The sequence below is a fragment of the Bubalus bubalis genome, chromosome 13 (genome assembly GCF_019923935.1).
Source record: "Bubalus bubalis isolate 160015118507 breed Murrah chromosome 13, NDDB_SH_1, whole genome shotgun sequence".
NCBI classification, from domain to species: Eukaryota; Metazoa; Chordata; class Mammalia; order Artiodactyla; family Bovidae; genus Bubalus; species Bubalus bubalis.
In genome coordinates, this window is record NC_059169.1 from 77,053,742 (window position 1) to 77,290,960 (window position 237,219).

Genomic DNA, 237,219 nt, shown 5'->3' on the forward strand with positions numbered 1-237,219 from the left:
TGTGGACAGAAGAACCTGGTGGACTACAGTCTAGGGGGCCGCAAAGAGTCCAATACAGCTGAGCCACTAACACTTTTACTCATTTTCATTCTCTTCACTTAATATAATGCCTTCTAGATCCATCCATGTTGTGGCAAATGGCAGGATTTCCTTCTTTTTATGACTGAATAACATGCGATTGTATATATGCCACATTTAAAAAATCCCCTCATCTCTTGATCTCTTATTGTTTCCGTCTCTTGGCTATTATAAATGGTGCTGCACTTAACACTGGGGTGCTGATATATTTTCAAGACGTGATTTTGTTTCCTTTGGATAAATATCAAGAGGTGGAACTGCTGGGTTATATGGTGGTTCTAGTTTTGGTTTTGGGGGGACTCTCCGTGCTGTTTTCCATGGTGGCTGCACCAGTTCACATTCCCTCCAGCAGCGCATAGGGGTTCCCCACATCCTCGCCAACACTTGTTATTTCTTGTCTTTTTGGTAAATGGCCATTCTTGCAGGTGTGAGGTGCTATTTTATTGTAGTGTTGATTTGCATTTGCCTGATTGCTGATGATGTTGAACTCCTTTTCCTGTACTTGGCCATTATTGTGTCTTTTTTGGGAAAATGTCTCTTCTGAGCCTCTCCCTATTTTTCAATTGGGATGTTTGTTTGCTTTTTTATTAAGCTCTATAAGATTTTAAAAAATATATTGTGAATTATAAGTCAACTATATTCTAATATAAAATAAAAAAAATTTTTTTAAAGCAGTGGAGCTCTGGGATCAGAGTTAGTAGCCTTGAAGATAGTGGGGCTTCAGTTTGGGTGTGATCCAGTTGCTAACGGATCTAAATCAGGCCTGAGCTGTAGTCATCTCTAAAAGGGCAATAAACAGAGGAGTCTTAGAAGAAGCAAGAAGACAAGCTAGTAGAGCCCGAGAGAAATGTTCAGGGAGCAGAAAGACCACACTGTTCGATACAGAACTGTTCAGGAGACCTTGGGCAAAGTGTTGCTGACAGATGTTGTATTTCACAACACAAGCAGCCTGGAAGCATGCCATCCTGGGTACGTGCTTAAAGGACTCATGATACCCGAGTCTTCTCTAAGACAGAGGGTTATATTTCTAAGAGGCACTTTAGGTCTGAGGAGAAAGAGAAGGTTAAGAGAGATAGTTGTGTCCTAATAAATGAGTTTCTATTCTGAAGGCCTGGATCTCAAGAGTGTTTAATTTGATCGGTCTGACACAGGTTAGGAAGGAAGTCTGAAAGCAAGTGCAGAGAGCTGTAAATTTTCATCACTCTTAGCTGAGCTATCTATTACACTCATTCACTGGACTGAAAGAGGTTTCAGACAACTGAGCTGGGTGGAAATCCAGTCTGGAACTCAGAGTTCCATATCCTGAAATAGTTCATGAATGCAGCAGGTGTCAAAAGATCTAACAACAAGTCTAAGAGGTGATTCAAAAGGCAGACAAATCCAGGCTCAGGGAACCTAGGCTCCAGAGATATTCAGGAATCCAGGCTGACAGCTGGCAGGATGTGTATCAACAAATAAAAGAATGTCTCTCCAAATGGGTGCAGAAGTGGGACATCAGTTTTGGAAGAGAAATGGCCCAAACAAGGGAACTTCTGTTCCTAGATCAACTCCTTAGGTACCCAGGAGCTCAGGTTCAATGAAAAGAGAAGAATCAATTGTGTGAATCAGCAATCAAGTTACTAAATTGAGATGTAAGATCAGGGCCAACACTAAGATATTTGGGGGACTTCCCTGGTGGTTCAGTGGCTAAGACTCTGCACTCCTAATACAGGGGGTCCAGGTTCGATCCGTAGTCAGGGAACTAGATCCCAGAGGCCATAACTAATACCTGGCACAGCCAACTACATAAACTAGTTAATTAAACAAAATACTAGGATGTTTTGTATACCTTAAAGAAGTTTTGCCGTAAGGATAAATTCTAGAACCTTGCTCAGCTTCTTCTGCAGGGACAAGATGGAGGCAGATGATGGGAACTAGGTATAGTTTTAAATTAAGAAAATTCACAAGAAACTGCAAGTAATATAAAAGATTTTTTTTAAAGAAGTAAAATATTCCAGGTACAGTTAAAGCTTTATTCTCACTATGCTTTCTTCTCCTTTTCTCTTCATAGGAAACTGCCATCCTGAAGTTGATGCATATCTTTACCACAAATGTTTTTATACTTTTAGTATGTGAATTCATAAACAATATATGCTATTTGAGTGTTAAAATTTTTACATAAATGGTGTCACGTGGTCACGTGGTATGTATATATTTGGCAGCCCACTTATTCTTTCATTCAACACTAAAAAGTCTAATACACTGATTGATGCATGTTTCTATGATTCATTCCATTATATTAATAGACAAGTTTATTTATGCATTCTCCTTGAGCTTCTCTGGTGGCTCAGACGGTAAAGAATCCACCTGCAATGCGAGAGACCTGGGTTCAATCTCTGGGTTGGGATGATCCCCTGTAGAAGGGATAGGCTACCCACTCTAGTATTCTTGTCTGGAGAATTCCATGGACAGAGGAGCCTGGCAGGCTACAGTCCCATGGGGTTGCAAAGAGTCAGACTAAGAGACTGAGCGGCTAATGCACACATTATTAAATAGCTCTAGTTTTCATTAAGACAATCTTGCAATACACACTGTTATACATATCTCTTTGTGCCATATGTATATATCTAGGAGTGGAATCACTGGGTCATAGACCAGAGGTATCTTCAACCAATAAGGTATTACCAAATTGGTCTCCAAGTGGTTTTACTGTTTTACATTCCCATTTGCAGTGTGTATTAATTCCTATTTTCTTTTGCCCTTGCCAAAACCTCTGTTATCATACAGTTTTGCCAATCCGAGGGATCTAAATGATCTCTCATTTGCCTGCATTTCTCTGACTACAGTACCATTGAGTGTATTTTTCAATTTTGTTAACATTGATTATTCAAACTCCTTTGATAGAAGTTGCTTTTTCATTCAAATTGCCCATTTTCCTAATGGATTATTTGCTTTCTGTATTCTCCAGGCAAGAATACTGGAGTGGGTTGCCATTTCCTCCTCCAAGGGATCATCCTGACCCAGGGATCAAACCCACCATCTCCTACACTGGCAGGCTGGTTTTTTATCAATGAGCCACCAGTGAAGTCCCTAAATCAGAGAATACTCATTAAAGAAATAAATAAAAATAATAATTATTATTCCTCCTTCTCATTAAGGATCATGTTCAGCTGTTTCAAATTTTGGTGAATTTATTTTTAGACATCCTTCTGTATTTGTATTCTTTAAATAATGAAATAAATCACTGCTTTCTGAAATTGTTTGATATGAATTTATACAGATGGCAAAGAATCATATGAAAAGATGCTCAATATAACTAGTCACTAAATAAACGCAGAGTAAAACTATAATGAGATAAGCTAACCTACTAGAACTTACCCATTCATCGGGCTCAGTCACTTGATTGCGTCGGACTCTCTGTGACCCTGTGGACTGTAGCCCGCCAGGCTCCTCTGTCCATGGGAATTCTCCAGTCAAGAATACTGGAGTGGGTTGCCATGCCCTCCTCTAGGGGATATTCCCAATCTAGGGATCTAACCCAGGTCTCCTGCAGTGCAGGCAGATTCTTTACCATCTGAGCCACCAGGGAAGCCCAAGAACATTGGAGTGGGTAATCTATCCCTTCTCCAGGGGAACTTTCCAATCCAGAAATTGAACCGGGGTCTTCTGCATTGCAGGAAGATTCTTTACCAGCTGAGCTACCAGGAAAACCCATATGTATATAATAGATACTAATTCATGGTACAATAGTTTTTATGCTTGAAAGTATTTTTCCAGTCTGTGGTATATCTTTTAATTTTTGTATGTTGTTTATTATTGAACAGAACCTTAATAATTTTGTTTAGTCAAATTTTGAATCCTTTTTAAAAAATGATCTATGCTTTTTATACCTTATTTAAAATAGTCCTTCCCTAGCCCAATAACACAGAATATTTTTTTATATTTTCTTTTAATAAGCCTGAAGGTTTGCTTTTTACATTTATGCATTTTATTTATTAGAATTTTGAATATGATGTAAAGGAAGGGATCTAATTTTTTTCTTTTTCCTTGTAGATGTCTAATAATTCCATCACTATTGACTGAACAGCTTTTTACTTCCCTCTTAATTTTAAGCATCAATTTTCATTCTTTGAGTCTAAGAAACATGCCTGACACTGCTTTGTCTACGTTCATATTTTGTCCTCTCAAATAGCATGACATTCCACAAGCCCAAAATCTTGTCACTTCTGAGAGATGACATTGACGGCAAATCAAGTGTTTATTAAATACTCCCCTTTAGAATAAAAATTCTAGAAAATAACTAGAATTTATTAGCTTTTTAAAAATTTCTTATTCAATTAAAAAAATTAAAATCTCCATTTGTGCTCATAAACACCCTTATAATATATATTAAGCACCCACAAAGTACAAAAAACTAATATAATGCTGTGATTAAAAACAGGTACATTTCCTAAATAATACTACAGGCTGGATTATTTAAACCAGTACAGTCTAAAAGAAATCTAATGCAAGCCATGCATGTAATTAACTTTTTTTCTAGTAGCCATATTAAAAAGGTAAAGAGAAATATGAAAAACTAATTCCATGATATATTTTATTTAGCCCAATATGTTAAGAATATTATCATTGCAACATTTAGCTAATATAAGAATTATTATTGAGGCATTTTACATTCTTTTTTTCATCCTAAGTAGCAAAATTTGATGTGTATATCTGAATTCAGACTAACCTCATTTCAAGTGTTTAATAGCCACAAGTAGCCAGTGGCTATCATATTGGATAGTGCATATTGAGGCTCAGATGGTAAACAATCTGCTCACAATGCGGAAGACAGGGTTTGATCCCTGGATCTGGAGAATCCTCTAAAGAAGGGCATGGCGACCCCTTCCAGGGCTCTTACCTGGAGAATCCCAGGGAAGAGGAGCCTGGTGGGCTACAGTCCATGGGGTCGCAGAGTCAGACACGACTGATCGACTAACACTTTCCCTGTAAATAGCTATAACTGTTGGATAAAATCTGAATGAAGACAAAATTCTAGAGAGTTAAGTTTACTACTGAATCTGATTTTATCTGAGGGCATTTGCCAAAATGGCTGAATGAACGGCTATTTTCATGGCTTCGGGGATGTCAGGAGAAAGACTGCCAGTCAGGAGCCACCCTAGGTGAGGAGTCTACAGGAAACGGTTGTCACTGTTGTTGTTTAGTAACTCATTCATATCCGTCTCTTTTGTGTCCCATTCCCCCTCCCTAAAACACAAAAAGGCTGCCCCCCTCAGCCTCATTCAGGCGAGTCAGAACTTAATCCATCCCATGGACTATGACTAGACCATCTCCAGAATGGAAAGCTGCCATTAACACACGTATTAAAATCTTGTGAATCAAAGAAAAAAATCATGAAGTAAATTATTATATGTTTGAAATTGGGTAATGAGGCTGAATGTTAAAAGTTGGGGGATACGCAATACCTTCCCTGCATCGGGCTCAGCCTTGCCATGTCAGTCCTGAGCAGGGCATGGGCCTCTGTCTGTTGGAGGGCTTTCTCACACAGCGTTAGTGTGAAATTGCAGGTCTGGTGGCTGGAGGACTTGCTTTCAAACCTGGACATCCACAGAATCTTTCCACTGAACTCCAGCTCTCTCCTGCTTCTACCATGCTGGGTTGGTTGTCTGATTGGGATTTGGCCTGAGTTTCCTAACTGAGGTTAGAGACTTGCCCTAGGTCTAACCCACAGACCTCTCTTAAGTGACTGAACTTGTCCAGGAAGTCCCAAACAGGCAGATGACCATCTTGGACCTGTCCATGCTTGCCTTCTTTGTGTCTGACTCTCTGTGACCCCACTGACTGTAGCCCGCCAGGCTCCTCCGTCCGTGAGATTCCCCAGGCAAGAATACTGGAGTGGATTGCCATTTCCTCCTCCAGAGGATCTTCCCAACCCAGGGACTGAACCCACATTTCCTGCATCTCCTGCATTGGCAGGCTGATTCTTTACTACTGAGCCAAGGGAGAAACTCCATCTTGGACCCAAACATGGCCTCTAAAAATAGAAAAAGAAAAATCCTGTGGGATGCAGCTAAAGTAGTACTTAAAGGAAAATTGATGATTTGTATCCTTTTATGAATTAATAAAAAGTATATACTAAACATCCAACCCAAGAAGTAGAAAACTAAAAAGAGAACCAACTGAGAGTTTCTAAGAAACTAAGAACCTAACAACTAACTAAGAAACTAAGAGGAAATAAAGTCATGACTAAATAGTTCTACTGGTAACTCCACTGTATGTTCAAAGAATGGACAACTCTGTTCTTATGCAAACTCTTTCACAGGATAAAAAAGAATGAATGCTTTCAACTCATTTTATGAGTTACTGTAACCTTGACTCTCAAACTAAGCAAGGGCAGTGTCACTTTTGAACATAGATGTAAGAATTTTAAACAAAATATTGCACATAAGATATCCTCTTCATTCATTCAATAGATATTTTTTGAAGATCAGCTAGGAGCCAAGCTTTGTTCAATGTGATGGGGACAAGATGAATAATATATGCTCTTTGTTCTTAAGAAACAGTGAATTTAGTGGGAAGAGAGATGCATTAATAATTATGCTGTAACATAATTGCTCTAGTCAAGAACGAAGTGTAATGGGAACAGACTGTCTAAGTTTGCCTTGAGAAGGTCGCATTGGGAGATCCCCTGAGCTGCGCCTCTATGGAAGTTTGACAGGTAGAGAAGAGGTGGTGTTGGTAGTGGAGCCAGGGAGGAGGGTAGGAGTGTAATTTAGGGTACTGTGTGTGTGTGTGTCTGTGTGTGTGTGTGGTATATGTTATATGTGGAGGGCAGAGGAAATGATGTAGACAAGGATGAGAAAAAAACAGCAATTCAGAGGTAGGCTCGAAAGCTTTCCTTTCATGCAGACTCAATGTACAAGGGAGATAAGTGACTGTGCTGTGCTTAATTGCTCAGCCATGTCCAACTGTTTGTGACCCTATGGATTGTAGCCCTCCAGGTACCTCTGTTCATGGGGATTCTCCAGGTAAGAATACTGGAGTGGGTTGCCATTTCCTCCTCCAGTGGATCTTTCCGACCCAGGGATCTAACCCAGGTCTCCAGTGTTGCAGGCAGATTCTTTACTGTCTGAGCCATCAGGGAAACCCAAGAGTATTGGAGTGGGTAGCCTATCCCTTTCTCCACGGGATCTTCCCAATCCATAAATCGAACCAGAGTCTCCTGCGTTGCAGGCAGATTCTTTACCAGCTGAGCTACCAGGGAAGCCCTAAGTGATTTTAGTTAATACCTAAACTACTCTGTAATTAAAGTTATCAGAGAATGCAGAATATCAGAGAATGAGTCAGTATAAAATGGATATAAATTAATATTTAAGTTCACAGAGTTTACAATGAATTGATTCACTAAAGTTAGTTTGACTTCCAATTTTTGCTTGTGTTTATTTTTATTCATTTTATTGTTATTGAAGTCCCTATATTAAGATAGATAGAAATTACATTAAGATAATTTCTATCTTGACGAAAATAGAGACTGAATTTTACTTTTAAATTTAGAAATTACTTCTGGCCAAAACCAGTAAAACATATTTCCAAGGATTCTATAATCATTTTCAAATCAGCTGAAGTGCTCTTTAATAATTTGATTTCCAGATGAAATTGCATATTTCATCAAATTATTATTAAGCTAGTTAGAGTGTTACATATCAGTGTTTCTTGATGGTCAAAAAATTGTCATCATCGAATAATGAGCTTTTAGACATTCATGCCATTGAGCTGAACAAACTTTTATCATAGTCTTGAGGTGTTTAATATTCTTATTGTCAGTCTAACAGTCATTGGCTTCTGAGCTTTAACTGGTTATTAGTTTTGCTGATTTACTGTGGGGATATATTTTGAACAAGTTATGAGAGGTAAGTTTTATGCTCTGTTGCAGATTTCTTGTTATTAATTTCCAACTGAACTACACTATGGCTAAGAGTCTCTAGTTTGTATGAGTTGGGTTCTTTAAATTTGTTGACAATTGCTTGAAGCCCAGAACTTAGCTTTTCAAGCTCTAGTTTATTTTCTGTAAACTAGCGGCTAAGGTGAGTAGCGAGGTTGGATCAGATCAGTGATTCCTAAGCCTGGTCAGAGGTAAGAATTATGCAGGGAGGGTGATCAGAATGGCACGCTGATCCCTTCCCCAAAGATTCTAGTTCCATAGGTCCTGGACATTTTTTAACCTGCTTTCCAGATGATTCTTGGGAAGTCAGTGGAGCACTGGAAACTTTTGAACTAGGGCTGCATTTTTAAAACTGTAGAACTGTGGACAATGATCTATTAGTGCAGGGGTCAGGCTACCTTCTGTTTTGTTTTAGTATTTATTTATTTGGCTGGGTTGAGTCTTACTTGCAGCATGCAGGATCTCTGCTGTGTCATGCGTGATCCTTTATTGCGTGTGTGGATTCTCTAGTTGTGGTGTGCAGGCTCAGTAGTCGCGGCTCACAGGTTCTCTAGTTATGGTCCATGGGCTTAGTTGCCCAGAGACAAGTGGGTCTTAGTTCCCCGACAAGGGATTGCACCCATGTCCCCTGCATTGCCAGGTGATTCTTAACCACTGGACCACCAGGGAAGTCCCCTTGTCATCTGTTTTTGTAAATAGCATTCTGTTGGAACACAGTGATGCCCATTGTTCACATCTTGTCTGTGACTGCTTTTCTGCTGACACAGCAGTGTTGAGTAGACTTAAGAGTCCCACATGGCCCACAAAGTCCAAAATATTCACTATTAACCCTTTACAGAAAAAGTTTGCCGATTCTTTCACTAGTGAGTTATAAAATCATTTTGATAGGTTGCAATCAGTATTTTAAAAAAGAAAATAGAGGTGCTTCCCTGGCAGTCCAGTGGTTAAGACTTTGCCTTCCAGTGCAAAGGGTGCAGGTTGATCCCTGGTTGGAGAGAGCTAAGATCCCACATACCTCACTGCCAAAAATCCAAAACTCAAAAACAGAAAGCAATATTGTACCAAATTCAATAAAAGACTTTTTAAAAAATGGTCTACAAAAAAATAGAAAATATTAAAGCAGATTGCATGTGCATAAGTGCTGTTCAGTTAAACTTGTTAACATATAAGCATGTGTATACATATGTATCGGAGAAGGCGATGGCACCCCACTCCAGTGCTCTTGCCTGGAAAATCCCATGGACGGAGGAGCCTGGTGGGGTCGTGAAGAGTCAGACGCGACTGAGCGACTTCCCTTTCCCTTTCACTTTCATGCATTGGAGAAGGAAATGGCAAATGCCTGGAGAATGCCAAGGATGGGGGAGCCTGGTGGGCTGCCGTCTATGGGGTCACACAAAGTCGGACACGACTTAAGTGACTTAGCAGCAGCATACATATGTATGCATACACACATATGTATATATTTGTGTTGTTCAGGTGCTCAGTCATGTCCGACTGTTTGTGACTGCAGCACACCAGGCTTCCCTGTGCTTCACCAGCTCCCAGAGCGTGCTCACACTCGTGTCCATCAAGTCGGTGATGCCATCCAGCCATCTCATCCTCTGTCGTCCCCTTCTCCTCCTGCCCTCAGTCTTTCCCAGCATCAGGGTCTTTTCCAATGAGTTGGCTCTTCACATCAGGTGGCCAAAGTACTGGAGCTTCAGCCTCCGCATCTGTCCTCCCAGTGAATATTCAGTATTGATTTCCTTTAGGATTGACTGGTTTGATCTCCTTGCAGTATTTGTATATACTGGAAAAAATGTATTTTTTGGAAAAAATGAGTAGAATGCTTTAAAAAAAACCTACTGGATAATCTTTGGTCCCTTCCCTTCGTGGACTTTCTCCCAGTTGGTAGGGTGCTATTGCAGGGTGGATTGGGGTGGGAAGGAGGTGTGGGTGGGAAAGGAGGTATTCAGAGAATGTGCTTTAATGGTTCCATGCTTCTGGGGCTGCTTCCTACTTGGTGAGTCAGTGTCTCTCCTTTAAGGAAGGGTAATGCACAATGCCCATATTGATCCAAAATATCATGGCCAAAAGTAGAACCAACCTGAGTTGTGTGGAGGGTGTGAGAACATTTCTCATGGGACTAATGCTGAACTTACAGGGTTATGATGAAGAGTAAGTGTACGTGTGTGCATGTGTGCTAAGTCTCTTCAGTCGTGTCCGGCCCCATGGACTGTAGCGTGCTAGGATCCTTTGTCCATGGAATTCTCCAGGCATGGATACTGGAGTGGGTTGCCATTGCGCACTCCATTAAATGTACATACAGTGCCTCAAACTAAGAAGTGCTATACAATTCTAGGACGCTACAATTTCTCATCTGTAGCCTCTCATTCTTGTGGCTGGAATCTACACCCCAGTCAGAGGCAAGTTCCAGGATGTTACCAACCACAGCACTAATTGTCGCATTTTGTGAAGGCACCACAATGGCACAAGGACTGGGGAAGACAAACACCAAGGCTAGAGACGGGGGAGGAAAGATACGGTTCAGATCCTTGGACTATTGGGAAAATTCTTGTTTCTAAAATAATAACAATAATGCAGGGAAACTTAACTGTATTTAGATTTCCGGGTAAAAAATTATTTTGCTAGCACTATGCCACGATCTGAATGTTTATTGAAATCCTAACCCTCAAGGAGATGATATTAGTAGGCCGGGCCTCTTGGAGGTGAGTAGGTCACAAGGACTGTGCCCTCATGAGTGGGATTAGTGCCCTTATAAAAGAAACTCCTGGAGAAGGAAATGCAACCAGTCCAGTATTCTTGCCTGGAAAATCCCATGGACAGAGGAGCCTGGTGGCCTACAATCCATGGGGTCACAAAGAGTCAGACACAATCGATTGAGTGACTGAGCACACACACAGAGACTCCAGAGAGCTTCCTGGCCTCTTCCAACATATGAAGACAGAGGAAGAAGGTGGTCCTCTATGAACCAGAAAATGGGCTGTCATCAGACACAGAATTTCCTAAGACCTTGATCTTGGACTTCACAGCCTCCAGAACTGTAATCTATAAATTTCTGTTGTTTAAAATCAATCCAGTTTATGGTATTTTGTTATAGTAGCCTGAATGGACAAAGACAGACTATACACTGTTTGCTGCCAAGATTAGGAAACTGACCTTCTGATTAAGGAAGAATTATGACTATATAAACAAGTTACTGCTTTAAAGAATTTTTATAGAATATAATTTGCATTTTAAAGTAAAAATAATTTAATATGATGATTCAGAAAGTCCTTCAGACAGTATCTCAGGGTCACCATGGAAATGAGTAAATGTTTCGGTCACTAGTGACTTATTTTTAAAAGGAAGCTGGATAACAAGCTTTTTTTTTTTGAGTTTAAACTCTGGTTCTTTTTTTTTCCTAACTTGGTTACGATTCTGCATATTTTCCCTTTATATATAGCCAAATGCAAGGTTAAAGGGCCCCTCAAGATGTTCTGCTCCTGTGATCTGATGCTTGAATTAATTCTTACTTAGTCATCAAATAGATCATGTGCATAGCATGTGTCAAGCACTGGTCCATACACTGGGATACAGTGGTTAAAAATTTTCTTCCCCCATGGGTTCACATCCTCTCGGTCTCTGAACCCTTTTCTTAAAGGGGAACTCATTCAATGAGACAGGCCAGTGCGTCTTTGGACATCATAGTTTTTCCTGTCAACTTCACTTGTTTATCTCATTTAGAAGTGTCCATCAATAGATGACTGGATAGAGGAGATGTTATATATATATATATATATATAAAATGAAATACTATTCAGCCATAAAAAAGAATGAAAATTTTGCCATTTGCAGCAACATGGATGGGACTTGAAGGGTATTATGCTAAGCCAGACCTGGGCTGGAGAATGGGACCAACTACCCTTCGGAGGTGAGAACTGGTCCCAGGCCATGCTGGCAACAAGGGTGAGGAAAGCAGGAAGAGTAAGCCTCTTTGCCTCCCACTTGCCCTCCTGTGCCCCACTGCGGCAGAGCAGGCAGGAAACCAGCTGGCAAGGGAGCAGAGCATTCATATTGTGAGAGCCTCAACCCCAGCATCACAGCAGACAATGTGTGTATGGGAGCTGAGAGTTCAGTGGCCCCTTAGTCGCACATGGCACTTTAAGAACAGTGGAAAGACAATAGAGAAAGACAATACTGTTTAACATCACTTACATGTGAAATCTAAAAAAATACAACAAAATAGTGAACATAACAAAAAAGAAGAAGACTCACAGATATAGAGAGTGACCCAGTGGTTACCAATGGGGAGAGAGAGGAGGCAATATAGGGGTGGGGGAGTAGGAGGTACAAACTATTGGTTAGAAGACAGGCTACAGGGATGTATTGTACAACATGGGGATATAGACAATATTTTGAAATAACTGTAAATGGAATATAACCTTTAACGTTGTATAAAGATATGAAAATTTTTAAATTATTAATGATTTAATAATTTATTAAAGATGGATAAATAAAAGATAAATAATTTAATAAAAAATTAAAAATTAATGCAAGCCAATCTCCCTGTGATTATCTCTCAAATATCTTAATCAACTTTAGGTCCAACTTAATCTCCTCCCACCTCTACCCCATTTCCTCAACCCCAAATTTTCTCTTTTTCAAACTAAGAAAGGTGCTCTAGTCCCTCAGCTGTTCCTCTGGTGGCAACATCTTGCCCCACTTTCCACTGTTCTTAAAGTGCCGTGTGCGACTAAGAGGCCACTGAACTCTCAGCTCCCATACACACATTGTCTGCTGTGATGCTGGGGTTGAGGCTCTCACAATATGAATGCTCTGCTCCCTTGCCAGCTGGTTTCCTGCCTGCTCTGCCGCAGTGGGGCACAGGAGGGCAAGTGGGAGGCAAAGAGGCTTACTCTTCCTGCTTTCCTCACCCTTGTTGCCAGCATGGCCTGGGACCAGTTCTCACCTCCGAAGGGTAGTTGGTCCCGTTCTCCAGCCCAGAATTGGCTTCATCACCCCCATCTCCCAGAGGCACCATCTGGACAGCACCCCTTCCTCGGAGGTCTGAATCCTAGCTCTGTGGACCCCTCTTCTGAGTCCTTGGGGATCTTTCAGGACTTCATCTTTCTAATGGCTTCACCCAACCTCATGAGGCTCCCAGATCTGTATTTCCTTCCCATCTCTGTCCCGGACACTGTCATGTACTTTATGGAAATCCTATGGTCGTCCTACACCTGTGATGCCTGAGTATGAAGTTGACCTAAGTACTTTCCTTTTCAGTTGGTAGAAATCGAGTCTTCTCTTCTTGCTTATCCACTGCCAGTCTCCAAGCGCAAGCCGTTTTCATCTCAATATTTCTCAGATCTGTTCCCTCCTTTCCATTTCCACTAAAACTGCCCTAAACAAGTCCCTCAACATCCATTGCTTCGATCTCTAGCTAATCGTCCTGTCTTTAGTCCTCTGCAGGTCTACTCCACCCACGAAGGTCAGACCTGATCACGTGGTCCGGCCGTCACCAGCTCAGTTTCCATCTCCGCTGTACTCCCTTTATGCTTCTGCAGCACCAGGCTGCACTGTCAGCCCTACATCACACACCCGTACTTTGCCTGGCTAACTGCTTGAAGGTCACTGATCCAGGAAGGCACCCCTAAACCTCCTCTCATCCTCTGTCCCTCTGTGCTCCCCACATACAGTAAGTCCCCTACATAGGGCCCTTCAAGATGCAAACTTCAAAGACGTGAACACGCGTTCACATGTCCAGTCACATGAGTTAGGTCGTGTCTAACTCACATTATCACATGGGTGCACCCTCTACAAGTGGTTGTGCGTTTGTGTACTTTGCTGTACAGCATTGTAGAGGGTACAGTATCTTTATTTCAAACCCAAGATGTCCGGAAGTAAGCTTAAAAGCAGCGGTGACGTAGCTGGCACTGCGCTGTGTTAGCCAACGTATGGTACTATGATAAAATGTTTTGCTTGCTTTCATGTATTATTCGGGTGAAAAATATTATAAAGCTATTACAGTACAGTTCTAGACAGCCAATCGTGTTCATTAGGTACCTAGGCTAACTTTCGGTGTTCTTGGAATGGAACTCATTCCTTTTGCGGGGGACCTGCTGTACATGGTTGCAGACTTTCATGACTGCACATAACGAAGTCTGTGCTACAACAGCCTTTCTTTCTCACTAGACAGGACTATTCATAGATTGTTCCCACTGGAAACAGCTACTTGGTTCTTAACAAGTGTTTATCAGTAAACTGCAATGACTCTTTACTATAAGGATAAACCAAATAAACGTTTACCATGAATCCCTCCACTGAATGGAGTATTACTCAGCAATAAAAAGAAACAGACTACTGATGACTATTGATACATGCAACAACTGGATGAATTTCAGAAAACCATACTGAGTTAAAAAAGGAAGTCACATACTGTATGACTCCACTAATATAATGCTCTTGAAATGCTAAGATTATAAAAGTGGAAGTAGATTAATGGTTTCTCAGGATTAAGGATGGGGTGGAGGTGGGAGGGAAATAGATGTGGCAAAACAAGGGGATCTTTGTTGTGGGTCCTTGTGATGAGAGAACGTTTCCGTCTTGACTATGTCAGTGTCAATATCCTGGTTGTGATATATGTTTGCAAGATGTCATCACCAGGGGGAAATGGGCAGAGGGTACACAGGATCTCTCTCTCTGTTATTTTCTTATGACTATATTAGACTCCACAATTATCTCAACAGAAAATATTTAATTAAAAAAAAAAAAGATTCCAACCAGAAAAAAAATGGAGACTTCACACACTGTCCAAATGCAATCTTTTTATTTGAGAAGGACAATCTCAAGGCAGTGCCCTTTGGGAAAGGCATCTCTCATCATCAGATACATCAAGATCAACCATTACTCTCGGCAAGGTACAAAAATACACGCATCAGTGACTTCCATACAATAAATACTTAATCATGCATCCCACAATAAAAGGCACAGAAACCTGGTCACTTAGTAGTCATAAAAATTACTAGCTACATTAACAAAGCCACCCAAATTATCAGTATAAGGAACTGTAACAATATATTCCAAAGGTGAAAACACATAAAACATCTTTAAAATAGTATGCAATAAATATCTCAATTGTTGTATATATTTAAAAAATTATGCCATTGTAAACAGCATGTAAACAAACAAAACTCACCATTCTTACCATTATTAAAAGTTATTAGAGCTAAAGTTATAACCTCTGCTCTGTCAGGTATATTTCACTGGCAAGTGTGCTAAGCAGTTTAAAGTTTCACTCTTTTCTGCAACAAACAGAGCCCACTGTATAATAAATAGATAGGATCTCCATCTTTCAGATAAAAGTTTCAAAACAGACTACAAAAATGTAGTAAATTATTAGCTATAAGTAATATGGCAAAGGCTAGAGTACAACTATCTTCTGCAATGCAAGGGACAAAAGGAACTACGCTGTTAGATATTCAACGTGATGATAAATAAGAGGCAAATCATTACTAATTCTCTTTATTGAAAGGTAGAATGATGCTACTGAGTGTAACGGTCAAATGTCCAGTCTTCTGAGCCTCCTTTGTTTGTGGGCCTTTCACAACATGGAATAAAGAGTAAAGTTCTATCAAACTAAGAATTTCTTTCTGCTAGAGAACATAGAAATGGTTGATATTTTATACTGATGGGAAGTGGTGACTTCAAAATATGCCTATCAAAATGTAAGTATACATTCAAGTAAGGTTTTTTCCATACTTAAAATATTTTTTCCTTCTTATAAAGGAATCCAATTGTCTAACCACTAATAAATATTCAGAGAAGTTAATTTTTTGCAACTCAAGTAGTTTTATTTCATCTATGTATCAGTGCATTGCAGCACATAAATACTAATAGTGGATTTACCATATTCTTAAATAAGTATGCTAGCTGTTAATATTATGACTCCTTTCTCCCCATTAAAAATAAAAGTGGTGGAAACATCAACCCATAGCTACAAATGGAGCCTTTGAAGTACATTGCAAAGCATTGTTTTATAACTTTTTCCTTTTACTGTGAATTCCCAATGGATATTTCATATATTTTGGAGTAACTGTCATTAATAAGGATATACGCCTTCCTAAAATAGACTTAAAGTTGAACTTGTGTTCTATAAACTCATTAGTCATTTGAATCATGTATAGCACCTATGGTTGTGGAAATGGGGTTTTATAGAGTTGGTGAAAGATGTACTTGAAGAGTGATGGTCAAAAATTATTTGCAGTTGACCTGAAAATACAAAAATTGTGGACATAAAAATGAGATTAGTCCTTTATGACACAGAACTTGTTAGTTTTTTGGGTGGAAGGTGACGACTTTTCTGGAAAACCCTGAGAAGTAATATTTGCCTTAAAAACATGTCCTCCCAATTTCTTAAACAGACTAGAAAAATAATCATGAACATGAACTTGAACTCTATTAGATAAGAGTGGTCTTATTTTATTTGCATCCCCAGCATTAATCAAAGGTCAAATGTAGAGCAGGTAGAAAAAATCCTACTGAGTGAAGTAAGAGGTGATTTAATTTAATTATATGCAAATTTGGGGCTTATTTCATTTTAAAAATTGACTTTAAAGGACTTTTTGTGTCAACCTTTATCATAATTTGGAGACATGGTAGAAAGGCTTTATAGAATCACAAAATAAAAACAGTCCCTTAGGTAATAGTTTTTAGTCTTTATGGTCTATCTGTGTGTGTCAGTCGCTCAGTCATGTCTGACTCTTTGCAATCCCATGGACTGTAGCCTGCCAGGCTCCTCGGTCCATGGAATTCTCCAGGCAAGATACTGGAGTGGGTAGCCATTACCTTCTCCAGGGGATCTTCCGGATCCCGGGATCAAACCCAGGCCTCCCGCACTGCAGGCAGATTCTTTACCATCTGAGTCACCAACAGTGGCAAAGAAGCCTTCTTACATTTACATAATAAAAAATGAAATAATCATTAACTATAAATGACCTGAAAAATGACCTGAAACTGCACAAATCATTCTCCATCTCTGGTTGAAATCTATTTTTCAGAAAATTTTACCTTCATTTTTTTTTTATTCTTTCTCAAGTGTCATTATTTTGTGTAGGTCATTAGTATACGTATCTATGTAGACTGTATACATTGAATACAGAACATCTGCCAATGAGAAAGATCATCTTTAAGGCATATTTACGAATTACAAATAAGAATTCTGCAATTACAAGAAAATTTTCTAAGCCTCAACTTTAGAAACAAGAATTCAAATTTGGTAAATATTTCTCACGAGTAGCTAACGATTATCCTTCATTAATCAACTGTTCTTTTCTGCTGTTTCTCTTCTGTTGATTCTCCCAAAGTTCCTGCATGCTTCTGAACACACACCCACCTCTTGTGGACTGTCAGGAAAGTTTATATGTTCATTTGTGGAAGTGCAAAAATACAGAGAAGTCTGGGCTCTATATTACCTTCACCATTTCAAAAACATTTACTAAAATCCTACCATGGGCTCGCTAGATACTGAAACTACGAAGATAGAGAAATCCAGTTGTTGACAAGCAGATATATACATTGAATTGCTGAAATGTGAGATAGATAGATAGATAGATCGATTGATCTTATATATGGGGGCATCCCTGATGGCTCAGACAGTAAAGAATCTGCCTTCAATGTGGGAGACCCAAGTTCAATCCCTGGGTTGGAAAGAGCCCCTGGAGAAGAACATGGCTACCCACTCCAGTATTCTTGCCTGGAGAATTCCACAGACAGAGGAGCCTCATGGGCTACAATCCATGGGCTCGCAAACAGTCGGACACGAATGAGTGACTAAAACTTCCACTTTTCTTTCATATATTCATACATATTCAATAATTATTGAAATGATTTTATAGAATAAATTTCAAGAGACTATGGAGCATGGATGAAATACTTAACCTTCTGGGTAGTTAGGCAGAGTGTCCCAGAAGGTAAAATCTGAACTGAATCTTAAATGAGTTAATCTCCAGCAAGTGATTATGTCAAAGCACTGAACTGTGAGTAGCTCCAAATTCCTGGGTTACAAAAGGTCTCTAGTGGAAACGGTAGGTGAGGATTCTAAAAACGGTGGGACGAGGTCATGGAGATCCTTGTCCATCATGCTAAGGAGTTGTGTTGCTGTGCTGTAAAGAGGGAGAGTCTAGTTAAGATTTTTTTCAGCTGAGTCATGACAAAAGAAATTTGTGTTTTAAAAAGACCACTCTGTCAGTCATGTGGAAGATGGATGAGTGGTAGGGGAGAATGAGGCGGGAAAACTGGTTACTGAAGAACCATAGCAAAACCATAGAAGAATAATGAAGGTTTGTTCTGATAAAGGTCTGAATGGAATTGTCACTTTGCTTTACTGCAACTAATTAGAAATAGAACATAAAATGCCAATTCAATTTTTGAGATGGACAAAAAATGAAATATGCAACTGTATAAATACTAAAAAAATTTTTTTTTGATATAGAAAATGCTTCGGCTTACACAATTCAAAACCAAGATTAGGTTAAGCTTGTGTTTTGTTCCACATTTTAGCTTAGGAGTTTCTTGGCAGAAGAACATGATCACATAATGTTGCTATGAGAACTGTGTAATCTCTCAAAAGCTTTCTAAAATCTTTTCAAGTAAAAGGAGGTGAGGAAACAAAAGACCTGCTCGAGTTTGCAATGCTTTCATCCTCATCATTATGTATATAAAAAAATAGCTGCACAACAGAAATCTGTAAACAGGGAAGGTTCTAATTAAAATTATAATTAAGTTATACTAAGATCAACTGTATATCAGGTCACTGTGGGAAGCAAATTCCCAGAAAAATAACTTATTCCTATCACTGTACCAAACCGTTCTGGAATCATCATTTAGAGATCTGTTATTATGAAAGCTAAGTTGTCCCATTGTTGTTGTTGAGTCTCTAAGTTGTGTCCAACTCTTTGTGACCCCATGGACTGTAGCCCGAAAGGCTCCTCTGTTCATGGTATTTCCCAGGCAAGAATACTAGAGTGGGTTGCCATTTCCTTCTCCAGGGGATCTTCCTGACCCAGGGATTGAATCTGCATCTCCTACAATGGCAGGTGGGCTCTTCACCACTGAGCTGCCAGAGAAGCCATTAAGACAGATCATATGGACTCTGTGGGAGAGGGAGAGGGTGGGAAGATTTGGGAGAATGGCATTGAAACATGTAAAATATCATGTATGAAATGAGTTTCCAGTCCAGGTTCAATGCACGATACTGCATGCTTGGGGCTGGTGCACTGGGACGACCCAGAGGGATGGAATGGGGAGGGAGGAGGGAGGAGGGTTCAGGATGGGGAACACATGTATACCTGTGGCGGATTCATTTTGATATTTGGCAAATCTAATACAGTTATGTAAAGTTTAAAAATAAAATAAAATTAAAAAAAAAAAAAAGACAGATCAAAACACAGGTGAATGAGTTCTGATTCAGTCTTTTCCTTGATGTCATGCATCTTACAGCCTCTTAAAATCCCAACATTTTTAGGGGAGAGGGATGCCACAGGAGCGCCAATGTATCATATTATACTATTATAAATAGCAGATTTAGCAAAGAACTTTTTGAGTCAAGTGGTCAGACAGTGACTGAATTCAAGGGTCAGGGGAAAATAAAGTCAATATTCATTTACCCTCATCTACATTTGATAATTTTAACTGGGTTATTCTAATTTCTTTAATTGTACTCAGGTTTTCATTATGGTAATGAGTAAGACAATCTCTAGCTTAATTTCTTTACCGGAAGTTTTAAAGGTACATTGCAAGAGAGAGTACCACTCCATAGCTAGAGAAGACAGTGATGCATGCTTCAGATGATACAGGATGCTCAGGGCTGGTGCACTGGGATGACCCAGAGGGATGGTATGGGGAGGGAGGTGGGAGGGGGGTTCAGGATGGGGAACACGTGTACACCCGTGGTGGATTCATGTTGATGTATGGCAAAACCAATACAATATTGTAAAGTAATTAGCCTCCAATTAAAATAAATTTATATTAAAAAATTAATAAATAGCAAGGAAACCATTCAGAATTCACTGGGTAAATCACATCACAGAGTTAAACATCCGGTGTTCCTTTTTTTCAATGCTGATTTAAAGAGACATTTCCTCTTTGGGGATTTAAGCTATGAAAAGATGTGTAGTTCTTAGTTATATATATATAACAGAATCACAGAACTCAGCTATATTACATAATATACATTATGTATATATTTATAAAATATTTGTCTGGGGTGAGTGTAAAAAAATTACTCTAAATTTCTGAAGATTTTAGAAGTTTTTAGCCTATCCTAAGATGAAAAGATAAATCTATACTACATAGATGAAAATACCTATAACCTACTCTGGGCAAGATAGTGCTAATGTGACTTCACTCTCATTTTTAAAATAAACATTGAAGGATATTAACTCAGACTTTTAATTTTCATGCTATAGTCTGGGAATCCTTTATATATATACGACAGCAGGAAAAGAGGTATGTTTAAGTACGACTCACACTTACATAGTTCCCTGATAATATCGTGGGCCATTTCTAACTAGGGAAATCAAAGGACCAAAACATAGAGCTCGTAGAAAAGACACAGGGAGCCAGGGCCAAAGTCAGTTGCGACATCCAATGTACCCAACCCTATTCCCACCTCTAGACTCACAGGATTCAGCTACTAGGAATACTGTAAATTTGAATACTTTGTTGCTGTTTCAAACGAAAGAAAAATCCATCCTTCTAGCAAATTTCAAGGCTGGGAAGGTTCATAAACACCTCTTTACTCCGTGTGGTCTGGTCTGATCTACCTTTACCAGAGCTCTTCTTTGGGAAGTTGCTAAGCCCTACTGACCAGTTCTCTATCATTCACTAATGTGAAAAAAGTGAAGTCGCTCAGTCGTGTCCAACTCTTTGCGACCCCATGGACTGTGGCCTACCAGGCTCCTCTGTCCATGGGACTTTCCAGGCAAGAGTACTGGAATGGATTGCCATTTCCTTCTCCAGGGAATCTTCCCAACCCAGGGATCGAACCCCGGTCTCCCTCATTATGGGCAGACGCTTTACTGTCTGAGTCACCAGGGAAGTCCAGGGATTATTGTCTAGGAAGTCTGAATATATATTATGGTTTATCTTGCCTCATGTAATGCACACAAATGATTAGGTCATCCAAACCATATCATAGCTATAAAATGTTATGGAAAAACCCAAATGAGCTTTCTGGCCAACCAGTATCTGTTTAACTGACTTCCAAGCTTCAACAGTAGAATGGGCTCCTTAAACTCACTGGTTATTTTGAAAAGAGTAAAGATACAATTCCAAACTTCACCAGTGTGACATTTTTATGTTCTTGTTTTATGCCTGCCATATATCTCACACCTGCTTTGCATTTCTATAAAATAAGCTGAAAGAGATCTACATTCACACTCTTCATTTCCAAAACTCTCCCAAATTACCAAGCTCCTTTATCCTTTAATTTTCATAGAATGTTTCTGATATGTTTTCTTCTTTCCTGCCTTCAATAATTGATTGTGCAACAGTAAAATTAATATAAAACTTTTGAGTTAAATTAATTCTTAATTTTCTACATTTCTTAAACAGTTTACAATTCATCTACTGCTTATACTGTAAAGCAATATGGCAATTGAGTTTAGGGCTTTAGTATGTGACATTTTTCCTTGAAAACGTGATTTTTATTCTGTGTAGTATGCTGTTGTGCTACTATGTGTCAGATTTTTGATTTTTAAAAAGTTGAATAGAGAATATTTCAAAAACTGAAATAGTTCAAGACTCAATTAGAATCTCACTGACTTAAGTGACAGAAACAAACTAACAAACCATAATCGCTTAGGGGTACTCTGACTGAAGCAGCCCAGAGTCAAATGCAAACCTGTTAAAAACACGCACTTTGAAACCAAGAGCTGGAAGTGTGTGAAATTTGGAGGGTTCAAGATTCTGAATGTTCATTCAAATGTCACTCGTGTCTGTGCGCTCAGTCACTTCAGTCGTGTCTGACTCTTTGTGACTCCATGAACATGGACTGTAGCCCGCCAGGCTCCTCTGTCCATGGGATTCTCCGGGCAAGAATACTGGAGTGGGGTGCCATGCCCTCCTCCAGGGGATCTTCCCGACCCAGGGATCGAACCTGCATCTCCTGTATCTCCTGCATTGCAGGTGGATTCTTTACCACTGAGCCACTGGGGAAGCCCTCAAATGTTATACTGGCAGTATAATCACTGAGCTCTCTTTTACAACAAAAGTTGAAGATTTACTGCAGAAAAGATGTTCTGACTTGAAGATAAAATGTATATTGGGCAAATACAGCATGACGAATCCCTTTGCTACATAAAATTCTTAACCTTGATGATTTCATGTTTTGATTTATGCCTTTTTCCGTATTTATTTTAAACATGAAAATGATTTTAACAAAGTCCCTATGACTTTTCCATTGTCTAGGAAGGTAAATAATACCATTTTTTACAAGGAAAAAAACTGGGCATCTGTTTGGCAGAAAAGAGTACTTCAAGTACATAAGTCAATCAGGAACAGAGCTATTACACTCTAAGCAACAGCAGTAACAAGGAAAAGAGCTAGAATATGCATTTGGTATAAGGATTAAATTTCATGGTATAATAAATAAGTGCACTCTGATTTACACAACTTGTAAAACCCTTCTGCTGATGATTATGAATAATACTGTCTATCATTGACTTTGCTGATGTCAGCACTGCCTCGCACCGAGTTTCAAAGACAAAATTCTTGCCCCTAAAGCCACAAAATGTACAAAGCTGCTTTGTTATTAAAAGTTTTGTCTGCCAAAAGCCCTGCAAACTAAAATACATCTTGGAAGTCTGAATCACCAGCGTGATCATTCTTTTGGTATAAAAAAGATAAGAAAAATTTTAATATGAAAATTAATAAAACCAGTAAAAGGAGAAACCTGTTGTATAAATAGACATTTTAACATAAAAGTGAGACTTTTATCTCACTTAAGAGAAAGAAAAAATTTGATACAACTTACTTGAAGATTTGAAAATATCATATTTTCCCAGCTCTAGATAAATATATTACTCCAATGTATTAGTCATCTTCAATATACAATATATAACTCACAAAACTGGGAATATTACAACACCAAAACCTTTCACAGCACTAGCTACCAGTTACCAGAACTGTAAGAAATCTCATAGCTACATATCAGCTTAATACTTAGAATATAGAAATAGATGGCTAAGCTGCGGTAAACAATAGTGCAATCAAACAGTAAGGACCACAAAGTATATTTGTTTTCCTTTTTAGCTTGTATACCTAACCTCATTAACCTACTTCAATAGCCTTATCAACTGAGTATGAAACATTTTATTCCATTTAAAAAGTTGCCATATGTTCCTTTAGGTTAGGGTAATTTATTCTTGAAGTACAGTTCTATGAAATATCCAGACTATTCATAAATTCCTATACAATAAGTAACTCGTAGCTAAAATGAAAATTTTATGTGGAGGTTTTTTTTTTAATAACTTTTAAGTAGTGGCTTGGTTTCTACTTTTCCAACTAAAACTTGGAAGTGCATACAAAATTAAGAGAGAAGATATAAATATATGTAAATAGAATCTTAATTACATAAAAGAATTAACTTGTTCACCTATATTAGTAATATGGGTTTTTACTAAACACCATTACTGAGTTTTTTTTTTTCTTTTGGCTGCATTGTGCAGCATGCAGGATCCTAGTTCCCTGGCCAGGGATTGAACCCATGCCCCCTGCATTGGAAGCACAAGTCTTAACCACTGGACCTTTGGTAAAGTCCCTACTGTTACTGAGTTTAACGCAGCCTTGGTTACTGTGTTAAGCTTCTCCTGAAAATAACAGAAAGAAATACACGAATAGGTACAGCCCAGCTGTCATTTCTCTCTCTGTTCTCTGTAATGACAAACCTTTATAGCTTTTTCCATTCTAATGGAAATATCTCTCAACAAAACTTGGAGAAAATAAAAGAGAAAACAATAAGAAATATATAAATTAGTGCTCTGCATATTATAAAAATCAACCATTGTCTTTCTAAAGTGTTGCTTGTTTCTTCAGGAAGGCATCCCATTGCAAAGTCAACATATTATCCATCTAAGACAGAGACTGCTATACAGGAGTCACTGGGGAGATGCTGGAGCAGACAGAAATGAGCCCCGGGCCCCCTGGCATCCGGCGAGGGGCACTGAGGGGACAGACATGGCAGCCAAGCTCTGGAAAACACTTGGGAAGCCATCCCACTGACCAATATGAGTACTGAGGACTCTTCACTTCCCATTCTTTTCAGCTGACTTAAAGAACTGCCACTTCAATCATCAGCCCAAGCTGCACGTGAAACATTCAAGATAAGTTCATTTTGCAAGGGGGCGGCAGGAGGGACCGTAGATGTCAAGGTTGAGAGATGTAATGTTTTTAGAGCTTAATGAAAAGCAGTATCTTTAAAGAATTCACATCTGTACAACATTAAAAGTCCACTATGTTGTCAACTCTGTTGGGCAAACCGGGTCATTTACCTTAGACATGGCGTAGAGAAGTTTCTGCTCTAATTTTTTAAGTCATAGCTTTGCATGAGTATCTCCTTCCTCCATTCCTGTTACAAATAACTTCTATGGAGACTCAACCAGTGATCTCACCATTCTTCAAAGTTAGCTGAAGAATCTCTAGGCAGTAATGTTTTGGTCAATTATATCATTACGTAAATAGTAAAGGCTTACTGACTGTATGTCACTGGGAAAGATCTTATTATAGAATTACATAATTTGTATTTTGAGGGTCAAGAATCTATTATTTTCCAGGCACTATTTTAAAGAATTATTAACTACCTGAAAATCAAGATAAGGTAGCATAATAAGAAAGCCAGATTTTAGTCTAGCAAAATATGCCTCGGGGGCTTTAATGACATATTCACTTTACTTGCAATCATTTTGGGTCTCTCTTCCCCCCCCTTTTTTTTGCATGCCTAATGATTCATTTAATGTGTGTGTGCTGCTATGTGTCCTCAAGCATGAACAATGTCAATAGGATAATTTGCTGATAAGAGAAAGCGAAAAGTACAAGTTGCTGGAGACTGACCTGGTCTTTCCTTATCTCAGTACATATTCTTCTGAAATGTTCCCTGTGGTTTAAGTTGTGAACAAATGAGAATGTCACATGAGCAAATGCAGATTGTTAGTGACTTAGACGTGGGGTGAGGGCCTAGAGTGAGGTCAGCTGTGTTGGCCAGGATCTGTGTGCCACCTTAGCTACCAAAATATATACTGGGTAGGCAGGGCTCATCCAGAACCTGAATTAGGAATAAGGACTGAGAGGGAAACTCAGCTGGGTGATGAATGAGTTTCAGCTCATTTCTGGGATTAGTTGGAGAAGGGATAGGAAAGAGTGGGGAACACATGTATACCTGTGGCGGATTCATTTTGATATTTGGCAAAACTAATACAATTATGTAAAGTTTAAAAATAAAAAAAAAAAAGAGTGGGTTGGACAGTCAGCTATTCTAAGCACCTCTGAAGACCTCCGATCCCACTCATCTAGAAGAGAGAAAACCAGTTAGGCCAGTACTAATCACCTCACAAATCTTAGTAAAAGGAAGATTTTGACTCAGTAGGGACGGAGTGGACTGAGATTCTGCACTCCTCTAAGCTCCCAGGTGACAGGATGCCACTGGTCCATGACCACATTTTGAGTAGCAATGATTGTAGCACAACGTTACCCAGTAAAATTTTTGCAATGATGGAAGTATTCAACATCTAAATTGTCTACTCTCGTTACTGAGCACTTGAAATGTGGCTAGGACAGTTAAGAAAGTAAATTTCTACTTAAATTAACTTTAAATAGCCACATGGCACTAGTGGCTAATGTAGGACAGCATAGATCTTGGACATTTACGGACCTCTTCTCACCAGAGCAATTTACATCATGGTCCCCAAATGCTCTAATCCATCAACTCATTTAGATGAGTAAGTTCCCTTCCATTAAATGCAAACTATAAAATTTAAATTTAAGCTGTTTTCTTCCTAATAACACTTGGCTAGATGACCCACATGAGGGGGGCCAAGGTGCTCATGCTCAGTTACTCAGTGGTATCTGACTCTTTGCAACCCCATGGACTGCGTAGCCTGTCAGATTCTGCTGCCTGTGAGATTCTCCAGGCAAGAATACTGGAGGGTTGCCATTTCCTCCTCCAGGGGATCTTCCCAACCCAGGGATTGAACCCACGTCCCCAGTGGTTTAGCGGTAAAGAATCTGCCTGCAATGCAGGAGCTGCAAGAGATACGAGCTTGATCTCTGGGTGGGGAAGCTCCCCTGGAGGAGGGCATGGCAACCCACTCCAGTGTTCTTGCCTGGAGAATCCCATAGAAGAGGAGCCTGGTGGGCTCCAGTACATGGGGTCGCGAAGAGTCGGACGTGACGGCAGTGACTTAGCACGCATTTCTGCATTGGCAGGCAGATTCTTTACGACTGAACCACCAGGGAAGCCTGGGGGCAAAAGTGGGGTGAGACAAAAGGAGCCCTTTTGCAGTGGGGTAATTGAAGAGGAAAGAGTAGTACATGGCAGTGAGAATGTGAGTAACCATCTCTGCACTGGGCGTGTGGAAAGATGGGAAAGTGAAAGTGAAGTCACTCAGTCGTGTCCAACTCTTTGCGAACACATGGACTGTAGCCCGCCAGGCTCCTCCATCCTGGGATTTTCCAGGCAAGAGTACTGGAGTGGGTTGCCGTCTCCTTCTCCAGGGGATCTTTCCAACCCAGGGATGGAACCCAGGTCTCCTGCATTGCAGGCAGATGCTTTTACCATCTGAGCCACCAGGGAAGTCCTGAAAGATGGGAAGCCAGGCAGTACGAATGAAACTCAGAAAGTGACGTAGAAGGATGGATGGAAGAGAGAAAATGAGTACTTGGAAATTTTATCCAGGCCTGACCATGTCCCTGTCTTTCTTAAAAAGTCAGTTGTTCCTCAGGAAAATGAGCAAAGTGAGGGAACATGAAAGGAGGTGGGTGTTGGGAGGTCGGCTGTGAGTCTCCTCCAGTGCTCTGAGATTACCCATGTGTAGGAGAGTCTGGAGGGGAGGAAAGTCTGCAATTACAGTCCCCAAGCCAGGCTCTGGCTTGAGCTTCTCACCTCAGCTTATATGTGGACTCAGGCATGGAGCCCCTCTGCACTCCCCAGAGCTCTGATCCGCTCTCATGGAAAGCTCCTCCTATCCTTGCTGTAACCCGCTCTACGACAGAAGCTGGTTCCTCTGTGAGGCTGGACCGTGGCCTCCGGAGGCTCTGAGGGCACTGTCCTGGCAAGCAGGTGTGGGTGAAGTCCTCTGGGTCCTACAGAGTCATGCACGGATGACTCATATAGTGAAAAGTGCTCTTATTTAACCCCAAAGATCAATCTTGTCATTTTTAAAGAATTTCCCTCATCCAAAAGCCACGTGCAGGAAAATTCTAGCTAACGATTCTGTTTAGTGACGTTCGGCATACATAAGAGATGTTACTCAAGACTGAAAAGTGTTAGTCACTCAGTCGTGTCTGACTTTTTTGCGACCCCATGGACCATAGCCCCACCAGGCTCCTTGGTCCATGGAATTCTCCAGACAAGGACACTGGAGTGGGTTGCCATTCACTTCTCCAGGGTGAGGGTGAAAGAGCAACATTACAATTATGTAAAGTTTAAAAATAAAATAAAATAAAAAAAAAAAAGAGCAACATCAAATTAAAAATTCGGTCATTAACACCTTACTCTTAAACTCTGAACAAGTGATAACTTGAGAATCTTTTCAATTGGCAAAGGAGAATTTGGGGAGAGTGAAAAATCAATAAAGGTTTTTTATACTAATTCATTCTTTTCTAGGATTTCTTGCCTCCTTTTCTCTACCTTTCCTTTCTTTGTGTGTGTAAAAGGATCTCTGATCTAAGCAGAGTTCAGAGAATCTGGACTGCCTGATTTCACAGGGAAGTGATTGAGGACACTTTCCAGAGCGGATGACTCTAAAAGGAACTGGAAATGACTTTTGATTTCATAAGTGTGGATAATGTTAAAATTACTAAGTGAGTAGCTCTTGGCTCTTTTAAGCTACCTGATACAATCTGGAAATTTTCCCATTTATTCACAACTTAGGTAAAATATATAGTCAGACACATTCGGTCAGGAGCCTGAGTTCATTTATTTTTAAGATATCCAAACTGTGACTTTTACTAGTAAATACTCAAATCATAAATAAAGTGTCAAATATGTAAACCCTTTTGATACAATTAAATTATATGTCTGACAATAGCTCATTTTAAATGTTTTCCCATCAATATTTCTCTTTAAGCATTTGGCAAAAAAGTCTAGAAAATATCAATGAAAATATATTTTAGATTACACGTATGCAAGTATGAACATACATATAAATGTATACGTGTATGTGTACATATATGTGTGTCTATATATTTATGTGAGTATGTATATCTTTTGAGCACCTACCTAGAAGGCTACTTTATGGAAACTGTCACCACTGGGTTAGTACCCTGTTTAATTCTCTTATATAGAAGATTTTTAAATACTATAATGAAGTTTTTAGTATATAATGTCTAAAGTAAATTTATTTGAGGACATTTTTCTGACTCTGTGATAGGTATGCCTTTGGCTTTCAAAGATTTTGATCGCAGAAATGTTAACTTCTCATGCACTATATTGAAGTAGAGTGGTTTATAGAAAGGAAAATAAAATCTGCCTGACAGGATATAAGAATTAAGTGAGATAATAATAATGGAAAGCCCTAAAGAAAAAATTTAAATCTCTTTCATTGGGAAGTTTCTGTCAATTGTCTCTTTAGCAAATGGATGACTCTGGTGGCCAGTCAGTATACTGATTCTAGTTTGAGACACTGGGGAAATTCCTGGTTGTCAACAGTCTGTTATATTATAGATGCAAACAGAGTATTAAATAAATATTAAGTTGAAATGAAAAACACCGTGGGAATTTTGGTTTGGAGAGCTATACTAAGTTTTCTTAAGACAACACAACATAATTTTATGAAAATATACAGAGAATTTTCTTAATGTGCACACCTGCTATTTACGACAGACTGATATAAAATTGGCTTGCATAAGATATGTATCATTTGTTGATTGGGGCCCTGACACATGTTCACAGATTCTTAGATACAGAATATGCAAAATTCCACATCAAAGAACAGAAAAGAGCCTTTAGCCAACCAAAAGGTACTTGCTGCTGCTACCGCTGCTGAGTCGCTTCAGTCGTGTCCGACTCTGTGCGACCCCAGAGACGGCAGCCCACCAGGCTCCCCCGTCCCTGGGATTCTCCAGGCAAGAACACTGGAGTGGGTTGCCATTTCCTTCTCCAATGCATGAAAGTGAAAAGTGAAAGTGAAGTCGCTCAGTCCTGTCCGACTCTTCGCGACCCCATGGATGGCGGCCCACCAGGCTCCTCCGTTAGGTAATAATAAATTAAATTCCATTAAAACTGACGTTAAAGCTAAGTGTTACATATTAAATGTGACATGCAAGAAACAGAAAAACAATTCAGGCAGCGACATCGTGCATTAAGATCTGCATTCATTCATAGTGTTTGAGGGATTTTAACCATATTCTTTGACCACTGAGAGCTAGAAATCTGAAATGATACCAATTCAAAACACCACTTAACTGACATCTTCGTCCTCTAGCCAGTGATCTGAGGGAAGAAGCCAATGCCTTTAACAATGAAACCCGGTAAGTTTCAGCCACATATTTTTATGTGGTTGTGCGATAAGAAAACCCCACCTGACCAGATTAAAGGAAAGTAAACATTCTGCAGTTCCACCTTTTGGACAATGCAGTTGTCTCAGATTCCTCCTGCCTTTTTACTAATATGAGCATATTTGAACATGTCAGGTTTGCACAATAAGAAAATGGCTTCGTGGAATGTATTTTTTTGGCACAAAAATATTTTCTAATACCTCAAATCAAAATTTTCACCCATAGCAAAATATTAAGCCATAGAGGTGTCTTAGTGGTGCTTACTCATCTAGGCAGAAAACTACAAGAACAGCCAATGGCTCCCAAGGACTTTGTATTAAGTAGCGATGACCTTCCTTCCAAGGAATAGCACCAGTATGATTACACCTCAGGCTGGAGGGTGCTCCTTTCAAGCTCTTTAATTCCCTGGAGAATTCGCTTCACATGACCCACTTTCGGTATCCCCAGGTCCTAAAAAAAAAAAAATAGGTAAAAGAAAGAAAGAAGTTAACTGATATGAGAAAACTGATGGTTAAATATTTAGCCAGCTAATAAAATGTAGTTAGCATTCAGCTCATTCATCTTAGTTTAGATTCAATGATTTACAAAGAAAAGTCAGGAAAGTAAGTTTATAAAACCAAAATCCTGAAATTAAAAAATTACCAACCATTAAAAAACCCACATCTTACACACTCTTAAATGTAACATTCTCATAGGTTACACACAAGGGCAATTTTTCAACTGTCAAAATTACTTTCTCCTTTTTCTTTTTTGATTTACAAAAACACAGGTCCTATTGGAATCTCTGAGAGAAGTGACATGTGACACCTGGGTACCCACAAAATTTACTCAAATAAATTTTGTAGTCTAAAAACAACTACACATTTCCTTGCTAAAATATTAAACTTACAAATAAGTCCTGCTCCTCAAGGAAGACTCCAGTACATATGACCTACATGTGGAATGTAAATCCTTTTGTACTTGCGTTTAGAGGCTTTGATGTGAGTGAAATATTTAAATAATGTTTATAAGTGTAAAAAAAAATCACATAAATATAGGTATATGTTAGTTGATGTTTTTCCTCAAAGCACTTTTGACTCTTTTCCCTCAGAACTCTTCTTGTTTTTTTAAAGACCCATCTTCCTGAAAAGAACCAAGAAGCCCAGATTTATTGGGTTGGCCAAAAAGTTCATTTGGGTTTTTCCATAACATCGTATGGATGTTTCCATCAATGTTATAGGAAAAACCCAAATGATCTTTTTGGCCAACCTAACAGTTTTCAGAAATGAATGGTGACTGCTGAGTGTGCAGCATAGAGCAGGCACTTGGCAAATGAATGCTTGTTGCAAGGATAAAGGAGATGCATTCAAGACAGCCATAATATTTGCTGTCTGAAAAACTAAAACAGATGGTGAGGATCTCTACTCCCGAAAGCTTCTTTAAGCTTAATGGCCATAGTGTATTTGCCAGTATGTGAAGTCAATTTCTTCACAAAACAGAGTGTGGAATATCTGAAAATAAGTAAAAAGATGACTTTCAAAGCAGTCTCAAAAGTAGGATTATAAGGTATCACAAGATTATTTGTCTGAGAAGACACACACACACACACACACACACACACACACGTTCTCTCAATCTCCCCCATATACTTTATGAATTCTCTGAATTCTATAGCACCAATGCTACTGAGGATTCAGCATCTTTCTGGAAAATAATCTTTCCACAGTGAGTGCTCTTTTTGAGCCTGAGATAACTTCAGGGTAATGTTTTTAACAATATTTAATTGATCCTGAAAAACATCTGCTCATGTGACACCAGGTCATCCAAGACTAGTCTTACGTCAACTATCCAACTCCTGAGTGTGTGCTAAAACAGCAGACTTAAAAGCAAGGCCAAACCTTAAAGGAAGATAGAAATGCAGATGCATTTGATTTGAGTGGAATAGGTAGGTATTCTTTATATTTTGTGATAATGTATTTATCTGATTAAGAAAGATATTTAATATCAAATATTTTATCTTAGGCCATAGGCATACTATATTCTCAAGAGTAAAAGCTTCGTTGAGAAAAGCAGACTCTACTCATAATTATTTCTGGAGTCATGAGATGAATGTTTTCCCTAGAGTTACACTAACTTCTTAGCTATATTTTCTTTAGTTTGAGTTCAACACATTCATGTCTTCTAGGAATCAGGCTGTGATAAAGTTATGCCATGAGATCATATTCATTAGTGTTGACTTTTTCTTTCTTTGGAAGAAGAGCTTTAACTTTGCAGAGGCATGCTTTGCAGCTACTGTTATCCTTTGGCCCACTCATAAACAACTTTCCAAATGGAGAAAACAAAACACCAGCCAAACAACCCGCCCGTGTCTTCACCACTTTCTTTGGGGGGTGTGTGTGTGTGCACTCAGTCGCTCAGTCATGTCTGACTCTTGAGACCTGCTGAACTGCAGCCCACCAGGCTCCTCTGTCCATGGGATTTTTTCAGAAAAGAATACTGGAGCGGATTGTCATTTCCTGTTCCAAGGGATCTCCCCAGTCCAGGGGTGGAACCCACGTCTCTCATGTCTCCTGCCCTGGCAGGCGGATGCTTCACCACCGTGCCACCTGAGAAGCCTTACTTTCTTTGGTATCCCTCACTGCTTTCTACTGTCTTCCAGGAGAGAAACTACTGCAATAGGTTTGTCTGTTACAGCAATTAGAAATATCTTCCCTTTCCCACCTTTAGACTGTCACATTGCTATCCCCAGTTGTCTGGTGATAATGAAGTCACACCTGAGCCAAGATCTGAGCAACAGCTAGCCAAGTGGCAGGTAGGGAAGAAGCATACCTTCAGAGGGTACACCCCTGATGTGAGAGTTCCATATTTTTAAATCAATGAAGCACGGCCAGATTGGAAGAGTATAGCCCCAAAGGATCGGTGGCCCCACAGCAGGTTAAATACATAGGCAGAACTTTGTGGGTGTCCCATAGATGCTGAGTCTTTATTGGAATTGAAATGGGAAGCCACCAAAAGGTTTTAAGCAGACGAGTGATATACCTGATGTTATTAAAGCATCACTCTGGGCTTCCCTGGTGGCTCAGATGGTAAAGAATCTGCCTGCAGTGTGGGAGACCCAGGTTCAATTCCTGGGTTGGAAAAAGCCGATGGAGAAGGGAATGGCAACCCACTCTAGTATTCTTGCCTGGAGAATTCCACAGACAGAGGAGCCTGATGGGCTACAGTCCATGGGGTTACAGAGAGGCAGACAAGACTGAGCGACTAACACACCCAACACACACACACACACAAAGCATCGCTCTAGTTGCAATGATAATAGATGAGAGGGCAAGAGTGTCAGTGGGTGGGCCACTGAGGAAGCTACTGACCTTACACAGGCAAGAGGAAGGATTGTGGAAAGGAGAAAGAAAACTAAAGGGAGATTAAAATCAAACTACTTTGTGATGGTCTAATGAGGCACGGGGGAAGGATAAGGAAGAGGAAGGTGCTAAATGTGACCCTGGGTTTCTCTGGCTCAGGTCCCTGAGTTGCTAAGATAACAGACCACAGGAGAAGGGGCAGAATAGGAGGAGGACAGGACTGCAAAAGTTTGGTTGTGGACACTTTAAGACTGATAGTCTGTGTCGTGGCCTAGTGGCAAGCAGACTTGGTGATATGATCCTAGACTTTACAAACGAGGTCAGGGCTAGAAGTAGAACCGTGTGAACCAATGATATATCCATGCACAGTATCTGAAGTCATGGAAATGGATATGGTTACCTAGGGAGTAGATAACCCTTCACCAACATTCAGAGACTTTCCTCTAAAGGGTCTGCTCCTTCTTAAAGCTCCAATGACAGAGAATGAGGTGAGCTCATTTCTGGCTTGGTTTTGTTCCACTGAAGACTCTGTAAAATTACTACCCTTCCCATTGCCCTATACTCTGTTTTAGAACCAAAAGAGTTAAAACTGACTATGTCAACACAAATTTTTGAAAGCAAAGTTTTAAGGGAAAGAATGTCATTTGCCCTAAAAATAAAAACAAAAAAGTCTCATGCTAAATAAAAATTTTACTAACAATTCTTCATCATCTCCTTTGTACTCTTATTGATTTTTCCAGCCGGGTTCTATCAGTCTAACTTTAACTTTTATATGTGAGCTTTGTTTTTTTGTTCTGCAAATATTATCACTCAATGTGTGCATGTGTTATGTTTATGTATGTTTGTGTATGTTTATAATACATATATTATACATAGACAAAGTCTTTTCCTTCAATGTATGCTTATTCATGGCAAGTGAAATGCAAGCTTCTAGAGGGCAGATGCTACCTAGAGAAGAAAATAATATATTCATCAGTATGTACATATGTATGTGTTAGTCGCTCAGTTGTGCCTGACTCTTTGCAACCCTATGAGCTGTAGCCCGCCAGGCTCCTCTCTCCATGGGATTCTCCAGGCAAGAATACTGGAGTGCATTGCCATTTCCTTCTCCAGGGGATCTTCCCAACCCAGGGATCAAACCCGGGTCTTCTGCTTTGCAGGCAGATTCTTTACCCTCTGAGCCACCAGGGAAGCCCATTCATCACTAGCTATTCAATAAATATTGCTGCCTGTTGAGGATATCAGAAGCTACTCAAATATGTTACATGTAATGGTCTTCTACATTTACTTTTTGGTGTATTCATTTCAAGTGCTGAAGTCAATTTTTACTCTAATACTATATATTCTATATATTTTGCTATGTTCCAGATTTGGGACTTTCAACTAAGATAATTAGTTAATCTATTATTTTATTATTATTCTGGCTAAAAATGTCTAGGTATATGTCTTTAGGTATAATGTTTAGTTATGTGTGCATGCGTGCATGCTAAACCACTTCAGTCCTGTCTGAATTTTTGTGACCTTATGGACTATAACCCACCAGGCTCCTCTGTCCATGGGATTCTCCAGCAAGAACACCAGAGTGAGTCGCCATGCCCTCCTCCAGAGGATCTTCTGACCCAGGGATCGAACCCACTTCTCTTACATCTCCTGCATTGGCAAGTGGGTTCTTTACCACTAGCGCCACCCGGGGAAGTGCCAATGTTTAGGTATAATATACTTTATATTGCCCATTTGGGTTTAAAAGTCTCTACTAACATATTTTTAGATAAAGGCACAGCTGTTTATGAATTTATTAGGAATTTACTGTCTCATAATTGTATGCATTTTAGAACCAGGTGATTAGGAAAGGAATCAATCCATCAAATGTTGAAGGCTTTATCGCTGGCTTAATGAATCAATCTTGGAATTTTTAAATGGCAGTATGTGGCAAGAAAATAGAACATGACAGAATGCTACGTTTAACCCTGGGACAGAATATGCTAGTTTGGCCATTTCTGTGGTTGAGTGTCCACTCAAAGAGGAAAAGGGAATTGCTGCAGACCATGAATTCATAATTTTTCTTCCCTGTCATAAAAGACAAAGAAGTTTTGAGAAGCTCTCTAGCAAAAACAAGGCATAATTTTTACTTCATTCACTAAAAAGGAAAATACGTTTATTTTGGGGAAGAATACAATTTCAATAATAAAGCCATGGAAAGGAAATTTGAATTTGTCTACTTGTTCACGTGACCTCTGAAAGGTCAATTTAGAAACACAACCAAATCGTAGAATTCTAAGTAGCCACTGCTCTAAGTCTCTCATCTAGTTCCCTATATTAGGAAGGCCTTGTTCTTGGTATTTTGAATGAATTTTTAGTTGTTTGAACTTTTTAGTAGATATTTTCAGTCATTTTAAGCAACAAATATCACCTTTCATGTTGATCCAAGAAAATGAACTGATGGAAACGTGATCCATTTGGAAATATTAGCACAGCCATGCCAATGGACACAGAGAAAAATACTAAGTTCATGCTAAGCTTTAGCTATAACTGTCCGACAATGATTCTGACAGAAAAACATTACTGACTTTCTCTTTTCAAAAGCATATAAGGAACTCAGGCCACAGAACAATGCATATTATATAGATTACATACGCATACCATGAGCCAAGCTGCAAGCACAGAACTGAAAGGTGCAGGAGAAAGGAGTCTGTTTTGCAAGAAGAAAATTTAAGAACGGAAGAGTAGCACAAAGGAAATACCTTAAGATCTCGCCTTTCCAGATGCAAAAGCTCAGCCCCTCTGATGTCATGGCGGATGAAGATTTCTTTGTACTCTCCCAAATTGAGCAGATCCAGCCAAGCAGCAACTTCCTCCGTGCCCCATTTCTGAACTACCAAAGTTAAGAGCAAAACCCCCTTAATTTCTACATGCTCAATGCATTACAAAGCACAGGTTGGCCAAAGAAGATGCAAAACAGAGTACAGCGGCAGTGCCAGCAAAGGGAAAGGTTCAAGGTACTGTCTCAACAAAACTACAACTCCGCTTTTCCCCATGCAAGTTTCAGACTGCCAATCAACTTGAGGTTCTGACTCTACAAAGACATTCACTGCTGTGCACTTGAGCCTTTCGCTTTAGCTCAATTTCCTCCTTAAAGCCATGCAAACCACACGTGTATAAAAATGTGTTCCTCATAATTGGGATTAGCAGTACAAGGTCTAAATAAACTCTGACGATTTCCTTAAGATCATAAATGAAACTTATTATACTTGAGCTACCAATGCTAATAAAAATTTCAAATCTGACACAGGATATAATTTTACACAAACTTCCGCTTCAGGTCTTGCCAACTTCAAGACCTTCATTGGTTCTCAGATGCCTTTATTGGTTCTATTCTGTTGATGATACCCATTACAGACAATCATACAATGCTTGCGTGCTAATAATTATGCAAGGCTTGCGTGCATGCTAATCGCTTCAGTCGTGTCTGACTCTTTGCCATCCCATGGACTGTAGCCTGCCAGGGTCCTCTGTCCATGGGATTCTCCAGGCAAAAACACTGGAGTGGGTTGTTGTGTTCCCCTCTAGAAGATCTTCCCGACCCAGGGATCGAACCCATATCTCTTATGTCTCCTGCATTGGCAGGTGGGTTCTTAACCACTAGCGCCACCTGAGCGACTTCACTTTCACGTTTCACTTTCATGCATTGGAAAAGGAAATGGCAGCCCACTCCAGTGTTCTTGCCTGGAAAATCCCAGGGACGGCGGAGCCTGGCGGGCTGCCGTCTATGGGGTCGCACAGAGTCGGACACGACTGAAGCGACTTAGCAGCAGCAGCGCTACCTGGGAAGTACAATTATGCAATAAGTGTCTTGTTAAATCAACTTAACATTGTCTAAAAACTGTCAACACTGCTTTCCAAGATTAATTGGGTTATTTTACTGTATGTATCCTCTTTCATACGTTTTACCCAACATTGATTAGCTTAATAAAAAGTTTCCCTGTTTGCCACATTTGGTTTTAAAATGCTCTTCAACAGCTGCTCGGTGCATTATCAAAAATAAGGTTATATATCACTTTTTAATATGAGATGGCTAACTCAGAAGCGTTATAAAATTATTTGATAAATTAAGACATCTACCATCATATACATAGAACTTGAAGGTCTTCAGCAGTATTACAGGACTAAATTTGATCTCTAGGGAAAGGTGAAAAGGCAATTTGAAAGAATATCCAAGAAAGAGTTTAATCTTTGCTTGAGAATGCCAGTGTCACAGTGAATTGTTATTAATGAGCTGAAACGGCGTTCTAAGCCCTTAAACGAGGAGGAACAGAATATATAACTTGAGGCGGGAAATACACTTGGCAAGTTATAGGATTAAACGGAAGTTTCTACGTTCCATTTGTCAAAATGAGGTAGATTGTGCATGCTAAAGAAGGAAAAGAGATTATAAGCCTTGAACTGCTGTTGAGCAAGATGAAGAGCCAGCAACAGAGGTGCTGACGTTTACACAATGAAGTAGAAGCAAATCAGTAGACCACTTGGTAGTCTTGTGTGCTTCACGACTACAGACTCCTACTCACAACGGGACTTATTTTAGGTGTGCTATGATTTTTTGTATGATGGTAAAGTGAACATAAAATGAAATTCACTATTTAAACCATTTTACAGTGTATGATTCAATACCATAAATGCTATTTATAAGTACATCCATAAAAGCTATTTATGAGTACATCCATAATGTGGTACAATGATTATCACTCTCTAATCTCAGCTCATTCTCATCCCCTCAATGATATCACGTTAATCCATTATTTTTTTCATAACATTATACTTTCCCTTTCCGTGCGGATCACCTACCAGGCTGTGAACTTGTCTTCTGCTTCTGAACCTTCTCCTTTTTGAATTTGGGCACAATACGAAATACCGTGCTTCTGCTGTTTCTCTTGGTGCAATCCATGGGGGGCTCCTGTTTGAGTCGATCAAGGAAAGAATTTTCTCAGGATATTAAGAGAAGAAAAACCCACTCTGACAGCAGAGATAACAGAGGAAGAGGTTATACACACAGAACATTGTTGGAGTGATAACTCCCTCCCCAGAAGTTCATGGTGTTGTATACTCCTGAAAATGTACTGATTCCTGCAAGATGACTTTGTTCACATAAAAGCTTTTTCTCATTTGCTCAAGAAAAGTGCATTCGAAAGGAGGACAGTAGTCTCCCCGACCAGGACAGTAGTGTGGTTCCCCTTTCCGTGTTTTCTGTTACCTGCCGTCAACCTCATTCTGAAAATACTACATGAAAATTCCAGAAATAAACAATCCATACAAGTTTTAAGTTGTACACTGCTCTGAGCAGCATGATGAAGTCTTGAGCCATCCTCATCTATCCCATCTGTGAGTCCCTTCATAACCAATCTGAGTTATCTGACCAGGTGTTGTGGTATCACGGTGCTTGTGTTCAAGTCACCTTATTTGACTTAATAATGGTGCCAGAGAACAAAAGAAGTGATGCTGGCAATTCACATATGCTAAAGAGGAGCTGTAAAATGCTTCCTTTAATGAAAAGACGAGAGTTCTTAATAAGGAAAAAAAAATCGTATGCTGAGCTGGCTAAGATCTATGGTAAGACTGTATCTTCAGTCTGTGAAACTGTGAAGAAGGAAGAAAAAATTCACGCTAGTTTTGCTGTTACATCTCAGATTGCAAAGGTTATGGCCGCAGTGCATGAGACATGCTCAGCCAATTTGGAAGAGGCATGACACCTGTACAGGAAGATATTTTGAGAGACGGACCACATTCACGTAACTTTTGTTACAGTGCATTGATCGTGATAATTGTTCTATTTTATTATTGCTGTTGTTCATGTCTTGCTGTGCCTAATTTATAAACTCAACTTTATCCTAGGTATGTGTGTGTGAGGAAGAACATAGTACATGTAGGGTTTGATCCTGAGGTTTCAGGGGTCCCGTGGGAGTCTTAGAATGTATTTCCTGCAGATAGGGGAGGATGGCGATATTTAAAATGTATTTCCTCCAGAACATTTCTTTTTCAAAAGGTGCATTCAAATTCTATTGTCACAAAGCGTACACATTTATAAACAGGTTGAATTTTACATACCTCATCCTCATTCGGGTGTAAGATATAATAAAGCCATGGAATCTCTGTTAACTTCTGTAGCTCCACTTCCACGGAATGTAAGGCATTGGATACTCGCTCTTCATGTGGAGACTCCAATTGCTATTTAACAGCAGATTAAAAACCGAGATAAAACAAGCCTCAGAGACCAACCTCAAACCCTCAAACAGAATAAACTATTTCACTGACACTGAACATCTTCACCTCTTGTGAAGCGAGACAGTGTTGTTGGTTTTAACACAAAAGAATACAGAAAAAAGAACAAATTACTTTATACTGACTTCATTTAAGCAAATTTTAAGATTTATCCTCACTTCTGAAAGGCAGTATAAGCAACTAGTGTGACTTTAATAATTTCACAGAAAAAACTATTGCTATTGGTGGTTTTTTCCTATGCAAATCTCTTCTTCCTTCTTATCCTTGCATCCCATCTGCCTTGCCATAGTGAATAATCTTATCATTTTAACTTATTTGTGGCAAAAAAATCATTTTTATTTACATAGGCTATGGTGTAAACAAATAATGATATTTCAAATTGGTCAAAAACATGTCACATAAGAAGAATCACCTGTCACAAAAATCTTTTGGGTAAAGATTAATAAAATAATAACTAAAATAATAACTTTAGGGGGAAAAAAGCCTATGGGTCTCAGAAAAATTGGTGATAAAAAAGCTGTTGTACAAATCAGGAAAAGCTAAATGGCTTGTAAACTGGAAGAAGATTTGGAAACTTTAAAGAGAATTTAACTGGTCACCTCTTGTCCATTCATTTAAAGCACTTATCATCACTATTTTTAAAAAATTTTTGGCTACATGGGGCAGCATGGGGAACAGTTCCTTGACCAGGGATCAAACCCCAGCCCACTGCATTAGGAGCTTGGAATCTTAACCACTGGACCACCAGGGAAGTCCGTAAAGCAGTTATTAAAAGTCACAAATTCAATAAATAAACAAAGGTGAAATCAACACTGCTACAAGCAGAATTGGGAGGCGCTGAATTCTAGCCTTGGCCTTGTTACTAACTATGCCCCCAAGGGATGATGAATTGATTTGAGGAGTCTTAGTTTCCTTCTTGGGCTTCCCTGATAGTTCAGTTGATAAAGAATCTGCCTGCAATGCAGAAGACCCTGGTTCAATTCCTGGCTCGGGAAAATCCGCTGGAGAAGGGACAGACTACCCACTCCAGTATTCTTGGGCTTCCCTTGTGGCCCAGCTGGTAAATAGTAGAACATGACTACACAATTTCGAGGATCTCTTCCAGCAAATAGAACTTTGATAAATGAAGTCAAAATTGCACAGTACCTATATATAGGTTCATGGGGATTGAATTTATTTATTTTGGTCACACTGCAAGGCATGCAAGATCTTAGTTCCCCAAACAGGGATGGAACCCACATCCGCTGCAGGGGAAGCGTAGTCTTAACCACTGGAACACCAGTGAAGTTCTGGTTGACAAGATTTTAAACTGAAAGTTCAGAGAGAATATTATTATTATTTATTATGGACATTATTTTTTCCCCTCTGTTCTTCAAATGCTCTCAATTCCCCCTCTGTTATTCAAATTCTAGTATTTCTAGAAGCTAATAAAAATACAGAAATTCTCCACCATATCATATAAAAGTTATCACTTTTATTTTAGTCTAAGTATGTATGTCTTATAAAACTGATAAAATAGTTATTGTATGTGCTATGTGCTAATAAGTTGCTTCAGTTGCGTCCAACTCTTTGTGACCCTGTGGACTGCAGCCCGCTAGGCTCCTCTATCCATGGGATTCTGCAGGCAAGAATACTGGAGTGGGTTGCCATGCCCTCCTCCAAGGGATCTTCCTGACCCAGCGATTGAACCTATTTCTCTTATGTCTCCTGCATTGGCTATATTCATTCTATAAGCAAAATAAAGAGTGTAACTTAGCTGCTCTCAAATATGACTGGTTTTTTATTTTGATTTCAATATTGCCAAACATTTAAAAATCATCCACTGGTAAAGGGGAATTCCCTGATGGGCCAGTGGTTAGGACGTACCCTTTCACTGCCGTGGACCAAGGTTTGATCCATAGTCAGGGAACTAAGATTTCACAAGCGGTGCAGTACAGTCAAAAAATAAAAATTTCACTGATGTACACTTTCAAGCCAAACATCCATGTTTGACTATGACAGAAGAATTAAAAGTGCAGAAGAGTCCTTCTATATTAACAAAATATAATTGATTAATATTAACCAAGTAACACTCAATGGGTACTTTCAGTATAGAGAGCTAAAATACAAAATAAGTTATGCTTCTAGTTCTTCTCGATCAGCAATTATCTTAAATATATTTCAAATAACATAAAAAAAAATACATGTCCTTCATCCAGTAATTGGTACTAAGGTCATGACTTGCTGGATTTCCTATAGGACTAATTTTAGAAGAGCAGCAAGAAGATTTTGGTTAAAAATAGAAGTGTCAAGAATAACCAAGATGATTTTCCTATTGGTTTTATCAAAAGATATATCTAATATTTCTTCCTAAAAGTTTCTATTCACGACCATAGCAGAGGCAGCCACTTCTTGCCCTAAGGAAGTCGCTCTTGAGTTTCCCTTGGAAATGGGTAAAACCAATTGATTCATGCAGCCTTTAAGAGTCTCTTCTCAGAGCAAAGGATGCTTCAATGGCAATATTCTTCTGGACAGCAGCTAATCACCTCCCATCACCTCTCTCATTCTTTCACTATGCCAGATACTATGATTTTTATTCTCACTTTTATTTAGATGTATAAATTTTCCCCAGCAAGAGATAAAATTATAGTAAACAGAAATGTTTTAAGATTATCACCTCATCTATCAATTAATGAAAATTGTTACAGGGAATTTAAAAATAGCTAATATATTAGGCTTTCTACATTTACAACAGCATGTGTGAACAACCTAAAATTGAACACTAGGTGGCGAAAAGACCCAATGCTAGAACATTTCCAGGGTGAGGGAGGAAACGCTAGCAAGGCAAGGATTCTGGGCAAACCAGACAGAAACATTTACAGAATCCTAGCACTTATGTTTGAGGTCCAGGGACTGTGGTCTGATTCACACTTGGCCTCAACTCGATTTCCAGCACCAATCTTGAGTTAATCCAGGGCTAGGTCTAGTTCCTGAAATTTAGTTCTGGACACACCGAGTCTAGAAAGCATCATCTAAGCCAATCTAGAAAACAGTAACAATCGTATTTCAAAGGTTAATTTCGGAGACACAGCTCAAGACCTCCTCTACTTTTCTGCATTCATGGGTGAACAAGTCCTTGAAGAAGGTCTCACTGTCTGTAAAGCCCAAGATTCTCAAAGCTGACTGGGGAGAGCAGAATTATATAAAGACATGATGACAGGGAAGCTCTACTCCTGCTGTGGTTTAGTTTCAAGGTCGTCTCTGACTCTTGTGACCCCATGGACTGTAACCCATCAGGCTCCTCTGTCCATGGGATTCTCCAGGCAAGAATACTGGAGTGGGTTGCCATTTCCTTCTCCAGGGGATGTTCCCCACACAAGGATCAAACCTGGGTCTCCTGCATTGCAGGCAGATTCTTTCCTGACAGCTATGAGGGAAGCCCTCTACTCCTGTTAGCCTGAAGTGTACTCCCAGGCACAGCCGTATAGTTTCTTGAAAGCAAAAGCGAGGTGAAAAGGAAGCTCTAGAGATGGGGGCCAGAGCCTGCCTGTGCATTAGAATCTGATGAATGCATGCTCCCAAATGAAGGCAAGAACGATACATTTATCATCATTCTGATGTTATCCATCATTTCTTTTCCTTACCAAAGGAACCCTGCCCACTAGTAAAGATTCTGTTTCATTATATAGGGCCTTCACATTGATGGCTATTTCAGTGGCAGTGTCTCTTGTAAGACTCTAGGAGAAAAAAACAAACAAACAGAGACATCAAAGACAAGTAGTTCTGTATTAAACTGGGATTCAATCATCAGAGAGTACATTTTACCTTTCTGATTTAAATTCACATTGCAAATCTTTTTAAAAATCTGCCAAAATACTCTTGTAACTACAAAATTTCACACTCACATTTGTTAGCAGGATTACCTCTTCTACGTCTTACAGCACAGAACCAAAAGAATACGCCGACTATAGAAAACACACAGAAACACATCTCGGGCACACAAGCATGTATATGCTGGTGACAAAAGACACATGTTCCCACAAAAATTAAGTCAAAGAAAATTATGTCTTAAAAGGGGCATTATCTGATCATATTAGCTCTATCCCTTGAATTTCACTCTCATTAGTTCCAACCAACCAGACTGATTTTTAGACTTTCATCTTGAGGATGAACACTTCTTTTTACATTTACTTAGGTAACTTCAACTAAATAATTGAAAGGACAAAAACAATGCCATGTATCACTTGGCAAGTGAATATAACTTCAAGAGTGAGATTCTATCCACCTGTTGTAACTTCTATATTAGAAAACTGACCAAATTTACTGATGCAGTAAAACGAAATGATGAATTATTTCAGTGGACAGCTTCAACACCAAGTGATCAGTTCTAGTTAAACGCATGATACCCAGGTGTGACCTGTGTGAAAGGTGCAAGGGAGAAGGTAAAAAAGAGGAATGGTGGGTACTTAAAAGGACAAGGAGAACAAGGAAGATGGTAGGGTGCCAAGTGAGTCAAAGTGAAACAGAAAAAAGGTGATGCGAACTTAAGAGCAGGAGTGGGAAAACGGTGGCAGGAAAGGAAAATCAAGAAAACTCTGGTCATAAGTGAAGGGTAAGCTTTCAGTAGAGACTCATATACTGTTTTCTTTCAAAGCATGCGGCATGTTTAAAGTATCAACCTCTGTACGTAACACCAAAAAATGTGCGGAATGGGCATTTACCATTAGCTCCTCACCTCTGGGAAGCGTGGGTTGGCTTTGTTCAGGGCGTGGGAGCAGGCGTTCACCGCGTGGGCCAGCTCCTGCTCCAAGAGACAGTGGATGGTGGCCGCATCGCAGATCCTGGAGGCAGAAACAAGACCCATGAACACACCACTCTTCCGAGTATTACTTGAGTTTTCTGAAGTGTAGAAATGGTAGAATAAAACAAGTAAAAAAAAAAAAAGATCATGAAAGGGAAAATTTTTTTTAATAACTGCTCAATTATAAATGGCACAGGGTAGATTTACAAAATTCAAACTCTACTGCAACAAAAAATGTGTGTATGTGTTAGGCGCTCAGTCATTTCTGACTCTTTGTGACCCCATGGACTGAGGCCGCCAGGCTCTCTGTCCATGGGATTTCCCAGGCAAGAATACTGGAGTGGGGTGCCATGCCTTGCTCCAGGGGATCCCAGATTCGACGCAGGGATCGAACCTGGGTAGCCCACATTGCAGGCAGATTCTTTACCATCTGAGCCACTAGGAAACAAAAAATACCAACCCCAAAATCCTTTATATAAAAAGTTAGGCCTATGGACTCTCCGGGTGGTTAAGAATCTGCCTGCCAATGCAGATCAAACACAGGTTTGATCCCTGGTCTGGGGAGATTCCTCATGCCTCAGGGCAGTCAATCAAGCCTGAGTGGCACAGCTACTGAAGCCCGCGCACCTTAGAGCCCCAGCTCCACGAGAGAAGCCGCCGCAACGAGACGCCTGCACGCTGCAACAAAGAGGAGCCCCTGCTCACTGCAACTAGAGAGTCTTCATGGGCAGCAACGAACACCCAGTGCAGCCAAAAATAAATTAATTAAATTGAAAAAAGTGTTAGGCCTAGCATCAGAGATAACACATACTGAGGTGCTACTTGGAAGCACAAGATACAGTAACACTTCATTTTGCGTTATTGCTGAAAAGTTGAGAGGGGTCCCAAATGTAGAGTGGAGACGCATCTTTTATTCACTGAAACTTCAACCAGGCACAGTTACAACAGATTCAGTCAGTTCAGTTCAGTTGCTCAGTCGGGTCCATCTCTTTGCGACCCCATGGACTGCTGCATGCCAAGCCTCCCTGTCCATCACCAACTCCTGGAGTTTACCCAAACTCATGTCCATTGAGTCGGTGATGCCATCCAACTATCTCATCCTCTGTCGTCCCCTTCTCCTCCCATCTTCAATCTTCCCCAGCATCAGGGTCTTTTCAAATGAGTCAGCTCTTTGCATTAGGTGGCCAAAGTATTGGAGTTAGGGGAAAACATTGCCACATATATCATCATGCTAAGTGCTTTATATGCACTATCTAATTTAATGTTCACAACCCAACAGGTAGTTGCGGTTTTTCTCCACTTTGCAGATGACGACATATGAGGCTCAGAGAGCGTTAGTATGTACACAAAGCTAATCAGTGATAGAGCCTGGATTTTAGTCTATGTCTGCTGCTGCTAAGTCACTTCAGTTGTGCCCGACTCTGTGCGACCCCATAGATGGCAGCCCACCAGGCTCCTCCGTCCATGGGATTTTCCAAGCAAGAGTATTAGAGTGGGTTGCCATTGCCTTCTCCTTAGTCTATGTCTAACCAACGCCAAAGCCTGTTGTGCCGCAGTCCTTTGGAATCTAGACCTTCAAGAACAGTCCTAGAAAGACAGGATCTAGAAAGGCAGGGCAATAAGGTCAAAGAGAAAAAGGAGAAATTCTACTGACTGCTAGAAAATGAGCAAGGTGTGCAATAAGCAAGAAGGTACATCTATTCTAATCCTTTTGCTTCTGACATCTTCAAGCAGAATGATCTTCAATCCAGAAAGGGAAGAACAAAGGAAGAGACAGAAGTCCTCCATGGCTGAATCACAAGCAAAAGAAAAGAATTTAATTCTCAAGGATCATATGATTGATATCCAAGACATAAAGGAACTTGCAAACATCACCTAAGCATCCTTATCAATAACCTTGAAATCATGAGGAAGAAGAAGAACAGAGATGAGTAAATGTTATTCTAATTTTAGGGCAAAAGAAAGTACTCAATATCAAGGGAACATTTCCAACTGCTAATTGAATTTCCTACTAGGTGTGGGCTTCCCTGGTGGCTCAGATGGTAAAGAATCTGCTGCAATGCAGGAGACCTGGGTGCGATCCCTGAGTCAGGAAGATCCTCTGGAGAAGGGAATGGCCACCCACTCCAGTATTCTTACCTGGAGAATTCCAAGGACAGAGGAGCGGGAGAGGCTGCAGTCCTGGGGTCACAGAGAGCTGGACCCGACTATGAGACCAACTTTCACTTTTCTGCTTTTTCAAATGAACACATTCTGAAAATTGATGAGTAAGCCTGATTTACTGGCTGATGGGGAATCATGTCCCCCTCTTTTTTCTTTTTTGGATAAGGATATTTGGTTGATTGACAGGATGATAATATAGGAAGAACATTGTGGTTTCAAAGGAGCATGCTTTAGTTTCAAGAAAACTAAGGAACCTCCATACTGCTTTCCATAATGTATTAATTAGCTGGATTGTATTAATTATTTTAGAATATATATGTACATCAAACCATCACACTGCATACCTTAAATGTACAGTATAGAATTTTTATTTGTCCATTGTACCTCACTAAAGCCAGGAAAAAATAAAAAAAACACAAAAAATTCTGTAAATTGAAGTCAACAGAAGATATTCACAGTATCTAAGATGTATTTACCTTAAAACTACTATGTCTGTGGATAAGAAGCTGAGATGCACAATAATGCAGTTACGTGGATTTAGCTGGCTAAATATTAATTTTCCCTTATCTTTTTCCTAAGCTACTCAGTATCTTAGAGTTATCATCCTTTATTCTAAAATGTTAAATATTGGTCTCCAGCAGTAGGGAGTGTGTATCTTTTTTCGTATCTCTAACATCTAGCACAGTCTGGGCATCTAACACATATTTAAAGAGGAAAATAAGGAATGAGTGAGAGAGAGCAGACGGAGAGGGTGGGGAGGGGAAAGGAAGCAAGTTAGCTCCTTGGACGCCTAAGCTTTGCTTTCCTTTTCTGTTTCAGCATTTTGATCGGTGACCAGGTGAAGGTGTGGGAAGACTTTAACAGCCATCATGCACAGAACACTGAATATGCCGGACCTGCTGTGCCAAGGGCGCTTCCCATGGCGGGTCTCACTTAACCTTCACAGTGACCCGGTCAGGCAGCTCTTACCCACGTTGGGTAGATGCCATTTGGGGGAGGAGGCGAGAAGACGCATGCCTGTGGTCCCGCCTCATCTTTGAAGTTTAATCCTGGTCATAGTGATTTTTATCTGCTTTATGTTCACAGAACTTTTTCTTTTTTTTAATCTTCTCTTTCTGTCTCCTAAAATTAATTTCTGTGGTCTGGCAAAGTCCGTGATGTATCTACTGGAAACAGATTTTTGGACTGTTCCCACCCATCCCCACCCCCTGACTCTTCTTGGGAGCAGGATTAATGTTTATATTTCCTTCTATATCCTATAAACATTTAATAAGTACAAAGCACCATATAAGTGAGTAATGTAGTATAAAGAGGGCTTCCTGGGTGGCTCAGGGGTAACGAATCCGCCTGCCAATGCAGGAGACACAAGAGACCTGGGTTCGATCCCTGGGTGGGACAGATCCCCTGGAGGAGGGCATGGCAACCCACTCCAGTACTCCTGCCTGGAGAATTTCATGGACAGAGAAGCCTGGTGGGCTACAGTCCACTAGGGGTCACAAAGAGTCAGACACGACTGGGCACACACGCACAGTAAAGACTGTATGTAAAGTGGGGAAATAATAACAAAAGGGTTATATATATAATATATATACATAATACATACATATATGCTTTATATGTGTTAAGTTGCTTCAGTTGTGTCCGACTCTTGCAACCTCATGGACTGTAGCCTGCCAGGCTCCTCTGTCCACGGGTTCTCCAGGCAAGAATACTGGAGTAGGTTGCCATTCCCTTCTCCAGGGGCTTCCCGACCCAGGAATCAAACCCACATCTTTACATCTCCTGCCTTGGCAGGCGGGTTCTTTACCACTAGCGCCATCTATAAAATAGGGCTTCCCACGTGGCTCAGTGGTCAAGAATCCAACTGCCATGCAGGAGACGCAGAAGACCGGGGTTTGATCCCTGGGTGGGGCAGATCCCCTGGAGAAGAAAATGGCAACCCACTCCAGTATTCTTGCCAGAAGAACCCCACGGCCTGAGGAGCCTGGAGGCCTACAGTCCATGGGGTCGCAAGGAGTCGGATACAATGGAAGCGACTGAACACATATATAAAACATAAAATATACAAAATAACAAGAGTGTACATTAGGCAAGCTCTCCCTTGTGTTTCAGGAAGTCCGAGACCCGGCCTGTCGTGGTGTTGGAGTGGACTGATGAAGGAAAACAGGGATTTCTGAGGCACAAGGGAAGCAGCAAATGGAGGAGAACAGAGGCGTCCCTTCCAGAGACCCGGAACCACCGCAGAGATGGATTCAAACTACGGAAAGCAGAACGGGCCACGCCCGGCGTCCTCGCAGCCGCAAGGCTCGAGGGGCTCGGGTACCTACCTGGTGATGAGCTCCTCGGCCGCCTGCGAGCACAGCTGCATCTGAGACACTTCCTCGGTGGCCAGGTCCGCCGCGTGCTGGATGTACAAGTGCGTTCGGAGAACTGGCTTACCCGAATCACACTTCTGCTTATCTTCCCAAGACTTCAGGGTGCTTTCAAAGGCCTATTTAAAGTCAATACAGCAATGAACTGTGCGCTTAGAGCTAAAGGCACACAAATAAATGTGTATTTAGATAGTACACGAATGGCTTTAAAACTATTACGTTTTTCCTAATCCTAACACTTCATGAAATATATTGCAAGGACAAAGAAGATATCTTAAAGTTTTCTCATATATTACAACAAATAAAAAGTAATGTAATTGATCATTATATCAGAAAGTTTTTAAAAAGCTTTAACTTATGCTTCAATATTTACTACTGTATGAATAACAAACAGGATGGATGTTGTAGTCTTATTTGTTATGGGTGTGACCTTAATTAAGAATACATATTCTGGTAAGGCAAAACTGTAAAGACAGAAAAAGATGGGGGTGCCAGGGGTTGGAATAAGGGAGGGAGGGATGTGAGGAGGAGGACATGAATATTTAGGGCAGTGAGACTACTGGGCATGTATCTGTAACGGTGGACACAAATGATTATACACTTGTCAAAACCTATAGAATGGAGAACACAAACTATTACTTCAGTGAATAATAATGGATCAATAGTGGTTCATCAGCTGTAATAAATGTACCACGCTAAACCAAGATATTAAGGGGAACAGAATAGGGAAATATAATAGGGGAATTCATGTGCTTGTCAGGGAGGTGAGGACATATGTGGGACCAGAAACAGAATTCTCTACAGTTTCTGCTCAATTTTTCTCTAAACCTAAAAAAAGAAACCATTTTCAGAACTAAATATTTTTTTCATGTTTTTAAACTAGAATGATCTAAATGTCAGACTTAAAAGACAATTTAAATCTTTTCCCTGGGCTTCTGTTTTTCATGACAATTTACTTTTTACAGGTTGAACAGACTCTAGAAGAACTTATTTTCGGTTACGTACCCTGTCCCTGGTGAGCATCTGAGCTCTGTTCTTGTGCACGATCTTGATAATCCCTGGAGGCTGAACCCATGCTTCTCCGTCCACCTGCACTGGGACTCCCTCGTCACCAAAGATAGTGATCTTTACTGTACGGCACTGAAATAAAGCGAGTTATTTGAGAGTACAACTCATCTGACACTCAACCTTGTTGTATTCAAAGTTGACTCTTAGTCCATTCTGTGGAATGGGATGTTATGCTTTTCTACATAGGATGACACAGTAACAACTGGAATAACAAGAAAGCCCATTATTTTATAGATGAATATACAGCGTATGAGTCATTGGAATAGCTTCTCAACAGCCCAAGCGGTGAGGGCTTCTCAGCTGGCATTAGTGGTAAAGAACCCGTCTGTCAGTGCAGGAGGTTTATGAGACACAGGTCTGATCCCTGGGTCGGGAAGATCCCCTGGAGGAGGGCATGGCAACCCACTCTAGTATTTGGGCCTGGAGAATTCCATGGAGAAAGAAGGCTGGCGGGCTACAGTCCATAGTGTTGCACAGAGTCAGACACAACTGAATCGCCTTAGCACGTACATGCACACAAGTAGTGAAGTCAGGTTTGGGTAGGGAAACCAACCTGGGCGATTCGATGGTGCTGCAGTTTAATGACCCTTGAAACGGCCATTTGCACACTGTCAAATATTGCAACGACTTCTAGGATCTTGTCATCAAATGATGGTGCAGCAAATATCTGAAAGAAAAACCACATTACACTTTCACTAATAGTTAAGGTTTAAATGAAGTGGCCCACCAAGCAATGTAAACCCTGCAACATACATATTTTTTAAAATATATAAAAATAGGAAGCAGAAAAGTAAGCAAATATTATCAGTAAATGATACTTCAAGGACAAAATTAATCACTGAAGAGAGCTTAAAATAAACTTAATAAAGGTTTGAAAACCCATGATACTCATACCCCACTTTTAAAGCAATCTTGACAAGAGTAAACTAATATATTTCCAAATAATTCATCTTGGTGTGTGTGTGTGTCTCTCTGTGTGTACGTCTGTGTGTGTGTGTGTGTGTACTGTGCTCAGTCGTGTCTGACTCTTTGCAACCCCATGGACTGTAACCAGTCAGGTTGCTCTGTCCATGGAATTTTCCAGGCAAGAATACTGGAGTGCATTATCATTTCCTACTTAGAGAATCTTCCTGACCCAGGGATGAAATCTGCGTCTCTTGTTTCTCCTGCATTGGCCAGAGGATTCTTTACCACTGCACCACCTGGAAAGCCCCATTTTGGCATGAGATGTATTAAATATCTGTTCATACATAACTCAGGTATCTCAATTAAATGATGCATGTAACTTTAGGAAACTTTAAAATTTCAGAATGTGATGCAGATTTCAGAAAATTAAAGCTAATGCCCACCACTGCACCACCTGGAAAGCCCCGTCTTGGTATAAGATGTATTCAATATCTGTTCATACATAACTCAGGTATCTCAATAAAATGATGCATATAATTCTAGGAAACTTCAATTTCAAAAAGTGATGCAGATTTCATAAAATTAAAGGTAATGAACATGGAAATTGCAATCGGGTTCACTTGGTATGTTTTAAGGGAAATTTTTCAAGGTGTTACAAGCGGTGTCTGTATGTGCTTTATTATATACCTTACTACAACTTTTTAGGGCATTTAAGAACATGAAAAGAAATCTCAGAAGATGAAAACACGTGGGCTTACTTTGCTTTGATGTTAAATGTATTTTCACAAAATTAACCTAAAATCTTTAAATTTCAGCTCTATTACTTTGTTCCTTTTACTCCCTCTTTTTACTGTATCATACATAATTATGCCTCTGAAAAAATATTCAATGTAAAGTAGTATCATAATTAAAACTTTTACTGAAAATCTCAGGACACAAATTTGGGAACTTTTTGTTATCAGAATGCCTGGTTTTAAATTCTGTCTCCTCTACTTATGAATTGTGTAAACTTGTGTCAGTTTCTTCATTGATAAAATTTAGATAAAAATTGTGGGTATTCATATGATAATCTCAATAGATGCAGAAAAAGCCTTTTACAAAATTCAGCACCCATTTATGATTAAAACTCTTTAAAAAATGGGCATAGAAGAAACCTATCTCAACATAGTAAAGCCATATATGATAAGCCCACAGCATTATTCTCAATGGTGAAAAAATGAAAGCATTTCTCCTAAGATCAGGAATAAGACAAGGATGTCCATTCTTGCCACTATTATTCAACATAGTTTTGGAAATCCTAGCTATAGGAATCAGAGAAGAAAAAGAAGTAAAAGGAATCCAGATTGTAAAAGAAGAAGTAAAACTCTCACCGTTTGCAGATGACATGATACTATACATAGAAAACCCTGAAGATATTATCAGAAAATTGCTAGAGCTAATCAGTAAATTTAGCAAAGTCGCAAGATACAAAATCAATACACAGAAATCACTTGCATTCCTATATACTAACAATGAAAAATCAGAAAGAAAAATTGAGGAGTCAATCCCATTCACCATTGCAACAAAAAGAGTAAAATGTCTAGGAATAAACCTACCTAAGGAGACAAAAGAACTGTATACAGAAAATTGTAAAACACTGATGAAAGAAATCAAAGATGACATAAACAGTTGCAGAGATATTCCACGTTCCTGGGTAGGAGGGATCAATATTGTGACAACGACTATATGAAACGCAATCTACAGATTCACTGCAACCCTATCAAATTACCAATGGCATTTTTCACAGAACTAGAACAAAAAATTTCACAATTCATATGAAACACAAAAGACCCCAAAGAGCCAAAGCAGTCTTGAGGAAGAAGAATGGAGCTGGAGGAATCAACCTTCCTGACTTCAGATTACACTACAAAGCTACAGTCATCAAGACAGTATGGAACTGGCATAACAACAGAAATATAGACCAATGGAACAAGATAGAAAGCCCAGAAATAAGCCCATACACCTATGGGTACCTGATTTTTGACAAAGGAGGCAAGAATATACAATGGAGAAAAGACAGCCTCTTCAATAAGCAGTGCTGGGGAAACTGGACAGCTACATGTAAAAGAATGAAATTAGAACACTTCTTAACACCATACACAAAGATAAAGTCAAAATGGATTAAAGACCTAAATGTAAGACCAGAAACTATAAAACTCTTAGAGGAAAACATAGGCAGAACACTCGATGACATAAATCAAAGCAAGATCCTCTATGACCCACCTCCCAGAGTATTGGAAATAAAAACAAAAGTAAACAAGTGGGACCTAATTAAACTTAAAAGCTTTTGCACAGCAAAGGAAACTATAAACAAGGTGAAAAGACAAACTTTAGAATGCGAGAAAATAATAGCAAATGAAACAACTGACAAAGGATTAATTTCCAAAATATACAAGCAGCTCATACAACTCAATGCCAGAAAAATAAATAATCTAATCAAAAAGTGAGAATAAGATTTAAACAGACATTTCACCAAAGAAGACAAACAGATGGCTAATAAACACATGAAAAGATGCTCAACATGGCTTATTATTAGAGAAATGCAAATCAAAATTACAAGATATCAGCTCACACCAGTCAGAATGGCCATCATCAAAAAGGCTACAAACAATAAATGTTAGAGATGGTGTGGAGAAGAGGGAACCTTCTTGCACTGTTGGTAGGAGTGTAAATTGGTGCAGCCACTATGGAAGACACTATGGAGATTCCTTAAAAAACTAGGAATAAAACCACCATATGACCCAGCAATCCCACTTCTAGACATATACCAAAGACATATACCTGAGGAAACCAAAATTGAAAAAAATACATGCATTCCAACGTTCACTGAAGCACTATTTACATTAGCTAGAACATGGAAGCAGATGTTCTGTAGATGTTTATCAACAGATAAATGGATAAAGAAGCTGTTTTACATATACACAATGGAATATTACTCAGCCATAAAAAGAATGCATTTGAGTCAGTTCTAATGAGGTGGATGAACCTAGAGCCTATTATACAAAGTGAAGTAAGTCAGAAAGAGAAAGATAAATATCATATACTAATACATATATATGAAATCTAGAGAGATGGTACTGATGAATTTATTTGCAAGGCAGCAATGGAGAAACAGAGACAGAGAAGAGACATGGGGAGAGGGAAAGAGAGGGTGAATGTATGAAGAGAGTAACATGGAAACTTACATCACCATATGTAAACTAGATAGCCAATGGGAATTTTCTGTATGACTAAGAACTCAAACAGGGGCTCTGTATCAACCTAGAGGGAGTGATTGTGAGGAGCTTGGACGGAGGTTCAAGAGGGAGGGGACATATGTACACCTATGGCTGATTCATATTGCTGTTTGACAGAAAACAATAAAATTCTGTAAAGCAATTATCCTTCAAATAAAAAATAAATACATTTAAAAATTTTATTTTTTAAATGTGGGTTATTAAGTTATGAATGTGAAATTCTCAGAACACTGTCTGCCTACCTAGTAGGGGTTCAAGAAACATTAGCTTTATTTATCTCAATCTGACTGATTTCTTCTTCTTGAAATATTTAAGAGTGATGATGGGCTGACAAATAACTGGTTGCTAATTTAAATTTCTATACTCCAATAGGATTGGAATATATTCATATTATGAAAATTACAAATATTTTCCAATTTATTTTATACCTTAATCCCTGCCTGCACATCTAAGAGCTCTGAGAAATTGGTTCAGTGAAAGCCACTACATCATAAGCCTCAAATCAAAGGGCCTATCATTCGGTGTATATGACTCTTCAAAGACCATGGTAAACTTTCCAGTTTTATTGTTATATATGCGTTAATAAGTGTGTCATCTCTCATCTTTAGAACAACTGCATTTCTTAGGTTGTATTTTTTCTTTTTTAATAAAGGAGAGTATAAGAACAAAAATAACCATATACCTCAATGGCCAAGTGAGCCCTTAGACATTTCTAAAAATTAAAACAGTAATAAAATACAAATTTAGAAAAGTAAAGGTACAGAAAAGTATTTTGGTATGCAGGATAATATTCCCCTCCCTGCCTTCCAAAATGCCCGTGTCCTCATTCCTGGAACCTGGGAATGTCACCTTACACGGCAAAAGAGCCTTTGCAGATGTGATTAAATTAGGGACCTTGAGGTGCGGAGATTATCCTGGATGACTGGGGTGGGCCCAGTGTAATCACAGAAGTCATTATAAGTGGCAGCAGGAGGCAGAAGAGATCAGAGTGATGCAACGTGACAAGGACTCAACTGCTTCCATCAGCTATGGGGATGGAGGCAGGGACCTCATGCCAAGGAATGTGGGCAACTTCTAGACAGAGCAAGGGAATACTTACATCATCTTCTTTAGTTCCACCCCAAAAGTTAGTGCCTCCGGCATAGCTGGGGATGTTCAGCACTGCTATTCCTTGCAGACTGGGGAGAGGAATATACTGCCCGTCGCACTGTAAGGGCAAAGCTGAGAGGTCAGATCAAAAGAGCAGAACCACAAGTTTGGAAGACAGCAGAAGACCAAAGGCAAAGGACAATGGAGGAAAGTGGTGGTGACGTCAGCTTTCCTGTAAATATGTTCCTACACATTATCTCATTTTTTAATTTAAAAAATTTTACAGAGTAAATAATTATTTATTTACAGAAGTTGTTACAGAAAAACAAATTGAAAAAAAGTGTTTTATAAACCAACCTCAGTATTCACTGACGGATAAATGGATTAAAAATGTGATATATATACATATATATATATATCACATATATATAAAATATGCTGTGCTATGCTTAGTTGTTCAGTTGTGTCTGACTCTTTGTGACCCCATGGACTTTATCCCACCAGGCTCCTCTGTCCATGGGATTCTCCAGGCTGGAGTGGGTTGCCATTTCCTTTTTGAGGGGCTCTTCCTGATCCAGGGATCGAAACCCGTGTCTCCTGTACTAGTAGGCAGATTCTTTACCACTGAGTCACACATGAGTAAGTTCTTGCTGAAGAGAAGGTTTTAGCCTTTGTTTTGAAAGACAGGAGTCTGCGCATGTCATACTTAAAACAGGTGCTGTATTTTCACTAATTCTCAAATCAAACTAATTAAAAATTAAAAAATAATTAACATAATTTTATAAAAATTCCATTTTAATGCCCAATGAAAATGATCTTCAACCTTTAGAACAAATGAGAATCTGGTCTGAACCCACTTTTCAAAAATTTTAAGTAAGCGCGAATACTTCCTGACACTAACCTTCACGAGGTGTTTTTAACTTTTCCGTTCCTTTGCATGACAACATAGTCAAAGGCTCACACTGTATCTGGGCGCCTAGGGCGGTTCCCGGCACACAGCAGGTGCTCAGTGAGTGTTTGATAAATGAATGAACAGAAAGTATTTAGTTGAACAATAAACTTTTTATGAACTCAACTGAACAAATATTTTTGTGTGCTTTAGAAAAAAGTCGTATGAGTCACAAAGGAAATGGAAAAATGATATCTTCATAAATATAAAAGGAATACTAAAAAAATTCAGAGCAGTCCTTAAAGATTTTATCAATGAATATATTATTTGCAAGCATAATACGGAATAAGATGAAAATGTCAAAAGCTCCATATGCTTTGCTGAATTTAACATACATGCATTAGGAAAACACCCAGGGTTAAGAGCTTAATGTCCATTTCATATAGTCTCAGGGAAAGTATGAGCAGTACAGATTCAATAAATTAAGGTCACCTGATTCAACTGTTTCTTTCAGATTCAGGAGTAAATTCAGGAGTGTTATATTTTTTTGTATAATCTTTTCTAATCTCATATTTCCACTTGTTCATGATGCTGCAAAATGCTTTAAAACTGCAGTCACACTTTTTTTCTGATCAGTGTTTGCTTTTCAGCTCCTTTCATTAGGAACTATGGGAAGACAGGGGGCCTGTTTGGAATTCTGTCACTTACTTGGTCAAATGCCTTAGACTTTCAGAGATTCATTTTGCTCATTGGGAAAATGGGCTAATAATACTTAATCCACAGTGTGGCCAACAAGGTACGGGATGAGAAAACATCTAAAACATCTAGTAGGGAGTCAGTAGATGTCTTTTTTCAGTTATATTACAAATTAATGTTTTACAGGGAAAAAAACTGGAGTTGAAGTTTTGGCTTCTCCAGGTACCAACTGCTTGATCTTAGTTAGGTAAGTGACTTGAAATGAAATAAATAATAATACTTGCCTCATAAAGAATAATAACTCTCATAAAGTTTAAATATTAAACATAATATGTAGAAAGCATTCAGGAAGCTTCAATTATTATTTTTGTTGCTGTTTAGTCACTCAGTTGTGTCTGATTCTCTTCTGACCCCACGGACTGTAGCCCGCCAGGCCCCTCTGTCCACAGGTTCTCCAGGCAAGAATACTAGAGTGGGTTGCCATTTCCTGCTCCAGGGGATCTTCCCAACCCAGGGATTGAACCTGCGTCTCCTGCATTGGCAGGCAGATTCTTTATTACTGAGCCACCAGGGAAGCCCTCAATTATTACACAACATGACTTAAAATGTAGCTATAGTCATTATTATTATAGAATGAACTAAATAAAGATAGAAATTACTATAAGCCAATTTTAACAAATTATGGAAACAACTGTTGTGAGACTATGGAAATATGTGAAATTACAAAAAAATGTGAATTAAACAACTCTTTGTTATATTTTATTAAGGATTACAGGTGAACATTGTTTTTCTCCTTCATGTATCTTGGTATTAAAAGGACTCAAAACAGTATTTGATCATTACTTCACTTAAAATCTAGAACAAGCTGCTTGATGCATGTAAATTAGGTATATCTGGACAAAAAAGTCATCTTTAGGAAAAAATGTGAATCTTAATGACATTTTTCATTCATAGGTCAAAGGTATTTCTGCTCTACAAATTGCAAAATTTGATATTACATTATTCTACATTTCTGGCATTCCCATGATTGTAGAGAGGATTATAAATGTCATTCAAAGGTTCTAAATCTTCAGTACCTATCAGATTCACAGGGTATATGGCTTGAGAAACAGGGCTTATATTTGCATAATTCTTTACAGTTTAAACTGTGATTTCTCATATCAATGAATTATAATTCTGCACATAAGCATTATTTTATCCATTTTGCCATTGGAAAAGCCAGGGCCAAGGTCTTTGCTTTGTGCAAACTCAAAGTCAACACATGACTTCTATACAACACAACAGGGGAAGGCAGACTCCTGAGCAAAAAGCTGAGGTTTTTTGGCCAGTGACTGGCACTTGATGAAAAGGGATCTTTCTGAGAAAAATTCCCTAAGCCCTGTGTCTCTCTTCTTCACCTTTATCCCAAGTGATCCAACATCAAGGAAGTTAATTTTTCAACAATGGACCTTCCATGGTCCTCAGGAGTAACAGGCGTTTTGTTTGTTTATTTTTAACTATAGCAAAGAATTCTCTTAATTTTTCTACTTTACCTTTTGTGCATATTAACAAGATGCTTTCACCTATCTTGTTTTCCTAAATTTACTTTCCTTTTAATCACTGAATATAAACTTCTGTATCAGGTCAAAATTATATCAAGTTCTGAATCTGAGGTTCAAAAACCAAGGGTCCACGGTTAGATTCACTGTCTGTTAACTAGAATGGTAAAAACATATCTCTCATAGTCAGCAATCTCTGAAATCTAGCAATACACTCAATTATAAATGCAGACAATAAACCACACATTGGCAATACAGTACTTGTGACTTCATCACAATAGAAACCAATATTTTGTATTATATTACAGACATTTCAGATATCTTTTAGTATCATTTATGTTCATCATTACTTCAAAAGTAATGGTAAAAGTGTGAAGTGTTAGTTGCTTAGTTGTGTCTGACTCTTTGCGACCCATAGACTGTAGCCCACCAGGTTCATCTGTTTATGGAATTCTCCAGGCAAGAATACTGGAGTGGGTTGCCATTCCCTTGTCCAGGGGATTTTCCTGACCCAAGGATTGAACCTCTTCTATATTGCAGGAAGAATCTTTACTATCTGAGCCACCAGGGAAGCCCATACTTACTATTATATATACCATTAGATTTTTGTCATTTGATGTAGCAATAAAGAAACAAATATATTACTCTACAATGCTTTAAAAATATTTTGTTAATTTATTTCAATATTATTTTATTTCGTGTCTATATATATTTAAAGAGTGCTTTAAAAACAATATTCCGAGAAGGGGTCCATAGTTTTTAATAGCATGCCAAAAGGGTTCACAGATCAAAAAGTGTTAAGAACCTCTGCTTAATGGAGATTACAAAGCAGCTGTGTAGGATATTGTTCAGAATTTGGACCATCAATCAAAAAGGACAGAAACAGAACTTCTGAAGACCTGAAGGCTCTCCTAGAAATAAAGCAATCCAGTCATTCTCATTCTGGATAGTTCCCCAAATTCTAAAGATGGCCAGCTATGGGTCTTGACCACACAACACTTAACAAATTATGTAAATGATCATTTGCCTGTCTGTTTCCCTCTCAAGTCAGGGCCAGGACCTGTGCAAGCTTATGGGGCTAACAAAAACTTCTTACCCATCCTTAAGCAGAGCGTAGCTGACTAGGGGACATGAATAAGGAAAATGATTATACAGGCAATCCATAGGCAAGAACCCAAGTTGAGCAATGGATGGGGTGGCCAACAATAGCATTTACAGAGTATGAGCCTTCCTGATTTTGTACCTTTTCAGCCAGTAACATCTATCTTCATTTCATAAGCAATGATAAATCAAACCAGTGGATCATGTAGCTGTGCTCTACAGTGGCAGGTAGAATAGGTTTATTTTTGCTAGGACATTTAGTTGATAATGAATGAGCCAGACACCTCTCTAGTCCATATTCCATTACTAAGATAACAACTAAAATAAAAAACATTCTGTTTAATTCATTGAGCTGTCAACTTAAGATTTGTCCCGGTGGCTCAGACAGTAAGGAGTCTGCCTGTAATGCAGGAGACCTGGGGTTCGATCTCTGGGTTGGGAAGATCTCTTGGAGAAGAAAATAGCAACCCAGTCTAGTATTCTCGCCTTGAGAATCCCATGGACTGAGTAGTGTGGCGGGCTACAGTCCATGGGGTTGCAAAGAGTTGGAGAAAACTGAGCGACTACCAATTTCCCTTTCACTGTATGCAGTCTATACCTCAACTTAAAATATCCGGTTATAAAAAGATCCAAGATAGGAAAGACAAGCCTATCATCATAAACAGTGAGCTCTGGAACAAAGGTGAAGGAAAATAATACTCTAAGAAATGAGTACACTTCTCGGGGCTTCCCTGGTGGCTTAGTCGGTAAAGAATCGGCCTTCAATGCTGGATCCTGGGTTGGGAAGATCCCCTGGAGGAGGAGATGGCAACCCACTCCAGTATTCTTGCCTGGGGAATCCCCATGGACAGAGGAGCCTGGTGGGCTACAGCCCATGGGTTTGCAAAAAGTCAGACATGACTGAGCGACTAAGCACACACATACACAAGCAGACTTCTCAGAGCCATGTCCTCTATCTTCTTTTTTCTGTTACCAGATTAAAGAACTTTTGCTGTCCTTATCATCCTATTTAAATTAGCAAAAAAAAAAAAAATACTAGAAAATGTAAATGCTCAGAATCTCTTTTGATTTTATTAACTTGTTGTTAGAATTAACTGGAACAAAGTATACATTTAACTTAAAAACTATTTATTGTGAATGGTATTTTCAGAGATTTGTGAAACTTCAGGCATTATAGAATCAAGTCAGAATTTAGAAACGTAAATGAAAAAAAATCTGATAAAAATGCTTTCCTGGGAGGGAGGTTCCAGAGGGAGGGGGCATATGTATACCCTATGGCTGATTAATGGTGATATATGGCAGAAACCAACACAACAATGTAAAGCAATTATCCTCCAGTTAAAAATAAATAAAATTTAAAAATGCTATCCTGTGTATGTACACACTTCCATGGTCTGGCCTTTTCACGGGGAACCTCAATTTCATAGAAACATCTAAATTTCAGGATCTAATGATAATGGTAATAAAGTGTATCACTCATATCCAGTGTCTAATACCTCCTTTGGCATAAAGTAGAAAACCACATTTATTTTTTTTCCCTCCAGTGTTTAACCACTATTCAAGAGAATAAAGTGTGCCTTAAATGTCCTACGTGTTAGTCACTTAGTCATGTCCAACTCTTTGCAACCCCTTGGTCTGTCCATGGAATTCTCTAGGCAAGAACACTGGAGTGGGTAGCCATGGCCTTCTCCAGGGGATCTTCCCGACCCAAGGTTCAAACTGGAATCTCCTGCAGTATGGGCAAGATTCTTTACCATCTGAGCTACCAGGGGAGCCCATTCAAGAGAACAGTTAAGGCCAAATCAGCTCCACAAATAAATCTTGCAAGATAATCTGAAATTTCTTTACTATCAAGATGAACTTACTTCGAGTTGAACCCTCTGTTCCAAATTCTTGTATGATCTTTGTAATAATTCCCGAGTTCCAAGGACTCCATACCACATCAAGTTTTTAGTTCGGCTCCTGAAAATAAACGTAGGTGGAGAATTTCTGTAACTATTATTTATTTACCCTTTAAACGTAGAGTGAGCCAAAGAGGTAATAAATGAAATTAAATTAAATTGCCTTTGTGTAATTACATTATCACTATTATCCAAATTACCTGCATTTTTCAGGGTGCTCCTCTCTCTTATTATTAAATTCTAATGAAATTTTTGCATCTAATCCAATCCCAAAGTAATTGTTCATGACACATTTTTCTGAATAGCCATCTCTACAATAAGGAAAAGTACGTGAAAGTCAATTTCAGGTTCATAACAACAATTACAATTTGCACACAAAATAACACGGCATCATTTAAGCTTACATTTCCCATAGAAAAGGGGAAAGTTTACCAGGAATCATTTCCTATTTACGTGCCATGTGTATGCCCCAGTGTGTCGTAAATTTCAGAACAAGCGACCTAAAGGGACTGTGGGCAGGGGAAGTGGAGACAGTAGTGGTAATGCTTTTTCTATTAATTGTAACAAAATCTTAGTTCTTCTACTTCCTATGTAAGCCCCTCACTACATACACAAATGAGAGGGCCTCACAGTCAGATGCTAATACTCTTTTTTTGGTCAGAAAGCCTCCTCCACACTTGTACTTTTATTGAGTATTTATTAAGCAGAAAACAACTAAATTAGTCCCTTCTTCTAGGCGCTTTAAAAAAGTACAAAGGAGTCTGGCACACTCCTTCAGGAGTGTCATTAGAGAAATGAGACATAAAAAAGCAAAGTTAAATATGGAAGTAAAACAAAGCATCAGTACATATTTGAACAACTGATGTTTTAAAGGAATTTTCAGAAGGGAAGGGATCAGTATGAGCCAGAAACTCCCTGAAATAAGTAAACCCTGACGTTGAAAGATGGAAGAATTGGCAAGGCTGAGAAAAAATGAGGTGGAAGGAATAGCAAAATTACAATTATGAAGGCAGTGATGGATAAAACATTCCAGGGAAAAGTGTATACAGCTGCAACTCACTTTGCCACTGGGTTGGTATCCGAGACTACAGGCTGGAAGGGACCTACCTTAGATCATGAAAACCACTGTATTTCACATGTGTTAATGTATTCATCATCATCAACTTTTGAAATTTTCTGATGATTCTTTTTTTGGATGTGGGACTATTTTTATTGTAATGTATTTAAAATGTTACCATTCGTATAAGACAGAAACCAGGAAAGCCAAAACAAAATATATGCAAAAGTATATTCTTACACTGAATCTGGATCTGGGTCAATAAATGGCGTGGCACCAAAAGGGTCAATATTTGCTAGCAACATTTTGTTGATAATAGAACTTCCAGCAATTGAGGCAGCTAGTCCTGCTCTTAAACCTGGCCAGGAAAAAAAATACAGGATCACACATTAAGAGAAGAACAGAAACAGCCAATACATTGTTTTCAGTTTTCATCAGAAACATCTTGCTCCCAAAGCATGGAGCAAAATATCTCTATGGTTTTCAGTGTTTGTTCTCATTAATCAAAACTAAGAATTATGATATTGGTAAATACAAGGTTTCTGATGCTCCTTTTTATGATCTGTTGTCATAAAAAGTGAAAGAGATAAGGACCTAAATAGGAGTCTCTTCTTGACAGTTTCTCATTGACCATCAATGATTCTGTAATTCCAATAAGTAACCACTGCTTCCTTTTCATTAGCAAAGAAGGCAGGGAAGGGAGTCTGTAAGGAATTTACAATAAAGGCCGAATTATCCAGAATGTCACAGAGTTATCATTTTCACTCTCTTGAAGCACAGACAATAATACTCAAGTAAAAATGCTGACGTCCAAGGGTGAAAGCTCAGTGTTGGTGTCAAAAATAAGTAGTAAAATATTAAACCCAGGTATTTATGGATTTTAGAAGAATACAGCTTTGAACATAAAAATGAAGCATCTTACCTATAAATATGCAAAACTTCAAATTTATTTCAACAACTAGTTAGCTTTCTACTAACTAGTTATAGTATTCAAAGCTAATGAGTTTTATGATTTACCAAACCAAATGTTAAGGCCAGAAGCACTAAGGAATAAGGACCCCAGGGAAGAGACAGACAAAAAGGAAAGAATAGTGAAGAAAAATAGGTCTTGCAATCGAGAAACACTAGGAAATTAGGAAACAAAGTCCTTTCTTTAGCTAACATTCCTTTCTTCAACAAAGCGCTCCTCTTAGAAATGTTCGTTATTTTAGTTACAAAGTTTAGCTGATTATCAAATAATCAAGATTAACTGTATTCTATCATTTACTCTCATAGTTTCGAATATACAACGGTTATGCCAGTTTCCTTTACGTCTAAATAAGTAAATAAATGAACAAAACAACCATGCTGGTGAGAGAAAAACAGCTTGAAAAGATGAAAAGTCATATTTCGGATACTCCAAAGAAAAGCATAGTATTTTCTAAAATGTTTTAAGGTTAGCCATATGTACAGCTTCCATCCAGAAGGGTCCAGGTTTGAAGAGAGACAGGACCTCTAGACATAGAATCCTTTCCAGAACTAAATGTGTCCTGGATTTATCATTTATACTTTAATATTTTCATTAAGATATAATTCACATACCATAAAATTCACCCCTTTAAAGTATGTAACTAAGTTTTACATACACAAAGTTGTTCAATGATCATCACTACCTGATTCAGAACTTTTTATTACCACTGAAAGAAACCCCATATGGGTTTGCAGTTATTTTCCATTCTTTCCAGGGCCCCCAGGTCTCAGATCCTGGAAACCACTAAGCCACGAAAGTTCTCTTTCCCTATAGACTGGACTCTTCTGGACATGTCATGTAAATGGAAGCATATAATATGCGCCTTTCTGTGTTGAGCTTCTTTCGCTTGGCATAATGTTTTCAAGGGGAATTGTGTTATAGCATATATCAGTGGTTCATCGTTTTTAATGACTGAGTAATATTCCATTGTATGGACACAGCATATTTTGTTTCTCCACTCATCAACTGATGAATATTTGGGTTGTTTCCACTTTTTGACTATTATAGTACAGTGAAGTCGCTCAGTCGTGTCCAACTCTGCGATCCCATGGACTGTAGTCTACCAGGCTTCTCTGTCCATGGGATTTTCCAGGCAACAGTACTAGAGTGGGTTGCCATTTCCTTCTCCAGGGGATCTTCCTGATCCAGGGATCGAACCCAGGTCTCCTGCATTGCAGGCAGACGCTTTACCCTCTGAGCCACAAGAAGCTCTATATATGACTATTATAAACAATAATAAAGTCTCCAAATATTACTCTTGAATTGTGATACACCTTTAAAAAATCATTTGTAGAAGAGACTGATTTTTAGAGTGTAATCTAGGTTCCAAACTACTCTGGAATCAATTTGGAAAGTTTTCATTAAGGCAAACAAATGGTACTTAAGGAGGTCTCTGAGACATTTATCCTAAATCCTAAGCCCTTATCAGGGCTGAAACAGATGCCTCAGATATCCCAAAATGATGCAATATTATCAGTCTAAAAATAACTATAGATGCTTGTGGCTTAAAACTAAGAGGAAGGCTGTAAGGATACTTAAAAGTTGGTTAAATATAAGATCAAATTTACTTTAGGACTTAAATTCAGATTCCTGGGTTCCACTCTAGAGCTACTCAATCAAAATTTCTCAGGTCAGGGGCCAGGAATATGCTTTCTAAGAGTTTTCAGGCAATTCTTATACACACCACAGTCTAAGGATCTGGACTTCGATCAATAAAAGTACTAAGAACACCCTCTTAAAGAAACACTTTATGAGCACATTTCTATAAAGTTCAGGAAGATGAATACTTATACATTTTCACAGATATACTTAAAAATACACCATGTTTCAGAGTCAGTACTACCTGGGCAAATTATTCTGGTATTGAGCACAGGGAGGTTTTCCTTGCTGGCTGCCACAGGGGCACCAGGGCCAGAGTCAGTTTGGGAACGACCAGCCCGGCCATCCGGAGACCGAGGTGCACCTTTAACTGTGGGCAAAAAGTCCAGATTAAAAAGAGATGCTGATAAAGCTGTTTTAAAAAACAGGCAAGTCTCTATACACTTGATGACATAAAATAATTTCAAACATGTTTAATCGGTAGGACTGAAAATATTACCTTGTGTTTACCTTTTTATTTATTTTTTTTTTACCATTTTCTATTCATTTTCTTGGGATTTACCACGTGGAAGGAATGTGTCACAGGTAGCTGTATTGATCTCTCATTTTAAATAGATGATGATCAATAGGATCAGACAGTAAACTATCTGCCTGTAATGCAGGAGACCAGGGCTTGATCCCTGGGTCAGGAAGATTCCCTGGAGGAGGGCATGGCAACTCACTCCAGTACTCTTGCCTGGAGAATCCCCATGGACAGAGGAGCCTGGTGGACTAGAGTCCATGGGGGTCACAAAGAGTCGGACACGACTGGGCAACTAACATTTTCACTTTTCACCATAATTAAAGGTCAGTGATACTCATAATCTGAAAGTGAACAGTCCATATTTAAAGAAAGGAAATTTTGACACCTGACAATCTTTGAAAATGGAACATATATATTGTAGTGTATATTACCAATGCAATCCTTTTCTCAAAAATGTTGAGTAAATAATCAAATGTAATTAATGTAATTCCCAGAGGAAAAATATTATTTTTTCAAATGAAATCAATATACTTTTATGTCTCAATTAACCATTACTCAAAGAAAACAGTTCTACCATATCCTTATAAAAGCTAATTAAAAAAATTATTCCAAAACAGAATTATTCTCAAAGTAAACAATAAAAAGAGATTTAATTCTACCTAAACAGGCACAATTTAATGGAGATCAAATATCTTTAACTGATTTAGGAGCAGTTGGCAGGTGTTTAAAAGAAACAGTAATCCTCAAACTCAATTTAAAAATACTCTAAAACCTTATTATCTTTACTTTGCCTAAGACTAATTACAAACTAACTATATTAATCTTACACACTCATCTCTCTGCTCAAAAACTGTCCAGTTGCACTAAGGAAAAGGAACAGAACAGAACTCTTTTTTTTTTTTTTTTAAGACAGATGGGAGCCCTGGAACTAATTTCTTTTAAAAACAACCTTTTGATATTCATCTCTGATAAAAAAACCAGAGAGTATTCTAGTGACCAAGATTGATGTTTCACTACAGGTAACTAAATTAATGTTTCACGGCTCTTCTTAAATGTAACATATCATTGATCACATTAATGTGTATTTTGCACATCACAGACATACAAATAATCAACTTATTCAATGATAATATAATGAATGTGCTTCAGAAAGTTAATGATTTAACTTAGAAAACACTCTTCCAGATACTGATGCCCAATAAACTGGAATACTAGGCAAAAATTAAGAACAAATGCTGTACCATAAAGACTTGCATAATCTATGCTTATTTCAATAACAATATCTACGTCATTCTATCTCTATTTTTTTGGTTTTCTTTGCAGACTACAACAGAAGCATCAAATTCATGACAGTATAGTAAGACGGGATGGTAGGTGGTTGGAAAACCAAAACCAATGAGTGCTGAAAACCCAGTCCTCCAAAGAGCCGTTCACTATGTCCAGAAGGAGGAGTGTATGAGTACTGGTGTGCTATTACATTACAGAAATACCTGGAAGATGCTGCTCAAAATGGGGCATCATATTTTAATGGGGCATCATATTGACCATTAATGAGAAAAACAAAAGGTTTAAAATGATCACGTTAGATTGGTAAAATAATTTACTAGACAGAATCTGGAAAAAGAATATGCAATGTGTGGAAAGAGGATATGATCCCCTGAAAGCTGTTTTCAGTAAGGGCTGTCCCCTGGAAGAGCAATCTGCAATATCATGAAATAATGCGTGTAAAACTGAACCATGAAGCAGATGTCAGTAGTTGTTTCTCTTAACATGATCATACAAAACGTTTTTTAATAATAACATAACCATGGGTAGAAATTTAAGGAAGAAAATATAGAGCTCAACACATTGACAGAAGAAAAACTTTCTAACAATTAGAGCTGATCATGAGAGCAGACTCCAAAATCACTGCAGATGATGCCTGTAGCCACGAAATTAAAAGATGCTTGCTCCTTGGAAGAAAAGCTATGACAAACCTAGACAGTGTATTGAAAAGTTGAGACATCACTTTGCCAACAAAGGACTGTATGGTCAAAGCTATGGTTTTTCCAGTAGTCATGTATGGATGTGAGAGTTGGACTGTAAAGAAGGCTGACTGCCAAAGAACTGATGTTTTTAAATTGTGGTGCCGGAGAAGACTCTTGAGAGTCCCTTGGACAGCAACGAGATCAAACCAGTCCATCCTAAAGGAAATCACCCCTGAATATTCATTGGAAGGACTGATGCTTAAGCTGAAGCTCTAATACTTTGGCCACTTGATGCAAAGAGTTGACTTACTGGAAAAGACCCTAATGCTGGGAAAGAATGAAGGTGGGATAAGGGGCAACAGAAAATGAACTGGTTGGAAGCCATCACCGAATCAATGGATGTGAGTTTGAGCAAACTCTGGGAGATAGTTAAGGATAGGGAAGCCTGGAGTGCTGCAGTTTATGGGGTTGCAAAGAGTCAGGCACGACTTAGAGACTGAACAACAACAACGAGCGTGGGGTGTAGTGACAGTGAATAATCCAAGGCTCAATGACCATTGGTCAAGGGTGTAAAATATGCCTGCACTGGATTATATTCTGCCATGGGGCCATTTAAGGTCAAAAAGGTCAAAGGTTAAATTAATATAACTGGGTTATGTGCTGGAAAAGGTCTGCTAAGTCACTTCAGTCATGTCCGACTCTGTGCAACCCCATAGACGGCAGCCCACCAGGCTCCACCGTCCCTGGGATTCTCCAGGCAAGAACACTGGAGTGGGTTGCCATTTCCTTCTCCAATGCACGAAAGTGAAAAGTGAAGTCGCTCAGTCATGTCCGACTCTTAGCAACCCTATGGACTGCAGCCTACCAGGCTCCTCCGTCCATTGGATTTTCCAGGCAAGAGGACTGGAGTGGGTTGCCATTTCCTTCTCCAGGAAAAGATCTAAAAAGGTCTAAAATAAGGTCCAAAAAGACGCTGTAAAATATGAAAGAACTGGTTATAGGTCAGACACATGAGGCCTATAATATGGTCCAGTTTCAAAGTTTCTAGGAGTTTTAAATACAATTAAGAACTAGTCTTTCAAAGTTAGCTGATCAATAGAACTCAAGGGACCAATGAATTATTTAAATGCCACGTTTTATGCTTGTGAAGTCTGCAGCTTCCATATTATTCTCAAAGAAATCTGAAAGCTAAAACAAGTTAAAATCTTCAGTTTTGGTAGTTACTCTTCCTAGAGGAAAATTAAGATATTTAGCCATGTTTGGTCCCCAGATTCTTAGTTTATGATGATGATTTCCAGATTAAATGATAAAAAGGGATGCGAGAGTACCTGACAATAGTCTAAACAATGTTACCTTCATTATTTCAGCATTCATGAATACCTAAGCTTTAATTTCTGAAAAACCTTGTTAAAAATAAAAATGCAAATAGTTTATTTCATACTAATAAGCCGTTCGAAAACAGAAAGCAGAGTTACATTTTATCTAATCCCAAAATAATCTTATCACAGTTTTCTTACCAGTTAATGACTCTTTTGCATCATCTTCTTTTAAATGATCTTTGGAATCATCTGCTTCTGTGCTATCATAATCGAATGACTGATTAACTAGTTCAGAGGAGTGAACTGGCTGGTCATCCATCACTTTAAGTAGCAAGAGGAGAAATATGTTTGAATGAGCAAAAATAAGATCCATAAATATTAACGTATTCTTGGAAAATTGAAATATAAAGTCAAAGAAATTTCCCATTCACCAATAAGCACTGATTGGCAGTGAACTCTGGGGTCATGTGGTGTCTGTTAAGTGTTAATACTAGAGACTATAAAAGGAAATATTTTAAAATCTCAAAACTATATTTTTAGCAGAAGAGAAAAATTTAATCTAAGAACTTCGAGGATGAAAGACAAGTCCAACCACAAGTTACAATTCGTAAAGGGTTTCTGAATATTATTCAAAGTTAAGTTTTAGTCGACTATCTCAAATTCTAAGTACACATATTACAGGAATACAGAAAAACTAAAATAGAGGTGGAACTTTTATAAAAACCCTTAAAAAAACAACATAAACTTTTAAGAGATAAATGTTAAGAAAATATTTTCAAAGTAGCTTATAGGCTTGATTTTCTTTTAAGAATTTAACAGATTCCAGTTAAAAAATTTAATTTCAGAAATATGATTTAAAAGTAATTTGTAATTTTATTTTAACATTTTCAGGGTACTTTATCTCTGAAATTCTTTTAACGTGTGTCTAGTCTGACCAATGGGCTTCCCAGTTGGAGCTAGTGGTAAAGAATCCGCCTGCCAATGCAGGAGACTCAAGAGTTGTGGGTTCAATCCCTGGCAGAGGGTGGGGGGCAAGATCCCGTGGAGTAGGAAATGGCACCCCACCCCAATATTCTTGCCTGGAAAAGTCCATGGGCAGAGAAGCCTGGTGGGCTATAGCCCACGGGGCTCTAAAGAGTCAGACATGACTGAGCACGCACAGTCTGACCAATAGGAAGATTCTCTTGTGCTTGCAATAAGAACGCTTCCAACTCCAGAAGCTGCTTCTGTTAACGTGTACCTTTTCTGGCCTCCTCAATGACTTGCCTCACTGCTTTCTTTAAACTGTTTGCCCGTAGCATTATTTCCCTTGGTTTGACAGCCTTCTGGGAAGAGGGTTTCGTAGTGTCATCCAAGAGATGTTCCTTGCTCTCACACAAGGATTCTTCGCTGGAAGATTCCACAGCATCTTCTTCTACCATGAGAGGGCTGACGCCTGGGAGAACTGGACCTGCCTGGGACTCTATGTGCAAAGCCTGGAGCAGTTGTTCAAGCTTCTCATTTAGGATGGAACACTAAGAAAACAAAAACATAGTGATGAATCTTCATTTAGTGGAGATGGAAAGTGATAGTTTACATGAATGGTTTTCAACTTTTTAGAGGAAAGATGCCTACAATGATGTTTTTCATTAATTTTGTTGCTGTTTAGTCCCTAAGTCATGTCCGACTCTTTGTGACCCCATAGACTGTAGCCCACCAGGGTCCTCTGTCCATGGGATTTTCCAGGCAAGAATACTGGAGTGGGTTGCCATTTCCTTCTCCAGGAGATTTTCCTGATCCAGGGATTGAACCCGAGTCTCCTTCATTGGCAGGTGGATTCTTTATCACTGAGCCACCTGGGAAGCTGTTATCATTAATTGGCTATCTATTATAAATTATACTTTAGATAACTATGGACTAAATAACTTTAAATTTTTTTAAAAACTGCACAATTATTTTCTAAATTTACTGATTTATACTTCCAGAACTATTTAAACTCCATTGCATGAGTGAAAAATCTTTACACTCCTCCTAAAGTTATTTTTCCTTAAAAGAAAACAAAGAAAGTTTCATGATAAAGTGACACATTACATAAACAATTTACACATTATACAAAATTTGCTACACATTAGACAAAACGTGGACTTCCCAGGTGGTGTGAATAGTAAAAAAAAAAAAAAAAAACCTGCTTGTCAATGCAGGAGACATAAGGGTTCAGCCCCTGGGTTGGGAAGATCCCCTGGAGGAGGGCATAGGACCCACTCCAGTATTCTTACCTGGAGAATCCCATGGACAGAGGAGCCTGGCAGACTACAGTCCATGGGGTCACAAAGAGTTGGACACGAATGAAGAGGCTTGGCACACACGCATTCACGCAAAACACTGAATAAACATTTTTTAAGTGATCAACTTATGGCCCCGTTTGGAGCATCACAAATTGCCAAGTCTGGCTTAGTCTTATAAACACACCTTCAAAGCTTTGGTTTTGCAAAGGAGTGTGAGTACTTAAGGGATTATTGGCTCAAAGAAAGAGAAAAAGAATGTGCCCAGGATAGGAAATAATGATGCAGAAAGGAAAACAAGTGCTGGGCCCTTGTTTCCATCTGCTTTTCTTGAATTCCTAAGGGTAAAGAAACATTTAGGACTGAAGGCATGGTTCATGCTGCTTAGTTGCTTCAGTCGTGCCTGACTCTGTGAGAACCTAAAGACCACAGCCCGCCAGGCTCCTCTGTCCATGGCATTCTCCAGGCAAAAATACAGGAGCGGCGTGCCATTTCCTTCTCCAGGGATCTTCCCGACTCTGGGATAGAACCCACATCTCTTATGTCTCCTACTGGCAGCCTAGTTCTTTACCACTAGCTTCACCTGGGGAGCCCAAAGCTACTGATGCTGCTGCCTAATGTACCTGTTATCTCCACACAAATTTCCAGTCCTCTCTGCCTTTTTTTTGATCACAGGCCAAGACAAAGTCACAGCGGAAATAGTCAGGAGAAAAGCGTGTAATGACACAGGGTCTCTGTTTTCTGAAGCTCTCCACAGAGTAGAAAAATACGAGAAAGAGGCCGAAAACTTCAGATGTATTATTTCTATTTTCTTTCCCTTCCACTCAATCCAACCACCATCCACAGCTAGGGAAGATCATGCCTTTGCAAAGTCCCAGAGAGCCAAACCTTCTGTAAGAATGCCCTATTGTTAGCAAATGAAAGCAAAGACAGTGGCTTTCAGGGTTCAGTAAACTGTTCTTATTTTAGCCTAAGATAGCTCACAAAGGGAAAAAAGGTACCTATCAAGAAAAAAGGCAAAGCAAGAGACAGAAACCTGAAAGATGCCGAGGACTATAATATTCGGGGAATCCGAACTACCATTCTGGCAGGGAACTTGGGTGGTCAAGGTTTGCCTGGAAATGGAAAACCATTCCTCTCCCCACTGAAGCACCAGCTGCCTAGCAATTTCCCCCATATGACCCAACTACTGTGCATTTCTCCTTCAGAATGTCAACCAGTGGGGAAAAGGAGGTGAGTTATCAAGTTCAGATTGTTGGTCTTCAGCAATGCAGTTTTCGTAGGTACCAATGGGAGGGAGGTCCAAGAGGGATATTTGTAAACTTCTAACTGGTTCACTTCATTGTAAAGCAGAAACTAACACAACATTATAAAGCAATTATACTCCAAAAAAAGGGAAAAAAATAGCATATGTTTTAAATCCTCATATCTGATACAAAAGCAATTTTCTCTTGCCTTGAGATGCCTTAGCAGGAAAGCCACTTAATCAATTTAGCTGTAAAACACAGTTTGATGTTCACATTGTAAAAGACCTTCCCGCCCTGAACGTGTCCCGCTTACTTTATTGGCCACGGCATCGGCTGCAACAGCTTTTTCCAGCGTTTTCTCGTGTGCTTTTTCTACTTTGGCAACGAAGTCCTTTACAGTCTCACAGAGTATCCTTTGAGCAAAAGAAATTGTGCAATTCAGGAAACTCAGAAAGCTGCTTTGCTTTGATTTACAAACATATTTAAAAATAAGCGCAATTGAGTAAACTGTTAAAGTATCAGGAACATTGCTTTATAAACCCAAACTTATATCTGCTGTGTGGCAGGCCCTAGATCAGTTCAGGACATTCGAAGTGATAAATGGATATATGAATAAGCCTTGCTCTACATAATTGAAATAAGTCGTTTTAAGGTTATATCAAGTTTTTCTCAAATATTTAAATGCTTTAAATTCTTGAGAAGAGTAGTTTTAGATTGTATTTAAAATATAAATCATTATCTTCTGCGTCTTACGTATTCTTATAATAGAATTTGCAGTGTTGAACAAACAAACAATTTGTCACTGATGATGTCCCTGTTGCTCTTCTATTCATTATATGTGTAATTTGGAAGTATATCTTTCCTGAAGGGAAAAGAGGTTGTACATTATGCTGGAAACCAACCTGCCAACTTGAACTGACTTATATTCTCTATAAATCCAATCTCCTCCCCACCTCCCTTAAGATAACTAATGCGATACCATGCAGACTAATTGAATTTAGGTCTTGTTAGTGTCAGCAATACATGGTTTATCTGTTTGTTTCTTTTAATTACATTTGGTTTCTTTGCAATGAAATAGACTAAAAAGAAAAAAAATCATCTGAAATAAAAACAAAATTTGTCAAAAGCCTAGAACTGGTGTTGGATTAAAAACTACAACCAACAGAATGGTATGAGCAGCTTTCTGAAGCAAGAGCTTATAAAGTGATTTTTGAAAACAAAATCAGACTGTTTAAAAAATAGTATTTCTCTTTAACACTGATAGAAGTTGAGGAATTTTAAGAAAAAGAAGATTCCACCAGTTATTTTTTCTATTATACTGACAATTTTCTCTGGTATGTGAGCAACATAAAGTTTTCAGATACTTAAATAACTATGAAATCAAGCCATTCAATAGATATAAGGGACACACACACACACACTCCAAACCTTCACATTTATCATCTAAGAAATAAATAAATTACTCCAAACAATTTTTGTTTTGTCCTTTGGCAACAGTTTCTAGGTGTCACTTGGACAAAAGGGAATACTTCCTAACCTTCAACCTTTTTGATCACCCTTTTAAACTCAAATTTCTACAGACTCTAGTTTATTAGAGATTCATTCATGTGTTTCATGTCATTTGGTCTTCTTTGTTTTATGTATAATACTTCTATGGAATTTCTTGAAATATTAAGACAGGCTACTATGAAATTTCTTCTATGGCCTTTAGGATTCTGTGTTAGGACAACACTGGCCACTTAGCTGGAGGAATCTCATGGTTCATTAAGTTCCATATTCCAGAAGATAGAGGATATTTATTATAATCCAGAGGGATGAATTCATTTCTTGTTACACCTAAATGGGTAGAGTTTTTAAATAGAAATAAAATATATACTTAAATGCAGTATGATTTCAAAGTCACACCAACCAGGAACTTGCAAAATTGGGGAAAAACAGGTTTAAGATGTACCTACCATAGTAATACAAAAAACATTCTCCAACTGATACAATTTCCCCCTTAATACATAAAGACTGCCAGAAAACACGCACAAAAATCAAATGAGTGAAAGTGGCACGTGCACCTTCAAACAGAGCTAAAAATATTTTAAATTCCTAATTACATATTTAATTGATGTTAGTTATTATTTTAATGAAGCATTTCCAGCACTGTATTTCTTTAGTTTTGCCCTCTCTCTTCAAGCTGAACAAACACGTGCATTGAATATTCAGTTGAACCTAACAAAAGTCCACAGTTAGCATGCCTGATGGTTCCCACCATCATCTCAGTTATGAGATCCATACTTACCAGTAGCAGTACCGTCACTTATCAGTTTTCACTTATTTTTTACGAGAGATATATGACAATAAAACATGCAAATGATACAGTAAGAAAAATATGGCAACGGTGCCCAAGCAGGATCACATATTGGTAGGCAGGGACCATACCATCAGAACCCGAAAATTTCATTCTTAATCTGATATTAAGAAGTTCCAATCAAAAATTAAAGGTGATTTATAAGTGTCAATGCATAATATATTAAAATCCCTACCTATGTGCTCTGAGGAAAGAGTCTAACGACTATATATCATACCTCATCTGTACAGTGAGGGGGGCTGCCTAAGTTATCTCTAAGATAGTCCCTAAATCTAAAATGCTATGGTTCTAAGACAATGATTCCAATTTTATTATTTTGTTTCCTGCTAGTGATCCCATTTTCTGAGAAGTTTTGTCTACAGAGCAAATTGCATTTACTTAATAACCTGCTTTTCATTTTTATTAATAAATGACATCTATAATGACTAATTTTAGTGCTTCTGAGTCTCAGAAGATAACTCATGTTGTCTTACTGGACTGACAAAATTTCAAAGTCAAAGAAATATTGATGTTGTGTTGATGAACTACATTAGTTAACCTACTTATATACAGCTTTTTCATCAGCATTTTCAACATTTAAAAATAGTTAAAAATAGCTTAAGCTACTGAGAATTACTATCTTATGAAACAAATATAAACATAAAAAACAGGAGGCTTATTTAAAAAATGTTCTGCCTCAATATTGTATCATTCAATAATTAAATGGCACTAACAAGAGAAAGAGGTGCTTTATTTTATCTGGGTGATGGTCAGAAGAATGTGAGTGTGAATGTGTGTTATTTTTTTCTAAGCACGAGTTGTACCTTTATGGTTTGAGCACTTTATCGTGTATATATCATGCTTCAATAACATAATTTTTTTAAAGCAGGGAGAAATATTACAGATTTTCCATGTTTTAGAGACATAAAATCTAAAGGCAATATGTACCTTGTTAGGATTTTGATTTGAATGAATCAACTGTTTAAAAAAAAAGGAACTTCAAGAAAATCAAAGAAATGGAATATAAGTTGAGTAATTATTATTAATTTTATTAGACTTTAAAAAAATTATTGGATATACAAACTGAAAGTGGAATAAAATGATTTCCAGGATTTGCTTAGATATACCAGCAAGAGAAAGTGGGGAGTAGATAACAAACTATTGACAAAATACTGAAGCTGAGTGATAGGTATGGTAGAAAATCATTATACTAATGTCTCAATTTTTTTGTATGCCTGTAAAAAGTCTGTAACAAAAATCAAAGTAGGGACCTTCCCTGGCAGTCCAGCAGCTAAGACTCTGCAATTCCATTGCAGCGGGCGCAGGTTTGATCCCTGGTTGGGGAACTCAGATTCTGCATGCCACTTGGTGAGGCCAAAAGAAAAAAAAACTCAAAAATATACTATACTGATATACAAATGTACTATATTGGTACTACTGGCATAGTAAAAACATACTATGCTGGTACTATTACTATATTACTGGCACCAAGTTATTGCATATAGTCCCATCTTTTCTCTCTTGAACCTCATTATGGCAAATCCCCTTGAATTTTAATCTGCAGTTGCAAAGGTCGGGCATCTGGGCAGGTCTGGGCACCTGGACGAGTGACAAGAAAGAGGGGACCGAGACAGAAACAGAGTCTGCTTAAAGGCAAGCCAGTCAGTCAGAGAGAAATCCAAAGCTAAGCTAATAGAGGCTAGACAAGGAGCCAGGTCAAGGTCAAAGAAAAAATGTGAAATGCAGTTGGGTAAAACATGAGGTGACGACACCATAATTTAATACAGCACTCTGTACTTCATAAGTTCTATATTTATTTCGTTCCTCAAGTTAATTCCCCTAACAGTTCCATGAGGGAGGAAGGACAGGCATTCTTTCCATTCTTACACTTGATAAAACAGACATGGGTCACAAAGCCAGCAAATGGCTGAATCTCATCTAGGACCTCAGACTGACACAGCACAGCACTGCGACTTATGTCAGTGGTTTTCGAGATATTTTTCAGAAATATTTCAAGGATTCCACCAAGGCTAGATTAAAATTTCACTTAGAAATATAGACTATAATTTTAAAAATGTTCTCAAATCATTAAGCATGTAAGAGAACAATACTATGTTAGCTTTTAATTTTGAATTCACTACTTTTGGGGCAAGTCTTGGACTATATTCAATGCAGTTTTCCAGCTATTTCTGTATTTTATGTTGGTTACATAGTTGTAAGGAAGTTGTCCTCAATTAATAAATAAAATGTCCTCCTTACAATTACATAACCAACATAAAATGCAGATAACTGGAAACTGCATTGAATATAAACTAAAACTGTCACCTGTAACCTTATTGCTTATTTTTTCTCATAAATAACCAAAAACTTAATCCTATCCAGCATATTAATGTCAACAAATAGAATTTTAGTTTTTAAATATTGAGATTCTGCATAAAATTTTATTTTTAAAAATGTTATAAGTCAATTATACTCTTAAAGAAATAAAATAAAAATATATAACATGTAAAGGAGGCAGTAACCAAACACATCAAATACACAAAGTTCAATATTAAAGCTCTGCTAACATCCAAACTAAGAGAGGTGGCCAAATACAATATTTACTTAACTATATTGAAGAATAATTCTGCAACTTTTTATCCCTTTAAAAAGGTCCCATTTCAACTTTTCATGCTTTCTAACAATATCCTTTAAAATGTCCTGTAAAGAAACATTTGACTTGTAGGGCCAGAGTGCAAATGCAAATAGCTTCCTTGTAGAAGTACCTTCAGAAATACCTAAGGAAGTAACTTTAGACTATGGATTTGGCCCAAGATGAAAAAGGCCATAGGAAGTGTTAAGGCCTGGGATAAAGTTGAGATTTGTACATTTCACCATAAAGCAATACAACTAATTAGAAAACACCCAACCGAGGCATCAAACCCAAAAACCCAGTAGCAGCACTGTCCATCAAAGAGCTCTGGAGCCCACCAATCTGGACCACCAGTGTGCGCCCTTGACTTACACCGCTCAAGCCTTCTCCTACTGCTCGGTCATATCTCCCCTTCCTGGGGGTTGGGTTGTGGCATCAAAAGCGACTGTCACTACGTCTGTACTTTTGTCACAAGCAAATTTGGTTATAATGATTTATCTTGTCTTTCCTTGATTTATTTGCTAATTAAGTATATAACATACTAAATTTTATGTCTTTTTTTCCTCCACCACTTTCCCGTCCCCTTTCTTTACTTCCTCTTTCTCACTTCTTTCTGTGTATCGGTAATATTTCCTTGCTGAACCAGAATCCTAAAGCATGTTTTTACTTTCCCTTATTAGTTGAAAATTTGAGTGAGTTTCACCCCTTCCTCCAGCTGATTTTCCATTTCTCATGATGCCAGTAGAGGATGCTTCAAACCAAAATCCTAAATTCTACCCAGGCAACATTTGGAACAATAAAATAGTTTGGGGGTCCATGTATGGAATCAACAATTAAAATCTGATCACTTTGAATTCAAATATAATTACAAAATTTAACCATGCTGAGAAATGTCATTTTGAAAAATCTCCTTGTTATTTTCCTTTTTCCGATGTGAACGATCCCTAAATAGTAGTGTTTATGGAAATAATGAATTATAGTAAACTGTGTTTTCCACATTATAATTAATCATAAATGTTTGTTTAAATAAGAAAGATAAAATGCTTTCCTCGCATTTTCACCATATAACTATTTCATGACTTGAACACCACAACTCACTTGGTAGAAGATATGACCACTGCATGTTCATCAGAATTGAGGATTTTTGTAAGATGAGCTGCAACTGAGTCTTCATAAATTGTCATCTGAAAAAAATAAAAAAAAAACCTACCCTGTATTACTGTTGCTGGCATTCATACAACTCTGTTATAGTGCTTCAAAAATGGCATCATCTTGACGCATGTGACACACGGCAATGGCTATAACGAAATATAAATGACTTTAATGAAATAAATACATCTACGAGAGTCATTATACACAACAGATAAGTATTTCCTTTCTCTGAAAGGTGTTTAGTTTCTGGATTCCTTAATTCATATTCTCAGATAAACCCAGAAAATCCATTTAAAATTTTGTAGGAAGTTTCATTCAAAATCTTTTACACTAAAAATAGCCTTCTTCCATGCAATTACATTTGTACCTTATATTTAGTGACTACACATGTGATAAAAGTAAATTGTCTAGCTTTATTTTATATGCTGGGAGATAGACATCTCTGAAGTAAGAAAAGCAAAATAATCTCCTCCTTTTGTCCCTTTGGAGAGAAAATTGGTAACATTAAAAGATTGGTTCCTATAAAACCTTTATGTTTACAGTTGGATAAAATATTCTTATAAACAAAAACAAAAATGCTGCTGGAAATAAAGTAGAAAATATATTCATCTTTAACAGTAATTATTAAATATTAGTAATTAGGGCTTCTCGGGTGGAACTAGTGGTAAAGAACCTGCCTGCCAATGCAGGAGACATAAGAGACACAGATTTGATTCCTGGGTCGGGATGATCCCCTGGAGGAGGGCATGGCAACCCACTCCAGTATTCTTGCCTGGAGAATCCTATGGACAGAGGAGCCTACCGGGCTACAGTCCATGGGGTCACAAGGAGTCGGATGTGACTGAAGTGATTTAGCACACATGCACCTCTGGGTGGCAGGACTATAAATAAAATTTTTCTTTTCCTTCTTAGATGTTTTTGTATTTTCCCAATTTTTTAGAAGCAGTTTTTGCTATTTCTGTACCAGGGAAAAAAATTAAATACAATTAGTTTCTATAAGAAATAAAGCCCATGTTTCTAGATATTATTCCCTTCCTTAGTTTTGACAAGATCATAATTTTCTTAATGACAAAACAAAGATTTCAACTGTAAAATAAACAGACGAATTTTTCTAGAGGGAAAAATAAGCTGTCATAGATTAAACGGTCTTAGTAAGTCAGAGAATAATCCTTTGAAAATTACGTTCTTTTTAAAATCTCCAGTGCTTTGAGGTTTAATCAGAAGGTAGTCTTTAAGAACGTCTAAACACTGTAGCTATTAACGGTCTGGAGCAGGGATGGAATGAAGGGCACTGTCTTCCCTTGTTTTATCTTGATCAACAGGCTTAACCTACAGAACCTTAACCTAGGGAGGTTATTCTGATACGCCCTCAACACAGCAGGCAAAGTAGGAAGAGAGAAATTCTACAATATTCTGGCAACAAGTATTGGTGTGCTTGGAGGTTATTTAGGGAGCTGGGTGAACACCTAAGAATCAAACAGGTGCTCATGGCTGATGCAGGAGATGAGTGAAAGCTGACCTGAGCCTGGCATCAGCTGGCCTCCCTAGAGCCCTGCTGGAAAGAGTAAACAGGCAGGAAGACCATTCAGGGAGAATTCTCTTGGGGTGGGAGCAAGGGAGTCTGCATGCGCGGTGCTTTCCACACCTCATCACCTCCTTCAATCCTCCCAACATGGCGCCTCCTCAACAGGTAAGGTCCATGAAGACGAGACCCACGAAGGCGAGTGATGTGGCTGAATTCACACAGCCAAGGAGGGTGTTGGGGAAGGACCCTAACCGGGATGATAAGGATTCTTTCCTCCAGAGGGGAGGACTAGAGGCAGTCAGTGAGACCAAACCCCAAATGGGAACAATTACAATTAAGTGAAGATGCTACCAGATCTTATACATGTTTTTTTTTTATTGTTCAAGATACTCAACTCTGTTTTCAAATGATAAACCGTTAAAGAGTTAAAGTCTTACATAAAATTCTTCAGATGCCTCTGGAGGTTCGGGAAGTAGAGAAGCTTTTGGCGGCAATTTGAGTTCATAGGTCATAATACTCCACCTGAAGGGAGAAGAATATCTGGTCTAAAATTCCTTTAAAATTTAATGGATTTTGTTCTCACCTCACATCCACACATGCTCATGCTAAGTCACTTCAGTCATGTCTGACTCTTTTGCGACCCCATGGACTATAGCCCAACAGGCTCCTCTGTCCGTGGGACTCTCCGGGCAAGAATACTAGAGTAGGTTGCCATTTCCTCCTCCAGGGATCTTCCTGACCCAGGGATGGAACCCGGGTCTCCTGCATTGCAGGCAGATTCTTTACTACCTGAGCCACCAGGGAAGCCCCTCACATACACATGCACATACATTCATGAACATGTTTACCAAGTATGGGAAGAGATGGACTTATCATCATCTCATAAAATGCTGAATTCATAATTTATGATTTCCCTATCTTACCAAATCTCTGATTGGAGACTTTCAAACATTTGAAGGCCATGGCCCACAGTAAGAAATGTACATATGTAACAAGACTGCCCCTCTTCACTAAGTGCAAAGCATTATGACTTTTCTGTTCTTTTCTGTTTTACTTTTTAAATAATGCTCACTGCAATTTCTAACTAGATTATAAAAGTTACTAATGGGTCACAACCCCAAATTCTAAAATAATGTCCAAGATTAAATAAGTTCACCTATGAAAAATAAATCATTCTGCAGGTAACAATCACTCTTACCAAGTCAGCTTATACAGATATGAAATGGAAATTAGCTAAATAGTCCTTCTTAAATTAAGAAAATAAGTGTGGAATTGAGAGGAAAATATTAATAGAAACAATGCTTGACTGAAGCAAATTCATTTCAATTAGCTGTAAACATTAATTTCAAACCAAACACTGAATCATTTGGTGTTAGACATAAGCAATCAACTCCAGATAAATTCAGTCATTTATCTAAAATAATTTCAATACTTGAGAAGAACAATTGGGTATAGACATTATTATTGTCAGTAACAAGACGTGAAATAAAGACTTTTAAAAGACACAAAGCATAATGAGAGCAGTATTACAAATTATGAAACTTTAAGAAAAGCATATCACAGTGACAGAACCTAGAGGAAAATCCCAAGATTAGCATCAGTATGTAAACAGAACCTAGTATATCAATCAGACTAATAAGTCTGCATAAAAATTCAAATTCTGAGAGAATTCCCGGAAAGATATAGGTTATCTGTTAGGGTGTGTAAACTAAATAGATGTGTATAACTACTATTCAACTCTTGATATGAATATATTATAAATATATGCCTGTTGCTGGTTTAGTCACTAAGTTGTATCTAAGTCTGAGACCCCATGGACTGCAGCCTGCTAGGCTCCTCTGTCCATGGGATTTTCCCAGAAAGAATACTGGAGTGGGCTGCCATTTCCTTCTTGACCCAGAAATCAAACCGCCATCTCCTGTATTGCAGGCAGATTCTTTACTGCTGAGCCGGCATGGAAACCCTCATTATAAATATACATATTTGAGCATAAAAAGTCATTCTTTCCTTCATGCATCCATGCAACAGGTATATACTGAACATCTCACACTGACAGTATTCAAGGGTCTGGTAATAGAAAAGTGAATATGACCTCTCTAATAAAGCTTATATTCTGGTGCCAAAAACAGATGTAATAAAAGCAATGAATAAAATAATAAAACTTTGTAAAACTTCAAAAAGGGAAAAATCACAACTGAAAACCAGGAAGTCAAGTTCTGTATACCTGGAAATACTTCTCTGGTCAAAGGACGGTTAAAGAATTGGGAAAGAAATCCACCCAAGTGTCTTTGACCTTCCACCTATACCTCTTCCCTTTATTGGCAAATGACTGGAGCTGAAGAAACAGGAGAAAGTCTCAGCACAAGCCAGGAAGGAATGCTCATTGGTACCGACTAGGCAGAGCTGGAGGCAGGAAGTAAGAACCAGTTTGGTGGTGATTATGTGCATTAAGGGCTTCCCAAATTCAATCCTTGGGTTGGGAAGATCCCCTGGAGGGAGGGCATGGCAACCCACTCTAGTACTCTTGCCTGGAGAATCCCATGGACAGAGGAGCCTGGTGGGCTGCAGTCCATGGGGTCGCAAAGAGTCGGACACGACTGAAGCGACTTAGCATGCACGCATGCGCATTAAAGAGTGAGTGCAGTGTTGAACAAAGGCCCTTGGAAACAGTCTGTATTTTGGTGTAGACAATCGGTTCAACCGCTTATTCGCAATTTGACCTTGAAAACAAAAGAAATCTCCTGAGCCTTTTACCCTGTAAGATAGAATAGTATTAACCATCTCTAAATGTATAGTGAGGATTAAACGAGATGATATTCTATTAAGAAAAGCAACTAGATGTGCCAGGCAGCCAAAAATATTAATCATTCTTACTCCCACTGTCTCTAGAAAACTCAACATTCATCTTTGTGAAATAGTCATCATAATGCTTTTCTTAGCCAGTGCCGTTTTGAGGACTAAATAAGTTAAAGTGAAGTCGCTCAGTCGTGTCCGACTCTTTGCGACCCCATGGACTGTAGCCTACCAGGCTCCTCCATCCATGGGATTTTCCAGGCAATAGTACTGGAGTGGGGTGCCATTTCCTTCTCCAGGGAATCTTCCCGACCCAGGGATCGAACCCAGGTCTCCCACATTGTAGACAGACGCTTTACCATCTGAGGGAAGTTCAAATAAGTTAATATATATGAAAAAGCATATATAATGTGGAATATTATTAAACATCAATTTTCCACTTGTACTGACAAAGGTCCATATAATCAAAGCTATGGTTTTTCCAGTAGTCATGTACGGATGTGAGAGTTGAACCATAAAGAAGGCTGAGTGCTAAAGAATTGATGCTTTCAAATTGTGGTGCTGGAAAAGACTCTTGAGGAGTCCCTTGGACTGCAAGATCAAACCAGTCAACCCTAAAGGAAATCACCCCTGAATATTCATTGGAGGGACTGATGCTGAAGCTGAAGCTCTAATACTCTGGCCACCTGATTCAAAGAGCCGACTCAGTGGAAAAGACCCTGATGCTGAGACAGACTGAAGGCAGGAGGAGAAAGGGGTGACAAAGGATGAGATAGTTGGATGGCATCACTGACTCGATAGACATGACTTTGAGCAAACTTCTGAGAGATGGTGAAGGAAAGGGAAGCCTTGGCATGCTATAGTCCATGAGTGGCAAAGAATTGGACACAACTTAACAACTGAATGATGACAACAATCAGCTAAAGATATCCTGTTATCCTGTGGCCTTCTGACTGACTGAAGTAGGTGACAGAGGATGGGATGGTTGGATGGTATCACCAGCTCAATGAACATGAGTTTGAGCAAACTCTAGGAGATAGTGAAGGACAGGGAAGCCTGGAATGCTGCAGTCCATGGGGTTGGACATGACTTAGTGACTGAACAACAACAACAATTCTTAAATTAGTAAAGAAAGCACAGGAACAAAATTGTCTTATGTTTCTAACAACAGTCCTAGCTTTTTAAATCCCCTTTATTTTGGGGGGGGTGGTGTTGGGGGCTTCCCTTGTGGCTCAGCTGGTAAAGAATCCACCTGCAATGAGGGAGACCTGGGTTCGATCCCTGTGGGAAGATCCCCTGGAGAAGAGGAAGGCTTCACTCCAGTATTCTGGCCTAGAGAATTCCATGGACTGTATAGCCCATGGGGTTGCAGAGTCGAACCCAACTGAGCGACTCACTTTCACTTTTTTTTTTGCAGGTCTGCATTAAGGAATTTTGCCACAGGGGTGTTGTTTCTCTGCTAACCACCTGGAGACATTAATTTTTATAACATACAAGGGAAAAGCACACACCCAGTGCAGAGGAACTGCCTCACAGTATTTCCTAGGTTATGGGGAGCGTGGTATTTAAATTTACAAGAAAAAGCCATTTAAAATACCTTGTGAGGTTTGGTAAGCGCTGAATTGGGCAGTTTTCCGGGAAACCACCTCCAGACTCTTTTAAAGACTGGAGACTGAGTCCACTTTATGCTCCCAAAGTACAGGGGGATCCCTCTCATGACTGGTTTGGGATTAACACAGATAAATGCCCACCAACCTAGCTTTCTTTTTAAATATCCTGTCTGCAGAAGAATCAGCCATTGCAACATTACCTTATGATAGGCAAGGTTACCATTAATTAGATTACAGCTTATTTTAGAGTAATTACATTTTGGATTGGTGGCTCCCTGATGAGATTTTGTTATTTTCGGGAAGAGTTCCACAGATGGCTAATCCTATCAGAGTTGTTTTGATTCATGCTAGCTAGAGTTTATAATGAGATTTTGACATTTGTGTTCCAGTGATGATGGAGGTTACTGCTTACTGAGTCCTGGTTGCTCCTTATGTGCCTGCGTGCAGTCGTGTCTGACTCTTTGCAACCCCATAGACTGTAGCCTACTAGGCTCCTCTGTCCATGGCATTCTCTAGGCAAGAATACTGGAGTGGGTAGCCATTTCCTTCTCCAGGGGAGCTTCTTGATGGAGTAATCAAACCCACATCTCCTACACTGGCAGATGGATTCTTTATCACTGGGCCACTAGGGAAGCCCAGTTGCTCCCTATATGTCAATTATAAACACCTCCTCCATAATACTCAGGTCACACAGACTGTTTTTTTTTTCTTTTTATATGTGAGGTATTTAGAGAGAGAGCAGTTAAGAGATGCAATCCAGAATACCATAAAAACAGTGATGGCTCGTCCATGTGAAGCTGTTTTCCTAGCATTTTCCTGTCCCTGGGAAAGGATTATATTTTTTAGTATTTTGTTGGCTCAATTTCTTATTAACATGTATAATTAAGAAGATACACTATCTAAAGTTTGTATGTTTTCTTTGGTTGTCATGAAACCAGAAGAGGAAAGGGCCATACCTTGTATATTCATCAAAAGACACCCCCCAAATTAACTATTTAAGCTTTCTGACCCAAACAGCAGTTAAAAGTAATTAGTATTACTTGAGCTTTCCAAAAGGTTCTGTGGTAAAGAATCTGCCTGCCAAGGCAGGAGACGGGGTTTCAATCCCTGGGCTGGGAAGATCCCCTGGAGAAGGAAATGGAAACCTACTCCATTATTCTTCTCTGGAAAATCTCACCGACAGAGGAGACTAGGGGGCTACAGTCCATGGGGCCACAAACAGGACATGACTGAGCAACTAAACAACAGTAAGCATTAATGTAGCCATCTATCTTTAAAATAATGGGTTCATTAAACTGGTCTTCTCATTAAAAAAAATTCATTCATTCACTCAAAAAACATATTTACAGAGTGTCTGTTCTGTGTCAGGCTCTGTTCCAGACCACAAGGGTGGAACCCTTCATGGGCTTACTGTCCGTACAATCCTAATGATCAAAAAGAGGATATCAGTATGCTGCTTTCAATCTAGTTTTAGAAGAGAATTTGTTATTACCTGTCCAACATTTTGGTACTGGCTCGTTCCAGCTTCTCAAGTATCTGAGGAAGTTGGGTGTCGTCATCGTACGAGCCTCCCCAGCCGAGAACCCGGGCAAGGTCGTTTCCTGTACCCAGAGGCAGTACTCCCAGCTGACACTGAAAAAAAAACAGCCCCACAGGAGACCTCAGACAAGTCGAGAGAGAGGGACTCTGACATTTCTGCACTTCACTGGGCAGCAGGTTAGGACACATTCATGGTAACTAGCAACGAAAAGAATGATGACCACTTGCCTGTTTGTTCAAGTTGAGCTTATCAATTTCTGACAAAACCCAACCTACACTTCCATCTCCTCCACAAACAAGAATCCGGAAATTGTCAAACTTCTGGAATAATCTTAAACTGAAAGTAAGAAGTATTTTATTTTAGGATAAGTGAATAAAAATCACTCTCCCCAATTTTTTTGTCATTCTATTGTTACATATTGGTACTCATGTTCAGATTAAATATAAGAACTCTTACAGGTGAATCATACTATAAAAATTAATTTGAGTGCAATGTGGAACTCACAAAAATGTCTTAATCATAAAGAGGAAAGAGGATTATACACAGAAATGGAGACAAAATTAGGAAGAAAGGGGAATGAGAAATGCAAAAACAAAAAAGAAGCAGAACCCAGGAAAGATTATTAAAGGTTAAGTGATAGGCGATAGTAAAAGTAGTGATTTTTTTTCTTTCTATCACAAGGATATATTATTTCCATGAGTAGCATATTAATACCAGGGTGGAGAATCCAGGGCACTGATGTTCTTGAGTGGCATGGGGGCGATTCCTAAAGAGATCCACCAAACATCACTAACGTACCCCCACCACACTGCCAGCAGTTTTTTAACTTCCTCTTTTCCTTTTCTCAGGTCAATCTTTTTACTTCTGCCTTCCTTCATCTCAAATTTTGACATATCTCACCCTCTGAATGTACCTTTGTATACCTCAAGTATTGTGGAAAATAGAAAAAATATGGAGACAATCTCAAGAAGTTTCACAAAGGAAGTTCCTTGGAATTTTAGAGGATGAGTAGAAAAAATGAGTAGAAAAAATAAGATATTGGAGCCATGAAGGGTTATAAAACAGATATGCTAGAAGGGGAGACAAAGCTAATCAGCAATGGGAGAGACAGAGGTGATGAGAGAAGCTAGATGGGGAAGTGCCAGGACCCATGCAGGGGGAAGGAAGGGAGGTACAGCACCTAAGGAAGGACTCGGGTTCAAATGAAGAGTGATACCCAGGGAACCAGAAGGGCCTGAGATAGCACGAAAAAGGCAATGGAAACAAGAAGGAAGGCCCCGAAGGGACAAAAGTGAAAAGGGGCACAAAGAGAGACTGAGAAGAGAAACAGAGAAGACAGGAGAGTGCTGGAGCACAAAACCCAACAGGCCTTTTCAGGAACTGGGATCTAAAGTCTTCATTTCTACTTCGGCATTAACAGTGGATTCAAGAGAAAAGCCAAGCTGGTGTGAGCAAATCGGAAAGAGAGTGTATGCCCCTGGTTCAGACGACTCAATACCACCTCTTCAACGAAAATCATGTGTGTGTATATATATATATATATATATATATATATATATACACACTAAAAATGTATTCAAAGTGCCTCAAGGCATATTTTCCATCACTGAAACACTTAATTTTCCCCCCAGATTTTAAGTTACATGACATTCCAGAAAGTTTGAAATGGACAGTTAACAAAAGTACTTTCTGTCATTTATGGGAACCAAGTCTGAAATCCTTGAGAACTCGTTTCTGAGATCCACAAGAGTATCTGTGTTTTGGTTAAATAACTGATTATTTGTATTGTATATAGTTCAATACTAGCCTCCCAATGCAAATCATTTTCTGAAGTTATTTTTTTGTATTTCTCCATTTACACAAGTTGGTCTACTTCTGTAGAGCTAAGCAAACAGAACTGTTTGATGTAGGATATATTCTACAACATTTTCTAAACAAATTTTAGAACTTTGGGCACACAGGAAGTTATATAAATATCAAAACGGTTGTGTTAAAATTTATAATTAGAATGTTAAAAAAAGGGAGGTGTGAGAAGATCAACCCAGAGGCGTCTAGATGAATCTACAATTTTCATGAACTGAAAAACCAAATGTACTTCACACTTAGTGCTACATTTCATTCAAGGAAGATTTGTCAGTAATCAATTACCCCAAATGAGGACCGCCATTCATCAAATCAAACACCTGAGCTGGATTTAGTAACTGTTTAAATCGACGAAGAAACTTTACTCCCTGATTATCTCCACTCTTAGAATTGACAAAAACCAATAAAGGACTAACACAGAATGAAAATGTTGCTCTACAGAAACCTGTGGGGAAAAAAACAAAAACACAATGTAAGATCAATATGCACCGCTTTCTCAACAAAACTTTAGAAGAAAAACAGTTAAGTTCATACTTCAGAGCCCCCATATGCAGACAGGTTTATTACTCACATATTAAGAACACAGAACTTACCTTCTAAAATATAAGCTATAATGAAAAATCATACAAAAGATGGTAAAAGTATTAAGCACAGATAATTTGAGATCTACCACTTGCCCTAACAACACTTAATCATTAAGAGAAACCAATTATAGTCTACAAATTCACAGTTGTTAAAGGATTCATGCTAATTTTCAGTATTATACAATATTTAACACCTCCTTCTTAAGGTCTCAGAAAGTATTTTTAAATTTTATAATAAATAACAGAACTTTGATATGTTGGGGCTTAGGGGGAGGCAGTTAACAGCATAGGTTAAAAAAAATCATATCTTCTGCAGCTTCTAGTAGCTATGATATCTACTGGCATATTTCTATAAAAAGTTTGAAAAGCATAAAGCACTTTATTGATGCAAAACATTAATAATAGTTTATGGTAAAAGCCTTCTGTAATACGGTTTGTTTACAAAGAAGTGATAAGTATGCTATCCCCAAACCGGTGTTGTCAATGGGTTCTTCCATATGTACAATTAAGTCATAAAACAGTAACACTAAAAAAAGTGAATGAATGTATGGGAATATAAATTCCTACAATGAAACGATAGAAAAATGGGTTTCAAAAAGAGCTTTGCTAATGGGCAGTTTCAATTACAGAGGGGAAAAAATGCTTATAAAAAATTAATTTGTTCAGGTTGCATTTTCTTACAGAATAACGATCTTATTTGATTTGCTGAAATGTAAAATCTATAAATCTTTTTTTTTAAATCTATAAATCTTATACACCGTAATTTCACCACTGTGTTAATAGTTATGTTAAACCTTAATTTTAAAATGTTCTTGTATAAATTAAATGTACTGTTCTGCAATTGAAATGGAATTATTATATATAAACTGACCAGAATAACCAACTACAGTGTTATTTATACTAGGGAAATAGTGTACATATCAACATTTGATAAACCAGGAATATACATACTTCTACTACTGATACTTACCATCAGAATCAGTGCTGTTCAGTGCAATTGGAGGTATGACAGATACTTTACATTGGCCAAGTGGACATACAGGATGATATAAATCTTTACAGGCAGTGTGTACCTAGGAGCAAAGAAATAAACCTTCAGCAATCACTAAACACACATCCATGTTTTGTTATGGTACAAACTATGTCTAAGGAACTGAAAAATGAAGATTAAGTGCATCTTCAAATGTCCAGGAATTCATAAATTATTTTAATGGCACAGTGTTTATATTTCTAAGGAATGGACTAATCATTTTAGAGATGGGAATTTGATTTGGTTTGTGCAGTCTGTTTTCGTGGGTGACTCAGGCAAGTAGTATGTAGTCAGTAAATGCCTGGTGAGAGCAAGGAAAGAGGAAGAGATAGAGGAAGGAGGACAGAGGAAGGAAGAAGGAAGAAGGGGAGACAGGAAGGGAGGGAAGAAGGGATGAAGAAGGGAAGCAAACCGGTATGCGTCCAGCATCACTGTCCATAGGAAAAACTGATGACATTGACCATACAAAATTCTTACAGAATATAATGAAAATAAAAACAGTCTGCAAGGTGTCTGCAGGGATCCTGCAACTTTCTATTCACACCTTTTTTATGACACCGTCATGCTAGTACAGTTATAAGGACATCTGTGCCTACTGTCTCAGCTAGACTGCCCGCTCAGTAACGAAAAGAGAAAGGTCTTATTATCTCCCACTCATCTTGAGAAGTGATCCACATCACCAGCACTCAGCAGATGTCATAATTCTGTAGGAAAAAAAGTTTCAAAGTCACTCAAGCTTTGGAAACATATAATGTAGGACCTAGGCAGGAGTTGGAGAAGGCAATGGCACCCCACTCCAGTACTCCTGCCTGGAAAATCCCATGGATGGAGGAGCTTGGTAGGCTGCAGTCCATGCGGTCGCTAGGAGTCGGACACGACTCAGCGACTTCACTTTCACTTTTCACTTTCATGCATTGGAGAAGGAAATGGCAACCCACTCCAGTGTTCTTGCCTGGAGAATCTCAGGGATGGGAGAGCCTGGTGGGCTGCCGTCTATGGGGTCGCAGAGAGTTGGACACGACTGAAGCGACTTAGCAGTAGCAGTAGGCAGGAGAAGGCAGTGGCACCCCACTCTAGTACTCTTGCCTAGAAAATCCCAAGGACGGAGGAGCCTGGTAGGCTGCATTCCATGGGGTCGCTAAGAGTCGGACACAACTGAGCGACTTCCCTTTCACTTTTCACTTCCATGCATTGGAGAAGGAAATGACAACCCACTCCAGTGTTCTTGCCTGGAGAATCCCAGGGACGGGGGAGCCTGGTGGGCTGCCGTCTATGGGGTCACACAGAGTCGGACACGACTGAAGTGACTTAGCAGCAGTAGCAGGACCTAGGCAATTTAGAATAATTTATGTATCTACCTAGAGAGCTTTTAAATGCTTCATCAGTAAAAGCAGGCACTTCATAAAGCACTTATTTAATGTGGTTTTATTTCATTAGTCCTTTAGAAAACTGGCATATCAGTTAAATATATTTATCAAAACTTTTAGGAAAATAATTGAAATTTGACAGTGATTCTTATTCTGCTGATGGCCTGATTTGGGACAGTTTCCTATTATGATTTATAATAATTAATCCATCAGGATTTTAGAAAAATGAAAATGCACAGTTTTAAAAGAAAAAAGTTTGAGAGTCATGAAACAAAACAGAAAAATATTTATAACAGTGTTAAATGAAAAAAGCAGAGATAAAATTGTATCTTCACTATTTTTACAAAAAAGGTAAAACTATGTCCAAAAACTGGACAACAGCTGGAAAACTTAGGAGGTGATTCATTAAGGTTGTGGAAATACGGCTTGGTTTGGTTTTGAACCAAGTGACTACGTTTAGACGCTAGAGATTCTGCTGTTAGAAACTCATAGTCTAAAGGCAAAATAATATCATAACAGATAAATGATAGTGTATGTGATGTAGAAGATTAAGAGGGATGGAAAAGGTGGCAACAGAGGATGAGATGGCTGGACGGCATCACCGACTCAGACACGACTGAGCGACTGAATAACAGCAAGCTTTCCTTTTTGGTTACTGTAAGTTTATCTCCTATGTCTGCAGGATAAATTAGAAGTTTGGGATTAACATACACACACTACTGTATATAAAATAGATAACCAACAAGAACCTGCTGTACAGTACAGGGAACTCTACTCAATATTTTGTGTAGCTACAAGGGAAAGGAATCTGAAAATTAATATATATACACACGTATGTTTACTTATGTATAAATGAATCACTGTGCAGTACACCTGAAACGAATATGCCGCTGTACATCAAGCATACTTCAGTTAAAAAAAATAATAGCTGACTAAAGATAAGTAGAGAGCTATATATTGCAGGTAAAGACAACTTTTATAAAATCCTTCTAAAATGAATCATCACACAGATGATCTCATTTCTTTTCAAACCAATACAATATTGTAAAGTAAAAAAAAAAAGTTATGAAAAGAGCAGCTGTGGTTTCAGAAGGAGAGAAATAGACTTCAGTAAATGTAGACTAATAAAAGCAGTGGTAGAGACATACATCAGCAGTTACCTCCCCCCAAAAAAAGAAATCGTAGGTGGGGCGGAATGGTGACTTAAAATCTGGTTTGAATGGCACAAGAGTGTTTTCAGGGTTAGGGTTGCACGAAAACTCCAAAAAGAGAGAGATTATCCAATATAGTCTGTATATTATATTAAATGGGATTTAAAAAGTAACACCTATGGCAATAAAAGAGGCAACTGATGAAGGAAAACAAAATCATGGCAATCAGGAGAATTATGTTTGATTCAAAGATGAAAAAGAAACACAAGATAACCTATCAGTCCTGACTAAAAAGTCATAGGACTTATTTTTCCTCCATGGCTCATGGAATCAATTTCATGGATTACAAAATCAAGACATCATATGCAGACCTCTTGCATTCACTGATTTTCAAATCAACAGTATTTTTAAAATTTTTATTAACCTTATTTTTTATTTTAATTTTAATTTTTTGGCCACATCATGAAAAGATTTTAGCTCCTGGACCAGGGATTGAACTCACACCTCTGCAGTGGAAATACAGACTCTTAACCACTGAACCACCACGGAAGTCCCTTCAACGTACTTACTGAGAGCAATGGTTTCCCATCTTTTTTGTTGCGGGGAGGGGGTGACTTCCAAGACTCAAAACTTGACCAAACAACTTGCGTTGGCAAGGCAATCAGCACCCTAGTTGGACAGCATCACCCAGTGCTCAGGTGGGCGCACACTGCCTCCTCACCCTGCTGTCTTTTAGCCCCACGTCACCCTCTGAGGGCCGTGAGGTCACCCTGAGGTCCTGCTCGGACCGCCCTCCTGCAGCATGGAGGCCCAGTCCTCACGCAGACTGTCAGAAGTGGGACCATTCCTTGCCGCGGGCTCCATGCTGTGCTGTATCTGCTTCCCATCACTTGCTTACACGTGCAAAGAAGATTTTAAATATCTACTCATTTCTAAAACATAAATGCATACACTTTAAAATGTATCAGTGCATGGCCTATTGAATTTGGCTTCTTTCTGTCAAGAGAACATGCATGGGGTTGCAGCAAACCCACACCTTGCTTGTCAGTCAAAATCTGGTGGCTTTCTGTCAGCAACAGGTGTTAAAATGGGCTGAAAATAGCAAACCACTAGATGCGGCTAAAGCTTGATGAAAAACAGTAAGACTGTGAGAAAGAGGTCTTCAGATAAAAGAAATATATAACAAGAACGGGTGTCACAAACAGCAAACGTGCAGAAGTAGCCAGAGTGGAAGGAATACACTTTGAAAAAGGTGCATCTTAAAATGGGCTTCCCTGGTAGCTCAGCTGGTAAAGAAATGCAGGAGACCACCTGCAATGTGGGGAACGTGGGTTCCATCCCTGGGTCAGGAAGATCCCCGGAGGAGGAAATGGCAACCCACTCCAGTATTCTTGCCTGGGAATTCCCATGGACAGAGAAGCCTGGCGGGCTACAGTCCACGGGGTCACAAGAGTCAGACACGACTAAGCAACTAAACCACCACCACCAAAACGGGTACGTGTACCATCGGCTGTGCTCCGCCATAAATTCTTAGCTTTGTCTCGAAATCACATAGATGAAAAGATGCAGGAAGAGTCATTTCTTTTAATGGAGAATATTCATAAAACTCTCACCATCGTTCTACACCAAAGGCATCTCCAATCTTGAAGACGGAGAACACTGCCGCACGTTTTGTCGCAGACGGCACACTTGGCGCTCACGGGCAAGTTACCCTCGAGCCACTGGTGAGGCATAGCCACCTATACAGCAGGAAGAAAGGGCAGTCGAGTTAAAGACCGTGGAGGACATCATACAATGATTTCTTACTCTATGGAATCAGCAGCATGTATCATTCCTGGCATGTGTGCATTTCCCCCACTTTCAATGAGCATCTATTATGCCCAAGCACGATAGGGATACAAAAATAAAACTAAACCCCTACCCTGCAGGATGTGTATTCTCGCTGAGCACAGAGAAGGATTATCATAAAGTGACCAGGAAGGGGTATCAGAGATTTGCATGCAAAGGAGATAAGGTTTTGAAGGTGGGGGAGCAGGCCCCAAAGTCTGAGTGACTGTCTGGGTATACAGCTGAGCTGAGCCTTACAGAGTACCTTAGTCGGCCAGATAAGGGTCTGCAACATCAGCCCAGCCCAACAACCCCTCCTAAGCCCTTACACACCAATCCTCTTAAAATTTAAGAGCTGAAAGAAGCTACGAAGGATTGAATTGAAAATAAAAAGTCACAATCTACCCAAACTTTCCATCTAGTCCTAATGATCAACACTTCCTCTTAACTTCCTGTTGTAATTTAACTAATTAGATGGCTCCCACTGAACTTCCAGGCGAGCAGAGAATGAAGGAGTAGGGGTGCCCGGGAGAGAGGGGAGAGGGAGGGAGCCTACCCCGTCCTCGTTCTCGATGATGTCCTTCCCGATGGAGGCCAGGGTCGTCCACTTGCAGTTGTTCGTTGCCCTCACTGCACAGCGTTTGTGAGCCTTGAATTTACACACTAAAAAAAAGCCAACCATTGCTAAGTGAACATGTACTTTTGGACCAACGATGAAAGGAAATCACAGCATGAAATTTCAAGGGGCTGGGGAGGGTGAGTAGAAGAAAGACAATATTTTTTAAAGTTTCTATTACTCTTCAATAACAGTCAATATTCTAAAAATCAAATATGATTATGTGGTTATGAAGCATTCTGATCAAGCTACAGATTGCTACTTAAAGAGATTTCACTTACTCCTAAAAGAAGAAAGGAAATAAATACTAAAAGAATTAATTCTTGAGAAAGGAAACAACACACACACACACAAGAAGATAAAATTCGATAATACAGGAGTTCGGTAACATCCAATTTCTAAGTCTGGGTGTTGATTACATAAAAGCATTTAATTTGTGAAAATTCAACAAACTGTGTACCCTTCTGATGTTTTCTTTTTTCTGTTCGTATATTACACTTAAATAAAAAGTCTGAAAATATCAGAGAGATAAAGAACAAGATAATTCAGGGGAATTTGAAAGTCCAAGTACGTCAAGAAAATATCCAGACATCATGGGAAATACATTGACGAGGGTCACAAAGACGGCACTGTCTTTTAAAAGTGTCCTGTTGGGACTTCCCTGATGGTCCAGTGGCCAAGACTCTGTGCTCCCAATGCAGGGTCCCCAGGTTCAATCCCGGATCAAGGAACTAGATCCCACATGTCACAACTAACACCCAGTACAGCGAAATAAATATTTTTTAAAAAGTATCTTGTTGGAAGTGAGTAAGTAAAAAAGAGAAAAACAAACATCGCATACTAACGCAAATATATGGAATCTAGAAAGATGGTACTGATGAAATAATCACAAACATAGAGAACAGACTTATGTACACGGGGCAGGGGGGGCAGGGGGTAAGGGAGGAGAGGGTGGGATGCAAAGAGACAGTAATATGGAAACACACATTACCATGTGTAAAAGAGACAGCCTTTGGGAACTTGCCCTGTGACTCAGTGAACTCAAACCAGAACTCTGTAACAGCTGAGAGGGGTGGGATGGGGAGGGAGGCGGGAGGAGGTTCGGGGGAGTGACTTAGGTAAATCTACTGCTGATTCATGCTGATGTCTGGCAGAAACCAACATAACACTGTAAAGCAACTGTGTGTGTTAGTCACTCAGTCGCATCGAACTCTTTGCGACCCCATGGACTGTAGCCCGCCAGGCTCCTGTGTCCATGGGATTGTCCAGGCAAGAATACTGGAATGGGTTGCTGTGCCCTCCTCCAGGGAATCTTCCTGATCCAGGGATTGAACCCGTGTCTCCCACATTGCAGGTGGATTCTTTACCATTGAGCCACCAGGGAAGCCCACCAAGGACACGCATTAACATACATTTAGCCAATTGCTAATGAATATTGACATTATAAAGAGTTTCTGACTTTTCAGAGAAATATTTAAAAGTAGAGATATTTTGGTAGAAACATAACAAGGTACCTGTTGCAAATTCAAAATGAAAAGGTGGCTCCTTTTTGCATGGTTTTTGAATTTCTGCCAGTAAACCATTAACAAATTTGAAATAACAGGTTATGAGCTCTTCTCTTTAAATTGTCTTAATTTAATATAACATGAAAACAAACAGGTCAAGTAAAATAAATGAGATGCCTATATAGCCAAATGTTCAGAATGCTTCAGGTATCATAAATAGCCAGTATATAAATGGCCACTTAAATTGAGCCGTTTCTCCTTAAAAACAATATGAGTACATAGATACTGGCAATGTTTCATTTACCTGCTCTTTTGTGTACACTGACACATTCTTTCCTGGAAATCATAATATTTTTGCTGTAAATGACTTTGTGACTCAAGCACAGACCTCATACAGAAAACAAATTTTCCACTTAACTTTATTGCTGAGAAACAGCAATGTAAAGAAACAGCATTGCAGAAGGTAAGCTTTGTTTGAAAAGTTACTTCAGCATGATATCTGCTCCCTTTTGCTATAAGGCAAGTGACTTTTACATTAGTTAGTATTTTAAATTATTTAAATGGCTCAATCTGTTATTTTATTTCTCAAAAGAATGGTTTTAGTTTTAAAAAAGCAAGCTGTTTTCTAAGTACAAATAAGTGTTGATAGTCAATAACTTTTCTAAGAGACAAAGAAGGAAGTAATATAAAGAGGGCAACAGGGTCTAATTTCATGGCCTTTTGACGATTTTGCCGTTAAAAATTAAACAGTTCATGAAAAATAAAAATCACTTTTGTAATAATATTACTTCATGCAATGAGCATTGAGAATCACAAAGGTGTTTAATATAATATATAACGATTAAAATAAAACAAATGAATGAAATTATGGTCACTAAGGAATGGACATGAGGAATAGGCACCTTAATTTGGTAGGTGACAATTTTCTCCAAACAAGTGATTCTGAAATAAAGCATTTTTTCCTGACCTGTAATACAGCCATTATTTTAAACCACAGAACTTAAAAAATACACTGGCTTGTAATAAAATTATGATCCTTTATTGCAATACAGTCTTTAACAAGTTTTAAGTGTTCAACAGTGGTTAAGACAAAAATTCATAAATACCCGTGTAGAGATATTTTAAGCTGTTGATTAAAAAGAATTACCATCTAACTTTTTATTCTTAGAGTGCTGTTTAAATACCTGAGAATCACAATTATGCTCTGAAATTATAATTAACATTCTCAATTGATTTAGGGAATTATCTGTGAAATGCATTTTCTGCCTTCTGTTTTTCATTCATATATTTTATATATGCAAGGCTTTAAAATAATTCAGTTATTGTTCAACACAAGCCTAGAAGACAAATCAGTACAGACTCCTTTTACTGTGAAAAAGGGGCAGAAAGACTAAGTAAATATAGTATTGGTGTTGCACCCTGGAAGATGGATTCTATTATAATACTTTATTCATTGTCATTTTTGAATGAATTTTTCCTGAATTTGCACCTCTGTTATAACTTTAAAAATTTTTTGTGTTGTAAGCCTTTGGTTTTGCTAAACAAGCAGTTTATGCAGATTTCAAGGGGATTTCTAAAGTTTAACTTTGTTTACAATAAACACATCCTAAATAACTACAGTCTCAAAGAATAAAAAGGCTTCCCTGGTGGTTCATTGTAGAGAATGCCCCTGAAAATGCAGGAGATCCTTGGGTTTGATCCTTGGATCGGGAAGATCCCCTGGAGAAGGGAATGGCTACCCACTCCAGTATTCTTGCCTAGGAAATCCCATGGACAGAGGAGCCTGGTGGGCTACAGCCCATGGGGTCACAAAAGAGTCAGACATGACTTAGCAACTAAACAATAAAACAACACAAAATAAAAGGCAACTTTTTTGGGTATTCATAAAACCTTTGGGATTTCTAAAATCTGCTACAGTTCTAAATATACTAATGGCAAGATTTAAAATTTTTATCAACAAAAAAAATTGAATACTAACCTATATTCCTCTAAAAGATAATTTAAAAATGCTATAATTGAGACTTTAAAAATCAGAAATTTAATTATCAATAGAATAATATAACACATCTTTTTAAAGACTTGGAAGCTTTTTATCCTCACTAGCTAATGTAATTTTCATTTTTCTTTTAAAATGCTTAGAAAAATATTCAGTCATCCCACTGTTAAGTTCAACTCCTTTACAATTAAATATATTTAATAATTCATAACTCTCAGATCAGAAGGGCACCACAGATCAGTTCTAACAATATCTAAGATACTAATAGATATGATTTTTTTTTAGCAGTTTGAGGAATAACAGACTATAAGGTAACTGTAGGGGGGCTTCCCTTATAGCTCAGTTGGTAAAGAATCTGCCTGCAGTGCAGGGGACCTGGGTTCAATTCCTGGGTTGGGAAGATTCTCTGGAGAAGGAAATGGCAACCCACTCCAGTATTCTTGCCTGGAGAATCCCATGGACAAAGGAGACCGGCAGGCTATAGTCCCTGGGGTCACAAGAATCGGACATGACTTAGAGACTAAACCACCAACCAAGGTAATTGTACAAAGACCTTCAGAATAACTCCATATAATCACTGAAGTCAGAAAGACTAATTATGTCTTTGTTTTCAATCATTTGTTAAATCTAAAAAAAATGTTTATGTCTCCTCCAAATTCTCATTTTCATGAATTTTAATGCATCAGGCCATGATACAATCTCTAATTGTTTGCTTGATGAATTTCTTATACAACTCACCTACAAATGTGTACAATTTATCTGACTAGAAAAACAGCATCATTGTATGCATTCTCTTATTTCATTTTTATAGTATTCTGTGAGATATAAATGACTATTATCCCCATTTTAGAGAGGAGGAAGCAAAAGTCTAAAAGGGTTAAACTAGTCCTGGTCATAGTCTGTAGTGTTGAAACTGGAATCTGAACCCACAGAGTTTAACTACAGAACTTTATTCTTACGCACTAAGCCGTGTCATGTTAAATAGCTGAAAAACTGATGTATCTTGGATTTTATAATTCAAAATGAGTTAAAACTGTGACTCTATTTCTAATTTATTATTTAATTGTAATAGTTATATTACAAAATTACCTAAGAATTTTTTGTATTAAGAGAGAAAAGCTAATAATAGTATTATATGTGGTTTAAAAAGAGGTACACAGTGATGGAACCACTGAGCTATTAAATAAATCAAAAGAAGGTATGAGTTTTCTCCTGGTGATGTTAAGTGGTCACTTCTCTTAAATTTAAAAATAACCCACAAATCCTGTGATGAGAACAACAGCATAGACCTTATTTTTATAAAACTTTAAAGAAATTTAAAAGGATGTGTGTGAGTGTTAGTAATTTAAAAGGATGTGTGTGAGTGTTAGTCACTCATTCATGTCTGACTCTTTGCAACCCCATGGACTGTAGACAGCCAACTTCTCTGTCCGTGGGATTCTCCAGGCAAGAATACTGGAGTGGATTGCCATTCCCTTCTCCAGAGGATCTTTCTGATCCAGGGATCAAACCCAAGTCTCCTGCATTGCAAGCAGATTCTTTAGCATCTGAGCCACCAGGGAAGCCCCATTAACATTAAACACAAATGAAATAAAACATTTAAAATGACGTAGTATAAGTAACCATCAGAAATTCTGCCAAAAGAGTGTATACTGTCCACCAGAAAGTTTTGCCCTCTATAATCAAACAGAACAGAAAAAGAATACTGGAAAATGAGAATGAAATACACAGTCTACAGAGTTTTCTTTACCAGTAGATGCTAGTTCCTGAGGAGGGAAATGCCATACTTTGATTTATGCATGTATGCTCACTCACTCAGTTGTGTCCTACTCTTTGGGGCTATTTGGACCAGAGCCCACCAAGCTGCTCTGTCCATGGGATTTTTCAGGCAAGAATACTGGAGTGGGTTGATATTTCCTCCTTCAGATGATTTTATGTTATCTTTTCCTAAGCTAAACTATTTTCTAAGTCATTCGTATCTGGGCAGAGCTCCACTTGAAGCCACAGTTTAAGGACAACACTCTGGTCCCCCAGGAGGCTCCCACTTACTGCTTCCACCCAAGGGCAATGTCTTGCTGCGATGCTGTTTCTCTGTTCACAGAGGTGCCGGTGGCGGCGTGTTTACAGGAAGGACAGTGTTGGAGGAGGACACGCCCTGGATGCTACTGTACCTTCGCAGGACAGGCCGTGGGAGGTGACTCCAGAAAGACTCTCTCGGCACACGTTACAGAAAGTGGGGCGGGCGTGGGAGCACGCGTACCAGTTATGCATCCCTGAGAAATGTTCCACGTTAAACTGGGCCACCTGGAAACGAGACGTCAGTGTAGGTTTGCCAAACGCGAGAACAGGACTACATGCAGAAGGTACATAATGATGACCAAAATTTCAAATCCATTATTTTTAAAACTAAAACACGTTGCTTTAGCTAAAAAAAAAAAAAAAAAAAAAAAACAAACTATATCAGGTTTAAACAGGTTGCTGAATGAATCTACACATACTTTTTCCCCCCACAGAATATAGCTGTAGCATTATGGATCACATTTATTCTCTAAGAGCACAAGAGGACAAGAGAGATGCTACTTTACCTCGTAAGGTTCTCTGGTCTGTACAGACTTCAGCGAGCTGATCCAATCCTCCATCTCTTTCCTGTTCTCAGCGCACAGCATTAGTCTTCTAAATGGAGTGATTATCTGAAAGGGATAATTCAACCTAATGACTGCTAACAGGCAACAAAGAGAGGTTATTATAAGACCTAACATCTTGCAAGGTGATTCTATTTCTAACCTTTGAGTCCTTACTTCATTGATGAAGAAAGTATGATGCTCTATAATGTAAATGGATTTAATTCTCACTGTGGTACAGAATGTTTCTAGGAAAGACACATTCTGACGAATCTTTTCTAGTTTTTTATCTCATTGCTATTCACTTATCAGGCTTTTCAGCCCTTTACCCAAGTCTATGAACTCAAATGAGCAGAGTATTCTGATTTCATGGAATATATCTTGAAAATTAACTTAAAATATACTTCAAAATAATTCACAGTAAGCTTAGAATTAATACATTTTCCAATATGGAAATTTTTTAAATTCAAAAATCAAAGGAAAGTAATATTAAATGATTTCATAATGGGTTCATTACAGTTTCAAGACTAAGAATTCTAAGTAATGTTGGGTTTACACATCCTTCCCATGGCCTATTGTAATATGATTTATGTGATGAACTTTTCTTCCTATTGTGTAGAACTCCACTGTACTACTTATTAGTGAGAGCAGGGAAGAGGAATTAGCATGCAAGTCCTTTAGTTGGCTTTAAGAGAAGAAAATAATTGTGACTTTCATCTTTTTTCTCATATTACTAAAGAAGGCAAATTCATTACACCAAGAATCTTAAAGCAAGAGGAATAAAAACTTCATGCTGTTATAGTACCAAAAGTAAGATTCTTCGAGGTAAGATTCTGAAATGACTTGAAAGCAGACACTATTTATGTGTGAATACAATACTCAGGTTGTAATCTTGAAGTTGCTACACCCAAAGCATTTACGGAAAGAAGGGACCATTTATTTATTTGTGAAAGAAAAACAAAATGTCACATTACTACCTGGAAACTAATTCCGAATAATAAATTATATATTTATTTATAGAGCAAACAAGAAATTTTCTCAGGTTAAAAGCCATTTGGTTGAGTGATAATCTACATATTGCATTAGAGAGCAGATTTCCCAAGTTATGGAAAAGTAATAATTATATTAAAAACAAACAAACACGGAGCACTTCTCCAAAAGAGTAGAGTGGCAAGCCTCAATCACTACAGCTCATCTTAGGAAATAAGTCCTTTCTTCAAAGCCACAGAGCTCAGCACAGCTGTAGCTACTCACCGGTCATTGCCTATTGCCTCCTCTCAACCGTCATTAGTTAAGGCTGACAATCCTTCCGCAGACCAAGGGGACTTTAGTACACTGCACAGGCACTCGTGCTTAAATACAGCTGGCCAGAAGTCACGTGGATGGGGAGCACGAACCACTCAGCACTGAGTATTTGTTAATTGCACATGAAATTGAACAGAACCTCACTTTTCTTCTGTTTTCCACTAGGCTCTCTGGATAAAGCTTATTAGCAATTGGTCACTCCTCTTCCTCAATAAATAGTTAATGCAAAGAGCAATGCCTCCCTCATTACTTACAAGCCAAATGGATGCTTTATTGCTTCAAAATGTTTTTCCAGGACAGCTCATCGAGTGCAGCAGAGAGGTACCATTAAATGATAAAACACCCCTGGCTCCAGTGACTGGCACAACACTCCAGAAATATCTGCATGTCAATGGGACTGACTGAGTAAATCTGGTATTTAAATAAGTATCACCTCCTGTATGCTTGACTTAATTTTTCTGCTATATGATATGATGTCACTTTAAGGATTCCTTCTCTTTCATTATGGCCTTAGAGTGAGTGAGATGCATATCATACAGGTAAATAAACCAGGCTTGCTATCTTATTCTTTCATTTTGTTTTTGTTGATGTTAATTTCTTAGTAAAGCAGGATGTCTGATGGTTTTAACTATCTTTAATGGCTTTAAAAGCCATTGCGAATTCCATATAAAGAGGGTAAAGAAAGATGGAGAAATAGCTTCTAATTTTTCTTGCAGTTTTTGGAACTACATTAAAGCCTCAATGCTGAAGGATTTCAGCAACATAAATCATGCATGTACTTCATGCATTCACAAAGAAAAATGTTTACACTTTCAAATTCTCCTTTAAAAAAAAATGCACTTTAAAATGGGCAATAATAAGCCAGTAAAGATAATATATTCTTAAAATATAAGACTTTTTAAAGCCATACAGAAATTATAAATAATTGGGATTTACAAGCCTTGTGATTAAGAAATCTACTGATTATCAAGTTAAGATGTTGATCCAGAAAAAGGAAATCCTCCATAAATCGTGAAATGCAGAGAGATCTCGTTTTGCGGCTGCAGGACCAAAAATACCTCAGGGAGCAGCCCAGAACTGGCTGGGCTGAACAGAAGGCAAGACTGGTTCACCAGGCAAACCAGTAACACCTCCCAGATTGCCCCTTTCCCCTGTGGGTTAATCGCTCATCCATTCGCCAAAGCACAAGTCTTCTCCCCACCTTTAACGTAAATTCTTCCTCATCACCGAGAAGAGGAGCAAAAGAATGTGACGTGACAGTCACAGCCGCTAACTGATGGGCTCTGGCTGCATCGTCACCGAACCCCATTAAACTACAGTAGTCCCTCATCCAAAGCTTTATTAGGAAAATATCTGAGAAGCAGCAAACTCTGAGAATTACTTAGTTCTACTCTGAAAGCCTTTTTATTACAACAGACAAGGGAGTAGGGTGGGGAGATCGAAGGACAGAGGCAAGGCCATTCCCAGGGTAGACCACGTTTGTGGATGCTCACTCAGTCTCGCCTGACTCTTTGTGACCCCAGGGACTGCAGCCCACCAGGCTCCTCCCGTCCACGGGATTTCCCAGGCAAGAATACTGGTGTGGGTTGCCATTTCCCTCTCCAGGGGATCTTTCTGACCCAGGAATCGAACCTGTGTCTCCTGTTTTGGAAGGTGGATTCTTTACCCACTAAGTCATCGGGGAAGCCCTACTGGAGGCCAAAGCTAGGATGTTTCTGGAAGTAGAGGACTTTTTCCCTTTATTGTGGGATTTGCACTTTACCTATTCTAAGGCATCCCCAGCTTCCCTGGTGGTTCACCAGTAAAGAACTCACCTGCCAATGAGGAGACATGGGTTCGATCCCTGGGGTACAAAGGAAAGACATCTAACACTACTATGTATAAGATACATAACCAACAAATACCTACTGTACAGCACAAGGGAGCCCTTCTCAAAATTCTATGATAACCTATGTGTGAAAAGTATATGAAAAAGAATGAATATATATATAGAGAGAGATAGATATAACTGAATCACCTTGCTGTACACCTGAACTAACAGAACATTGTAAAGCAACTACAATCCAATAAATTTTTTTTAAAAAGGAAAGATACCTAAATTAGTTTTTTAAGTGCTACCTTGAATAAAACACAAACTCTGCAGAAACAGAGATACTCTTTCACGTTGATGGTTACTAGCCTATAAGGATTAATCCAACAACATGATTATGTTGTAAAGGGATCATTCATTTCTCAGTCCAGTAAAGCATGTAAATATAAAAAACAGATACAAAACAACCTGGCATTAGTATATAAAATTATACCAAAGAGAAACATTAAGAATTTAAATACATGAACAGGAAAAAACAAATAACTGTATTGGTCATCTTTCAGTGAAAGAACTGTAGACAATTTAAATATTTTGTTTTGGTTTGCCTGTAGTTTCTAAAGCTAACATATAGTATTTCAGTCATAAAAACATTCTTTAATTTTTTTTTACTAACATTAGAACAGGAACTTAAAACTTTGCACTGTTTCAAAGCAGGAGTTTTCAAACTTGGCCGTACTTTAAAATCACCTGGGAGACTTTAAAAAATTCCAGTGTCAAGGCCATGCTCCACACTGATGAACTCGGAACATAAGAGGGTGGGATCCAGCTACCAGTGGTAATTTTTTTAAACTCCCAAGTGATTCCAAAGTGCAGCCAAGTTTGAGAGCCAACATTCTAAAGATGCGTGCATGCTCAGTCACTCAGGCGCTCAGTTATGTCCGACTCTTTGTGACTTCATGGACTATAGTCTTTCAGGCTCTTCTGTCCATGGGATTTCCCAGGCAAGAATATAGGAGTGGGTTGCCATTTCTAAAGATACTTTATTGTAAATTCCCAACTGGAAACCACAAATGTAACAACAGAGTGATTCAGTGTCTAAACCCTGAAGTCAGACTTAGAATGAATACCAACAGCATCCTTCCTTAGGTGTGTGGCTAGGAATGCCTCCTGGCTCTCTGAGCCTCAGTTTCGCATCTGCAAAGAGAGGCTGGAGCAGCTCCTCACAGCGCTGCAGAGTGTGGTGTGGATTAGGGAGACAATCCAAGCAAAGCCCTCAGCACAGTGTCTGTTAGGAAGCCAGAGATGAGATGAGGTACATATTCACGGCTTTCTTCTATAATATACATATTTCTTGTGACAATATACATATGAGTGTTAAGCTGCTTCAGTCATGTCCAACTCTTTGTGACCCTGTGGACTATAGCCTGCTGGGCTCCTCTGTCCATGGGAGTCTCCAGGGAAGAATACAGGAGTGGGTTGCCATCCCCTTCTCCAGGAGATCTTCCCGACCCAAGGGTCAAACCCTCATCTCTTACGTCTTCTCCATTAACTAGCACATTCTTTACCACTAGCACTGTGTAAGTGTGGTCATAGACAAAAGTAATAGGAACTTGGGTCAAAAAAATGGAGGCATTTTGCCAACAAAATAGTCACTGAGTAGGAAACCACTCAAATAGAGTTAAAGATAATGACCTATTCCTTAGAAGACATTAGGAAATACCAACAAACAAATCAGGAAACAATGGTCCCCTCCTTTAATTGCACTGTGTCTGCTGCTGCTGCTAAGTCACGTCAGTCATGTCCGACTCTGTGCGACCCCATAGACGGCAGCCCACCAGGCTCCGCCGTCCCTGGGATTCTCCAGGCAAGAACACTGGAGTGGGTTGCCATTGCCTTCTCCAATGCATGAAAGTGGAAAGTGAAAGGGAAGTCTCTCAGTCGTGTCCGACTCTTAGTGACCCCATGGACTGCAGCCTACCAGGCTCCTCCATCCATGGGATTTTCTAGGCAAGAGTACTGGAGTGGGGTGCCGTTGCCTTCTCCAGCACTGTGTCTAACCTTACCCAAAGCAGTATTATAATGGTGAAAGGCTTACCAAAGAGCATGAGATCCCAGGACAGCAGTGAAAGAGTTAAGAATGGTAGGTATCATGTCTCAACTAATTAAGATAGAAGGTTCCTACTGCAGGGATGGGGGAGGTGCAGAGGAGAGAGTGAGAGAAAGTGTGTGTGTGTGTGTGTGTGTGTGTGTGAGAGAGAGAGAGCATGCGTGTGAGAGAGAGAGGGAATGAGGTTTAGGTGGTGGTGAATGTGTGTGTGTTAGTTGCTTAGTCATGTCCGACTCTTTGCAACCCCATAGACTGCAGCTCACCAGGCCCCTCTGTCCATGGGATTCTCCAGGCAAGAACACCGGAGTCTGTTGCCATTTCCTTCTCCAAAAGGAACTATAGAAAGAAAGCAAGTGAAGTCGCTCAGTCGTGTCCGACTCTTTGCAACCCCATGGACTGTAGCCTACCAGGCTCCTCTGTCCATGGAATTTTCCGGGCAAGAGTACTGGAGTGGGTTGCCATTTCCTTCTCCAGTGTATATATATGTGTGTATATATATATATACATACATATATAAACATACATACATCTATACATACACACACATATATATACACATATATATATGTATAATACACATGTCAGGTGGATATGTGTAAGATAGACCGTGTGTGTGTGTGTGTGTGTGTGTGTGGTGTGTTGCAGGGAAAAAAACGTAGTGGGTTTGTCCTTTTAATTAATATTTCTGATTCTGCAATGATGGAATTTCTGAACCTTCTCTGGTAACTTTAAGTGTCCAACAACTTCTTCTGTTAGAAAATTCTATTTCTAATCTAAAGGTCTACTACATAGATATGTCTGCCCTCTGGCAAGTACTTACTGTTATGTCTTTAGTGATTAATCCTGAATTGCCTTGATTGAAATAAAAATTCGAATGCAGTGAGAAGCCCTTCTTGGAAAGCAGGACAAACAGAAAGTCTAGTTGCTCTATAACGATGTTTGTTGCCTGTATTTAGGCTGTAGTCCATGGGGTTGCTAAGAGTCGGACACGACTGAGTGACTTCACTTTCACTTTTCACTTTCATGCATTGGAGAAGGAAATGGCAACCCACTCCAGTGTTCTTGCCTGGAGAATCCCAGGGACGGGGGAGCCTGGTAGGCTGCCGTCTATGGGGTTGCACAGAGTCGGACACGACTGAAGCAACTTAGCAGCAGCAGCAGCAGGGACTACACTTTGACTTTGTGAAAGCCGAACCAGGTATAGAGATATGTCTTTCTAACACTAGGTCTGCTATATATGAAGTGGCCAAAAGCTCAATCTTAATATCCCTCTTCCATCCTTCCTCATAAAAGCTACATCCATCTCTTAAATTATGTATGTTCTCTTTTTTTCCATTCTCCTTTTATGGAATGAAATAATTCACTTTGACAATTTAAATGTGCCAAACTGCAACACAGCTAAGCATCCTACGTGGGTATTTTGAGAGCAGAGATACTCCCATACTTCAGAGAGTAAACAGGGACCGCTACATCCAAAGGCACAGGTCTTTAATGATGTGTCCATACTTGAATCAAGCCGAGAGTTTTTCCAAAACACGCTCCAAATCAGACTTGGTGAATCAAAATCTTATTGGGGGGGCATGAATAATTTCAGATATTACTGTATATTGACAAAGCTATACAGGTAATTCTGGTGCACCTCCATTAATCAACCATGAAGAATAATAGAAGCAACTAATTTTCCCATTCGTCAAGGAAGGATCTGGTCTAAGTAATGTAAAGAAAATGATCTTAAGCTTTATGGCTCTTATGGGGAAAGAGCCATACCCCTTTCTTCATACCCCTGTGCTCCCAAGTTTTCAGAGTTCTGCCCCTAGTAGTATTTCTTTGTGTGGGACCCATATGTAACATGGAGAAGGAAATGGCAACCCACTCCAGTACTCTTGCCTGGCAGGCTACCGTCCATGGGCTTGCAAAGAGTCAGACATGACTGAGCGACGATTACCCACTCACTCATATGTAACAGTCCACCACCTTTAGCACCCCACGTGATACAACATTAGTTACCAAATGGTGGGCTCCGAGGTTTTTGTTTGGCCCTCTGTTGACCATTGAAGTGCTGTGTTATGAAACAACAAGTTAATATCTATCATATTAGACAGATTCCTTGCTCATCACAATACAAGCAGCTTAAACCTATTTTCTTCAGCTGACCACTCCATACCCTGTTGGTCCCTAGAGGCACTGAGTCTGCAAATCCTACATAAACTCTGATGTCTTTGCCTTCTAAGGTCAGTGCTTCCCTCTTTTATCATAGTTGCTCAAGCCCCACTGGTTTTCTAAGATGACAAATACTGATCTAAAAAGTAATTTTTCTGAGGTGTTGATGGATGTGCTGCTGTGCTATGCTAAGTTGCTTCAGCCGTGTCCAACTTTGTGACACTATGGACCGCAGCCTGCCAGGCTCCTCTGTCCATGGGGATTCTCCAGGCAAGAATACTAGAGTAGGTTGCCATGCCCTCCTCCAGGGGATCTTCCCAACCCAGGGACTGAACCCAGGTCTCCTGCATTGCAGGCAGATTCTGTACCATATGAGCCACCAGGGAAAGCCATGAATACTGGAGTGGGTAGCCTATCCTACTCCAAGGCATCTTCCCAACCAGGGAATTGAACTGGGGTCTTCTGCATTGCAGGCAGATTCTTTACCAGCTGAGCTGCTAGGGAAGCCCTCTACTTTCTATACGAGGGGTTTAAAAAGTGTTACAGCAAATTAAAAAAAAATATATTCCTTCACTGTAAAATACCGAACTAAGTAACTATGGTCAACGCAGATTCTCTTTCTTCTCTTTCACAGCTTCTGCATACCCAGGTTTTGTTTGAGAAGAAAGATGAAAAACAGGCAGAGTTAAAATCTGGCAACTAAATTTTGAGGGATGCCTACTAAAGAATGAGGGGTCAATACAACGATGAGAAAGATTTGCTTTAAAGCACTTCAGATAAAATAGAGAAAATAGAGAATAGATAAATCAAGTGTGGCAACATCTAGATGGCAGTAAGAGAGAGGCAATGTGGATGTGGGGGTTCATCACAGTTATTCTGAGTCTGAATTAAAAAAAAATGTACCAAGCATTTGGGAACCCCAAACAAAACTCTTTAAGGAAATGAGAAGGCAAGGGATGTGGGTGTCTTAAATCTCAGCTTGCAGGCCACACCCACCGGGATACAGCGTCTGACCTCCCACTTCCTTCTCCCTTGCTGCTGCTGCCTGGTTGCTTCAGTCACGTCTGACTCTGTGCGACCCCATGCACTGCAGCCCACCAGGCTCTTCTGTCCATGGGGATTCTCCAGGCAAGAATACTGGAGTGGGTTGCCATGTCTTCCTCCAGGGGAGTCGTCTCAACCCAGGGATCGAACTTGGGTCTCCTGCATTGCAGGCAGATTCTTTACCACTGTGCCACCAGGGAAGCCCTCTTTCTCCCATACCAAACTCAAATTAGATGAGTAATGTGGTTCCCTTGCTCAAATGACCCAAAATGTCCACAGAATCTAATGAAGCAAGACTTCTGATTACTGATGGAGATGGGATGGGATAAAATATGCTGCAGAGAGCTATGTAAATCCTCCTCCCATATAATTGTCGAGTTTCAATGATTCTGCTTAAGATTAAACCTGTAGATCACAAAACTTGATACAGGGAATCATGGCTTCATAACAATGTCATTTTCCATGCTAATTTGATTTGCCTTATAACCTACAGTTGGATTCTTTAAATTGCCTTAGAATGTCAAATATAAATAACATAAACTCTGGTACCTGTTCCCCTGAAAAAAGAACCACAGACTTCAATCCTATCAGTACCAAAATTCTCTCTACATATCTAGTATTTCCACAGGATCTCACATTCTAAAAATCAAAGTTTCCCTTCACTTATATTAAAAAATCTAAAATACTCGAAAATCAAAATTTTCTTGAAAAACAATAAAATATTAACACTACAAAATAGAGACTTGTAAGCTGTCAGAATCTAAATATTTTTCAAAGGAGCAATGACCTCAACATTACATAATTCACATAGTCTTAGAATCCATACAAAAACTGTAAAAGAAAGCAGTGCATTTAATGTCTTTATGGGAATGTCGTGTCTTTAAGGCTTTGCTTCAGGGCAATCGTTCTGTCACTTCCTAGAAGCATTTGGTTCACTAGAGAGTCAAAGAGGGGACACAGTGAAGCTGTAAAGTCAGTACCTCTGAAGCTGTGCTTCCCTGACCTGCTATCCCTGGAAAATAAGATGTGGTGAAGGCTTCATGGAGGCTATTAAGGAAAGCTATAAAAGTGTTCCTTTCTGGGATTTCCTACCATATCATTTACATACATAAATTAGTTGTATAATGACAAACCACTGTTTCTTTGAAGACAAAGAACGTTTGTATCCAAGTTAGTATTAACAGTCTCTTATAACTCAAATGACCTATAATTACTAATGCGGTTGTTTAGCTATCAAGTCACATTCAATTCTTTTGCGACCCCCTGGACTGTAGCCCGCCAGGCTCCTCTGTCCATGGGGTTCTTCCTGGCATGAATACTGGATCCAGTTGCCATTTCCTTCTCTAGGGAATCTTTCTGACCCAGGAATTGAACCCACGTCTCCTGCATCTTCTGCATTGGCAGACAGGTTCTTTACCAGTGAGCCACCTGGGAAGTACAGTTATTAATGTCAGGCAATCCCTACTGTATTCGTTTCCTATTGCTGCTATAACAAAGGATTCCCATACAGTTGTGATAGGAGTTTGAAGTCAAAGGTGTTGGAGGGCTACATTTCTTCTGGAGGCTGTAGAAAGAATCTACTTTCTGTTTTGTTTCAGTTTCTAGAGGCTGCCTGCATTCCTTGGCTCATGGTGCCTTCCTTGTATCATATCGTTTCACCTGTTTTCTTCTCTGATTCCTCTTGCCTTCCTCTTACAGGGACCCAGGTGATAACTGGGCCCACTCCAATAATCCAGGATAACCTCATCTCAGAATCCTTAACATAATCACAACTGGCAAGTCTCTTTTGCCATAGAAAGTGATATTCACAGGTCACAGGAATTAGGGTGTAAACATCTTCAGGGTTCATTATTTAGCTTACCACACCCACAAAATAAATATATAGTTGTAACTTTTGATACTGTAATAATGAACTGATAAATCAATGACACCCCTAGTATATTTTATTATATTCATAATTTTAACTAATATCCATGCATGTAAACAACTTCTTTTCAAAGGGATTAATAATTAAGCTCCTTAAAAATAGGAGGCTCTTCACATGGAAATTCTGCCCAACGTTATGTGGCAGCCTGGACGGGAAGGGAATTCACAGGGTAATGGATACACGTGCATGTATGGCTGAGTCCCTCCATTATTCACCTGAAACTATCACAACATTGTTAACTGGCTCTACACCAATACAAAATACAAAGGTTTTAAAAATAGGAGGCTCTTATGTTGATAAATGGGATTTCCCTGGTGGCTCGGAACAGGTTTGATCCCTGGATTGGGAATATCCCCTGGAAAAGGGAATGGTAACCCACTCCAGTATTCTTGCCTGGGAAATCCCATGGACAGAGAAGCTTGGAGGGCTATAGCCCATGGGGTCACAAAGAGTCAGATAAGACTTTCACTTCCATGTTAACAGACAGAATGATTCCTCCTGCAGCATCTTACATTTTCAGAGTGCCTTACCGTCAATAAGGTCACATACATGACCTCATTCAATCATCCAGATATTTAGCTGGCCGACATGATAGGTAAAAATAAATTTAACTTGTTTAAAATCTCCTATTTAACTTGTTAAATAGGAGAGCCAGAGCGTACAGTTAGAATGTCCAGCTTCATATCACAACCTCTTTTTCTTGTTAAGCCAAACAAGTAGAGCCTGTTTCTCAGCTGCTGAAAGTGAAATCTCTTGTGCTATAAACAGAGATATCAACGCTAAGAAACCAACTGTTGACAAAACAATTATGTCAACAGAAAACAAAAGGCTTAAGATGAAGAAAGTTTCAGATTAGCAATAACAAAAAAAATTTCCTATAAAAATTTTCAAAATAATTAAGCTATAACTAAATAATAGTACCTAAAATATACTTGGTTCACCAAAATTGGTTTCTAAAAAATCTAAAAATCACTGATCATCATTCTAAGAGGAGACCAAAGTCAATTAATATTTACACTGCCAGTACAAAGCAAACCTATTTCACAACTACCGAAGGGAATTAAAAGAATTCAGACCCGAAAGGCAGGCCACACCCACCAGCTGTGCAGTTCTGAATAGTTTGCTTAGTGTGTGCAGGTTCCCCATGCGTCCAATACCCAAGTGTCTGAAAAAGAGAGGTGAGTAACTTCCTGAGTTCACCTGGCTTCTAGGTGCCTGGGTTCACCTAGAGCCAGACATCTTGGAAGTCAAGTGGGCCTTAGGAAGCATCACTATGTACAAAGTTAGTGGAGGTGATGGAATTCCAGTTGAGCTATTTCAAATCCTGAAAGATGATGCTGTGAAAGTGCTGCACTCAATATGCCAGCAAATTTGGAAAACTCAGCAGTGGCCACAGGACTGGAAAAGGTCCATTTTCATTCCAATCCCCAAGAAAGGCAATGCCAAAGAATGTTCAAACTATCACAGAATTGCACTCATCTCACACGCTAGTAAAGTAATGTTCAAAATTCTCCAAGTCAGGCTTCAACAGTACGTGAACAGTGAACTTCCAGATATTCAAGCTGAATTTAGAAAAGGCAGAGGAACCAGAGATCAAATTGCTAACATCCGTTGGATCATCGAAAAAGTAAGAGAGTTCCAGAAAAACATCTACTTCTGCTTTATTGACTATCCCAAAGCCTTTGACTGTGTAGATTACAACAAGCTGTGGAAAATTCTGAAATAGATGGGAATACCAGACCACCTAACCTGCCACCTGAGAAATCTGTATGCAGGTCAAGAAGCAACAGTCAGAACCAGACATGGAATACCAGACGGGTTCCAAATTGGGATAGGAGTACATCAAGGCTGTATATTGTCACACTGCTTATTTAACTTATATGTAGAGTACATCATGTGAAATGCCAGGCTGGATGAAGCACAAGATAGAATCAAGACTACCAGGAGAAATATCAATAACCTCAGATATGCAGATGACACCACCCTTATGGCAGAAAGAGAAGAAAAACTAAAGAGCATCTTGAAGAAAGTGAAAGAGGAGAGTTAAAAAGCTCGCTTAAAACTCAACATTCAAAAAATGAAGATCATGGCATCCAGTCCAATCACTTCATAGCAAATAGATGAGGAAACAATGGAAACGGTGACAGACTTTATTTTGGGGGGCTCCAAAATCACTGCAGATGGTGACTGCAGCCATGCAATTAAAAGACACTTGCTCCTTGGAAGGAAAGCTATGACAAACTTAGATAGCATATTAAAAAGCAGAGACATTACTTTGCTGACAAAGGTCTGTCTAGTAAAAGCTACATCCAGTAGTCATGTATGGATGTGAAAGTTGGACTACAAAGATGAGCACCAAAGGATTGATGCTTTTGAACTGTGGTGTAGGAGAAGACCCTTTAGAGTCCCTTGGATTGTAAGGAAATCCAACCAGTCCATCCTAAGGGAAATCAGTCCTGAATATTCATTGGAAGGACAAATGCTAAAGCCGAAACTCCAATACTCTGGCCACCTGATGTGTAGAATGGACTTATTGGAAAAGACCCTGATGCTGACAAAGATTAAAGGCAGAAGGAGAAGGGAACGAGATGGTTGCATGGCATCACCGACTTGATGGACATGAGTTTAAGCAAGATCCAGGAGTTGGTGATGGACAGGGAAGCCTGGCATGCTACAGTCCATGGAGTCACAAAGAGTCAGACACAACTGAGCTATTGAACTGAACTGAACTGAACTTCCCTGATCACCTTATCTAAGGTCTCCACTTTCACTCTCTACCTTTATGGCACTTTTCTCCACTCAGAGAATAACACTTGACTGTTTCCTGACTCCACCCACTTCATGTCTGTTGTACAAGTGTATTTTAAAAGTCAAACACACACACAAGCAACATAAATAAATAATAAAAAATAAAGATCGAAAGCAAGTGTAGCACAGAGTGTATTAATGTCTTAAGCAATGGCCAAAGATAACGGATTAGATGAGCTATGACATTATGAGGAAAGTGCTAAAGGCTATCTATTATGATCGTTTAAAAACTTACCCTATTTGAATCCATCAATCAAATTACTCACTCAGTCACTAGAAAATATAAAGAGTGTCTATTTTATGCCAAGCAATATTGCAGCCCTGGAGACAAAGAAATGAAATACTCCATTCTCAAGGAGCTCATAGAATAATGAGGAACACGGGTAAGTAAACATGATTTTAGTACAGTCAGTTCCTGCCATCTTCTAGACCACATGACTGGACTTCAAGATTCTTCAAGATCTGGACCCTTATCTATGCTCTCAGCACCCAGGGTGCAACTGGAATTCAGTGAAGCTTTGGCAGCTAACCAAGACTGATGCATCAGGGAGCCAATATTCAAGCATTTAAGGATGAAAATAAGATTTTTTTCACACCTAAAAAATGTAATAATCCCTTACTATCATTTTATACTCAGTCAATGGCCAAAATTTCCCCAATTGTCCCATTAAGTGCCTTTTTTTTTCAAGTTAAGATTTTGAGCGCATTTCTATGGAGAGGGAGGGTTACTGCCAATAAAGGGACACACAAGCCACACAGCTGAAGACGGTCAAGGTGAGAGCCACTGTCCAAGTAGCGTGATGGCCAACCACAGGTGGAACCACAAAGGGGAGCCAAGGGTAGGTATGAAAAGCCTTCAGCCATGCTCAGGAGTCTGGCTTTGAGCCCCAGAGTGACCGAGCGCTACCAAAGGGCTGTAAGCAAGGAAGGGAGCAAACCCTTTATTTTAGAAAGAGAACTCTGGCAGCAATGTAGCGGGTCAGCCGGGTGGGCAGGAGACAGGGAAGAAGACTCTTCTGAAACCGTAGGCAAGACAAGCCAGGGTCTGAGCTCAGGGTGGCGGTGGGCTGCTATGGAGAGGAAGAGTCCAGAACAGGCAGCAGAGATGGTGAAGGGTTTAACAGCTTTCCAGAGGCAGCATTAATGGGACGTGGTGACCGGCTGTGAGAGTGATAATGAGAGAGCAGTTCAGATGACTCCGGCTTTCACACTTGGAATGAAAATCAGTTTAAAGTCCAAAATGCTAAGAATTACCATTTACGGAGCGGTTATAACACGCCAGAACACACGTGTACTAAGATATATCTCATCATATATCATTTCATCTGTCATACAGCATATACCATGTGTGTGAGCTCAGTCATGTCCAGCTCTTTGTGACCCCATGGACTGTAGCCTACCAAGTGCCTCTGTCCTCGGGACTCTCCAGGCAAGAATACTCGAGTGGGTTACCATTTCTTTCTCAAGGGGATCTTCCTGACCCAGAGAGAGAACCCTCATCTCCTGCACTGGCAGGCAGATTCTTTCCCACTGTGCCACCTGGGACGCCCAGCATATATAATATTACATCACATATTATATTGTATCAATTTCATCCACAGAGCTCAAAGGGAGCAAACCATTTTACACTTGAGGACCCTAAGACCCAAAGAGGTCTGCAACCTGCCCAAGGTCACAATGCACATGTAGGATTTGAAACTAAATTCAGTCTGCTTTCCTAGCCATCTCCTAGAGAATGAAGGAACATCAAACAATTTACTGGCATTATCCGAGAAGAAATGACGAAAAGGCTGTACAAACTGCTACCTTTTTCTCCCCTTAAAAAATAATCAGGGATATTTCATTTATATCTCAATCCTGTATATACTTGTACATTCTTTAAAGATGAGCACGGAAAGGTGCTGGTAAAATAATAACTTCATTTACTAATATAGACAGATCTCTGCAAACCAGATATCTTTGGAGAGCAAGATAGTGACAAGAACAAGGAAATCGTAAAGGAAATCAACCCTGAATATTCATTGGAAGGACTGATGTTGAAGTTGAAGCTCCAATACTTTGGCCACCGGATTCAAAGAACCAAGTCATTGGAAAAGACCCTGGTGCTGGGAAAGATGGAAGGTAAAAGGAGAAGGGGGCATCAGAGGATGAGATGGTTAGACAGATAAGATTTATGTCCACCAACTCAACGGACATGAATCTGGGCAAACTCCCGGAGACAGTGAAGGACAGGGGAGCCTGGCGTGCTGCAGTCCACGGGGTTGCAAAGAGTTGGACACAACACAGCAACTGAACAACAGCAACAAAGACAATCATGGAGAGCACTGTGCTTGAGGTATTACACTGTCCATAGGAAACTGAAAGGTTTTTTGTTTATTAACAAACCATTAATATCAGTATTAATGGCAATAACAAGGATCACAGTGATTTCAGAAATTATTTATGTAGGCTGTCACACACACTTCCACTGAAAATTAGCAGCGAGTATTAGTTAATGGACACATTAAAAGTTTTACCCTTCATTTAATATTTTTAGACTGTACTAGGGATTGGAACAATGCATTAGCCTCATTCCCTGGGCACACGCTCTTTTGGTTTGTTACCATAAATTGCTTTGTACAGAACACGTAGGCAATGGAAACTGTCAAAACAAAGTCATTATCTTATTTGTACTGGTCACCACAAAACTGAAACATTTCTAAAATCTAAAATTTCCATTACACCACAGTCATACGTAAGGAATACAGAAGATATCTGAATATGCTAGAAAAAGAGCCATGAAAATGATAGCCCCCAAAAAGTACTTCACGTTATTTTAACAGTTTTTTAAAGCATCTCTCTCAATAGCCTCCTAAGAATCACCAGGATACCTTACCATTATTTCAAATTCACAGTGTCCAATTTACACTGTCTCCTTTTCACTCCCCACAAACCTGCCTGTCTTCTTATTTTCTATCCTTCAATAAAAGCATCATTTATATACCATCCTCCCAAATTCATCAGTTCTAAGTTCATTTCCTCCTGTCCCTTCTCCTCTCCCTTTGGCCATTGTTGTCTGGTTTTCCCCCACATCATCTCTCATCCATCCCTTCCTTCCCTCCTACTATAGACGGTCTGATATGCACCTTGGTTTCCTTGGCACTCTAGCGGTGTCCAACTTGGGCTTCCTACTAAACCCATCTGGCGCAATGGTAAAGAACCCTCCTGCCAATTCAGGAGAGGCAAGAGCCTCGGGTTTGATCCCTGGGTTGGGAAGATCCTCTGGAGAAGGGAATGGCCACCCTCTCCAGTATTCTTGCCTGGGAAATCCCATGGACAGAGGGGCCTAGCAGGTTACAGTCCATGGGGTCCTAGAGTCAGACCCAACTGAGTGACTGAGCGAGCACACTCTAAGCCCATCACTCTTGTCAAATGCATCTGATATGAAGCTATCAGAAAGGGCTTCCATATAGCATGTAAAATTTTTTAAATAAGTAATTTGTAAGTTTCCTTCCTGATGGAAATATTTGTAGGCTTCTGGTACCTCTTCAGAGAACTTTTCTGCATACACAACAAATATGTAGTCTTCTGAGGCTTAAATGTATGTGTGTGTGCGCATATGTAGACTGTGGCATTTTAAATACACATGCTTTTCCACAGCTGGCTTTTCCCACTGAATAAAACTTGGGAGTTTAGTATTTTTTAATTCATTTTTTTTTTTTGGCTGTGCCACGTGGCATATGGGATCCCCATTCTGCACCTAGGAATTGAACCTGTGTCCCCGGCATTGGAAAGGCAGAGTCCCAACCATTGGACCGCCAAGGACACCCTAGTGTATACTGTTACAGAGAGAGCTCAATGAATCACTCTTTTTCATTATTGTGTAACATTCTACTGTGTGACAAATTTCACCATTCATTTCAGCCTCTAATTTGCACGTTTGGGTTGTTTCCCATCTTTCCTTATTTCAGTGTGCAATAAATATCTTGTACATATGTCTTTGCACACATACACAGTACATTTCACTGCCTCAGCTAATTCTAGACGCTGTGAGCAGTAAAGGCATTGATGAATCTAAAAGCCTGAAAAAATATTCTTTACAATCTATCCCAGGAAGTATGTATCTTGATCATACGGTGTTAACCCTGGGGTCAAAATTTTTTAGAAGCTCCTCAGTAATCGTTTTGAGTAGCCATGTCAATCCTTGCTGGTGGGCATGCTTCCGCCCAAGCCTAGAGCAGAGTCATAGGAACAATGCCTCATCTGTACAAAAACAAAACAAAACACCCTGGATTCTTATAAAGGTCTGCAAAGGGAGAAGGATTTGCCGCTTTGTCCATCAGCCTTTCTCACTTTAGGAGGTTAACAAACGGGGAAGTTATAACACTACTGTTGAGCAACTATGAAAAATCAATGTTGGGATTCTGAGAGAGAAAATGGCCAAGGTTTGTGCAGAAGCCAGACCACAGAGGCCAAATACTCAACTCTCATAAACATGAGCTACATAGAACATACATACGGACAACACATGCTATACTGTGACTCTTTCCACCTGAAATATTAGCAGCAGGTCTATATGACTTCTGCTTACTATCGCATTAACTACCCACCGTCAGACACTCATACCAAACAGGGTTGTGCTAGATTATTACAAGGGCTTCCGAGGTGGTGCCTGGCAATGCAGGAGATGTAAGAGACACCGGTTCAATCCCTGGCTCAGGAAGACGCTATGGAGAAGGAAATGACAACCCATTCCAGTATTCTTGCTTGGAGAATCCCATGGGCAGAGGATCCTGGCAGGCTTTAGTCCATTAGGGCTGCAAACACTCAGATGTGACAGAAGCCACTTAGCATGCACATACACACGCAGATTATCACAAAGCATTAGTGAAATGTGCAAAAGCACCCCAATCGCAGAGACTAGACAGCCTACCAACTGATCCAGACAGACAGCATCATTAGGTCATGTCCAGGGTCCAGGTCACTGGAAGGTATCACTCACTCTTGCTGGAAGGAGGTCTAATCAAGCTCTGATGTCAAGGGCTGAGTTATCTAAAGGCCACACCTTCCACTCTAAGATGCTGTTTAACAACTTCTTGATGATAATCTGCTTCTCTCCAAGATTTAAACACCATCTTCTGCCTTGAATCCCATAGTGGAGGCAGCTTACAAGAAACTTCTGAAACTATCCTATACAGCTGTCTGATCCTTCATAAACCCTGATGAGCAAACACAGCCTAAATGCCAGGACCATCCACAAGCCTTCAGATCTCCTCTCAGCTAGTCTCTGTAACAATAAGCAAAACCAAACAGGGAAATAATCTCTGACTGCCTAGCACTCCATCTGCCTGTTGTCCACAGGAAGGTCTTTCTTCTGATGCGTTGCTGACTAGACTGTAATTTGTCTTCCATAAGTATAAACCCATCTTTGCCTGCATGCAAAGTTTAAAAGCACTGGGTCCAGAGACCACACAATATTTAAGGCATAGACGACTGAACTGAAAAATCTCTTTTTTAACAATGTTTTTGTTGGAAATTAAATTGTTACTGGAGACCTGTCACAATGTGGAGGGCAATCAAAATTGCAAAATCCTCTTTCTTCCATTAAAGATAATTAACCTAATGACTACACGAAAATTGACAATGAGCAAGCACTCTAATCATTGATAGCTGGTACACGGGTCTACATATCCTTCTCTCCACTTGTAAAGTAATGAGGATTCACTAAAAATGTCTGGATTGAACTAAATCCTATTTAAAATGTTGATTACTGCACCTGCGCTCATAAAACTGTAATATGCTATTCATCCTCCTGGAAAAATCACTGACTTGAAATATTAATTATCCTACCCATTAACTATATAAATTTACAAAATTAAGTTCTCTGAACTTCACCTCTTCATGCACTGACGGGAAGAACTACTTCCTGGGTTAAATGAGATAATGAAGCAAGCCATAAACTAAAAAGTACTTGCTAAGTGCTCATGACTCCTTATTGTGGGTTACCAGACAGACCAAAGAAGTTTTAGAAATGAATAATCATTTATTTTTTTTACCTATATTATAAACAGCTTAAATTTTTTAAACCTGTAGAATAACAAATAGGCTTTCCTGTGTGTGCTCAGTACTCAGTCATGTCTGATTCTTTGCAATCCTATGGACTGTAGCCCATATCAGGCCCCTCTGTCCATGGGACTCTCCAGGCAAGAATACTGGAGCGGGTTGCCATTTCCTTCTCCAGGGGATCTTCCAGACTCAGGGATCAAATCTGTGTCTCTTCCATCTCCTGCATCGGCAGGCGGGTTCTTTACCCCTAGAGCCACCTGGAAGTTTTAATATTTCATTAATGTTCAAGGTAAACTTAAAATTAGTTTAATATTAAAAAAAATAAGCAGTTGATATTTTAAATTGTCTAATGGAGCCAAAATCTGAAAAGCATAATGATATGTTTAATTTTTAGAGCATTTCAGGCTGAATGCAAGGCAAGATTCCAGAGTCATCAACAAGGCCAGGAGTCGTGGACAAAGCACCCCTTTTTCTGTGCACATCACTTGGGCTTTGTCAGAGTGATTTAAGGCTGCAGGAGGCTTGTATCACTCATAAGGAACAGGACGGCAAACATCTCTAAAATTTTCTGGAATGTTTGAGCACCGTGGCTTTTAACTATTTCTAATTTCTTAAAAGGGTACCAAAGATTCTGACTTCCTGGGAGATATGGAACATCAAACTCCTTAGAAAGACTCTGCTCGGCTGGTGAGGACAGAGCTTCCAAGACACTGACCCCTTCACAATTCTGCTGCTTCAGTCAGAAGACCACAGGATAACAGGATATCGTTACTTGATTATTGTCATTGTTCAATCGCTAAGTCGTGTCTACTCTTTGAGACCCCATGGACTGCAGCACGCCAGGTTTCCCTGTCCTTCACCATCTCCTGGAGCTTGCTCAAACTCATGTCCATCAAGTCAGTGATGCCATCCAATCATCTCATCCTCTGTCATCCCCTTCTCCTCCTGCCCTCAATCTTTCCCAACCATCGGGGTCTTTTCCAGTGAGTCAGCTCTTCACATCAGGTGGCCAAAGTACTAGAGCTTCAGCTTCAGCATCAGTCCTTCCAATGAATATTCAGGATTGATTTCCTTTAGGAATGACTGGTTGGATCTTCTTGCTGACAAGGAACTCTAACACCACAATTCGAAAGCATCAATTCTTTGGCACTCGGCCTTCTTTATGGCTCAACTCTCACATCTGTACATGACTAGAGAAACCATAGCTTTGACTAGAGGGACCTTTGTTGGCAAAGTGATGTCTCTACTTTTTAATATGCTGTCTAGGTTTGTCATAGCTTTTCTTCCCAAGGAGCAAGCTTGATTCAGACACTGATGATGGTTTGGGTCTTTTTTTTTTTTTTTTTTTTAACATTTTTATTGCTGGTAATTTGTTTTCCCATATTAGGCCTCTATTTCAGTGCCTCTGTGAGACAGGATCTGGTCTCTTACAGGGTTCAGGGTTCCATTCTGCACCACAAATGGAGATCAGAGACAGGGCTAATCTAAATGAGCATGGAACTAAAGAGCCTTCAGCCACGTCAAGTCCACTGAAGTCCAAATAAACCCCACAGCCCTTCTCCAAAAAGGGCCTCAGTGGAGCGGCCAGGCTGGCGGTGTGAATGTGTCTCCTATGTGGTCTGCACACCTTTGAAGCCTCTGTGGAGCTGGATGGCCGGTGGGCCCGAGGCAGCTCTTTCAAACCTTGGGCAACCCTCGCCTGTCTTCACGCAGCATCTCCCCAGAGAGAAGATGTGATCTAGAAGTTCAAGTCCGTGCAGCTACAGCTGCTGCTCCCAAGATCACAGTGAGAGAGACAGCATCAGCTCACCACCAGCTAGCTGGAACCTGGGAAAGACCTCGTATGTGGAACGTATCGCTGAAATGCAGATTTACAACAAGCCCAAGAACGGGAGGCTGTGTAGCACTGCGGCCATTCACTGGCAACTTCAGTGCAGCGGGGGCGCCGTGAAGATCAACCGTCCAGGACGCAGGCCGGGCCTCCCATTAGGATGGACGTCTTCCACTGGCCATCCCTGTGGTCCCTGAGGCTAAGTCTTCCCAGGGAACAGGCTTCTTGAAACACTGGTGTTTAGGGGCAGGAATAAGCAGCTCTGCCTGGTCACCATATTGTGGTCACAGAAATACTGGTACGGGGTGCACGTTTGCACAGAAAAGCAGTGGAAGCCATGCCAGAGGATTTCTGTCTATGGAATCCTGAATGGCCTGGCCCCTTAAGAGTATGTTTACTCCTCTTTCCTATCACTTGAGCTCTTGTGATGGCATAGTTTCTGGACCTAGCTGGGAGGCAATTCATTGTTTTTCATATTTCAAGAACCCTATTCCAAGGCCACATACTTCAAAGATGGGGACCTGTTCCTGGAGGCTTTTAAACTTTTTCAAAATACAGTATCAGTGACCAGTTCCTTTTACTCGCCACTATAAATATCCAGAATCTAGCAGTGTCTGATACATACAGTAAGCTTTTTCGATAGGGTCAATCGCTCAGTCGTGTCTGATTCTTTGCACCCCCATGGACTGTAGCCCGCCAGGCTCCTCTGTCCATGGAATTCTCCCGGCATGGAGAATGGAGTGGGTTGCCATTCCCTTCTCCAGGGGATCTTCCTGACCTGGGGCTCTAACCCAGCTCTCTTGCACTACAGGCAGATTCTTTACCGTCTCAGCCACCAGGGAAGCCCCTAAGCTTTGGATAACTATTTGCTAAATGAATGAATGAATGTCTAAGGGCAGTTCTGAAAATGGAGAATCAGGGGGGAGTGTGGCCTGTGGTACAGGTTGCAGGTTTCTGGTCCCAAGCACCATGTTCCTCCTGAGTCATGGATCAGTGCTGGACAAGGGGCAGGTGGTAATGCCAGGCCCAGCAACTGAACACAGTACCCTGCCTGGATCTCCAGGCACACAGTTCTCTCAACGACGAGGGAACCTTCCCGGCCTTTTAGTGGTGTCTAGTCACACAACAACAGGCTCTCTTGTGAAACTGATCTGGACACCCATGGTCTGATTATGCAACCAAGCCCAGGTTCTCAGAGCTCCTGAGCTGCCAGGATACTCAAGGACATGCTCAATGGTTTACTTCAGAAAGTCCATTTAAAAGATGTATGGAAGGTTACTAGTGAAGGTGGAGATCTCAGTAAACCTATCTGACAGGTTCATGGAAGGGTACTAACGAAGGTGGAGACAAAGGAACAGTTCTCCCACCCACACTGTATTTCTAAACATTTTAGTCTAGCTACAAAAGGACCAATGTGTTCTTACCTCCCAGGACTGTGGCTTAAGGGAGCTCATGAAAATGTGAAAAAGTATTTGTGTTATACTCTTGAAAAAGATGTGTATCACTCAAGGAAAAGATTAACATGATACACCCACAGAAACAATGCTATTTCATTTCTAAAGGCCTGGTGTCTTTTATAGAAAAACAAATTTCAAAAAATGTAAAAATCATCAGAATCATAATATAAAGTCTAACCTAAACTGTATATGAATCGATTTTAAAAGCAAAACCATAGCCACCCCAATTGCATTAACGTGGTATCACTTTGGTGGTGGTGGTGGTGTAGCTGCTCAGTCGTGTCTAACTCTTGTGACCCTATGGACTGTAGCCCGCCAGGCTCCTCTATCCATGGGATTTTCCAGGCAAGAATACTGGAGTGGGTTGCCATTTCCTTCTCCAGGGGATCTTCCCGACCCAGGAATCGAACGCAGGCCTCCTGCATTGCAGGCAGATTCTTTCCCAACTGAGCTACAAGGGAAGCCTGTGGTATCACTTTAGAGTACAAGAAAATATTTTCATCAACATAGACATTAAAATACTTTCATCGACATTACTTTCAGGCATCTAGTAATTATGTGGAAATACTGCAATGATCAACATAAGTGAGAATCATGTTTGTAAGGCTTATTGTTGGTATAAAAATAGTCTGAGTCATAATGTATAGATGTCAAAGAAGGATATACATATTTATGGGTATATTATAATCCAACACCATGGGAGGAAATTAGGAAATTGTGCTCTCTAGGCTAAAACTTGAAATAACACCTTTCTAAAAATTAGAGTCTACAAATATCACTCACTCCTTCAAGAAGACCTATTCATTCATTCATTTGACAAATATTTACTGTCTTTCCCTTCTGTGTCTGGCCCCATGTTAGCCTTGGGGATTCAATGGTGGAAGAAGACAGTCTTCACGCCTAAGGAAATTTCAGGCTCCACCATCTCCTTAGCCCCTACCCACATGCACACACCACGAAATAGTCTCTTCAACAGCAATCTTGAAGAAGGTCCCTTAGCTCTTGCTGTGTGCGATGAGACAGAGTATGCACACTGTCCAGCATGAAGTCCAGCCATCTCTATAGCCCTTGCCCCCTGCTTACTCCCAACGAACCCTGAGGGTGGAGAGCCCTGAATTCTAAACCAGCTGTGCACAACTATCAGTCATCCAACCTTGAGAAAGTCACTTCAGCTCTCTGAACCTGAGTCTGCTCTGAGAGCTCTCTTCTTGAAGGCCCCTTCCAGATCACATGGAAGCAAATGACTGGAGATTTCTAATAATGGGCAGAGCCATTACCTCACAAGAGGCCTGTTCTATCAGATGACACAGAAAGTTCTCTCCTTGTGTAGAGCTGAAATTGTCCCTCCACGAATATAGGATCTTTGTCCTGTACACCACACCTGTCAACTGTTTCTTATACATAAATGCGTGCTCAGATGCTCAGTCCTGTCCAACTCTTTGTGACCCTATGGAGTGTGTAGCCCACCAGGTTCCTCTGTCCATGGGATTTCCCAGGCAAAAATACTGGAGTGGGCTGCCGTTCTTCCTACTCCAGGGGATCTTCCCAACCCAAGGCTCAAATCCATATCACCTGCATTAGCAGACGGGTTCTTTACCACTGAGCCACCTGGGAAGCCCTCTTATACATAATAATCCTTCAAATACTAAACAGATGTCACATTTTCCCAAGTCTTTAAAATAAAAAGTGCGCTTTAATGTCAATCAATCCCATGATTCCCAGACCTTTTTTTTTTAATATTAGCTTTTTATAATATTAGTTACCTGCCTTGTTATCAACCTTTCTATTTAAAGTGCAGCCTTCACAATCAAATGTAGTGCTCTAAATCTGTGGTACCACCAACAAGCACCTACTGCACGTCGAGTAACACTAAGACTCTATGATTGACTTGGCAAAGAAAACACAATTGTAACGGGTAAAAACCAATAACAGGAATACTATCTGAATCATACTCGTTTAAAACTCTATGAGAGAGAGACAGAAGAGCAGAGTATCAAGAGTACTGATCAAGGGACTTCCCTGGGCGTTCAGTGGATGAGAATCCACCTTCCCAGGCTGGGAAGGAGAAGGGTGTGTCAGGCGACCCACATGCCAAGGGCCAACTAAGTCTGCCCACCGCAGTTAGAGCAGCCTGCCCACGCAACAGAGAGGCAGCACGGCCAAAAAAGAGGCACAGATCAAGGCCTTAGAACCCATATAGGTTAGATGTTAACTTCTCTGTCTCAGATGTCTCACTGTAAATGGGAGGCATACTAGAACCTACGTTACAGGACCGGTGTACAAAATTGAATGAGTGATGAGATCAGTGATCTTATAAAACAGTTATAAGAGGTACACAGCAGACTGCAAAGAGTGAAAATGTTACTCACTCAGTCGTGTCTGACTCTTTGTGACTCCTTGGACTGTAGCCCGCCAGGCTTCTCTGTCCATGGGATTCTCCAGGTCAGAATACTGGACTGGGTAGTCTTTCCCTTCTCCAGGGGATCTTCCCAACTCCAGGATCGAACCCAAGTCTCCTTCATTGCAGGCTGATTCTTTGCCATCTGAGCCACCAGGGAAGCCCCATGCAGCAAACTAAATATTATCTAATAAAGTAGGCAACTTACTTTTCTAAGTGATTGTACATCAACTTGTTTATCCGAATACCTGCTTTGTGATGGGCGTTCAAAACTGACAAAACAAAGATAACTTTTTGCTATTTCCATCTAACTAAAGATTGCGTTGTTAATAGATAAAAGTAAACTGACACTTCCTTAGGTTCAAAGGATGTGACATCTCTCTTAAGAGAGAAGATGAAGTGAGTTACATCAACAGAGAGGAAGCTAAGGGGAAAACAGGATAAACAGAAAGTAAACATGAAAGAAATAAGTTCTTAAAAACATCTTCCCTTCCATTAAAACTCAGCCTGCTTATTTTGACTGTACTGTGAGAGCACCATTTTCAGCGCTTTATGTGCCGTTAAGAGTATTCCCTCTATTGGTTTGCTTTTATGTCTCCTTTTAAGAACCTCATCAGAAGGGTCATAATCTAATGCTAATCAACTTTTGGTCATGTTTACATGACCATGGCAAGTGACCCAGACCTACAAGGACTCTTTGTTCCAGTGCTCATTTAGTTCTAAAAACAACTGCTGCCACATGGCATCTGTTTCCATACAACTGAGTGAGCCGGCCTGGATGTGAAATAGCCGGGGGATTTGAAACACATTTGGAGATCACTCACTAAAAATGCCAAGGGTAGTTAAATAAATTACCTCTGTACCGCTTTCTTGTTTAAAAAAAGAAAGTTTTCTTTACAAACTTCCATAAAAAATTTCACCAACATCAATACAATCATTTCTTTAAAAATGATGACTCCTTTGTTGAAGGTTTAGCCTAAACTTCATTAAAATTTAAAGAAAAGAGTCATTTGAACAGTACACTTTGAAAGCCTGATGTATACCACACCACTGTGATGGCTTTCAAATCATTAAAAAGCTTTTCTTTAGCAAAGAACATTTAACCAACAAGGAACAACTGTATTTTCATTCATTACAAAATGGTCCCTTTGCCTAATAATATAATATGAGATAAGAGTGGAAATAAATCTTCACAACATCTCTGAAAGACAGGCAGGATGGAATGTTTTCTCAAGATAAAGTTTGTCCATATTCTCTTTCAAAATCCCCAAACTTTTAAAAGTTGGCAATACTGACAGTTGTGAAGGGAATCAAGGGATAATTAAGTTCAAGGGAATGCTAAACAGTAGTCCCCCATATGTGGGGCTTCCCTGGTGCTTCAGACAGTAAAGAATCTGCCTGCAATGCTGGAGACCAGAGTTCGATCCCTGGGCCGGGACGATCCCCTGGAGAAGGGAATGGTTACCCACTCCAGATTCTTGCCTGGAGGATTCCATGGACGGAGGAGCCTGGCAGCCTACAGTCAGTGGGGTCAAAAAGAGTCAGACACGGCTGAGAGACTAAAACCTTCACTTTTCACTTTCAGAGGTAAGGACGCTGAGCAGTTAAGGATTTAGAGCAGTTAACTAATTAGTCTGAGGTCACCTAACTAGACATGGCCGAGCCCCGACCCAAACCCTGACTGTTTAACTTCAGAGTCTAAGCACTGCAACTGGAAAAATCACCTAGTTCCAGGAAGAGCTGCAGATGTAGAGAATGGATGTGTGGACACAGAGGGGGACAGGGAGGGAGGGATGAATTGGAAGAGTAGCGTTGACTTACATTCACTACCATGTGTGAAATAGATAGCTAGTGGGAAGCTTCTGTATAGCACAAGGAACTCAGCTCAGTGCTTTGATGACCTAAAGGGGTGGGAGCATAGGAGGGAGGCTCAAGAGGGAAGGGATATATTTATACCTAGGGGATATATGTATGTGCTAAGTCGCTTCAGTTGTGTCTGACTCTTTGAGACCCCAGGAACTGTAGCCTGCCAAGCTCCTCTGTCCATGTGATTCTCCAGGCAAGAATACTGGAGTGGGTTGCCATTTCCTCTTCTGGGGAATCTTCCCCATGCAGGGATCAAACCTGTGTCTCTCAGGTCTCCTGCATTGACAGGTGGGTTCTTTACCACTAGCGGCACCCGGGAAGCCCTGGTAGATGTATACTTACAGCTGATTCACTTAGTTGTATAGCAGAAACTAATGTAACATTGTAAAGCAATTACGGTTCAATAGTAAATCAATAGAAGCTGGGTTTGTAAATGCCATGATTAGTGAGAAAGAGACGAAGAAAGCAGCGGATGTGAGAAGAGACAGAACAGAGGCAAAGACTGACCAGCTGGAGAGAAGCCCACACGGCAGGAAAGCACTCTGGGATAGCTATCAGGGGAACTTCAGCCCCTTCCTGGGGGGCCCAGTGAGACCAAATGGAAATGAGTGCTCTCCAGTCTAATATCAGAAGAGCACAATCACACACAGCACAGAAGTGTTAGGGATAAAAAGGTTAAAGTGAAAATAAAACCCCAGAACACTATGCAAATGTCAATAAAATAAAGAAAATGAACAATTAAAAATAGACCAAAAAATTAAGAAAGTTTTATTGATCCCATAGTCAGAGAAAATGCCGTGGTAGAACTTAAACTGCAAATTAATTGTGAATGTTAACCTCAGTTCAGTTCAGTTCAGTCACTCAGTCGTGTTGGACTCTTTGCGACCCCATGAATCGCAACACACCAGGCCTCCCTGTCCATCACCAACTCCCGGAGTTTACTCAGACTCACGTCCATAGAGTCAGTGATGCCATCCAGCCATCTCATCCTCTGTCGTCCCCTTCTCCTCCTGCCCCCAATCCCTCCCAGCATCAGAGTCTTTTCCAATGAGTCAACTCTTCACATGAGGCAACCAAAGTACTGGAGTTTCAGCTTTAGCATCATTCCCTCCAAAGAAATCCCAGGGCTGATCTCCTTCAGAATGGACTGGTTGGATCTCCTTGCAGTCCAAGGGACTCTCAAGAGTCTTCTCCAACACCACAGTTCAAAAGCATAAGGACTCATAAAATGCCAATAAGGCTGTCAGGAATTGGTCTTTTCTGTTCCCCAATCACATCACTGACAACTGTTCAGCGTTCATAGATTTTGTTGTTGCTGCTGCCTAAAGCAGAAGACACTTGTAAAACCAGAAATTCAAACACAGGTCAGAATTAGGCCAATGTGGGACCTCCCTGGTGGTCCAGTGGTTAAGACGCTGCCTTTCAACACAGGGTATGTGGGTTCGATCCCTGGTCAGAGAGCTAAGATCCCACACGCCTCAAGGCCAAAAAAACCAAAACACAAAAAAAGAAGCAATACTGTGACGAACTCAATAAAGATTTTAAAAACAGTTCACATTTTTTAAAAATCTTTAAAAAAATTAGTGCAAAGTGGTGTCACTAGTGGTAAAGAATCCACCTGCCAATGCAGGAGATGCAAGAGATGTGGGTTTGATCCCTGGGTCGGGAAGATCCCCTGGAGGAGGAAATGGCAGCCCACTTCTGAATTCTTGCCTGGAAAATTCCATGGACAGAGGAGCCTGGAGGGCTACAGTCCATGGGGTCGCAGAGAGTTGGACACAACTGAGTGACTAAGTACACAAGGTAATTAAAGAGTGTGTGTATGTGTGTGTGTGTGTGTGTATTTAATTTACCATATCTATGTATTTCAACATCGTGAGACCTGAAGCAGAAGAATCCAGCTATTTTACGAGACCGACAGAAACTGTAAGATTATAAATAAGCATTGTTTTAAGTCACTAAATTTGTGGCAATTTGTTAGGAAGCAAAAGAAAACTAATACAATACCTGAGGCAATTTAAACAACCTCCAAAGCAAAACAATTATTCACTCCGGGGATGAAAGCACACGACTATTTAAAAGCAGTCCTCATGCAGGTAGGTCTTCACGATGCCTGCAGATCCCTTAACACCATCCTTGGGAGGTCTGTGTCCCCCCACTCCCTGCAGCACCCCCCTACTGAGCCCCAGCCAGCCTCGATGCCTGCTCATAACCACAGAATGAGGTAGAACACTCCCTCTAGAACCCATTTTACGAGAGCTTGACCACTGGGTTTTTGGGTGAAGCACAGCGTTTCCACTTCCCATTTGCTAATTATAGATTTTCCATTTCTGTGTGTCCCTTGCCGATATATCATCCTTAGGGACTTCAAGGCAAGGAGGGTGACTGAAGGGAAGCAGAATTTGACCATTTGCTGGATTCACCAAACTGCACCATTAACCTCTGACACAAACTGGTCAAAATAACAGCATCAGCCAGCAGTCACTGTGACCCAGGAAGATGGAATATTTAAATATTTAAAGACAGGGAGGACTGTCCATGACTGCTTGGAAACATATCTCTTATTCTATTTTATACCCTGCAAAGTTCTATTGAATTGACTTGCTATAAAACTCTAAGCAATCCACCCAACATTTTAGTCTCTGCATTTCTAGTTCAACAAACTTGAGAAACAACATTGGGATGAGTCAAGAAATTTCCTGAAAATAATTCAACAAAAAAGTCTTCTCATACCCCAAATAAACTTTCATTTTATTCGTTAAAATCAACAAATATTTATGGATAAGGAACTATGCCCTTAAATGTGTGACAGAGTCCCTATTCTCAAGGAAGTTATGAAAACACAAGTACTTAACTAAAAAAGGCAGAAAATAGTAAATTCTAGGAAAAGACACAACAGGAGACACCGCATGCAGTTGAAGGTCCAAGAAAGAGTTGTACAAACAATTTGAATAACCTCTCCCAAACCCAGGCTTTCCAAGTCCCTTTACGTAGCCCAACACCCTAGGTCTTGTCTTCACCTGAAGTTACTCCATCTTTCAAATCTTAAATTTTGGAACCCTTTTTCATATTAAACTCTGGATCCTGGTCAGGGAGAAACTGTTATCTGCAACCATCACTTTGAGTCTCCATGGAGGGGAGAAGACACTTGTCTTGTTCACTCCCCAGGGAAGGCAAGTGGTTAATCTGATAGCTTAATTACCCGACCCCACCCTCACTTCAGAGGAAGGAAGAATAAGCAACATTTTGCCCTTGAGCCTCCAACAACTTATCAGAAGCTCTGTATTTACTGGTTACTGGACCCTGTTCAGCCATTTATAAAGTCATCCCTTATTCCTTATACTCTATTCTCAAAAGCTTAGAACACAGAGGGGGAAGATGGATGAGTTACTGATCCCTGAAATCCAACAATCTGTTTATCTTTCTCTCCAATATGCCCTGCGTGCGTGCTAAGTCGCTCAGTCACGTCTGACTCTGTGACCACATGGACTGTAGCCCGCCAGCCTCCTCTGTCCATGGGATTCTCCAGGCAAGAATGCTGGAGTGGGTTGCCATGCCCTCCTCCAGGGGATATTCTCAACCCAGGGATCGAACCCAAGTCTCATTATGTTTCCTGCATCAGCAGGTGGATTCATCACTAGCGCCACCTGGGAAGCCCTCCAATGTACCCTGCTGCTGCTGCTGCTGCTGCTGCTGCGTCGTTTCAGTTGTGTCTGACTCTGTGCGACCCCGTAGACGGCAGCCCACCAGGCTCTGCCGTCCCTGGGATTCTCCAGGCAATAACACTGGAGTGGGTTGCCATTGCCTTCTCCATTGTGTGAAAGTGAAAAGCGAAAGTGAAGTCGCTCAGTCAAGTCCGACTTGTAGCGACCCCATGGACTGCAGCCTACCAGTCTCCTCCATCCATGGGATTTTCTAGGCAAGAGTACTGGAGTGGCTTGCCATTGCCTTCTCCGCCAATGTACCCTAGAAGTCATCAATCCTGGGTCAACTTAGCTGTTTTTCTTTACTCATCTTATAGAGAACTCTGTTGGCCTAGGAATTAAGAACATTTCTAAACTTAATCTCCAATCTTTGGCAGACACTCTCTACTACCTAGTAATCTTCTACTAGCCTCTGTTCAGTTTTAATTCTCATTTTCTACAGTAGCTCTTGCAAACCCTCCTGAACTCCTACTCACAGTATATATCCTTATCTTTAATTTCACTGAGAAAATAGTAGTGTTTGGTTTTGAAATATATGAACTTCCTGCCCACACCTTTACTTCCATAAACTTTCTGTGTCTTGTTCAAGGCTTATCTTTCTTTCTTTTTTTTTTTTTTAATTGGGGTATAACTGCTCTAAAACGTTGCATAACCAAGTGAATCAGCTATATGCATCCATATATCCCCTCCTCCATGGCCCTTCCTCCCAAACCCCACCACAGCTCACCACAGAACACCAGACTGAACTCTGTGCTGTAGAGCAGGTTCAGTATTCTTGCTAGAGAATCCCATGGACAGAGGAGCCTGGTGGGCTACCGTCTATGGGGTCACAAAGAGTCAGACACGACTGAGCAACTACCACTTTCACTGTTCCCCTATATCGCAGGTTCCAGCTATCCATTTTAAAGGCTAACCTCTTAACCTGTGTTCTGGGTCCCACCCCCTGTCGTTTACTTGGCAAATACTCTCCATCAGTTACGCCCTCTCTCTCCTGAAGCTTCAAACTTTTGATCTAACACTTCTGTCCTCTGGTGGTATAGACATGCTCAAAAACCAGTTTTAAAAACCAAAGCAAAAGATCTATTACTACAACAACGGAACCAGAGCTGCCTCTTCGAACCTGAAAGTTCTTGGTGCTCTGTCCCAGCTCCTCCTTTTAACAGCCAGGCTTTGGGATCAGGGATCCGTGCTGCTTCTCTCTGCCTTTCCACTTGGCATCTCCATGTGCCTCGTGCACACGACCCTCCACTGCCACTGCTCCCACCAGTGTGACCGGATGACCTGCCCTGATTCCACATTCAACAGACACTCTTCCTTTCTTCTTGGGCTTGACCTCTCTACAGCATTTGATGTGTGACAACTTCCGCCTTAAAACTCCCTTCCCCTGGCTTTTCATAACATCATTGCCTCCTGCCGTTCCTTCTATACTTTAGAGTGCTCTCTCTCAGTCTTTAGTGGCCAAACCTTATGTTGTGAAGCTTTTCCCAGGATTCTATTCTTGGCTGTCCTCTCGCTTCTCAAACTCAATGGTCCCTGGGGAGGTGGGAGGGGGAGGGATGCTCACAGTATGAATTATCTCTCACGCCCATAAATCAATCAGACTAAATCTGAACTCTTGCTTCCTCTCCACCCCCAGCCCTGCTTTCTGGAGCTCACCTCCATCATGGTACTGCCCTGCACCTGTCTGTCCTCCCTGACCTGCGTGCCCAGGGCATGAACACAATGCCCTGCTGTCTATGCTGGTGGCTTCCCAGAAGAGGGACTGGGAGCCTGGATGGCGACAGGACCCAGAAAGGGCACCTGAGTGGACCTAAGGATGCAGCTACACAAAGTATCCCAGATGAACTTCACTCAGTTATACTGTGCATATCTTCAGCAGAGTGGTATATATATATGTATTTTCATCTCTGAATCTCGTTTATTATGTTTATTAGTTCCTCGCACATGGTGGATCCTCAATTCATATTTAATTTGTATTTTTGTAATCAAAGAAGTACAAAAAGAATGGGATATCTGACATAAGCTTTGAAGCGTCGGTAGACTTTCAACAGCTACAGATGCAGGAGGCATCATTTAAGTCAGAGGAAGCAGAAAAAGCATTCGGCTCAGAAAGAAATGCTGTATGGGTGGGACACATACGGATAAGCAGTTATCAGCAACACTAGAATGCAGTGGTAGGAGTTTATAGGGCTTTATAATGTAGTTACCGGAGAAGGCAATGGCACCCCACTCCAGTCCTCTTGCCTGGAAAATCCCATGGACAGAGGAGCCTGGTAGGCTGCAGTCCATGGGGTTGCTAAGAGTTGGACACGACTGAGCAACTTCCCTTTCACTTTTCACTTTCTTGCATTAGAGAAGGCAATGGCAACCCACTCCAGTGTTCTTGCCTGGAGAATCCCAGGGACGGGGGAGCCTGGTGGGCTGCCGTCTATGGGGTCGCACAGAGTCGGACACGACTGAAGCGGCTTAGCAGCAGCATAATGGAGTTACAGATGCAGCCTGAGCCTATGAGGCCTTTGAAGCAACATGATTTGCAACTGGAAAAAAAAAAATTAACTAGAACTGAGGACTCTTCTTTAAATAGCTGCCACATGAGTTACTTAAATGAGAAGAAATGCAACTGGAGTAACAGTAGAAGAAAAAGAGAAAATACTGGTTTTAAGACCGAAGGGAAAAAAACAGATGTTGTGAATATTCAAGAACAGTGGAATCAATTGAACTATTATATTTAAGGGGGTGAAATATTTAAAGCACTAAAATTAAGACGTCCAAAATATATATATATTTAAAATATACATTTAATGGACTGGTTTGTTGACCCAAACAATCATGAATGGTTTGGGGTATTAGAATCTACAAGGTACTGATCAGGTTTATTGTGTTGGTAGGAACGCCAGCACACATGATGCTTAGCTGGCAACTGAGGAGGGCGTTCAGTGTAAGCTTTGGAAAGGTTTTTCTACAACGTTCGAGGAGGGAGTCAGCAGAATAGAAGCATACCGTGAAGCTGTTGTTAGCGTTTTTTGTGCTTGCTTCAGCGACACTGGCATCTGAGAGGTCAACTTCATCAAATATCAGAGACTGTTAATGAAAAAGAACACAAACATATTATTTGAAAACCTAACTCAGTGCTCCTCAGTAATTTTTTTTTTTTTTTTTTACCATCAGGTCATGACCATGAAGCTATATCAGGAATTCGAAATAAAAAAAAAAGATGAAAAACTTAAGTTAGTGATACTTTGTGAGTAAAACCAAACACATAAATTTCAAACTGTATAGGACTTTAGAGAAGCCCCCTTGTACATAGTCTCATTGCAAAACGCCCTGTGCTCTCCAGAAGCATCCTTTATGGGGAACCTATTAAGTGTGTGATATGCACACCTACTCACATACCCCACCATGAGAAGAACTAGTCCTGGCTCAGGTCACGGCCAGTTACCGAACCTTCTGAATGTTGCTGTCCTCATCTGTAGACGTGTTCTAATGAGACGGTGCGTATGCTCTGCAAACATAAGATGACTTTCTTTATATACTCTTTTTTTTTTTTAATGGGGGGGCCAGGTTCAAACACTTTTTTTTTAGGCTGAAAAGCATTTTAATCAAAAAAGTTTCAGTGGTTAAAAACTCCATAGAATTAAAATCTTTAAAAATGGACCACTGAGAGATTAGGCAATTCTAGTCAATATGTGTATCCTTCCTACTTTCAGTCAACTGGTCCTCGTTCACAGTTCTTCAGTGTACTTCCAGCGAGGTCGGTATAACACTGCTCCTCTAGAACTACAGAAAAAACGGCTCCCTTATCTAATTTAAGTTCCCACCACTCCCCAAGATCTCCAGGGTGTAATGCAACTCTACTTCAAGCCAACCAATCTGACAATAAGACTTGTTCCCTAACTAGAAAGAATTTATAATCTAGCATGGGAACTGAAGAGATACAACTAGTTTTAAGTAAGGTAAACTATTAAATGTAGAAGAGGAGATACGCAAAATACTATGGAAGGTCATAGATAATTTTTCCAGCAGAAAACAAACAATTTCTCTTGTGCATACTGGAATAAAGACAATTTTAGAGGGATCTTAAAGAAAACAGGGAATTTCTTCAAGTGGAGACAGAGGGAAAATCATCCTGGAGATGGAAAATATGGGGCTGGGCTGTAGGCGATCAAATGGTCAGTGTTGCCTGGAAATAAATATGTGGGGTCAGGATGGAGCCAGATCAGGGTTTAACTGTGAACATAATTGTTTTTAAAATAAGATTATTTCATTTTGCTATTATTTCCATAGCTGCATAAGCTAAGAATTAGGTTTGTTTATTTATTTTTTACCTCCTGGTGTATAACTATACTAAGTATTATATCACAAACATATTTTTAATATAAAAATTATCAATTATCTTACTGGTGCAGTAACAATAAATCTTACTATTTTTAAACTGAAGTATAGTTGACATACATTATTATGTTAGTTTCAAGAGTACAACATAGTAATTTGACAATCAAATACATCATCAAGCGATTGCCTAAGTAACCATTTGTGATCATATAAAATTATTACAATATTATTAATTATATTCCTTTTCCTGTATATTAAATTCACATGACATTTACTTTTATAACTGAAAGTCTGGATCTCTCAATCCTCTTCACCTGCTTCACCCAACCTCACATACCCCTCCCCTCTGGCTGCCACCCATGTGTCCTCTGTATCTGTAAGTCTCTGTTTGGGTTTGTTTGTTCATTTGTTTTTTAGATTCCACATATAATTTACAGATTCCACATATAATTGAAATTATATGGTATTTGTCTTTCTCTAATTTATTTCACTTTTAGCATAATACCTTCTATATTCATCCATGTTTTTGCAAATGGCAAGATTGTTATCCCGCATTTCTTTTCATTTCTATTTGCATGGCTGAAAACTTTCCTAACCTGGTGAAGGATACAGGTATCCAGGGCCAGGAAGTATAGAGAGACTCAAACAAAGGGAACCCAATGAGACCCACACCAAGACACATTATAATTAAAATGCTAAAATGTTAAACTAAAGAGAATATTAAAAGCAACAAGAGAAAAACAACTAGTTACATACATGGAAGCTCCATAACACTGTCAGCTCACATTTCAGCAAAAACTTTACAGAAGGGAGTGGCATGATATAGTCAAAGCATTGAAAGGAGGAAACTTGACCAAGAATACTGTACCCAGCAAAATCATAAATCAGAATTGAGAGACAGAGTTTCCCAAGCAAGCAACAGCTTGTCTACACTGTGGTTCATCACCACTAAACCAGTCTCACAAGAAATGTTGAAGGAATTTAAACAGAAAAGAAAAATTATAACTAGAAATATGAAATTTATTAAAGAAAATATCTCGCCAGTAAAGGCAAAAATGTAGTGAAAGTAATAGATCGAAGGTATGAGTGCTTTCCGGGGGGCACTAGTGTTAAAAAAAAACCCCACCTGCCAATGCAGGACACACGTGAATTAAAAGACAAAACCAGTAAAATCATTTATATCTACAATAATTAAGGACAAAGTAAAATAACATCAAAAACATAAAATGTTGAGTGGAGTAAAAATGTAGTGCTTTTAGAACATGTTCAAACTTAAGCAACTATCAACTTAAAATAGACTGTAATATACAGAGGTTACTGGATGCTTGGGGCTGGTGCACTGGGATGACCCAGAGGGATGGTATGGGGAGGGAGGAGGGAGGAGGGTTCAGGATGGGGAACACATGTATACCTGTGGCGGATTCATTTTGATATTTGGCAAAACTAATACAATTATGTAAAATTTAAAAATAAAATAAAAAAAAATATATATATATATACAGAGGTTGTGATACAAGCAGTAACCACAGACCAAAAACTGTGATAATATGGGGCTGGTCAAAAAGTTCTTTTGGGTTTTTCTGCAGGATGTTAGAGAAAACGATACACAAATAATAAAAAGAAAGGAATATAAACATAATACTAGAGAAAGTCATAGAATCACAAGGGAAGAAAAAGCAAAAAAAAGGAGCAGAGGACAAAGATAACCAGCAAACAGTTAACAGAATGGCAGGAAGCACATACCAATCAATCATCACTTCAAACGTAAATGGACTGAATGCTCCAATCAGAAGACACAGGGTAGCTGAACAGATACAAACACAAGACCCATACTTTTGCTGTCTGCAAGAGACTCACTTTAGATCTAAAATCACACACGGACCAGAAGTGAGCAAATGGAAAAGCTATTCCATACAAGCATAGATGAAAAGAAATATGGGATAGCAACACTTATACCAGATAAAATGATTTTAAAACAAAGACTGCAACAGGAGAAAAAGAAAGGCATTACCTAATGATAAAGGGATCAATCCAACAAGAAAATGCGACACTAGTTAATATATATATACCCAACATAGGAGCACCTGGATCCATACAGCAAATATTAACAGACATGATGGGAGAAACCTGACAGTCATACAGTAATAGCAGGCGACTTCAACACCCCTCTACATCAGTAGATAGATCATTCAGACAGAAAACCAATAAGGAAAACTGTTGGCCTTAGGTTGAGGCTTCCCAGGTGGTGCTAGGCCTTAGGTTAGGAAAGTTTTTCAGCCATTATTTCTTCAAATGGGTTTTCTGTCCTTTTCACTCTCTTCCCCTCTGGGACTCCAATAATGTGAATCTTAGCACACTTGATGTTGCCCAAGAGGTCCCTTAAGCTAGTTTTTTCTTTTTTCTTTTTGCTGTTCCAATTGGGTGAATTCCACTAACTTATCTTCTAGATCACTGGTCTTTTCTTCTGAATTATCTAATATGCTGTTGGTTTCCTCTAGTGTGTTTTTCATTTTCATTATTGTATTCTTCAGTTCTGATTTTTTAAAAAAATATTTTCTATCTCTGTTGAAATTCTCACTTTTCTATTCCACTGAGTTCAGTGAGTTGTCTTTATGACCATTACTTTGAATAACTTATCTGGAAGGTTGCTTATCTCCATTTCATTCAATCTATTTCTGAGAGTTTGTCTTCTTATTTTGTTTGGAACATAGTCCTTTGTTTCTTCACTTTGTCTAACTTTGTGTTTTTTCCTACATATTGGGTAGACCAGCCTCCTGATCTTGAGAGAGTGGCTTTGTGTAGCATGGCTGGTCCCCGTAACGTGGTCTCCTTTGGTTACTAGGGTCAGACGCTCAAGGAGTGTCCCCTCGGTGGGCGGCATCTGTTTTCCTGATGCAGCTTGGCAGACTTTCTGAGGATGTGCTTGCATGCAGGGTTGGACCCCAGTGTGGCTGACTGAAAGGCCCAACTGCAACGTGATGGATGCTCTGATGTGTGTGGATGACCCTGGGGCAGGAGACACTTTGAGGCAACATGAGTGATGGCCAAAGGTGTCTGCCAGGCCTGACAGGGCAGGGGGCCACTTTGGTGGAGCTCCAGTGTCTACTGAGGGCACCCATCTTAATTTTATTTTTGAAGGAATAGTAAAGTATCAGTTTTAAGTGGAAGCTCATCATTATCATTTTTTTCTTCCAAAGCTACATCATTCTTATTTCATTCAATTATTTTATAAAAATTATTTAAGCCTTGATTTTATTTCACTATGATTTTTATTTCTAATTGTTAGACTAACTGAATGATTGCTTTGAGCTTGGTATTACATGAGCACTTCATTTTCATTATTTAAGGGTCCTCTCAACAATATGCTGCTCACTGCCACTCCACTGGAATATGAACTCTTGTCTGAAATCAGAGTATGAATTCTTAGCAACTATAGCAAATCCTCTTTCATGTTCAGGAAAAGATTTATTAGGTAAAAATTAGCAAGAAAGGGGGGAATTCAAGTTTGGACTTTATTATATCTAACAAAGTTACATTTAAATTTTCATCTCAATTGGAAGGAAAAAAGAAAGAAAACTACACTAGAACCTTGCCATAAGAATGTCCTTAGGGAACATCACATGAAATTGTCTCAAATAGACCCCCTTGCGATCTGGTCCAAGATGAACCCTATTTATATTGAATTAGACCAGTAATGCTATACGAAGCCCCAAGACAAAGACAGTTTACAGAACCATCTATAGCCCTTAAATGCTTGCAACTAGCACTCTCTCAAATTACCTTTGAGTCCTTTGCATAATAAAGTGTACGACCTCGAAGTTTGAAGTATCGCTTTTTCCACCTTTGGAAGGAACTGGTTTGCTTCAAGAGCTGTCCCTCTTTAATACTGGTCTAGGAAGAAGCAGAAGCACAACATGATTAAAATGAAATTCAAAGCCAAGTAACACTCAAAATTCATGACACACTATCGCTGACATTTTGAATATTATTTCTCATGTTTTGCAAATTACAGGAGAAAATACTTTACTCGCACCATTCAACCACGGAAACGCATATGCGAAGCTCCAAGTAGCAAAGGTGAATCTGACATGCCCTCAAAGCAGTCACAAACAGTATGGAAGATACATCCACAAAACTAGGGCTTTCAACACAGTGATGAATACACGTACCTATTCAAGTGCATACTTTTATACAGTAAAGACTTAATAAATGATGGAAGGGTAGATGTACAGTAATGCAATGGTTAAGCAGGCATGAGCTCTGAAGCCAGAAACACTGTGATCAACTCTTGGTGATACCACTGAGTAGATGGATAATCTTAAGTAAATCAGTAAACATCTTCTGCCTTTAACTGTTCATCTGTAAAACGAAGATGACAACAAGATATACCTTTCCGGGCTGTTGTTGCCAAGAATAAGTCTTTAAAATGTGTAAAGGATTCACTGCATGTTACATAGGAAGTGCTCATTAAACGTCAATTATCATCAACTATGTGTTACTGTAACAAATACACGCACAAAGGATGGTGCATGGCCGTTCAAAAAAGAAAGCTCTGCCTCAGAGGGAGTCAAAGGTGTCATCCTCCCAGAGGGACAGCCTTAGCTAGGTCTTCAAGGAGTTTATCAGAATGATAAGGAAGGGTTTTTTGTTGTTGTTCAGTTACTAAGTCCTGTTCAATCTTTATGACCCCCATGGACTGTAGCACGCCAGGCTCCCCTGTCCTTCACTATTTCCCAGAGTTTGCTCAAATTTATGTCCATTGAGTTAGTGGCTATCTAACCATCTCATCCTCTGTCGCCCCCTTCTCCTCTTGCCCTTAATCTTTCCTAGCATCAGGGTCTTTTCCAGTGAGTCAGCTTTTCGCATCAGGTGACCAAAGTATTGGAGTTTCAGCATCAGTCCTTCCAGTGAATATTCAGGGTTGATTTCCTTTAGGATTGACCGGTTTGATCTCCTTGAAGTCCAAGGGACTCTCAAGAGTCTTCTCCAAAACCACAGTTCAAAAGCATCAATTCTTCAGCACTCTTCTTTATAGTCCAACTCACATCCATAGACAACTACCGGAAAAACCATAGCTTTGACTAGACGGACCTTTGTTGGCAAAGTAATGTCTCTGCTATTTAATAAACTGTCTAGGTTTGTCATAGCATTTATTCCAAGGAGCAAGAGTCTTTTAATTTCATGGCTGCAGTTGCTGTCCATAGTGATTTTGGAGCCCAGGAAAATAAAATCTGTTACTGCTAAACTTCCTCCCTTTCTATTTGCCATGAAGTGATGGGACCGGATGCCATGATCTTAGTTTTCTGAATGTTGAATTTCACTCTCTTCGTTCACCCTCATGAAGAGGCTCTTTAATTCCTGTTTACTTCCTGCCATTAGAGTGGTATCATCTGCTTAACTGAGGTTGTTGATATTTCTCCCAGCAATCTTGATTCCAACTTGTGCTTCATCCAGCATGACATTTCATATGACGTATTCTAGATAGAAGTTACATAAGGAGAGTGACAATATATAGCCTTGTCATATTCCCTTCTCAACTTTGAATCAGTCCATTATTCCATGTCCAGTTCTAACTGTTGTTTCTTGAGCTGCATACAGGTTTCTCAGGAGACAGGTAAAGTGGTCTCATATTCCTATCTTTTTAAGAATTTCCCACATTTTGCTGTGATCCTCATGTCAAAGGCTTTAGCATAATCAATGAAGGAGAAGTAGATGTTTTTTTGAACTCTCTTGCTTTCCCCATGATCCAATGGATGTTGGCAATTTGATCTCTGGTTCCTCTGCCTTTTCTAATCCAGCTTCTAAATCTGGAAGCTCTCCAGTTCTTATGTACGGCTGAAGCCTAGCTTGAAGGATTTTGAGCATAACCTTGCTAGCATGTGAAATGAGCACAATTGTTTGAACATTCTTTTGCATTGCTCTTCTTTGGGATTGGAATTAAAACTGACCTGTTCCAGTCCTGTGGTCACTGCTGAGTTTTCCAAGCGTATTGTAGGTGTGTGCAAAAGTAGAAAAGTTTAAATCAGCACAGATATTTGGGGAATCTTCATAGAATTTTTGGTTATAAACACAGGTAGGGCTCTCAACAGGGAGCAACAAGAGATGTGGTTGGGCCTCTATGGTTCTTGGCTATACCTTGTGCTGGCTGCTTTATGTGTATACCAGTTCATTTTACTGCCACCAACAACATCCTCGGAACCCCTCTGACTTCATCTAGTACCTCTCCTTCACCTGGTCACCTTCCCTCCTTCACAATAGCGCATTGCTCTTAAGTAGGCATACATGCACGACCCTCAGGACTGAACACCATCTCTTCTTTCCTCCTAGACGGTTCTGCCCTCAAATATCCATCTGATCAACTCCTTCATTTCTTTCAAGTCTCTGATCTTCTCCATGAGACCCACCTCACTGACCTACTTAACATACTCATCGCATTTCCCTCCATCCTGATCTTACTTTCCCCACACAAAGTACTTCCCATCTTGTAATATATAATGCAATGTGTGTGAGTGAGTTCTCAGTGGTGTCTGACTCTTTGTGACCCCATGAACTGTAATCTGCCAGGCTCTTCTGTCCATGGAATTTTCCAGACAAGAATACAGGAGTGAGTTGCAATTTCCTACTCCAGGGAATCTTCCCGACTCAAGGATCGAACCCTGGTCTCCTGTGTCCCCTGCATTGACAGGTGGATTCTTTACCGCTGTGCCACCCGGGAAGTCCATTATGTAATGCAATTTATTATATTTATTGTGTTTATCCACTCCAGTATTTTTGGGCTTTCCTTGTGGCTCAGATGGTAAAGAATCCTCCTGCAATGCAGGAGACTTGGGTTCGATCCCTGGGTTGGGAAGATCCCCTGGAGAAGGGAAAGGCTACCCACTCCAGTATTCTGGTCTGGAGAATTCCATGGACTCTACAGTCCATGGAGTCACAAAGAGTCAGACACAACTGAGCAACTTTCACTTGCAGTTCATTTTCATGATATGGAAGTCTGTATGAATGAATAGAAGATGCTGAGATTAAACTCATGTTTGTTTGACTCCAGAGTTTATTTCCAACTTTTACACTTTTATTATTATTGCCTTTTATTATCAACAAGACATAAAATATTGAGAAAAGTTTATTTCCTCTAATAGGGTAGTTAGGTCATACTAATGTTTACTTTCAATATAATTAGAAGATTCCCTCTAGAGCTTGCTCTCAGATGGTCCTCCAGGAATTGTGAGAGCATTAAAGTTTAATGATAACAAAACATTTTCGTATCTTCGGTACCAAAGAGCCCGACTTAGAATCAGACAGACAGCCTTCAAGCCAGGCTCCACTACACACTACCGTATAAATCTGGGCAAGTTACTTCAGTTCTCTGTGCCCCCATTTCCTCCCCTAAAATCCAGGCATAATAATGCCAACTTCACAAGCTGATTGCATCTAATTTAATGATAAGATAATGGCTCAAGAGCACTTAGCACACCATCTGGATTACAGAAAATATTTAATAAATGGCAGCAAGTGTTACTATGATATCATGATGCTATTAAGTTCAGGGAGTATTTGCCAGGCACCAAATTATAAGAGCTTTTCGGAAGGAGTGAGTAAGTGTTTGCAGGCTGCTGTGAGAGCAAATAACAGCTGGAATGGAAGCAGAGTATCCAGAGATGAAGTGAAGGGAGCCAAGAGCCAGGAGATGCTGGCCACAAGGGGAGTTTGCTTTTTATTCTCAGTGCAAAAAGCTAGTGAGCTGTCCAAAGCAAGAGACGGAGAAATGGGTGAGGAAGCAAGGGGAGAACCAATTAGGAGGCGACTGCAGGAGTCCCAGGGACAGACCAGGGAAGACGGAACTAGGAGTGTAGCATCACTGAGACAGACAGAAGTAGCGAAAGTTGAGCTGTTAGTTTGGAGGCAAAATCTACTGGCCTTGCTGGCCTTACCTTCTTACTTTACCTTACCAGTCTTACCTTCTTGACATGAAGGGCAAGAGACAGAAAGGAACCAAGAGAAAGTGTAAGCACTTGCCTTGGGCACCTAGATGCAAAAGATTGCGAGAGTTCCGTGTGCTATACAACAGGTCTTTGTCGATTATTCATTTTAAATACAGCAGTGTGTACATGACCGTTCCAAAGTCCCGAGCACATGGAAATCTGCTCAGTGTTAGGTGTCAGCCTGGATGCAGGGGGGCTTGGAGGAGAATGGCTACATGTGCACATGGCTGAGTCCCTTCTCTGTTCACCTGAAACTCCCACAACACTGTTAATTGGCTAACCCCAATACAAAATGTTTTCGGTGTTAAAAAAATAATTTAATGTTGAAAAAAAAAAAGATTGAGAGAGAAAGGGTAGGAATAAGCCACACTGCTGTAGCCCAGGGTAGAAAGTCTACATTCTTAAACCCAAATACAAAATCTTGAAATGCTAGCGAGAGATAACTCACGCAGGGAACAAACCTCTTGGCAATTCAAAGGCTAAAACGTGGGTGCTTTCAGATTTTTGTGAAGTTGCTTAAGGCAATGAGGAAGAAAAATTAACGTTTAGTCTACTTATGTTCTATAAGGCTGTTTTTTTTTTAAGCATAAGTAACCTAATATTTCTTCTCCACATGTTTATTAAAGCAATTTTCTAAAATGAAAACCCGATAACAATATGCCGCTGCTTAGAGTCCTTCCAGTTTTCTCCTTTTTTAAGTGTCCAGTTCAGTTCAGTTCAGTTGCTCAGTCGTGTCCGACTCTTTGTGACCCCATGAATCGCAGCACGCCAGGCCTCCCTGTCCATCACCAACTCCCGGAGTTCACTCAGACTCACGTCCATTCAGTCAGTGATGCCATCCAGCCATCTCATCCTTTGTCGTCCCCTTCTCCTCCTGCCCCCAATCCCTCCCAGCATCAGTCTTTTCCAATGAGTCAACTCTTCACATGAGGTGGCCAAAGTATTGGAATTTCAGCTTTAGCATCAGGCCTTCCAATGAACACCCAGGACTGATCTTCTTTAGGATGGATTGGTTGGATCTCTTTGCAGTCCAAGGGATTCTCAGGAGTCTTCTCCAGCACCACAGTTCAAAAGCATCAAGTCTTCAGCGTTCAGCTTTCTTTACAGTCCAACACTCACATCCATACATGACCACTGGAAAAAAAATAGCCTTGACTAGATGGACCTTTGTTGGCAAAGTAATGTCTCTGCTTTTGAATATGCTATCTAGGTTGGTCATAACTTTCCTTCCAAGGAGTAAGTGTCTTTTAATTTCATGGCTGCAGTCACCATCTGCAGTGATTTTGGAGCCCACAAAAATAAAGTCTGACACTGTTTTCACTGTTTCCCCATCTATTTCCCATGAATTAGTTTTCTGAATGTTGAGCTTTAAGCCAACTTTTTCACTCTCCTCTTTCACTTTCATCAAGAGGCTTTTTAGTTCCTCTTCACTTTCTGCCATAAGGATGGTGTCATCTGCATATCTGAGGTTATTGATATTTCTCCCAGCAATCTTGATTCCAGCTTGTGCTTCTTCCAGCCCAGCATTTCTCATGATGTACTCTGCATGTAAGTTAAATAAGCAGGGTGAAAATATACAGCCTTGACATACTCCTTTTCCTATTTGGAACCAGTCTGTTGTTCCATGTCCAGTTCTAACTGTTGCTTCCTGATCTGCATAAAGGTGTCTCAAGAGGCAGGTCAGGTGGTCTAGTATTCCCATCTCTTTCAGAATTTTCCCCAGTTTATTGTGATCCACACAAAGGCTTTGGCATAGTCAATAAAGCAGAAATAGAAGTGTGGCTAACTTACAATATTGTCTTAGTTTCAGATATACACCAAAGTGATTCAGTTATACATATACCAATTCCTTTTCAGATTCTTTTCCCTTATAGGGCATTACAAAATACGGTGTAGAGTTCCCTGTGCTATATGGTAGCTCCTTGCTGGTTATCTGTTTTGAACACAGAAGTGTGTATATTTTAATCCCACACTCCTAATTTATCCCTCCCCCCTCTTTCCCCTTTGGTAACCATACATTTGTTTTCTATGTCTATGGTTCTTTTACTATTTTGTAAATCAGTTCATCTGTATCTTTTTTTTTTTTTTGCCTTCAATATAAAGTCCAAACTTCTATATGTGTCAGAAAAGACACCTGTGTGATGATGCTCTCCAAACTCCCCACTTGCCGGTTTGCAGGCTCCTCCCTCTGCCCTAAACGTCCTTTCCTCAATCACCTGTTTCTAAAAAAAAAAAAAATTATATATATATATATATAAAATATCCTTTTATTTGGCTGTGTCAGGTCTCAGCTGCAGCAGGCAGGATCTTCATTGAAGGGCGAGGGCTTAGTAGTTGTAGCAGGAGGGCTAAGCTGCCCCACAGCATGTGGGATCTTAATCCCCCACAAGGCATCAAACCACATCCCCTGAACTGGAAGGTGGACTTCTCAACCACTGGACCCCCAGGGAAGTCCCACAGTCACCTGTCTTGAAAGCTCCTAATCGCTTCGACTCCAACTCGGTGCCACGGCCCCCAGAAGGCTTCCCCACCCGCTAGGAAAAAACGAACACCTCCACCTTTGCCCGTCGAATGCATCCTCCTCCTACCTGTTTAACGGCACCTCTGACAACTGAGTGGCCTGTTTGTGGTCCCACCAGGCTGTGACGTTCACAGAGCAAAGACTGTGTTCTCCGTATTTTAACAACGTCACCAATTAACACATTCGTTAGCACTTTAAGGGGCTTCCCTTGTGGCTCAGCTGGTAAAGAATCTGCCCGCAATGTGGGAGACCTGGGTTCGAATCCCTGGGTTGGGAAGATCCCCTGGAGAAGGGAAAGGGTACCCACTCCAGTATTCTGGCCTGGAGAATTTTGAACTGTGTGGTCCATGGGGTCGCAAAGAGTCAGACACAACTGAGCAGCTTTCTCTTCACTGACAGTTTAAGACCTTCATAAGTGTTAAACCGAAACCACTTTTATTTTATTTATTTCTTGGCCGTGCCAGGCGGTATATGCGATCTTCATTCCCCAATCAGGAATGGAACTGCATTGGAAGTGCGAGGTCTTAACCACTGGACTACCAGGGAAATCCCCAAATAACTTTTAAAGTGTAAAATGGTATATAAGTTTGTCTTTTAAAGAAAACAGTAGAAAATGGAAAAGAGTGGCTATAAATGACTTTATGGTTCCTGGCATTCAGCACATCTGAGCCTGCTTCTTTTTACTGTGTATAAAAACAGTAGTGCTCAGTTGCTAGTCCTGTCTGACTCTGCAACCCCATGGACTGCAGCCCGCCAGGCTTCTCTGTCCATGGGATTCTCCAGGCAAGAATATTGGAGTGGGTTGCCATGCCCTCCTCCAGGAGATCTTCCCGACCCAGAGATCGAAGCCAGGTCTCCCACATTACAAGTGGATTCTTTACCATGCGAGCCACCAGGGAAGCCCAAAAAACATCAGTGCCAGCCCTGCATGAAGGGCTGGAGACAGACAGTCAGAGGGACAGGAAAATATCTGTCTATCCTGATTTTAAGACTATTGCTAATTTACAGATGCTCTTTACACAGTCACTTTCAAAGCAAATTTATATGTGTTGTCCCATTTGGCTTTATACATTTTTTCAATCCTGCACAAGCATGGATTTATTTGCAATGTGTAAGGCTGAGGAGAATACAGAGATTTGTAAGATATAGTCCTTATTTTCATGCATTTATAAACTTCTCTATGTTATAATATACAAATAGTCAATTTTAAATTCTTGAAGAAAGAAAAAAAACAAGAAAAAAAAAAAACATCTGAAGTTAGCTCACTTTCCTAGAGATGTGATTAAAAAGATTTAACTGGGAGGCAGTTTTCACATGACAGTTAATCCTCAAAATAAACTTCTGTTTATATATGGAGAGTTAAACAAACACTTCTCATGAAAGAAGGCGCATAACAAAAATGATTAATCTGCAACAGCCCCAGCCAATATAATCAAATAAGTAAAGTGTGGTTCAGGGAAAAACGATGTGGTTCGAAAAATCTCAAAATAATGAGTAAAATAGATCAAGAAACAAGAAGGTTTTTAAAAGTCACAATATTTAATATATTCAATATTACTGTTCACCTAGAATGACAAACTGAATTTGGTAACAGAAATAAGAAATAGTTATGACCAGAGAGCTATTATTAAAATCTATTAAAAATACATATTAGAATTTTATGTTGTTTGTAATTTCCAGGATAAGGGATAAACTCTCCCTTCCCTCAAAAAAGGGCTTAGAAACATTTGCATTTAATGGCCATTGGTCACATAAATTGACAGCTCAGTTGATAAAGAATCCGCCTGCAATGTGGGAGACCTGGGTTTGATCCCTGGGTTGGGAAGATCCCCTGGAGAAGGAAAAGGCTACCCACTCCAGTATTCTGGTCTGGAGAATTCCATGGACTGTTGCAAAGGGTCGGACATGACTGACTGAGTGACTTTCACTTTTCATCACATATCTAGCAGATATTAATTTAGTATTATTTGACCCTCATGAAAAATCAAGAAAGCCACAGAGCCCCCCAATAGAAATCCAATAACCCAGTTTCCAAATATTAAAACCAAAAAGTCAAATGAATTGGCTTTGCGAAAAAATGTTTCAAAAAAATAAGCTTTAAAAGTTTTAAGATCTCTTTTCTATCTGGCTTTCTGCAGTTCAACGTCTTCAAGCCTGTGGAATTACGCATTTCACACTCCTTTCTAAAAGCAAACACAAGTAATTTCTCTTTTAAATTATACACACATGAGTGCTCCAGGATTTCACCTAACATTTCAGAAACACCTCTGCGTCAAAAGTTGAAGCTGCTTTGGGGACTTACTACATCGATGTCCTGAGGAGAGTGCAGCTTTATAAACAGCCATTCAGTGAGCCTTTTTATAAAGCCAAGAATCTCTGAAAAATCTGTTTCTGCGTGATTTATCTGATAAATGTACATTTTCATATGTTGGCTTTGGGGGAAACACCACACAGGCATGGTGAAGAGTCTGATGTGGAAAAGGGGAAATGTCAGTCATGACTCATGTTTTACAGATGCCTTCAAAAATTCCAGAAGCATCTTGAGCTTCTCCTCGTCTTGTCCCAACATGACCGCTTAACTTCTCTCCTAGGGAATGGGAATAAAATTTGTTGTGATAGGAGATGCGGGCTGTTATGGACTAAATGTTGGAGAGCAATCCTACCTCCCAGTTTGATGGTACTAGGAGGTAGAGCCTTTGGAAGGAGACCGTGTCAAGAGGGGCTTCCCAGGTGGCACTAGTGGTAAGGAGCCCGCCTGCCAAAGCAAGAGACTTAAAAAGATGCAGGTTCAAACCCTGGGTTGGGAAGATCCCCGGGAGGAGGGCATGGCAACCCACTCCAGTATTCTTGCCTGGAGAATCCCATGGACAGAGGAGCCTGGCGGGCTACACAGTCCATAGCGTCACAGAGTCAGACACGACTGAAGCAACTTAGCATGAATGCGTGTGTCAAGCAAAAAAAAACCCCAGAGCCCCTCCTGCCCCTTCCACCATGTAAGAGCATAGCCAGAAGATGGCTCTCTCTACTGGGACACTGACCTTAGACTTCCCAGGCTACAGAACTGTGAGAAATAAGTATTTATTGTTTATTTTGGCAGTCTTTAGCATTTTTGTTATAGCAGCCTGAACAGACAAAGACATAGGTCAAGAGAATTTTTACCACTGTATATTTTGTATGTAATCACTTCTTTCCTCTGAAAGTCGCTCAGTCATGTCTGAGTCTTTGAGACCTCATTGATTATACAGTCCATGGAATTCTCCAGGCCAGAATACTGGAATGGGTAGCCTTTCCCTTCTCCAGGGAATCTTCCCAACCCAGGGATCAAACCCAGGTCTCCCGCATTGCAGGTGGATTCTTTACCAGCTGAACCATAAGGGAAGCCCAAGAATACTGGAGTGATATATTAAAAAAAAAAAAAAAAAGAACAGTCTTCTCCAGCGTATCTTTCCGACCCAGGAATAGAACTAGGATCTCCTTCTAATTCTCTGTCTACTTTATCCTCCCAAACAGAGAATTATTCTTTGTCTTATACCTTTTGCTGCCATATCCAGTTTGTTATATAAGATCCAGGAAGGCTGTCTGTATACAGGGTACCTGTCCAGAACCTGTAACATCAATGAGTCTATAAGACTTCCTTAAACAGTAAGCCTCTTTAGTTTTAGACTTTAATTTCTAAAGTGGAAATAATATCTGTATATCTTTATGTGCTATTGTGATATGTGAAACAATGGATAGGAAAAGATACGTAATTCTTAAAAAAGGTGGTATGACAAGATATCATCATCAGTCACCTTAGGCCCCATGATAAGCATTATTTATTACAGAACAGATCTTATCTTTCATTCCAGCCCTTTCCACTCCTGCCTTTGCCTTAGTTCAAGCTTCTCTCACTCCTTTGAACTCAACAGTATCCTACGTGGTCTCCATATTAGCAATTTTTCCCACCACTAGTCCATTCTTCCCACTAGGGACAGAATTACCCATGGGGGAAAAATTTTTGATCCTGCAAAACTCTGGTTTAATACGTTCAGTGGTTTCCTATGACCCACAGTGTAAATCCAGAGTTGGGAGCTAGGCAGAGACTCTTCCTTCCATAAATGGCCCACCTTCTTTAACAGCTTCATCTTCAGCAGTCCTCCTAAATTCATCCACAGTAGAGGAGAAGAGAAGTACCTGTGAATGCCCAAATCCTCCACGAATCCCTGCGTCCAAGCTCTCACTCAAGCGTTTCCTTCTACTCATAATACTTTCCTCTGCTTCTTCTTAGAAACCTCCCATTCCATCCTGCCATCCTCCAAGGCTCAGGTCACCATCATACCCTGGGAGCACCCAGTGCAACACAAACACACACACACACACACACACACACACACGTAGCACAACCATGTGAAATAAAAAATTCTTGTCTCGCTCCTCTGTATCTTATTTATTTTTCCATTCTACACACACAACCATGTACTTGACACTAAGAAAACAATGAGTATGTTAACAGATTTATTCAATAATTAAGAAACAAAAAGTAAGAAATTTAAAGGATTAAAACATATTTCTCTATAAGATCTTGAGGAATTCAACAGAGAAAGAGATTTCAGATTTTCTTACCAGCAAGTCAATATAGTGTCAGAAAGTGCAAAAGAAATAGACCTGACTCCTAAACGAGAGCCCTTGGGACGTCCCCGGCGCTCCCATGGCTAAGACTCCGTGCTCCCAAAGCAGGGGACCCAGGTTTGATTTCTGGTCAGAGAACTGTAACAGATCCCACGTGCCACAATTAAGACCCAGTGCATCCAAATAAATTAAAAACATTAAAAAATAAAAAAAGAACCCTGGACTGAGTTCCATCTCTGGCTCCGCTTACTGTATTTGTGGCTGCATATGAGTGACAACATCTATGACCCTATTTTCCTATCTGCAAGGTAAGGATAAATATCACCTGCCCTGCATTCCTCAGAGTTGCTAGGACAAAACAAAATATAGCATAAACATCTTTCATAAACTTCCAAATGCCATACAAAGTTTCATAAGCAAGGTACTCTTTTAACAGGCCATACTTTTGGGAAAAGTATTTTAAGTGGGACTGACACAGTTAAATAAAAAGATACACCATTTCTGAACAATGGCTTGATGCTTACATTTAAAGAAATTATCCCCGAAAGATCAGGTTTAATTACATAAAGTATACAGTCCCAAAATGCATACTAGTTTTCTAAACATTAAAACAAATCAATCATGAAATTATATTTAATAATGGAGCAGACTTTATAGCTCTTATATAGTATTATTATTTTACTTCTTAGAGTATCAGTCTTATTTACCAGTAAGAATTATAAAATGATGACCGCTGCTGTTGGATAACTCCACTCTGGTGCCAGGGGCTCTTCAAAATTCAATTAGCCTCAAACTGATCTCCCTATTAGTTAGAGCAGGGCCAGGCCCACCTTGTTCACCGCTGGAGTGCCAGCACTTCATCATGGTTCCCAGCACAGAGAACAGTTCTTAATTGCACAAATGAATAAATGAAGTGAAGACGGATATTCAAATAAAGCAGCTGAAATGTCTTTGAGAGGAAACATGAACTGTACACTAAGAGCTTTTAAGGGAGAGCCTGGGCAGGACACTTGACAGCATTCTGAGAACCAGATCCAGAGGGCTTTATTTTGCAGCCATCTCTTCCTCATTTGCAAATGTCCTTGCAGCAAATTTAAGCACTTAGTTGCTGACTATTCTCTTGGGGTTTGCTTTCCCCCAGATTGAAAGCCAGTCTGCTTTTATTCACTGACATGCACTCCACTAGTATTAGTCGCTCAGTTATGTCCGACTCTTTGCGACCCCGTGGACTGCAGCCCACCAGGCTCCTCTGTCCCCTGGGATGTCCCAGGCAAGAATACTGAAGTGGGTTTCCATTCCCTTCTCCAGGGGATCTCCCCCGACCCAGGGATCGAATCCGGGTCTCCTGCATTGCAAGCACATTCCTTACCACCTGAACCACCAGGGAAGCCTTTACACCAGGGAGACCACCTACTGCATCAGAATTAATTTTGTATTTGAATGGTATCTAGGCATGTATCTATAAAATGTATGTATCAGTGATTATCTGCAATGAACTTTCTATCATTCCCTATTTTATCCAACAGTTAAACTGACAAAATTTGGCTTGAAAGGTCGAATGAAACCACACAGGTCCAAATTCTGCTCTCCATCTCTAAAACTAAAAGTCCATCTTCATCACAAGATTGCACATTAATGTATGTGCCTTCTATGACAGCATCGCTTTTTTCTTTCATTAGCTCTTCTAGTTTTTGCCTGATTATAAAATAAGAACTATTTTTCTCCACAAATATGCCCAAGCTTATGCTGAATGGTTACTGCCCATCGTCTTAAAACTGGAAGGTCAGCCACCTACTGTCTTTCTGATTCAGTCTGTCAATCTCTTTTATCAGCTGCGTATTCAATTGCTTAATGCCTGGTTTTTCTATCAGCCTCCAAATTTCCCTCAGTTCCTCTTAATTCCAGACCCTTTGGTTTTATGCCTTATATTCCTCTTTCCCCTTCTGAATTCTGTAGGAAATCTCTGTTAAAGTAGATATACATTAAGCCCTATCAGATACACCAGTTATTATTCTAAAATCTGGCTGATCATCTGAATCATATGGAGAACTTTATAGACATGAACAGTCTCGGTTCATGTGGGACTTTTTTAAACTGAAGTATAGTTGATCTTAATTGGCTTAAATTGGCTTAAAGCTCAACATTCAGAAAACGAAGATCATGGCATCCGGTCCCATCACTTCATGGGAAATAGATGGGGAAACGGTGGAAACAGTGTCAGGCTTTATTTTTCTGGGCTCCAAAATCACTGCAGATGGTGACTGCAGCCATGAAATTAAAAGACACTTACTCCTTGGAAGGAAAGTTATGACCAACCTAGATAGCATATTCAAAAGCAGAGACATTATTTTGCCAACAAAGTTTCGTCTAGTCAAGGCTATGGTTTTCCTGTGGTCATGTATGGATGTGAGAGTTGGACTGTGAAGAAGGCTGAGCACCGAAGAATTGATGCTTTCGAACTGTGGTGTTGCAGAAGACTCTTGAGAGTCCCTGGGACTGCAAGGAGATCCAACCAGTCCATTCTGAAGGAGATCAGCCCTGGGATTTCTTTGGAAGGAATGATGCTAAAGCTGAAACGCCAGTACTTTGGCCACCTCATGCAAAGAGCTGACTCATTGGAAAAGATTCTGATGCTGGGAGGGATTGGGGGCAGCAGGAGAAGGGGACGTCAGAGGATGAGATGGCTGGATGGCATCACCGACTCGATGGACATGAGTTTGAAAGAACTCCGGGAGTTGGTGATGGACAGGCAGGCCTGGCGTGCTGCGATTCATGGGGTCTCAAAGAGTCGGACACAACTAAGTGACTGAACTGAACTGAACTGAATATTCCATTGTGTATATACACCACATCTTAAGTGAATCATCTACCGATGGACATTTAGGTTGGTTCTGTGTCTCAACTACTGTAAACAGTGCAGCTGTGAACGCTGCGGTGCACGAAACTTTTCACATTATAGAGTTCTTGTCTTTTCTGGATATATACCCAGGAGCGGGATTGCTGGAATCACATGGAAGCTCTGTTTTTAGTTTTTTAAGTAACCTCCATGCTGTTTTCCATAGAGACTGCACCAACTTACATTTCATCTGGGATGTTCTGCTTCAACAGATTTGGAGTAGGACACAAGAACCTACACATACTAAAAATTACTCCTGCTGTCACAGAGCCTTGGCTTTGGGTTCCCTGTGTCATACAGCAAATTCCCACTGGCTATCCATTTTACATTTGGTAATGTATATGTTTCAGTACTACTCTCTCAAGTCTTCCCACCATCTCCCTCTCCCACTTTGACCAAAAGTCTGTTCTTTATGTCTGCGCCTTCTTTGCTGCCCCACCAATAGGATCATCAGTATTATCTTTCAACCTAAAGGAGTAGGATCGGAGGGAAGTGGGAGATGGGTTTAAGAGGGAGGAGACATGTGTGTGCTTGTGGCAGATTCATGTTGCTATATAGTGGAAACCATTACTATATGGTAAAGCAATATAAAAATTAATTTTATATTAATTAAAATTTCAATTAATTCAATTAATTTAAATATATCAATTAAAATTTTTTAATTAAGTTTTTTTAAAAAGGAAAATTTCTTTTTGTGATTACAATTACAGTAAGGTTTAATAAACTCTCAAATATTTAAGTATAAAAATTTGTACAAAACCTTAAAAGATAGCACTTTAATTGATTCCATTCAGTCTAATCATTTACTCTTCCTTAAGTTCAAACATTTTAAAAACTAGGGGCAAGGATCTTCCTAAAATACAGCTATAGGAAGTAGTGCATCTCTACATTCAAAGCGATCGTTTCCTCTGTATGCATGCATGCCTGCGTGCTAATTCGATTGAATCATGTCCGACTCTTTGTGACCCTCTGGACTGTAGCCCCCCAGGCTCCTCTGTCCATGGGACTCTCCAGGCAAGAATACTGTAGTGAGTAGCCAAGCCCTTCTCCAGGGGAACTTCCTGACCCAGGGATCATACCCACGTCTCTTCTGTCTCCTGCACTGGCAAGCAGGTTCTTTGCCACTAGGAAGGCCTTTCCTCTGTATGTGGAGCCCCTTGGTGCACCACTTCTGACCTCTTTCCACCCCTGCTTGTTCTGCTCCAGCAAAGGTGGGAGGAGTCATTTGGCTTTAATAACCGAGCACGTTGGGAATTCCCCTGTGGTCTGGTTGTTAGGACTCTGTGCTCTTACTGCCAGAGGATAATGCAGCAAGGGAGGCAAATCTCAGTTTATAGAAGAATGGAGACAGCGTGTGTTCCCAGAATTAGTATTTAAGAATAACCCAATAAGGTGATAGGTCTTCCTTCATCGCTCAGTTGTTAGAGAATCCACCTGCAACACAGGAGACCCCAGTTCAATTCCTGGGTCAGGAAAATCTGCTGGAGAAGGGACAGGCTACCCTCTCCAGTATTCTTGGGCTTCCCTTGTGGCTCAGCTGTAAAGAATCCACCTGCAATTTGGAAGACCTGGGTTTGATCCCTGGATTGGGAAGACCCCTGGAGAAGGGAAAAGCTACCCACTCCAGTATTCTGGCCTGGAGAATTCCATGGACTGTAAAGTCCATGGGGTCTTAAAGAGTTGAACATGACAGAGCGACTTTCACTTTCACTTTAAAAAGGTGATGCAGGTGCTTTATTTACAAATTACAAAGTTACGAAACATTTCCCTTTTTATAAACTACCACTTGAAGCAGTGGTCCTCAAGCAGTTTTGTGTATCAGAATATATGACCATAAACTTAGTTTTTATTTTATTTTTTTAAATTTATTGAAGTATAGTTAATTTACAATGTTTGTGTTCTTTTTTGCTGTACAGTGAAGTGACTCAATTATACATACATATATATTTTTTCATATTCTTTTCCATTATGGTTTATCATAGGATATTGAATATAGTTCCCTGTGCTACAGGGTCTGCTCAGTCATGTCCAACTCTGCAACCCCATGGACTGTAGCCCTCCAGGCTCCTCTGTCCATGTGATTCTCCAGGCAAGAATACTGGAGTGGGTATTGCCATGCCCTCCTCCAGGGGATCTTCCCAACCCGGGGACTGAACCCGTGTCTCCTGCATCGGGAGGCAGACGGAGTAGAGCCCTGCTATTTATTCATATAATAGTTTCCATCTGCTAATCCCAAACTCCCAATCCATCCCTCCCTGCTCCCCTTCCTTGTCAACAACAAGTCTGTTCTCTGTGTATGACCAGGCACTTGGAATAGGTATTCCAGAACCTAACCAGCTCAACCGCCACATTCTGGGCTACTCAGAAGAATTCTACAGCTGCATAAAAAAACAGTTCAAAACTATGAGACAAATGATGAGATCCATTTAACATAATGATATTTATAGTCATACAACAAAATCTTGGCATTTATTATTATAGAAGTTTGTGAAATCATTTTGCTTTTATACTTAGAAAAAAATAAGCTACTGTTTTGTTTTTAAAGTTGCAGGATATAAAATCAACACACAGAAATCCCTTGCATTTCTATACACTAATAATGAGAAAATAGAAAGCGAAATTAAGGAAACAATTCCATTCACCATTGCAACGAAAAGAATAAAATACTTAGGAATATATCTACCTAAAGAAACAAAAGACCTATATATAGAAAACTGTAAAACACTGGTGAAAGAAATCAAAGAGGACACTAACAGATGGAGAAATATACCATGTTCATGGATTGGAAGAATCAATATAGTGAAAATGAGTATACTACCCAAAGCAATCTATAGATTCAATGCAATCCCTATCAAGCTACCAATGGTATTCTTCACAGAGCTAGAACAAATAATTTCAAAATTTGTATGGAAATACAAAAAAACTCGAATAGCCAAAGCTATCTTGAGAAAGAAGAATGGAACTGGAGGAATCAACCTACCTGACTTCAGGCTCTACCACAAAGCCACAGTCATCAAGACAGTATGGTACTGGCACAAAGACAGAAATATAGATAAATGGAATAAAATAGAAAGCCCAGAGATAAATCCACGCACATATGGACACCTTATCTTTGACAAAGGAGGCAAGAATATACAATGGAGAAAAGACAATCTCTTTAACAAGTGGTGCTGAGAAAACTGGTCAACCACTTGTAAAAGAATGAAACTAGAACACTTTCTAACACCATACACAAAAATAAACTCAAAATGGATTAAAGATCTAAACGTAAGACCAGAAACTATAAAACTCCTAGAGGAGAACATAGGCAAAACACTCTCCGACATACATCACAGCAGGATCCTCTATGACCCACCTTCCAGAATATCGGAAATAAAAGCAAAAATAAATAAATGGGACCTAATTAAACTTAAAAGCTTCTGCACAACAAAGGAAACTAGAAGCAAGGTGAAAAGACAGCCTTCAGAATGGGAGAAAATAATAGCAAATGAAGCAACTGACAAACAACTAATCTCAAAAATATACAAGCAACTTCTGCAGCTCAATTCCAGAAAAATAAACGACCCAATCAAAAAATTGGCCAAGGAACTAAACTGACATTTCTCCAAAGAAGACATACAGATGGCTAACAAACACATGAAAAGATGCTCAGCATCACTCATTATCAGAGAAATGCAAATCAAAACCACAATGAGGTACCATTTCACCCCAGTCAGAATGGCTGCGATCCAAAAGTCTACACGCAATAAATGCTGGAGAGGGTGTGGAGAAAAGGGAACCCTCTTACACTGTTGGTGGGAATGCAAACTAGTACAGCCACTATGGAGAACAGTGTGGAGATTCCTTAAAAAACTGGAAATAGAACTGCCATACTACCCAGCAATCCCACTGCTGGGCATACACACCGAGGAAACCAGAATTGAAAGAGACACGTGTACCCCAATGTTCATCACAGCACTGGTTATAATAGCCAGGACATGGAAGCAACCTAGATGTCCATCAGCAGACAAATGGATAAGAAAGCTGTGGTACATATACACAATGGAGTATTACTCAGCCATTAAAAAGAATACATTTGAATCAGTTCTAATGAGGTGGGTGAAACTGGAGCCTATTACACAGAGAGAAGTAAGCCAGAAAGAGAAACACCAATATAGTATACTAATGCATATATATGGAATTTAGAAAGATGGTAATGATAACCCTGTATGCAAGATGGCAAAAGAGACACAGATGTATAGAACAGTCTTTTGGACTCTGTGGGAGAGGGCAAGGGTGGGATGATTTGAGAGAATGGCATTGAAACATGTATATTATCATATGTGAAACAGATCGCCAGTCCAGGTTCGATGCATGATACAGGGTGCTTGGGGCTGGTGCACTGGGATGACCCAGAGGGATGGGATGGGGAGGGAGGTGGGAGGGGGGTTCAGGATGGGGAATACATGTACACCCATGGCAGATTCATGTCAATGTATGGCAAAACCAATACAATATTGTAAAGTAATTAGCTTCCAATTAAAATAAATAAATTTATATTTAAAAAAAAAGAAAATTTCTTGGGGCAAAAAAAAAAGAAAAACTCACAGTATAATCAAGAGATCTAATCTAGATAGATAAGTAACATTGAAAAAGAATTCTGGTAACAAAAGTGGAGGTAATCCTGAAGGAAGAAATTATTGTGTCTGCCAAGATAGCTCTTTGGTAAGTTCATATCTTAAAGGATCGTTGGCAGAGGAATAAATAATCAAGAATTTTACCTGCAAAACGAAGCTGAAAGTGAAAGGCATCTTACCGAAAAACGTTAGGTGATGCAGTGAACTTTGTTACACAGGTGTAGAGCAAGGAGAACAAATGGTAAAGAGGTGATGGATGGTAACCAAACTTACTGTAATCATTTCACTATATAGACATATATCCAACTATGGTGTTGGGTGCTTTAAACTTCTACAATGTTCTATGCCATGTATTGCAAAAAAAAACTGGGAAGAAAATAAAATGTAAATGAGTAATTTAAAAAAAAAGAAATTTTCCAGAAGTAACTGTTGACCTTTCCATGTAACACACATATGCACATAATCCTCTAGCACGCACACATGCACACACACACTCACACCCTCAGGCTGGAGGTTGTCTGGGCTGTATATGTTGAGAGAAAAATGTAGTCTGGCCATCCATCATACATGAGTGTATTCCTGGTGTATACCTACTAGCACTGTGCACGTAAGAGGCTGTTAAGTCAAGTGAAGCAGAAAACTCTAAAGTGGCCCTATACATGGCTTTGCAGTTTTTCATCCTGCCGTGTTCAACACAGTGACAGAAGAGGCTTTCCACCACAACTCCTGACATCTTCCCTGTCCCAAAAGGAAAAAATGTAATCTGTCAAATAAAAGTTTGTTATACTGCAATAAGCGCAAACCCTGGGAAGTGATCAGGTCTGCCCCCTAAGAAATCAGGAGACCATACATGCCCAGGGAAACATAATGAAGAAACCACAGTTTCCCCATGCCTAGAGAAGGGCTCTGAAATGTCTGGATATATTAAAAACATCCTCATTATTATTTATTTATAATTATTCTTGGCTGTGTTGGGCCTTGGTTGCTGTGCGCAGGCTTTTCTCTGGCTGTGGCGAGCGGGGGCTACTCTCAAGTTGCCGTGTGAGGGCTTCTCGCTGCGGTGGCTTCTCCTGTTTGTGGAGCACGGGCTCTGGGCACACAGGCTTCGCTGGTTGCGGCTGGAGGGCTCTAGAGCGCAGCCTCGGAAGTCATGGCTCATGGGCTTAGTTGTTCCGTGGCTTGTGGGATCTTTCTTGACCAGGGATCGAACCTGTATGCCCTGCATTGCAAGGTGGATTCTTAACCACTGGACCACCCCAGAAGCTCAGCTTCATTATTTCATCTGAAATACTATCAACTCTAACTTGGGGACACATATTTAGAATGCACAATATTTTCAATTGAAGCATAGCTGATTTACAAGGGTGTGTTAATTTCTGCTGCACAACAGAGTGATTACATTTTTTTATATTCTTTTCCATATGGTTTATCTCAGGATATTGAATATAGTTTCTTGTGCTATACAGCAAGACCTTGTTCTTTATCCATTCTATAGAACACAGGAGCCCGGCATGCTGCAGTCCACAGGGTCTCAAACAGTCGGACACAATTTAGCGACTGAACAATGAAATGTAATAGTTCAGAATTCACCATATTTATAAATTAAAGCATTCTAAAGCAATATAATAAGCACTATATTAAATTTCAACATATTCTAATTAATCTCTATGTCATTAAGCCATCTAATGATTATGAAAGTACTTTGTCCCCTACACTGCTTTGTAATTGTCTTGAGAAACGCTGAAGGGAGGATCACCTTCCTGAGACTGTGGTTATTTTGTGAAGTTATTTTTAATGTGTTCCTCCTTTAGAAGTTCCTAAACGTTTTTCTAATTAATATTAAAGGGATAAAAGTATATGATTTTATAAAGTGCTATTATACTGTTATACAAAGAAGAAGGAACAAAACGCTCATACTGTAAACACATCAGCTGTCCTGTTTTTCATGAAATATCCTGAATTACAACGTATTACCACAGGGTGGTGGTGGTGTTATGCCCAACGCCTGGCTGTTTTTTCAGAGCCGGGAACAGAGACGGGCCTTTCGTCAGAGTTAGACCAATCTTTGCCTAGACTCGTGAGTGGCATAAAATAACTTTATTGTAAAGAAGTAAAAAACCCTCCCCTCTTGATCCTGAATTCACTTCTTTTGTTAAACATGTCTGCTTACTTTGAAGAGTAACCCCTTTGCCTATACATGACATTTTTTTTCCCTCTGTAGAAAGATCAATCTTAATAGTTTTATTGAGATGTAATTGATACGCAAAAAAAACTGCAGACACTTAAAGGACTGTGTACCCTTTGCTGAGTTTTGATATATGACTAAACCTGTGATGTTGTCATCACAATCAAAGTAATAAACATATCCGTCACACCTCCAAAAGATTCCTCCTGCCCTTTTCTTTCTCGTTATTATTGAGGTGAGTACACTGAACAGGAAAGCTACACCCTTAACAAATGTCCGAGCACACAATTCAGGATTGCTAACCACAGGCACGATGCACTGTAGCAGATCTCTGGAACTTACTCGTCTTGTGTAACCGAAACTATACATTTGGGATAGGACTTCCTCATTTCCCCCTCTCCCTCCAGCCTTCGACCACCATCATCCCACTCTATTTCTATGTGTTTGATTATTTAAGATGCCTTATGTAAGAATTATGCTCCATGTGTCCTTCTGTGACTGACGTGTTTCACTTAGCAATTAAATGCCCTCCAGATCCACCCACATTGTCACAAAGGCAGAATTTACTTCTTTAACGTGTGTGTGTTCTTGGTATTCAGTCATATCTGACTTTGTGATCCTTTGGACAGTAGCCTCTGCTAGGTTCCTCTCTCCATGGGATTTTTCAGGCAAGAATACTGGAGTGATGTAACTACTTTCCCACTCGGCCACAATGACACAACTATTTTGATGTGGTTAACACAAACCACCAAACGTCGTACTTATTTTTTGAACTAGTAAGTAATGTGCATGACAAACAACTTCACGCCACACCCAAGTGTCAGAACACTACTCCGGGTGTCCCCAGTTCAGACGGCAGTTCCACCGGGGGGCCAGTGGTCAGAGGGTCCAGATGGTCAGCAATGGGACGGGAAATGCGGTGATGCCCAGGATCTGGCCCCAACTAACCAGGAGTTCTACATATATATCACACATTTATATCAGAAAGGGCTTTCACCATTCTGTACAAAGTATCTGTTTAGTTTCAGGAATTTCAGTTGTAATCTTCAATAGTACTCTTCAAGTTCACTGGTTCTTTCCCAGAGATTATCTGGGTCTCAACTGCATAGGAAATTCTTAGCTGTCTGCTCTGATTTCACAGATAGGTGGGGAGGTGAATAGATGGACAGGTCAGGAGGTAGGCAGAAAGAAGGAAAGAAGTTTTATTATTTTTAAAATCATAAACTCCACTCTAATGACGGTTTCAATTGGCAGGACTGATACTCCTAAAAGGATAACTTGGTTCCAGGCGATTTTTTTTCCTTGTTTGGGTTTTCTTTCTTTTTTTTAAATTAATCAATTAATTTTAATTGGGGGCTAATTACTTGCAATATAGTGATGGCTTTTTGCCATACATTGACACGAATCAGCAATGTGTATACATGTGTCCCACCATCCTGAAGCCCCCTCCCACCTCCCCAGGAGATTTTTTAAGAGCATCTTAATTGTTCAAAAAAAAAAAAAGAATAAAATCAAATGTGACTGTCCTCTGTGATTAGAATGGAACGGAGCAAAGGTCAGAGATGAGAGCTGTGAAATTACTAGGTAAAACAGTAACACACACGCACGTGCGCGCACGCACACACACACATGCACAACCAACACAGGTTCCACACAGGGCTTGTGACCATGTGTTCCTTCATTAGGACCTCCTGTCCTTCACTCACTTCTGCTCTGAATTTCCTGCCCTACTCTATCCACTGCCAGAAAAACTCAGCTCCTCCCTCACTTCAGTGCGTTCTGTTCACATGACCCCCGGGGGGCAGAGCTGCAGTCTGGGTGCAAATTATGGCTCCAGAGCTGATCGCTTGATGAAGCCCTTGAGCAAATGATTTAATCTTTCTGTGCCTGAATTTCTCATCCTTTGAACTGTGGCTACTAACGATGATAACCAGCATGTATGGGGTGGTTATGGACTAAATGAGCCAGTGAATTTATGTAAAGCTTTTTTGTTTTTCAACTTAACCTTTTTTATCTTTCAATTTACCTTTATCTTTTTTTTTCAATTTAACTTTATGTGTGTTTTTTTATTGAAGTATAGTTGATCCACAGTGTGGTATCAATTACTGCTGTACAGCAAAGTGACTCAGTTATACACATATACACATTCTTTTTTAAAAAAAATTCTCTTCCATTATGGTTTGGAGCTTCCCAGGTGGTGCAGTGGTAAAGAATCTGTCTGCCAACATGGAGACACAAGAGATGAGGGTTTGATCCATGGGTCAGGAAGGTCGCCTGGAGGAGGAAATGGCAACCCACTCCAGTATTCGTACCTGGAAAATCCTATGGGCAGAGGAGCCTGGCAGGCTACAGTCCCTGGGGTCACAGAGTCAGACATTACTGAGCACGCACGCGCACGCACACATTATGGTTTATCACAGGGTACTAAATATAGATCTCTGTGCTATGCGGTAGAACCTTGTTGTTAACTTATGGTGGCTCACATGGTAAAGAATCCGCCTGCAATGAGGAGACCTGGGTTCTATCCCTGGGTCCAAAAGTTCCCCTGGAGAAGGGAATGGCAACCCACTCCAGTATTCTTGCCTGAAGAATCCCATGGACAGAGGATCCTGGCCGGCTACAGTCCATGGGGTCGCAAAGAGTCGGACACAACTGAGCAACTCACACACACACGCTAAATATAGTTCTCTGTGCTATACAGTAGGATTTTGTTGTTTATTTATGTGATGTATTTACAACAGTTCCCAACACATAAGTCTTAGCAGATATTAGTTGTTCTTACATTATTCTTTAATAATTATTTTTAAAAATATTTATTTTTTTATTACTTATTTTGGTTGCACTGAGTCTTAGTTGCAGCTTCTTAGCTGTGGCATGTACGCAGGGTCTAGATCCCCGACGGGGGGTCAAACCCAGGCCCCCTGCACTAGGAGTGCAGAGTCTTATCCACTGGACCACCAGCAAAGTCCCCCTTATCTTATTCTTGGTCCCGTCCTTTATGACGCAGTAAAGGCCCCAGAGGCAGGACTGTGTTTACTCCATCTCTGTATCCCTGGTCCCCAGCAGCCCGCTCATCACCTCAGTGGTACTTATAATTTTTGTGTTAAACTGAACTGAATTCTTCCCTCTGCCTCCCATCTCTAATCCTTCCTTCCCTACCCATTCTTTCCCCCTGGCAAGTCTGCACTTAAAAGGCAAAAACTTGTCTCACCTCTTAATTATGTCCCAGGTTACAATCTATGCCCTGCCTCTCACTTAAACTTCCTCTAAACTTCTTTTTCTCCCCTGCAAATATAGAGTATTCTTGCCTCTTTCCTTTTCTTTTACTGCCCAGCTTTCACTCCTTGTTCAAGACAACTGCCCCTTGGCTATTTCCAAATATATCCTATCTGCCCAATCTTTCCCTGTGAGCTGATTCTTCAATTATGCCCTCTAAATATATACAGACCTCCTAAAACCAATGTCTCCATTTATGCTTGGTTTTTTATTCCAGCTCCATGGAGATGCCATCACCACCTGAAACGCGACAAGCACATTTTACTTCACAGAATGTGTCTTGGTACAGTTTTTTAAAAACACGTTTGTCTGGTCCAGGAAACCTAGATTCTAATTCTGAAACTTCCGGGAAGTAACTACACAACGCTGGGTAAAAGTCACCCATCTGAAATTCCAAACGCTCTCAGCACCTTCCCACGGCAGCTTTGCTCCTCTTCCTGTGACCCCATCTGTCAACAGCAGCAGCAGCGTTTTCCGAAGCACACAATCCCCAGACTTCTGAACTATCTTTAATTCGCTCTTGCCCCGAATTCCTTAGTTTGCCATCAAAACGATTTGGAAATCCAGACTTTCTTTCTGTTCCTACTGCCAGCGCACCAGTTCTGGTCATTCTGTTACTTTTCACCTAAGGTGAAGTGTTAGCCGCTCAGCTGTGTCTGACCGTTTGCGATCCCATGGACTGGATCCCGCCAGTGGAATTTCTGTCCGTGGAATTTCCCAGGAAAGAATACTGGAGTAGGTTGTCATTTCCTTTTCCAAAGGATCCTCCCGACCCAGGGATCGAACCTGGCTCTCCCGCATCGGTAGGCAGATGCTTTACCGTCTGAGCCATCAGGGAAGCCCACTTCTCACCTAGATGTCAGCTGTGACCTACTACGGAGAAGTAGAACCGGCCCTGGAGGAAGAATTTCCTGCTAGGCTGCTGTCTCCAGCACCATCCTTCATCTGGAAGTGACTGCTTCCCCTTAAAGTCTGGCCTGAGTGTGGAAAACAATTCCAGTCTTACTAGCCCGCACTAAAATGAAGGCAAGACAGAACACTCAAATGAGTCTTCCCTGAAGATTGGCAGAAATAAACAGATGAGACACGGAGAAGACCCAGCCAGGCGGTATGAACAGAAGACCTCTTGTCTTCCAGGTCTGTGAGTCCAAGAGGGACCAGGACCTTTGTGTCTTGGCTCCCCCAGCAGGTACACACCAGGGGTTTCCTGACCGCCAAAACACTACAAAGTCTCCGAACACCAAGAAGCAGAACCCTCCTGTCTGTCTGTCTAGACCCTGTCCTCACCATTGTTCTCTACTCACCGGGATGCTGGCTCACGGCACAGGCCTCAACTGAACACCACCATCCAACAAACCTTCCTTCCTGTTCATAAAAGGAAATCCCGTCCTTGCTAATTCTCCATACTCCTTCCCTCCAGAATTGTTTCCTTAAGATACAGTTTCAATCCTGTCACTCCCTTGTTCAAAATCTTGGTTGGTTGCTCATAAGTCAGAGAGTGAAACAAAACCCTGCATTTGAGGCCCTGGGCTGCCAACACCTTCACTGCCTTGGCAGTTCACTCTCCACAGCAGTGTCCAGTCTCACTGGTCCTGTAGTTCATGCTCCCGGTGTACTGGTCTACCTGCCGAGGGCTGAACGAGGGCAGACTCTCCTGTGCTGGGACCTACATTTACGTGTTTTTAGAGGAATGCTTTTCTCCAGGATCTTCCCTTCTCATTGGCTCACCTTTAACTGTGAGCTTAAGTACCCTCCTGTCCAAATGCATTACCCAGGCAGAGCTCACTCATTTGCAATTCCATGTGCTGAGTCCTCATGGAGCCCTATTTGTAAAAGGTAATGCATTCCTAGAGGAGAGCAATGTGCTAAGATTATGTTTACTCTAAAAAGCTTATTATCTCTCTCATTTTCAATGTTATCAGTGGATGTGAATTCTGAAAACTACATTACAGTTTGAGAAGAAAATAAAGCATAAAACAGGTCAAGCTACCCACTCAGTCGGTAGGCACAGACAACAGTTTAACCCTATCACCTTAACCCCACAAAGTCATTCTAGTGTCCAAATTATTTTATCTCTTACTCAACCCATTCAGACTCAATGCCCTTGAGAAAAATGGATGTTTTTGTTGTCTGGCTGGAATGGAACATTTCCTTCCCTCTCCTCAATTCACATATACCTACACCTTGATGCCTATCTTAGGCGGCATCACACACCTGTTGTCGTTGTTGTTTAGTCACTCAGTCGTGTCTGACTCTTTGCGACCCCATGGACTGTAGCCCACCAGGCTCTTCTCTCCATGGGATTCTCCAGACAAGAATACTGGGGTAGGTTGCCAAGCCCTCCACCAGGGGATCTTTCCAACCCAGAGATGGAACCTGCATCTCTTACGTCTCCTGCATTGACAGGCGGATTCTTTACCAGTGCCACCTGGAAAGCCTGGGATTGACGTATACTCACTACTACATAGAGCTTAGATAACTAATAACCTGCTGTATGGGACAGGGAATTCTACTTAATACTCTGTAATGGCCGATATGGGAAAAGAACCTTAAAAAGAAAAACAGAGAGGATAGATATATGGCTATAGCTGATTCACTTTGCTACACATCTGAAACTAACACAACATTGCAAATCAATTACATTTCAATAAAAATGATTTTTAAGAGTTTAGGACAACATCCTACCACTCAAAAACAGTTTTCTACATGAGAAAGTAAGCAACCACCTCCGAGTAGCAGAATCAAAATCCAAATGGGCTATAGGAAGAAATTTCACCATCCACTTCCAAAGAGATGCCTGTTTTCTTTTATCAAACATATAACCTTAGGTTATAAAAGTTCAAACATACACACACATGCAAATACACATACTGTCTTACAAGGCCAAGATCATGTATATTCTTTTATAAAAAATGCCTTTAGAAAAAACTTTTTCATAATGATTCTACTAATACTACTTTACTACTAATATCAGTTTTTCCTATGGTGATATGATAGCAAGTAACTCAAATCAAAAATGTTATGATGATGATGCCTTCGGTATGATGAAGGATATTAGCCTTTAGGCATTAATAAAAATGTGTCTAATAATAAGTCCCAAGATAGAAACCTTTGTATGAGAGAAACAGCTATCATAATCCATTCTTCCCTTCCCCTGGTACTTGGCCTTCCAGCTACAAACTGCATTTCCTAGCCTCCCTTGTATGCAGCCACGTGACTAAGTTTAGGCCAATGGAAGTGAGTAGAAGAGATGAGTACATCTGAAGTGCAATCCCCTTTAAGACTCTTGGCCTCTTCCCCACCTTCTGCTGGCTGGTGATGGTGACGACTGGAGCAAACTTGGAATCTGCCAAGTGACACTCCATTTCCCAAGTGTTGACTATCTATGTCCCTGCAAAGTTCATACATTGACCTTTACTCTCCAGTGTGATGATATTAGAAAGTGAGGCCTTTGGGACATCAGTAGGTCTCTACCCTCAAGAATGGGATTAGTGCTCTTATAAGAGAGACCCCAGAGAGCTCCCTCACCCCTCTGTCATGGGCGGACTCAGCTAGAAGATGATCACCTATGAATGCGGAGGCAGGCTCCCACCAGATACTGAATCTGCTGGCACCCTGACCTTGGACTTCCTACCTTCACAACTGTGAGAATAAATGCTTTTTGTTTATAGGCCAGCCAGCCTTCAGTATTTTCTTACAGCAGCAGAAACAGAAAACAACCTCAGGCTTTTCACAGTTGGATGAGCCTTGTGGCTAAGATCCTGCACAAGGAATGGGAGCAGAAGGAACGAGTGCCCTCTGGCCTGGCCCTTGATACATGGGCTTCCCTCCTGCATGTTTTCTTTCTCCACTTCCTGGCTGGAGCCTGGAAACGGTAACAGACTGGACCCCCTGGTTAAGGACAGTCAATCCCACGCTGTTTGCTGTTGGCATTCAGTCGCTAAGTCACGTCCAACTCTTTGCAACCCCGTGGACTGCAGCACACCAGGCTCCCCTGCCTTCACTATTTCCAGGAGTTTGCTCAAATTCATGTCCAGATGGCAAAGAAAGAACACGGAAGGAGCCACGGTTTCACAGCAGCCCGACGTAGCAGAGATACCCACTCACCTCAGAAGCTTTCCTAGGACTGTTACGTAAGAGAGAAACTTCCTTGTTCTCTCAGTCTCTGAATCTGGGGGAGGTTCATTATTATTACAACTTGGCAACTCTTAATATTCAAGCTATGTTAGAGCTCTCCCACCAGCTCTGGGCCACATGCTTCTGAACTGTTTTTGGTGAGAAAGAAATAAAGTTCGCAACAGACTTCCCTGGTGGTCCAATGATTAAGACTTCACCTTCCAATGCAGGAGGTACATGTTCAATCCCTGGTTGGGGAGCTAAGATCCAATATGCCTCTCAGCCAAAAAGCCAAGACATAAAATAGAAGCTATACTGTTAACAATTCAATAAATTGTTAACAGTACAGCTTCTGTAAGACTTTAAAAATGATTCACATCAAAAAAAAAAAAGACATAAACTTTTGTATAATTAAACCCACTATATTATGGTGTTTTGCAACAAGTTAGTCAATGCATACTATGGTCCTACCATCTAATCTGTAATAAGCTGCTATATATAATTCTAGGAATATCTACAAGGCTTTACCCAACATCTTTTTCTCCTTCCTCACAGAACCCCGATTTGGTTTAAACACCCACTTTCTCTCCCTGCAAGCCCTATGCTGGGGGGATGCCGACTCTATTCCTAGTTCTAGCAAGTTGGTTTAGTAAGTTGCTATGAGGATTCCTTCCCCCCTCCTATGAGGAATTAGTCTGGAAGCAGGATGAGACCCAGTCCCAGCACATGAAGTCTGAGTGGAGGTCGGGGGTGGGGGTGTGAGGGACTGCTCTGGGTCCACTGGAAGAGAGAGCCTGTTCTCTGCATGCTGTCGGGACGCGACACCTGGAACTGACTGATGTTAGCTGAGGATACAGCTTACACAGAAAGGAGGGTACAACCTCGAGAATCACACAGAGAAGTCAGAGCCAGCCCTGCATCCACGTGCTTAAGGCAGCATGATTTACGAGTGTTTTTCTGGGTCACCTATAGCTTATGGCATTCTAACTCATAAAGTATAACAGGAGTCCCCATAGAACATGCACGCGTGCTCAGGCCCTTCAGTCATGTCTGACTCTTTGCGACCCCATGGACCGTAGCCCCTCCAGGCTCCTCTGTTCATGGGATTCTCCAGGAAAGAATACTGGACGGGGTTGCCGTGCCCTCCTCCAGGGGATCTTCCCTATCCAGGGTTCAAACACTCATCTCCTGCATTGCAGGCAGGTTCTTTACAGCTGAGCCACCAGGGAAGTCCCCATAGAACATACATAATAAGTAAGTCGAGCCTAAGAATAAAATATAAATAATACACTACCCCAGCCCAATCATGAACTGAAAGAAATATATTTAATAACTATCCCCACTCCAGTATTCTTGCCTGGAGAATCCCATGGACAGAGGAGCCTGGCAGGCTACAGTCCACGGGGTCGCAAAGAGTCGGACACGACTGAGCGACTTCACTTTCACTTTCACTTTCCCCATAGCATCAATGGCATTAGAACCACCAACAGAAGAAAACACGACTGTGTTATATAGCATCCTCCTCTTCCTTCTACTCTTACTTCAAAATAACAATCCACAAAACTGTGAGGCTTAAAAATTCCAAAACTATAAAAACCAAGTAAATATATGTCTCCTCCTTATCCCAGACTAGAGAATGCCCCCCCAATGAGTGGCAAAAATCCCATCTGCTGAATCCATTAATTCCTACTGTTTCTCTTCAACTGGCCACATTGGAGGTTATTATCCTTTTTGCTTTGTTGTTGTTGCTCAGTCATCAAGTTGTGTCTGACCCTTTGCAACCCCATGGACTGCAGCACACTAGGCTTCCCTGTCCCACATTGTCTGCTAGAGTTTGCCCAAGTTCATGTCTATTGAACCAGTGATGCTATCCAACCATCTCATCTTCTGTCGACCCCTTCTCCTCCTGCCCTCAATCTTTCCCAGCATCAGGGTCTTTTCCAATGAGTAAGCTGTTCACATCAGGTGGTCAGTGTCGGCGCTTCAGCTTCAGCATCAGTCCTTTCAGAGCATTCAGGGTTGATTTCCTTTAAGACTGACTGGTTTGATTTCCTTCCTTTTGTTTCAGTTCAGTTCAGTTCAGTTGCTCAGTCATGTCCGACTCTTTGCGGCTCCATGAATCACAGCACGCCAGGCTTCCCTGTCTATCACCAACTCCTGGAGTTTACTCAAACTCATGTCCATCAAATCGGTGATGCCATCCAGCCATCTCATCCTGTCATCCCCTTTTCCTCAAGCCTTCAATCTTTCCTAGCACCAGGGTCTTTTCAAATGAGTCAGCTCTTCGCATCAGGTGGCCAAAGTATTGGAGTTTCAGCTTCAACATCAGTCCTTCCAATGAATATTCAGGACTAATTTCCTTTAGGACGGATTGGGTGGATCTCCTTGCAGTCCAAGGGACTCTCAAGAGTCTTCTCCAACACCACAGTTCAAAAGCATCAATTCTTCTACACTCAGCTTTCTTTTATAGTCCAACTCTCACCTCCATACATGACTACTGGAAAAACCATAGCTTTGACTAGATGGACCTTTGTTGGCAAAGTAATGTCTCTGCTTTTGAATATGCTATCTAGGTTGGTCATAGCTTTTCTTCCAAGGAGTGCTTTTTAATTTCATGGCTGCAATCACCATCTGCAGTGATTTTGGAGCCCCAAAAAATAAAGTCTGACACTGTTTCCCCATCTATTTCCCATGAAGTGACGGCACCAGATGCTATGATCTTAGTTTTCTGAATATTGAGCTTTAAGCCAACTTTTTCACTCTCCTCTTTCACTCTCATCAAGAGGCTCTTTAGTTCTTCTTCGTTTTCTGCCGTAAGGGTGGTGTCATCTGCATATCTGAGGTTATTGATATTTCTCTTGGAGATCTTGATTCCAGCTTGTGCTTCTTCCAGCCCAGCATTTCTCATGATGTACCTTTTGCTTACTTCTTATTAATTCTCAACATAATCGCTTTTTTAAGTTTTATTATTATTATTTGGCTATGCTGGGTCTTGACTGCTGCATGGGCTTTTCTCTAGCTGCAACGAGAAGGGGGGGCACAGGATTCTCATTGCAGTGGCTCCTCCTGTTGGAGCACAGGCTCTAGGGCATGTGTGCTCAGTGGACGTGGCTCCCGGGCTCTGGAGCACAGGCTCAGTAGTCGTGGCGCACGGGCTCAGCTGCTCCTCAGCATGTAGAATCCTCCCAGATCAGGAACTGAGTGTGAATCTCCTGCCTTTAGAATCTGCATAAAGTAGCTCTAGCAGGTGGATTCTTTGCCACTGAGGCACCAGGGAAGCTCCTTAACACGATCTCTTAATAGCTCTTCTAAACATTCTATACTCTCATCAAACTCCAAATCAGTACAGCCTCTAGCCCAAATGGATAAGACTCCCTAGAGAGCAGGCAGCAAAAATGGTGGTCTCTGCCTACTGTGCCTTTATTCATTCCCTATCGAGGATGGAATCTGTCCCAAAGCTCTTCCAGTCATTCATAAAAATTAAAAGTTCTCTGGCCACCGTTAGTCACAAAAACCATTATATTCATATTTCACTAGGTTAAGTGTCCAGCCCAAACTCCAAACTTCATTCACTGTTCAAGTTTCTCCCCTCCCCAGTCCAGGCTGTTCCAGGTGTGAAAAGGCTTCTTCCCTTGGAATCTGTCAGCTCCTTCCTTTCATTTACTATCCACAGCATCTGGGTCCTCAAAGGGGCCTCTTCACGAGTTCTGCAGAGATTTTCCTTCTGGAAACATCCTTGGACAGCTCCTTCTATTCTGGGCTCACGCACTGGAAGGACTGATGCGGAATGTGAGGCTCCAATACTTTGGCCAGCTAATGTGAAGAGCCGACTCCCTGAAAAAGACTCTGATGCTGGGAAAAACTGAAGGCAGGAGGAGAAGGGGACGACAGAGGATGAGGTGGTTGGATGGCATCACCGACTCAATGGACATGAGTTTGTGCAAGCTCCGGGAGATGGTGAGATGGTGATGGACAGGGAAGCCTGGCATGCTGCAGTCTATGGGGTCTGCAAAGAGTCGGACATGACTGAGCGACTGAACAACGACAACAACAAAAGGTGATCACCCTCCAGGTGATCGTCAGCCTCCAGCCTCTGCATCTGATGGGCTCACTTCCCGCCTGTACCGAGGAGGTCGTGCTGTCCCCGGCAGGAAAGGCTCCTGAGTGGGCTCACTCTTTGAAAGACCACCCACCAGGCCCTGTCCGCGTTCATGGAAAACAAACCCTGCTGCTTTGCGTTTTTTTCAACTGAAGTATAGTTGATTTACACCATTGCTTTAGTTTCAAGTGGACAGCAAAGTGATTCACGTATACATACATACATATCTATTTTTCCTTCTTTTCCCTTATAGGTTATTATTCCAAAATGTTGAGTATAGTTTCCTGAGTGATACAGCACGTCCTTGTTGGTTATCTAGTTTATATATAATAATAGTGGATCTGTTCATCCCCAACTCCTAATTTACTCCTAATTTACATACACACTTTTCCTTTTTGGTAACCATAAATTTGTTATCTATGTCTGTGCGTCTATTTCTGCTTTGTATATAAGTTCATTTGTATCATTTTTTTAGATTCCACATATAAGTGATATATGTGATAAGTGATATCATGATGTTTGTCTTTTGTCTCGCTTAATATGATAAATCTCTAAGTCCCTCCATGTCGCTGCAAATCACATCATACCATTCTTTTTTATAGTTGAGTAATATTCCATTGTGTATATGGACCACATCTTCTTTATCAATTCCCCTGTCACTGGACATGCTACTTTATTGTTAGTGAAAGCACAACCTCCTCTCCTTGTTCTGAAGCCAGGCAGGGAGATGGAGCTATAGCATCTGCCTTCTAACCTTGTCTAGTCCAGGTTCAGTGACCACACAGATCATGTCAAGAGAATAAAGGGGAACTTCCCTGGTGGTCCAGTGGTTATGAATCCACCTTTCAATGCAGGGGAAGGAGGTTTTGATTCCTGGTTGGGGAACAGATATCCCACATGCTGCAGGGCAACCAGAGAGCCTGAGAGCCACAACTGCTGAGCCCACAAGCAGAGCAGAAGCTCAGCAGAGGCTTCTCTGTGCCTCAACGAGACGCCTGCATGCACTGCAACTAGAGAGAGTCCGTGCCCCGCAGCAAAGACCCAGCACAACCAAAACGAGAAAAGAAAAGGAGCCAAGTGGTCTCTTGACAACCCCCTCACTCAGGTGAGATGGACACATCTATTTCCCTCCCACCCTCTCAGCCCCTGCCTTGGTCTCATCCAGCTTGACCACACCTTCAAGGTGTGCTCAGGGATGCAAACCTTACTTAGGAACATGGATGTCATTGCCATTTACTGTGTGACACCTTTTGGAGCCTCACTCAAAACTGAAACAAAGTGAAACCCATGCCAACATCCTGTTTCTTATTTATCCCCAAATCCAATATGTCTAGCTTTTCCTCCTTACTCTCCCTCCGATGTATAGAACAGACTCAGTCCTATTTTCATGAACTTTTCTCCCTACACACCTCATTTTACTTGGTTATTACTTTTCCTCCTTTTCCTCTTGTCACTTTCAAACCTCTAGGACCAACTATCTAAACTCATCACTTCCATTTTTCAACAGGCATTTCCTCTGACCATCTGCGAATCTACTCCTCCTATCAGAAGTTCCTGAAACAGAATTCCAAAGTCACCTGTGACCTTTTAGACACGTGATGTCCAACTGAGCGTCCTGCAGTGACGCACATGTTCTCTATCTGCACTTCTTATAGCCACTGGCCACACGTGGTTACTGAACAATGACGCACATGTTCTCTATCTGCACTTCCTATAGCCACTGTCCACACGTGGTTACTGAACAATGACGCACATGTTCTCTATCTGCACTTCTTATAGCCACTGGCCACATGTGGTTACTGCACACTTGAAATTACAGTTGAGACTGAAAAGTCAAAGTGTTAGTTGCTCAGTTGTGTCCTACCCTTTGCAACTCCATGGACTGTAGTCCATCAGGCTCCTCTGTCCACGGGATTCTTCAGGCAAGAACACTGGAGTGGGTTGCCATTTCCTTCTCCAGGGGATCTTCCTGACCCAGGGTCAAACCCAGGTAGGTCTCCCACACTGCAAGCAGATTCTTTACCATCTGAGCCACTGGGGAAGCCCCGAGATTCAAAAACTGAATTTTTAATTGTACTTTACTTTAACTGATCTTAATTTAAATAGCCACACATGGCTGGTGGCTATTATGCTGGACAGCACCGTCTTGACAAAACAAGTGGCTTGTTCCCAGTTTCCAATCTACTTAAATGCTGTATCATTTGGTATTGCCAACACTTTGCAGGAACTTTTCTTTAACCATGAGTTCTAGGAGACTATTTTAAAACAATGTGCATAATTTAAATCAATGGCCTAAAAAAAGAGCGCAATCTGGAAGAACATAAATATAAACAAAGAGTAATTAATCAGCAAGTGGTGTGTGCGTTGGAGAAGGGAGGAGATAGGAGTGAAGAAGAGCAACTAGAGCATCTTCAAAGGGCAGGGATTATTTGGAGGGAGAGGGGCACCGGGTGGGTAAACTAGAGATGGATCAAGAACCACTGACACAGCTGGGAGAAAAAAATCACAGAAGTAAAAGTTTAGAGCACAGAAGATACCTACAGATGAGGAAACTAAGATTTGCTTAGGGTCTTACTTTCCCCTACAATAGGGTTTGAGTTTTAAGCATTTAATTATAAACTTCAGCGTTTTAAGAAAATTAACTCTATCAATGGTATGCAAGAGAGATTAGAAAGGAGAAAAGTCTGAAGGTGCTGAAGACAACTCTGGTAAACCAAGGGGAAGGCAAATTAAATTCTATAAAGTTTCAAAAACTTTTAGCAGTGCATTCTCAATGTGTATGTAAGTGCGATGTTCTATTAAAGCAAAATCATCTTCAGGTTTAAGTGGGTAAAACTACATATTATGATATTAACAAAAATTGTATATTATAGTAAGAACATAACTGTGTCAAAACCCAGGCCTCTTCCCAAACATGACTATCACGTTGGCACCAGTCAATGCGTTGGTGGTATCTAATGTGTAAAACTTCATACGTAACATATTTGTCTGCACATGCTATTGCTCATTACTATTTTTGAAATGTTTTCAAACATATTAAAAAAAATAAAATTCAGAAAACATGGTTACTGATCCTCTGAACCACCATGGCTGCCCCCAGCATTCTGGAAAATACAGTATGAAAACCATTCAGCCGTAAGGTAGGGCCCAAATTCTCCCTTCTCCATCCCTCTGCTTTATAGTTTCCCTTAAAATTATCACCTTCTAACATACTGCACCGGAGAAGGCAATGGCACCCCACTCCAGTACTCTTGCCTGGAAAATCCCATGGACGGAGGGGCCTGGTGGGCTGCAGTCCATGGGTCGCTAGGAGTTGGACAGACACGACTGAGAGACTTCACTTTCACTTTTCACTTTCACGCATTGGAGAAGGAAATGGCAACCCACTCCAGTGTTCTTGCCTGGAGAATCCCAGGGACGGGGCAGCCTGGTGGGCTGCCGTCTATGGGGTCACACAGAGTCGGACACGAGCGACGCAGCAGCAGCAACATACTGCACAATCTATTTATTATATTAAGCTTTCTATGTGTGACATATGTATATATGATTTTTATATGTCTGCTCACTGCTGCATCCAATTGTGAAACAGTTGCCTGGTGTCACAATTGAATGAAACCAACTGTGACACCAATAAATATTTGCTGAATGAATGAATTCAGAATCTTTCGAGCCTTCGCCCGAGCTTACCAGTGGTGTCTCACCTGCAGTGAAAACAGCCTCAGAGACTTCCCTGGTGGTGGAGCTGGTGAAGCTAAGACTCTGCGCTCCCAATGCAAGGGGCCCGGTTTGATCCCTGGTCAGGGAACTAGATCTCACATGTCATAGCTAAGAGTCTGCATGCCCCACCTAAAGACCCTGTGTGCTCCAACTAAAGACCCGGGGTGTGTGTGTGTGTGTGTGTGAGTGTGTGTGTGTATGTGACAGTCACTCAGTCAGTCAAACACTTTGGACCCCATGGATTACGGCCCGGTAGGCTCCTCTGTCCATGGGATTCTCCAGGCAAGAATACTGGAGTGCCTCGCCATTCCCTTCTCCAAGGGATCTTCAGGGATCAAACCCAAGTCTTTATATACAACAGAGTCAGGCCTAATATAAAATTTAGCATTTAATCATGTTCCCTGTGAGTCTGTAATTCTTCCAACAAGAAAAGTTTTCATTAAATACTTACGCACTTTAGTATCCTCCTGGGATGTGGCCTTAAATATTTAACATTACTTTCCTCAGTGAACAGTAGCTCTGAAGCACTGCCTTTGGCTTAAGAATAGCTCATACAGCACTAGCACGTATATGCCTTCAAATATTTATGCAATTATTGGATTTTTAATATAACTCATTTTAGAAACACATGCTACTAAAAAGAGTGAAAAGTAAATTATTTATACTTCTGAAGTATTCGTCACATATTTAGATCACAGAGAAAGTGGCATTACACTACAAATTTAATGAACACGAACACATATACTTAAGCCTCTTCTGATCTATTTTGGGGTTATCATCCAAAAGCTTCACTCTTAAACTATGCTCCAACTGCCACTACACACTAACAGATTTTTAAGTATTAATTTTGACATTAAGACATTCATTCCTTGAAGTATTGCCATTTACAACAACATGGATAAACCTGGAGATCATTATACTAAGTGAAGTAAGCCAGACAGAGAAAGACAAATGATGTCACTTACGTGTGGTATCTAACAAAATGATACAAATGAGCTTATTTACAAGGCAGAAGCAGACTCACAGACATAGAAAACAAACTCATGGTTACCAAAAGGGAAAGGGGATGGGGAGGAGAAACAAATCAGGAGTTTGGTATTAGCAGATCAAACTACTATAGATAAAAACAGACACACAGCAAGGTCCTACTGCATAGCACAGGGAACTATATTCAATATCTTGTAATAAACTATAATGGGAAAGAACGTGAGGAATATATATATGTGTATATATGTGTGTGTGTGTATTATATATATATATATACACACAATTGAATCCCTTTGCTGTACACCAGAAACCAACACAACACTGCAAATCAACTATAATTTTAAAATAAATTTATTAAATTTAATAATTTAAAAAATTTATTCAAATAAAATAAATTTATTTATTATAAATAAATAAAGATACCCATTCTTATATCACCTCGATCAAGTTTTAAGTTCCCAAATTCCCAATTTAAAATAGATGATTGAACACATGCTTTTAGCTCTACTCATTCTCAACACTTCAAAATCTCAATAAAGGGATTTCCAAAAAGGCATAAAACCACAAGGATAAATGAAATGAGATGTAAAATTCTGTAACATGTAAAACAAATGGATGAGTATGGATGGACTTAGCACAACCTAGGACAGCAATGAGGAAAAGGTGAAAACCACCCCCTTGAACAAACCATCCCCAAATGGCTAAAGAACTGGCAGCACCAGGTGCTGCTGGGTGCCAGATAAAGGTGAAGCTAGAAAGCCACTGCAGACGGTAACCGCAGCCATGAAATTAAAAGACCCTTACTCCTTGGAAGGAAAGTTATGACCAACCTAGATAGCATATTCAAAAGCAGAGACATTACTTTGCCAACAAAGGTCCGTCTAGTCAAGGCTATGGTTTTTCCAGTGGTCATGTACGGATGTGAGAGTTGGACTATAAAGAAAGCTGAGCACCGAAGAATTGATGCTTTTGAACTGTGGTGTTGGAGAAGACTTGAGAGTCCCTTGGACTACAAGGAGATCCAACCAGTCCATCCTAAAGGAAATTAGTCCTGAATATTCATTGGAAGGACTGATGCTGAAGCTGAAACTCCAATAGTCTGGCCACCTGATGCTAAGAGCTGACTCATTTAAAAAGATCCTGATTCTGGGAAAGATTGAAGGCAGGAGGAGAAGGGGATGACAGAGGATGAGATGGTTGGATGGCATAACTGACTCAGTGGACATGAGTTTGAGTGAACTCCGGGAGTTGGTGATGGACAGGGAGGCCTGGTGGAGGAGGAAATGGCAACCCACTCCAGTGTTCTTGCCTGGAGAATCCCAGGGACGGGGGAGCCTGATGGGCTGCCATCTCTGGGGTCGCACAGAGTCGGACACGACTGAAGCTACTTAGCAGCAGCAGCAGGGAGGCCTGGCGTGCTGCAGCCCATGGGGTCACAAAGAGGCGGACACGGCTGAGCGACTGAACTGAATTGAACTGAAAAGGAAGTGGTTGAAAATCGATTTAACGGGGAAGGGAGGCTCAAGAGGAAGGGGCTACATAAAATTATGACTGATTTGCGCTGATGTACGACAGAGACCATCACAACACTGTAAAGCAATTATCCTCCCATAAAAAAATACATAAATAAAAGAAAACCTATTTGAAAATCACTCAGTCCCCTCTTTACTCCCTACATTCCCTCAACAACTCCATCCTCTATTTCTTCAACTTCAGCCCAGCAACTGCCCTCTTCAACCCTGGAATAAAACTGGAGGTTTATTCTGCAGAGGGTCACACAGAGAATGCTGGAAATAGAAGCCCAGGCATAACTGAAAGTGGGGACATAATATTAAAAAACAGGAAAATTACACAAAATTTTACACGCTGGATATTGAGAGCTCCACAGACTCTCTCCTCAATGGATGCTGGTACCCAGGACTACAACTTTCCATTGGAAGAGTCTTCTCTGGGCCATGGACAAAGTGAAGAGAAAAGCCGTAAAGACAGTGATGGCAGAGGCTACCGACAGAACGGCTGAACCGATTACACGGCAACAAGCCCCCAGCCCGCGCACACGCACAGAGTCCATACAGCTCTGAGGGTGCTCCTGTTTGTTCCCTCTCTCCCTCTCTTCCTCTCAAGCTCCACCACCCTGCCAAGCCACCTTTTCCACATAAAATACACACACACAGTACACATTTACACAGGTGTATGTGTCTAGCTGGCACTAGTGGTAAAGAACCCGCCCTGCCAGTGCAGGAGACATAAGAGATGCAGGTTCGATCCCTGAGTCAGAAAGATGCCCTGGAGGAGGGCATGGCACCCCACTCCAGCATTCTTGCCTGGAGAATCCCATGGACAGAGGAGCCTGGCGGGCTACGGTCCATGGGGTCACAAAGAGTCGGACACGACTGAAGCGACTTAGCGCATGTGTGTCTACCTAGCTAAAGACGTGGAAAATGCAATAAAAGAGTTAGAGAAATAAAGTTGAGAACATCATCCGGTAAACAGAACAAGAAAACCAAAAAGATGGAAAGTGGGGGAGGAAGGGGTAAGAGGAAAATAAGATGATACGTAGGGAAGGGCCGACATCCAAATAATAATGATTTCAAACAAAAGAGCACAGAAAACAGAGCAGAAGAGATCGTTCAAGCCAGTTTCCCAGAACTGAAGACCAAAAGGACGTAAAAAGCCACAGAGTGGATGAAAATAAACCTACTCAAGAGTACTGCTCTGAAGTTTCAGACTCCTGAGGAAAAGAGAAGATTCTGCAAGCTTCCAAAAAGAATGAGGAAAAGCTATATACAAAAGCCTCAAAGGTCCAGAATGTAAAAGAACTTCTGTATTCTGGAAACTGGTAATAGTGGAGCAATGCCTTCAGTGTTCTGAGGGGGTTAAAAAAATCACTTACAAACAAGAATTCTAAACCAGCCAAGCCATCAATCCAGGGTGATCAAAAAGCACGTTCAGACACGGAAACCCACCTGCCGAGGACCTCCTCCCGCGTGCTCACACCCATCATCAGACTCTGCATAATCCTTACACACTCTCCTTTCTCCCATGGTTCCCCTACCCCACCTCACAGAAGACCTCCCCCTGGAAAGAGACCTCAGTCACGTGACCAGAACCTTCTCTCCCACTGGAGCAGCAACTTTAACCATTCTGCCAGTTCCACTAAGCATAGGAGAATGTACAATGTATTACATTATGAATATTAAATTACAGTTATTGAAATTCATGGATGGCACAAAATCAAGACATCTGGAATGACTATGGAACGCTTACCACGATAAAGGGATCTGAAATGAACTTGACGGCTCTCAAAAATTACTTGTCACAACTTGACACTATTGAATTGATGTAAGTTAACCTGGAATTTTCTCAAAATAAAGTTTCAACTAAAAGAAAAGTTTCAACTCTAAACAAAATAACAAAACAGTTTCAATTTCCGTGCTTGTGATGGGTCTGTTAAGATTTTCTATTTCTTCCTGGTCCAGTTTTGGAAAGTTGTACTTTTCTAAGAATTTGTCCATTTCTTCCACGTTGTCCATTTTATTGGCATATAATTGCTGATAGTACTCTCTTATGATCCTTTGTATTTCTGTGTTGTCTGTTGTGATCTCTCCATTTTCATTTCTGATTTTATTGATTTGAGTTTTCTCCCTTTGTTTCTTGATGAGTCTGGCTAATGGTTTGTCAATTTTATTTATCCTTTCAAAGGAAAAGCTTTCAGCTTTGTTGATTTTTGCTATGGTCTCCTTTGTTTCTTTTGCATTTATTTCTGCCCTAATTTTTAAGATTTCTTTCCTTCTACTAACCCTGGGTTCTTCATTTCTTCCTTTTCTAGTTGCCTTATGTGTAGAGTTAGGTTATTTATTTGACTTTTTTCTTGTTTCTTGAGGTATGCCTGTAATGCTATGAACTTTCCCCTTAGCACTGCTTTTACAGTGTCCCACAGGTTTTGGGTTTTCATTCGTTTCTATGCATATTTTGATTTCTTTTTTGATTTCTTCTGTGATTTGTTGGTTATTCAGCAGCGTGTTGTTCAGCCTCCATATGTTGGAATTTTTAATAGTTTTTCTCCTGTAATTGAAATCTAATCTTACTGCATTGTGGTCAGAAAAGATGCTTGGAATGATTTCAATTTTTTTGAATTTACCAAGGCTAGATTTATGGCCCAGGATGTGATCTATCCTGGAGAAGGTTCCATGTGCACTTGAGAAAAAGGTGAAATTCATTGTTTTGGGGTGAAATGTCCTATAGATATCAATTAGGTCTAACTGGTCTATTGTATCATTTAAAGATTGCGTTTCTTTGTTAATTTTCTGTTTAGTTGATCTATCCATAGGTGTGAGTGGGGTATTAAAGTCTCCCACTATTATTGTGTTATTGTTAATTTCCCCTTCCATACTTGTTAGCATTTGTCTTGCATATTGTGGTGCTCCCGTGTTGGGTGCATATATATTTATAATTGTTATATCTTCTTCTTGGATTGATCCTTTGATCATTACGAGGCCACCATCACCCTAATACCAAAACCTGACAAAGATGCCACAAAAAAAGAAAACTACAGGCCAATATCACTGATGAACATAGATGCAAAAATCCTTAATAAAATTCTAGCAATCAGAATCCAACAACACATTAAAAAGATCATACACCATGACCAAGTGGGCTTTATCCCAGGGATGCAAGGATTCTTCAATATGCACAAATCAATCAATGTAATACACCACATTAACAACTTAAAAAATAAAAAGCATATGATTATCTCAATAGATGCAGAGAAAGCCTTTGATAAAATTCAACATCCATTTATGATAAAAACTCTCCAGAAAGCAGGAATAGAAGGAACATACCTCAATATAATAAAAGCTATATATGACAAACCCACAGCAAACATTATCCTCAATGGTGAAAAATTGAAAGCATTTCCCTTAAAGCCAGGAACAAGACAAGGATGCCCACTCTCACCACTACTATTCAACATAGTTTTGGAAGTTTTGGCCACAGCAATCAGAGCAGAAAAAGAAATAAAAGGAATCCAAATTGGAAAAGAAGAAGTAAAACTCTCACTGTTTGCAGATGACATGATCCTCTACATAGAAAACCCTAAAGACTCCACCAGAAAATTACTAGAGCTAATCAATGAATATAGTAAAGTTGCAGGATATAAAATCAACACACAGAGATCCCTTGCATTCCTATATACTAAAAAATAATGAGAAAATAGAAAGAGAAATTAAGGAAACAATTCCATTCACCATTGCAACGAAAAGAATAAAATACTTAGGAATATATCAACCTAAAGAAACTAAAGACCTATATATAGAAAACTATAAAACACTGATGAAGAAATCAAAGAGAACACTAACAGATGGAGAAATATACTATGTTCATGGATCAGAAGAATCAATATAGTGAAAATGAGTACACTACCCAAAGCAATCTATAGATTCAATGCAATCCCTATCAAGCTACCAATGGTATTTTTCACAGAGCTAGAACAAATAATTTCAAAATTTGTATGGAAATACAAAAAACCTCAAATAGCCAAAGCAATCTTGAGAAAGAAGAATGGAACTGGAGGAATCAACTTACCTGACTTCAGGCTCTACTACAAAGCCACAGTCATCAAGACAGTACGGTACTGGCACAAAGACAGAAATATAGATCAATGGAACAAAATAGAAAGCCCAGAGATAAACCCATGCACCTATGGACACCTTATCTTTGACAAAGGAGGCAAGAATATACAGTGGAGAAAAGACAATCTCTTTAACAAGTGGTGCTGGGAAAACTGGTCAACCACTTGTAAAAGAATGAAACTAGAACACTTTCTAACACCATACACAAAAATAAACTCCAAATGGATTAAAGATCTAAACGTAAGACCAGAAACTATAAAAATCTTAGAGGAGAACATAGGCAAAACAGTCTCCGACATACATCACAGTAGGATCCTCTATGACCCATCTCCCAGAATATTGGAAATAAAAGCAGAAATAAATAAATGGGATCTAATTAAAATTAAAAGCTTCTGCACAACAAAAGAAACTAGAAGCAAGGTAAAATGACAGCCTTTGGAATGGCAGAAAATAATAGCAAATGAAGCAACTGACAAACAACTAATCTCAAAAATATACAAGCAACTCCTGCAGCTCAATTCCAGAAAAATAAACGACCCAATCAAAAAATGGGCCAAGGAACTAAACTGATATTTCTCCAAAGAAGACATACAGATGGCTAACAAACACATGAAAAGATGCTCAACATCACTCATTATCAGAGAAATGCAAATCAAAACCACAATGAGGTACCATTTCACCCCAGTCAGAATGGCTGCAATCCAAAAGTCTACAAGCAATAAATGCTGAAGAGGATGTGGAGAAAAGGGAACCTTCTTACACTGTTGGTGGGAATGCAAACTAGTACAGCCACTATGGAGAACAGTGTGGAGATTCCTTAAAAAACTGGAAATAGAACTGCTATACGACCCAGCAATCCCACTGCTGGGCATACACACCGAGGAAACCAGAATTGAAAGAGACACATGTACCCCAATGTTCATCACAGCACTGTTTATAATAGCCAGGACATGGAAGCAACCTAGATGTCCATCAGCAGATGAATGGATAAGAAAGCTGTGGTACATATACACAATGGAGTATTACTCAGCCATTAAAAAGAATACATTTGAATCAGTTCTAATGAGGTGGATGAAACTGGAGCCTATTATACAGAGTGAAGTAAGCCAGAAAGAAAAACACCAATATAGTATACTAACGCATATATATGGAATTTAGAAAGATGGTAACGATAACCCTGTATACGAGACAGCAAAAGAGACACAGATGTATAGAACAGTCTTTTGGACTCTGTGGGAGAGGGAGGTGGGGGATGATTTGGGAGAATGGCATTAAAACATGTATAATATCATATAAGAAATGAATCGCCAGTCCAGGTTCGATGCAGGATACAGGATGCTTGGGGCTGGTGCACTGGGATGACCCAGAGGGATGGTATAGGGAGAGAGGTGGGAGGGGGTTTCAGGATGCAGAACATGTGTACACCCGTGGCAGATGCATGTTGATGTATGGCAAAACCAATACAATATTGTAAAGTAAAAAAATAAAATAAATAAAATAATAAAAAGATAACATAAAAAAAACCCTGAGAATCCAAGTTAATAAAGTTTAGTAAAGCAAAAAAAAAAAAGAAAATAACAAAACATATACATCATACAATTTCTAAAAAAATCTAATTAAATCTTTTTTTTAATAAAATTCTTTATTCTATACAGTCCATGGAATTCTGCAGGCCAGAATACTGGAGTGAGTAGCCATTCCCTTTTCCAGGGTATCTTCCCAACCCAGGGATTGAATCCAGGTCTCTCGCATTGTAAGCACATTCTTTACCAGCTGAGCCACAAGGGAAGTCTTAATAAATCTAAGTACATCATTTTTAAAAATAAAATTCTTAAATGGCACACTGTTGCACACTTGTCTCTTAACTCTGCCCAATGGTAAGAGTCATTTCATACACAGATCTAGGTCTGTGAGAAATAGGAAAAATATAAACCCTTTATGAGGCATGAAAATTCAAATAAAGCATTACTACAGAGATAGCTGGACAAATCTCTGTGAACTCTGTGGTGCTTTTTACAGACCCACACTAAATTCTGTTTCCTAATTTATGATTTAAAGCAATGTATATTTAAAGATGAATGTGTTTAGTCGCTCTGTCACGTCTAACTCTTTTGCGACCCCATGGACTGTAGCCCGCCAGGCTCCTCTGTCCATGGGATTCTCCAGGCAAGAATACTGGAGTGGGTTGCCATTTCCTTCTCCAGGGGATCTTCCTGACCCAGGGATCAAATCTCTGTCTCCTGTATTGGCAGGCGGATTCTTTACCACTGATATCACATTACAAAATTTGAATCAAAGTTTGCGTCTTAAAATCTAGAAGTATAACCAGATTCAATCAATTGTTGCTGAGCACTATTTTAACAGTCACCTTTATATATTAATAGTTTCCACAGGCTTTCCTTAGAAGTTGGGGTGCAACGCACATGACCCAGATCTGACCATCTTAACCACCTTTACGTCTACAATTCAGTAATGTTGGCTGTTCTCACATTGTTGTACAACCAGCCTCCAGAACTCTGTATGAGAAACATACACTTCATATCCATTAAACTCTCCATTCTCCCACACCCCCAAGTCCCTGGCAACCAGCACTCTACCTTCTGTCTCCATGATTAATGACTATAGGTGGATCACATAAATGGAATCATACAGAATTTTGCATCTGTGGCTAGCTTAGTTCACCTGGCATAATGTCCTCAAGATGTATCCATATCTTAACATGTGTCAGGGTTTCCTTACTTATTATGACTGAATAATATTCCATAATAAATATTCATAATATGTAACACATTTTGTTTATACATTTGTCAGTTGATTAATATTTGGAATGTTTCCATCGCTCGGCTAACGCGAGAAACACTGCTATGGACATCATGAGTGTACACACAACTTTTTGAGATCCTGATTTTGATTTTTTTAAAGATCCCTGCTCTTACTGCTCTTTTAAGAAAATTAAAGTCTAATAATAAGTGAGATAAAAATACAGACATCCCACAAATACATCACTATGTTGTAAATACCTTTAGAAAGAGATTTCTTAATTGCTACAGATATTCACAGAGGAAAGAGAGGACTCAGATGATGAACTTTAAATATACCTGGATCTTCCAAGAGTTTAAATATTTTTTAAAAACTCTTTATTTCAATTTAGAAACTCTGCCTACACTAGCTTCAAAAAAAGGCATAGAGCTATGTCTCAGAGTCTTAAATCCTAGTATTATTTTTTCTTCATTCTACTTTATGTTTTTCCCCAAACAATCCACGTCATCCACGTAAAGGCAAGTTCTGCTGAAGAACTACCATTCTGGATCATTTAACATTTCAAAAAGTATGGCTGTTGCATCATAGCAGCCTTATTGCTTCTATTTCAAGAACTATCAGAGCTTTCAAACCACGTACAGCCACAAACTGCCAATCAGTGTACTTTTCTTCTTATGTGATCAGTCACTCAGTCGTGTCCCAACTCTTCCAGACCCTGTGGACTGCAGCCTTCCAGGTTCCTCCGTTCATGGAATTTTCCAAGCAAGAGTACTGGAGTGGGCTGCCATTTCCTCCTGCAGGGATCTTCCAGACCCAGGGAATGAACCCGCATCTCCTGCAATGGCAGGTGGACTCCTTACCGCTGAGCCACCTGGGAAGCCCATACTTTTCCCCTTACATCAATGTATTTCAAATTGTATCCCACGGAGCCGTGACCATGCTGGGCAGTTTCAGGAGGCAAAAGTGAAGGTATTAGTTGCTCCTCTGTGCCCAACTCTTTGCGACCCCATGGACTGTAGCCCACCAGGCTCCTCTGTCCAAGGGATTTCCAGGCAAGAGCACTGCAGTAGGCAGCCATTCCCTTCTCCAAGGAATCTTCCGACCCTTGACTGAACTCAGGTCTCCTGAATTGCAGACAGATTCTTTACCATCTGAGCCACCAGGGAAGCCCTTCTGGAGGCGGGATTGCCATTATTTTGCAGGGGCAAAGGAAAGGGAGGGATGGGAGGGGCATCCGTGCCACTATTTTGTTCATACATATTTTACATATATGAAATGTAATATTACAATTTACAAACAGTTATTATATTATCAAAGGTTCCCTCTCCCCTGCCAACTTAAGTGTTGGTCAGTACACCACAGCTAGTATTCAGCTGATGATCCAGCCTGTCTCAGTGTACATTTCTATCATTTTATGTTAATATAACCTAAATTTGCATTTTAAAAATATTGCATTATATCCTCAACTCATAAAGTAGATCAATAGACTGCTGGCTCTTTCAAAGCAGGGATAAAAATAGCAACATAAAGTACCATGAGAAAAATAGTAAACAGAAATCCAGGGTGCATACAAAATATCCATTTATGGGATTACAGGTTATTTTATACTAACAGAGAATGTCCATTATGAAAATTTCCACTGGGTTAATAAAGCAGGATTCACTTGACCACTACCATCTGCTTTTGCCAAATTTGCTATACTTCTCTGTTACACTCAGAACAAAGGCAGCTATAAAGTCCTAGTAATTTTGCCATAACAATGACAACACTAAATATTATAAGTATTATAAATATACTGAAACTTAAATCTAGTATGTTTAAGCTACTAATCTAGAAAAAAAATCTAATCCTTAGCTCCCCCTCTACAACCTACAAGAGTATTATTAAGTGTTAAGATTGCACTCTAAGCCTGTATTGGTTGCATCAAACATACCCACAAAGGTTATTTTAATATTAGTTCAGAATGAAAAGAATATAGGCAGTGCTCCACTCAGCTAAAGCTTAATAAACATATATATTTTTAAAATTAATTTATTTTAATTAGGGGATAATTTCTTTACAATATTGTGGTGGTTTTTGCCATAAATCAACGTGAATCACCCACAGGTGCACATGTGTCTCACCATCCTGAACGGCCCTCCCACCTTCCTCCCCACCCCACTCCTCTGGGTTGTCCCAGAGCACTGGCTTTGAGTGTCCCGCTTCATGCATCAAACTTGCACCGGTCACCTATTTTACATATGGTAATATACATGTTTCAATGTGAAGCTTAATAAATATATTAACATTAAGGTAATCCATACTTTATTATGTTTATATAAAGTTAACATCACTAGCCATTTTTTGTAATAGTAAAGCTCTTTAAGATGAATGAGGCTATTGTGAATAGCTTCCTGAAAAAAAAATTCCTGGTAGTTTTAAATATTTACACCTAAACTAAAAACACACAAGCGCTCTTATATACAACACTGAATAGCAGATGGAATCATTTCCTACAATGTAGCAGCAAAGAAAAAAAGAACAGATTGTACTATTTCTGTTTGGAAAGCAATAAGAACAGCAAAGAACTTCCAAGAGATACCTGTGAATAAACAATTCAAAAAAACTTTGTCTTCAATCACTTTGCGTAAGTACGTGCTAAGTCGATGCAGTCATGTCCGACTCTGCGACCCCATGGACTGCAGCCCAGCAGGCTTCTCTGCCCATGGAATTTCCCAGCAAGAAAACTGGAGTAGGTTGGCATTTCCTATTCCAGGGGATCTTCCCGACCCAGGGATTGAACCCAGGTCTCCTGCATTGGCAGGTGGATTCTTTACCATTGAGCCACCAGGGAAGTCCAATGCTCTTTATATTGTGTGTATGGTAGTCGCTCAGTCATGTCCGACTCTTTGAGACCCCGTGGACTGTAGCCCACCAGGCTCCTCTGTCCATGGAATTCTCCAGGCAAGAATACTGGAGTGGGTTGCCATTTCCTTCTCCAGTTCTTTATACTAAATACTTAGTATTTTTACATACATATCCACAACTAGGAGTTCCTACATCACTACGTAGAGATTGTTACTAAAATTCGATCACCAGCTTCTATTATTCCACTATTTGCCTTAATCTGCTCTCGTGTTTCATCCTCTGCTACGGTCACAGCTTCTATTTGTAAAGCCAGCTTCCCCTCTTCCTGGGACTACTGCACTTAAAACTGGGTATAACACCAAGTCCACCTGTCTTTCTTATTCTGTATAATCCTTGAGAAAATATGCTGGTTTCTGGGGTATTTTTTCTTTTTCTATTTATTGATTGATTGGAGAAAACGTGTTGGCTTCTGGGTTATTTATTTATTGATTTATTTAGCAGGGCTTATTTCATTTTCAGTATTTTTTAATTTTTGGCCACACCCTGCAGCATGTGGGACCTGAGTTTCCAGACCAGGGATTGAACCCTCGCCCGCTGCATTGAAAGGTGGAGTGGGTCTCGTTTATATTATGTGTTTATTTGACTGCACCAGGTCTTAGTTCCCTGACCAGAGACTGAACCCAGGCTCACTGCATTGGGAGCTCAGAGTCTTAACCACAGGACCACCACTTCAGGGAAGTGCCTGCAGTTTCTGGGAACTAATTCCCGCATGCCTCACCTAAGACCAGGGATCAAACCTGGGCCCTTTACATTGGGAGCTCGGAGTCCTAACCGCTGGACAACCAAGGAAGTCCCTAAGCCCGTTTATATATGAGACGTGAACATCCATGGATTTCAGTCTGAGGGCCCTGGAACCAGTTCCCTGGAGACTGAGAGATGACTGTATTCCCTGCATTCTGAGTAGTGAAATAACAGAATCTTGAATTTGCATAACTCTTACAGCTTTTGGCCTGTCTCTATTTGAATCTCACAGTTGAATAAAACAGGAAGAGAGGATGGCAATCATTACTTTACAAATGAAAGAATAATTTCAATGATCTCACAAGTGTTACCACCACTATATACTGGTATCACTGACCCTTCGATATATCTCTCCATTCAAGGTGCAAGTTCCTTAAGCAAAGAGTAAATCTTTTTTTTTTTTTTTTGCTTCTCAACCATTTTAAAATGCTGACAACTGGCAGCATACTTACTAAGAGTGCCATCTATAAAGATTCTTAAATTTATTATCTTTAAAAAATTCTCATGATCTTATGTATGCTGCTAAGTCACTTCAGTTGTGTCCGACTCTGTGCGACCCCATAGACGGCAGCCCACCAGGCTCCCCCGTCCCTGGGATTCTCCAGGCAAGAACACTGGAGTGGGTTGCCATTTCCTTCTCCAATGCGTGGAAGTGAAAAGTGAATGTGAAGTCGCTCGGTCATGCCTGACTCTTAGCGACCCCATGGACTACAGCCCACCAGGCTCCTCCGTCCATGGGATTTTCCAGGCAAGAGTACTGGAGTGGGGTGCCATTGCCTTCTCCAGATCTTATGTATACCACTATGTATAAAATAGGTAACTAATAAGAACCTACTGTATAGCACAGGGAACTATACTCAATGCTCTGTGGTGACCGAAATGGGAAGGAAATCCAAAAAAGAGGAGATATATATAAATTGGATCTCATTGCTTGCATATATATATATATACACATAGGTGATTCACTTTGCTGTACAGAAGAAACTAACACAACACTATAAAACAACTATATTCCAATAATTTTTTTAATAAACTCTTAAGATCTTAGCTAGTATTAGGCTAGCTAAAGCAGAAATTTCTAGGCTATTCTCCTAGAACAAAAATAGGAAGAGAGTCTGGGCAGTCAGAGCCTCTGGCATAAACCCTATCAACTCCCCAGTATCCCAAAGTTCTAAAACCGACTGCTTATTTTCACCCTCTTCAATTCATTTCAAAAGACTTTCAGTAAGCCCTACGCAGGGCCCAAGGGCAAAGGCTGGAGACTCTAGTGGGGAAACAAATACAGACTGACAGTACAATCTGTAGAGTAAAGGGGAATACGGAATGTTATCAGTGCCTACAGGCGGGGCATCGAACCTCCTCCAGAAGATATCAACATGGAGTGCCCTTCTCTTAATAAATTAAACAAAAAGCATTCTAGCACCTGGTAAAAATGACGACTTGAAAATATCAGTGTGACTACTAGGGAAAAGCTAGCATTATTTTATACACATTAGTTCTACCACAGGACAAGCAATGAGATCCAATGATGCATGGCATCTAATAAAAACACTGCTATAAACTAAAGTTTAAAAATACAGGCCTCTGCCTCTGACATGTATTAACATTGGAGGGGAAACTCTATAATAATAAAACAGAAACTGATGGATAAATATAATTTGAGATAATAAGGCAAACAATACAGGAAAAACATATTAAGGAATATGAAAACCCTAAGAACAAAAAGGTCACTAAAAGTACAGTTGGAAGGTCTAGAAAAAAATTTCAAAAGGTAGTTTCACTTTGCATTATTATTGCTGCCAATAACAAATGTTTTCCTTTCCTTCTTGACTAATTCAGTTCAGAAGCCCATTAGGTGGGGCCGAGCAAGGCAGGTAAGCATGGAGTGCTGGAGGCCAACCAGGGTAATGAAGGTCTGTCTCCCCAGAGCCCTGTGGGGAGCATCAGTGGCTTATAACCCACTGAGCAAAACAGAAAGTCACAAGCCCATACAGACATAGGCAAAAACAAAACTTAAAAATAAATGGAGAGGACTTCCTTGTTGGTGCAGTGGGTAAGAATCCGCCGACACGGGTTTGGATCCCTGGTCTGGGAAGATTCCACATGCTGCAAGGCAACTGAGCCTGTGACCACAACTCCTGACCTGCAAGCTCTAGAAGCCACGAGCCGCAGCTACAGCTGAGAGCAAGTGCCGAGAGCCTGCGCTCCTCAACAGAAGTCCCCGCAGTAATAAGCCCACGCACCGCAACTAGAGGAAGCCTTTGCCGGGCAATGAAGACTCAGCACAGCGAAAAATGAATTCATTTAAATAAACAGAAACCAAAACATCTCCTTAGTAAAAGAGCAGCTCACAAATGTAGAAAATGATGTAATTAAAAACAATCCATTTGGCAAATACCATAGTAATTGTTCCCAAAATGCTACAGCATTTTAAAATAGGGATATAAGATGGTAAGTGTGGAATGAAGAATGATCTGAGTTTTTGTTTCCCAGCACTGCATGGCTGAAAAAAATTAGGAATCTGGCTCTGTGACTTACTGCCAACGAATTAATACTTAGTTATTTCTGATTCTTAAACTTTCCTCACATGTAAAGACATATAAACTCGATTCATGGTTCTAAATTATTAGTTAAGAAATCCTTTTTCCCCTCCAAAGTAAAATTTTATATGGAAACTACAATCTATAATATTCAGGTAAGTAGTTTGGAGAAGGCAATGGCACCCCACTCCAGTACTCTTGCCTGGACAATCCCATGGACGGAGGAGCGTGGTGGGCTGCAGTCCATGGGGTCGCTGAGGGTCGGACATGACTGAGCGACTTTACTTTCACTTTTCACTTTCATGCATTGGAGAAGGAAATGGCAACCCACTCCAGTGTTCTTGCCTGGAGAATCCCAGGGATAGGGGAGCCTGGTGGGCTGCCGTCTATGGGGTCGCACAGAGTCGGACATGACTGAAGCGACTTAGCAGCAGCAGTAGCAGCAGTATGGGGATAAAATTTTCTGAGAAGAATTTAAATAATAACTAAAACGGGTATACTTGGGACTTCCCTGGCGTTCCAGTGAACCACTTCACCTCCCAAGGCAGGGAGTACAGGCTCAATCCCTGGTCAGGGAACTAAGATCCCACATGTCTCATGGCCAAAAAAACCAGAACATAAACAACAGAAGCAATACTATAACAAATTCAATAGAAAAAAAAAAAAATGACCCACATATAAAAAAAAAAAAACCTTTAAAAAGGGTAAACTTAATGAAAAATGCTCAGAAATCTCAAGTTTTCAGACGTTAAGAAAAATATGTAGGGCAAGAGAAAAAGTCATAAAGGCTTCTGTTTTAACAATATTGCCGACTTGACATTTATAATCGTCAATTCAGCAGCCTTCTTAGAATCTGAAACTTTTAGAGAAAGACTTCTAAGAAGTGAGTTAATTCAGAACCTAGTTTTTAAAAAGATTATCAAGAACTGGAAACAGTTCATTCGTTTTCATTACAACAAGCATAATTAGCAAAGGATTTCCCCATAATATTGCCTAGTTACAGGCTGATAATGGAAGTCACAAAATACTGATTGAGGAATATCAGAGCTGGAAGGGTCACTGATCGTGCGTGCGTGCATAAGTCGCTTCAGTCATGTGCGACTCTGCGACGTTATGGATTGTAGCCCGCCCGGCTCCCCTGTCCACAGGATTCTCCAGGCAAGAACAGTGGAGTGGGTTGCCATGCCCTCCTTCAGGGGATCTTCCTGACCCAGGGAACAAACCTGCATCTCTTATGTCTCCTGCATTGGCAGGCAGGTTCTTTACCACTAGCGCCACCTGGGAAGCCCACTGGTCACCTAGTCCAATCTTTTATCCAAGAGAACAGAAACCCAACCCATTCAACAAGTACTCACAGATGGGAATGGCACAAAACAGCATCTTGTAAGGTACAGACTAGATCTAGAACTGGAAAGTTAAATGCCTTCTCTAATACTCTTATATTTGGTCTGAAAAACATGGACTCACTCGTAGAGAGAGTTTTAGAGGCAAAATAAGGCTGGAATTGGAAAACCACTGAGCATGCTGATGCAACATCTTGAACTGCCCTTGCAGGAACACTTACAGCTAGACATTTTCATACAAAATCTATTTGGTGGAAATAGAAGTAGGTAACATTTAAATCTTGATGGTCAGCAGCCTCTTTTATTTTCTTTAGCCAGAAAAGCAGTAGACTGCCTTGAACCAAAAGCCAAATTAGCTTGAGATGTTTCTAAATAGGCTGACCTTATTCACCCTAACATTTCCATTAAACAGATAAAAGTTCAAGGACAGTGCCAAGGATGATAAAAATTACTTTCCAATTTCAGCTCTGATTCAGAGAAACAGCATTCAGAAATTTGTATCAGTCATTCCTTATCTGAACATATTAACTAATCCTTTTTTAATTTCTTGGCTAAATGACTTTACTATTTCTTAGTATTGCACCATTAAGCCAAGTGCCATCAGTAATAATCAACAATAAAGTGCCATGCAAGCTTTCAAAAGCTCTAACAACCGAATTTCATGAATTATGTATTTCTATTCTGAAGTTTGTCATATCATCCTTTCAAGTATTAATAAAGTGGTGATCTAAATCACATCAGAAAAAAAGTGCTACATTCATAATATGGGCAGATTAATGAACATTTTCTAGTCTTTTCTTTTTTTTTTTAGCTGTGTCATGCAGCATGCAGGATCTTAGTTCCCTGGCCAGGGATCGAACCCAAGCCCCTTGCAGTGGAAGCACAGAGTCTTAACCACTGGACCGCCAGGAAAGTCGCTCTTCTGGTCTTCTAGTCTATAATTTCTCAAGGGGCATGTTAAAGTTTTATTAAATGGTTAAGTGGAGGGATTATTACAAATATAAGCACCCTAAAAGCACCAAGAATGTCTGAACCATACTGCAAAAAGAGTGTGAATACACATTATGGAGAAAGAGAAAGTGGTGCATGATTATATTTAATACCCTTGGGGACTTTCGTTGTAACAGGATAAAAGTCTTAGTTACAAACCACCAAAAGAAAAAAACACACATACACATATTTTAAAAATATATAACATTCTACTAACTTCTTTCTCAATGCTATGGAATTTGGAGCTGTATCTAATTATTTTAACCAGCAGCTCTTAGTTGCTTCTCTTGGATGAAGCGCACTGTCACATCTGAATAACACAGGTCTTAAACCAATATTCTGTTGCTTATGTATTCTTAGAAAAAGAGCCATGTGTTACTTATGATAAAACAATCAAATCCACAACATTATATGTCAAAACCCTACAGTCACAGAAAACAGAAATAAAATTAAAATAGTCAACTGTAGAGAAAACATGGTTAGCCTGAACAGCAGTAAAATTTCTAGAAAATGGGCAATAAAAAAGATTATAGTGTTTTCTTGAAAAACACTCAACTGAAATAAATATTTTGCCTTTCGCCTTCCAGCTCTATGCTGGAAGTTGATTTTTCTCTTCTTTCTTCAGCTGGTCATTGTCCAAAAATCCAGTGCAGAAAGTTTTCCATTATAGATAATAGAAAATAAATTACTATGTTAGCACAGATTATACATCCAACTATACCAAACATTGAATTACTTTTGACATATAATAACTGCCTTACATTGAAACATGTAAAATATCATGTATGAAATGAGTTGCCAGTCCAGGTTCGATGCACGATACTGGATGCTTGGGGCTGGTGCACTGGGACGACCCAGAGGGATGGAATGGGGAGGGAGGAGGGAGGAGGGTTCAGGATGGGGAACACATGTATACCTGTGGCAGATTCATTTTGATATTTGGCAAATCTAATACAGTTATGTTAAGTTTAAAAATAAAATAAAATTAAAAAAAAAAAAAAGTTAAAAAAAAAAAAATAACTGCCTTAGTTGATATGGACTGTTATAACAAAATACCATAGACTAAGTGGCTTATAAACAATACTAATTTATCTCTCAGACTTTCAGAGGCTGGGAAGCCCAAGATCAAGGGGCCAATAGATTCAGTGTCTGGGGAAGGCCCATGTCCTGGTTCATGGACAGCTGGCTTCCCAGTGTCCTTATGCAGCAGAAGGGGCAAAGGTGCTCTCTGGGGTTGCACCATAGAGGCACTAATTCCATTCGTAAGAGCTTCACGCTCACAACCTAGTCACTTCCCTAAGTCCCACCTCCAAATATCCCCACTGAGGATTAGCTTTCAACACAGGAATTCTGTAGGGACACAAACTTTCAGCAATACCACTTTTATTCTCTAGGCCAATAAAGAATTGAGCTGTTTCCTTTGAAACACAGAAGTCTGTGACCCAGCCTATAAACAACATGATTAACAATTTTTACTAGCCAAGTAATTTTTTCAGCTTATTTTAAGGAGGCAAGAGTCCTGTATTTTTTTTTTTTCAAAAGTGAAAGTGAAGTGGCTCAGTCATGTCCGACTCTTTGTGACCCCACGGACTGTAGCCTACTGGGCTCCTCCATCTGTGGGATTCTCCAGGCAAGAATACTGCAGGGGGTTGCCATTTCCTTCTCCAAATCATAGACTAAATTTTGGGAAGTTTATTGATATAAACCATTAGTACAATATTTATAAACACCATCTGCAATTTAAAAAAAAAAAGGTTTTAAGAGGATTATATACAATGATTGGAAGGTGGAATTACATTGAAAGTGGGCTCATGTTAAAAGGAAAAAGCTATTATTGAGATTTAAAGCTTAATATGTTCTACATTGTTTAAAATCACTCAGGAGATTTAGGGCCTTCAAAAATAAAACCAGGAAGGTTCAATTAGGAGCACAGAAATCAAGGATGACAATAGCTAACACAGGCAGGACTGAGGTGACGAGTTTGTAAAATACAGAGAGCAGCCTGAGAACAGAAAGAGCAGGAGGGAGCTGCTGAGACAGGTGCCAGCAAGTGCTGCTGTGATAACTAGGATAACAGATGAACAGCCAGGGTAGAATCGGACCTAAAAGAGTCCCCTTCACGCTCCTTTAATTCCAGCTGGTGGCTCCAACAACCTGAAGACATTAATAAATAACATGCGGGTCATACCAAACACCCTTTTCCAACCCAGCTCTACACATAGACATGACCAGATGGTCAATACCAAAATCAGATTGATTCTTTTCTTTGCAGATGAAGATGGAGAAGCTCTACAGGGTCAGCAAAAAAAAGACCTGGAGCTGGCTGTGGCTCAGATCATCAGCTTCTTATTGCAAAATTCAGGCTTAGATTGAAGAAAGTAGGGAAAACCACTAGGCCATTCAGGTATGATCTAAATCAAACCCCTTTTGTTTATACAGGGGAGGTGACGAACAGATTCAAGGGATTAGATCTTGTAGGCAGTGTCTGAAGAACTATGGACAGAGGTTCGTAACGTTGTATAGGAGACAGTGACCAAAACCATCCCCAAGAAAAAGAAATGCCAGAAGGCAAAGTGGTTGTCTGAGAAGGCTTTACAAATAGCTGAGGAAAAGTGAGAAGGGAAAGGCAAGGGAGAAAGGGAAAGATATACCCAACTGAATGCAAATTTCCAGAGAACAGGAGAGATTGAAGGCCTTTTTCAATGAACAATGCAAAGAAAAGGAGGAAAACAACAGAATGGGAAAGACTAGAGATCGCTTCAAGAAAATTAAAGATACATAAGCGTGAGCATAATAAAGGAAAGAAATGGTAAGGACCTAACAGAAGCAGAAGATATTAAGAAGAGGTGGCAAGAATACACAGAAGAACTATACAAAAAAATGTCTTAATGATCCAGAAAACCATGATGGTGTTATCACTCACCTAGAGCCTGACATCCTAGAATTTTAAGTCAAGTTTGGCCTTAGGTAGCATTACTATGAACAAAGCTAGTGGAGGTGATGGAATTCCAGCTGAGCTATTTCAAATCCTAAAAAAATATGTTGCTAAAGTGCTGCACTCAATATGCCAGCAAATTTGGAAAACTCAGCAGTGGCCACAGGACTGGAAAAGGTCAGTTTTCATTCCAACCCCAAAGAAAGGTAATTAAAGAATGTTCAAACTACTGTACAACTGCAGGCATTTCACAGGCTAACAAGGTTATGTTCAAAATCCTTCAAGCTAGGCTTCAGCAGTACATGAACTGAGAAGTTCCAGATGAACAAGCTGGATTTAGAAAAGGCAGGCAAACCAGAGATCAAATTGCCAACATTCATTGAATCATGAAGAAAGCAAGGGAATTCCAGGAAAACATCTACTTCTGCTTCACTGACTACACTAAAGCTTTTGACTGTGTGGATCACAGCAAACTGTGGAAAACTCTTAAAGAGATGGGAATACCAGACCACCTTACCTGCCTCCTGGGAAACCTGCATGTGGATCAAGGAGCAACAGTTAGAACCGACATGGAACAATGGACTGGTTCCAAATTGGAAAAGGAGTATGACAAGGCTGTATATTGTTACCCTGTTTATTTAACTTCTATACAGAGTATACCATGCAAAAAGCTGGGCTGGATGAATCACAAACTAGAATCAAGATTTCCAGGAGAAATACCAACAACCTCAGATATGCACATTATACCACTCTAATGGTAGAAAGTGAAGAGGGACTAAAGACCCTCTTGATGATGGTGAAAGAGGAAGTGAAAAAACTGGCTTGAAACTCAACATTAAAAAACTAAGATCATGGCATCAATCCCCTAACTTCATGGCTAATAGATGGGGAAAAAGTGGAATCGGTGCAGATTTTCTTTTCTTGGGCTCCAAAATCACTGCAGATGATGACTGCAGCCATGAAATTAAAAAGACACTTGCTGTTTGGAAGGAAAGCTATGACAAACCTAGACAGCATATTAAAAAGCAGAGACATCATTTTGCCGACAAATGTCCATACAGCAGAAGCTATGGTTTTTCCAGTAGTTGTGTATGGTGTGACAGTTGGACCATAAAGAAAGCTGAGCACTGAAGAACTGATGCTTTGGAACTATGGTGCTGGAGAAGCCTCTTGAGAGTCCCTTGGACTGCAAGGAGATCCAACCAGTTAATCCTAAAGGAAATCAGTCCTGAATCTTCATTGGAAGGACTGATGCTGAAGTTGAAGCTCCAATACTTGGGCCACCTGATGCAAAGAGTGGACTCACTGGAAAAGAGTCAGCTAGGATGCTGAGAAAGATTGAAGGCAAAAGGAGAAGTGGGTGACAGAGGATAAGATGGTTGGGTGGCATTACTGACTCAATGGACATGTATACGAGCAAACTCCAGGAGATGGTGGAGGACAGAAGAGCCTGGCGTGCTGCAGTCCAAGGGGTCAGAAAGAGTCAGAGAAGACTTAGCAACTGAACAACAAGTAGTCTAAAGAAGTGGGCAGGAGCGATGAGGACCAGCTGAAAAATCTACTGAAGGCTAAATTTCAAAGGGACTTCTGAAGGACTTGCCTGTCCATCCAATAATCGAGACTTCACACTTCCAGTGCAGGGGGAGTAGGTTTGATCCCTGGTCAGAAACTAGGATCCTACATGCCCCATGGTGCAGCCAAAAATAAAAAAAACTAGTTTTAAAAAAGGTAGACTTCTGAAAGGTTTGCAAGCTAAGGTAAGAGAACGACAGTATTTTATTTGTAGATTAACAGGGATGCAAAAATAATGATGGTGAATGTCGAGCCAAGTATGTATTGCACTTTTATACTTTGATGTCTTATTCATTGATGCCCTCAGTCCCAGGAGATACGTTTTCATGATCAAGTAAATATTTTAAAGGTTCTTTCACTTTAGAACAGCGAGACCTAATGCAGCAGCAGAGCCACCCAAAGCTGCCAGCCTGCAAAGTAATATCCTAAATGTATTGCCAGATTAGAGGACTCCTACACTTTCAAACAACTCGTAGTAAACTCAAACCTGAACTTATTTAACAAGTTGCAGAAATATGACCTAAAGCAGGAAAGAGTACAAAAGAGACAGAAAACAAACTGAAGCTCACTTTTCCACATTTCATCTCATTTAATCTTCATAACAACCCCAACGGAGAAGGCAATGGCACCCCACTCCAGTACTCTTGCCTGGAAAGTCCCATGGATGGAGGAGCCTGGAAGGCTGCAGTCCATGGGGTCGCTAAGAGTCGGACACGACTGAGCGACTTCACTTTCACTTTTCACTTTCATGCATTGAAGAAGGAAATGGCAACCCCCTCCAGTGTTCTTGCCTGGAGAATCCCAGAGATGGGGGAGCCTGGTGGGCTGCTGTCTATGGGGTGGCACAGAGTCGGACACAACTGAAGCGACTTAGCAGTAGCAGCAGCAACAACCCCAAAAGGTGAACGTAATTATCTCAATTTTAAAATTAGGAAACTTCAGCTTGAAAATGTTAACTAACTCACCTACTATCACACAATTAATTCTAAGTGGCAGAATGGTTTATAGGTCCTTAAGACACTCAACACTATCCATTCGCAAGCATTGCTTCAATAATACTGGGTGTGGAACAAAGTACCAGGTACTATTTATTTCAAGAGTGACATGTATTTTCAAATATTCAATCCCATTTTCCAAAAATTGTTTTGCTAAATCAAACTATGCATTTATTAGAAGTAAGTTTTGAGGTATTATTCAACATGAGAAAGCCACATCAGACAATGAACAGCTAAGATGCAGGGGATATGTTTCATTCATTTTTGTAATTTCAGCACATAAACAGCTCCCAAGTTCAAGTTGTTAGCAGGTGAGTGGACGGATGGATGCTGGAGCACAGCCTGTCTTGAAACATTATCTGGGTCGGGAGATACACAGATATGCTGCAGCCCATAAGGCAAGGTACGGCAAGGATGCCACTGTTCCTCTTCCACGACAGAGACTATTACATGTCTCATCCTTTTTTCTCTTTTAAAAAGAATAATTTCTATTGCAGTACAGTTGCTTTACAATGTTGGGTTAGGTTCTACTTTACAGGAAAGTGAATCAGCTTTACATATATATATATATATGTAAAAGATATATATATATGTAATATGTATCTCCTTAGGGTGATTCAAGTGTCATCTTAATAGTTATTTTAATATGCCACAGACAAAAGTTTACAAATATTTCCTTTGTTTACAATTTATTCAAAGGCGAAAAGGATGACGAAATTTGCTGCTTTTCACCACTCATTTTGAGTGAGATGCCTGAAGTTTCATCGTCCTCAGAATGTAGATTTTAGTAAATGTAGTGACCTTCTAGAAGATAGGAAAGTACACAAACAACAGAGTTTAAAAAGGGCAAAATCATGTTTTGAAGAATTCCTTAATATGCCTAAGTTTCTCTTTAAAAAACACATGTAATCTCTGTAATAATTCTCTATGTTCAAAACACAGAAATGGAAATAAACTGGCATTCTTCAACTGTTAAGAGTTTTCTACTGTGTATCTTAGAACCACAGGGACTACAATGAAAAGAAAAATCTTTAATTCAAGAACACATACTGGAGCATAATGAATATAAACAGAACTTAGCAATTTTTCTAATTACTCTTTCCTGTTATACACAGTCTAAGAAAAACACCATAGGCAATTTCCATGAGAACCCCTGAAAAAAGTTCCATAAAGTCAGTGAACACTAAAAAACAGTATTTTAAGGAAAGGGTAACACAGTAGTTATAGTAGAGCACCAGAAGAAAAGATGCAGGAACATCTGGCTAGAATGCCCTGCTTCCTTGGCGCGCTTCCCGCTTCCCTCGTCCCTGCCTCCTGCTCCTCACCGGTCAAGGTCCACTTCAGTGTGACTCTCCTGGAAGGCTTCCGTATCTGCCCAAGAGCGCCCTCTATGTCTGCCTCTGTTACAGCATCCATCAGTCACCATAGCAGCAGCCTCCGGCCTTTCTGACACTAGGGACGGTTTCATGGGAGACGATTTTCCCACAGACTGGGGTTGGGGGGATGGTTTCGGGATGATTCAAGCTCTTTACACTTATTGTGCACTCTATTTCTATTATTATGATATCAGCTCCACCTCAGATGATCAGACATTAGATCCCAGAGGTTGGGAACTCTGCCATATATTATATATTTGTACACATGGCTATCACTTCTGTTAAGAGAGGACTGTGTTCTACTAATTTTATATCCCCAGCACAGAATAAATCCTTAATAAGTGGCAAAGAAATAAAGTATTAATAGCTGCATACCATTAATATGTTGCATGCATGCTAAGTCGCTTTAGTTGTGTCCAACTTTTTACGACCCTATGGACTGTAGCCCACCAGGCTCCTCTGTCCATGGGATTCTCCAAGCAAGAATACCAGAGTGGGTTACCATGCCCTCTCCAGGGGACCTCCCCAACCCAGGGATCGAACCCCCATCTCTTATGTCTCCTGCATTGGCAGGAGGGTTCTTTACCACTAGCACCATCTGGGAATTACATAATATGTTGCAATACACTGCTATAAAATATTGAGACTGTCTATCAGGAAGGATCCTAATTTAAAATTGAGTTATTCTTAATTAAACTGATATCAAAGAGAAGGATGAATATTACCACAACATCTAAAATACATAGAAGAATTTCTTAAAACTAGAATTATATCCTTATTCATTCAACAAACTTTCTAGGCAACTACTATCTAACAGGCGGGCTTCCAGATGGCTCAGTGGTAAAGCATCTGCCTGCAATGTAGGAGACGTGGGTTTGATCCCTGGGTTGGGAAGATCCCCTGGAGAAAGAAATGGCAACCCACTCCAGCATTCTTGCCTGGGAAATCCCATGGCCAGAGAGGCCCAGTGGGCTACAGTCCATGGGGTCGCAGAGAGTTGACACAACTGAGCAGACGCACGCACACATTGTTCGAGACAGGAGATAGAGCAGAAAACAAAACAGAAAAATATCCCTGCTCCCGTGCAGTTTATATTCTAGACTTAGGAGATAAACCGTGAAGAAAATAAATAAACGAATAAGGCAGGTATCAGACACTAATCCACACTAAGGGAAACAGCAGAGAAGGAAAGGGTGTTGGGAGCACCCAGACTGAGTGGGGTTTGCAACTTCCAGGGCATGGCCGGAGCAGGTCTCACTAAGGAGGTGATGTTTGAGGGGAGGAAAGGATTTAGGTATTTTTTCCCTTCGTTTAAAACTCATTGGGAACTTTGTTGGTGGCTCAGTGGGTAAGAATGCACCTGCCGATGCAGGGGACACGGGTTCAATCCCTGGTCCGAAAAGATTCCACGAGCTGAGGAGCCCCTGAGCACACACACCACAGCTAGTGAAGCCCGTGTGCCCGGAACCCGCACGCCACAAGTACTGACCCACGTGCTGCTGTGCTGAAGCCCGCACGCCCGAGAGGCTGCTCCACAACAAGAGGAGCCACCCCGATGAGAAGTCCATGCGCTCCAGTGAAGAGCAGCCGCCCGCCCTCCCCTCCACCACAGCCAGAGCAAGCCCAAGCAAAGCAACAAAGATCTGATGCTGCCAAAAAAAAAAGACTCATTGGTTAAAAACATTATGTCCTATAAGTTGTTGATAATAAACAAAACTGCAATAGACAATGCCCTGTCTCGGCTTTCATAATGAGATTTCACAATGCAGTAAATTTATTAATAGAAACTATTTACAACAGAACTAATGGGATGCCATTGTCTGATGACAATGGGCAGATCTATGTTTCTTTGCAAAGTAAACATTCTTTTTTCTTGATCATCATCACAGAGAGTAAAATGTGTTTCGGATGCTGGCTTTATTTTAAACACCAAACTTGTCATGGTCCATTAGCTGTATTTCTTTAATATTAACATAGAACTGAGCATTATTAATTACCAGTTATGTTCCAGCCACTGTTCTAAATACTCCTATTATCTCTTTTAAATCCTCACAACAACTCTATGAGGTAGGTGCTCTTACTATGTCAAATTTAATGAAACTGGTTGCGAGAGATTGACACTCCCTAAGTCACTTAGATAGTAAGTTGGACAACTCGGATTCAAGACCAGGCCTTTCTCAAAAAGCAAAGTGTCCTTGATGACCACACTCTACTGCTTCAAAGGAGCAGTTATGTTATGAATATATAGCATTTCAATATACCTGCTTATTAACTGTCCAAATATAAACTTACTACAGAAAGATTTCACAACAAAAATTTTTCTTGTAATTTAGACATTAAGTAATATGAACTCCAAGCAGCAGAATACAGCCCCTATGTTTAAAGACCCCTTCAGGACTCTATTACATAAATACAGTGAGTAGGGATCCCAGAAGGGTCATTCTGATAGGGAAAAGGAAATAAAATGCAACTGATAAAAACAAAAGTAAACCGCATCCTTCTGTCTCTAAGAATATCTCTAGTCTCAGAGTTGTTCCTTTTAAATTAAACCAACAGAGGAGTGAGAAATGTATTGTTGATTGCTAAACCAACAGTAGCAAAAATTAATAATTAAGCCCAAAGATTAAGAACTAATGTAAAGTGTTGGGGTCAACACACACAATATCTACTTGTTATTTCAAGCTTCTATGTTCTTTCTGGGATTAAGGCCAGTTTTCTATGACATGAAACAGATTATCTCAAAGTCAAATACGTGGTTGGTATAGAGAAAAATGAGTCCTCTTAATGAAATGAGTAACTGTGCTCTATCTTTAAAATTCTTCTTTTAAGTGTGTTGAAAATGGAAACAACAGACTTGATTCTCTTCGGACAGAACAGATTTTTTGGTATACTATTCTGATTTGATTGGTTCTGCAGTGATGAGTTTCAGCTCAAATACTGGCTTTGCTTTCATGATAATAAAAAATACTTTAAAAATCTCTGATAATTCTTTTCTCCTGAAGAACAAAAATGAACTCAACAGAACTAAGGTTTTTAATAAATGCTTTTTTAAAGAATCATTACCTAAACTGGATTCCACAAACATTTTCATTTTCCTTGAAAAGAAGAGTTATTGGTGACATTTTTCCTTTAAAGTAGTTTAATATACACTTAATTCTCATTACTTACAGTGGTTGCTGCTGCTGCTGCTGCTAAGTCACTTCAGTCGTGTCCGACTCTGTGCAACCCCAGAGACAGCAGCCCACCAGGCTCCCCCGTCCCTGGGATTCTCCAGGCAAGGACACTGGAGTGGGTTGCCATTTCCTTCTCCAATGCATGAAAGTGAAAAGTGAAAGTGAAGTCGCTCAGTCGTGTCCGACTCTTCGTGACCCCATAGATTACAGCCTACCAGGCTCCTCCACCCATGGGATTTTCCAGGCAAGAGTACTGGAGTGGGGTGCCATTGCCTTCTCTGACTTACAGTGGTAAAGCTCCATAAAGCCACTGAGGAAACAACAAAAGCCCCAAATAGCCAAAGAAATCTTGAGAAAGGACAAAGCTGGAGACATCATGCTTCCGGATTTCAAACTATATTACAAAGTTACGATAATCAAAAGAGTATTTTCCTAGCATTAAAATAGACACATAGATCAATGATGAACACACAAAACAGAGAGTCCAGAAATAAACCTATGCATAAATGGTCAATTAATTTACAACAAAGGAACCAAGAATATACACTGGGGAAAGGAACAGTCTCTTTAGTAAATGGTATTCGGGAAACTGGACAGCCACATGCAAAAGAAGGAAATTGGACCACTATCTTACACTTCTCACACTATACACAAAAACCAATTTAAAATGATTTAAAACTTAAACATAACCTGAAACACAAAACTCCAAGAAGGAAACATAGGTGGTAACGCTTACTCCTTGGAAGAAAAGTTATGACCAACCTAGATAGCATATTGAAAAGCAGAGACGTTACTTTGCCAACTAAGGTCCGTCTAGTCAAGGCTATGGTTTTTCCAGTAGTCGTGTATGGATGTGAGAGTTGGACTGTGAAGAAGGCTGAGTGCCGAAGAATTGATGCTTTTGAACTGTGGTGTTGGAGAAGACTCTTGAGGGTCCCTTGGACTGCAAGGAGATCCAACCAGTCCATTCTGAAGGAGATCAGCCCTGGGATTTCTTTGGAAGGAATGATGCTACAGCTGAAACTCCAGTACTTTGGCCACCTCATGTAAAGAGCTGACTCATTGGAAAAGACTCTGATGCTGGGAGGGATTGGGGGCAGGAGGAGAAGGGGACGACAGAGGATGAGATGGCTGGATGGCATCACTGACTCAATGGACGTGAGTCTGAGTGAACTCCAGGAGTTGGTGATGGACAGGGAGGCCTGGCGTGCTGCGATTCATGGGGTCGCAAAGAGTCGGACATGATTGAGCAACTGAACTGAACTGAACTGAAACATATGTGTGAAATATGTGTCAAGACATCAGTAGTGGCAATGATTTTTTGGATCTGACACTAAAAGCAAAGATTCATTTTGATATTTGGCAAAACCAATACAATATTGCAAAGTTTAAAAATAAAATTAAATTAAAAAATAAATAAATAAAATTAAGAAGTTGGGCTACATCAAACTAAAAGGCTTCCACACAGTAAAAGAAACCATCAACAAAATGAAAAGGCAACTGACAGAATGACAGAAAACATCTGCAAATCATATATCTAATAAGGAGTTAATATGCAAAATATATAAAGAATTCATACAACTCAATAGCAAAAAAAAAAAATCTGATTAAAAAAATAGGCAGATCTCATAGGCTGCTGAGTCACTTCAGTCATGTAAGACTCTGTGCAACCCCATAGACGGCAGCCCACCAGGCTCCCCTGTCCCTGGGATTCTCCAGGCAAGAACACTGGAGTGGGCTGCCATTTCCTTCTCCAGTGCATGAAAGTGAAAAGTGAAAGTGAAGTCACTCAGACGTGTCCAACTCTTCACAACCCCATGGACTGCAGCCTACCAGGCTCCTCCATCCATGGGATTGTCCAGGCAAGAGTACTGGAGTGGGGTGCCATTGCCTTCTCCAGGCAGATCTGGCTTCTCCAGATATTTTTCTAAAGAAGACATACAGATGGCCAACAGGTATTAACACATGAAAATGTGCTCAACATCATTAATCATCAGGAAAATGCAAATGAAAACCACAGTGAGATATCATCTGTGTTAGAATGGTTATTAACAAAAAGATATAAAACCGCAAGTGTTAGTAAGAACATGGAGAAAAGGGAACCCTTGTGCAATGTTGTATGAGAACTGGTGCATCCCCTATGGCAAACAGCATGGAGTTTCCTCAAAAAGCTAAAAATAGAACTACCGTATGAGTCAACAATTCCACTTCTGGGTATTTTTCCAAAGAAAATAAAAACATTAACTCACAAAGATATATGCACCCCCATGTTCACCACATCACTGCTTACAATGGTCAAAGTACAGAAACAAATATCCATCCATGATTTTTTTTTTTTTTGGCTATGCAGGCTTCCAGCCTCTAACATCTCAGTAACATTTTTACAGCAATCATATTTATAAGTATGGATCACATCTTGTAGAAGTTTTAGGGGTTACACATGGCTACACATGGCATTATAATCTCCTTTTTCTACCCACTATATTGTGAATCTCTTCCAGGTCAACATGATGTAAATTAATTTATTTGTTCATTTATGTACTTCCCGAATAACAACTGCCAGGCACTGTACATCTGATGGAACAGTGATTTATTTGATATGAGCACAGCATAATTCATTTAACCAATATTTTATTATTGGACATTTATGTCATAACCATATAATGAGAATTTTTCTAGATAAACACTAATTTGGGAAGTTGTTCACCTTGCAAATTGGTTCATGGTTGAGTTTCAATATGTCAGGATTCAGGAAGCTTTTACTCTCTGTTTTCTTCCTTAGTGTCACATTTTAAAATTACCTCCAACCCTATGACAATGCAATTACTCATCTTTATGAATTCTAGTACTTTTATGATTCATTTATTATAAATTTGATCTTTAATCCATCTGGAAACCACATAGTCCATAGTGTGAGGTAGAGTTTGGGCTTCAAATTTTTTGACTGAATGGTGAGCTAGTTGCCACAAGAGGAATATTGAGTAATATATTTTTTTCACCACTGATCTGAAATATTATATGTACTGTAAAATATATTCTTATACATTTATGGGCAAGTTTCTGGACTTTTTATTTTGCTCCTTTGATCTCGGTTTATTCCCATATCAAAGCCACATTGACTTTTGTGTAGTTTTAGGCTAAGTTTTACTATACCTGATTGGCTAAGACTCTCTTCAGTACTCTTTCATTTCAATATGTAACTAGATACTATTTTATGGACTTTCAGATCATTTCAGTAAGCCAAAATTCCAATAGCAAATGTATTTGTAATTGTGTAAAATTTACAGATAAAATTAGGTAAAACTTAAGAGCATTCATTCAAATTCTTTTTCTCCTTAAGCAAAGTTTCATAGTTTTCTGATGTTTTCATAATGTTCTTGATGCTTTTCATATCTCTTGAGTTTATTTTTCACTTTTGTCTCACTAAAATAGTCTCAATATTTTAGTTTATAGTGGGCCATTTCTATGAAGTTTACATTATAATTTGCTTTAATTATAAAATACACAAAACATAAAATTCACCATCTTTTTAAAATTAATTTTTATGGAATATAGTTGGTTTATTGTGTGTTAATTTCAGGAGTACAGCAAAGTGAATCAGTTATACATATACATATATCCACTCTCTTTTAGATTCTTTTCCCATATAGGTCATTACAGAGTACTGAGTAGAGTTCCCTGTGCTATACAGTACAGTTGCTATACAGGTTCTTATTAGTTATCTATTTTATATATAATAGTATATATATGTCAATTCTTCTTAACCATGTTTAAGTGTACAGTTCAGGGGTATTAAGTACATTCATACTGTTGTTCAAACACCGTCCATCCACAGAACTCTTTCACCTTCCAAACTGAACCCCAGTACCCATTAAACACTAACTCCCTGTTCCTCCAGTCCCTGGAACCCACCATTCTATTTTCTGTTTCTCTGGATTTGACTTCTCTAGAGGCTTCATGTAAGTAGAATTATACAGCACCTATCCTTTCACGGTCCTCTCAGCTTATTTCACTCGCATAATGTCTTCAAGGTTTAGCCATGTTATGGCACATGTCAGGATATCTTTCCTTTTTTAGGCTAAGATCCCACTGTCTATATAGACCACATTTCATTTACCCATTCATCCACCAATGGACACTTGAGTTGCTTCCATTTCTTTTGGCTCATGTGAATAATGCTGCCATGAACATGGGTGTATGTGGCTTTGTAATTTAAGTATTTTATGTATCACATGCTCATAGTATACCATGATGGAGAATTAAAGTGTACATCGAGTCCCGGGCGTTATCAGCCTGCAGATACACACGCAACCACAACAGTGGCAGTGCTCCATCCTGGACTGGCTGCTTCTCTTCCTCGTTCACGTAGGACCCCAGTCGTCCTCCTTTGCCCACATATTTCCTCAGAAATGTCTCACACATGCTCGCAGTTTGCTTTAACAGGAAAGCCAAGTGTATGTGACTTCCTGCTCATTCATTCTAGCCTCTCAATTATACCATTAGTCCCTTAGGGTACTAATGCCGCTGAGGGAACTTTCTCCTGTCGAATCGTATCTGTTCTCCTCCATAACCAAGGAGAATGAAGAAGCTGATTCAACAAGTTAGAGCGGGTTTTTCTTTAAGAGGAGGAGGAGAAAGACCATGAATCCTCAAATGGTAGTAAATTAGAACTGTTATGACAAGTATGGGTGATGATAAGGCAGAAGTGTTATGGGGGAAAGTTGAATCTCCTCCTTCAACATTCCTCCCTTTACTGTGGAATCTTAACCAGATTTATGATAAGATCTCTGTAAACTTCCCAACTTAGAAAAGGCTTACAGTCAAACAGCTCTGAGCTCTGCATGCCAAAGGAGGAATTAGCCTGGGAATTTTTCACTATGACTGAAGACTTTACTAGCACCTCATTCACTCATATACTTGTAAGCACAGAGGTATCCTGTTGAAAAAGTGCTATTTACTTTAAGATTCTTGAATAATATAAATGAACATTTATTAGCATTAACTGTGTACCAGAAATTGAGCTAAAGATTTTATCTCTTTGGTCCCCACAAAAGTTTTAAGATGGTTTGTTGTTAACATTGATACTTCACGTTTGACACTTTTGTGACACCATGGACTACAGTCCACTAGGCTCCTTTGTCCATGGGATTTTTCAGGTAACAATACTGGAGTGGATTGCCATTTCCTTCTCCAGTGGGGCTTCCTGACCCAGGGATCGAACCCACATCTCCTGCATTACAGGTGGATTCTTTACCGCTGAGCCGCCAGGAAAGCCCTCAAGATGGTTTACATATAAGGAAGCGAAGGCTGAGAGAGGTCCTGTAAGTTAACCAATAAGAGCTGGCACGGAAACACTTGAGTTACTTAATGCACGTTAGACTGTCATTGCATAATTAAAAAAAAATTCCAAACCAGGTCTACTTATTTCTTTGAGAAACTGTTTGTTTCATGATCTAAGTAAAATATTCTTTGTACTTACTGATGGAGGGTCACCATACATGATCTAAGATTTCCACCAGGTAAACCTATTACTAATGCATCTGCAAAGCACATTTAAAATAATTAAAGCTTCTTCTGGTGGTCTTTCTTTCATCTCTTTTCTTCTTTTTTTAATTTAAATGACTACAGTTTAACCCTTTGCAATAATGTTCTCTTCCATCTTCTCTTAGGTGTTGGGTCCCAACCTTACTCCTTAGGACCTGTTTCAAGCACCCACTGGATACCTAACACAGATCTCAGAGCTTGTCATGATAACCTCTCTTTTGTATCCACTCTCAATCTCCCCATCCCCTCCAGCTCTGCCATACTTTCTTAGACAAACCTCAATCCTGGCTTAATCCAAGTCTCCACTTTTTCCGTGTTTATACTCATGCAGCCAAACGTGGTCCCACAAAAGGCTGGCGGTGCTGACCTTAAGCTCACAGCCCCTCACTTCAGGAGTACCCTAAATGCCACTTGATATTCCCACTGTCTTCCCAAGTGGCACAGTGGTAAAGAATCTGCCTGCCAATGCAAGAGACACAAGTGATGAGGGTTCAATCCCTGGGCTGGGAAAACCTCCTGGAGTAGGAAACGGCAACCCACTCCCACATTCTTGTCTGGAAAATTCCATGGACAGAGGAGCCTGGTGGGCTACAGTCCAGGGTGTCTCGAAGAGTCGGACACAACTGAGCAGCTAAACACAGCACAGCTCATTCCCACTCCATTTCTCTACTCCACTCACTTTCCCACTCTCCCCTTCAAGTATTTCACATCTCCTCTCTTCAGATCACTAATATCTTCCCCACCATATTGATTCTCAGCTGTTGGCCTCAATTCTTATTCCACTAAGAAAACTGAAAGAATCAGAAAAGAACTTCCAGAACTTCCAGAAAAGAACTGCCACTGGGTCTACCCAAACTAGAGAGAAACTGCCCTGTTCCCAGCAAAGACCAGCTACTCACAAGATCCCATGCCTCATATATTCAGGAACACTGCTCCAGCAACATTGCTCTCTCTTTTCTGCATCATCTAATCCTCCCTCTCAACTGTTCTCCTCAGACTACCAATACTCCCTTCTTTCTCCTTAAAAAAAAAAAAAAACCCTCACTTGATTCTAGAGATCGAGAGATCCTCAAAAGATCAAGAGATCAAGAGATTCTCACTTGATCTCTCCAGCTACAGCTTCATGTCTCTCCTACTTCTAGAGTCTGTTTTAGACACTGTTTTTAAAGGTCAAATTTGTAACTGTATTACTTTACTATTACCATGACATGCTGCGTGCTGTGCTGGGTTACTTCAGTCGTGTCTGACTCTTTGCTACCCCCTGAACGGTAGCCCACCAGGCTCCTCTGTCCATGGGATTTCCCAGGCAAGAATACTGGAGTGGGTTTCCATTTCTGCCTCCGGGGGATCTTCCCGACCCAGGGATGGAACTGGCCATCTCTTACGTCTCCTGCATTGGCAGGTGGGGTCTTTACCATTAGCATCCCCTGGGAAGCCCATTACTATGATAAGCAGTATCTCTGAAGTGTCGACTGTGTTTGAGCTACCATGCCAAATATGTGTATTATCTCACAGAAATCCTCACAACATGTCTGCTGTCCCCCAACCTCTCTTAGGGTCCTTCCTGCTACTCGCTCCCACCGCCCTCACTTCGCCCTAGGCATCTTTTGCCTCCTCACATTCCTGGGCTGTGTCAAGAGTCCTTCTACCTCAGGGCCTTTGCACTGGCTTTTCTCTCTGATTGTTCTGTTCTTCCTCCAGACGTCCTCCCAGCTCTCTCTCTCTCAAAATAAAATAAAATAATGAGAGGGTAACAGGCAGGAAGGCCAGGGGTCTCGAAATGGAGGAAATAGCCTGCAAGTGTCAGACATTTTTATCTCTCTTAAGCGGCAGGAGGAAACAAACTAACAATATTTTTTTCCTTCTCTATACAAATTTAAAGAGAGGTTTCTCTTAAAATACTGTGTTGCCATAATGACACCTGGTTTCACCTGAAGTTAGCTATTCTTGAGCCTAGAGATAACCAATGCCTTTTTCTTATGGAAATGTTTGTCTTAAGCTATGCTAATGTACTACGCCTTTACCCCAAACTCTGTCTCCAAGTCGGTTCTGCCTCTTGGCCCAAAACCTACTTGACAAATCAGTATGTTATACTCAGATATTGTTCCCCTAATCTATGTAAATGAAACTATTTGTATGGTGGTCTGTCCTTCTTTAAGATTCAAGTTAATTATTTTATGGCCCAAGATAAACCATTTGGTGCCATTCTAAATTTTAAGACATTCCTTTCTTTCATTAACAGACTGCTAGTGACTATATAACATCCAGCTGAAGACTAGCAGGGGGGTACTCTTTCTGCCCCCTTCTGATGCCTATGTCAGAAGCTTTCTCTATCTCCTTTATACTTTAATAAAACTTTATTACACAAAAGCTCTGAGCGATCAAGCCTCGTCTCTGGCCCCGGATTGAATTCTTCTCCTCCGGGGGCCAAGAATCCCGGTGCATTCGCGTGATTCAACAACAACCTTTCAATAACATCGGCCCCAATTACACTGTGCAGACACAGCAGTTGTCAAACTGTCCTCAAGACCTTTCCAGGGGTCCATGAGGTCAACACTCTTCTCGTAATTTTCCTGAAACGCATACATGTTTTTAACATTCTGCACTGCACTCATAAAACACTGCAAACATATTCTTAAAAAAACTACTCGCAGAAACATTTAATACTGAGTTGAGAGCTACCAAGAAACATCAGATTTTTCTTTCTGTACCAGCTGAGAACATACCCTTCAATCCCCTCTTGTCAGTCACACCTGAATAAATAACAGCAGCAAAGAACATGAGACGCTAGGATACTTCCACAGTATTTCAGCAGACGCCCAGTTTAACAGGCGGATGGTCTGAAGGTCGTGCCATTTATTCAATCTTCAAAAATATTTTGGATTTTATGCCTGGATTTAGTCACAACTAAAGCTGCCTTACTTAAATCCCTTCCCAAACCATTGGCATGAAGGTGCAGTTTGGAGCGTGTCCAGCCCTGACAAGGAGCGACATTGCAGGGACGTGCCCACACTTGCGTCGTGATGTAGGTGAGTGTCTACCTCAGCCCTCAATGACAGCCACGCAGATACTGGCAGAACACCACACGGCCCTGGGGACCTAGAAAAACTTGTTTTCCTGCTAAAATCCAGAGGGCTTTTTCACTCCTGACCATATAATTTTGTAAGTGATGTTGTTGCTGTGGCTGCCAGGAAATGTGGGGCCAAACTTACAACTCCCCTTCCTTTTGTTAATAAAGTATATATTATACATTATAAAATATAAATATAAAGCATACATTTATATGTAACAGTATACATAATATAGTATATATTAGTGTTATAAAATTATTACATATACTGTATATATTATTTGATATGTAACATATAATATAAAGCATTATCATATCTATTACACTGGCTTCCCTGGTAGCTCAGCTGGTTAAAGAATCCGCCTGCAATGTAGAAGACTCCAGTTTGATTCCTGGGTTGGGAAGATCCCATGGAGAAGGGAATGGCAACCCACTCCAGTATTCTTGGCTGGAGAATTCCATGGAGAGAGGAGCCTGGCGGCCTTTACGCTCCATAGAGTCGCAAAGAGTCAGACAGGACTGAGCAACTAACACTTTCAGTTTCATGTGTTATATAATGTCATATAATACATATACAAAGAGAGAGAGAGCGGAGTCTCTGCTCTATAGACTAACCCACTAACCTTCCTCTTGGTCCCACAGTCAGAGCTACATTTTCCTGAAGCTTGATACACAGTACTGGATGTAAGCCACTTCACTGTTTCAGAGATGTGGGAAAATAAGAGTAGAAAATGGATCAGGCAGAGAAACAGAAAAGAGGAGGCTTTCCATGTAGACAGAATAACGAGTGCAAAGACTTGGAAATGAGACCGCACCTGCCTTACTCTGGGAACAGAAAAGGGTCTGGCCTGACTGCCCTCCGGACAGAAGAGGCAGACTGGAGACCTCAGTGTTGACTCTGCCTGGCATGCCCTCACACCAGATATCTGCATGGCTCATGCCAGTTCATTCAGATCCCTGTTCAAATAGTACCACACCCAGGAGAGTCCTTCCTGGACCAATTCACCCAAAACACTTTACACTCAAACACATGCATATACACACACACACTGCTCTAACTACTTCCTCTCCCTTTATCCTATTTTATTTCCCTTCATTGTGCTTATGACGGAGAAGGCAATGGCACCCCACTCCAGTACTCTTGCCTGGAAAATCCCATGGATGGAGGAGCGTGGTGGGCTGCAGTCCATGGGGTTGCTAAGAGTCAGACACAACTGAGCGACTTCACTTTCACTTTTCACTTTCATGCACTGGAGAAGGAAATCGCAACCCAATCCGGTGCTCTTGCCTGGAGAATCCCAGGGACGGGGGAGCCTGGTGGGCTGCCGTCTATGGGGTCACACAGAGTCGGACACGACGAAAGTGACTTAGCAGCAGTGCTTATGAACATCTGATATGTATTTGCTTATATGTTTATTAACTTCTCCCTCAATAGACTAGAAGCTCTAGCAAGCAGGGTTTTTTATGTGATTTTGCCATTCTGGCAACTACAACAGTACTTGATAAATACTGACTAAATGACTAGAAAGGTGGTTTACCACTAAATTGAGAAAGACCTACTAAGCCATAAGAAATTTACCATTAATGGGTACTAGGTAAGGGCTTATACAAAATTTTATTATAATCAAACTTCTCTTTTATAACGATAGCTTTGGCAGAGGAGTAGCAGAGAATGGACCAGATAGGAAATCCAGGACAAAAAATCCAAATGCTAAATCCTAAACGTTAAGTGAAGATTAGGAAAAAACAGCGACAGAAGTGGGAAGGAAGCAAAGAACTCCTGACAGATACAAGCAGGAGAGAAAAAGACAGTAGTATGTATCATAATGGGCTTCCTTGGTGGCTCAGTCAGTAAAGAATCCACCTAAGAATCCACCTGCAATGCAGAAGACCCCAGTTTGATCCCTGGGTCAGGAAGATCCCCTGGAGAAGGAAACGGCAACCCACTCCAGTGTTCTTGCCTGGGAAATCCCACTGATAGAGAAGCCCGGTATGGTTCATTGGATCGCAAGAGTTGGACACGACTTAGTGAAGGCTCTATATAAATATTGTAATAGTTAAATCAGGCATGAAACAGGTCGCTTGAAGGCTTGAGTGATCTTGTGTAAATTACTTATATAATCCTTGGTTTCCTTGTTTCTAAAACGGGGATAATATTGGTATCTACCTACTTAGTTTTATTATGGGGATTAAGTGAAATAACCTATGCAAATACACAATTGACCAAACACAGCTACTGCTAACTGGGCTCCATGAGGAAAGGAGCTATGTCTGCTTTATACACTAGTGTTTCCTAGGCCCGAGCACGCACCCTAGCCAAAGGAGGCACTGAATGCATACCCGCTAAAAGCAAATGAATTAATGAAGATGATCAGCAAGACAAAAAAATAATAACAATTCAGTTAACTACAAAGCAAATTCTTCCTATAAAAATAATGGAGCTAAATTTGCCCAGGGAGTGGGGAGACTGTATTTAATCTATTTACGAAAATACTGAGGCTGAGCTGGTTACAGGACCCACCACAGTAAGTGTCTAGTAGGCAAAGGAACTGTGGTCCAGATCGCACAGCAAAGCACAGGCTGGCGCGAGACAGGCCTGGACACCAAAGCCCAACCTAATAGAGGAGATCAACAAAGGAAGGGCAAAGAGAGTTAGAATCCTGGGAAAACGCACACAGGGACAGAGATCGAGAGGCAGTCAAAAGCTAGTAAGAAAGAGAACAGGAATTAAACCTTGAAAGCAAATGGGGAAGATGTGAGGGGGGAAAAAATGGTCAACAGGGTCAAAATTGCAAGAAATACAGTTGAGTGAAAACTAAAGAGACTGCTGGAGGTTAGCAATTAGATCACCTTTGCAAAAGAGGTTTTCACGAAGTGGTTGGGGCAAAAGCCAGATCACGGGGACAGAGGAGGAGTTGAGAAAGGGGACGATGGGGAACGTGTAGAGAAATTGGTTCAGGATAAAGCAGATTAGGCTGTGGACGCACCTAAAGGCATACCTGGCCATGTATCTCCACTACCAGCTGCGAGAGGTCATTTGTTTTTAATGAAGTATATTTTCCCTATGACATTTGTAACATATCTTACTCTAGAAGCAAGGTTAGTCCTCATGAATGTCATGCAGTAAGCCCATCGACATGGCTCCTGCAGTATGAGTTTTCAGATATCCAAAGGGTCCTTTGTGGTGGCAAAGATCGTTCTGGATATTACAAAATAATGGTCTGTAAAAATATAATACTTTTATGAAGGCTTTTAAAGAGCCAACAAAGGACCATGGTCTATATAGCCTACTGATTAAGAAGCTGCTTAAAATATTTAAAAGGCACATGTATCAGGAATAACTGTGGTATGAGAATTTTATACCAGTTTTTAAAAATAATTATACTAATCAGGGATACAAGAGCATCCTGTGTATTTCCTTAATCCTCATCATGACCCTGAGAGGTAGGAATCACTAGCCCCATTTGGCAGATGAGAAATCCAAAGTTCAGAGAGATGAAGTGTGTCGGTCATGGCATGCTAACTGCTGCAGCGGATAACACCTAGATCTTAGGGGCTCAACACAGTAAAGGTCCACACCCCTCTGAGTCACAATCCAATGTGGTCAGTGAGCTTGGGGGCAGGAGCACGGAGGCTCTGCTCTCTGAGTCAGGGATCCAAGCTCTTTCCACTGCATAATCTACATCTGCAAGGAACAACGCAAGGAGAGGCCCACAGACAGCTTTAGAGGCCACAGTGACAAGCATCACTCCCACTCATGTTCCACCAGCTGCAACTCGGTGACACAGCCCCACCTTTCTGCACACGAAACGAAGCCTCACAGCTGGCCAGGGAAGACGGGGAAGCCCAGAGACTGAAGAGCACAGCGTTCTCTGCCACAGTAACACTGAAGGGACTCTTGTGGAGGCCCAGTTGTTAAGAGTTCACCTTCCAATGCAGGGGCTGCGGGTTCGACCCCCAACTGGGGAACTAGGATCCCACATACCTTGCAGCCAAAAAAACCAAAGCATAACACAGAAGCGATATTGCAGCTAATTCACTAACGACTTTAAATGGTCCACGTTTTTTAAAAAAATAGTATATGGAAGAGTTGAGACACAAACCCGACACTACTTAAGGGTCCCAAGGAACCTTGCTGTCCAATGGGGCTTTTCCTTTCATTTCATTAAATCCATCACTAATTTTAGCATTTCTTTAAATGACCATGATAACAGATGGTTACTGTATGTGTTTGTTTGTTTGTTTTTCCATCTATCTTTTCTGTCTGTCCTGCAATTCCCATTTACAAATCGATGGTTTTAGTCTTCTGAGGGGCATACACATGAACACAAAATTTGGGGAGCCCTCTGAAGCCCATCCAGACTACAGAACGCATGTGTGTGCTGTGTGCACGTTCAGTCGTGTCAGATTCTGAGATCCCACACACTGTAGCCTGCCAGGCTCTTCTGTCCACAGGGTTCTCTAGGCACGAATACTGGAAAGAGTCGTCATTTCCTACTTCAAGGGATCTTCCCGACCTAGGGACTGAACCTGCATCTCTTGCATCTCCTGCACTGACAGGCAGATTCTTCACCACTAGCGCCACCCTATCCCATGGATGGAGAAGCCTGGTAGGCTACAGTCCACAGGGTTGCAAAGAGTTGGCCACGACTGAGCGATCTCACTTCACTCACCTCAATGCCACCCTATGGGATGCATGAGCCCAAGGCAAAGGACTCTCTATTACTTTACTGTTAACATCTGGCTTTCTTGCCATCCCCCCACCCCACCTCAGCCCCACCCCACTGACCCCCTCCTTGTTGTAGCTTCTGTCTCTTGGTCATTGTACCCCTATTCCTTCTGCCTAGGCTGCCTGCCCCCAAGAGGAAGGCTCATTCCCTCAAGGTCACCGTTCTGATGTCACCTTCTCAGGAAGACCTTCCTCTTCCTACCCTACCCACACTCCCATTCGTGTTTTTTTTCCCTCTTTAGCACGTCTCACCTTCTAATATGTTATGCATTTTACATACTTATAAGTTTCTAAGTTCTCCCAGGATTAAAATGTGAGCTCCACGAGGGCGGAAACCTTTGTCGATCTTGGTTCTGATTACTGCTCTATCGCTGGCATCTATGACAGTGCTGGAATAAATTACTTTCTAACATTTATTTATTTACTTCTGGCTGTGTCCAGCCTTAGTTGCTATGTACCGGCTTCTCTCTAGTTGAGGCATGTAGGCTCAGTTGCCCCATGGCATGCAGGGTCTTAGTTCTCAAAGCAGGGATAGAACCCTCATCCCCTGCATTGGAAGGCAGATTCTTAACCACTAGACCACTAAGGAAGTCCCTTTTTGAATGAACTGGGGGACAACAAAAGAGTAAAAAAGAGAAGGGGCACACTTAGATAGCAGCTTAGATGGCTGCTGTTGAAAATGTTCTCTTTCTAGTTCATAGGGGTTTATTTTACCACCATGCTCCACAAACCGGAGACAGTATATATTCATATATATATTTATATATATGTAAAATAACATAATTTTAAAGTCCTATATTCAGTTCAGTCGCTCAGTCATCTCCAACTCTTTGCAACCCTAAGAACTGCAGCACGCCAGGCCTCCCTGTCCATCACCAACTCCTGGAGTTTACTCAAACTCACGTCCATTGAGTCAGTGACGCCATCCAACCATCTCATCCTCTGTCATCTCCTTCTCCTCCTGCCTTCAATCTTTCCCAGCATCAGGGTCTTTTCTAATGAGTCAGTTCGCATCAGGTGGTCAAAGTATTGGAGCTTCAGCTTCAGCATCAGTCCTTCCAATGAATATTCAGAACTGATTTCCTTTAGGATTGACTAGTTTAATGTCCTTGCAGTCCAAGGGACTCTTAAGAGTCTTCAACATCACAGTTCAAAAGCATCAATTCTTCAGCGCTCAGCTTTCTTTATAGTCCAACTCTCACAACCATACATGACTACTGGAAAAACCACAGCTTTGGCTAGATGGATCTTTGTTGGCAAAGTAATGCCTCTGCTTTTCAATATGCTGTCTAGGTTTGTCATAGCTTTTCTTCCAAGGAGCAAGGGTCTTTTAATTTCATGGCTGCAGTCACCATCTGCAGTAATTTTGGAGCCCAAGAAAATAAAGTCTCTCACTGTTTCCATTGTTTCCCCATCTATTTGCCATGAAGTGATGGGACTGGATACCATGATCTTAGTTTTTTGAATGTTGAGTTTTAAGCCAGCTTCTTCACCTTCAACAAAAGGCTCTTTAGTTCCTCTTCACTTTCTGCCATAAAGGTGGTGTCATCTGCATATCTGAGGTTATTGATATTTCTCCTGGCAATCTTGATTCCAGCTTGTGCTTCATCCAGCCTGGCATTTCGCATGATGTACTCTGCGTGTAAGTTAAATAAGCAGGGTGACAATATACAGCCTTGACGTACTCCTTTCCCAATTTGGAACCAGTCTCTTGTTCCACATCAGGTTCTAACCATTGCTTCTTGACCTGCATACAGATTTCTCAGGAGGCAGGTCAGGTGGTTGGGTATTCCCATCTCTGTAAGAATTTTCCACAGTTTGTTGTGATCCACACAGTCAAAGTCTTTAGCATAAAGCCTCACTAAAAACATGAGTTTTGAAAGTACTACATGAGTTTATAAAAAGTACTATATGACTCTGTAAAAATAACCCCACTCAAAATGGTGTGCCTGCTCATGTACACATCCTGGAACTATTTCTTACCTAAATGGAAGAGTCAGATGGAGAAAACTGTACCCTATAAATGTCATGTTCATTCCTTAGCTAGTTAAAAATAAATTTTATTCATGTATTTTCCTCAATAGACCAAATGGAAAAGCACTTTATATAATTCATATTAGCACTATATCATGACCTTTTAAAACCAGCATCTCATCTTACAAAAGTGAAACTAACAGTTTTCTTTGAAAATCTATCTGAAGCGTTAGATACCTATAAGCATTTCTTATAAATGAGTCCTTCTAAAGCCATTGTCAAAGTGATTCCGTGATTTGGCTAATGGTAATTAAAATTAATAGAAATTTAAGCTGAAATATTTTATTTTGAAAGTCACTTTTCAAACATATACTGTTCAACATCTCACTAAAAACACAAGTTTTGAATGCAAAAAGGCATTGCTGCTGCTGCTAAGTCACTTCAGTCGTGTCCAATTCTGTGCGACCCATAGACAGCAGCCCACCAGGCTTCCCGTCCCTGGGATTCTCCAGGCAAGAACACTGGAGTGGGTTGCCATTTCCTTCTCCAGTGCATGAAAATGAAAAGTGAAAGTGAAGTCGCTCAGTCGTGTCCGACTCTAGCGACCCCATGGACTGCAGCCTACCAGGCTCCTCCGTCCATGGGATTTTCTAGGTAAAAGTACTGGAGTGGGGTGCCATTGCCTTCTCCACAAAAAGGCATTAGGAAACCTAAAACATTGGTCAGAGATACATTCAGATTAAACAGATGAATAAAGGGCAGGGCAGGAAGGGAGAGGGTAACATAGGGGAAGGGAAGCAGGAGAGGTGAGCAGACACCCACATATTGGGTTGGCAAGAAGTTCGTTAGGGTTTTTCCATAACACTGTACAGAAAAACCCTAACGAACTTCTTGGCCAATCCAATACACCCATACTTGTATAGTATAGAAGTCAAGTTTCAAATCCAAGAAGCTTACTGGACTTAAAAGAAGACACTTGGAAGCCATCCACTATTTCCAAGTCCTGCTTTTGAGTTGCAATCCTGCAATTTACTTAGAAGATATTCCAACCTGCTGCTCTCAGTTTTTTCATTTGTAAAATTCAGATAGTTTTACGCAACTGTTTGATGAGATCATGTATATATTATAAAACTGCTCTATAAACAAACACTAAGGAGAAAGGGATCTTTACATTTCTGACATGAATGTCCCAAGCTTAAGAGCTAGACACGACTTCGTGACTGAACAACAAACATTAAATTACAATCTGGTGCTTAGACAAAGTCCTGGTATTCAACCTGCACAGTGAGAAGGTTAGAGATGCCTGCTCCACACATGATAAAGGTAATCATATTTCCTTGGAATGAAACAAGAGGCTTAGGTAACTAATAAGGGCCTACCATATAGCACAGGAAACTCTACTCAATACTCTGCAGTGATGTACATGGAAAAGAATCGTAAAAAGAGTGGATCTATGTATATGTACAACTGATTCATTTTGCTGCATTTTTTTATATTCCAATAAAAAAATAAATAAATAAATAAACCCCAAGAGGCTAACAAGTCTTCCAAATATCCTTCTAATAAAAAGCGGGGTGGGGGGAATATTGTCATTTATGTTACTTTGAAAAAAATAAGTGACAATCTATTGATAAAACAGAAACAATGTATATTGCATTTTAAATTAAGGTTATTATCAACAATGGATGTTGACCTTTTAAGCCACTTAACCAAATCAAAAATACAAATGTGTTTCAAATAACTAAATAGTTACAGAAAAAAACCACTCCATACCCAACAAAATCAAATTAATTTGTCAAGGGAAAACATAATGGACTAACATGTTACGGGTCTTTTTCAAAGGTCTATTTTTAGACATAAACCAAACTCTCTTTAATTAAAACCTTTGCCTATAAACATATTTCCTGAGCAAGTGAAGTCTAACAAATCCAATATGAGTGAAACCCTGTACCCTGGAAACAGAAAGGAGCCCCGAGTCATTTACAATAAAAGTTTCATACAACCTTTCATCACTCCCACCACAACAGCAAACATGCAGCCTTAAAGTGAAAGCTTTCTAAATTTAGATACCTTCAAATAATGCATCTTAAGCTGTATGTGAAGGTTGAATAAATTATTTATTAAGTCTCATCTTTAATAATGGGATATCATGTTTAACTTGTAATCAAAATGGAAAGAAAGTTGTTATACCATATATTACCGTACCAAGACTCAGAGTTTCCAATCTATATTTAGTTCACATTAAAATGGAAGCAAAGACGCAAACCAAGCTAAAAATAAAATGTTCTACAAAGATGAGATTTTTAAATGGATTGAGATCTAGCTTTATTCGGTCCCTTCAATGCTGATTGCATTTCACAGCACCTTAACTTTGCAATGCTATGCAAACCATTTTCCATCACCTAGAAAAGTAATCAGAAACTAAAGCCCACAAGAAAATCCATTGGCCATATACTTCCAGCACCTGATTGTACACAGCCCACAAGTTAAGAAGGTTTTTACATGTTTAAATGGCTTTAAAAAAAAAAAGAATATTTGTTAACACATGAAAATGTTATGAACTCAAATGTTAACATCCTTAAACTTTTATTGGAAGAGATGGTTAGATAGCATCACCGACTCAACGGGCATGAAATTGAGCAAACCACAGGAGACAGTGGAGGACCGCGGAACGTGGCGTGCTGCAAGCCATGGTGTGCAAAGAGCTGGACACAATTTAGTGACTGAGCAACACACATATAGACATATATCACATGACATCCACTTATAGGTATGTTCAAGTACTGCCTATAGATGCTTTTGCACTACAGCAGTAGAGTTGAGTAATTCTGACAGTCTATGGCCCACAAAGCTTTGAATATTTACTGCCTGACCCTTTATAGAAAAAGTTAGCTGACTTCTGCCTGCTGCTGCTGCTAAGTCGCTTCAGTCGTGTCCAACTCTGTGCGACCCCATAGACGGCAGCCCACCAGGCTTCCCAGTCCCTGGGATTCTCCAGGCAAGAACACTGGAGTGGGTTGCCATTTCCTTCTCCAATGCATGAAAGTGAAAAGTGAAACTGAAGTCACTCAGTCATGTCTGACTCTCAGCGACCCCATAGACTGCAGCCTACTAGGCTCCTCCGTCCATGGGATTTTCCAGGCAAGAGTACTGGAGTGGGGTGCCATTGACTTCTGCCTAGACAAATGTTAATTACTCTTATAATTCAAGATATCTTCCTGCTTATCACCTATCAAAATGTAAATATTCCTACTTGCCTTTCACATCATAGTGAGTTTCTGAACAATAAACTTGTTAATATTACTTTATTTATTACCAATCTGCCGGCCTTGTTTTCTGAGCAAGTAAAGCCTAACAAATCCAATATGAGTGAAACCCTGTACCCTGGAAACAGAAAGGAGCCCCGAGTCATAGTATGTTTCCCATACTATTTGGATCATCACCCAATTCAATGTTTCCATGTAGAACTGTGGCTAAGTCTTAAATAGTATTTTCTAATTTATTCTGTTTCTGTTTCAAATACTGGATATGAACCAGCAGAACCTACTAACGGGCTGCCATCTACAATTTGCAAAATACTGAGCAAGCTCCCTAATCTACTCTACAGAAGGTTTATGGTGAAAGATAATGTTTAATTGCACAAATTGCATCTCATAAAGCAGTGAAAAATACAAATCAATATTTCCGTATTGATCATGCCTTACCATAAAGACACGAGTTTATTTATACATCCTTCAAGTTAAAGTAAAACCAGGTTTTAACTGAAGAATGTGGTGGTTATTCTTTTAATGGGCAGAAAGAGATGCCCTAATACAGGTATAGTGTTGCAAAGTTCTGAATATCTTTCCAGTGTTTAGGTATGTTTTAGCTAAATTTAGAAACTCATTTATGGACATTAAAATTAACTGTAAGACATATAAATGTGGAAAAAATAAGTGGGAGCATAATAAAGCAAATTAGGAAGCATTTTTGACACATGAAGCTTCATGACCTTAGCCAAGATGAGTCAAAAAGTCTTTGAGTTGGTTCCTATCTGTTTTTACCATTTGGCTTATGACAGTTGAACAATTCTAGTCTATAATCCTGACCAAGGTTCCTCCAGCCATTAACTGCAAGATGAAAGACTACAGTATTGATGGGCCAACAAAAAGCAAACCAAGCGACCTTTATATTCATGTTCAAAATTAAGCTGTTCTGAGTTTGTATTAGTGCTGTTCCAGAACGCCTCATGCCCAGTAAACACCTGTGAAATTCTCTACAACAGTACATCTAAATGCAGAGTCAATCTAAATGCAGAATTCTCCTTGAGGCAAGATGAAGAATTTAGGGATAATAGTCCTGGGTCAAGAGAAAGGAAGAGATCTGATGAGTTCAGTTTCCCCAATCAGCAGTACTTAAACTTCTGTATACAAGTGATTTATTTCCTTTGAGGAGATCGAGGCAGCCATAAAATTATCTAGTGTTTAGCACCTGGGTAGCTAGATGAGACTACCTGAAATTCTATTTAGCTGATAGTTTGAGAATCACTGTGTGTATGTGTTAGCCACTCAGTCGTGTCCAACTCTTTGCAACCCCACGGACTGTAGCCCACCAGGCTCCTCTGTCCATGGGATTCTCCAGGCAAGAATAATGGAGTGGGTAGCCATTCCCTTCTTCATGGTATCTTCCTGATCCAGGGACTGAACCCAGGTCTCCTGCACTGCAGGCAGATTCTTTACCATCTGAGACACCAAAGAAAGAAAAAAGGTGAAAAACAGAGAATGAGAAAAGTAGGAGAGGGATAGCAAGAACAAAGAAACAGAAGGAAAAAAATGGGAAATGAAAACAGGAACAGAGTACACAGTATGGGATTGAGGAGGATACTAAAATGTACATGCGGATTTTATTAGACCATACTAATTCAAAAGGCATGCCAGTCTATTTATTCTTTACCTAAAAAGTGTATAGTATCCACTGCAAAAAAGCTGAGATTGGTGCTGTCTTAAAATAGCCCATATTTCCTTTCATAGAGAGCTGGCTAATTAAGTGAAGACATAACACGCTAGATTAAACTATATGAGATTTCCCATACGGGATCATTTTTTTCCAGCTTTATTGAGGTCTAATTGACAAGTAAAACTGTATAAATACTTAAAGTACTTAATGTGGTGATTATTTGATAGACATATATATTGTGGAATGATCACCACAACTAAGTTAATTAATATATCCATTACCTCACAGCTACCATGTGTATACCTGTGTGTGTGTTGAGAATACCTTGCTATTCTCTTAGCAAATTTCAAATACACGATACAATTTTAGTAACCACAGTCACAATGCTGTACATTAAATCCCCAGAAGATATTCCTCTCAGAGTTGAAAGCGTGTACTTCTCCCCATTTTCCCCACCTCCCAGCCTGACTCTCTACCATTTTGACCTGCTGACGGTGCAGTTTCACTGAGCTCAATCTGATATAAAGGAATACTTTGCCATCACCAGAAAGAACAAAGTATCTGTAGACAAACATTAGAGAAATGATCTCCATATTATATCCCCAAACAAACAAGATGCACAACGTGTACAGAATGTTCTCATCAGTATTTGTAAAATACTACATATTTAAGTGGTGTGTGTGTGTATATATATATATATATATATACACACACACACACACACACGTGTGTGTGTGTTAGTTGCTCAGCCCTGTCTGACTCTTTGTGATCCCGTGGACTGTAGCCTGCCAGGCTCCTCTGTCCATAGGATTCTCCAGACAAGAATACTGGAGTGGGTTGCCATTCCCTTCTCCAGGGGATCTTTCCAACTCAGGGATCAAACCCAAGTCTCCTGCATTGCAGGTGGATTCTTTACCATCTGAGACACCAGGGAAGCCCATCTATGTATACATATATATATTCTTTTATGTGCATAGAAATTTTCTAGAAATACACAACAAAGAAACTGTCAACAATTGCCTTTGAAACAGAGACTATGAGGTCTAGTGTGGGAGGGAGATGACTTTTCACTGGATACCGTTCCACCACTAAATATCCTCTCACACTGTCTGAATGTCTTACTATATGCACACCTTATTTTTTCAATTAAGAAAAGTCTGGACACTTTCCAAATGCCACAATTAAGGTTCTTCACTAACACTCAAATTATATAAAACATTAACCAACATTTACCACCAAAAAAAAAAAAAAAACTTAAAATAAGGTAATGACTTAAATTAGTGGTTATTTTTCACTCCAAAGCTAAACACCAATCGGCTTTATGATCCTAAGGATCTTAAAGGAAACTAAAAGAAGTAGTGTGTTTTAATGGTAATACCCCTATATATGAAGCATTACATGAACACACATAATGAACACACATAATGTATATACATAATCATTCAAGAAATAATGTTCAACTCATCTTTTCAACTCACTCTGCTGTAGGCCCTCTCTGTATGGGCACAAGTGCTTTCCAAAGAGAGAGCGTATATTAACATACACAAACATACGTAAGCATGTGGATATAGGCATGCAAATTATGTGTTCATGTGCCACATATTCCATTCCAGACTGCTATACACCATAACTGAAGACGCTATTAGTAACCACAACCTGTCAGACCTAGTGATCCCTTGGTTTATCTTCAGGATGTATGAGCTCCTACTGTCTAAAAAATGACCAAGCCGTGGGCTAGTCCCAGGGGCCTCCTCCTCCAGGCTCTCCCATCTCACACACCTGTGCAAGGGATCAATGGAGTATCCGCCCTTTTCTAAAGATCTTCTCCCTCAACTTTTATCTGGATCATAACTGAAGACTGGAAACCAACAGTTGAATTTAGCGGTGCTCCTTCCCCCCACTGCTCTGCCTTCATCCCTGAGAATCAGAGATGTAACTGCTGAAATTTGTGGCAGATATGAACAGTCTGGACTGGGGGATAGGGCGGGTAAGGAGGCCAAGGATCAGCAGTTTCAGCCAATTTAGGCCCTGATCGCTTGTGTCCATGTATGATAATGCTGATGAACCTGTATGCACTTGCATTAAGCGAGTATAAAAAACACAACTTCTGAAATTCAATACATAGGAACATTTCATTTAATGATCATTAATTATTCCTAATTATGCCAAAACATTAGTGTTAAATATTGTTGTTAAAAAGTTAAATGGGAAACCAACAATAAATATGCTTCTTGAATTGACTCTCAGTCTTGATATATATGCTTTTCCCCAAACCACAGAAAATATCAAATTAAACAGTATAACTGTAGCTATCAACATCAGTTCAAGTATCTTTCAAATTTTAGTGGTACTCCCAACAAATTTGTTTTTTATTTCACTCAGTTCAAATTAGAGATGTCTCTAAATTTTCTTCCAAACAGTATAAATTTACTGGTCAATTTTGACGTAAGTATACATAGAATTTTAACTATTTCAGGTGAATATGTAAAAACACCACTTTACCTGTCATTTTGCTGATTATCAACACAGTTTTGTGAACCTTTTAAATTAAGATTTCAAATGTTAAAGGCACTGTTAGGCAAGTCCCTATTTTATTTAGCCTTAATCTTCTAAAAATACATTAAATGCCATACCCTAATTTATCACAAAGTTTATTAAATTAGAAATGTCACTATTAAAAGCAGTTACAAGACGTGCACTTAAAAATGAAGCAGTCTTTGACTCTTCACTCAGTGAAGCTTGTTAACAGTTGTGTGTGTGCTTACACATATTTATTTTAGAAAGTAAGGAGGCAGGCAAGTGCAAACATAAATCCACAAGCATATAATAAAAGTTCTATTTTCATATGTGGCTCCATTAACCTTAGAAAACAAGTTCTCGTAAAAATAGGTATAGAATGAATTAACTTCTGCACATTTATTTTTAAAAAGCACACAAATCTAACGATTTTATTGGTTCCCTTTTCTAATTCTTCGTTAAAGTCGCCCAGTGATAACAGACTCTCAACGTTATAATTTCTAAAATATGACCCAAATTTAGAATATATAAGTAAAGTTTAAGTTGCAAGCATTTGAAATATATATATTATATAAAATCAAATTAAAACTCTCAACTTGAGCCCTCACAGGTCAGTAGCACTTGCTACAGAAAAAGTAACACAGCTTGCATATCTCTATATACGATGAAGCAGTTACTTTTCAGTATTAAAAATAACCAGGCGTGTGTTGCTAAGATCTGAGTACAGCACTTAGTGGAAACCTGGGACTCGAGGTTTGTGGTTTGTGCTGCGCAGAGTGCGAGCATCATTTACCAAAGGACAGCAAAGGGGCAGGCAGGGGTCACCTCCCCATCCTCCCGCTCTGGGAGGGTCAGGGAGAGACAGGCTGCTGCCCTCGGGAAGAGACGGTGGCGAAGGTCACAGCAGCTCTGGCTGGCCTGCCTGCACTTCTCTCCCTGTGCAAGGTGTCCGCAACCACTGCTCGGCAGGTAGGACCAAAAATAATAAAACACTCCTTTTTGGATCCCTGAGTGGTAACTCTAAACAGCGTTTCGGCATTTTCCCACGCTGCTTGGTTCCCCGTCTCTACCCTGGCTCCCCGGGAGCCCACCCTGAAGGCCCCAGCGTTGGGACCGGGAACAGCTCCCGCGGGTCCCGCCCCCGGCCCAGGCTCTGCCCTCACCTCTGCGCCCCAGGCTCCCAAGATACGTCGGCGCGCTCCCCGCCCCCGGGTTCAGGCCCCACCCCCAGGCCCAGGCCCCGCCCTCACCCCTGCTCCCCAGGCTCCCAGGCTCAGGCCCCGCCCCGATCTCAGGCCCCACCCCCGGGCTTAGGCCCCGCTCTCACCTCTGCTCCCCGCCCCCGAGCCCAGGCCCCGTCCTCGGACCCCGCCCTAACTCTCACCTCTGCTCCCCACCCTCCCAGGCCCAGGCCCCGCGCCCGGGCCCGGGCCCCGCCTTCACCTCTGCTCCCCACGCTCCCGGGCTCAGGCCCCGCCCCCAGACCCAGGCCACACCCTCACATCGGCTCCCCACGCTCCTGGGTCCAGGCCCCGCCCCCCGGCCCAGGCCCCGCCCTCACCTCCTCACGCTCCCGGGATCCGCCGGCGCGCTCCCCGCGCCCGGGCGCCCTCCGTCCCCTTCCCCGGCTGCCTCCTCCCGCCTTCCCCGTTGCTCTCGGCCCGCCTTACCTTGGTGCGGATCTGCCCCGAGGTGGACACTTTGCGGATCAGCTTCTGGGGTCCCTCCTGCTCCGCTTCGCTGTCTGACGAGTCGTCTCCGGGCCCCGCCGGGACAGTGGCGGGGGTGACTGCGGCGCCTGCCGCTCCTCCCGCCGCGCCCGGGGGGTGGTGTTGGCTGCCGGCCCCGGCCATCCTGTCCGACTCCTGCGGGAACACAGCCCCGCCCGGCGGGGGCGGCGGTCAGGGGCCGCGCTCTGCTCGAGCGGGGCCCGGAGCCCCGCGCCGCCGCCGCCATCTTCACCCCCCCAGCCGCCCGCGCCGGGGAGGGGTCGCCCGGGAGCCCCCTGAACCCCGTGCCCGGCCGAGAGCCTCCGGGACCCCGCGCCCGGCTCCGGCAAGAGCAGCGGCCGCGGCGGGGCGCCGGGGGCGCGGACCCAGGCCCGCCTGGGACCCCAGCGCGCCGGGCCCGGAATAGCACCGGCGCGGGTAGCGGTGATGGGAGCGATGGACGGGTCAGAACTACGTCCCATGTCCCACGTCCCTGAGGGTCTGGGGTCCCCAGGGTGGGCCGCGGAGGGCGAGCGAGGCGCGAAATCTCCGCACCCCCATCCCCGCAGGCCCGGCCGGCGGCGATGCTTCCTCCCTCCCTCGGTTCCCGGGCAACCGTGGCAAGAACGGCCCCGGGAGCAGAAAGGGAACCTGGCTTCCTGCCGGCTCCCCTGGGTGCTCCCGCCACCCTCCCGAACCCAGGATCTCTGCAGAGACACTCGGGCCTCGCCGCACGGTCCCCGCGAGTACAAGTCCCCTGCGGCCCTGCGATGGACGGGCGCTGCCCCTTGGTGGGTCTCCGGATCCCCCAGCCCCTCTGTGATGAAGCGTACCTCTCCCGCCTCTGCCCGGAGGTCCGGGTCCCGTCGGCTCTCCTGACCGTGGCCTTCAGTTTCTGGCCCACCCCCACCCCCATCCGGCGCACACGGAAGAGAAGAGCATTTTCCGGGAGGCTCCACTCGGCTCGGAGAACTTTTTCGTTCGCAAAGAGCGATCCCTTGGGCTAACAGGAAACTGGCAAGGGCGTGGAGAGCGCGCAGAAACCAGCGAGTTACACGCAGCCCGAGACGACGGCGGGCAAGAGAAAGCTCTGAGCTCAAGCGCGAACCGGGGGGGCTGCCTAGAAGAAAACAATGCGCCGGAGCCGTGCGAACGCCGGAGCCCGAGCACGAAAACACTGGAAGGTCCTGGGAGAGAGCCACTCCCTAACCCGGACTAGAGCGAGAGGAAATGGGATCAACAGGCGGCAGCCACCGCTCTCAGCTCGTCCCCTGCGAGCTGGCGGAGCGGACGCTTGGGAAACGGCAGCCTCGCCTTGCCATGTGCAAGCCTGCTGTGGGAGGGCTTCGGGAAGAAGAGACTCAAGTGACAGGTTCCTCTTGTCATCCACAGAGAATTCCAGGCTGCTGTTAAGCTGTGTGTTTAAGTAGGGCAAAAAGTCCCTGCCACACCATGGAGTCTCTTCACACTTCAGGAAAGCATCCAGTCTCTTTAGCGTGTTCGCGCCCTTCAAACTCATTCGAATTTTTTTCAGTTGACATGACCTTTAAGGGTCCTCCAGACTAAGGGAGGGGGTGTTTTGCTTTGGGTTTTTTTTTTTTGTTTTTTTTTTTTAGTTTAAATCTTACTGTCAATAATTCGATGCTGTGGAAGAACTAACAGTTCCAAGAGATTTTCAGAAACAATCTACAATCCCCGTACCACTGTGTGGCCACTAGGTAGATTAAATTGATTGAAATGTAAAATGTGACGGTTAGTTCAAATGTGCAAAGACAGGAGATTGCGGCCAGGTTATTACTAACTGATAAAGGCTACTTCTTTGGGCTCTGTTGTCTTCTTTAGAAAGGGAAAGTAATTGGGCAGAATAAACTTTAAGAACACTTAAGCCTCCATAAAAATGCAAGTCTGTATCTACAGAGAACCTACCTCTGAGAAGGGAATTCTTTTAAAAGGACAAAAAAAAAAAAAAAAAACAATCAAAACAATGGCCTTTATTCTAACCCAACTGTTTGGTCACTGACAAATCCAGTGGTCTCACAAATCCAAAGAGCACCTAAGTCAATGGCCTTTTGAAAGAATAAACCTAATTCAGACCTTCTCTTTTAATGTCAAGAACCCGAGGCCCAAAGTCACAAGCAGGACCAAAGTCAAAATCATGTGTCTTATTCTAATGTTCTATTCACATTACCACATCACACAACAAAAGTTGGTTTATCCGTTATCATGTTTCTATTCACATTTAGGTTTAAAGTTTTATATAAGCAATGTTTTCCAAAATCCAGGCAGAGAGTGAAACAGAAGGGCAAGGTCCATTGTTTTATGTCCATGTCTATTCTGTGATCTTAAGAGGACTGAATACACTTCTCACTCTCATTCAAACATTGATAACTTACAAATATTAAATAAAAAAGTAAATATATATATATATATATCTCTTCACGTGCAAAAGCTGGCTATTAATACCTCAAAGTAAAGGTATTCATTACTTCATGAAAAATTAACCTCACAGTTACCCCTGCTCTTCAAAGACTCTTGTAAAAAGTTCTAAAATTTGGTTGTGACCCTGAACGTACAGCCAGTCTTCACCTGCCAATGTTAACTAAATGATCCCTGGTCTGCATTTTCCCTAGCACATACTTAGAGTGAACTGCTGTGTAAGCAAGTGAAGGAATGTCACATCATTTCCCACAAAAGGTAGCTCATGAAAGATGCTCTTTTCTCCAGTCATCTCTTCTGAGGAACTATAATCCCTAACTTAAAGTAGCTGACCCACTGGTATCTTCTCAGGTCTTATCTGTAAATTAGAAATTGACAGAAGGGATATTCAATCTGTACACTGTATACCTGCAATGCACTTCACTTCCCCTAAAAATATAATAGCAATGTCGAGAGTTCAATATGTACAACCATTTTAATGTAGCTCAAAATAGCAACTAAAACAAATTTCAAATATGTGGCATATTACATTATTTCTTTATAATATTTCCTCGAACTGTTCTCCAAACTGTTCACCAAAAATTGTTGGTGTTTTCAGATATTCAAATAATTTCTTAGATGCATCTTACATATTTATCTTATTATTATTACTCTGAAATCTTTGTTTTGAACATAATGTATCACAAACAAAGTATTATAAGCTCGGACATAAGCCACATAGACACTGCATTTAGAAAGAAGTGAAAATAGAAGCTACCACTAAATTACCTTTAGGTGTCTACTTAAAAGGGCTTTCCACCCCATAAAAAACAAAAAAAACTATTATACTAAAGATAAGTTACAGCCAGTTCTCATTCTGATACCAATCTTATAAATATTACCTATAGAGATATTTTGAATTATATTCTTATTGATCATACTTATAACAAGAGATTTGATATCCATTTGTAGCTTTTATTGATTAAATCCCATATGCTCTATGGTTTTACGTTAAATATTATGTCATAAACATGAAGTCTACATTAGATTCTGAAGAACCTAAGTACATAGGCACTTTAAAAACATGTTCTAAGACTCATGTTCCTAGTCAATTGGAGCCATGCAAAGAACACTGCAGGTTGAACAGGTACAGACCTGCTTTCATGCAAACTTTAAAACAGCTTCCATAATACACTACCTATTCCTATGGTTTTTCCAGTGGTCATGTATGGATGTGAGAGCTGGACTATAAAGAAAGCTGAGAGATGAAGAATTGATGCTTTTGAACTGTGGTGTTAGAAAAGACTCTTGAGAGTCCCTTGGACTTCAAGGAAATCCAACCAGTCCATCCTAAAGGAGATCAGTCCTGAATATTCATTGGAAGGACTGATGATGAAGCTGAAGCTCCAATACTTTGGCCACCTGATGCGAAGAGCTGACTCATTGGAAAAGACCCTGATGCTGGGAAAGATTGAGGGCAGGAGGAGAAGGGAACACAGGATGAGATGGTTGGATGGCATCACCGACTCGATGGACATGGGTTTGGATGGACTCTGGGAGTTGGTGATGGACAGGGAGGCTTGGCGTGCTGCGGTTCATGGGGTCGCAGAGTCGGACACAACTGAGCGACTGAACTGAACTGATTCCATGTTTAGAATGTAACACTGAAAGCTTCATTAAAATTCCCTTGTTATCTCAACGAAGAGGATTTTGAAATGACAGTAATCATGATATCAACTCCATGTACGTATGCCCATCCCTGCACCTAAGGCACACACCTTCGGTCATCTAGACTTCATACATAAATATAAACTCTCATTTATGTGTTGGCCATTTTTCCTTTGAAACTCTTCTCTCCCTAATTTTTCAGTGGTCTGAATAGCTTCATCAGAGCCAACTAGGTAACAATCATTTGGAAATAAAAATAAATTTTAATAAGTAAAGGGTACTCTAGCATCCCAGTACTGTTCAAGCACTACTCTGTAAATACCCTCATACTCTGCTAAGTTCTGGCAAGAATTCTATTTACTTTCTCACAGGCTATTATCTACAAGGACCACTTGGCTAAATATCTTCCTGAACCCACCTATTCCCACCACCGAAATATTTTTTAATTAATTGGAAATTCAGGTAATGCCTCTGTTTCCACTGATTTGATTACATTCTAAAGCTAGCATTAAAGGAAATACACAGACACCTGAATGCTAACATTTATCTTCTTGCAGGCCCAGTGCCCTCGATGGGGTAATGATAAGGTTAACAGTTTATTTAAGTACCCTCCCTTAATTAAATAACTTCATTTCATCTCCAAGTACAAAGACCATCCTGATGGCCAGCAGCTGCCTCGCTGCTCCAAGCACAAGTACATTTCAAGCTAGACAGGCTATTCTCTTTACTATTACTCAGCATCGATTCCCGACATTATGTTAACTTTTCTGTCTGAATGGTTCCATGTAGAATCATATCACGTTTTGGGACTTGGCAAAAAAGACCAGAGAAAGTATATCCTTACACATATGCTGTTATTTACAGTAAGAAACAATGCAGCATGATCTGTGTGCTGGGAATATTGCCTGTTCGTTCCTGAATATTCCTTTTTCATAAATGTAACTGAGTATACTTTTATGGTAAAGAAGTATTAAAGTAGCCTGTATTGGAATTCAGAAAAAAAAGAGATTTTAAATGACAGCAAAATGGAATCCAGGTCAAAGCAGATCTTTTAACCCAAGATCTCTGAGGGTCAACAGAATGGGCTATGGGAACTCTGATTCCCTTGAAATTTTATTAAATTTTTATATGTATGTTGCATGGCTACATCTTGGGGAGGAAGACAGTACATAGCTTTGATTAGATTCGTAAGGGATCACTGATCTGAGAAAAGTTTTTGTAGGGAAATCTGTCCTTCAATATAGATTAAGCTGACATTTTCCCAGTTAGCGCCCCACGTCTGAAATAACTGACATTTACATGCATTATTTCCCCTGTCATTTTTCTTGTCCACACTTTTCAGTAATTTGGATAACTTATCTTTTTTAAGAAATTAAATGAGAGTCCCCTTTATAAGTTCTTAGACTTCATGTCAGACATGGACAGCCACAGGGTTTCAAATAAAATCACTTTGTCCACAGGATCATTTTATGCCACATACACGAGATCTCTGATGATTTTCTTCTTTGAACTCTTTTCTTTTTACTCTAAAATAGTAAAATGTATGAAACAAGACATTCTGTCTACATAAGAACGAAGGCTCTGTGATGATTTAAGGATTTGTGCCTGTGCAGTCAACTGCTACATTTAACAGTCCTGGAACATAGTAGGTGCTGGATAAAAGACCTGTTGAGTACATAAAAAGGCCTGCAGCGTTTAAAGAAAATAAACCTCATTTTTTAAAGGAGAGTTCTGCAGACTGGACAAAGTGCCACAATTCACTCACGTATTTCTGTTTGGGCTCTAGTTTTAAAGGCTAATAAATAAACATTTTCATTTTTGTCACTTGAAGTAAAGCAAAAATAAAAGTTTTCCTGCCAAAGTAGCTGTGGCATCAGCATCCTACAGTAAAATACAACCAGGCATTTTTCATTGTGATTGGTGTTGACTCCAGGTCTGCAAGTTCATAAAGGACTTCCCAGGGTAGCAAAGTTTAAAAGTAAAGAAGTTACAAAAACAGGTCACTAAATTTAGTTCTCAGGGATCTTTGACTTAAACTCCAAAACCGAACTGTATTTTGAATTTCAAGGATATTTTAATCCTCAGTAATACACACAATACACACAACAGAAGAAATATGAGCAGACGGGCAAGCTAATAACATGTTCAACTTTATGAAAGCAAAGACAGCTGCAGATACAGACTGATCAGGGTTGAAGGACACTGCCGAAAGGTCGGGAAACAGAAGGCAGAGAAACTTGGGCAAAGGAGCCGGTAGGGTACACATTGGAAAAGAAAAAAAACCAAACCCGGCACCTGACCTAGAAGCTCTCAACAGGCAGGGGGCCAGCCTGAGCAGATAATGCGGGAGTCCCTGGGAACACGGTAAACAGAACACCGGTGAGGCATTTCAAAGAGGCTCAAGAATATCAACTAGGACGAAATACCAAACATCGAGGCAGGGCGCAGAGAGCTAAAATTCGATGCCAGGGGGAAAGGCAGCCCACACAGGATTACAGAGCTCTGAGTGAGACGGGGATTTAGGGGGAGAAACACTGGAGGGCGGTGAGGTGGTTCTGACTGTCTGAGTTGCAAGAAAGAAGTTGAAAGAGTTTGAGAGAACGGATGCGAATACCCCCTCTCCCCCCGGGCTCCTGCTCGTTGCCGTCGCACATACCAGGCACATGTACTGGCTACTCGGGTCCCTAAAATCACCCAACCTCCGCGTTTTATGGGCGGCGAAAAACCTAGGCGAAATCAAGGTCAGCTTCCCGCTTCACCCCTGGCAAGCCCCCTTGACCCTCTAGAAAAGCCCGGGGCTTTAGCGGCGAGCCAGAGTCGGAGGCGTGGTTCCGGGCTTCAAGCCGCGAAGCGCCCGGCCAGCGCGGGTCCCCAGGAACCTGCGCGCCCAGGTGATGGGCCAGGGCGCGGTCTCGGGCGGGGGGAATGCGGATCTCCTCCGAGCCCTGCCCGCCGACCCATGGTCTGGATTTCTCCTTTCCTCCTCCCTACCCACCCTCTTCGCTCTAAAATCAAGTCCAAAAAAAAAAAAAAAAAAAAAGAAAGTTGAGAAGTCGATGAAGCACGGAAATCAAACGGTGCTCCGAGGGCCGTGGTCCGCGCGGGTCGCCGGCGGCCCCCCTCGGGGAAAGCCTCGGCGGGCCGGACAAAGGGGCTCCGGGCTGCGCGCGAGGAGGAGCCGGGGCGGCGGAGGAAGCGCGGCCCCGGCTGGGAAGCAGCTGGGGACCTCATCCCGGGCCATTTCCTGAACGGAACCCGGCCCGGGCGGGAGGGGGGGGACGCGACAGAGAAGAAGCGGGAGGGGGCGGGCGCGGGCGCGGTACCCACCGGTTCCTCCCAGGTCGGGCTGCGGGCGCCCGGCGCGGGGCGCACGTGCCGCGGCTCCATCGCGCCGGCCCGCGCCCGCCGGCCGCCCGCGGAGTGCGGACCCGGGCCCCCCGCCGCCGCCGGGGCCGCTGGATGCGCCTCCCTCGCCGCGGTGCTCGCGGCCGCCGCCGCCCGGCTCCCAGCCACCGGCCCTCCCGCCGTCTCCGGCTTCCGCCGCGCTGCGCTCTCCCGCCCCCGCGCCGGGCCCTCCGTCCACCTCCCCCTCCTCCTTCTCCGCGGTCCAGCGCCGCGCGATCCGCTCCCCGCCGCCGCCGCCTCCCGCGCCTTCCTCCGCCCCCGGCTCCCTCCCCTTTTCCTCCCCGCTCCCCGCCCCGCCTCCTCCCCGCAGCCCCCTCCTCCCGGCGGGCGGCCCGGGGCGCACGTGACCCCCCTGGCCGGCCTTATAAGGCGCGGAACCGAAAGCGGCCGCCGGTTGGTGAGGGGCGCCGGGCGGCCGCGGGGACGCGAGCGGCCTCCCCCCCGGGACCGGGCGCCGAGCTGCCGCCGCGCGCGCGCGTGGGGAGAGCGGGGAGCGGTGGGGAAAGCCCGGCGCGTCCGGCCGATGCGCTGGCGATGGGAGCAGCAGCGACCGCGCGTCCCCGGAGCCGCCTCCAGCGCCCCTGTCCCCGCGTCTCCCTCTCCCGGTGCCCGCAGCCCGCGCCCGCCTCCCTCCCCACGCCGGCGGCCTGCGCGCGGGCACCTCCCCTCCTCCGGGCGCTGGGGCTTGAACTGAATCGCGCTGGACGGTAACCGACTTCGACAGAGCGAGGGAGATCATTGCATTCCAGAGCCGCTCTTGAACCAGCTGCGCCAGGGATGGTTTATGCTTTGTGACATTAAAAAGCCTTGCAGATGGGTTAGCATCTGCGAGAGGGGTTCAGCTTCAGGGAGTACTTTCTTTGTTTGTTTTTTTAATGCCTTTTTAGTGATTAACGGTTTCATGGAAAGAAACCCGGCTCCGGAGTGGGTCTGCCTTCCAGTTAGAGCACTGCCTTCAAATTATGGAAAGGGACTGGCTCGCAGTGAGCGCTCAATAAATGACATGTCGCCTGGTCCCAACCTTTGAAAACAACGTTTCAAACAGCGTTTCTGATCCTCTTATGGGCATCGGAGACGGTTTCAGTCTATTTCCAACCCGAGAATGGCTCTGTTGTTGTTCAGTCCCTGAGTCGTGTCTGACTCTTTGCCGACCCCCATGGACTGCAGGACGTCAGGTTCCTCTTTCCTCCACCATCATCTTTTGGAGTTTGCTCAGATTCACGTCCATTGAGTCCGAGCTGCTATCTAACCATCTCATCCTCCGCGCTCCCTTCTCTTTTTGCCTTCAGCCTTTCCCACCATCAGGGTCTTTTCCAATGAGTCGGGATGGCTTTTCACGTATTCCCTCTCCTGGACTTTCAGTCTCCTTCTATCAGCATCTTCCCAGGCCCTTCATCATGTAAAATATATACGCACGTTTTAAAAACAAACTGAAAATTTCAAAATACTTCCTTGATCCAGTCTGGATTCTCCAGTCCCCACCTCCTCACTGTCAAGCTTTTTGGGAGATAAATGCCTGTTTTTTATGATTCTTACAACCCTTTTTTCATCTACCACTCATTCTTTCCTGCAACCGATCTCCGTGCCCACTCTTCTTCCAAGGCAACCCTGACAAAGGTCACCTGTGCTTTCAAACTTCCCTGAACCATTGGGTCGTTTCCCTGCCCCCACCACCATTCGCTTCTTATTTAATGTATCTGCAATATTTGTCACTGGAGGCCAGACTTGACACGTCAGTTTCCTGTCCTCTAAACGTCTTACTTGAGCTTGGCCCCTTTTCATCTTTGACATGTTGGACTGCTAAAACAGTCTGTTTTTTTGGTCTGTTTGTAATGTTATCTGGTCTATCCAGTCCCATCCATGACTTCAACCATGTGCTAGCAACTCATAACCTGTCCAGCCTATCCCAGATCTCCAGTCTGTAAAGCCAATTTCTTATCAGAAATGTCTACCCAGACGTCCCACTGGCCCTCAGCTCAGCTTGACTAAAATGGAAGTTAACTTTCCTGCCAGTTGCCCCTTCTCCCTGGTCTCATTCCTAGTAAACATCTCCACAGTCCACCTCGTCAACCACAGGAGAAATCTGAAACTGTCCCAGTCTCCCCTTCTCTTCCCCCATCGCTCCCTTGGGAGACCATTCACTCCTGTCCAGCACCTTCCATCCATTTCACTGCTGATGCTGGGTTTGGGGTCCTTTCTTTCGAGCCCTTGAAACATTGCATTGTTTTCCTCA

General features: G+C 40.6%; 1 protein-coding gene across 7 annotated transcripts; it reads right to left on the bottom strand.

Moving 5' to 3' along the window:
- Window positions 1–28,151: 28,151 nt before the first annotated feature.
- DGKH (diacylglycerol kinase eta) lies at window positions 28,152–235,042 on the bottom strand. 7 transcript variants are annotated; one of them, XM_025263037.3, is made up of 31 exons: window positions 234,909–235,042; window positions 227,460–227,654; window positions 138,839–138,949; window positions 133,727–133,807; window positions 100,229–100,333; window positions 99,815–99,947; window positions 94,083–94,189; window positions 93,313–93,438; window positions 89,122–89,224; window positions 87,853–88,012; window positions 85,932–86,040; window positions 85,657–85,796; window positions 80,199–80,283; window positions 78,183–78,268; window positions 72,431–72,530; window positions 69,850–70,123; window positions 68,808–68,930; window positions 65,045–65,170; window positions 62,433–62,550; window positions 61,336–61,446; window positions 61,100–61,196; window positions 55,021–55,128; window positions 50,294–50,407; window positions 49,678–49,812; window positions 48,628–48,791; window positions 44,072–44,177; window positions 42,981–43,073; window positions 39,184–39,303; window positions 37,927–38,035; window positions 35,829–35,959; window positions 28,152–30,199 (listed from the first exon to the last, which is right to left on the bottom strand). In XM_025263037.3, exons 1-31 carry the CDS (start codon window positions 234,966–234,968, stop codon window positions 30,110–30,112), a joined length of 3,720 nt encoding a protein of 1,239 aa, XP_025118822.3. In that variant the 5' UTR covers window positions 234,969–235,042; the 3' UTR covers window positions 28,152–30,109. The 7 variants fall into 7 exon arrangements, with proteins under 7 accessions (XP_025118822.3, XP_025118823.3, XP_025118825.3 ...); XM_025263038.3 differs by lacking the exon at window positions 234,909–235,042 and adding an exon at window positions 228,332–231,200; XM_025263040.3 differs by lacking the exon at window positions 65,045–65,170.
- Between the last annotated feature and the right edge of the window lie 2,177 nt (window positions 235,043–237,219).

Coding starts and splice junctions, on each gene's coding strand:
- DGKH (XM_025263037.3), bottom strand. CDS start 234,968: ATGGAGCCGCGGCACGTGCGCCCCGCGCCGGGCGCCCGCAGCCCGACC. Junction 133,808..138,838: donor ATTATGCAAAGGACTCAAAG/GTAATTTGAGAG, acceptor TTTCATTAACAG/TCTCTGATATTTGATGAAGT. Junction 94,190..99,814: donor CCACGGCCTGTCCTGCGAAG/GTACAGTAGCAT, acceptor GCTTTTTTTTAG/TGTGTAAATTCAAGGCTCAC.